Consider the following 288,358-nt stretch of genomic DNA (forward strand, 5'->3'; position numbering starts at 1 on the left):
GAATGTGTTTCGAGCAGGCACAACTGAAATGAAAGGTTCACCCACAAGATTGTCTGGCATAGAGATTTTAAGAAGATTGTGATACTTTCCAGATGTATTAATAGATGTTCGTAGTCCGATGCTCTTCTATGGATTTGCGAAGGATCACAATTGGACAAAGAAATCTATTTTTTGGGAACTATCATATTGGTCGACCCTATTGATACGGTATAATTTGGATGTGATATATGTGGAGAAAAATATGTTTGATAATATGTTCAATACAGTAATAAATGTTAAAGGAAAAACGAAGGATAATCTGAAGGCCCGTATGGATTTAAAAGTAATGTATAAAAGATCAGAATTGAAACTCAAAGAGTATAATGGCAAAGTACTGAAACCAAAGGCAAGGTACGTGCTTGGACCTGATCAAATAATGCAGGTATGTCAATGGTTGGGACAGTTGAGATTTTCAGATGGATATGTCTCTAACATTGCTCGGGCTCTGAAGATTGATGATGGACAGTTATATGGATTGAAGAGCTATGATTGTCATATCTTTATGCAACGATTGATACCCCTAGCACTCCATGATATGTTAGACAAACCTATATGGGGGGTATTGTTTGAGTTGAGTAGATTTTTTAGAACAGTGTGTGCATCGGAAGTCGTAGTATCTGATATAAAGAATCTCGAGGACTCTGTCATCACTACTGTTTGTCTGCTAGAAAAGATTTTTCTGCCAGCATTTTTCGATGTTATGGAATGTTTGATCATATATCTGCCATATGAACTAAGGGTAGGTGGTCCTGTGCAATATCGATGGATGTACCCATTTGAAAGGTATATATTTTCTTATATTTGTCTCTTCAATGGCAGATATTTCAAATTTGAAATGTATATTTTTGACAGATGCATGTTTGACCTCAAAAAAAAGGTTCGTAATAAAGCAAGAGTAGAAGGCTCTATTTGGGAAGCGTACACTTTAGAAGAGATTTCAAATTTCTCATCTATGTACTTTGAACCTCACATTCCAACACGTTACACATGCCCGCCTCGTAACGATGATGGAGAACAAGTAACTGTAGCTGACAAACTGTCGATATTTCAACCACTTGGGCATGCATTTGGTAGTTGCCGATCAAGATCTTGGCAGATCGAGAGCAAGACTCTGCACACATATATATTCTTTTTAATTGCTCAGTGATCGACCCATACATCGAGTAAGTACATATAGATGCAACACAAATCTAAATCCTTTTATGTTCTATACGTGCATACATGGTTCGGTAATATAAGTATTTATGGTTCGCAGATGATTTGATCTGGAGTTGCGAAGAGAAATTTCACATCTCACTGATGTAGAAGTACAAAAAGAATTTTAAACTAAGTTTGTGGAGTGGTTGAAAGGGTTGGTAAGGACGCTCACATAAATTGTGTACTTGTAAACAACACTAAGTTACTTAATTGGCCATGAGCATGATAGAATCACATATACAATTTTTTTACTGCCTTAGAACACATATGAGCATGGTAGAATCACATATACAGTTTTTTGACAGCCTTATAGCACATATGAGCATGGTAGAATCACATATACAGTTTTTTTGACTGCCTTAGAGCACATATGAGCATGATATAATCACATATACAGTTTTTTGCCTGCCTTAGAACACATATGAGCAAGATAGAATCACATATACAGTTTTTTGACTGCCTTATAGCACATATGAGCATGATAGAATCATATATACAGTTTTTTTTACTGCCTTAGAATACATATGAGCATGATAGAATTACATATACAGTATTTTGACTGCCTTAGAGCACATATGAGTATGATAGAATCACATATACAATTTTTTTGACTGCCTTAGAACACATATGAGCATGATATAATCACATATACAGTTTTTTGCCTACCTTAGAACACATATGAGCATGATAGAATCACATATAAAGTTTTTTGACTGCCTTAGACCACATATGAGCATGATAGAATCACATATAAAGTTTTTTTGACTGCCTTAGAACACATATGATCATGATATAATCACATATACAGTTTTTTGTCTGCCTTAGAACACATATGAGCATGATAGAATCACATATACAATTTTTTTACTGCCTCAGAGTACATATGAGCATGGTAGAATCACGTATACCGTTTTTTTGACTGCCTTAGAACATATATGAGCATGATATAATCACATATACAGTTTTTCGTCTGCCTTAGAACACATATAAGCATGATAGAATCACATATAAAGTTTTTTAACTGCCTTAGAACACATATTAGCATAATATAATCACATATATAGTTTTTTGCCTGCCTTAGAACACATATGAGCATGATAGAATCACATTAACAGTTTTTTTACTGCCTTAGAGCACATATATATAAGTATGACAGAATCACAAAAACAGTTTTTTTACTGTCTTTAGAACACATATGAGCATGATTGAATCACATATAAAGTTTTTTTACTGCCTTAGAACACATATGAGCATGGTAGAATCACATATACATTTGTTTTACTGCCTTAGAGCACATATGAGCATAATTGAATCACATATAAGTTTTTTTTACTGCCTTAGAGCACATTTTTTTGACTGCATGGCTAGGTCTCTGATCCCGGTTTCTTAGTTTAAATATCAAAAAAATAAAGTGATGAAAAACATGTATGGTAACTGATGACATAACACGTTGCATTAGATGCGAGTAGGCAACAGACAGCCTGTAATAAATTTTTGCGTTCTATATCGATTTCAAATTCAGACAATTTGTTGTAATCTGCTTCCAACAGTTTACATCGATTGATAAATTAATGAATTTCTTGCCTTCTAAAAAAGGAACAGTTTATTGTAATCCATGTGCATTGGCCTGGTAAATGACAACTAACAAAGAAGGGTGTTCAAGCCTAGCTCTTTTCTTGTGTGTCTTGATCTCATGAAAAGCCTGAGCTAAACAAGACGAGCAAGCTCATTTACAAAAAAAAAAAAAAAGTATATTTTTTAAAAGTTAAAAACACTAAAATTTAGACTAAACCTACTAATCCAAGCTCAAACTAACTCATTTACAAAATAAAACTTATAAGCAATCGGATTTAATTCTAAACTTATTGCTTGCAGGCCAAACAGTTCAACCATCTTCATTCTATAATATAAAACATATGCAAAATATATTTCATATTAATAAATGAGTCTATACGAGCTGAGCCGAATCGGACATTCATGACTGAGCTCGTTGAGCCTATTTCACGAGTTTGAATGAACTCTTTACGAGACGAACATGAGCTGAGCCACAAGCAGGTCATCTTGTTTCCCAGCCCTACATGTGCAAGACGTGTCATTGAGATCTATTTGGAGTTTGTGGAGTCGGTCTGTTTTCGATCAGATTGGGGTTTCTTTTTGGTACTCGGATCATATTAGGTTGAGACGAATCTGCATTTGGCTCCAAATCCAGTTAAGCTGAAACCTGATTAGTCGAATGTGGTATCGCCCATATCATAACCAAGCTCAACCAACCCATATTTACATCCTTAGTGTTGGGTCAACACCGATCCAACCTACTCAAGTCTGATCTACATATTACTAATTTGGATCTTATCAGATCTAGCCTAATGGGATTCAGATTCAGAATTAGATAATACCAAATCCAAATCCGATTAACTAATCAGTTTAATTTTTTATGGAGTTGTGTCTGATAATCCGTCGGATTCAAACTCAATTTGGACTCCTATTAAGGTTTGGGCTCAAACTTTATACTGGATCCAAACTTGATTACTAATCGAATTCAAAATTTTCTTTTACCAAATCTGACTAATCTGATTAGAACTTAGTTGGATATCAGATCTAAATTCTTGACATCCCTAATCTTCATCCCTATCCTGGTCAAGTTGAGCGCGAGAGTAAAAGATTATAGCAGGCTAACGGCCATGAATCGGGTTGAACTTAGACCAGGTAAATTAAGGTGGACTAGAATCCCTTTTTAAGCAACCTTGGTTAGACTTGTGCATCTGAACCGGTCCAGTTAACACAGAACGAGATCTTAATTGGGTGTATCTTAGTTTTGTGTTTTAATTGGACAGATTTATATCGCAATTAAGTTCCAAAATACCGTAGGAACTGGCTACAAAGGATCTGGAATGCCCACAAAAGTGTTCTAAAAACGACCCACAAGTGTTTTATTCTCCGGGTGGGGTCACCCATAGGGCTGGTAAACGAGCGGAACGAACCAAACAGTGGCTGTTTGGACTCGGCTTGTTTACACCCGCATAGTGTTCGGACTTGGCTCGTATGGCTTGTGTGAGCCGAGCCGAGCCGTGCTCAGCTCGTATAGGATTGAACTGGCTCGCCTAAATAAAAAATTACTTTTTTGAAAGGGTTCATAGCAGGAATGGACCACCCATTTGAGCTAACACATTTTTTACATATTTATAGTACAAATAACCTACCTTTGAGTAGAATTATTGTTTCATAAAGTCACACACAATCATAATATTAAATCTTAACATTGTTCAAAGAATCCTCAATTAACACAACTCAGATCACTTTGGTAATTACATGAGTCAATTATCGAGATCTTTTACTGTAAATATATTCATATTATGAAGCATGTCTATGAACACATGATAATGCATGTATATTCATGACAAAATATGTATTATATCATAAAAAATACAGGTCCATGCTTCAACTTATATTCATAAATAAATTTTGATAAAAACACAACACAAATGTCATGAATTTAGTCATAATTCATGCTTAAATATCATGCATAACTTTAAATAATGATTAAATGCATGTAAAATGTCATGCTTTCATAATAATAAATACTTATAAAGCATGAAAAATAATAAAAACATGCTTTTTATGTAAAACCCGGGGTCCTCATGCTAGAACCGATCTAAAAAATGCTTGAAACCAGTCAAAAATGACCCCAAACTGGTCAACTAAGGGCTTGAATCGGTGCTTCTAAAACTATCAAATCAGTCTGAAACATGTACAAAAGCCTATAAATCCTTAAAACTGAATGAAAAAATCCTTATTCTTTCACTGATTCATGAAAACAAGGTCTCAACATTCAGGAATTGGTAAAAAAACCGATAAGAACTGGTCAAAAAGGGCTCTGAACTAGTCATGGAACACCTCGTATCGATCACAAAATCGGTTCAAGTGAAAATAGTGCATGAACCCCATTTTAGATTTGATCTGATTCAATCTGGATCTAGATCTCGGGTCGGATCTCTTAGTCTAGATCCAGATCCATAATGATCGGGCCCCGGGTTGGATCCCATGATCCAGATCCAAATTTGTAACAAAATCGGGTCAGATCCGGATCATGAAACCTATCCAGATCTAGACCCTGCCCAAACAGTACCCGAGTTGGATCTGTACCTCAACTGGATCATGATCTCGACTCGGTCATTGCAGGACCTAGGTCGGATCCAGGAATTCAACCTGTTATAGACCCAGACCCGGTCCAAATGGGACCTGGGACAGATCCAAGAAGCTGACCCATTACAGACCCAACCCTGATCCAAAACAAGACATGGGTCGGATCTAGGAAGCCGACCTGTTACAGACCCGGACTTGGTCCAAAATAGGACACGGGTCGGATCTAGGAAGCCGAGCTGTTACATACTCGTACCCGATCCAAAAGAGGACTCAGGTCGGATCTCAACCATAATTCAATCCCAGTCCGAATCTAGATTCGATTAATGAAGGATCCGGTCGGATCTGAGTCATTGTCTGATTTGTCCCGGTCCGACCCACACTCGAAAGCCCATTGGATCCAAGTTTGCCCGCTCTGGATCAGACCCAGACCCGAAACCTTAAATGGGTCTGGGTTGAATCCTATCCTCCAGGTATGGGTCCGACCCATACAACAGGTTCAGACCCGATCCACTCGATTCGTAACTGATCTGGGTCTGGATCAGGTCTGTCCTAGGGGACCGATCCACACGAGTCTGGTTCACGACCGAACCCAACCCTCCCGAAACAGAAAACCCGATAAAAATGAAAGTTCTATTTCTGATTGCTCAAAAACTGAAATGTTCATACGCAAGACACCCCACATTGATCTGCGATCACCGACACCAGCGGCCGACCGAAATGTTGTCGGCGACGGTGACCCCCACCCCTGCCGATGGAGACAAAAACGACCCTCAAAATCTCCACCTGAAACTACCAATCCTCGTCCACCATCGGCACAGATGAAGATAAAGACGAAGACGGTTGTCGATCAGCTCATGGCGATGGTTTCGCTGACGACGGTGACCACCTCCCCCCCCCCAAGAAACAACAACCCTTCGCCAGCAGACACCGACAAAGGTAATCGAAAAAAAGGGTTTTTTTATTATTTGCAGGCAGCCTCCGTCAGTTGCCGGTTGTCGATGCCATCGACGGTCGACCACTATAGTCGATGGTGTTCGGTCATCGTCGACCATCGCCGTCCACTGATGACTGCAGCAATGAGGGTGCACAGGGAACAATGTTCCTTGTTCCTGCACCCACCCAAAACAAACCCCACCGTCGATGGTTAGCAGGGGCGGGTCATTGACCTCTCCAACAAGGGGCCGATGTTGCACGGTCGCCTCCAAGAGCTCTACAGGAGCGTCAATTCGTTGAAAACCCTCATTTGTTTTGTCAACCTCGGTAACCGGCACCGGCGGTCGGCCTAAATGCCATCAGCGACAGTGACCCAGCATCAGGACCCGGCATAGATGAGGCACTACCGCATCTCCTCGCTCTGGTGACCACATAAGTGGTGCGCCTCCACCTGCCTTATCATGTCGTACGTATAGGAGTGGAACACACAGAGATGCTAGTGAATCTCAATGGGAGCAAATGACTGGATAGCCTCTCTGGCCAACTCAACCAAAGCCGTGACAATCGAAGTAGGCTCACTTGGAACGTCGCCGGCATTAGCCTTCTCGAGCCCCTTTTGCAGTGATCGTCGGCTGTCACCGATCTTGTATGCTGCCGGCGACAGCGGCTCATTGTTGATGACAGTCTGCAGAAATGCTTAACCTACCAGTGTCCCACTTCCTGCAAACCAGCGGACACCGGTGATAGAAAACATCCAATGTGGTCCTAAGTAAGAGGAGGTTATGTTGTGACGGCTGGGGGTTTTTCCGGCAAAGCCTCTATCGGCGTTCCGCAGCGTGGCGATGGCCCTGCATAAAAGGAAAACAGCATAGCGTACCTCATGCCGCCATTGATGGAGCTACTGTGGTCGCCGAAGTTTTTCTGCTCAGCCTGACTGCAGCCCTTCACGAGCCCAAGCTACCAGATGCAATCGGTGAGTATACCTTCGATTTCCCGTCACACAGGGTCGCTGATGATACCCTGTTCTTATAAGCATAGGGTGGGAACGGTTACGCACCGTTCCCCTTTATCTTATGTTGATTTATCGGCAGGATCATCCCTCAATGGGAATGTATCCACATTGTGGATAACCACCACGTTAATCGTGGTGGTTAATCTAACATTCTCCCACTTGATCCGACGATAAATCTTTTTAACCAGAAAACCTTATGAAAATAACTTGATGAATAGATTGACCTTTATAATCTATTCTAAAGGTCCTTAGTTGAATCTCTAATCCTTAGGAGATTGACAACAACCATAATGAGAATAAAAAACTGAAAGTGATCACTTTATTTATATACATATGTCAAAAAGAGTTTAACAATCTCATCCTCATTACATGTTCGGAATATAATCCTGGTGCTAGCCCTTTAGTAAGAGGATCAATGATCATCTCTTTGGTACCAATATTGACAATATGCACTAAATGATTCTCCGTCCTTTCTTTAACAACAAAATACTTCAATTTCATATGCTTGCATGACGTAGTACTTTTGTTGTTGTTTGAAAAGGACACCGCAACTTCATTATCACAGTAGACCTTCAGTGGCTTCCCAATGGAATCAACCACCTTTAACTGTGATATGAAGTTCTTTAACCATATAGCCTGCGAAGTAGTCTCGTATAATGCAATGAATTCTGCATCTATGGTGTGGGCAGCAGTGGTCGTCTACTTTCCACTCCTCCAAGAGATCGCTCCCCCAGCAAGTAAGAAGACATACCCAGTAGTAGACTTTCTACTATCAAGGCATCCTCCTAAATCCGCATCTGAGTAGCCAATGACCTCGAGGTGATCAACTTTATGATACGTTAGCATATAGTATTTTGTCCCTTGCAAGTACCGCAAGACTTTCTTGACAGCCTTCCAATGGGGTAAACCTGGGTTAGACTGAAATCTGCCAAGTACCCCTACTGCAAAAGAAATATCTGGTCGAGAACATGTATGCGCGTACTGCAAGCTGTCAACAACTGATGCATATGGATAAGCACTCATCTATGCTTTGTCAATATCGTTCTGTGGACAATCCTTTAGGCTCAGTTTGTCACCTTTTGATATGGGTGTAGAAGTAGGAGAACAATTCTTCATCCCATATCGCTTTAACACCTTTTCTATATAGGATCTTTGGGAGAGGCCTAGAAAACCTTTTGCTCGGTCTCGACGAATCTCAATGCCAAGAACGTAAGCAGCCTCACCCACATCTTTCATATCAAAATGTGATGCAAGAAACTATTTTGTCTCTGAAAGTAACTTCATATCGTTGGTTGCAAGTAAGATGTCATCCACATACAACATCAATATAATGAACTTACTCTCACTTTCCTTAAGGTATATACATTGATCAATAATGTTTTCTGTAAACCCGAAAGTCACAATGACTTGAGAAAATTTAATATACCACTGTCGGGAGGCTTGTTTAAGTCCATATATTGATTTATTAAGCTTACAAACCAAACGATCATTTTCAGAGAAACCAAGAGGTTGTTCCATGTATACCTCTTCATTCATATCCCCGTTGAGGAATGATGTTTTCACATCCATCTGATGTAGCTCTAAGTCATAATGAGCTACGAGGGCCAGAATAATCCTCACTGACTCTTTAGTTGAGACAGAAGAAAATGTCTCATTATAGTCAATGCCCTCCATCTGGGTGAATCCTTTAGCAACCAATCTTGCTTTATGTCTCTCTATGTTACCTTTGGAGTCCTTCTTGGTCTTAAAGACCCATTTACACCCTACGGGCTTTACTCCTTTAGGTAACATGACAAGATCCCACACTTGATTTTTAGCCATAGAGTCTAACTCTTCTTTCATGGCTTCTATCCAGTGTGAAGATTGTTTGCTTTCAATAGCTTTCATAAAAGTCAATGGGTCATCATCCATATCTATGAAATCACCAGGCTCCTGAAGGTACACCACATAATCAGGATGTATGGCAGATCTCCTAATCCTTGTGGATCTCCAAACAGGTCGTTCATCAGGCTCAGATTGAACCTGATCATCTTGTTCGTGCTCTTCTGCATTGTCCACAATAGGTTCACTTTGGATTTGTGCATTAACAATCGAATGATCAACCACACCATCATTAGGAATAACAATGTGGTATCTTTCGATGTTTTCCTTAACATATGATTAAACTGGATCATGTATTTCCTCAATACCAATGCTTTGAAGTACACTTAATCCTACTGAATCATCTTCTAGGAATTTAGCCTTATTTGTTTCAACAATCTGTGGTGAGTGAGATGGGCAATAAAACTTGTACCCTTTTGATCTTTCTGGATAACCAATGAAATATCCACTGATTGTTCTTGGATCAAAGGCTTTAATGTAGGGGTTATATAGTTTAGCCTCTCCAGGACATCCCCATATGTGCATATAAGACAGTGATGGTTTCCTACCTGTCCACAATTTGTAAAGAGTTTTAGGCACAGATTTCGTAGAAACCTTATTCAAAATATGCACAGTTGTCCTTAAGGCTTCACCCCATAACTTTATGGGAAGTGTTGAATAATTCAATATGGCTCTAACCATTTCTTCAAGCGTACGATTTCTCCTTTCAGCTACACTATTCTGATAGGCACTACCAAGCATGGTATATTGAGGCACAATGCCTTCCTCTTTAAGAAATCGCGCTAATGGTCCTTCCCTTTGCCCCATCTCAGTAAACCTACCATAATATTCACCACCTCTATTAGACCTGACTATTTTAATAACCTTATCGGTTTGTTTCTCTACTTCTTTCTTAAATTCCTTAAACATCTGAAAAACATCAAATTTTTCGAAAATCAAGTAGAGATACATATACCGAGAATAGTCATCAATAAAGGTGACAAAATATTTTCCGCCTGTGTAACAGGGAGAAAACGGTCCACATACATCCGTATGGACTATTTCTAATACCTCACTACTGCGTTTGGCACCCTCTCTATATATGTTTGTATGCTTAGCCTTTATGCAATCAACACATGGGTCATTGTCAGTAAAATTTAGAGATTGCAAGATTCCTTCATTTACCAGTCTCTTTATTCTTTTTTCAGAGATATGACCCAACCTTCGATGCCAAAGCATGTAAGATTTATCATCTGTTATGCTACATTTATTTCCAACCAATGCGTATTCAGAAGTCAAAGACTCCTGAGTTTGGATCTTCACATTCAATCTATATAAACCATCATAAACTGATGTAGAACCAATTTCAATTGAATTTCTGAATATGAACAATTTAGAATTTTCAAACTTAAAACAATATCCAAATTTATCCAACTTTGAAATTGAAATTAAGTTTCTACTATACGATGGAATATAAAAGACATCATGAAGATCTAAAACTATGCCTGTATCCAGAGTAATCCTGCAGATTCCAACACCCTTCACATGTGAATGCATCTTGTTTCCCGAATAGATGTTTTTCTCATGCATTGTTGGTTCCCTTCTGCTCAGGAACAGCTGTAGACAGTTGGAAATATGAACAGTAGCACCAGAATCAATCCACCAGTTATTTTCAGGAATTTGTAATAAATTACATTCATGAGAAACAAATGACAAATTACCTCTTTTTTCCAACCACCTTTTGTACTTTATGCAATCTGCCTTTATGTGTCCCTTCTTCTTGCAAAAGAAGCACTTTATGGGAGCAGAGTTAGATTGCTTGTCTTGGGATGACTTATCCCCTGTTGGCTTCTTCCTAGCATTTCTCTTAAATGCATTCTTCCTTGGTCCTACCTTGGACGTATGAGAAGCCATATGTGCACTTTGCACCTTCTCACCTTTCATCATTTCTTCTTCTTCAACACACTTGGACATAAGTTCATTAAATGTCCATTCATCATTATGTGTGTTGTACGAGATTTTGAAAGGTCTGTATTCCAAGGGTAAGGATGTTAGGACTAAATGCACTAGGAAAGAAACAGAGATGGTGAGTTTCATGTCATTCAGCTGAGATGCTATGTTTCTCATCTCCAAAATGTGCTGGCGAATGTTTCCCCCTCTAGTATATTTCATAGATATCAGTTTTGACATCAGGGTATTGTCTCTGACCTTGTTTGAACTCACAAACTGTGCCTCAATGGCATTCATGAATTCCCTCACTGTTCTGCATTGTGGGATAGCACTTCGAATGTTCTTAGCTACTTTAGATTGCAAAAACAACAAGCTAAGTTTATTCGAGCGCTCTCACTTCTCAAAAGCAATCTTTTGATCAGCGGTACTCTGATCAGTGAGGGCAGTGGGTTCATCTATCCTTAGGGCCAGATCTAGATCCATATACCCTAATGCAAATAAAACAGTTTATTTTCAATCACTAAAATTGGATCCATCTAGAAAAGGTATAGAGCTTGAGCCATCTAAAATCACAGAACTAGAAACTGCATGACAAAAGACACGTATCAAGAAGCATTCATACGAGACTAAAACTTTAGTGGAAAAAGCAAAATAATAAATGCCCTTGATATGCTTCTTTCCAAGCGAGTGAAGGGGGTCATCGGAGTCCTACTTTAGTAAGAGCTCCGACACGCGAAACCACTTCGCCTACCGACCATATTCGGTAAAACTAAGGTTCTTGTGAAGATAGACCATCAACACAAGGTACCTTTGGATACTCATGTGTGATGTATCTCGACACATTTACCTTATTCTACCCTACTTAAATTCCAAACACGATAAACTACCTTTGGGTCGTTTATTGTTTCATGAATATAAGTACAATATTAATATTGACTAAAACCATATAATAATACAACATTTTTGACAACATATGTGTATTCAGTCACTTTGGTGACATGAATACACTAAGTTATCTGACTATCCTTAATGCCAATATTATATATAAAATAATATCTTAAAATAGTTTATAAACTGAATGAACTAGACATATGACTCTCGAAATGGTTCTAAAACTGAATGAACCTGTCATATGTTTCACGAACCGGTCTTAAAGCACTCTGAACCGGTCTGAAACAGCCCCGAACCGGTCATCCAAGGGTCTGAACCGGTTCTGAACCTTATGAACTGGGTCAAGTATGAACAAAAGTTCATAAAAACCCTATAATCGTATGCTAAAATCCCTATATTTTCTTATATTTAAGAAAATAGGGTATTAGTATCTCGGAACCGGTGAGAAACTGGAAGGAACCGGCCAAAAACGGCTCCAAACCGGTCCCGGAAAGAGGCTGAGTCAGTCCCTGATTCGGTTCAGGCCAAATAATGCCTGGACCCTTCTGGATCCGGGTCGAAACCCGACTGTAACTGGTTCCGGGTCATACCCGGGGTTATCTGGATCCGGTCAGGCCCAATAAAATCTGGATCCGGGTCAGACCCGGTTAATACCTGGATCCGGGTCAGACCCGGTAAGATCTGGATCTGGGTCAGACCCGGTTAATACCTGGATCCGGATAAGACCCGGTACAAACCTAATCTGGGTTGGACCCGGTAGAAACCGGATCCGGGTCGGATCCGATAATGGCCGGATCCAAGTCGGACCCGGTATTACTGGATTCGAGTCTGACCCGGGGTTTACTTTATCCGGGTCGGACCCGAGCGGGTCCCCACCCGAATCCCGGATCCGATCCGAATCAACTTTATGGATCGGATTCGGGTGGGCGGGTTCGGTTCAGAAAATGAACCCGAAACAAAAAAAAATGAAAAAGGGCATAAAACCCGATCTTTTAGAAAAGAGGGGTTTTCCCCATTTTCATTGTCGGCGACCTATGCCGCCCGCCGTCGATCAATGTCGGCCTGCCGACCGGCGATCAACACCGGCGACCTATGCCGCCTGCTGATGGCGTTTCTTCTCTGGCAAAAGCAGCCATCCATCCGCCGGCGAAAAACTGGAAAACTGCAGGATCCTTATTCAGAAATCCGGTGACTCAATAGTTGTCGGCGACGGTTCCAACATCGCTTTTAATGGCGGATGAGGAGTGAAACGTCGGCGGTGTCCTCGCCGACAGAAAACCCCCAAAACAGAGGTAACAGAGTTTTTTTTTTATACGCATGTCTGTCGCCGGATTTCGGCGACCAGAAGCAGCGTCACCCCACGGTGACCTGCTTTACTGGACTGCCAAAAGCACACCCCACAGCGAAAGCGGGGTGTGGGCCCATAACCCATTGTTGGGACGGCTGGGGTTTTTTCCGGCAAAGCCTCTATCGGTGTTCCGCAACGTGGCGATGGCCCTGCATAAAAGGAAAACAGCAGAGCGTACCTCATGCCGCCATTGATGGAGCTACTGTGGTCGCCGGAGTTTTTCTGCTCAGCCTAACTGCAGCCCTTCACGAGCCCAGGCTACCAGATGCAGTCGGTGAGTAGACCTTCGATTTCTCGTCACACAGGGTCGCTCATGATACCCTGTTCTTATAAGCATAGGGTGGGAACGGTTACGCACCGTTCCCCTTTATCTTATGCTGATTTATCGGCAGGATCATCCCTCAACGGGGATGTATCCACATTGTGGATAACCACCACGTTAATCGTGGTGGTTAATCCAACAGGTCACTGCAGGAAAACAAGAATCAAATGAGTGTCGCAAGAACGGCGACACACCCACACCCGCAGCAGAATGCATGGTGTGGGCCCATAACGCATTGTTAGTATTCTTCAAAAATAGAACCGGAATGTGAAAGCAAGAATATATATGGGTAGACGCCATTTCGGCATTCTCCTCAACCTATCGATGCCCGCGATGAGCCCAAGCCGTCAAGTTGATGGTGAACAGGACCCTTAAACCCAATGAGAAAAGTGGACACCTTGGTTGTTCTCATCAAGCAACCTAACTTCATTTTATAAACTTTCAAGAGAGGATTATAGTGGAAGTTACCACTATCGGTGGTGCAATAATTGCCCAGTAACTCATGTCAGTCATGCCATCCTATAATGTACCCATGTTAAACCGGGTAACATTAGGTCGAATCCAATCCATATTCCAACAATATTTCCTCAATTAAGGTTAATGATAACTCAAGTTAAATTAACAAAAAATCAATTTCAATTCATAAAACATAAATCTAGGTGTGATTGTAACAATATTCAAATTATGCGTGCTTTATTATCACCAAAAGTTATTTAAATTTTTTTTTTCAAATTGTAAATATGCTGAACCAAAAGGAAAAGTATACTAAAATTTAGAAACTGTTAAACAGAATATAATACTGGAATAAAAATAAAAAAACACCCTCTCAATATCAAAACTAAGTCAAATCCGAATATGAGCAAAATAACGTCTTGTAGGTTTCCGAAAGTTGGGTCAAATCATGCAAAGGCCTAGACGTGGAACACGTCCGATCTGAAAGCATACAGTATGAACCTAGGGCCTAGGATTTTTTGTTGACGAGGGACTCTAGCCTAGAACCAGGTCACTTAATGGGTCTGCCTGCCCCCTGCGGTAAACCCCGGGTGAGGTCACTCACAACCAAGCCTTGACGGAGCCCACCAGGTAAAGGCATCCCCCCACACCCAGTGAGAGTCAAACATGGGACAAAGGGATCAGCACCTTCTCCCCAGTCCCGCAGCCACTAGGGCTGGTGTAACCGAGGCCTAGGCTTAAAGTCAGTTTTTGACCCAAGTTGGGTTCAGTTCTACATGAGTACATATGAATTTGATATCCAATTGTACACCTACAATTTCCAAAGCATAATGCACTATAGCATTAACGGGGTCCATGAAATACACCAGGTAAATGCCTAATTATCAGCTTCAGGTTTTAAAAAGGGTGAGTCTAGCTGGATCGACTTGGCTAGGACCTTAAGTTTTAGTAGTCATTCATTAAAGTAAAGCACAAAAGTAAAGAGCAGAAGCTGGGTGTACTTCCTGATTAACAAGGGTATGGGCGCAACTGGGTTGGGTATACATCTCGAACTGACCCAATTTTGATAGATACATGGGTTTGGGTCGGTTCTAAGAACTGAAACCGTTTTAAAAACAGGTCAGTTCTGGTATGAAAATTATAGACTTGAAACAGATTAGACCTGAATCAATTTTTTTATACCCAACCGTAACCGTTCTAACTAATTTATATTCAAAACGATCCAAACCCGAATCCAGTATGTCTCCAAAACTGTCACACCCGGCCCGTTTTCATACCCTGAATCAACCCGAGCCTGAACCTGTATTGGACCCGGCATCCAAACCTGCCTAACTCAAACATAATGTATACCGATTATGAGAAATTTAAATCTAAATATCATTAATAGAAATGTAATTCTCTTTTTACTTTATGATAGCAACATTTATAACCTTAAAATGTTGAAAATCTTAATAGAACAAACTTGTACTGAAACAAACCCATCCGTTTATACCAATTTTTTTTTTAAAGAATAACTCAGACTATCTAAACCCAAACAACCCAAACATAAATCAAATTAAGTTCTCACCCATTTGGAACCAACCCGTTTTTCACTTACACATGTTAACCCATATGGGTCCACAACTTTTAATCATAACCAAATCAGAACTTGGACCCAAATCAAACTAGGTCGGGCTTAGGTCTATTTGTTACACTCGTTAAAAAACCAAGTCTACTTAAGACCCAAACTGATTTGAACCCCAACCCATTAACCCATGTGGGTCTTCTATTTTAGCTATACCCAAACCCAAACCTCATCAGAATCAAGTTGGTTTGGGTTTGTATCTAATTTCTAGACCTAATACTAAAATGGATCTGATAAGACCCATTTTGAGCCTGAACCAAACCCGACCCAGTTACACTCCTAGGAAAGTGGACTTGGTTTTTTTCCACCAATTACCTTGATGAATAATGTGGTTTTCCCCAATTATAAAAATAACAAAGTAAAGAATAAAATGACACACACACAAAGATGGCAAACCATTTGCGTGGTTCGGGAAAAGCGTGCTTACGTCCATGGGAAAGGCTCTCACTTCAGGTTAGGGGTGGCAATCGTGTCGGGTTGGCGGGTCGACCCGACGGGTTGGCGGGTCGACCCGACGGGTTGGCGGGTCAGCATACCTCAACCCGAATCTGACCCGTTTATTAAACGGGTTGGCTGTGGCAAACACGAACTCGACCCGTTTAATAAACGGGTAACCCGACACGACCCGCCAACCCATTTAATAAATGGGTTGGGTCGGGTAAACGGGTTCTCAGGTTCGCGGGTCAGGTTGACGGGTCGGGTTGGGTTGGCGGGTTGACGGGTCGTGTTGGCGGGTTGGCATACCTTCAACCCGAACCCGACCTGTTTAATAAACGGGTTACGCGGGTCGACCCATTTATTAAACGGGTTGGCTTAAGCCCAACCCGAACCCGCCTAAGAGGCGGGTTGGCGGGTCGTGTCAGAAATTGCCACCCCTACTTCAGGTCACATGAGAGCTTTGATTAATATTATATTTGGAGGCTCGGGAGGACCTTTGGGTTACACGATTTTGAAAGTTAAAGGATCCCAAGATGTTCACACTTTTTTGAGGTTTAGACTCTTGAGGGTCTTAGTTCATACAAGACTCCACCATATGAGATTTCTTCACGTGAGTTTTCTTCTTTAAAGAGTCCTTGAGAGAGTCCTTAGGAGACCAAGTCTAGGTTTCATAGGTTCAACGTGTGTTGTGTGTTCTCTAACATCCTCCCTCAAGATCAATGGGGGTAGGGAGCACATTGAGCTTGCGACAAAGAAGTGATGATGTGGCCACAACAAAGGCTTAGTTAACACGTCAGTCAACTGATCTTGAGTTGAAATATACCCGATGAGTAATTCTCTTTTTGCAATCTTATCACGTACAAAGTGCAAATCTCACTGCAGGTCACCCCAATTCTTTTAAAAGATATTGAACCTATGTTAATTCAGTTGTGGCATTGGCTATGACTCTATATTCAGATTTTGTACTGGAACTAAAAACTCTAGATTGCTTCTTGGAACTCCAAAAGATCAAACGGGATCCAAAATAGATGGCATCTCCACTGGTCAACCTGCGGTCATCAGGACATCTTGCCTAATGTGCATTTGAATATGATGAAAGTGATGGTTCAGAGGATGATTTTAACATAGAACTGTAGTGCAAAGTCCCTTTTAGATATCGTAGAATATGTTTTATTGCTGCCCAATGAGTGTCAGTGGGTGTATGCATAAACCGACACACTTTATTTACTACAAAGGAGAAATTCGGCCGAGTGAGGGTAGCATATTGTAAGTGTGATTGCTAAATTGATTTCCTGACATCATTGAAAGAGCAGGTGAAAGTGCCATAGGCGTGGAGATAGGCTTATCTCCTTGCATTGATGTTTTCTCCAGAAGATCTAGAATATATTTTTTCTGAGATAGAACAAGGTCTTGCTGACTGAAATTTTCTTCTATACCAAAAAAAAAATATAAAGGGCCAAGATATTTGACACCAAATTATTCATTGAGATTGTTGATCAGTTGTTGTACAATCATAGAGGAGATGTCAGTAACTATAATATCATCCACATATATCGAAACACAAAAAAATTCATGTTGATTTCTATGTAAGAACATGGTTGCATATGTCGGAGATTCGAAAAAACCAAGAGTTTGTAGATAAGAGCTCAACCTAGCAAACCAGGCTCTGGGAGAGTATTTAAGACCGTACAAGGCTCTTTGGAGCTTACACGTGACCAAGGTGCTGAAAACTTTCAAAACTAGGAGGTTGATTCATATACAATTTTTTTGTCAAGTACCCATGCAAGAAGAGATTTTGAACATCTAGTTGACGAGCAACCTATCCATTATTGATTGCAAGGGAAAGAATTAATTTGAAGATAATTGGTTTTATCATAAGACTAAATGTTTCAAAGTAGTCTAGTCCCTCTTATTGATTGTAGTCTTTTGCTACAAGGTGAGCCTTGTACCATTCAAGAAACTCATGTACACACTTTTTAATTTTATAGTTTCACTTGCAACCTATAACTCATAGAGCTTTGCTTGCAGGAACAAAAGTCTATGTTTTATTCTTGAGAAGGACATCATACTCTGTTGGTATGGCATTAGGTCACTTGCTGTCTTGGTAGGCCTTTTTTAAGGAGATATGTTCATCATCTTGGAGCATGATGGTAAGCAAAGCAGTAGGGACATGATATTTTGTCGTATGAAAGACTAAATTTTAAAGTATTATCTTGGAACCTAGTAATCATATGATGAGTTTTGGTGGGGGGCTCCAAAACATGGCTGAGAGGAGACTGTTTACATAGGATCCTAGAGGTCGACAGACTAGATTCATCAGACGATGGGATATTTAGGCTCTCAACGAGTTCTAGTGGGACAGTTACAGCTGGACCAGGAAATGAAATAACTGTGGGTAGTTCAACGTAGGATAGTTTTGTTGTGTCATGGTGTTGATTTTGGAATGGAAAATAGGATTCAACAAAGACTACATGTTTTGAGGTGTATATCTTCCCAGTTAAATCAAAACAATAATGTCCATGATGTTGAGGAGCATATCCCATGAACATACACTTTTTAGCTTTGAAATTCAGTTTATGTTTTTTGTAAGACCGTAAACAAGAAAAACATGTACATCCAAATGCTCAAAAATTTATAATTAGGATTATTATTAAACAATTTCTTCATGGGAGAAATATCATTAACAATTTTAGAAGGAATTTGATTAATAAGATAAATTGTTGTACTAAATGCAAACGTCAAATATTTTTGTGGAACCCCTGCTTGGGCCATCATAGATAGACCATATCAACAATGTGTCAATGCTTTCGCTCAACTATCCCATTCAGTGTGAGAACATGAAATTTTGTGTTCTATACCACTCTCAACCAAAATTTCTAAGAGAGCTTGATACTCGCCTCCCCAATCTTTATGGGGATATTTTATCTTTCTACCCACCAGATTTTCAACAAGTATCTTGAAATTTTTAAACACACCAATCACATCAAATTTATGTTTACTGAGATAAAACTAAATAAACTTAGAATATTCGTATATAAATGTAACATAATATGTAAAACTGGGTAGGACCCCACACATAAGAATAAACTATGTCCAAAGGACCACAACACGTGTTGGTAAAGCGTTCAAAAGGTAAATTGTGAATTTTTACTTTTAAACATGCTCCACACACGATTTTATTTGACAGTCACTCATAAGGCAACTCAAACTTATTAACTATCTGTTACACTATACGTAGTGCAGGATGACCAAACCTCAAGTATCACTAAGCAATCAATGTCTTTTCTCTAACCAACACCTCCTTATGGGTGTGTCATATGTGAAAATGATAGAGACCTCTCTTACTTGTTTCTTGCTGGAGGCAAGTTCCTGTGTGACGATCCTTCACACAATAATGATTAACATGAACTTCAAAATAGACATTATTGTCTTTGCAAAATCTCTAAACAAACAATAAATTCTTAGTAATATTTGGCACATAAAGGACATCTTTTAGAATCAAACCACAAAATTTAAAAGAACCAATATGATTGATTTTCAAACATAAACCATCACCAATCTTTACCGAATTTGGTCCCTAGTACTCGTTGTAGATGGACAAGTTGTTCATATCATTGGTGGCATGATTAGTGACTCTTGTATCAAGGTATCATCCTTCCTCATAGGGATGGCAGTGGGGCGGGGCGGGGGACAAGGTTTCCACCCCCGCCCCGCCTCAAAATTTTATCCACCACCCCCGCCCCGCCTCTGCGGCAGGGATGGATTTTATCCTCCACCCCCGCCTCCATCCCCGTTTCATACCCTTCATCCCCGGTCCAAACGGGGATGAGGCGGGGCGGGGCGGGGATATTGCGGGGAAAAGTGGTCGGGGCGGGGTTGGGGCGGGGATCGTGGCGGGGCGGGGAAAAGTGCACGTCCACCCCCGCCCCGCCTCCGCGGCGGGGACGGATTTTATCCTCCACCCCCGCCTCCATCTCTGTTTCATACCCTTCATCCCCGGTCCAAACGGGGAGGGGCCCCGCTTTCCCCCGATCCACTGCCATCCCTACTTCCTCATTGTATATTGATGCATCAGAGTGGGGCACGACATGCAATGTTGTAGGAATAGTTGAGCAAGACTTGTGCCATATTTGAAATATAACATTGACAGGTTGTGTGTCTAGGTTTCCCGTAATATTGGAGTACGACCCTGGGTCTCTCACCTTGATTATTGAATTTGCCACCTGACCTGCCTCGGTCTTGGTTATTTGCATGACCACCCCTTCCTCTCCACAGTTGTTTAGAAGAAGAAAAAATGACGGTAGGAACAGTCTGTTATACCAACCTTGTGAAAATTGGATTTCAGAAAAGAGATTTCAAGCCTAGAGGCACGTTCTTAAGATCGCTATCTTTAGAACTTCAATCGCCCCACTCCGGAAATTCCGAAGATGCGAAAAAGGGTTTTGTTACGACTGAGTTCCCAGGATACAACTAGGCTTGAACCTCAAGAGAGTCACTGCTTCGCAAGAACAGATGACCTCTCCCACACATGAACTCTGCAAGCCAAACCGAGAAGAAAGAAAGGAGAAAACTGGAGAGTCAAAAATTCTGATGTCTTCAAAAGACGAAAATAGAAGATATTTATAACCTTTTAGAGATGCCAAAACGTTTTGCGATAAATGAGATTAATGGCCATAAATCTGACAGTTTGAAAATAGGACGAAAAGGTACCTGAACGGTCACCCACCTTTGACTGTCAATCAAAGGCCTTCAAAACCGTCCAACAGTCACAAAGCGCCTTAAACTCAATATAAATGCTATTAAAACCTTTCAAACGGCCAGATGTCTCAAAACCGAAAAATCAAAACGGATATTTGCGCCTCATATGCACCTCGCACCGCTGCGAGCGTGCAAAGTGCGCCATCAAAACGCCACATTGTGCATCAAGCGCCCTTGCGCATGCACGCGCGTGTGCGCGAACGGCGCGTCCGTTGCTGCACAATGCGCAGCAACGTCCGCAATCCACCTAAATACTCAAGGCTTACCAAAGTAAAGAATAGATTACAAACTCTCTATTTAAACCTCTTGAAAAACTTTTCTCTCTTAGATATGGGACTAAACTTTTTCAAAACACTTTTGGTAGTAATCATTAATAATTTAAAACTTTCCTAACACAGTCATGTCTACGATGGTCTCGTCGATATCTTTTATACAAACTTCATGAACTAGTAGCAAATTGTGCAACTCATTCAATGTGATGGGTTCTTTTCTCATTTCCATGGAGGTCTTGAATGCTATATACTCATTTGGCAGGACTCTTTGAATTTGAAGAATCATAACTTCTTCATCTATAAGTTTAGATGCCTTAACCAGTTGATGGGCAATAGCATGAGCCTGTTGAAAATATTCATCTTATTGTTCTATTTCCTTTCTTAAGATCCTGCAATTAAGACTTAAGTTTTATATAGGATCTTGTTTGGGCAGCATATGATACCTTTAGAGCAGTCCACATGGCATGGGTAGAGTGAAGCCCAACAATCTAAGCATGAATCGGGTCAGTTAAAGATGATATGATCCAGCTTAGGATAAAGCTATCATTTTTCATCCATTGAACATAAGTTGGATTCAGTTTCAAAGAATCTCTAACAAATTTCAAATATACAAGTTTACTTCGATCAACATATCCCATGAGATCGTAGGTATGCAAAATAGGTATAAATTATGACTCTAAAAAAAGATAATTTTCTGAGGTCAGTTTGATAGCCAGTTAATGAACATTACTAGGCATTGATGGAGATGCAAAGTTGGGAACCATACAGATGAGGAGGAGGATAAAGACTAGCTGAAATCCATCACAAGCAACATATGAGATTTCGACTCTTGAGAGTCTTGGTTCATAGAAGACTCCACCATATGAGACTCCTTCATGTGTTCCTTCTTGAGAGAGTCCTGAGAGAGACCAAGTCCAGGTCCCACTGGTTCAACGTATCCTCCAAAGTGTCATGTGTGTCCTCTAACAAACAACATTTACAAACTTGTAAAAATGGTAAAACAGGTCTGGTTACATGGTCCAACTATGTTTGTCTACTGGACCTGACTTGGATCTGACTAGACACGGCCATATCCCAAATTTGACCTGCATTCAGAAACCTCTCGGATTTGATAGTGAGACATCCAATTCAGACGCAGGTCAAAACTCCTCCAAACTTGCATCCCTTAGTCATAGTGACAAACGTTTTTATGGACAAAATCTTGTTTTTCAAAAACTCGCAAGAAATTGAAAAATTTTCATAAATCTTGCATTTTTTGGGCAAAATCTTGGCAATAAAAAATAAATTAAAAAATATAAAAATTAATTTTTCTAAGAAAATATTAATAAAAATTATTTAAAAATAAAAATACATGATAAATATCCTTTTAAAACATAAATATCGTGTTTAAATCATGGTATTTATGTTTTTTTCATAAATCTCACGAGAAATTGCCGTTTTAAACTTTCAGGCAATTTCTCGCGTTGTCACTATGCCCTTAGTTAGCATCAATGTTGCAAAACCAGTTCTCAGAAAAATCTTAGCAAAGAAAATATCACGATAAATTTAAAAATTTTGTTTTTCAGGAAAATATCAGCACACACACATGCAAAACGTAACAAATATATAAACATATAAAATTATTAATGAAAGAAGGGTTTTATGACATTACTATTGGAAAAAGAGTGGCATGTTTCAAAATAGGTGATATCTTTAAAATATCAGGGTTTTTAGGGAACGTAATGGTTTTGAAAATATCACGCAAGAACGAGATGTTTTCAAAATATCGCTGACGTCTTGTGTGACTGTGACATAAGTTAGTAACACATCAAGTCCTGGATACCACATAGAGATTGGCAGGAACCACCGTTCCAAAACCGCGTTAGGCCCTGCGGGTCCCTCGCTCTACTCAACCCCCGTGGGAGTGGGTCCCATGCAGATCTCCCAATCAAGTGAGATGTGTGGTGGGTACGTAAATGGGTCGGATCCAGGATGGAGGTTTTACAATTTTGAGCTGTTCCAGATCTGACTCCCTCATGTATGTAGCTGTTCCAGATCTGACCCATTTGCATCCCTAGATTTGCCCTTGTCCTCAACCTAGGGGTGTATCCTATACGGCCCTGGTTTGGTTACAAATAAGGGGTTCCAATTAAGTATTCAGTTCAAACTCATGATGTCCGATTATTAAATGGGTCGGGCATGGTTTATAAAATTTTATACCAAACCAGGGTCCAACTAAGTTTCGATTAAGTTCCATGATTTTTCAATGTAAAAGATAATATTTTATCGAGTATGGACCGGTTCTGGTTTATGTAATTCTTATTGGATGCAGGTATGGTTTTCTTATAAAAATCCAGTAGAACCCAAATCTTGATTCGATACCCGCATCACTTAGTCGAATCCAAGTTTGAACTCACCCATTTTAGCGGGTGTCCGACCCGTTGACACCCCTACTTGCTCAACCACACGTCCTAAATATCATCCCTATATATAGACCATAACAGGCAGCCGGGTCTCTTCAAACGAGGATTGAGGGATAACAAAAGAAACAATAAGGTCCTTACCCCTTCAAATGGTGGGGCCAGTTTCAAACGTCCAACCAATAGGATGGCTAGGAATGCACTTCTAATCTTTGAACCACGTCAACACTATCCTCATGAGGCAACGAGTGGTCGTCCACGGGACTCAGGTAAGGAGAGCAAAAGGGTGCTGAATAATATGTCACTTGCTTCAGACCTTTAGGCCTTGTTGGTGCAACCAAGTGAGAGAGCTCTAAGGGGTTCATTTGCATACCACAGTGGCCATGGCCTCATCCGCTGCCACCATTGCCATCCCCTCATCCTCGGCTCTGCCAGACACAAAGTCCGGCCGCCCACAGGTGGTGGTGTCACCACAATGTGTCGGACTTCCCACGCTCACACCGGCGCCGGCGGCATCGCAGAGTCGACCCCAAAATCGTGAAAGATGGAAATCCATGGCTTCCTGTACTCCCTTAAACATATTCTCTTTTTTAATAGTCTTAGTTGACAAAGTTTCCTGTTGGTTGTAGTCCTTTTTTTCCCATTTTAAAACTAGTCATTTGTAGTAATTAAATAACGTATTTGGTTTGTGGAATTGAATCTTATTCCTTAATACTGAGAATTTTGCCAAGCCGGAAAGCCCGCGGAGTTTTAGGCTGCCAGGACAGCGATTGCAAAGCCAATGCTGCTAGGTCTCTGATCCTGGGGGTAGTTTCTCCGTGTAAATATAAAAAAAAATAGCATGAAACGGAAATCATGTGGCCTGGTTGAGGTCTGCATCCTGAGTGACTGGATTGTTGCACATTGAGTGACTACAGGCCGAAGAATTGCCCGTAATGTGGTGGCCATGGCTACCGGAGAAGCGCCCGCAGAAGTCGGGACCGACATTTCGGACATCACCAAGGCCATCCAGGAAGCAGTAAGCGTACTCCTAATTAATTGGTGTGCTTATTTCTTTTTCTTGGTTACATTCTGAAAATTAATCCGTTTCGAGGGTAGTGGGACAAAATTGAAGACAAGTATGCAGTTACATCTCTTGCATTCTCTGGATTGGTTGCGCTTTGGGGAACTACTGGAATGATATCTGTAAGTAAACTAACGTAAAGATAATTTTGCTCTGTTTTCCTCTGGGCTTTCTCTGTTTTTCTCCTGCTCTCCTTTTCTTATGAATCCTAGGAGCATGGTCATATAGTAAATGCAAGTTGGGACTTCTCTTCAAAGAAGAGCAAAGAAAGTAATTGTTTTCAGATGTTGATTCAAAGATGGTCATCTTGGCAGGCAATTGACAGGTTACCTTTGGTCCCAGGGGTTCTTGAAGTTGTAGGAATCGGCTACACCGGGGTAATAAGCTCTTCCTTTGGCTTTCTTCATTCGTTTTCATCCGCCAAGTCGCTTCATAATTTCATATGAACTCAAGCACTTATTCTCTGCTCAAGATGGCTACAATCCCAAGAGCGCATCAATGGAAGGGTTCAATTTGATGTTTGGGTATCAACTGAAAATATGACTGAGTGCAGAATTTAAGTGTAATCCTCATTTGTGCAATTCATGGAACATGACCATGTTTTCATATGGTTCTTTCAAAAAAAAAACATTGTTTTCATATGGATAGGAGTTCTTGAACTTGATGATGTTTTCATATAAACAGTGAAACGGTTCAATTCTTTGTTGATTCGTGACCTTCAACTCAGACTAATAGCTAAATCAACGAGCTCAAGCCATCCAAATCTGTGCAACCCACCAAACCTAGTTCGTGTTAGTTTTCCAAATATGGTTTTGACCTCCATTCCAGCCTTCCCTGCTAAGCGATGTGCTGGCTGAGGCAGGGATGATAACAGTGAGTTGGTTCATTAGAGTGTCAGCCGAGAGCAGTTTTTGTCATATTGTATATGACGGTATATTCAATCCCCACCGCACATCACACTTGGGAACCTTGGGATATGTGAGAGTGGGGCATGATGTGCGGCAGTGATGGAATATAACGTCATATACAATATTAATATAGCTGCTCTCCTCACAGCCATATACTTCCATTAAAATTGATCTGATCTCTGTCATCTTTGCAGTGGTTCGCTTATCGAAACCTCATCAATAAACCAGACAGGTTCTCTCTCTCTCTCTCTCTCTCTCTCTCTCTCTCTCTCTCTCTCTCTCTCTCTCAGATGATGGCTTGCAGGGAAGCATTGTTTCAGAAGATCAAGGATAGTTACAAGGAGATAATCGGCAGCAGTTAAGGATCTCGTGTTGGGCACGAGCACAAGCAACAAAAGATTGCAGGCGAGGGCCGCCAATGTTGCAAAAGAAAGGCCGTGAGATGAGATGTTAACTTAGAAGACAAGGGAATTTTAGTTTGGGAGATTTTCTTTCTACAGCTTCTTAGCATTAATCTTCTTAAGCAAGAAAAGTCTGGCAGCCCTGTTATCTTCTCTAATATCATGCGACCTAATATATACAAGCAGTACTTTATCATCGACTCCTTAGTCTTATTGTTGACTTTTATTCCACAACATCTTTAGTTGAACTTGAACAAGTATGTGACTGTTTAAATTGAAAAGCAGCGATGGGCCATGTATTAATGGCCAATTTGGCAGACCTAGAGACCTTTAGCGGCACTTCAAAACCACTTAAAGGTCTTTTCTTTTTGTACATCTTTGCGTGATCCAACACACATCAGCAGGCTGCACCTAATTTACACAGATCAAGTTCAGCCTACACTCAAAAAAAAAAATTCAACAGCCCAGCTGGGGTTAGGCAGACCCCTACCAGTAAATAATAGTGAAGAAGAAATGGAACTATACAAAAATTGTGACCTCAAAGAAGACAGGTCCCGTCCGGGGGTTGGTCCTTCTGGGACTCGTTCATCCCTGTCCTAGCCAAGTTTGCAGGAGTCTGGGCAAAAAATGAGAAGAAACTTTACAAAACTGTATCCTATTGAACCTGTCCAAAAGCTCGGTTGCCTGAAGCTGTACCCCATCCGTGCTCCTCCTACCCTCAAGGGTTCTCACTATACAGCCTGTCAGATTAGGCCAAACAGATTCGACTAGTATCTTCATATTCTGGTCCAGGATCTGGAGGATACATAACCTGCCGTTCAGTCTTTGCTTTCCATCCTTCAATCGAGAAGCATTCAGCTTCCATGAAAAAGGCCCCAACTCTCAATCTTATATATATATATATATATATATATATATATATATATATATATCGGTTCACACGCACACTACTAACCAAGGTATGAAACTATTGTGCTTACAATCATACATGCAGGTTATAATTACTCAATCTAATCATAAATACTTTATTTCCTATAGTAGGACCTCGGATCATGTTTTTGCAATGTAAGTCAATAATTTTTCACCACAAAGATTTGGCATATTTTGAGCTATTAATTCTTGAAGCCCTTGAAAACCCCGGCACAGTCACAAGATTCAAAACCCATTTCCTACTAAAAAAAATAATTTTATAAAAAACATTAAAATATGAAAATAAGCTTATTTTTACTCGATATTTCTAAACTTTGTAGACACACCAATTTTGACCGAATCATTTCATATCAGGAGTCATATGCCAAAATTCAATGTCTTCAGCCCATTTTGAAGTCTTTCTAAATTTAACTTTTTTTTTACCTTTAGAATAACATCTTCAAAGTTTTTGTCCAAAAGATGAATTAGAGGATTTCAGCTTTCAAGCAAGACAAAAAAGCATGTCAATATGACATCAGAATCAAAAGTAATATTCAAAACAAGGTGACTTGCCTAATAAAACTCTTATTCTTTTGGTATGACTAGGGGTGGGCAATGGACCGAGCAGCATGATGAGCTAGATTTTAGGCTCGGGCCCATTAGCTACCGGGACAAAACCCGGCCTGTTATATATGGGGTTGGGTGAAGTTTGGTTTGGATCCTTGATTTTTGAAAGCAAAAACACAAGTTTTTTTACTAAAATTTTATTTAGAAAATGGATCTAAGATCTAAATTCGAATTTGAGAAGAGTGTAGGGAATTGTTCTTCAATACCTCGAACATTTTCTACTCAGTTGATCATAGATCAGCCTGATCATGGACGTTAGATCGTTATTGCTAGAGTTGCATTATAAAGAAGAAGTGTACTTTGGTCACAAATTCCTAGAAAAAACAAGTTTGGTGGTGGGAACCACCAAAACTCAAAAAAAGACAAGATAATAAATATACAAAAATTAGAATAATTCAAACTTATAAAATGTATAAAATAGTTTAAATAAGTAACAAAATAAGAAAATCAAACTTGCCATGGGCTTAGGTAGCCTTCTCTATGATCGTTGAGTGTGGGATAGCACAGACAACACTTCAGCTAGGTTCAAGCTCCAAAAAGGGTAAGTCGGGTGATTTGGACCCTAGGCTAGGTTAGGTAGGTTCAATAGGCTAGGTCATGAAAGAATTTTTGTAGAGTAATGTTGCTTGAGAGTTTTGATTTTAGATCCTCTAAATATGGAGAATGACTCTCATATTTTTAGGTTTCTAGGCAAATTCAAATATGTTTCTTGTGTATTCAGATCCAAAGAGGGATCTACGGTTGAAATTAGAATTAATTTGAATAATCGATTGAGATTTGATCTAAAAAAGGGTATTTAGGAGGGGATCTTGGTTTTAATTATTGACATTAAGTGAAAATGGTGTCCTTGTCTAGCTAAAAATAGATGAAATGGGTCTGAGCATGCATTTTTTAAGCTTACCGACATCCAGAATATGGGATGTTTCAAAAAGGTAATAACAACAAATGGGTGAAGATAGCGACAAATCATTTGTCATTATTGCTTCCTAATAATGACAAATATTGATAACGGCAAATGGTGATAACAAAAAATGTTGGAAAAAAGAGTTAATGATAAATTAATTATTGTTATTAGCTTTAGGTCAAAAGTAATAATGGCAATTCATGAAAGTAATAATGACAAATGATTTATCGTTAGAAGATTGAACAAAAATAGGTATGATAGGTCAACTTGTTTCAGCCATAACTTCTTGCATCGATGTTAGTTTGTGTTGAGTTTTATGCATTGAAAAACTAGCATTCTCAACTTTAATCCATCTTTTGAATGAAAAAACAAATTCGGCCGATTTGGTGGTCAAAAACACGGTCAAAGTGAGACTTACCTTAAAATAAAAAAAAATTAACTAAAAAACAGGTTTTTACTAAACAAGTCACATTGTTTTGGTCATAACTTTTAATCCCGGTGTCAGATTGACTTGATTTTTTACTTATTAAAAAATAAAAACATCTAGTTTAATTGGTCTTTTGGACAAAAACCTTGAGGATGTTACTTTGAAGGCAAAAAATGCAGTTTAGGTTTTGTGATGGATTCAAAAAAATATAATGCCCTAATATGGGATATGGATCCAGATTTGATCTAGAGTTTATGGTGGATCTGGATATTATCAAGCCAGATATTTGGATCTCATAATAATATTAATGGTTCTTGGTTTGACCTAAATAGATCTAGATAAGTATAATATTGGATGTGTGATATAGATCCATTTGAATTTTTAATATAGATCATGTTGGACTTGATAATAACATCTCAAGTCAGTTTTTTGATATGGACTCATACAAATGCAATGGATTTGGATATATATTTTTTGAGTAGATCCGGTAATGGATCCAAACTTATATGTTGGCATGATTGCTTATTATCTTTTTTTATAAGTTTAAGCCTTGAAATTGACTTATCATGTTTGGCATGGTAATGTGATAACTCATATTGGATATGTATCTAATGTATATCTAAATTAGATTTTGATACGAGAACTTAAGTTTTATTACTTATGCATTTGACTTCTAGTTTGGAGTAGCTTAATAAAAATAGTGCTTAAATGCAATGCATTAAAAAAGTGAGAGTTGAATTATAATTTTACACATACATATTTATATATTTTATTTGCATATGATGATAAATAATCATCATAAGTCATGTTTCTTATGGTTTATTTGTTTGAAAATATGAAGGAATATTTTCATGTATTAGAAGCATATGCATCATATGCAATATGGTGTTATTAATGTTTTAATTGTCATATTTATGACTATTTGGATCTGAATATATTGATTCAAGATGATCAATTGAAGTATTGACTATGATGAAAGTCTTGAAAAGTGAGAGTATTTGCTATATTTGACAAATCATATTTTATCATGGATCTGTGAGTTGATAAAATCTATACTACTCCACTAGTGTGCACAAGGACATGATGTTCTCATATGATATGGTCATAAAAGAACCATAATAACCCCATGACTAACTAAGAAAGTTAGACTCCAATATGATGTATCTGTTTAAATATGGTATTACATATTAAAGGTTAGGATTTAAACTATGACATGATGAGAAACCTATATAGTTATGTAAAATTAGTGCATGCAAGAACAATGTCATGGCTAAATTCATACCATATATGAAAAGTATCATAGTTCATATGATGATAAAAAAATCACATGACTATATAGAAAATAACTCATAGCGTGTGTAAAAGACATCATACTTGAAAATAAAGAAAAGTACACATAGTTACGTAGGAAATAATCCATAGCATGTGTGAAAACCTCATACTCATACATGAATATGAATGATAAAAATAAACACATGACTATTTGGAAGATAACCCATAGTATGTGTGAAAACCTTATACTTGATGATTGAATGATGAAAAAATCCACATGATTATGAGGAAAATAAACCATAACATGTAAAAGAAATATCAATGATATAACCCAAAGAATTGTGCAAGTTTATTTGGTGTTTGTTTTATTATGAGACACCAATTGTGATATAATATGGGTGTTCACCCTGTATGGCCAAGTGGGAGATGTTGGATCTAGAAACCGAATCCAGTATAAGAACTAGATCTAATGTAGGATCTAGTGTGGCCATTGGGACTCACACATGTAACTCATAATTCATATGTTGGATTCGGGTGTTGGATTCATGTATTGGATCTAACATATGGATCTAGGTATTAGATCTCATAAGAAAATTCAATGACCTAGAGTAGTGAGCCAAGAATCCTAGGACCCACTTACATAGTAGGCTCTTGAGTTATGAGCCACAAAGATAATGGTGGACCCACATCTCATTAGATTCTGAGAATCCTACGAGGATAGTTATGGCTGGGTAACGACTACCTAGGGGCGGCTAGATAATCTCAGCCCCTACATTCTACAAGAGACCATTGATATGTGTATCAAGAAAAATCTTTATGAAGCATGTTGTCTACCAAATTCTTCAATTTTCCTTCTCCTTTGTCAACCTGAAGCTCCCCCTCACTATGCACACCACCGGTCCTAAATTCCAACAATTGCCACCTGCAAAAACATATTCTAACACAAAACACATACCACAATCCCCCAACCCCTTGCATTAATCTCGAGGACCACTTTCTGCTAAGAAAATGAGCACCCTGTTTTGCATTCATCAATATGGCTTAGAAAAATGCGAAAACCCAATGGGTTCTATGAGACACAAATACATCCTCAAATAAATCATTTTAATCTTTTTGAGGTAACTCTTCTTTGACAAATAGGAACCTACTAAATGGGCATTGTGCTAAATGAAACATGCTATTGGATTTCTATCATTTTTTAGAAATTTTGATCATACATATATGATCTATATGCTTGTTTTTATAGAAATCACTTCTTAGAGCATTTGATTCAAATGCATTAATAGGTTTTTTATAAAGTCTTAAAAATCAATGGACTAACAATTTTCATAAAATTTTGAGGTTCCAAATATCGGTTTTTCTATCCAAAATGCATGATCTAAGTTTCGATCTCTAGTAAATTAATCATGTTGAACACGTCTATGGGGTAGGAATTTCAAAAAAAAAATGAAAATCCAATAGCATGTTTCATTTAGCATCGTCCCTGGTTAGAAGGTTCCCCTTTGTCTTTGGACCATGATTGAAATTCATCCAAACATGTGGGTCAACAGGGTTCTCCAACTCTCAACAAACATAGGAAATAATTTGATCTGACTTTTTCTCCACAAAAAATGTTTTTATGCTCATGTTCCAAAATACAATTCATTCACCAACAAGTGCTATGCTTGTCTGGCAGAAACAGTTAGTTCACGTCACCTTGTGTTGGGACGTTGCAAGTTTGAACCCCAAATGGTATGGTTATATAACTAGTAGGGGTCTGCCTAACCCCCAGCTTTCTCTATCAAAAAAAAAAGAAAAAAAATACAATTCATTCCTTTTTAGTCAAACAAGTCCAAAATTGTACTTTATCTACATAATCTTTCCTGAAAAAACCTATCCTAGTGACAAAGTCTTTGGCAGTCATACACAAAGAGGCGGTTGATTCCAGCCGCATTATTCAACTTGGAGGGTCCAAGGGGTCATTGAATAATAAAGACCCTTGGCCACAAAAGCTCGAACATATGCCCAACCGACGACTCTTCCCTTGGCCCAACCATCACCTTTATCGAGAGTAGGACTCCAAAGTACAAATGGGTCATAATTGTAACTTGGTCTAATCCTTCCACCATTGTTACAATTGCTTTCTATATTGGAAAGTAGCATTTATTATTATTATTTTTTGAAAGGCAAGCCGGAGTTAGACCGACCCATATCGGATATCTCTTAAGCCCCATATGGCAGAGGGATTCGAACTTGGGCCTTCAACTTGGCACAGGACCCCACTTACCACATGGGATACCACCTGGGTGGTAGCATTTATTATTTTTGCCTACTTTATATTCAGATAAAATTAACTAGGTCATTAACTCAATGTTAAACTTGGTAGCTGGATCAAAAGCTACACTATCATAACTTGGTAGCTAAAGGCCCTGTTTGGAAACTAGTAGCTGGAATAGAAAGTGTCATTTGATGGATTTGGCAGCTACGGTGGATTCCATTCTTTTTTTTGACAAAGTAATACAACCATACCATTTGGGGTTTGAACTTGCAACGTCCCAACAAAGGTGACGTGCACTAACTGCCGCTGCCAGACAAGCGGAGCCCCCATTGGTACTGTGGATTCCATTCTTTGGTGTAAATACAAAAGTGAGAAAACCTCACTTCTCATGCCAAATGCATAAACACCCATCCCAGCTACCAGTTTCAAAACGATCACCACAAGGTAGTTTGACCAAGTTTTTTCCAAATGCATTAAGTCCTATCCCAGCTCCTAGTTTCCAAACAGGCACCACATGCGACTTTTCAATGTGGTTTGTTCAGGCTATGGCCCTCAATTGGCCAACATTCGCCCATGTGCCAAACCAAGTGGTAAAGTCCACTTGGACCACGAATGGTCTAGTCATATATAGGTTACAGGTAAGGCAGTTGTAATGTACAAAAAGGAAACACCTTCCACGCCCAAATAAGCTGCAATCGGGCAGTTCATTTTAATGGCCCTTGATGACCTTGATCCAGTGAGCATTAAACCATGTGTTAAATCTAAAGAGTTGGATTCAATAAGACCATAATTGATCATATCCAGACCCAAAGCATTTGATCTTGGTCCATAGCGATGAGATAGAAACCATGATAAAACTCCATTTAAAATGCATTCTTTCCAATAAAGCGATAAGAATCCTTCAAAAAAATCCATTTCCTTCGAGGCATGGATCCATGTTTGTCTAGAATCTCATAATTATTACACCCTAGCTGTCTAAAAAATAATCTCATGTATATTGTCCATTTCTAGACCTCATTATATAAACTTAAAACCAAATTAAATATGTACAATTATTTGCAATTTTTTGTTTGGAAAATGATCACACTGCATGACAAAAATACATTTTCAGAAATGTCCCACGTTTTTCAAAATATGCCCATGAACAAAATCACAAATTATCGATTTATTTTAGACCTTTTTACCTTTCACATGAGTGAACCTCCAAAACTTTGCCCGATATATCAATATGTTCCCTAGGTATCACAAACTCTTACTAAAATATAGATTCACATGATTTTTTTGTGGACCTCAAAATGTTCGCATAATCAAATTTGTGAACCTTCTATAACTGAAATCTGCATAACTTTGCAAATACAGTACTAAATTTGCATATATAGTTCGACATTTGCGAGATAATGTGTGAATATCCTTTAAGTAATTGATCCTCAAGAAGGACCGTAAATAAGGTACTACATCCGCATATATAGTATAACATTTGTGAGATGCCATGTGAATCTCTATTAAGTAATTGATCCTCAAGGAAATCTACAAATATTGAGGACATTCACATATTAGTTTTGTGAAAGTCCTTGACCTTCGCACTCCTGCCAATGTCTATAAATAAGGCATTACATTCTCATATATAGTACGATATTCATGAGATGTCATGCTAATCTCATTTGTGTAAATAATCCTCTAGGAGATTTGCAAATATGTGTATTCACATATAATGTGTTGCAAATTTCAATGAAGTTCCCACTATGAAATGACCATCTCAAAAAATGTAACTTTCGTGAATCATTTCTGTGAATCTCCTTGAAAGAATATCCAGAACTGCTAACTAATTTGTGAATTTCCCAAAACAATGCACATATTGTTTGCAAATTTTCTTATTGTTTGTGAATTTTCATAACAACATTAAATGGGACATTTCAATTGTTTAAAAACCGATTGTCCACACCCCAAGGCTAGTTTTGCATAAACTAGGGTTTTTTTATGGTCCCCAACTAGTGATCTCCAACGTGCTTCCCCCTGTCCAAAAATTCTAACAACTATTTTCGGCACTTCATCTTCGAGTTTTTCATAATCATCAACGATGAGTTTTTTTGGTAAGCACATCTTTAACCGTTGAACCAGGTTTTTTTTAACAATGGCTTGAATCTATATTTTTTTGAAACATTAGCATGAGTTAGTTTTCTTATGGAAGAATTGCATAGTTTTCAAGTTATCTTTGCATGTTCAATAACCTATTGTATTTTTTTCTTTGTTTAAATCATTTGTGTTTGTGTGTCCATTTGTCTAACTAGTTATCCTAAATCATTTATTTTTTTAATGATTCATATTCTTTTGTCCTCCAATTTGGTGTTTAATAAACATGATTAGGGAACATTGTTTATTTTTTTATTGTTTCCTTAATGATTCGAGTTTTGGCATTGTCAATAAGCTATTCTGTTTGTTTTTTGCAATGCTTTTTCAATAACCTATGTCCTATATATATTGTCTGCATGTTTATATATGTTTCTCATTTTGTTATTATAAAAAAAATTGAATTTGTTTATTATAATATGGTGATTGAGAAGATTGTCTCGAAGGTGGCCGCACCCACAATCTGCTAGTATTAAAACACAAAAAAAAAGTCAAAGAAGAAAAATTAAACATTGGGTGATACTTTTTATTATGAAGTATGGAGTAGGCTTCACATGTGGGTAGAGAAAGAGAGCATGTATCGTGGCCAAAAGCCTAGGTGTTAGACATTTTTCACAAAAAGTGCAGCATCACTAGGCTAAAACCCCGATATGTGTTCAACCTCACAGCAACTAACATTTCGTCATGGCCCAAATCTAATATTGAATGATCAAGAAAGGTTAACGAGTTTATGACCACAATCATGTCTTTCATTCGGGAAGCATCTAAGAAGGGAGGGGAGACTTAGTGGCAAAAAAGTTTGAGTCATTGGCTCACTCTGAGGTTGTTGCTAATTTGAATGTCTGGTTAGACAAAGTTAGACACATGGCCACTTGCAGTGGCAATGGCCAGATGGAGAAGAGTATAAAAAATAGAGGAAAAGTATCATATACAAGAATAGAGGAGGTACCTCAACAAATGAAGAATAGAGAAGTTGAAGATATTGAGGTGAAGATTGATATTGAGGGTCTTCAGGAAGTGAAAAGTGAGGGTCATTTGGCTAGATCGAAGAGGGATCCTCAGAAGTTTGAGGATGATGTCTCAGTAGATCTGCCCTTGGATGAGAAAGTGCATGCTCCAAGCAAGAGGTCACAGTAGGGAACAAGGTTCAATGCTTGTGGATAAGTACTCTGTTTATTTGTTATTTTATGTATACATTCAATCATTGATTAAATTCCATATATATATATATATATATATATATATATATATATATATATGTGTGTGTGTGTGTGTGTGTGTGTGTGTGTGTGTGTGTGTGTGTGTGTGAATTTTTTTTAGGAGAACTAGTTTAATTCTTGTAGTTCAATATTTTTAATACTAACAAAACAAGTAAAGGACTGGTTGAATGGGATGCATTTTTTATAGTTCTTGGAGATCATACAATGGAACATCGATCACAGTCTTCTAGAGGCCATTGTATAGTTTTGAAATCTAAAAACCAATACATTCCAATTCAAAGATATGGAGATGACCATCACGTTGGAGGACGTGGCATGAACCTGCAACACAACATTAAACCTATCAAGTATGAGAGAAAATTAAGGATATCATTGAATAAGTATTCTTATCATACTAGATTTTTTATGTTCTTATTTTCATTAGCAATGGTTATAGAATTATATAGCCTAAACTCCCTCAAATTCATATCCATTTCCCAGATAACTCTGTATTGATTGCCCTAGTTGGTGAAAATTAAGATTTGCAACATAAATTGAGTATAAAGTCATTGTGCACGTGAAATGTTATGTTTTGTATATATAAATATAAGTATGCATAGTTGTCCAACAAATACATTATCAGATGCAAAGAAAGGATACGATAAATCATGGGTCTATAAGCAGAGACGAGACCCATGCACCCCTTAGTTTTGACCATTTGCTGTGAAAAGTTAATGTTTAATAATTAGTTTATATTAGTCAATTGAAAATCAAGAGAAACGTTGCTCTTGTTGAGACTAACAGGAAAATACAAGATAAGGTAAATGGTCTTTGACAGTTCTGCTCTTGTTGCCATGTCTTAGTTGTGTGAAGCTTTAAGTCTTTCTATAAATTTTGCTAGATGCTACATAATTAAAATATATGTGATATATTCATTTTAGATTCAAATACATCTTCATACAAACGTTACAAAGGAACAAATAAACAAACGTGCAAACCTAAAACTTACATCACTTGCCAATAATGTTTCTTTATAAAATTCATGCTCTTTCGGCTCTTCTAGTTGTTGCACACTTTTTTTATCTAATTAACCAGATCTCATCACCAATTGAAATTAAATATAAACACACACATGTTAGTACCACTAGTTGTATATACACATGATTTGGGATATTCATTATACCTCAGACACCATAATTCGGTACTCACTTGGGGGTGGGCTTGGAGTTTGTTTTCTTTTTTACTGCCACATTTTTCTTTACATGCATACATCATGAACTACCTAAGATATACTTTGAAGACATAAGACATTGGAGCAGTTTATTAAAAATACTAAATAAACAATTCATTAATCAACTCTTAATAAATACATATTTTGCAAAACATATGTATTCAAACATAATGTTATTTGTACTTGAGCTATTGTGGCCAACCTCACCATATATAATGCACTTATATGGCACAATATCTATGTATTTTGTTCTCAGCCTTTTCACTTTGGATTGCCCTACTCTACAACTCACTTTTGGTGGACAGACGACAATAAGAGTGGATGGTGCAGTGTTTGGGACATTATCTATCATAAAAAAAGAATGGATATATACATCGATACGATTCAACTATGAAAAACTTATCTAAGTAATCCTTTAGTAGCTTTTCCTCATACGAAATGCATGTTATCACATGTTCGCATGGAATCTCGCAAACCTATCACTCTTCACAAGAGCATTCTTACTTGTGAAGATCAACACTATAACTATGAGATCAGTCATAAGCTTCGTACCAATGTCAGTGGCAATGTACTTGTACACGTAGTCATTATGCACTTATTTTTAATTCTTCTATCTTTTATTTTATCTTAAGCACCACAATGTCTATAATTTGCTCCTCGATTTTTTTTATTTTCTCAAAAAGTTTCATCAACATGAGACAAAGTCTCTCAATAAGATGAATTAGGGGCTTGTCATGTATCTCCAGCATCGAAGCTCTTTACTATATTAGACGTTAAAAACACATATCTTCTTGCTAAAAAGTGATTGTTAGCCCAATATTTTGGATCCACATCATAGCAATATGATGATATGCAATTTCATTTTAAAAAAATAATTGTATTGTTGTTTGTAACTGCTTGAGCTGCGCTTCACCAAAGTGCATTGACAAACCAAATTTTTTTAATTTTTTTTCATTAAGTGTATCATTTAATATCCAGCATGACATATAGATCATTGATCATGCATAATTCTTATGCATACATTCATACATTTTCATGCATGAACATATGCGATAATTGATTAAAAATGCTTATTTACGAAGATTTTCACGTTTTTATCAAAATTGAAATTTGAGCCTTGTTAGAGTAACTAGGAGAGAATAAATAAGTTTTTAGAAAATATTTTTTAAAAGAGAGGCCTTATGAAAATATTAAAAATTTATTAGACTCTTTTTGAAATAATTTCTCAAAACCTAATTACACACTATAAATAGAATCTTTGAGGACCAGAGAAAATGTTTTTCTCTTTGTAGCCTGCCCCCTCTCTCTCTCCTCTTCGCCTCTCTTTCTTCCTTTCTCCCCCTTGTTTGATCAACTGGTTGCCTACCTCTGTCTTCTTGCTTCGTGTGCTTTTCACTCTTGCTTTTTGTGTTTTTCACTCTTGCTTCTAAACCTCATCATCGTTGATTCTTCTCATCCCTTCTATTGGAGAGAGAGCAGAGTTTGTTCGGTTGCACAGGTAAAAATCAATTTCTTTTTATTCCCCTTTCGCCATAGTTTAGTTTCATAGCATGCATTATAGTTAGATTTTCATTATTTTTATGGCATATTGCATGATCTAATTTCAGCATACCATATATCTATTGTTGTTTATCATTTTAGAAAAGAAGAAAAAAATAGTAGAAAATAATAAAATAATCATTTTTCTTGGATTGCATGTAAGTAGATATTTATAAGTTTAGTTTAGTTTAATTTCTGATTTTGACTCACATTATTTGTTGTTGTTTTTTGTTAATTAGTTTAATTTAAGGAATTATTTTAATTAGAAATAACTTAGAATAATCATATTAACTCAATAACATTTTTTTAGTCTCTATGTTTTTTTTATTTTAATCTTTTTTTGTTCATAGAGCTGACATTTTTTTTAGTTATTAACAAATTAATTAGTTGCTTATTTTTTAATTAGTTTGCGTTAACATGTTAAATTAATTTAGTTGATTGATTCTTGTGAGTTGTCTTAATTATAGAATAGTTAGATTATTTGTTCGACAAAGTATAATAGATAGTTAATTGTTTCTTTTACTTATTTATTTCAACAAAATAGAGTAGAATTAATTCTTATGTTCAGCCAATAGTTTAGTTTATTTAAATTTTTAGAATTTATATTTTCAGCATTTAGATCTTAATTTTGTTGTTATTTATTGATTATCATTTTTCTAGATAGAATTAGCTTAGCTGATTTAGGTAGTCTTAAATTCCTGCAATTAGTCAGTTTTAACTCCATGTTAAATCTGTATTTTTTTCAGCAATTCAATTAGTTTAAGTTCAGTTTATGTCATTAGAATAGTTAAAAAGTAATTAGTTAATTTAATTTAGTTTAATTACATTAGCCGATTTTTGGCGTTGGATAGAAATGATTGGAGGAAAAGGATTCATGTGGAAGACCCAAAATGAATTTCTTTTTTGGTTCATATCGCTGACCCCAATTGTTTTGGGATGAAGGCGTAGTTGTTGTTGTTGTTGTTACATTAGCCGATTTTATATTCTTGCACTTAAATTATCAATTTTCGTAGTTAGGTTTATTTATTGTTTGATTAATTAGTTAATTAAATTTTCTTTTAAATTTGGTTAGGATAGTATTTCATGTTAAATTAGTTTATTTTATTATGGTTCACATTTTCTTTTTATAATTAGTTAATTAGCTTAGTTTCTTTCTTAGTATTTGTTTTTCATTAATTTCATAGTTTGTTTCTTGTTAAGTAGTTAATTAGCTATGTTAATTTGTCCTTAAGCTAGTTTGATTCATAGTTATTTCAGGTTAGTTTCATGTTAGTTATAGAATTAGTTATATTATTTTGTCTTTTAGTGTAGTGTATTTCATAGTTGTTTAGTGTTTTTGTGATTTTTTTTAAAACTAACCCATGATTTTCTTATATTTTTCTCTCGTATTTTTGTGTTTCATCTGTTTATTTTTACAGGAGAACGTTTAGACATGAAGTGAGTCCCAAAATGAGCCCCCGAAGAACCCTCTGAGGTCCCAAAAAGATCCCCTTAAAAGGCCCTTCAGGCCCCTTAGAGCTCCTTAGGGAGCCCTTATAAAGATCATAATCATTTAAGGGAAGCACAAGGAGCTTCCTCTTTATTTTAGATTAGGATTTTTATTATTTATTAATTCATTTGGGTCTGTAATAAAATTGTTTATTATTCTTTTGTAAGCCCTCCGTAGAGGGTAGCACTCCCTTTTATTTATTTTAATTAATTAGTTAATTTTCTTTTCAAAGCAACAAAGTAGTATTGTGTAGGGTACAAATGTGTTTTTCTTCTTCCCTGAGTTTGGCCCAAACTTCACCACTAGTTTGAACCAGTTTTTATTATTTGATGCATGGTTTGCACAAATGTTTTTATTAAAAATATATTTTTAAAATGCTTTATTAAAAAAGTTGTATCAAATTTTTAGCATTTTTGTCGGGGAACGACAAATTAAGAACTTAGTACTCAAATTGTCGCCTAGTTGGTATTATTTAGAGTTGTTAGTTTCCTTTCCTACAACTTACTTAGGATTGCTAGTTTTTTTTCCTATTAATTATTTAGGATTTTAGAACCACATTGCTTGTGAGCTTTAGATACCAACTTACTTTTCTTGCATGACTCACCTATTAAGATACCCCTTGGAGGTGATTGCACACGATTGATACCATACTCATAGTTTGCTTTTTGCAAATATATTTGTGGTTGCAAGTGTATGGTTATTTATTTCATGTTTTTTCTTGATTTTTTTGTTTTCCTTTTGCCTGCTTTCGTGGTGTGGTTTGATCATGTTAGTACGCTAGGTAATTAGAAAACCGACCTTTTAAGATGTTTGCTACACTAGTCTACTCAGAGGTGTATGCAAGGGCGACACTCGCTTGACCCCAAGCTTGCCGAAATATTAGAGGATCCAGAGTCCCTTTGCAGAAGAGTTCATCGATCTGGCCTCATGGTTGAGGATCAACAATTGACTCATCTCTTGAGGGAGTACTTCATTCTAAATGAATACACTCCCATCTCCTGCATCGCTAGACCCATTGTAGGAGCAAATCAATTTGAGATTAAGGCCAATGTCATCCAAATGTTATCCTCTTTTTATGGCTTTAGCAACGAAGACCCCTACTATCATCTCTATAAGTTCCTTGAGATCTGCTCTACAGTGAAGATCAATAATTTTGAGGATGACGCATTGAGGTTGACTTTGTTTTTATACTCCCTCAAGGACAAAGCCAAGCACTAGCTGAAGGCCTTAGATACAATTCAAATTACCACTTGGGAACGCATGCAAAGAGAGTTCTTCAAGAAATACTTCTCAATTGGTAAGATGAACCAGTTTCAAAAAGTCATCACCAGCTTTTCTCATATTTAAGAAGAACAATTCTATGAAACTTGGGAGAAGATGGAAGATCTTCTCTAGAAGTGCCCCCACCACCAGGTGCCTCTTTGGCAACTAGTGCAATACTTTATGATGGCCTGATCGAGAAGGACATACAGATAGTTGATTCTTCGTGTAGGGGCACGTTCATGCTCAAGAGCAAGGATAAGGCATGGACCCTATTCAAAACATTGAGTGAAAATGCTATGCACCATTCCTTGTCCTCGAGACTTGATAGGACCACACATGTTCCTAGTAGTCCTAAAAAGGAGGAATTTATGAAGTTGGGTCCGAACATGAATTGTAAATCAAAGTAGACCAGTTGACTAGACCAGTTGACTAGACAAGTTTATCAATTATTGACCAACCCAGCTTCATTGAATCATGTAGAAAAAGTGTGTGAGCTATGCACTAGCCTTGCACACTATGTTTCAGACTGTCTGGCAGCGCCACTCTATCCTGAATGCATTCAAGAGTAAGTGAATGTTGCCCAAAGTTTCGCTAGACCGATGCACGATCCGTATGCACCCACCTATAACCTGGTATGGCAAAACCACCTCAACTTTGCGTGGATCAATCCACAAGCTCCATCTTATCTACCTTTTCAGATGCAGGCCAGACCGGGTAACCTCTCACAAGGTTACATGCGGTTCCGCATTCCCACAAGCCCATCCCCAGCTTAGCTTGCCTTCTCCCTAGGAGCCCACATCAAGTTAATCTTTTTAGGAGAAGCTTCTTGAGGCCTTCTCTGATATCAAGGCTAACCTTAGTTCTCACACATAGTCGATAGTGAAGCTAGAGACCCAGATATAACAGTTGGCTGAGGCCTTTAGCAGGCAAAGCTAGAGAAGTCTTCCTAGTCAGTCTGTTGTCAACCCAAGGGGTAAGGAACCCATGCACTACGGCCAACATCTTGCAAAGTCTCATCAAGAGCAGGCCAACTCTGTTATAACCCTTCAGAGTGGGAAGGAACTCCACCCTATTCAAGAGAAGACTGAAGAGCCCAAAGATAGACCCATTAACTAGTCGATTTCTCCTACCAAACCCAAGGAAAGCGAGCAGGGCCCATGGCTTGTGCCTTCTCCTTCGTATATTATTAGAGCCCCATTTACTTTTCTTGCATGACTCACCTATTAAGATACCCCTTGGAGGTGATTGCACACGATTGATACCATACTCATAGTTTGCTTTTTGCAAATATATTTGTGGTTGCAAGTGTATGGTTATTTATTTCATGTTTTTTCTTGATTTTTTTGTTTTCCTTTTGCCTGCTTTCGTAGTGTGGTTTGATCATGTTAGTACGCTAGGTAATTAGAAAACCGACCTTTTAAGATGTTTGCTACACTAGTCTACTCAGAGGTGTATGCAAGGGTGACACTCGCTTGACCCCAAGCTTGCCGAAATATTAGAGGATCCAGAGTCCCTTTGCAGAAGAGTTCATCGATCTGGCCTCATGGTTGAGGATCAACAATTGACTCATCTCTTGAGGGAGTACTTCATTCTAAAAGAATACACTCCCACCTCCTGCATCGCTAGACCCATTGTAGGAGCAAATCAATTTGAGATTAAGGCCAATGTCATCCAAATGTTATCCTCTTTTTATGGCTTTAGCAACGAAGACCCCTACTATCATCTCTATAAGTTCCTTGAGATCTGCTCTACAGTGAAGATCAATAATTTTGAGGATGACGCATTGAGGTTGACTTTGTTTTTATACTCCCTCAAGGACAAAGCCAAGCACTAGCTGAAGGCCTTAGATACAATTCAAATTACCACTTGGGAACGCATGCAAAGAGAGTTCTTCAAGAAATACTTCTCAATTGGTAAGATGAACCAGTTTCAAAAAGTCATCACCAGCTTTTCTCATATTTAAGAAGAACAATTCTATGAAACTTGGGAGAAGATGGAAGATCTTCTCTAGAAGTGCCCCCACCACCAGGTGCCTCTTTGGCAACTAGTGCAATACTTTATGATGGCCTGATCGAGAAGGACATACAGATAGTTGATTCTTCGTGTAGGGGCACGTTCATGCTCAAGAGCAAGGATAAGGCATGGACCCTATTCAAAACATTGAGTGAAAATGCTATGCACCATTCCTTGTCCTCGAGACTTGATAGGACCACACATGTTCCTAGTAGTCCTAAAAAGGAGGAATTTATGAAGTTGGGTCCGAACATGAATTGTAAATCAAAGTAGACCAGTTGACTAGACCAGTTGACTAGACAAGTTTATCAATTATTGACCAACCCAGCTTCATTAAATCATGTAGAAAAAGTGTGTGAGCTATGCACTAGCCTTGCACACTATGTTTCAGACTGTCTGGCAGCGCCACTCTATCCTGAATGCATTCAAGAGTAAGTGAATGTTGCCCAAAGTTTCGCTAGACCGATGCACGATCCGTATGCACCCACCTATAACCTGGTATGGCAAAACCACCTCAACTTTGCGTGGATCAATCCACAAGCTCCATCTTATCTACCTTTTCAGATGCAGGCCAGACCGGGTAACCTCTCACAAGGTTACATGCGGTTCCGCATTCCCACAAGCCCATCCCCAGCTTAGCTTGCCTTCTCCCTAAGAGCCCACATCAAGTTAATCTTTTTAGGAGAAGCTTCTCGAGGCCTTCTCTGATATCAAGGCTAACCTTAGTTCTCACACATAGTCGATAGCGAAGCTAGAGACCCAGATATAACAGTTGGCTGAGGCCTTTAGCAGGCAAAGCTAGAGAAGTCTTCCTAGTCAGTCTGTTGTCAACCCAAGGGGTAAGGAACCCATGCACCACGGCCAACATCTTGCAAAGTCTCATCAAGAGCAGGCCAACTCTGTTATAACCCTTCAGAGTGGGAAGGAACTCCACCCTATTCAAGAGAAGACTAAAGAGCCCAAAGATAGACCCATTAACTAGTCGATTTCTCCTACCAAACCCAAGGAAAGCGAGCAGGGCCCATGGCTTGTGCCTTCTCCTTCGTATATTATTAGAGCCCAATTTCCTCATACCTTAGTAAAACCAATGATTTTGGCAAGCAAGGGGCCAGAATACACAAAATGCTTGATATATTCAAGCATGTTCACATAAACCTCCTCCTGCTTGATACCATCTAACAAGTGCCCGCCTATGCAAAGTTTCTTAAGGAACTTTGTACCCAAAAACGAAAATTAAGGTCGTTGCCCAGGAAGATCTTCCTGACTAAGCGGGTGAGTTCAGTGTTTCGACACTCGGTCCCACCTAAACTGAAGAATCCTGGGGCACCGATCATCTCTTGTGTTATAAGAAACATGACCATCGAGTGTGCATTGCTTGATCTTGGAGCAAGTGTGAATATATTGTTGGTTTCCCTATACGACACTTTTAAGATTGAGGATTTAAAGCCCAGGATGACCATCTTACAGTTGGCCGATAAGTCTACCAAGCTCCTCTGAGGAATCTTGGAAGATATGTTAGTCAAGGTCGAGGACTTTTATTTCTCTGTTGATTTTCTTGTTCTGGACATGGAGGGAACTGATGTTGCTCACCAGACCCCCATCATTCTTGGCAGACCATTCTTGGCCACTGCCCACACTCGTATTGATTGTTGTACTAGAGAGATAGATATTTTTTTTGGCAACAAGCATTTGCGCATAAACATTTTTTATGTTGCCGTGAGAGTGACAGGAAATGATGAATGCTTTTATGTGATAGACGTTCAATGGAAGCAATCCGATCTGCAGTTTGATGATTGTATAGGTAGACATTCAATTTATGTCTCGCCTTCTTGTGAGAATAGACTTCACATGGAGATTAAGCTCGTTCTTAGCATGCCAGAGAGCCATTACAGGGTCCAGAGGGGTAGAGTTGGAGAAAATATTGTGGGCAGGGTCATAGATGAAACCATTTTCCTTAGACCTCCTGATTGAATATGACTTAATGTCCATTAATCTCATGGACGATGAAGGGTCACCAACGATTTGTTTGGCTGAAGACGTAAAATTTAGCACTCTATGGGAGGCAGCCCGTATTAGTGTTGTGATATTAGTAGTTTTGCTATTTTTTTGTCATTTTCTTTGTTCATGAGCATGAATGTTAGATCATGTATGCATTGCATTTGGTGTATTTTTATGAGTTATAAGCATTGAAATAGGTGAAATCTCTGTAAAGCCAGTACAGAGTGGCATCAGGTAAGATTTCACTGTGTCAATTAGGTGACTTCTACTACTTTTCTCTTATTATTTTCTGTTGCTCATATGCATTCATATAGTTTCATGCAAGCATGGGGGAGTGTCACTGAGGACAGCGTCATTCAAACATGGGGGAGGGTGTAGTTTGCACACCTAATTTTTTGCACCCAATTTTTTTCCTGTCTACGTGCACATTGATGAAAACTCATAAAAATTGAGCTTTTAAGGAATGAGTTTGACCCTATATGAATGCATTACATAATCTAATATTTTTAAAGAATTTTTAAGCCCCACGATTTTTTTTTCGACACTAATATAATAAAAAACATGGTTATTTATGATTTCAAAGAAATGATGATAGATGAATATTGAAATTTATTTTGAATCACAAGTATGAATATGCACGGTTTATTTTTAAAAACTAAGCAAATAAACAACATTGAAAATAAGAGCTCAAAAGTGAAAAAAAAAAGCATACGTTTAGTTGTTTTGATCTCTTTGTATTCCCTAGCAGCTGTGCTGTGACACAAGTTGAAGTGTTTGATTTTCATGTCGAAAAAAATAACGAGGAAAGTCATTTTTTTGTCTAAGTTAATATCTGTGACCTATTTGGTTTGAGCAAGTAAAGCCTGAAGGGTGTTTACACCTGGTGCCCTAAAGCCATCTGGTTTGGGAGTCACCAGCTTGAAAGCCCGTTACATGGACTTTATAGAGAGCCTAATAAATGTTGACATTGCATATGACAAGAAGTAAGCTACACGTAAAACTATGAAAATTGAAGGTCTAGTGACTCGAGCAATTAAGTTTGAGGGATACTTTGCATCTGATGCCCTAAGGTTGTTTGGCCTGGGAGTCACTGACCCAAAGCTTGTTACACGGGTCACGAAAACTGAAAATTTGATATAGTGCTCAAAAAAAGAAAAAAAATATAAGAAAAATTGAAAATCTAGAAAAAAGAAAAAGAAAAAGAAAATCAAGAGCATAAAAAAAAAGTTCACTGCTTAGGAATAAGTATTGAGAAAATATGTGCAAAAAATATATGAGTGAAGATAAGTAAATAATGGCATGCATATATTTGATTTTCTACAAATATAGCATAAATGATTATGATATTTAGAAAAGTAAAAGAAAAGGTTTTACTCTGTGGTGGCATGTAAAAGACTCCAATTATGTTTTGAAAGTATAATGGCATAAAATATTCATGAAAACAAAATCCTTAGTTGCCTAATGCTTTTTGAAGATGAATTTTTATGCATACATGATAGAGATGATTATGGGTAGCATCACTATAAACCCTCACAAGACCTTACTCGTTCACTGGGGTAACCTAGGGGTTTAAAGGGCTTGTTGCATATGTTAAATACAACAGTGATTCTTATGAAAGTGGGTTAGTTTTTTGTTGTTTTTAGTTAATTTATTTTTGTTGGTCAGTTTGCTCGAGGAATAGCAAACAATAAACATGGGGGAATTTGATCATGCAAAATTCTTATGCATAAATTCATACATTTTCATGCATGAACATATGCAATAATTGATTAAAAATGCTTGTTTGTGAAGGTTTTTATGTTTTTATCAAAATTAGAATTTGAGCAAATTTGAACCTTGTTGGAGTAATTAGGGGAGAATAATTAAGTTTTTAGAAATTACTTTTTAAAAGAGAGGCCTTTTGGAAATATTAAAAATTTATTAGACTCTTTTTAAAATAATTTCTCAAAACCTAATTACATACTATAAATAAAATCTTTGAGGACTAGAGAAAATGTTTTTCTCTTTGTAGACAACCCCCACCCCCCTCTTTCTCCTCTCTACCTCCCTTTCTTCCTTTCTCCCCCTTGTTTGATCAATCGGTTGCCTACCTCTGTCTTCGTGCTTCTTATGCTTTTCACTCTTCTTCTAAACCTCGTTGTTGTCGGTTCTTCTCATCCCCTCTGTCAGAGAGAGAGCAGAGTTTGTTCGGTTGCACGAGTAAAAACTAATTTATTTTTCTTCCCCTTTCTCCATAGTTTAGTTTTATAGCATGCATTGTAGTTAGATTTTTATTTTTTTCATGGCATATTGCATGATTTAATTTCATCATATCATATATCCATTGTTTATCATTTTAGAAAAGAAGAAAAAAAATAGTAGAAAATAATAAACTAATCATTTTCTTGGATTACGTGTAAGTAGATAATCATAGGTTTAGTTTAATTTTTTTATTTTGACTCATGTTATTTGCTGTTTCTTTTTGTTAATTAGTTTAATTTTAGGAATTAGTTTAATTAGAAATAACTTAGAATAATTGCATTAACTGAATAACTTATTTTTTAGTCTCTGTGTTTTTTTTATTTTAATCTTTTTCTGTTCATAGAGCTAACATGTTTTTTTTAGTTATTAACAAATTAATTGGTCGTTATTTTTTAATTAGTTTGCGTTAACATGTTAAATTAATTTAGTTGATTTATTCTTGTGAGTTGTCTTGATTATAGAATAGTTAGATTATTTGTTCGACAAAGTAGAATAGATAGTTAATTATTTCTTTTATTTATTTATTTCAGTAAAATAGAGTAGAATTAATTCTTGTGTTCAGCAAATAGTTTAGTTTATTTAAATTTTCTGAATTTATATTTTCAGCATTTAGATCTTAATTTCATTGTTATTTATTGATTATCATTTTTTTGGATAGAATTAGCTTAGCCGATTTAGGTAGTGTTAAATTCTTGCAATTAGTCAATTTTAATTCCATGTTAAATCTATATTTTTTTAATCAATTCAATTAGTCTAAGTTCAGTTTATTTCATTAGAATAGTTAATAATTAATTAGTTAATTTAATTTAGTTTAATTACATTAGCCGATTTTATATTCTTGCAATTAAATTATCAATTTTCGTAGATAGGTTTATTTATTGTTTGATATAGTCAATTAAATTTTTTTTTTTTAAATTTGATTAGGATAGTATTTCACGTTAAATTAGTTTATTTTGTTATGGTTTACATTTTCTTTTGATAATTAGTTAATTAGCTTAGTTTCTTTCTCGATATTTGTTTTTAGTTAATTTCATAGTTTGCTTCTTGTTAAGTAGTAAATTAGCTATGTTAATTTGTCCTCTATCTAGTTTGATTCATAGTTATTTCATGTTAGTTATAGAATTAGTTATATTATTTTGTCTTTTAGTGTAGTGTATTTCATAATTGTTTAGTATTTTTATGATTTTTCTTAAAACTAACCTATGATTTTCTTATAGTTTTCTCTCATATTTTTGTGTTTCATCTGTTTATTTTTATAGGAGAACGTTCAGACGTACAGTGAGCCCCAAAATGAACCCTCAAAGAACCCTCTGAGGTCCCCTCAGAGCTCCTCAGAGAGCCCTTATAAAGATCATGACCATTTAAGGAAAGGACAAGGAGCTCAAGCATAGGACATTTTTTCTCTTTATTTTAGATTAAATTTTTTATTATTTATTAATTCATTTAGGTCTGTAATAAAATCATTTATTATTCATTTGTAAACCCTCTATAGAGGGAAACACTTCCGTTTATTTATTTTAATTAATTAATTAATTTTCTTTCCAAGGCAACAAAGTAGTATTATGTAGGGTACAAAAGTGCTTTCCCCATTACTTGAGTTCAACCCGAACTTCACCACTAGTGTGAATCGGTTTATATTATTTGATGCACGGTTTGCACAAATATTTTTATTGAAAATATATTTTTAAAATACTTTATTAAAAAAGTTGCATCAATCATGTGTAGAGGACAATATGCTTTAGCCCTTCATGCAAAAACAATAAATTCTTTGACTCCTTATCTACAATTGCAAATAATATTTTACCATAAGGATCAATACTATGGGTCGACAACAACATACCTATGTATCTTCTTTTTAGGAATGTGTCGTATACCATAAGAATTGGAGGACATCCTTTCAAAAACTCATCGATGCATAGACAGAAAGATAAGAATATGTACTTAAATTAATGTCTTGTATCAGTTTAATGTACCTTAACAATCCTTAGTTAACCTTTATTAAATTATCCAAATAGGCGAGAAGTATCCTAAAGGACACTTTGAATAAACCATATAATGCCTTCTTCATCTGGTCCCGTCCACGCCATGCTTGTTTGTAAGTAACCTCCATACCTTCTTCATGATTGATGTTTTTCATGGTTTCTATTAGAGTTATCTTAGGGTTAGTGTGCATGTGTCTATGAATAACACATAAAATCTACTTTGAATGTACTTTTTCCACTACAAGGTTGCCCAATGATCTACCATATGTATGATCACTTTCATAATTCTTCACTTGAAAGAACGTTGCTCTTTGTATCTTTGTGCAATAGATCTTTCAAAGAAAATCAACCATAATTTATGAGTTATTCCTCATGCATATGATAGTGACTCCATTATTACAGTTTTTCATAAATTTTGTTGTATGATTATTCCTGATAACATAATCTTTCAAAAACTCATGATAATATTAAAGATAATTAAACCTTTTGTCAGAAGCAAATTTTTAATCGTTTGAGCTTATTGTCAATCACTTAAAATGTTTCCAATCATTAAGGTTTTTGCTACACAACTCGTTATACAACTGAGATGCTTCCACTTCAATGATTTATAATTGCTTTTTATTGTATAAGAATTCATTGGACGATAACCTATTCAACCATGCCTCACTAATGTAAAAACATAAAACAATTTAAGTGTCCAACAAATGTTCATATAGCTCATTAAATATACCAAGGGTTCGAATTCCCAATTGACATTCGTGCATCATTTTCATCCATCATTATTTGTCTTATGTCATTAGTGTCCTGGTTCTCTCCTATCATTTTTAAGTCTGGATCAACCAACATAGTATAGTCATCATTATCGATATCATTCGACTGTCCATTGTATTTGTGATCTGCTACTACTAATTGATTGTTTAATTGCATAAATTAAATCAAAATTTATTATATTTATCTCTTCATGTGCTTTCATGCATGCAACATTCATATATTTCAAATATTCAAGATTAGCTATAAAATTAACACTTCTATCATCACACATACATCTCAAGAATAAATTACAATGCCTAACAACTTGTACCTAGATTTGTCATCTCCTATGAAAGGTTGGATGTCATCCAAATTACTTTCATGAAGATCACCATCACTAGTTTGCCCATGTGGTTCCACATCTTCTGTAGTAATCATTTGATCATGTAAAACATCAATTGTTTATGAAAGTTCTTTATTGCCTCCACATTGAACATCTATATGCCTAATCGGTTTAGGTAAGTGCATGCCAAAGCTCAATGTTTGGGACATCAATATCATTCACTATTTGAGATAATTGGATGTTCTTCAAAGGATTGAGTTAAATAGATGGTGCTTGAGATACATGTACATCTTCACAGGATTCCCATCATTTCATTTATCAATTGCTTCTTGTATATCACTTAAAGTTGCTTGTTTAACTTTATGAACAACTAAGTAAACATTGCTACTAAATAATAATGATTCTACATCATCATCTTAAAAAATATCTATCCACATTTGTTGGTTATCTACTTTTAGAGAATAACTATAATGGAGGCTCAATAACTTTTCAGCATATTCAATTTTATGAAACATCAAATCCACAAATTTCTTAAATGTATTATTTTTTTAGGCCACTATAGATCTCCAAGTAAGGTAATCAACGAGACGATGGTGTAATTTAACCCTTTTTAATGTCGTCATTAACTATCGATATCATTTACACAATATATCATTCATCTAGTGAAAATATCATGCGAGAAAAATTATGTGCATGTACCCTTCATATATTAAATTAACAACCTACCTACAACAACCACGCTGAGAACCAACTACGCACAATAACACTCTAATCCTTATTCAATGTTTTTGCATAGTCAACCCTAGCCCTATTACACCAACACAAAACCACCAAATATTAAATAAAGGATAAGCAAACAAACAAAAATCTTCTACAATACAAACAAGTATATATTTGTAATAAAAATCTTAAACATAGTAAACCCTAAATGATAAATCTGATGCAAATATTAAATAAAATACATGAACATATACAAAAAACATCCATAGCAACAATAAGGCTATTAAATGCTCATATCTATAAAAAAAAGTTTGGAATAAAAGTTGAGACAATATGCACACACACACACACACACATATAATTTATACAGAACTTACCTTTTGACCTAACTGGAAAAGTTGATGAGAAGAATACCACTTCATCAAAATAGAGCAAATAAATTTTACAAGAATTGCCACAAGGAAAGATGGAAAAGGGCTAGGGTTCATTCAAAAAACAAACAAAAAAAAGAAAAAAGTGAAAAAAATGATTTATATATGATTCAACAAATTTTTACATCAAAAAATTGTGAATGTCAACAAATATTTGTGAATCTCAGGCATAACAAACTTTTACAACACTAATATGCAAATGTCCCCAATATTCGCAGACCTTTTTTATGATTAGTTACTTAAAGGAGATTCACATGGTATCTCACGAATGTTGAACTATATACGCGAATTTAATACAATATTTATGATGCTGAGCATCCAAATGAGCAGGTCATTGAAGACGAGTTGGATCCAAATCCAACTCTCTAGACCCACTCCGGACGTCGTTACCTGAGGCGATTCACTCGCATGCAGGACTTCTTTGGTCCAATTGGATCCTTGGTGTAGCCCGTGTTTGTTGATAATTTCATTTTGGATGTATTGATTCCATGGAAAGAAGCTTGGAATCATATGAAACATTTTTCCTTATTTTATTTTTAGGTATTGGATTCCACAGATCCGGATAGTTCTAGTGTTCTATAGGATTTGTTTGTGGCACTAGAGGGCGTATGGGGATTAAGGGTAGTTTTTTTATTTTTTATTGTATTTAATTTTAATGCCTTTGTGCTTGTGGGTCCGGATCTTAACAATGTTAGGATCTTACCCGAGATCCAAACCTCATTGGATCCATATGGGTGGCGCCACTTAGAGTGAACATCCATAGCCCTAGTTTGAAAGTCAATATGACTGTTGAAAGGGCATTAAAGCTCTTGTTCTAAAAATGGTTTATTCAATGTCTTGGGAGAGCTCCAACTTGAGGAAGGGCTTTCTCTCTTTATGAGGCCCCTTCCCCATGTTAAATGCCAAGAGGGGGTCGACCAAGGAGGGAGAGATTGTTTTGAAATTTTGAAGAAAAAAAGAAAATCGTGAATGAGAGTTTGGCTATCATTTGGTTTTGAAAGAAATCCTTTGAGAAAGATTAGAGAAAATCGTGTGAGGGTGTTGATTCAAGAAGGATACCTCTTGTGTTCGTGTGGACGACTCTTGTGTGGTGTTGTTCAGTGTTGTGGAAGTTGCTAAAGAGTTCCTTTAATCTTGTTGGCTGCAACGAGATAACATATTCTATAACTTTGTTATATTTGCTTTGTGTTCTTTTGTAGTTACTGTCATCATCTGCTCGTTTTTTTGTTAAAGATTGAGAGACTATTTCAAAGTGATATTGATATTGTTTATGAGTTACTGGTTGTTAAAAAACTAGTATTGTTGGTGTGTGCTTGATCTTTCTGAAACTCGTTTTCCTGCTAAGGAAAGTCGTTTCTGCATTCAGGATTATTAGATACAGTCTTAGTGTTTTGACTGTATCTCTCTAGATACTAGTCCAAATTGGGTGATCTTTGGCTTGTTGAAAATAAAATCCTATCTTACAACTTTACTATTTATCGTTTTTCCTGAATCATCTGAGTTAGGCTATGAAAATTTCTGGTAAGTTTCAGACATCTGGATAAGACTAGAGTTTTATCATGTCCATTGTATCTCTTATAGTGTTATGTGCTTTTTCCATATCTCATTATCTGTTCATGAAAATTAATGAGCCATAGTTTGTTAGAAAGCTAACGTTTGGCTCTTCAAGTTTTCTGTTTAGCATTTGGCTGGATTCATTTTCATTAAGTGTCAAAATCTCTGACAAAGTTTAGTCTGCTGCATGTGACCTGCGTTAGCCTCTGTTGTTTGAAGTTTCTGACAGAGTTTCATATTTTTGTCATATCTCATTTATTTCTACTTTGTTTGTTGATCTTATTGAGGTTATGTATTAGTAACATCTTGAAGAATATCTTTGATGTTTTGCTGAATCGTTCATCTACTACTTCGAATAGTTGCTTGATTGTTTGTATGCTCCAAACTTTATTCTGCAAATTGCATAGACTAGATGAGAAAATACAGTGACATAACTCGAACATAAATTCTAGAATATTGATAAAAAAATTACAAACTTTATTTTTTGGAAAGATAAGAGATTTTTACACATCTTACATGTTTGGAGTTTTCCTAAACTCCATCGTCTGAGGGTCTGAAAACTCTCCCAAAGATGACTGGGTGAATATCATTCAGACATCTGGAGACCAGTTTGTCTGGTCCAGAGATCTTCTCTCTGATTTCTATGAGCTTAGATTCATTGGAAATGCGTGTCTATCATGCATATTTCCCGTGTTTACATCAACTGCTAGAACAGAGTCCTTCTGTCTCGAATCGCAAAGCGTTTGAGTCTTGTTCAGACTCCCCTGCCAAAATCATAAGCTTTCGCGTATAGAGATTCATTTGGATCTTAGATTGTAAATCAATTCATACATCGATTTTACACCAATTTGTGAAGTTATGCAGGTTTCGATTACAAAAAGTTTGCAAATTCGGTTATGCAAATATCTTGATGTCGGAAACAAAAATCGTATGAATTTACATTTTAGTGAGAGTTTGCGATACTCAAAAAGCATACCGATATATTGCGCAAAGTTCAGAAGGTTAGGTTCGCTCGTACAACGGGTGAGAAGGTCTAAAATAAATTGACAATTTACGATTTCATACATGAGGCATATTTCAGAAATTGTGAAACATTTATGAAAACATGTCATTTTTTGTCGTGCAGTGCAATTATATTTTCGTTTTTTGTTTACCTCTTTTTTTTTGTTGTCCTTTTTATATCCTTTTTGAATGCAAACACTTTTAATCACACATTAGTACTTCAAAAAAATTTTACTGGTTCATGCATTTCTAACTATCGGGAACTGATGCTGACCCAAAAAGGACCACCCACGGACCAATCCTAACCAAAACAATTGTCTAGCAAATGGCCAAGGATCTGCGTCTGAACACGAGGGAACCATGGACGAGCCGGGACTCAAGCAATTCACACAGCCCAGCAGGAAGGGCCCTGGACCAAAACCGGGACCAACCGTGGGCAGCACCAACACAAAATGAAGCCAGTAGACATGGATCCGGATCCAAATAGTGACCATACATGGACCGAACCGGACCCAAGTCATCTTTACTGTAAGGAGGAACGGAGTTAGGGACGAAGAAAATCTTATCTCACTCACTAGACTGCGATTAAAGTTTGTGGCTCAGAAGTGCGTCGGACACGTGGTAAGTGAGGGGCGAGGCCCACGCTTGGGACCCAGCCGGCTCTCTGCCAGACGGGCCCCACCCCCTTCCGGGACTGTGTGGCCAAAGCTATCCCAGCCCTGCCTCGAAGGGTCGCAAAAGTGCATCGCCCTCCTGAGCTGGCGAGACGACCCCCGCCATGAATTACGTCCACCAGTATTCTGCCACCTGGCTCGATCAGCCGCCATAATAAAAATTTAAATAAAACAGCCTCTCTATATTTTTTCTGGGGCATAAAAAAAGAGAGGGTAAAATAGGAAATAAAAAGATAGTGGCTGAGGTTCGCCACGGATCCCTGAACCGAGAGGGAAGCGTTTCTCTCTCTCTCTGGTTAAAACGTGCCTTCTTCACTCCTGTAAGACTTCTTTTCCCTCTTCCCCCTTTTCTTTTTCTTTCTTTTTTTCGTTTCCATTTTTTTGGGCTCTCTGATCTATCTGAGAGGGAGCTCGGTGATTCGGATAAGAGGAAGAGAGGCGCAGTTTTGGGAGCCGTCTTCTTCCTCTCTTAGTCGTCTCGGAGAGAAGAGGTGAACCAGATGCGTTGTGTCGGACACTGATCCGACATGCGTAGTGGCTTCTCGAGAGGTATGCCTTGCGTTCTGGTGTTTCCTAGAGTAACGCTAGTTCTGTCGATTGTTCTCTTTTTCTTTTGGACTGATGAGGTCTCTTCTAGGTGTTGTGTTTCGTCTGCCGTTGGGTTTCCCGGTCGTTTTGGTGAGACATTGCTGTTGTTTGGATCCGGGAGGCGGTAGCGGCGCGGGGTTCCTGATTTTTTGCTTTGGTTTTCACGGTTTTGCAGGGGAAATTCGGGAGTTGAGGTGCGGTTTGGAGGATTCGGTGGCTGGAGAGGTGTCTATGAAGGATGGAAGGTGGAGATCGGGATGCTTCGACTTTGCAGATGATCTGAATCGCAGATCTGCTGGAGAACCAGTGGTTTTGCTTCGAGGAGCCGGTCATGGAGATTAACTCTTCTGGAGAAGATTTGTTAATACGAGTGGGTTTTTCTTTTTTCCTTTTCAAGCGGTTCTCCTTTTTCTTCTCTCCGAGTTTTATGCTTTGAGAAGGTTGTGAGAATTGTGAGTTGTGAGATCTTTGACAGACAAGGAAGCCGTACACGATCACGAAGCAGCGGGAGCGCTGGACGGTGGAAGAGCATAATCGGTTTCTCGAAGCACTGAATCTGTATGGCCGGGCGTGGCAGCGCATTGAAGGTTTGATTTGATTAACGTTTTTGTAATTCTTTCATTCTTCTTTTGTGATCGTGTGAGCTGGACTTCAATCGTGAAACTGTGGAGGCCGTCAGTGCATTTGTGGCGGTGTTCTGGATGACTTTGCTTTACTTTAGAGACATGCTTACTTCTTTATTTTCACGGTGTGCAGAGCATATCGGAACAAAAACGGCAGTGCAGATCAGAAGCCATGCCCAGAAGTTCTTCTCAAAGGTCTATCGGTACCTTCTAACGCGCTGCTCATATCTGATTTTTGTAGATGTTGCCTAAATATCGATTCTGTTGAACATTAGGTACTATTCAATCTATTTCAATTAAGATCGAGATCATTCTCAAACTGAAACAAATTTTGGTGTTGCATTTTGATTTCATTGTTAGAGTAAGGGTTTGATTAGTTTACAATCATTGGAGCTTTATCTGATTGAAATCATTTCAGGTATGTTTGAGCCTATGCTCATCGATAGTTGTATGGCATACACACACTTCCTTGTTTTGAAGAGAGTAAAGCTACACCACTAGAAACTTTAGTTTGAGATAGCATAAGGTGATAGATGTTTAACTCATAGTTTCATATGGAGGCCTAAATATTGGAAAATTAAACAAAAGGAAAGAAGCAACATAATCTTTTCATGTAAAGTACAATCTAGATGCTGACGACGCCAGAAAATTTTACAAAATTGAAAACAAAACGAAAAGGCATGCAAGGTAAATAAAAAGTACGATTTGCTATTCTGTTCAGTTTTTGATGTCCAAGAATGGTCTCTAATAAAATTTTCCCAATGGTACCCTTGCGTGGAAAGGCTACAACAGTCTTTTCAGAAAAAAAATATAGTTTTCAAAAGGGAAAGAGAAAATAAAAAGACATTTCCATGAAATTTCCTAGCTTAGATCTGCTGCTGTGTAAGCTTTAGTAGACGGTTTTGGCAAGAAAGTTTGTCATTTTTTTCTGTACGATCTGGAATGAGAAAAAATACATCTTGATGTTTTGGGATGCTCTAGAGAGAGGTTCTATTAGAATAACTTGGTCTTTAGTGAAATTTGTGCTATAAGAGATTTGATTTTGTTGCAGCAGAAAGAATGTCACAAGATCCCTCGGCAGAAAGCTAGTTGTTTTGCAGAGGCCACATAGATTTAGCTTTTGATACTTGGTGCATGCTGATAAGTGATCTCTTGGATGTTTTTGTATTATTCTCATTGCTAATCAGAGTAGTGTTTGTCACAATACAAGGAGGTTCTGCTTAGAATGAGTTGTGGCACCAGCTTCCTAAGGAATGAAGGCTGGGCACCCCCTCTGGCTGGTCAGAATTGATCTGTGGAGCTGCAGGGGGCACACTGTTTTAATGGGGATTGCACTGCTTTTACACCACACAAACACCCAATAGGTGTTTGCTGTAACTCGAGTCACATTTTGCTTCAATCTTAGAGACTATCAGTGGACATAACTGCCTAATTTGTCACACTATAACTAAATCAGTAGGATGGTTTGAACCCAACATGCTAAAGTTTCCAAAAAGGATCTCAGATAGACGTCTTTTAAAGATAACATTGGCTGCTTACTAGGTGTTCCAACTTCCAACAAGGATTCTCATGTACATGCCATCTGAAAATAACCTTGGGTTTGAGTTTAGAACTTTTATCAGTTCCAGGGACATTAAGCACTCCTGATCAATTGGGAATTTTAGATTGAATTCTTTTACTGGGCATTTGGGCTTGTCAGCACACTACATGGTGTGTGCCCTTTTTCTGTTTAGTCTTGCTTTATGGACCAACCTTGTCGTGTTATGCAAAAGAAATTTCTAACCGTTTATGATGTTTGCCATATTCCATAGACCTCATCTTCCAACCTAGTATAACTGTATAAGGTAGAGGTGTCTAACGTGCTCAAACATATTCACACTGGTAAGCAGAATAGGAAAACATAAAATACTGTCTTAATTGTTTTGGGAATTTGTGTTTAAATGACTAAAGCTCCGATGCATGTGGAATCTTCATGTTACTATGGAACTAGGAACATCTGTTCAAATTACTCAGTTCTTGCACATTCTAATTTCCACATTATGAGTTAAGGTTGTGGTGATTAAACTAACAACAGCCTTTTTTTGTTCGAGTGCTCTAATTTGTTTGGTCATATATTGAAAAGACCACATTAGTCATTTTTTTTTTCAAATGTATTATAATATATGTCCAAATCATATTTATGTGTTCATGAAAGCTTTTCCATCCTATATTTTGAAATAGCAAAGCTGGAACTTGACCACTGACCAGGGTTCATTTTTCCATGTTGCTTACACATTTAGAAGATTTTCAACTTTTATCACACGTTATATTGAAATGCAGTCTGTTCATCTAGCTTGAAGCACAATTTAGAGATATTTGTATTTCTTTGCCTGTGTTTGGTGAAGCCAGCTTATGATCCCTGCCCAAGTAATTCTTCCATAATATCTATAAATAAAAAGAAAAGTCAAAACAACATGTAAAGCGAGAAGGTGTTGGAGAAGTTTGTGACTCATATATCTTTCTCTATGTGGAGAGTGTTGAATTTTTCCTTGGAAGTCATGTCTTAAACAAGTGGAGCAGAGAAATCTGGAAGCAGGAAGAGGACATGAAAGGGAAGAGGAATCTAGGGAGTGGTGACATCTTCTCCTTGAGGATGTCCCTTCTTATTAAATCTTCTCTTTTCAATTAGTAGAACACCCTCCTCACACACTCCTTCCACATGACCGTTTTAGAGTCCCTCTTATCCGAATGCGCAAAACCTTTTTATAAACCTTGTGTTTCTACCGTAAATGGAACTAATTTAAAAATAAAAAATATTAGAACATTCACAAACATTTCAAAAACATTTCAAGTTCCTAAATTAGAGTTGTTCCAAAACTCAATCTAAACTTGTTTTCAGTTTCTCAAATTTTGAATTATGGGTATGAGGTCTTCTCGTCAAAATAATGTTGGGTGCTGATTGGGGAAGGCTATAAGAGGGGAAATCTCTACTACATAGATTTTCTTCATCTACCTAAATAATCATTTTGTAATTTTCTTAAGGAAAAAGACATTTTTTTGTGGCATCAAAGATTAGGTTACTCTAATGTATCTAAGTTGACTCTTTTTCCATTTTTGAAAGATTTTTGTATTAAACAATTTATATGTAATGATTGTATTCTTGGAAAAACGAAGAAAATTCATTTTGGATTTAGAACTTTTATTTCTTCTAAACCCTTTAAACTTGTGCTTTCGAATGTATGAGGACCGACTCCTATCATGTAAAAAAGGAGGGCTCTCTTATTATGTTATATTCATTAATGATTATACTAGGTATACTTGGATCTATTTCCTTAGGCATAAATCCAATGTATTTTCATGTTTCAAAGAATTTCATAATATTGTGCAAAACGAATTTCAAAGCAACATTGTCATTTTTCGATCCGACTCGGAGGAGAATACTTGTCTAATGAATTCAAAAATTATTTGAAAGAAAGTGAGATTTATAATGCAGTATGCTGAATTACAAAACAAAGTGCATAAACACATACACAAGTACAAGAAAGGACAATACTAAGGCACAATACAAGCACAAAAGTGCATACAAAGACTTCAACGAGTCAAGAACGTAAACACAAAGGTAAAAAAATATAATCTTTGTTGAATAGAAATGCTTAACCAAAGCATAGGATACAAGAGATGGGCTCGATCCCTATTTATACGCAAAGAAAAGCATGAGGTTTTATTGGGGAGCTCCTAATAGAGTTGTTGGGAGCTACCCAATGGTTGGGAGCTCCCAACGACTCTATGGTCTTTTGATCATTAGAGTCCATGCTCTTTTTAATAAAAGAACAAAATAAATAAAAAGAAAAAATGTTCCTAGTGAACAATACTATTATAAGTGTGAAAAGACCAAAATGCCCTTAAAGAGCAATATAAATTACAAGGCTATATATATATAACCATATATATAACCTATTTTAACACCCCCCTCAAACTTATGGTGTGGTCACCAAAAGTTTGTTCAGAAGAAACTTCAGTGAAAAAAATCTGCAAGCTGATATTCTGATGTGATATATGACAATTCAATAGTTCCTCTTAAGAATTCATCATGAATATAATGGCAATCCATCTCAATATGTTTAATATGCTTATAGAAGGTGTGGTTGCTGGCAATATAAATTACGCTTTTATTATAGCAACACATATTCGAAGGTTTAGATATGTCGACCCCCATATCTCTGAGAAGATTTCGTACCCATACAAGCTCTATGGTTATTGTGGCCATAGCTCTATATTCAGCTTCTGTTGATGATAGTGATATCTTCTGCTGCTTTTTGCATCTCCAAGTAATTAATGAATCTTTCAAGAAAACATAAAATCCAGTAGTTGAGATTCTATCATTGACATTTCCTCTCCAACCTACATCAGTATAAAACAAGTAAATCTAAAGAAGAAGAAGAAGAAGAAGAAGAAGAAGAAGAAGAAGAAGACAATAAAAGCTATTTAGTTATGGTATTTTTCATATATCTGACAATTCTTAATACATCACGCATATGTACTGTGGTTGGAGCATGTTGAAACTGACTGATAGAATGAATAATGTGAGCTATGTCTGGTCTGGTGATAGACAAGTAGGTGAGTGACCCGATTAGTTGCCAATAAGGTATAGGATCTGTAGACAACAAAAACCAATAGAAGACTAAGAAACGAGAGAGAGAGAGAGAGAGAGAGAGAGAGAGAGAGAGAGAGAGAGAGAGAGAGGTCAAAATCATATTAGGTCTAATCTCCTTTAGTTTAAATAGAGATTAGCCAAAAGAATAAATTTACATTTGGGTCCCTCATTATTCATAAAATATCAAATCTAGTCTTAAGAATAAATAAACTCTTAAGTAGTAAACTTATCTTAACACTCCCCCTCAAGCTGGAGCATAGATTTCAATCATGCTCAGCTTGCCGCAACATTTAGAGAAACTGGACCTGGCAAGAGGCTTTGTAAAAATATCTGCAACTTGATCCTCAAAGATTACATGCTTGGTAGAGATATGTCAAGCTTGAACCATATCTCGTATGTAGTGGCAGTCAACTTCAATATGTTTTGTCCTTTCATGAAATACCAGATTATTGGCTATATATGTGGCTGCCTTGTTATCACACATCATCACCATAGGAGATGAAACCTTTACTTGAAGATCAGTCAACACAGTTCGAACCCACATCAATTCAGCTGCCGTTTGGGCCATAACCCTATATTCTGATTCAACACTTGACCTAGCAACCACGGTTTGCTTCTTGCTTCTCCAAGAAATTAAGTTACCTCCCACAAATACACAAAATCCTGTGGTAGACTTCCTATCCTCTACAAACCCAGCATAATCGGCATCAGAGTAAGCAACTACCTCCAGAGTGCCTCCTTTCTTGAATAATAACCCTTTTCCAGGAGAATATTTTAAGTACCTCAGTATCATCATTGTAGCATTCCAGTGTACCTTAGTTGGTTTGTCTATGAATTGACTGACTTTGCTTACAGCCAGAGCAATATTGGGTCTAGTCACTGTCACATATAGTAACTTCCCTACCAATGAACGATAGCTCTTGCTATCAACAGGTTTTGACCCCTCATCCAATAAATGAACTTTGTGATCCATGAGAATATTTGCTGGTTTAGCTCCCAACATTCCTGTCTCTTTTAGTAAATCAAGAACATATTTCCGTTGAGACAAAACCATGCCCTCACTGCTCCTGACCACTTCTATGCCCAGAAAGTATCTAAGGGAACCAAGGTCTTTTGTAAAAAAATGTTTTTGAAGATGAGCCTTCGTAGCTGCAATATCTTTCATGTTATCTCCTATAAGGATGATGTCATTCACATATACCACTATAACTACTATGCCTGAGTTAGTTTTCTTAATAAATAATGTGTGGTCTGACGCTGACCTATTAAAACCAAACTTTGACATCACCTCAGACAACTTTTGAAACCATGCACGAGGACTTTGCTTTAGACCATATATCACCTTTCTTAATCTGCACACCTTCTGACACTCCCCCTCAACCTCGAACGCAGGAGGTTGTTGCATGTAGACTGTCTCAGACAGATCCCCATATAGGAGTGCATTTTTCACATCTAGCTGACACAAACTCCATCCATGGTGAACTGCTACGGAGAGAACAAGACGAATGGTGCCCATCCGTGCTACTGGAGAAAATGTCTCAAAAAAATCAACACCATATGTCTGAGTATAACCTTTTGCTACTAATCTGGCCTTATACCTTTCAACTAAACCATCTGAGTTGTATTTAATGGTATATACCCATTTGCATCCAACAATGTCCGCATCCAATGGGGGATCAACGAGGTCCCATGTCTGTTGAGACAGTAAAACATCCATTTCATCTTGCATAGCCTGCTTTCACTTGCTATTGAGTACTGCCTTTTGATAACTCAGAGGAATAGTTTCAGCAGATAAGGCTGAAATAAATGCTTTCATCTGATTACCAATTCTGGCATCTGACACAAACTGAGACATAGGATATAAGGTATATTGTCGTTTTCCCTTTCGCAGAGCGATTGGCCTGTCATCATCAACAGGAATGTCATTGCTATCAGGAGCACTTACCTCAGAAGAAGAAGAAGATGAAGGCACTGAAGGAGGTGAAGCTCTACGCACATACACTAATGGAGGATTGTGAAACTGTGAGGTAGGTGGAGTTGGATTCGGTAATGGGGGCACCAATTCTAAGGGAAAAGGAGGAACAAGAAGTGGAAAGGAGTCATCTTGATCAACTTGCATCCTAGCACCAGTACTGGAATAATATGGAAGAGACTCCAAGAAATATACATCTGCACCGACATACTCCCGACGAGAAATCAGATCATAACATCGATACCCCTTTTGATTTTTTGAATAGCCTATAAAAATACACTTAGTGGCTTGAGTTGCTAATTTATCACAGTCAGGTCCGAGTCTGTGCACAAAACAAACGCACCCAAATACCTTGGGCGAAAGAGAGAAGAGAGGTACATTAGGATACAGGATTTGCAAAGGAATTTGGTCTTCTATGGATGATGATGGCATGCGGTTGATCAAATAGCAGGTCGTGGTAACCGCATCACCCCAATATAAAGCAGGAACATTGGATTGAATCATAAGGGTGCGGGCTACATCAAGGAAATGCCTGTGTTTTCGCTCAGCCACCCCATTTTGTTGGGAAGTATAGGCACAGGTGGTTTGAGGTTGAATGCCATGGTCTCGATAAAATTGCAATAGTGCTTTATTTTTAAACTCAAGGGCATTATCAGTGCGAATAATCTTGACAACGGACTCAAATTGAGTTTTTATTTCAATAACCAATGATTTAAGGATACTAGGAACTTCAAATCTTTCTTTTATTAAGAACACCCAAGACAACTTAGAAAAATCATCGACAATAACAAAATAATAACGACATTGGGTCTTGGTAGGAATCTTACTAGGACCTCATACATCAGCATGAAGAAGTTCAAAGACTTTATGACTTGACTGACTCTGACTAGAAGGAAATGAACTCCTATGATGCTTGCCCAACTGACATGCTTCACACTGGAATGATGTAGTAGACGGAATTTGTGGAATGACACGATGAAACTTCGACAATGAAGGGTGTCCAAGACAATGATGCCATTGAACAGGACTCGAGGAATAATCAACTGCAACATAAATATTTCCCACTGGGTGATGTAGATAGTAGACTCTATTTTCTTCATAGCCCCCACCAATCTTCTTCCCCGTCAGCAAATCCTGAAAATGACAACACACAAGATCAAATATCACTCTACAATTTAGCTCTTTTGTAAGGCAACTAACTGAGAGTAAACTTTGAGGAAATGAAAGAGCATGAAGGACATTGTTCAACTGCAAGGAAGAGAATATAGAAACATTTCCCTGACCAATAACACGGGAGGAACTTTCATCAGCTAATGAGACACTCCGATATGCATTAATAGCCTTTAACTCTGATTTTTTTTAGAGTTTCCACATAGATGTCTAGATGCACCAAAGTCAATAATTCACTTACTATCATGGGGAGAAAGGTTGTCTCCTGTTGAGTAGGCCACACCAGCTACAGGAGAAGAGGAACTTGAAGAACGATGTGCGACCGGCTCATCATATTCTGCATGACTAAGAGTGATAGAATCACTAGGAGAATTGGTTTCATTCTCTATCTCTAGTTTTGTAACATTAGCTTTTGGAACATTTGGCTTCAATGAAGAAAAGGTAGGCCGTCCATGTTCATCCCAACAACGATCTTCTAAATGTCTTGATTTTCTGTAATAGGTACATTGGAGTTTACCTCTACTACCCATACCTCTTCCACGACCTCTTCCTCTAACATTCAGAGTATTTCTTTGTCCATAATTAGATGAAACAACTAAAGCAGATGACTGAGATGCAGGTTGAGATTATGGAAGAGAGATGGCGAGTCTACTCAATCGATTGTATGCATCAGCAAGAGTAGGAACATCAGACCCGGTCAACATTTGGACTTTAGCAACTGAGAACTCTGACGATAGGCCTGTGAGGAACCGAGCAACCATAGTTTGTTCTTGATGTTCTTTTTGTTTTGAGCAACACAGAGGCCTATGAGCATTAAGTCTCTCAAAGGCAGCCTTAACGAACGCATAGTACTGGGCCAAGGTCTGATCACCTTGCTACAAATTATATATCTCCTATTCAACTTGGAGAATACGACTCACATTATTCTCTTGAGAGTACGTATCTCGAAGATTGTCCCACATCTGTTTAGCCGTATTGTAATAAATTAGGCCATCTGCAATATGTGGTTCAATGCTATTCATGATCCATGACATAACAATGTCATTATCTTTTTCTCAAGTATTGTATTTTCCTGTTTTATCATTTGGTTCAGATTCCAACAGAATATGTTTTCTACAATGTCCAGACACCGACATCATAAACATCTTGGACCACCTTGCATAGTTTGTTTCATTTAATTTCACGGAATAACCATATGAGAAAGGAATGACTAAGGCTTTATATTTCCCAATAGCCTCATTCTTGTAATCAGATTTCAGAACTTCACCCATAATGAATAACACTAACTCAGGATTCACAACCAATATCGCTGCTACGATAGACTTCCACGTGCACCAAAAAAAATGTGTCACAATTTGTAAATCTGGTCGACTACTAGCAATAGAGTCGTTCAGATCTACTCTCCAATCCACTAAGAAATCAGGTCTGAGTTCTTCAAGAACTTGCGATCTTCTCTACGATATGCAGATCCACTACGATGATTAGTCTTTACCACGACACCCAGATCTGATCAACAATCCAGAACATACGATCAGATCTGAAAAAAATCACTATGCAGATCCACGACTATATAATATTTTTAATCTTCACGACACCCAGATCTGTGATCAAATCTGAATAAACCAAAACATACAATCAGATCTAAAAAAATCAGTATGCAGGTCCACGACTATATAATATAGTTAATCTTCACCACACCCAGATCTGTGATCAGATCTGAACTAACCAGAACATACGATCAGATCTGGAAAAAAATTCCTAGTATGCAGATCCATGACTATATACTGTATTTAATCTTCACCATGGCAAAAAAAATAACGACTGTCAAATCTGACCGTCACCCACTTCACGACGTCATCACAACACCCATACCTGTATCCACTAGATCTGGTCGACAAAAACACATAGTTTCATCATGACATTTAGATCTGATTACAGATCTAAGTCATGACTCTTGTCAGACTACCGATCTATTATCAGATCTGTCCCACTCGGTTCCTAAAAAAATAAAATCAGACACCTTAGATTTGATCCCCTTCACGCGATCTGATACCCTTCACGTGAGCTTTGGCGTAGAACCCGAAATCATGCTCCCAAGGTCGATGGCTCTGATACCATGTAGACAACAAAAACCAATAGAAGACTAAGAGAGAGAGAGAGAGAGAGAGAGAGAGAGAGAGAGAGAGAGAGAGAGAGAGAGAGAGAGAGAGAGTCAAAATCATATTAGGTCTAATTTCTTTTAGTTTAAATAGAGATTATCTAAAAGAATAAATTTACATTTGGGTCCCTCATTATTCATAAAATATCAAATCCAGACTTAAGAATAAATAAACTCTAAAGTAGTCAACTTATCTTAACGTGATCTTTGAGAATAGTTTCATTTTCAAGCCTTAATTTTGTATTGATCACTTCAGGTGTCTCTACTTTCTTATCATTTAAAATGACCAACTTAGCACAAATATCAACAACAAACTTTATTTGAGAAAGAATATACTCTATGGGAAAGTAAACAACTTCAATACCTAAGAAATATCTTAAAAAAAACTAAGTTAGATATCAATTTTTTTTTAAACATTTTTAATATCACTAACTACCTGTTTGTCACTTCCAGTTATTATCATGTCATCTACGTACAGTAAAAAAATGACAACCTTAGAACCTTTATTTTTAACACAAAGAGCAGTGTCAGTATTGCAAGAATGAAAACCCAGATGAGTCATTACATTGCTAAATCTATCTTACCATGCCTTAGGAGCTTGTTTAAGACCATACAAGGTCTTCTTAAGTGTAAGAGTTTTACCTTTTTTAATACCAAATCCCAGCGGCGAATCCATATAAACTTTCTCATTTAATTCTTCATTGAGAAATATATTTTTAATATCAAGCTGATATATGGGTGATTTTTTAATAGATACAAGGACTATGAGAGTCTTAAGACTAGTCATCCTAACTATTAGTGCAAAGGTTTTCTCATAGTTAATTATGTATTTTTGAGAATATCCTTTGACCAGTAACCTAGCTTTATATCTGTCTAGGATCCATCATTCTTGGTTTTGACCTTAAAAACTCATCTACAACCTATAGCTTGTAAGAATATGAGCTCTTTTAAGGATGTTTACTAGATCACCAATAATGGACACTCAAAGAATTCCACTAAAAGTATCGAAATAAACACTCAAAAGAACCAAGAAAGGTTCATACACAAATACCCACTAAATGGGTATTCAAGAACAAGAGAGAAAAAATAGTAATTTTATTGATTGTAATCCACACAAAAAACATACAAATGAGAGGAGGGAATGCCCTATATTTATACACAAAAAGCGGATGAGAGGAGAGAGTCGTTGGGCTCCCAACAGCTCTATTTAGAGCCATTGGGAGTCCAACGACTCTTTTGTATTGACTAGTCAAAGGTTTGACTAGTCCAATATAAACCAAACTAAAAAAGTAAAAAGGTAAAAAATCCTATACAAACTAAACTAAAAAATAAACAGGTAAAAAATCCTAGATACATTATTTTTAACACTCCCCCTCAAACTTACAGTTGGATAATTGAAAGTTTGTCCAAGAGAAAGTGAAATCTAGGAGTTGCTAGGGGTTTGGTAAAAAAATCTGCCAATTGGTATTATGAAGAAACATAGGGAAGATCAATAGTGCCGTGTAGGAATTTCTCTCGTATATAGTGATAATCCATCTCAATGTGTTTGGTTCATTCGTGGAATGTCCAGTTGCTGGAAATGTAAATGGAACTTTTGTTGTCACAACATAGTTGTGATGCACCTTTACTCTGAACACCCATGTAATTCAACAATCTCCTTAGCCAGACCACTTCCATAGTGGTTGTCGCCACTGTAATATGCTTCAGTTGATGAGAGACTTTCTGCAGCTTCTCGCACCTAAAAGAAATCAACGATTTGCTTAAAAATACACAGAAACCAGTAGTTGAGTGTCGGTTATTTGGATCTCCTCCCCAGTCTGCATCAGTGTAAGCAATTAAATCTAAGAAGGAAGAGGCAAACAACAAAAGTCCTCAAAAAATAGAAGTTTTCATATATCTAATAATACATAAAACAACTCTCATATAAACAGTGGTAAGAGCATGCTGAAATTGGCTTGTTGTGTAGATTGCATGCGCAATGTCAGGTCTCGTAATTGTTTTCTGTAAGGTTTTAGATTTTCAAGCGGTTCTCCATCATCAATCTTCATTTTGACATTTACAACTTTGGTAGTGTCGACCTTCTTCTCATATAAGATACTGTCAACAATATGTAGAGCAAACTTAGATTGAGTCAACAAATAACCTCTAGAAGAATAAACAACTTTTATACCAAGAAAAAAAAAAACCCAAATCACTCATTTCAAAATGTGTTTTGAGAAACCTTTTAATGTTTTTAACTTCCAGTGATGATAATGTTGTCCATGTAGAGGAGAAGGATAATAATACTTGCATCCGAAATCTTAACAAACAAAGTTGTGTCAGTTAAACAAAATTCAGAAATCTTAACAAACAAAGTTGTGTCAGTTAAACAAAATTAAAAACCAAAATCAAGCGTAACTTGAGTTTCCTTAAGGAATAGCAATGTCAGGTGGCGGTTCCATATAAACTTCTTCAGCCAAGCTTTCATTGAGAAACATATTTTTGAAATTCATTTGATATATAGGCAATTTCTTTACAGAGGCAAGAGCTACTATGGTCTTAAATGTAGTCATTCTAGCAACTGGAGCAAAGGTCTCTTTATAATCTATTTCATACTCTTGAGAATATCCTTTGGCAACTAATCTGTCCTTATACCTTTCAAGAGTTCCGTCACTCTTGGTTTTAACTTTATATACTCATCGACAACCTACAGGCAAAAAGCCTGGTGGAATGTTTTGAATAGTCCAGGTATTCGCCTTTTCTAAGGCATTTAATTTCACTGTCATTGCTTCTACCTACTCAGGATGTTCCTTTGCTGCAACATAGTTGGAAGGTTCTATGTAGGAATGTATTAATGCAATGTAGGCTTGATACTTAGGTGAAAAAGACTCATATGACACAAATTTTTCAGGAATTTTTTACTCTAGATGACCTTGTTTGTATCTCTTCCTGTTTTTCATTACTGGTATATTTTTCGAGAGCACGTGAATGTTCTAAATTACCACATCTAGAGTATTGAATACAATCTTGATCATTATGGGATGATTCTTCACTTATCATATCATTTTTAACTTCTTGGTTTTCATCAATATCACACTCTTCAATCTTTGGAACTAAATCTAATAAAAAAGAATACCCATTTATTTCCTTAGTTTTCTTACTTTCAAAAAAAATTTCTTTTTCCAAAAAGGATACATTTCTTGACACATATAACTTTTTAGTTTTAAAGTCAAAACATCTGCAACCTTTTTGATAATTGGCTTATCTTAGAAAAACACAAGGAATAGCATAAGGAGAGAGTTTGTCATTTTTGTCAGAAAAAGCGAAACACTTGCATAAAAAAACCCTTAACCTAGAATAATCTGGGATTTGTTTGAAAAGCTTTTCAATAGGAGATACATTTTTTAAGGAAGAGGATGATATTCTGTTAATAAGATAAACTGCAATTAGAGTGGCTTCAACCCAAGAAACTTTAGGTACTTGATTTGTAATAAGTAAAGTTCTTGTTGTTTCTATAATATGCTCATGCTTCTTTTCTGCTAAATAATTTTGTTGAGGGATATAGGGACATGATCATTGATGTTTGATACCGTATAGATTTAGATAATCTTTAGATTCTTTTGATAAAAACTCTCCTCCCTGAATCAGTGCGAAAGATGAAAATATCATTCTTAAATTGATTTTTCACTAGATTATGAAATATCTGGAAGTGTGAGAAAACTTTAGACTTATGTTTAAGAAAATAAATCCAAGTGTGTCTTGTAAAAGCATCCACAAAAATTACATAATACATAAAGCCACCTTTTGATATTACAGGTTCTGGTCCCCACACATCCGAATGTATTAACTCAAATGACCGAGAAAAAACAAAGGTTTTTTTCTTGGAAAGGTAATCTTTTCATTTTACCAAGAATACAATTTTCATATGTAAAATTTTTAAAATTACAAAAAAAATTTCATCTTTGAAAAAAATTGGATCTTGGATACACTAGGATGGCCAAATCTTTTATGCCATAGATCCAAATCCACTTTTTAAACATTACAACACAATGTATTCTTGGGTATTTCCAAAAAATCCATATAGTATAAGCCTCCTTCTCTATGGCCTTCCCCAATCAACTTTCCTGACTGGCGATCCTGCACTCGGCAACCACGAAAGGAGATGAAAGCATTACATCCATGATCAGATAATTGAGAAAAAGATGAAAGATTTAAGTTAAGTTTAGGAATATTTCTAATTTGTGGAATATAATTTTTTTTTTGAGTTTTGAGAGATATTTTCAAAATTTTCTATTCCTTTTATCCCAAGAGATGTTCCATCAGCGGTAGAAACATTTAACCCACTTGAATTATGACATTCGGATAATATATCATTATTTGGTGTCATATGAAAAAAGACACCTAAGTCAAGAAGCCAAAGAGATTTACCGAGATCGGAGATGCCGAAGGAAGAGACCGTGACTCCAGTGGATAAAGATGCTCCTTTGAGTAGAAATTGAAGTGCCTCAACTAATTGTGTTAAGGACATATTTCCAATGGATGGTTCACTTGATTCTTGTGGAGGTCCAACAGAGGCAACTTTCTTTTCATAGGGCTTCTTCAATTTTGGAGAATATGTTTTTATATGTCCCGGTTCACGATAATAGTAACAAATAACTTTCTTTCTTTCAAACTCATTTCTTTGCTTCTTCTTCCATAATGTGGGGGTTTGAAGGTACGAACATAGTTTCTCAGTCTAGATACGACTAGGACCGAGTCATCATCACACTTTGAGATTCTCTTTTTAAGCCTATTTTCCTTCATACTTGATTCTTCTATCATATCTTCTATCGAAGGAACTTTTCCTCGATGAAGAAGAGTGAATTTGGTGGATTCAAATTCCGATATCAATCCATTAATAAATTGGAAAAAATGCTCCGTATCTATTTGATTTTGACGGAGTTCTATGTCTTCTAGACAATGCCATTTTGGTTTAAAAAGAGTCAACTCTTTCCATAATTCAGACAAACTATTATAGTATTCTCTGATGCTTTTGTCCCCTTAACCATATTTCGTACCTTATTTTGTAAATTGCACACATGTGCAATATCTTTAAGAGAGTACATTCTCTTAAGATAATTCCATGCATTGTTTGCATGTTCAAATTTTGCAAGACTTGAACACTTTTTGATGTCGACTCTACTAATGAGCCAAGACATAATCTTGGCATATCTCATTCTCCATTCATTTCACTTTTTTTCGTAAGTGGTTATGGCCTTATTTTTCTCAACTTTCGTAAGAGGTATCTTTTTCTCACCTTTTACTTTGGTAAGGATTAGTTTGGGTTCCGAATCGGTCTTATCCACTAATCCCCGTAACCCTTTTCCCTCTATAAGGTGCTTCATAATTGAAGCCCATGTTACATAGTTAGAGTCGTTGAGCTTAATGGGTTTTATGGTGACATTATCACTGTCATTCATTTTACAAGGTTTGAGAAAGAGAAAAAACAAAGAATAGAGAAGGAGAAGATAAAAGAGTCACGGTGAAAGTCACAAGCACTTTACCACCACGCAAATGCCACCAATCACAAACACTTCGAATAAAAAATATAAGAGAGCTCCAACACTTTCAAATTTGGAGTGGCACACTTCCTAATGTTCCAAATACAATTTTTAGCTTAATCACCGAGCTCTGATGCCATGTAAGAATATGATCTCCTTCAAGGATGTTCACTAGATCACCAACAATGGACACTCAAAGACTTCCACTAAAAGCACCAAAATGAACACTCAAAATAACCAAGAGAGGTTCATACACAAATACCCATTAAATGGGTATTTAAGAACAAGAGAGAAAAAATAGTAATTTTATTGATTGTAATCCACACAAAAAACATACAAATGAGAGGGGGGAATGCCCCATATTTATACACAAAAAGGGGATGAGAGGAGAGAGTCATTGGGCTCCCAACGGCATAGAGCCGTTGGGAGTCCAACGGCTCTTTTGTAGTGAATAGTCAAAGGTTTGACTAGTCCAATACAAACTAAACTAAAAAAATAAAAAGGTAAAAAATCCTATACAAACTAAACTAAAAAATGAAAAGGTAAAAAATCCTAGATACATTATTTTTAGCATAACTTTCTTTCTTAAGGGTAATGAAGCTTCTTCCCAAGTTTTGGCCTTTTTAAGGTCATCTAGTTTTACATTCATGGCTTCGACCCATTGTGAAAGGTTTTTGGCTTCATTATAATGTGACGATTCGTAATAAGAGTGTAAATCTATTAAACATGCTCTATAGTTTGGTGTCAAAGTGGGATAGCGACACGATTGGATCTTTTAAGTGAGGTTTCTTCTATAGAGGAGTTATGTGTATATTTTTTCTAAAGCACTTAGAGGATTTCTTTGCTCACGTCGGGTATATACTTGTATGGGTCTTTCAACAATATCATCACTACTTAATGATGATTTGACATTTTCATCAATAGAATGCCTATTATCATCACCAACTAAGTTTTCTTAGTTATCATTCAAAGGAACATCACAAGAAGTTAATTCTTCTTATGGTAAGAGATCAAACAAAAAAGTATAATCTACTTCCTCTTTCTTCTTAGTTTTAAGTCCATTTTCATTTTCTAAGAATGTTACACTCCTTAGAAACATCAAGTTTGTTATTCTTAAAGTCAGCATCTATAGCCTTTTTGGGTTTTGCCATAACCAATGAAGATACATTCAATGGCTTTTGGAGACAATTTTTCTTTTTCATGTAAGAGAACAAAATACTTACAACAAAAAACACGTAAATGCTTTACATCTTATGTTCTTTCAAATAGTTTTTCATATGGAGAAACATTTTGTAAAGATGATGAGGGCATTCTATTTATCAAATAGGTTGATGTTAGAATGGCCTCGACTTAAAAAATCTTTAGAATATCTTTAGAGATAAGTAGGGTCTCAGTAGTTTTCATAATGTGCCTATGTTTTCTTTCGACTAACCCATTTTGTTGAGGATTTCTAGGGCAAGAGTTTTTGTGATAAATCCTGTTTTGTTTTAAATAATTTTGAAATTCATTGGATAAATATTCACCACCCGAGTCAGATCTAAGAATAGACATATTGCTTTGAAATTGATTTTTGACAATCATATGAAATTCTTTAAAGAAAGAAAGTACATTGGATTTGAAATTAAGTAGATTCACACTTATCTAGTGAAATCATTAATAAATGTAACATAATATAAGTAGCCCCCTTTTGATATGATCGGTGAAGGTTCCCAAACATCTGAATGCACTAATTCAAGCGGTCTTTTAGAAACAAATGTTTTATTAGGAAAAGAAATAGATTTTATCTTTCCAAAAATACAATCTTTGCAAATCAAAATTTTTTCATTACAAATTTTTTCCCCAAAAGGCAAGAGATATATCTTTGAATAGGTTGGATGTCCAAGTATTTTATGCCAAGTTTGAATATATTTATCTTGGACATAATTACAGAAGGATTTCAAAGGGAGATTTAAAGAATCCATGAAGTAGAGATCTCTAATCATATGTTCTTGCCCTATCTGCTTTTCAGACAAAAAATCGTGCATGGAGCAACCCTTAGATGAGATGGAGATTTCACATCCATGATTGGAGATTTGGAAAACCGAAAAAAGATTTAAATTCAATTTTGGAACAACTCTAACTTTTGGAACACAAAAAATTTGAGAATTTTTTGAGTCTGATGTTTTAATACTTTTAATTTGCAAAGATGTTCCATTAGCAGTAGAAACATAAGATAGTTTTGAATTAGTGCATAAATTAGATAGAACATTCTCATGTGGTGTCATATGAAAAGAATCTCCCGATTAAAGAATCCAAGAACACATACCTGAAGGAGAGGATAAGCCTATTTGATTCTTCCCTCTTTGTTATGGATTCTTCAACAGAAGCCACCTTGTTATTGGAGGTACCATTGAGCTTGGAACAATTGGCTCTTATGTGTCTCGACTCATTACAATATTGATAGATAGCTCTTGTACCACCACTATAGTTATTTTGCCTCCCAAAGTGTGGAGGCTTGTAGAACTTCATATGGTTGTCGGGTTTAGACACCACCAACACTTCTTCTCCTTTAATCATACCAAGATGAGTTTCTTCTTGGCATATTTCGATAATCACATCTTCGATGTTTAGATCTATGAAGAAGAGAAGATCTAACTTGTTCAAATTTGGGGCGAAGTCTATACAAGAATTGAAAAAATTATTCTTTTTTCATTTGTTGCCGTCTAAGTTTCAGATCTTCAACGACAACCCACTTAAGCTTTAATAGTGTCAATTCATCCCATAGAGGGGATAGAGCACTAAAAAAATCGCGGACACTCAAGTTTTCTTACTTGGTAGTCCTAATCTTTTCTTGCAAATAATATTGTCTTGCAAGATCTTTTTGGGTATACATACCCTTCATAAAGAACCATGCCTCATTGGCTTTCTGAAAGTTTGCAATGTTGGCACATATTTTGAGCTCAACATTATTCATAAATCATGCAAGTATTTTTGCATGGATACTCTCCCAATTTTTCACCTTAGATTGACGATCCTCAATGGTTTTAATTGGAGCATCTCCTTTTAGAGCCTTCTCTTGATATCTTTCTAGTTTAGTGAGCTTGAGTTGAGGCTCGGGGATAGTGCCTATCACATATCTCCAAAGTTTCTTTCCTTTGAGGTTATTTTCTATAACGAATGCCAACATCATGTAGTTGAAGTCATTAAGCTTTAAGGAGAGATCAATTTTGTGATCATGCTTCATTTTGAATAGTAAAAAAGAGAGAAAAAAAGGAGAGTATGAAAGATCACATCCACTTAAGTCATTGTAAGCACCACGAACACACAAACACTTTTAGATGCTTTCCCACAATCCCAAACACTTGATGGTCGCTTTCCATAAGACCAAGAGTACTATATGTAACACCCCAAAATCCCTAACCCGAAAATGCATGTATTTTTTTTTTGTAATAGAGTAAACAGAAAAAAACATTCTTTTTGGTTTTGGGTTAACAAATTTTGGGTGGGTTACAAGTAAACATACATCCAAAATGACTGGATCCAAATCCTATTGGACTTGGGTTCATGCCCATACACATCGATTCTAATCACGAATTCGATATCGAAACAATCATTCATTCTCAAACCACGTTCAAACCTTAATTGAAATATAAGTGTCAATGTATAGAGTTGACATTCTTAAAACACTAAAAAAAGTTTAAATATTCATCCTAATAACAAGTCTATAAAAACAAAAAGATAGAGATGTGGTTATTTGACTCCCTCGCCCCATCCAGCCATCACCCACAATATCCACTCATCGCTTAAAAATGTTAAAATATAAGGGGTCAGACTCATCAAGTCTAGTAGGTTAACAATAACCCCATATTATTGTACAGAACTAAAATATACACAAGCATACATCCATTCAATTGTATAAAGTCATAATCATTTAAAACTTAGCATTTATTTACGGGATAAATTCATAACCATAATATACAATTCACCATTGCATATTTCCAATCATTCAGGTTCAATCCATATGATGAACATGCTACAATATCTTAAATCAATGTCAATCCATGATTTCATAAACCAACTCATAAGGATACCTAATAACATGTAGCATTCCCAAAATATGCAAATATCAAATCTGAAGTGTTTGCATTATTATGTCATGTTTTTTGTTTAGTAGAAAAGAAACTGATTAATGTATAAGGTCTTTGTTTTTCTTTATTACTCATTCCATTGGGCACTCGTAGAACTACTCGAGACAGAAGAGATGAATCATCAGGTGTTTATTATGCTATGTATTTTATCTTTCTTGAGGGTCTAACTGAATCAAAAACCAATATGCGCGATTAGTAACCGGGGAGAACCCTCATAGAGGTATCGTATAAATAAGGATGCATCCTATACTACTCCAGCAGTCGTGGGAAACTACTACCCTAGGACAAACAATTTGGTACATCCAGGCCCCCTACCTCCCGAGGACTGGAGACCAAGTGAGATAATTCTACTCACAAAGATAATAAAGATATATGGATCAACCCATATATATCGTGGTCACTCGAAGCTCGTACCATCTACCCACTCTAATATAGACCATAAGACTAAATGGGTTATTAGGTCCTTTTTATTACAGACTTATATTCCAAAAAGTATGCCTCTTATCAATAGTATTCACACACACCCCATTCTGAGTAGATACATGATTCATTATTTCAACATGTTCATAACTCATTCAGTGTGCTCTGGTGCTTTTAACCAATTAAGCATCTCACCCGTGAAGGTGAATCAAATAATTTATGTGTGCATGTATCATTCATAACATGTTGCATTCTTCACCCTCCTTGGGTTCTCATCAACCTGTGATCATTGCAAAAATTTTCCTCTTTTCCTTTTCCTCTTCCTTCTCTTTCCTTTCTAGCCTCTTTTTCTCTTTTTAAAGGGGAATAAAAGAAAGAAAGAAGAGAGAAGAGAAAGAAAGAAAGAAGAGAGGAACTCTTTTGCAAGGTCTCACTTGACCTTTATTTGAAAAGATTTTGAAAATTACTCGCCTCTGTTTTTGAAAATTTGCGGAAAAAATGGAGAGATGGGATTTGCTCGTCGGTACGAGGTTCAACTGTTCCTGGCACCTTTACCAGGGGTAATTGAACCAAGGATCGAATAAATGCCTTTTGCTTTGCCTAAATATTGTCTAAGAAATTATTCTAAAATCCTAAAATGCACATTGAATCATGCTTGTGCAATGCGAATGCAAAGATGTATGCTCTTGAGAAGAATAATTCAGAATTTTTGGATTTTTCCAAGTGAATTTGAAATAAGTTTTAAAATTAGGACTGAATTAGAGAAAATAGAAATTTCAAAACTTGATTTTGAATTTCAAAGTGAATTGAATTTGAGAATCAAACTCAGAATTTAGATAGAACTTGGAGTTTCGAAATGGAAATGGAGAATAAAACTTGAATTCAAACTTGAAATCAGAAGGGAATTTCAAAGTTGAATTGAACTTTGAAATTGGAATATTGAATTGATTTTGAAATTGAATTTTGAACTTGGAAATGAATTTTGAAATTGAATTTTGAATTTTGAAATAAGATAGAATTGAGAATAAAAGATGAATTTGAATTTGTAAATAAGAGTTAAAAATGATTTTAGAAATGAGAAATATATTTAAAAATTTATCTCAGAAATCACTTGGAATTTGAAAAATAATTTGAAAATGATTTGAAATGCAATTCTATTCTAAATAATGAATGCTTTGAAAGAATTTAAAGATTGAAATTTAAAAGCATATTTAATTCGTTAATAGAATTGAAATAAGATTAGAATTATAATACACTCATGACTATGGTCACAAATATATTATAATACAATCTATATTTAAACTCTAATAAAGAATAAAATAAATTTTTGGTGCTTTTATAGGATTTGAAATGAGGTTAACCTTCAATATATCCTAACTATAGCCATGAATATATTTTAAGTCAATCCACATATCAAATTCTAATAAAGGAAGAAAATTTCAGAGAAATATGATGATTTTCAAAAGAGACCTAAGTGAAGGTCAAATGTTATTCCATAAAAGATAAAAATCCTAAGTATTGTTCACATTTTGACTATGACCATAAATGTGAATCGTTTACTTAGGATTAATTACCTCTTATTAGAAAGGTGCATGTGCCATTCGTGTTTCACCATCCGTGAATTTTTGAAATAAAGTAAAAAAGAGATGAAACAGGTAATTTATGAGATTTACATGCTCATATATTTTATTTTAATACTGGAAATATAAAATTCTCATTAATATCTAACTATTACAACCTTGAAATTGAAATTATAAAAATTCTTAATTTAAAATTGAAATTTCTACGAGAGACCAAATGGGTAGGTGAGAAAGCAAAGGTGATAGAACCTTGGGGATATAAGATTTGGTATACAGGAATAAATAAGAATAGGAATGGAGTAGAGATTGTTATTAGTCGTGAGTTTATAGACAATGTAGTTGAGGTCCGTAGGAAGGGTGATAGGATTTTACTTATTAAATTAGTATTAGGTATGAATATTATTAGTGTTTATGCACCTCAAGTAGGTTTAGATGATTCCATTAAGCATCAATTTTGGGAAGATTTAGACGGAGTAGTACAAGGGATATATTATGGAGAAAAGCTTTTCATCGGCGGTGACCTTAATGGACATGTAGGCATTAGTAGGGATGGATTTGAGAGTATCCATGGAGGCTATGGTATAGGAGAAAGAAACGAAAGTGGAGAAAGGATTTTAGATTTTGGTTTGTCCTATGATATGATCTTAGCAAACACTTGGTTTAGGAAGAGAGACTCTCACCTAGTAACATTTAAAAGTGGGGTTAATACGAGTTAAATAGATTTTTTCTTACTTAGAAAGAGAGATAGGGGTTGTTGCATCGATTGTAAGGTTATACCGGAAAAAAGTGTAGCTACACAATATAGAGTCTTAATTTTAGATCTTAGAATTAGAAAATGCCGCAAAAGGGATAGACATAGGATAAATCCTAGAATTAAGTGGTGGCATTGAAAGGAGCTAAACAATGAATGTTTGTAGAGCAGGTAGTTAAAGAAGCTGATTGGTGTCTCGAGGAGGATTCAAAATCAATGTGGAATAAGATAGCGGGTGGCATGAGAAAGGTGGCTAAGGAGGTATTGGGTGAGTCTAAAGGCGATGCACCGTTAGGTAAGGATACAACATGGTGGAACGAGGATGTCAAATTAGCTATTAAGGTTAAAAGAAAGTGTTATATAAATCTAAGTAAGAGTCGTGATAATGAGAATTTGGAGAAGTATATGATAGCAAAGAAAGAAGCTAAAAAAGTAGTTCGAAATGCGAGGGATAAGGTATATAAGGAGGTTTATGACAAGTTGGATACCAAAGAGGGCGAGAAGGATATTTATAGGCTCTCAAAGATGAGAGATAGGAAATCGAGGGATCTAGGTATGGTTAGATGTATCAAAGATGGAACATAAAGGGTTTTAGTCAAAGATGAGGAGATTAAGGAGAGATGGAAAAATTATTTTGATAAGCTATTTAATGGAAGTCATGCTCAGGATCTTGGAAACTTCTTCATTCCTTTTCATGAGATGAATCGTGACTTCATGTGCAAGATTTAAAAGAAAGAAATTGCAGAGACTTTGAAGAAAATGAAATCAAGAAGGGCAGTTGGCCCAGATGGTATACCTATCGAGGCTTAGAAATGCTTGGGTGAGAAAGGTTTAGAATGATTGACAAATCTTTTTAACAAGATTTGGCGGACAAATAAGATGCCTAATGAGTGGAAGAAGAGTACTTTGTTGCCTCTATATAAGAATAAGGGTGATATACAAGATTGCACAAACTATCGTGGTATAAAACTCATGAGTCATACTATGAAACTTTGGGAGAGGGTGATTGAGTATAGGTTGAAGAAGGTTGTCATGATATCAGAGAATCAATTTGGTTTTATGCTTGGAAGATCAACTATGGAAGCTATACATCTTCTTAGACAACTTATTGAGATACATAGAGAGAGGAACAAAGATTTGCATATGGTTTTTATTGATTTAGAGAAGGCATACGATAGAGTACCTAGGGACATTCTCTAGTGAACAATGATGAAGAAAGGTGTTTCTCTCAAGTACATTAGTATAATTAAAGATATGTACGAAGGAGTAGTAACCAATGTCTGCACTTGTGGAGGGGTGACAACCAATTTTCCTATAACGGTTGGGTTACATCAAGTATTTGCATTAAGCCCTTTCCTATTTGCTATAGTGATGGATGAACTTACGAGATCAATTCAAGAAAATGTGCGTGGTGTATGTTGTTTGCTGATGATATTGTTTTGATTGATGAGTTTAGAGCTGGGGTTAATGCTAAGTTAGAATTATGGAGACAGACATTGGAAGCAAGAGGTTTTAAGTTGAGTAAGAGTAAGACATAATATATGGAATGTCGGTTTAGTAAGCAACGAAGTAGTGATGAGAGTGAAGCTTGGTGAGCAAGAAATACCGGTGGATGATTGTTTCAAATATTTGGGATATATCATTCAAAAGTATAGAGAAATTGATGGAGATGTAAATCATAGGATAAAGGTTGGGTGGATGAAATGGAAAAGTGCAACTGGAGTGTTGTGTAATCGTAGAATGCCATTGCGATTGAAGGGAAAGTTTTATAGGACGACTATTAGGCCTGCTTTACTATATGGTACGGAATGTTGGGCTGCCAAGAGACATCATATTCAAAAAATGAGTGTAGTTGAGATGCGTATGCTTAGATGGATGTGTGGAAATACAATAAAAGATAAGATTTAGAACGAGGAGATACGTAAGAAAGTAGGCGTTGCACCCATTGAAAATAAGATGAGAGAGAATCGTTTATGGTGGTTTGGACATATTCGGCGAAGGCCTAATGATGCTCCGGTTAGAAGGATGGAGAAATGGGAAAATATATTAGTTAAAAGAGGTCGGGGTAGGCCTAGGAAGACATGGATGAAGATGATAGGAAAGGATATGAATGTTTTGAACCTCACTGAGGATATGCATTGGATAGAAATGATTGGAGGAGAAGGATTCATGTGAAAGACCCAGAATGATTTTCTTTTTTGGTTCATATCGCCGACCCCAATTGTTTTGGGATGAAGGCGTAGTTGTTGTTGTAGGAGATTCTATATCTTGGAGGTGCAAGAAGCGACAAAAGGTCTCATTGTCCTCTACTGAAGTTGATTATTGTGCAATGACTACGGTAATCATGGAGCTTGTATGACTCAGAAATCTTCTCAGGGATAAGGGTGTGGTCATCTCTAAACATTCGAGGATGTGTTGTGACAACAAAAGCGCAATCTACATTACAAGAAATCAGACCTTCGATGAGCGAACAAAGCATATAGAGATGGACTATCACTATGTACGTCATAAATATCTAAGAGGGACTATTGAGTTGCCGTATGTTACTTTAAAATATTAGCTTGCAAATTTGTTTACTAAAGCTCTTCTAGCAGCTCAGTTCATTTTTCTCCTTAACAAACTTTCGGTAATCACACTGTAAGCTTGGGGGTGTTAAAATATGCTTTTACTGTAGTTATATATATAATGTGTATATTAATGTGAGAGCATTTTCATCTTTTCATACATATATAATAGGTCCTGTCCATTAGGGACAGATTTGTCCTTTTTGTTTTTATTTATTTATTCTTTTTTTTGTCCTCTTAATTTAGTATAGGGGCTCTATGGTCAAAAGACCAGAGTTGTTGAGAGCAATCCCAATGACTATTGGGAGCTCCCCAAGGCCCTTGTGATGTGTATATATAGGGACTCTTTGTCTCTATTTTTCTCTATGCTTTTATAAGCATTTTAGTAAATAAATATTATATTTTTTATGTTATGCTCTCTTGTGATTGCCCTTTGTGGCTATTGTATGCACTTTGTGCTTTTGTAGTTGCCTTTATTTGGCTTTTGTATTATCCCTTGATGGACTTGTGCTTGTGCACATTGCTTTGTATTCTTGTATGCTCTTAGTGGCTATCTTTTTGTACTTTCGCTTATGGCTTCTTTTTTGCACTTTTGCTTCTTTCATTATAGTGATGGTATATTCGGATGCAGATTGGGCTGGTGATCCTTATACAAAAAGGTCAATTACAAGTTGTTTTGTATATTTGGGCTGACATCAGTGAACTATAGTATGCATATCAAAAGGTTGAAAGATTTTTACCCATTTATGATAATAGGAATGCCCTATTTTGACAAATCCTGTGCAGAGTAAAATGAAGCATCTTATACAATTCGTTTGTGCGCACGTTGAGAGTAGAAAAGTGCAACTACATTTGTCAATGGAGAAGACCAAGTAGCTGATTTGTCTACTAAAGTTATGACTCATGGTATTTGAAAGGCAAAGGTCTACATTTGTCAAAATCCCATATCGAGTTTGAGAGGGTGTGTTAGGAATAGAGTAGATTTTGAGGACATTATTGATCTTTTGTTATATATGAGATGTATGTAATGCGTGGTGTCATACAAAATATAATATTGAGGATACATATAAGGGATGCACCAAGAGAGTTATTAGGCATCTTGTAACACCCCCAAAATCTCGGACTTATAACTTTTTACGAAAAATTTGAAAGCTTCAAAATCAGTCATTTTTTTCAGAGTTTTAAAAGTAGTTCAGCGGAAAATGGTATTTCAAATAGCAAGTCAATGGACCTTGGGCGCATTACAGCGCAACTTTCTTTCGCAACAGATTTGAAACTCCGTATATTTAATAAACCAAATAGATATTGAAATGCACTTTTTAATAATTTAAAACTTATACAAAAGAAGAGTTTTTAAGAAAGCCTTTATGCAAATTTACCAAACTGTCCTCAGGAGTGAAACGTCAAGGAAAGAGTCTCATCTTGATTTCATCACGCCATCATGTCATCGCAGTCCGCACCGACCCAATCATCACTTGTGTCCATAAAATGGGTCAGTTTCACAAAAAACTGGTTGGTACACAAGTTAGACAATATAGAACTTAAATAAGCTATTAACCAACACAAGGTAAACAGTTCATCCATCATAAGATATAAACAAGTTTACGACAACAGTTATATTAATCACAAGATGTATAGGCAGTGCGTAAATTACAAACTGTAAGCAATTGCACAACAAGAAATTACATTAGTTATAAGATGTGAACAGTTCGTAGATTACGAGCTATAAACAATTGCACAACAAGCAGTTCTATTAATCATAAGAGACTCGAGCCAACAAGTGCTGTGAACAAGATATTTATTGTTTCGATATTAGGTGGCCTTGCGGGTACGCACAAGGCACGCCACGTAAAAACAACTGAGACTAGTTTGGGGGTCTACTATGCCATGTATTTTCATTACCCCGAATAGCTAGTTGAATCCGCTCCTAAGGGGACGACCAATGATCGAGAGAGAATTTTTCGAAGGCATTCGTAGACAATGGATGCATCCTACTTCTGCAGAAGTCTATGAGATCTACCACTTAGGATAATTTTTGGTAGTCCCGTCTCCTAACTACGATGACTGGGGACACCGGGCTCTCAAACTTTTCTTTGCAAAACTGTATATTTGGAAAGCTGGACTCACGAATAGAAATCCTTTTATTAAGAATTTTAGCGCTCACGCGCAAATCCGCATCTTTTGATAAAGAGTATAATTAAAATATTCTGAACCAAACATCTTATTTTGAACACGATTTATCTTCCAAACTGTGAGTACAACACTGTGCAACTCGAACGAGGTGAGATCGCCATGGATCTCTTATTCGTTTATTGCAGTATCTGTATGTTGTGCATACCTTGCGATGCTGGTCTCGATAAACGGGGATAAGTTTTTTTCAAAAGAACCACCCCAAAACACAAGTTCGTACACCTCATTGGGGTCATCCGAGTTGTATCGGATACACAAACAAAAGTGGTAAAGCATATCTCCCAAATACTTCGATTCGGGAGACTGGGTTGCAATCGTGCAACAACGACGACTTTCAAAACCTGCTTAACAAGACCACGCATTTGGAAACACAGATTCGCTTTAGGAATTTCTTTTTGAAAACAAAAATGCATAAGTGTGACTCGTATCATTTCAAAACAAACGAGCGATACAAGATACGCTCCAGACTATAGTTACGCAAATGTAAGTCAGTAAGGAAATGCGTGCCCACGCACAAAGTAGTGCAATGATGAGGTGTAAATAGATCCTGAAAATACGCATTGGGCGCAGGAGTGCATAAGCAGTGCACGAAGTACAAAACCGTATCTTGGCCAAATAGACGTAACAAAAATTGAAAGCGTAAGCAAAGCTCGAGGTACAAAATCGTACCTCAGCTTAAATAAATGCGTAAAGGAATGCACGAGGTACAAAACCATACATCAGCTAAATAAAGACGTAAGCAGGTAAATGCAGAAGAGCAAATAGCTTGTGCACTAAAGCGCAACGGCGAAAGCAAATGGCAGTAAGTGATGCTTGATCCTTGAAACCGCGTATCAAGCTAAATAGATGCGTAAAGCAAGTAATCTTGTGCACTAAAGAGAGACGGCGAAAGCAAATGACAATAAGTGATGCTTGATCCGTGAAACAGTATATCACGCTAAATAGATGCTTAAAGCAAATAAGCCCTAGCACTAAAGCACGACGGCGAATGACAGTAAGTGATGCTTGATCTGTGAAACCGCGTATCAAGCTAAATGGATGTGTAAAGCAAATATGCATGTGCACTAATGCACGACGGCGAAAGTAAATAACAGGAAACAATGTTTGATATGCGAAACCGCGTATCAAACTAAATAAATTGCATAAGAAAATAGATGCAGAAAGTAAATAGCCTGTGCACTGTAGCGTGGCGGCCAAAAGTAAATGACAGAAAGTAAAAAGGACAAGGATCGCAAAACTGCATCCTTGAGTTAAAAAGCATATAAATAGATATATCTATATTATACTTATTCATTTATTTTAATTCACTTTTTAAATGATTTAACTTAGTTCAGTTTATCCAAAGTCCATTGCGCAACTTTTCCCTACCTTGGGGAGTCTCAGGGTTGCGTTTGCCTTCGTGTGTATGTAACGAAGGGCTCGGGCCACGGGGGCACGAGCGGGATCTATCATGTGAGCTGCAAAAGGCAAAAAGTGATTACCCTAAAATAGAAAGACACGTCGACCCGCGTTGGGGGTCGATCCAAAGAATAGAATTAAGGGGAGGTAGGGGGCACAACCCCTGCCTATCAGCTCGTCCTTAAAAAGGAAAGGGGTAGGGGCGCAACCCCTACCTGCCAATCAATAGAGAAAAAGGGGCAGGGGGCGTAGCCCCTGCCCGTCGCTTAGACAGAAGGGAGAGGGGCAGGGATGCAGCCCCTGCCCGTCTGTTAGCAAAGAGGGGGCGGCAGGGGCATCACCCCTTCCTGATGACTAGAAAGGAAGGCGACGACAAGGGCATAACCCCTGCCTGCCGGCTGACAGGAAAAAGAGAAAGAGAAGGGAAGGGGGTTGTGCCCCTTCCCGCAGCCTGATGGTCAACAAGTAAGGGGCACAATCCCTTCCTCGATAACTGAGAGCAAGGGAGCACTGAGGGGCTCGACCCCTCCCCTGCAAAAACAGGGAAGCACCCCTCCCCTGAAATCAGAGGGAGCAGGGAGGGGGGCTCGGCCCCTGCCCTGCACACAGAGGAAGCAGGGAGGGGGCTCGACCCCTCCCCTGTCGACCCAACAAGAGAGCGAGAGTGAGGGGGAGGGTAGAGGCACACTCCCCTCTGACGCACACAGAGGGACACTCCCCTCTGACGCACACAGAGGGAGGAAGGAGAAGACCATAGAGAGGGGGAGAGAGATCACCTGAAAGGAGGGCGTGAGGGGTCGCCGGCATCGGGTCTCCTTCGGCGAACTAAAGAAGATGAGGAAGGGGAGAGAGAGTGGGAACAGAGGGTGCCAGCCAGGGTCGGATGCCCGGCGAGGCTGCCAGAGAGGGAGGCAGTTGGGTGCCCGACGAACCGAAATGGGAGAGAGGGAAATGGCAGCGGCGACAGGAGGTCGGGAGGTGCTTTGACTAAGGTCGCCGGCGGAGGTAGGTGGCCGGACGTAGGGTGGGGTCGCTGGCAGGGGACGAAGGATGGGGGGGGGGCGTCGGGCGACAACAACGAGAGGCAACAGGGGGGAGGGTTTTGCGTTTGTAAAACCCTTCCCCCTGCGTGCCTTTTAATAGGCACGGGGGGAGGGGGAGTACCCAGGTATAGATCCGGGTCGGATCTGGATCGACTCGGGTCTGATTTTTTTTTTTGGGTAAAAATGTGGGTTTAACACATCTTCTTCTTCTTGGATTCTGATTGTGCAGGAGATGAATGGCAAGGCTTTTGACAATTCTATGATGTTTGTCATTCTTATTTTGTATTAACATTTAAGGCAATGAACAGGTTCAAGGTTAGTTGTTGCCAGTGATTTATCTTTCTTTTTACTTGAACAACTTAGAAACATAATTTTTCCCCTTTTTTTTGGGCAATTGGCTTTTATACCTATTTAATACTTTCATTGCCACTTATTGGTGCTATATATGGTACAACTGGGGATAAGATTCATAAAAGGATTCAACCTAGGCTACTAGAACCTAGATCCTTTTCTTTTGATACTTGATATTCGTAATTTGTTCCTATATATAGGGAATCAGAAGATTTTTGTATTTCAAAATTGGGTATGATCTGATCTAATGCTTTTGTCAGGGACAACAGTTCTTAAATGGGTTTATCAAAAAAAGAAACAGTTCTTAAATGGATGGCCATTAAACATGTTATAAGGTGTTCCATGTACATGGGAAAACCATACACTGAACTCTTTCATAACTAATATTTAACACTTCATTTTGGATTTTGTTATTCTAGTAATGTGTTGCATGATATGCATTGCTGTGTAAGTTTGCGGCCCTGAATTCACTCATTTAAATTATATTAAGAGACACGAGACATTTGTTAGACATTAACAAAGCATTCTCTTTTCTGTAGGCAACCCAATAGGTTGCTGATCATGGTTAATCTTCAACACTGCTTTTTCTATATCTATTATTTATACTGGTGTGACATGTGAAACCTTTTGTTCTCTTCATTGGAATTAGATGTGCCTACTGAAGTGTTTGTGTATCATTAGTTGGAAAGAGAGGCCACAGTCAAAGGGCTATCAATAGGAGAAGCTCAAGAAATAAAAATTCCTCCACCTCGCCCTAAGAGAAAACCAAGCAATCCATATCCTCGAAAGATGGGGGTTTCTGCACCAACTGCGAAGGATTGTCCAGTTTCTTCTGCATGCTCCAGTAAAGTCGCTGTACTGCATGTCAATTCTCCTGTAAAGGTATCAGATCTTTCTCTGAAATTAGTAATGTTGATTGAGATCTGTACTGTTGTTTTAAGAATTGTTATCAGTGGTTGGTGTTTTCCATGCCAATTAACCATTAAGGAACAACAAACCACTGTTCTCTCAGTTGGCTCAACATCTTACAACTCCTGTGTTTTCAAGAGAGGTTTCTGTAAAGACACAATTTAGAACATATGATCTAAGGTCTGAAATTCTAAAATTATATTTATGTCAATCATTGAATTAAATAAGTTTCACAATACAGAGACTCATGTAGTGGATAAACAGCAGTATAAGGATAGGAAAGATACTTTGGTTGAGTATAATATGTCAATGTAAGTCAGTATCTCCCACAACAGATCAGAGATAATAAACTATTGAAATAAAATAAACTGTATAAAGAAAACCAGGATTTGGTGCCTTTATATAAGAATAAGGGTGATATACAAGATTGCACAAACTATCGTGGTATAAAACTCATGAGTCATACTATGAAACTTTGGGAGAGGGTGATTGAGTCTAGGTTGAGGAAGGTTGTCATGATATCGGAGAATCAATTTGGTTTTATGCCTGGAAGATCAACTATGGAAGCTATACATCTTCTTAGACAACTTATTGAAAGATATAGAGAGAGGAACAAAGATTTGCATATGGTTTTTATTGATTTAGAGAAGGCATACGATAGAGTACCTAGGGACGTTCTCTGGTGGACAATGATGAAGAAAGGTGTTTCTCTCAAGTACATTAGTATAATTAAAGATATGTATGAAGGAGTAGTAACCAATGTCCGCACTTGTGGAGGGGTGACAACCAATTTTCCGATAACGGTTGGGTTACATCAAGGATCTGCTTTAAGCCCTTTCCTATTTGCGATAGTGATGGATGAGCTTACGAGATCAATTCAAGAAAATGTACCGTGGTGTATGTTGTTTGCTGATGATATTGTTTTGATTGATGAGTCTAGAGCTGGGGTTAATGCTAAGTTAGAATTATGGAGACAGACATTGGAAGCTAGAGGTTTTAAGTTGAGTAAGAGTAAGACTGAATATATGGAATGTCGGTTTAGTAAGCAACGAAGTAGTGATGGGAGTGTAGTGAAGCTTGGTGAGCAAGATATACCGGTGAATGATTATTTCAAATATTTGGGATCCATCATTCAAAAGTATGGAGAAATTGATGGAGATGTAAATCATAGGATAAAGGTTGGGTGGATGAAATGGAAAAGTGCTACTGGAGTGCTGTGCGATCGTAGAATGCCATTGCGGTTGAAGGGAAAGTTTTATAGGACGACTATTAGACCCGCTTTACTATATGGTACGGAATGTTGGGCTGCCAAGAGACATCATATTCAAAAAATGAGTGTAGCTGAGATGCGGATGCTTAGATGGATGTGTGGAAATACAATAAAAGATAAGATTCGGAACGAAGAGATACGTAAGAAGGTAGGTGTTGCACCCATTGAAAATAAGATGCGAGAGAATCGTTTACGGTGGTTTGGACATATTCGGCGAAGGCCTAATGATGCTCCAGTTAGAAGGTTGGAGAAATGGGAAAATATATTAGTTAAAAGAGGTCGGGGTAGGCCTAGGAAGACTTGGATGGAGATGATAGGAAAGGATATGAATGCTTTGAACCTCACCGAGGACATGGCGTTGGATAGAAATGATTGGAGGAAAAGGATTCATGTGGAAGACCCAAAATGAATTTCTTTTTTGGTTCATATCGCTGACCCCAATTGTTTTGGGATGAAGGCGTAGTTGTTGTGTGATGATCAATTTTCATATCTGACAGCAAAAACAGAAATGTAACATATTTCAAACTTAACTTGGAATAGACTATTATGTGGATATGGCAGGCGTCCAGATGAGGCATACAATAGGGAATCTGGTTGGAGATGTATAGATAAATTAATAAATTCATATTATTGATTTCTACTTACTGTATATCTGTATTAACAAAAAGAACATGCATATACATGTCACTAGATCAGATAATGTAGTTACCTGATTTTGAGTAGCAATGAATGCTTATTGCTATTTTATTTTATTCAACTTCTGTTATTTGGATGTGTTATATTGTCCAAATCTGTATATATAGGTTGATCATCATAGAGTTGGATTTGGATCTCAAATTAACTTGACTACTTATATGTAACCCAATATGATTCTTTGGATTGAGATGGTTTAGAACCATAATGGATTAGATCTAAATGGAATTTGAATATAAACAAGTAGTAAGGATCTAAGGTAGAATGAAGAATTCAAATGCATGTCTCTAACGCCCCAAAATCCAAGACTTGTAACTTTTTATGAAAAGTTCAAAAGCTTTATAATCATTTATATTATCAGAGTCTTTAAATAGTAATTTAGCGGAAAATAATGTTTGAAATAGCAAGTCAATGGACCTTGGGCACATTACAGCGCAAATTTTCTTTCGCAACAGATTTGAAACTCCGTACATTTAATAAACCAAATAGATTCTGAAATGCACTTTATAATAATGTAAGATTTGTACAAAGGAGTTTTCTAGAAAGCCTTTATGCAAAATTACCAAATTGTCTTCAGGAGCGAAACGTCAGGAAAAGAGTCATCTTGATTTCATCACGCCGTCGCAGTCCGTACAAACCTAATCATGACCTGTGCCCATAAAATGGGTCAGTTTCACGAAAAACTGGTAGGTGCACAAGTGAGACAATGTAGAACAAAATTAAGTACTTACATTTAATTCTATTATGCTTAGCAGTTTAAACAAATGAAAAACTACTATTAGCATCAATAGTTAATCAACGCAGGAGAAATGCTAAAATTAGCATTAACAATTAATCAGCGCATAGTGCGCAACTAACAAGTAATGTGAACCATATAACTTTTGTTTCGATATTAGCTGGTCTGCGGGTGCGTCAAGGCACGAATCGTAGAAACAACTGAGACTAGTTCGGGGGTCTATTATGTCATGTATTTTCAATACCTTGAATAGCTAGCTGAGTCTGTTCTTAAGGAGACGGCTAGTGACCGAGAGAGGATTCCCCAAAGGCAGTTATTCTACTTGTTCTAAATGATGCATCCAACTTCTGCAGAAGTGTTGAGCTAACTTTTGTAGCCCCTTTCCCCTAACTCCGATGACTGGGGAAGCCAGATCTTTGCCCGTAGGGTGGTTGTTAACAACCTGTCTATTGGAGTTTTTGTATCGATCCATCCTCTCCCTTGACAAAAACAAAAGGTGAATGGGTGCGTCAGACATTGCTTAACTGACGACCCATTGTACATGCTCTGGTCTTTCAACCATTCGAGCAACTTGCCTGTGAAGACGATCTATCACCATTTTGTTATTTCAAAGCACATGCCATTGCACGCTCGAGCTAAACATAGACCTCTCATCATACTCATTGCAGTACGCAACATACTTGTTTAAAAGTACAACCATGATGAGAGGGGTCAACTTATTGTGAGTGTGAAAGCATCACCATTGTGATTTTAAACACGTACTATTGGTCGTTCGAGGTAAATATAAACCTCTCATCCTACTCATCGCAGTACGCAAAGTACCTGTTCAAAAGTACAACCACGATCAGAGGGGTCAACTTATTGAGAGGGTAAAAACACCACCTTTATGTAATTTCAACATTGTGCTAGCAGTATGATTCGAGATCGTATGATCGTCTCATCAAATCATCGTAGTACTAATATGTCGTACATGTCAAAAAGTACAGCTACGATGAGAGGGGTACAAGTTTCTCATAAAGAAACCTCAGCTTTAATGTGTTATAAAAGAAACGATGAAATCATTTTAATTACATTTAACGTGCTCTGGTTCTTTAAACCAACAGGAACATCTTGCCTCCTATGGCAAAACATCACTATGTAATCGATTTCTACAAAGTGCCCTTTGCATGCTTCGAGGTTACACGAACCTCTCATCCAATCATCGTAGTATAAACATGTCATGCCTGTCTAAAAGCATGGCTATTATGAAAGGGGTATTGGTTTCTCAGAAGAAACCCTAACTCGATGCAACAAATATTTAGTTTGACTTGACATGCTCAAGTCCTTTAAACCACGTGAACAACGTTGTGCACTTTGCACGATACAAGATCGCCACAGATCTCTCATTCGTTTATCATAGTATTCGTATGTTGCACATACCTCGCGATACTGGTCTCGATAAACAGAGATAAGGGTTTTTCAAAAGAACCATCCCAAAACACAAGTTTGTGCCCCTCATCGGGGTCATCCGAATTATATCGGATACACGAAACCAAAGTTATAAAGCATATCTCTCAAATACTCTGATTCGGGAGATTGGGTTGCAATCTTGCAACGACTTTCAAAACAAGGTCACACATTTGGAAACACAGATTTGCTTTAGGAATTCCTTTTTGAAACAAAATGCATAAGTGCGACTCGTGTCGTTTTTAAACAAACGAGCGAAATAGGTTACACTCCAGACTATACTTAAGCAAGTGCAAGTGCAAATGCTAGTTAGTAGAGAAAACACGGCTATGCACAATGCAGTGCGACAGCAGGATGCAAGAGATCCTTAAAGTGCGAAGACACGCATTGAGCGCAAGAGTGCGTAACCTTGGTCAAATAGACGTATCAAGAATTGAAAACTTTAGCAAGGCTCGTTACTGCCCTTGATGAACGGGATACAGGTTTCTCAACCGAACCCCCGCCAAGAAGTTCGTTCGAGCCCCAATTCGGGGATACCCGAGATGTGTCAGATGCACGAACTGAAATAGACAAGCACCCCCTTCCCAAATACGTAGATTTGGGTAGTCTTTGATGTTTTAGCGTAGCTTCCAAAAATCCTCAAATCTACTTTGCAGGACTGCTCACTAAAAAAGTCGGGATCCTTGCTAGGGATCCCTCTCCTTAGTTGAGGATGTATCGTTTAAGCCCCTGACTCATCTCTTATCGTAAGTGGGAGAGTGGTCAATGCCTGTGCATACTCTACGAGGATGCATCTAATAGTGCATGCGATGAGTAAAATCATGAGCGTCATGTGAAATGGCAAGGCAGTAACGACACATTTGCAAAAGCAGGAGCCTGGGCGCAAAGCGCGACGACAAAGTAAAGGCTAAAAGTAGGAGTGCAAACGCAAAGCCTTTGCTCTAAGCGCAACGACAAAGGAAAGACTGAAATAGGAATGCGTAACAAAGCCTAGGCACAATGTGCGGTGGCAAAGGAAAGACTGAAAGCAGGAATGTGTAAGCAAATCCTAGGCGCAATGCACGGTGGCAAAGGAAAGACTGAAAGCGGGAATGCGTAAGCAAAGCCTAGGCGCAATGCGCGGCGACAAAGGTAATTGACAGAAAGCAACGCTTGATCTACAAAACTGTGTATCAAGCTCAATAAATGCGTAAAGCAAGAAAGCTTGTGCACTAAAGTGCGATGGCAAAGTAAATGCCATAATGGAAATGACAAGGGTCACAAAACTGCGTCCTTGAGTTAAAAAACATACTTTTATAAATATATATATATTTAATTGCTTTAATTTCCATTTTTAAAGATTTTAGCTTAGTTCAGTTCATCCAAAGTCCATTGCACGACTTTCCCCTACCTTGAGGGTTTCGGGGTTGCGCTTGCCTTCGTGCGTATGTAACGAAGGGCTCAGACTGTGGGGTGCAGGCGGGATCCGTCGTGCGAGCTGTGAAAGATAAAACGTAAGTAGTTGCACAAAATCCTGAAGAGAAAGTGTGCAAGGGGCGGGGCAAATGGGGAGCAACCCAGGCCGAACCCGGCCCTGCCAGCCAACGCAAGGGAGGCAGGTGGGCACGATAGTCAAACCAGGCCCAGCCCAACCTGCAGTGGCCAAAGGTGAAGGTGGGCTTGGCTGATGAGACGAACCCGACCCCGGGCCCTAACAAGAGCAGGGAGACTGGGGGGAAGGCTCAACCCCCTTCCTTGCGAAAAGGAGAAACAGGGAGGGGGTCGAGCCCCTCCCTCGTAACCCATACCACAAGGAGACAGGGAGGGGGCTCAGCCCCTCCTTGGCGAAAAAAGGAAGCAGGGAGGGGGCCGAGCCCCTCCCCTTCATCTCGCACAACAGGGAGATAGGGAGGGGGCTCGACCCCTCCCTGGCGAAAAAGGGAAAGAGGGAGGATCGGGGGTAGGGGCTTTGTCCCTGTCTGTTGAGAATACTTAGGCGGCAAGGGCAAGGCCCCTGTCGACTTGCCGAAAAAGCGAGGCAGGGGCTATAAACTCCTACCGAAAGCCTTATCACAGGCAGCAGGGGGTGTCGCCCCTGTCGGAATACTAGAGGCAGGGGCTAAAACCCCTGCCGACCGACTAAACACAGGCGGCAGGGGGCATCACCCCTGCTAGCCTATCGAAAGATGTCAGGCAGGGGCTTTAGCCCCTGCCGACCAACCCAAAGCAGACGACAGGGGGCGTCACTCCTGCCGTCCTGCCGAAGAAGAGAAAAGAGGGACGAAGAAGATGAGGACGACAAAGGAAAGAGAGGGGAGTTGGGGGTTACCTGCAGGGGGTCGACGAGAGGGACCGAGGTCGTCGGCATCGGCAGACAAGAGAGGGAGCTGCGGGTGAGGGGGGTTGTCTGACAGGAGCTCGCTGGAGGGGAGCTCGTCGAGAGTGGGAGGGTCGGGCAAGGGTGAGAGAGGAGACGAGAGGGGGGTGAGAGGAGGCGGGGAGAGAGAGAAATCAAGAGAGAGGGGGAGGGTTTCGAATGAGAAACCCTTCCCCTCTTCGTGCTTATTTATAGGCACGAGGGGGGAGTTATAAGGTTTGGATCCGGGTCGGATCCAACCCGGGTCCAATTTTTTTTTTCAGGATTTTACAATGTCTATTTCAAAACCATGACTTAAAGTATTTAAAATAAGATAATTTAGCAGTTGTAGCCAATTAAAGGAAATTCTGATTAATAATTACAAGGTTTAAGTGGACTCAAAATATCCAAATCACAATTGTGCAATTTGTAACAAAATGATTTTTAGAACTTATGCAAAACATTTATGATAGTTTAAAAGTTTTTTAGCAATAAACCATGACCAGTAGTAGGAATGCACAACGAACCGAGCCGGCTCGGGCTCAGCTCGGCTTGTGGCTCGTCCATACCATAAATGAGCCAAAGCTTGTACTAGCTCTGAGGCTTGGACGAGCAAGCGAGCCGAGATTGATTGGCCTACTCAACTCAATACGGCTCGGTAGGCTTGATAAGGTTTGGTTCATTTCACAGGCATTTTGGACCTGCCCCGCCCCTTTACCCCTTTCCGAACAGTCAAACGAGGGTTTTTCAGTTTGCTCGACCGATCTCCCCTCAGACAGACCTCCCCCTTGCCTTGCCTTGACGGCTGACACGCCCTCACCGTTGCAATCTTCCGATGTTGTCGCCCACCAGGCCACCACCACTCTCAGGTCCCAATACCATCACCCTGTCTTCTGCCCTACTCACAAGGGACCGCTCGCTCGATCTCCCATCGGATGGACCTCCCCCTTGCCTCGCCCTGAGGACCGACGTCCCCTCACAGACTGCGATCTTCCGACGTCGTTGCTCACCAGGACACTACCACATTCTCATGCCCCGACACCATTGCCTTGTGTCTCCCACCCTGCCCACAAGGGACCGCTGGATCAATCCCCCCTTAGACGGACCTCCCCCTCGCTTTGCCTTAACGATCAATGCCCAGGCTCGACATGATATTAATAAACCAAGTCGAGCTAAGCCCAAGCTCAGCACAAGCCGAACTTGAACACCAGACTTCATACTCGGGTTGATCTCGAGCCAAGCTTGGGCAAGCTGAGCTTGTGCATGCCAAGCCTGGCTTGTGTGCATTCCCAACCAGTAGTATCGTGTGGCGTTGGTTGTAGGTGTGTCAATGGGTCGGGTTTTACCTAGACCCGACCCATACCAAACCCTATAGGGTTAGGGTTTAGTGATAAATAAGGCCCTATTAGAATCCGGGTTGGATCCGAACGATCTGATTAATATATGGAGTCGGGTATGGTTTATGAAATTTCAGACCAGACCCGGGCCCGACTCGAGTTCCGATTAAGATCTGCAATTTTCAATGTAAAAATGATAAAAAATATCATTTTACCAGGTATGGTCCGGGTTTGGGTCATGTAATCCTTATAGGATCCGGGTATGGTTTCTCTTATCGTGGGTCCGATTAGAACCGGGTCCAAACCCACTACCATCATTTCAAATCAGGTTTAGGTCTAGTTCCACATGGATCTGAACCAAACCCGCCCCTTTGACACCACTACTTGGTTGATGCGTGCTGGAAGTTTATATCATTTCAATATTCTGCTATCAATATGGACTAATCTTCCTTTAGGGCTTGTCTAGGATTAGACGAAATGAACAAAAAAAATGGACAGAACACTAGTTCTATTCTTTCCATAACAACTATACCAAGTCCAACATTTGTTTGGACCGTACTCGGATGTTGTGTTCCAAATGTCTGTTGTTTGATGATAATGTACGGACAACTTGGACAAACATTGATAATGGGTCAGATTACTTTGTTTTGGACTATATGACCCGATCTGCCCACCATTTAACATGTTTTAACAAGTTTATTATGAATCTTAAATTGGATCCAAATACCAAAACATACAAAAACGTATGTGGAACAAATACGTAACAATTTTTTCAATAGCCCAATGTTATAATTGGTATCGGATATGGATCCAAATACGAATGTACGTCTAAAATCATGGATTTTTGCCTCGAATATCAATTTCGAATTGGATCTAAATACCAAAACATACAAAAATGTATGTAAAAAAACTATGCAACAACTTTTTTGATATCCTGACATTATAATTGGTATTAGATATGTCTAAAATCATGGATTTAAGTCATCAAATATGGATCTCGAATTTGATCCAAATACCAAAACATATGTAAAACAAATACGCAACAATTCATTCATTCAAAAATCAACCTGTGTATAAATACAATCATCCAATTCATTAAAAAAACAACCTGCTCATAAATATATTCATTCCATTCATTAAAAGTCAACCTCTTCGTACATACATTCATTCTATTCATTCAAAAATCATTCCATTCAGTCCATCAATCAACCTACTCATAAATACATTCATTCCATTCATTCGAAGATCAACCTGTGTTCTCGTACATACATTCATTCCATTTAATAAAAAATCAACATGTATTCCCAAATACATTCATTTCATTCATTCGAGAATCAACCTGTGTTGTCACACATACATTCATTCCATTCATTAAAAAATCAACTTGTGTTGTCATACATACATTCATTCCATTAATTAAACAATCAACCTGCTCATAAATACATACATTCCATTCATTTGAAAATCAACTTGTGTTCTCATACATACATTCATTAAATTCGTTCAAAAATCAACATGTGTTTTCCAAAATACATTCATTCGAGAATCACCAATTGGATCTTAAATACATTCATTACATTCATTAAAAAATCAACTTGTGTTCTCATACATACATTCATTTCATTCATTCAAAAACCAACTTGTATTCCCATATATACTTTCATTCTGTTCTATCATAAATGAACATGCTCATATATAAGTTCATTCCATTCCATCATAAATGAACCTGCTCATACATAAATTTATTACATTTCATTATAACAAAAGTATGAGTTTGTATCATAGTATGTCATTCAATCCAAAATAAATCCAAAATGTTAGCAAGAGAGTATCATAGTATACATAAATCCAAAATGTTAACAAAGAAGCAAAATAACAAATGTGAGTATCATAGTATGTCAACCAGCCACTCAAGGCCCAAAATATGTACATCACTCTAGCACGAAAAAACATGAACATACTAGGAAAAAGCATAAAATCAGGAAGAGTATCACGACAAAACAAATATAGCATCCCCTCGAACATCGTGTAGTTGCTCTTTCGTGCACCTCTTGCTGCTCCACCCACCTTGTTTTTGCCATGTACTCTTGCAACCGGCTATTAGCTTTTTCAAATCTAGTGAATGATCTGTACACTGCTCTATTGTATCTGATAACCTGCGGTTGACATATCTCCCAAGAGTTGTAGATGCTTCTAGCCCTCCCCTTGAATACAACGTAGTATCTACGATGAGACATCGTCGTCTTGGCTCTTCAAGAAAACAAACATAAGTTAAACATATAATGTTATCAATCAAACATACATAATACATAATTTTGCTAATCATTCCACATTGCAATTAATGAAACATACATAACAAGTAATAAAATCATTATATATACTTGCTGTGTGGCCAATCATTCCACATTTGAGTTGTTTTTGCATCTCTCAGATCCTTGTTGTTACCATGATTAGCAGGTTGTGTGAAATTTTCTTCCTCAAATTTAGGAGAAACAAATATATCATCATTATTGTTAATTGTGAATTATTCGACATCTAAGTTATTTTCTAATATAAAATTATGTAATATGCATATTGCCTGAACAATTTTAACCTGAGTGAAAACTGGATATTTTACTTGGCACTTTAAAATTGGAAAACGGGCTTTGAGCAAACCAGAAACACATTCTACTATTGTTCGCAATGAGGAGTGTATGTGGTTGTAAAATTTTATTGCTTCTCCTATTGTTTTTGCACCAATTGTATTAAATTTTGACAAGTGATAACAATATCCTTTGTGTGGAGTAAAAAAACCCAACAATATTTGGGTATCCAGAATCCTCAAGATAATATTTTTCTACATGTACATATTTGGTTTTTCATGTAAACAAAATTTCTTAATCATTGTAATTTATGTATAAGAATGTATTTACTTGCCTCTAGGTATTACTAAAGGCCAGTCAGAATCATCAAGTGCACTATACAACACTTTCACATCGGTTGCGTTGCCTTCCCACCCAGCAAACACATAGGGAAATCGCATGTCAAACCCCACGACAACGAGGATATTTTGTGACAACCACTATTTTCTATTTCGAAACCTCATTTGTTCTCCCCTTGATATGTTTATTGGAATATGTGTTTCATCTATAGCCCCCAAACAATTCTATCATAAGCAATATAAAGGTAAGTTACTACACACACGTATACATAATCTAATTATAAGTGTAGAATCTTAGTTACCTTAAAATATAAGTAGAATTGCATTTCTTCCATAATTTTTGTTGGGGTATCATCACTGCTTCGGCCCATAAACCGGTGTCCAATGCTAAGTAATGAGTTTAATACCAGATTAAAATATTTGCTAATTGTTTGTCTTGAGTGTTGGAACACATACTACATTGATCTATTTCTCTCATTGTGACCAAGTGTTAATAAAAAAATTGCAACTTGTTTTTCAACACCTACATCACAGGCATCTTGCAATAATCCACTTACGCGAAAAGCCTTGCATAATGCTATGTATGTTTCTTTTTCCATGCGTAAAAGGTCAAAACAATTTCGCCAGTGACCCAACACACAATCACACACGAAATCATTATCCATATGTAGAGAATCATGAACTATTGCCCTATGCGGCCTTCTCAAACTATATAAGAAAATGATCATCACTACCATAGTGAGCAAGTAAAGAAGTTCTTGTTGAGAAATCATTATACTTCTGCAAACACAAATAAAATCATGCTTTTTTTACATGAATAACATGTATAAACAAATAAGAACAACATAATTGCAATAAACATGGATAACATGCACGGGTAAGAACAACATAATTGCAATAAACATGAATAACATGCACGAGATGTGTTTGTCATGTTTTGGATTGTCATCGGATTCCGCCTTTACGATATTCGAAAATGGCCGCAAACAACAGAAAATAGTAATTTCGGTGACTGCTTTTCATTGAAGTCGCATTTTCAGAGATATCTTAGTCTCCTATCAAAAATTTATGTTTTCTGACTCGTTGGAAAGTTGAGAGTCAAATCTACGTTCTTTCAGTTTTGAGTTAGAACCGAAAGTCCCACTGGGGCTGCCGTTTTTCTGGTTCAAAATCGGGTGGCATAACTTTTCTGTTTTGGAAAACAGTCGACCACTCTGCCTTCCTAGATGTGTATCTTCCCAGCTGCTTATCGGATCATTGTGATTCCAGTTGCGTTGGAAAGATAACAAAATTTTATTTTTCTATTATTTATAATGTTTTCTCTGATTTCTAGTGAAAGTTCCCAGAAAATAGGTATTTTGAGCCACAACAGGGGCGGCCATGCCTATTTGACACCTGTTTTAGGAGTCATTCTGGGGCAGTACCTTGGCACCCGTCTCGCGCAATCCGGCGTGCCATATGCCATTAAAAAGGTATTTTTGTCCTGTCTTTTTTCTATTGGAACTTTCCTCTGATTTTGTTGTTTTTTTAGTCGAAAATCAATAGCAATCCCTATTGTTGTTCGTTGACTTGCAAAAATTTTGGGGAAAGTTTTCTCTTTACAGATCGGGTCGGATTTTCATATAGATTTTGGGTCCCTAGTTCCTAAAAACCCGTGTTTGCATCCTGATTTGTTGTGTTGTTTATGCCGCTTGGTCCCAGATATATCTTTTGAATAAGATCTATATCTGAATCCAAAACCCGATTCACTTTCCTTTTTCATGTGAAAACCCATTTTGGATACAAAACCATAGCGTTTTCCATGTGATTTTCTTTATTTTTCTATTTTATATAGAAATCTTAGGTAGATTGGGTGTTTCCTTTCTTATCCTAGATTTTTTAGATATCTTACTTAGAAACCTTTGTCAGAGAATCTCATGCAACCTAGTTTCTTTTTTTAGAAACAAATCAATCCCTCACAAGTTAGGAAATTCAATTTTGTGTGGAACACTGCTTGCTCTGCATGTGCTCCTTTTATTTTTATCGTATCTCTTAGGATTTTGATTGTAGGGCTACTGTTTTATTATTTGAATTTTAAAACTCCAATCCCGTCCTATAATTTAGATATATAGATCCCACCACTAGTACTAAGAGCCATCAACTCAGGTATATCGGTGGTGGACCAAGGAGACCGTGAACATGCTCATAGTATCAGGAACCTTAGTTCGGGTATATTGCAAAAGGTCTGGTACGGAGAAATCCTCTCCTATTAGATCTCATATGAAGTGGCCTCGCAAATCCGTAAATCTTTTCGAGGAGATCTAAGAACCATGTTTTCAAAATCTTGATCTGTTTGTTGTGAGTTTAAGTTGGACTCTTGCTTGCTTGTAAAATCTAAGCCTTGGTTCTATAAATGGATTCTACGAATTTGAACATGAACCCAAATGTTGAAATGAGTCAAGGTTCCTAGAACCCTAATCGACCTGAGTATGTGACCCGAAATTCGTGTAGGAATCTAGGGAAGCTACCCAGAGGATCTCTAAAATTGTAATCCTTGATTGGGGGGATGCATTTCAAGGGGCGAGGGGGGGGGGGGGAGATGATGGGGTCTAATATGTGGAAACAAACATAGGCAAGGGAATAGCCCAAGAAGTCCCAAACAAATCTGTTCTCGTTCTAGAGGAAATGAGGAATTCAAATACTACATTAAGAACCTTGATGCAGTAGATACACCAAAAGTTCTAAGAAAATGATGCTCAATTGAGATGGTTCAAGCAGAGTCACAAGCATGAAGTCTAGAGTGGTCCGGTCCAGAATGTTCAGCCTTGTTCAACCTAAAAAGGCTAAGTCTTTTAGACTTCTAGAAGTCGCCATTAGGATCCTGAATACTCAACCCAATGAGTATGAGAAGCAGGTCCGAAATTTAGAAGAGGTTTTGAGAAACATAACTTGATAAATGAGGAATGCCAAAGGGAAAAGAAGGTCCTATGAAATTCAGGACTTTGTTCTGGGCCAAGATAACGAGCCTCTGGGGATCGCTCTTCGAAAGTTCATAAAGTTCAATGGGACAGGAAATTCAAAAAGTCATGTTGCTCTGTTCCTGGATACCTGCTATAATTGTCTCAACAATTATCGGGCCTTGATTCAATGGTTCCTGAGGAAGTCTTGAAGGTCAAGCTTTGTCCTGGTTTTCAACTTTGGACATCCATGAGATCATACGGTTTCAACCTCTCATTAACTTGTTCATTGATCGATTCTGGTACAACATAGATGCTCTGCCAATCAGCTAACTCTATGATCTTAAAAGGGATGAGGATGCTCAAGATTTCATCACCAGGTAGAGATCAATATATCATCGCATGAAAGATTCAATCAGGGAGTTGCACGCCATTATCCTCATTATGAACAATTTCAATCAACCTCTCAAAGGCATCTTAGCTACTCAAAGGTGTAAAACCTTTGTGGATTTGATCAATGTTGCCACTTGGATGAAGTCAAACCTTAAAAGAGGCGTGTACGATGAAATTCTGGTAAACACTGAAAATGATAGGCCCAAAAGGGATGAGTCACCCAAAAGCCAAGTTAGTGCAACTACTCCTCGAAAAGAAAAGAAAAAATATAAGTCTCCCAGATAAAACCAGGGGCAAGCCCAAAATCATAGATGACCTAATGACATAGAGTTCACCAAGATCCAGAAGACTCAATCTCAAGTCTTGGATATCTTGTTGTAACATGATGATTTTGAATTTCCTAAAGTGACAAACCTTCCCTAGATAAAAGGAAGAGACCCAACAAAGTTCTGCAGATATTTAACGACCTCAACTCATACCCCTTAAAAATGTGGATTTTTTTTTTAAACCATTGCGGAAATCTTCCCAGAAACCCGGGGTCTTTACAGTTCCACTCCCAACTGGATAAAACAACCAACCACAATTGTAACGCCCTGAAATTTTAACCTAAAATTTTGATATATATATATATATATATAACAGCGGAAACAAGTAATACTATAAGGGTAAGCATTTCGGAACATTACAGTGGAGAGCAGGCTAACACATTTATTTCATTTCATTATCAATGCATAATAACATTAGAGTTTTAATGACATGTTCTAAAAATGAACTCAAGCTATTCCGGGAACAGTAAATCCAAAATCTCGATCGAAGCCTCATCCCTCAGTCGCTCATAAACTCTATTCTTCACCTGAAAAATGATAAATTTATAAAAATTAGACTACAACTGTCTAAGTAAGAATTACTGTAATTTTTCTTGCAGGTATATCATGTGTCCAGTATGTGAGGTGGGTGTCGTGTGTGATTTCCAACATATACAAAGGAAGAGTAAAGATCTATACCATAATAGTCAACAAGAAGCTAACTAGCAAGTAATATTTGTTAAGACTAGTCGACTATTAGTTATTTTCAAGTGTTTTATTCTTAAAGTTATTTATTTATTCTTAAAAGATGGTTCTTGAGAATTTTACAAATAATAAGGGACCTTCTTGTAATTTGTTTATTAGGCTAAACTTCTATTTAAACAAGAGGTGTTTAGCCCTAATGTGATTTACGATTTTTCCCTCTCCGCTGCTCTCTCTCTCTCGGTTCTTGTGCAGTATTGGGTTTATCCACATGGTATCAGAGCAGAAGGTCGTGGGAGCGTGAACCCGAGTACGATCTGCGCCAAAAAAAAGAAAAAGAAAGAAAAAGGTGTGTGCTCTACCTTCTTTAATTTGGGTGGCATAGATCTGATAACAGATCTAGTCTGACAAGAGTCAAGACATAGATTTGTAATAAGATCCATAGAGCTCAGCAATATCGTTGTCATCTGGACTGTATATCGTCAACCGTGATGCGTAAAAGCTGTGATTTTATCAACTAGACCTGGATTCAGTCGTGAATCTGAAGTAAATCCTATATTGTTAATCCTGGATCTGGATGAGAAAAGAAATTTCTGTTATACTGTTGGAACCTTTCGATCGATCTGGGGTTGCCGTGAATGGAGTATCGCATGTTTCATTTTTTTTTGTCGTGAATCCTGTACCGTGAGCAGTCTGCATTGGAACTGTGCTTCTAACATAGCTGTGATTAAATACACAGAATTTTTGGTCGTGGTCAGAGATGACGTGGAGGTGTTCTGTTGGTTGCTCCTGTAGAGGTGGTTGGAATGGTTCAGATCTGATCTCAGATCTGATATAGTGTTTCTTCAAAATATCGTGGGGTGTCGTAGCTTATGCAGTGTGTTGAACTTACTGTGGGTTCGTAACATATTCAGATTCAATCTGATAAGTTTTTTTTTGTAATTTTTTTTGGTCGTACATTACAGCAGTGTTATCATTTCCTGCATAAGCTTTCTTCATTATGGCTGAAGCTCTGAAGGTTGATTCTAAGACTGAATCTATTGGGGAATATAAGGCTTTTGTTAATCCTTTTTCTTATGGGTCTTCGGTGAAATTAAATGAAACCAACTATGCCAGGTGGTCTAGAACCTTTATAATGTCGGTATCTGGACATCGTAGAAAGCATATTTTGCTGGATTACTTGGGATGAAGATAATAACATTGTTATGTCATGGATCATGAATAGTGTTGAACCTCATATTTCAGACGGTCTAATCTATTATAATACAGCTAAACAGATGTGGGATAATCTTCGAGATACTCTCAGGAAACAAATGTGAGCCGTATTCTACAAGTGGAACAAGAAATATATAATTTGCAGCAGGGAGATCAAACATTGGCCCAATACTATGCATCCGTTAAAGCTGCCTTTGAAAGGCTTAATGCTCACAGGCCTCTGTGTTGTTCAAAGCAAAAGGATCATCAAGAACAGACTATGGTTGCTCGGTTCCTCACAGGGCTATCTTCAGAATTCTCGGTTGCTAAAGTCCAAATGTTAACTGGATCTGATGTACCTACTCTAGCTGATGCATACAATCGCTTGAGCAGACTTGTTTTTTCTCTCCCACAATCTCATCCTATATCCCAGACATCTGCCTTAGTTGTTTCTTCTGGTTATGGTCATGGAAATACTCTGAACATTAGAGGACGTGGTCGTGGAAGAGGTGTGGGAGGTAGAGGTAAACTTCAATGCACATTTTGTGGAAAATCCGGGCACTTAGAAGACCGTTGCTGGGATAAACATGGACGACTTGCCTTTTCTGCATCGAGGCCTAATGTTCCAAAAGCTAATGTTACAAAACTAGAGGTAGCAAATGCAAATGAAGCCTCGTCTCCCGGTAACTGCGTTTCCCTTAGTCGTGCTAAATATGAAGAACTGGTAGCTCATCGTCCTTCAAGCTCTTCTCCTGTAGCCGGTGCCTATGCAACAGGGAACCATCTTCATTTCAATGATAGTAAGTGGATTATTGACTTAGGTGCATCCAGGCATATGTGTGAAAATTCTCATTAATTTTCAGATCTAAAGGATATTACTACTCATCGAGGAATCTCATTAGCAGATGGGAGCTCTTCTCTGGTAGTTGGTCAGGGAAATGTTTCTATATCTTCTTCCTTGCAGTTGAAAAATGTTCTTCATGCTCCTTCATTTCCTCAAAGTTTACTTTCAGTGAGTTGTCTTACAAAAGAGCTAAACTGTAGAGTAATATTTGATCATGTTGGTTGTCATTTTCAGGATTTGCTGACGGGGAAAAAGATTGGTGGAGGCTCTGAAGAAAATGGAGTCTACTACTTACATCATCTAGTAGGGAACAATTTTCCTGCAATCGACTATTCTTCGAGTCTTGTTCAGTGGCATCGTCGTCTTGGTCATCCGTCATTGTCAAAGCTTCGTCATGTCATTCCTCAAATTCTGTCTACTACTTCATTTCAGTGTGAAGCATGTAAGCATCATCGGAGTTCGTTCCCTTCTAGTCAGAGTCAGTCCAGTCATAAGGTCTTTGAACTTCTTCATGCAGATGTATGGGGTCCTAGTAAGATTCCTACTAGGACTCAGTGTCGATATTATCTTGTTATTGTTGATGATTTTTCTAAGTTGTCTTGGGTGTTTCTAATAAAAGAAAGATCTGAAGTTCCTAGTATTATTAAGTCATTGATTCTTGAAATAAAAACTCAGTTTGAATCTGTTGTCAAGATTATCCGTACTGATAATGCGCTTGAGTTTAAAACAAAAGCCTTGTTGCAATTTTATCAAGACCATGGCATTCAACCTCAAACCTCCTGTGCCTATACTTCCCAACAAAATGGGGTGGCTGAACGAAAACACATGCATCTTCTTGATGTAGCACGTACCCTTATGATTCAATCCAATGTTCCTGCTTCCTATTGGGGTGATGTTGTTATCACAACCTGTTATCTGATCAACCGTATGCCTTCATCATCCGTGGAAGATAAAATTCCTTTGCACATCCTGAATCCCAATGCTCCTCTTTTCTCTTTCTTGCCCAAAGTTTTTGGGTGTATTTGTTTTGTGCATAAAGTTGGACCTGACCGTGATAAATTAGTTGCTCAAGCAATTAAATGTATTTTTATAGGTTATCCAAAAAACCAAAAGGGCTATCGATGTTATGACCCTATTTCTCATTGGGAGTATGTCAGTGCGGATGTATCTTTCCTGGAGTTCGTTCTATATTATTTTCATACTAGATCTCAGATGCAAGTTGATCTAAATGACTCATTTCCCCTTCATGTTCCTCCTTTCCCTTTGGAATCTGTACCTCCATTACCGGGTTCTACTCTACCTTCCTCACGGTTTCACAATCCCCATTGGTATATGTGCGTAGAGCTCCACCTCCTCCTGAGCCCTCTCTTTCTTCTTCTCCTAAGGTAAGTGTTCCGGATAACAGTGATCCTCATGTTGATGATAACAGGTCAATAGCTCTACGTAAGGGGACGCGACAATGTACCTTATATCCTATATCTCATTTTGTGTCCAATGCCAAAATTGGAAGTCAGATGAAAGCTTTTATTTCCGCCTTATCTGCTGAAACTATTCTTTTGAACTATCAACAGGCAGAGCTTGATAGTAGATGAAAACAGGCAATGCAAGAGGAAATGGATGCCTTATTGTCTCAACAGACGTGGCACCTGGTTAATCCCTCAGTGGATGCAAACATTGTTGGATGTAAATGGGTATATACCATTAAGTACCACTCAGATGGTTCTATTGAAAGATACAAGGCCAGATTAGTAGCAAAAGGTTATACTCAGACATATGGTGTTGATTTCTTTGAAACTTTCTCTCCTGTCGCACGAATGGGTACCATCCGTCTAATTCTCTCTGTAGTTGTTCACCATGGATGGTGTCTGTGTCAACTAGATGTGAAAAATGCATTTCTATATAAGGATTTGTCAGAAATAACATACATGCAACAACCTTCTGTGTTCGAGGTTGAGGGGGAGTGTCAGAAGGTGTGCAGGTTAAAGAAGGCGATATATGGTCTGAAATAAAGTCCTCGTGCATGGTTTCAAAAGTTGTTTGACGTGATGTCAAAGTTTGGCTTTAAGTGGTCAGCGTCAGACCACACATTATTTATCAAGAAAACTAACTTAGGTCTAGTTGTTATGGTGGTATATGTGGATAACATCATTCTTACAGGAGATGATATGAACGATATTACAGCTACAAAGGCTCATCTTCAAAAGCATTTTGTTACAAAAGATCTTGGTCCTCTTAGATATTTTCTGGGTATAGAAGTTGCCAGAAGCAGTGAAGGCTTGGTTCTGTCTCAACGTAAGTATGTTCTTGATTTATTACAGGAGACAGGAATATTGGGAGCCAAACCAGCAAATATTCCCATGGATCACAAAGTTCAGTTGTTGGAAGAAGGGTCAAAACCTGTGGATAGCAAAAGTTATCGCTTATTAGTAGGGAAGCTACTATATGCGACTGTGACGAGACTGGATATTGCTTTAGCAGTAAGCAAGATTAGCCAATTTATGGAAAATCCGAATGAGGTACACTGAAATGCTGCAATGATGATTCTCAGGTACTTAAAATCTTCCCCTGGAAAAGGGTTATTATTCAAGAAAGGGGAAACCCTGAAGATAGTTGCCTACTCTGATGCTGATTATGCTGGATCTGTTAAGGATAGAAAATCTACCACTGGATTCTGTGTGTTTATGGGAGGTAATTTAATTTCATGGAGAAGTAAGAAACAAACCGTGGTTGCTAGGTCGAGTGCCGAATCAGAATATAGGGCTATGGCCCAAACAACAGCTGAATTGATGTGGGTTCGAAATATATTAAATGATCTTCAAGTGAAGGTCTCATCTCCTATGGTGATGATGTGTGATAACAAGGCAGCTACGTATATAGCAAATAATCTTGTGTTTCATGAGAGGACAAAACATATTGAAGTTGACTGCCACTATGTAAGAGATATGGTTCAAGCTGGACATATCTCTACCAAGCATCTGAACTCGAAGGATCAAGTTGCAGATATGTTTACAAAGCCTCTTGCTAGGCCCAGTTTCTCAAAATGTTGCACCAAGCTGAGCATGATCGATATCTATGCTCCAGCTTGAGGGGGAGTGTTAAGACTAGTCGACTATTAGTTATTTTCAAGTGTTTTATCCTTAAAGTTATTTATTTATTCTTAAAAGATGGTTCTTTAGAATTTTACAAATAATGAGGGACCTTGTTGTAATTTGTTTATTAGGCTAAACCTCTATTTAAACAAGAGGTATTTAGCCTTAATGTGATTTACGATTTTCCCCTCTCTCTCTCTCTCTCTCTCTCTCTCGGTTCCTATGCAGTATTGGGTTTATCCACAATATTGTTAACATAATTTAAATATCACATAGACACAAGTTTCATTGCATGCTAAAATTAAATATTCACATGTCACAAAGAACTGTATATGTATTAAATTTATCACTACCTACTCAGATGTGATACCTAAGATGATCTAATTCAAATGTTTATCTTTATTTATCCCGCGGGTACATGCGGGCCGAATCACCCGTAACAGAAGAAAACATTCGGGGGTTTATTATTCATAGATGTTTTATTAACCCGAACGTTCTAACCGAAACTGTAAATTCTAAGAGAGAGTCCAGTGACCGAGAGAACTTCCTAAAGGCCAAAACCAAAACAGGATGCATCCCTAACTTCTGCAGAAGAACAAAGAGCTACCACCTAGGACACATTGGTAGTCCGGGTCCCCCAACGATTCATTTTCACTCGAAACAATTAAACACATGTCCTCGGAGTTTTTTATCACCTACCCTTTCCAAGGTAAGCCCGAATCTGAGTGGATTGATCTTTTCATTTAATTAAATTTCCCAAAGTACAGGGGCGTTTACCCAAAATTTATTACCATAGTAGTAGATTCCCACCCTTTGTGATCTTACAAGGGTATACAAGCCAATTTTTTGTCTATTTGATTGCACAGATCCACTCAGAGTGCTCCGGTATCTTTAAACCAGTCAAACACGAATGCCCTGGTACCTTTAAACCAGTCAGACTCATAAAATTTAAATTTAAGTTTTTCATCAGTTTTATTGCCATACCACACAAGCTAATAGCCCAAGTACCCGCATCGAGTAATCAACTCATATTGCCCATTGACAGGATTTCCCAAACAACTCAAGTCATATACTTATACCAACCCTGAAATGAAAATGTATTCACAGATATTTATTTAAATGCTGGTCGCTAACCAAGGTTAAACATAATGAGCAGGAACTATGGCAAAATCAGAACCTCTATATGTGCAAGACATAATGTAACCCATAACTAGAAACATTCGCATGCATGTGCGTCTTTTTAATAAAACATAACCAGCACATCAGCATATGCTAATCATAATGTACAAGGTATTGTCAACTACAAATACTCTTAAAATAACGACCACATAGAGGCTACAAACATGCAGCCCCGATATAGCCAATCTATTGTGCGTGTGTGTTCCAGCAAGCTGCAAGTGTACAGTGATGGATGCAATGATGGTTACAACAACTCTATAGCAAATTGCAAATTTCAGAGCTACTCAAGCATGTAACTACGTTGAACAAGTGAGTATTAGCCTGTCTGAACTGGTGGTAGTGTGACCACGGAACCATACCCCAATCATGGCATATCTTGAGCATTCATATATCAAAATTCACGACATTTTAAGAGACTGTACTTAAGCTGTACTTAAGCTACAAGAGAAAAAATGCTACTCATCTCTATGCATAATAGACTCATACTGTTGGCATTCACATGCGAACGGATCCAATGCCTATCAAATCTGTAGAGTACAACTATGTTATTGGCATTCATAAGTGTAAAAACTGCATAACAAAACAGCAGGATACATGTATGATGTGGGTGTTCACACGTCAAAAAATTTTCCTGGGTGACCTACCAATACACACCTATGCCTATAGACACTAAACCCATACCCACTAATTCCATCATACTTTCTAAACAACTTTCAAGGACAAGGGCCAAAATATATTCTCATTAGGCTAAGATGCCACAGGAATCGTATGAATGAATAAAACTATAAGTCAACATTAATCCAACAGCAGATTAAACTTTTCTCGTTAATCAATTGAATCCCCATATGCTAGTAATGTTAATACAGAAATTCCAACATTACTAAGAACAACTCATTCAGTCGCATGAGAAAAATATTATCATATTGTATCAACAGTTATCTAACATCATTACAGAGTAAAGATAAGATGAACGGCACAACAGATCTCAAATGGTACATCAAACAGTATAATAAAATTTGTTTTTCTCCCTTTTCTTTTCTTTTTTCACTTGCACCATGCATCTATCGGCATTTAGCCATATAGACTTCTCATATCGCCAATATATACATAAACACCCATAGATTCCACATTCAGAAATTGCCATGGTATTCAGTTTAACCCCCCCCCCCCCTAAACTGCAAATCTTCATTTGACTTAGGCAAATCACTAACCAAACACCCTAACACAAAATTCCAAAACAGATAGCCAACTCAGTCATAATGATACAGGGTAGTCAATAATATAACTGAAGACCCAATCAACACAGACTTATAGAATTAGGAAATAATTAACTTTGGGTCGTGTCAACTGTGATAGTCATTTGCAAGTTTTGATCTAACATTTTTCCCAAACTATGCTTCATTTTCTGTCAATCAACTATTTACCAGATCAACACAAGACCATTGCCCTCAGTAATATTAAGCAGTTTTATATTTTGTTTGGTCTCTACCCAGAGAAGGAGGAATAGTTGAACAGTAAAGAACGATACTATATACCTGATCAACTACAAAGTTTGATGGAAAGGAAAAAAAACATAAATGTTAAGTCCGGATCTTCTTAACGTGTATCATTGGTTCTATACATACAACTGTATTGCTTAGCGATAACATGAAGTGGAGGTGCTAAATTGAAACAGGTATGCTAACAAACAAATTTCATTACCCGTTTACTATGAAGCATCAAAATGACAGCTAACACAACCGTAATGTGAAGAGAAAATAGAGAAGAAACAATGAGGTACCCTTGCATTCTTGAACACAATATACGACAAATTTACAAATCCCTACTATCGGCGATCCGAAATCCATAACTTCCTTCCTAATAACAATACGAAACCCCCAAATCGTAGATTTGGGGTTTCCAGTTTAGGGTTGACAGAAAACCTCCAATTTGGGGATTTTCCTTTTGGTTTCCCACGCACACACTCGAGCACATTCTATAGCCCACAAAAAAAAATCCAGAACCCTACCTCAACCGGCGATCAGAGGTTGCTGTCGAGAGACGATGGTCGGTCGGCCTTGCTGTTCCACTACCGCGACACCGGTCGAGAGGGAGAGTGAGAGAGAGAGAGAGACAGGGAGACAGAGAGGGAAAGAGAGAGCGTGAAAGAAAGAGGAGAGTGGGAGGAAAACAGGTACGAGGGCCTTTATAGAAGGTTGATCGAAAAGAGAGGGCCGTTACCCTCACCTACGGTGGCTGTGCTGAAATGAAATGGGGATCTTCGAAACACGAGCTTAGATTAACAAGAGCAAGTGTCAAGAATGACACTAAAGCATAACCCTTAAAAAGGGTATAACTGGAAACAAAATAAAAATAAAAATGTATTCTTTATTGATATGAAAAACCAATTGCTTAAGAAGCATTGGAGTAAAATACAAGAGGGGCTGCACCCCTTTATATACACAGCTGAAAGAGGACTCAATAGAGCTGTTGGGCACAGTCCAACAGCTCTATTTAGAGCTGTTGGAATGTGTCAGTCCAACAGCTCTATTGCTAGTCAAGTCTGGACAGGACTTGACTAGCAACAATCATTCTAGTTCAAACTGAACTAGATGACATAAAGACAAAAAATAAAAATAAAGGAAAAAAATTACAGAAAAGAAAGAAATGAAAAATGTATTTATATATATATAATAATATAATATTATTATATATACATATATGTACAGTTTTACATTTTAACACTCCCCCTCAAACTTACGGTACAATGAGCGAAAGTTTGTCTAAGAGAAAGTGAAATCGGGGAGCAGCGAGAGGCTTTGTAAAGAAGTCTGCTAACTGATATTCTAAAGTGACATATGACAGATCAATTATCCCGTGTAGATATTCCTCTCTGACGTAGTGACAATCCATTTCGATGTGTTTGGTGCGCTCGTGGAATGTTCTGTTACTGGCAATGTAGATCGCACTTTTGTTGTCACAACACATTTGTGAAGCCTTTGTTGCTTCAACTCCCATGTCAGCAAGCAGTCGTCGGAGCCAAACTACTTCCATGGTCGTGGTTGCCATGGCTCTGTATTCAGCTTCGGTGGATGAGAGAGATACCTTCTGCTGCTTTTTACACCTCCACGAGATTAATGATTCCCCTAAAAAGACACAAAAGCCAGTGGTTGAGTGTCTGTTATTGGGATCACCTCCCCAATCAGCATCAGTATATGCAATTAAATCAAGAGAAGAGGAGGAAGATAAGAAAAGTCCTCGTGAAAGAGAGGACTTGATGTATCTGATAATACGCATGACTGCTCCCATATGAATAGAAGTAGGAGCATGTTGAAATTGACTTGCTGTATGAACAACATGTGCTATATCTGGTCTGGTAATGGATAGATAGGAAAGTGCCCCGACAAGCTGTCTGTAAGGAGTAGGGTCTGCAAGAAGTTCTCCATCATCAATCTTCATTTTAATATTAACAACTTCTGGAGTGTCGACTTTCTTATCTTCAGTAATACCAGACCTGAAAACAATATCAAAAGCAAATTTAGTCTGAGATAATAAATATCCTCTAGGAGAATAAGCAACTTCAATGCCTAAAAAATATCTCAACAAGCCCAAATCAGTCATTTCAAAATGAGATTTAAGAAGTGTTTTGATTGTTTCAACTCCCTGTTTATCGCTTCCGGTGATGATCATATCATCCACATAGAGAAGAAGCACAATGATCCCTGCATCAGAATTCTTAATAAACAAAGCAGTGTCAGTTAAACAGAATTGAAAACCAATATCAATCATAACACGACTAAACCTATCATACCAAGCTTTTGGTGCTTGTTTAAGTCCATAAAGAGCTTTTTCTAAGCGAAGGACTTTAACCTTAGGAATACTTAGACCAGGAGGGGGTTCCATATATACTTCTTCAACTAGCTTTCCATTTAAAAAAGCATTTTTGACATCCATTTGAAAAATAGACCATTTTTTGATAGAAGCTAAGGCAATTAAGGTTCGAACAGTAGTCATACGAGCCACCGGAGCAAAGGTTTCTTCATAATCAATCCCATATTCTTGGGCATAACCTTTGGCTACTAAACGGGCTTTATATCTTTCAAGAGTACCATCACTCTTGGTTTTAATTTTATAAACCCATCGACATCCTATAGTTTTCTTCCCTGGAGGAAGATCTTGAATATTCCATGTAGAAGCCTTTTCAAGTGCATCTAATTCAGCTTTCATGGCTTCTATCCATTTGATATCATTTTTTGCTTGAAAATATGTGGATGGTTCTTCATATGAGTGAATTAATGCAATAACTGCCCTATATGTGGGTGAGAAAGACTCGTATGATACAAACTTTTCTGGAGGCCTCGAGATTCGGGTTGATTGTCTAGTTGGAATGTTAGAATATTTCTCAAGTGCACATGGAGGATTAAACTCTTGTCGCCTGGAATATTGAATACTAGTATCTCTATGAACTTCTTCATTTTCAACATTAAGATCAATAATTCTTTGATCATCATCAAAGTTACAGTCAAGGTCATATTCATTAGATGTTGATGTTAGATCTAGCAAAAAGTAGTACTCAGTGACGTCTTTTAATTTTCTAAAATCAAAGAAGCTCTCCTTTTCAAGAAAGGAAACATTTCTAGACACATATAGTTTATTATTTTTGAAGTCAAAACATCTATAACCTTTCTGGTTTTCAGCATATCCTAAAAAGGCACAGGGAATCGCACGAGGGGAAAGTTTATCATTTTTGTCAGTAAATATGAAACATTTGCACCCAAATATTCTTAGTCTAGAGTAGTCTGGAGAAATGTTCATAAGTTTTTCAATGGGAGTGATATTTTGTAACGAAGAAGATGGCATCCTATTAATGAGATATGTGGCAGTTAAGGCAGCTTCTGCCCAAAAGTCTTTCGGGACTTGATTTGTTATTAATAAAGTCCTAGTGGTTTCTATAATATGGCGATGTTTTCGTTCTGCCAGTCCATTTTGTTGAGGTGTATAAGGACAAGATCTTTGATGTGTGATGCCATGCAATTTAAGATAATTTTGAAAATCTGTGGATAAGAACTCTCCCCCTGAATCTGTGCGAAAAATAGTAATATCATTTTGAAACTTGTTTTTAACCATATTATGAAAAGTTTGAAAGTATGAAAATACTTCAGACTTATGTTTGAGAAAGTAGATCCACGTATGTCGGGAGAAATCATCGACAAAAATAACATAGTAAACAAATCCTCCTTTAGAAATTACTGGTGCAGGACCCCAAACATCCGAGTGTATTAATTCAAGTGGTCTTGAAGAGAAAAAGGTTCTGTTCTGAAATGGTAATCTTTTCATTTTGCCGAGAATACAATCTTTACAATCAAATGATTCAGAGTTACAAAATTTCCCTAGATTTGGAAAATGTTGGATTTTGGCTATATGTGGGTGACCAAGTCTCTTATGCCACAGTTCCAACTCTATTTTTTGAATATTATAACAAAAAGCTTTCTTCGGCATTTCCAAAAAATCCATGTAATAGAGTCCTCCTTCTCTATGGCCTTCCCCAATCAGCTTGCCTGACTGGCGATCCTGTACCCAACAACCATGAGAAGAAAAAGAAATATTACACCCATAATCAGAAATTTGAGATACAGATAAAAGATTTAAATTTAATTTGGGAACATGTCTAATTTCTGGAATAATTTTTTTTTTGTTTTATAAATTTTTTCAAAATTTTCTATTCCTTCTATTTCAAGAGAAGTCCCATCAGCAGTAAAGACCTTTGACACACTTGTTTTATTTTTAACACATTTGGATAGACTTTGATTATTTGGGGTCATATGAAAAGATGCACCAGAGTCAAGAAGCCAAGAAATTTTACCTAGATCAGAAAAAGATGAGGCTGCTGCGCCGGTTGAAGCTTCAGATGAGGAAGAGGCACCTTTGATGAGAGGCTGAAGAATCTCCATTAGTTGGGCCAGGGAAACTGGTGCATCCTGATCTTTAGGCTCCGATCCAGCAATTGCAGCTCTTTTTTCTCTCAGCTCCTTAAGTTTGGGACATTGTGGCCTATAGTGTCCCGGTTCATGACAGTGATGACAAATAACTTTCTTCTTATCATAGTCACCATTTTGTCGGTTAAAGTGAGGAGGCCTATATGATCGAACATGATTCCCTGGTCTAGACACGGCTAAAACGGAATCATCTTCAATTTTTAAAGAACCTTTCCGGAGACGATTTTCTTCCATTGTTAACTCTTCAATAGTTTCAACAATAGAAGGAATTTTTCCCCGGTGAAGTAGGGCCGATTTAGTGGTTTCAAATTCCGGCCTTAATCCAGTGATAAACTGGTAAAAATGTTCGGCATCGAGTTGTTTCTGACGAAGCTCGATGTCTTTGGCACAATGCCACTTTGGTTCTAAAAGAGAAAGTTCTTCCCAAAGTTCGGACAACCCATTGTAATATTCACGAATAGTTTTGTCTCCTTGTGTCATCATTCGAACTTTTTCTTGGAGGTTGCACACGTGTGCAATATCTTTAAGGGAATACATATTCTTAAGGTATTCCCATGCCTTATCGACATGATCAAATTTGGCAAGACTTGAGCATTTTTTAATGTCAACGCTATTGATAAGCCATGACATTATCTTCGCATGAGATATTCTCCATTCTTTCCATTTCTTCTCGTATGAGGCAATAACCTTGATTTTCTCTTCTTCCGATAGAGGGACCTCTTTATCTCCCTCCTTTTTAGTAAGAGATAGCTTAGGTTCCGAATCGGAACCATCCACAATCCCCCATAAGCCTTTTCCCCATATATGGTGCTTCATGATTGAAGCCCATGTTACATAGTTCGTATCGCTTAGTTTCATAGGCATGATGGTGACTTTATCATTGTCATCCATCGATTACAAGGAGAGAAAGAATAGGGATAAAAGAGAAACAAGAAGGAAAATGAAAAAGAAAAAAAAAACAATACAACAAGATGTGAAATCTTCTCCAATGAAGTGATAAAACACTTCTCTTCAAGTGGCGAACACTTTTGCAAACGGGCACGGAAACCGAGGCAGCTTTTCCTCAAGATTTAGTACTTTCGCGGCTCTGATACCATGAAATGAAATGGGGATCTTCGAAACACGAGCTTAGATTAACAAGAGCAAGTGTCAAGAATGACACTAAAGCATAACCCTTAAAAAGGGTATAACTGGAAACAAAATAAAAATAAAAATGTATTCTTTATTGATATGAAAAACCAATTGCTTAAGAAGCATTGGAGTAAAATACAAGAGGGGCTGCACCCCTTTATATACACAGCTGAAAGAGGACTCAATAGAGCTGTTGGGCACAGTCCAACAGCTCTATTTAGAGCTGTTGGACTGTGTCAGTCCAACAGCTCTATTGCTAGTCAAGTCTGGACAGGACTTGACTAGCAACAATCATTCTAGTTCAAACTGAACTAGATGACATAAAGACAAAAAATAAAAATAAAGGAAAAAAATTACAGAAAAGAAAGAAATGAAAAATGTATTTATATATATATATATAATATTATTATATATACATATATGTACAGTTTTACATTTTAACATGCGCATCCCCTTCCTTCGCCCTTCAACCAACGTTAGGGTTCTGGGTGAACCCTAACACCCCTCTCTATCGGGCTTGCACAACGCCCTCGATACTTATCTTTATTTTTTTTCTCATGCAACGACGGGTGCGGGTCTGGTTTAATCGAACCCCAACCTGTGACCCGTGACCCACCACAGCGGGGTCCAGGTTTTGGGCATATCCGGATCCATCCGAGGATCTGGACCCATTTTTAAAGTTTAACTTATTATATATTTAAGTTTTTAGAATGTAACCCAAATAAAACAAAATTCTGCAGTTACATTATTATGGATCTCTACACAAGATTTCCCTCATTTAAGGATCCAATTTAAACTCGCGGATCCACCAACTACAGTTTGGAACAAATCCAGACATGACATCCAGGATCCGATATTAAGATCCAAACAGAATTTCAACCTCTATTATTAGATGTTCGTTGGGATCCAATATCGAAGATCCAAATAATATTTTAGGGATCCACCGTTGAAGATCCAAATATAATATCTGAGATCCAAATACGATTTACCAATTAAAAAAATAGAATTATCATTATACTAGCGTAAGGATATAAATTTCAAGTTTATTTATCTGATAAAAATCACGGGTATTACAACAATAGAGCTTACAATTATCATCCACACTAAACCAAACCTTTATTGAAATAATAAGTGATAAGTCTCGTGATAATTACATAAATGAAATTCAGAGTACAATAACAACTAAATAAAACAAAAAAGAAAATAAAAGTAGAGCCATGTTGTCCATCTGTGATCTGTCTAACAAGTGTGTAACACCTGTGACTTTCCCAGAAGCAGTCACTTCACTGATCACCTGCGGCTGCGAAAAACCATAGAAAGAAGGGGTCAAAAATCCGAAGAATTCTGCGTACAGATCCCTCTAATGAAATAAATGAGCATAAAAAACACAGATAAGATTTCATGCAATAATTCAGAGGAATGCAATTATGACAATTACATAATTCAATTAAGCATTCATGTAATATGAAACAATTATTAAGCATGAAGAACATAAACCAATAACAGGAATCACAATGTAAGTAAACAGTATATTTAACATGCATTAGAATTTAAAATCATGCATCCACCAACATGTAACAATTAAGGGAATATATAAAAGATGCATGTTCTAATGCATAGAAAGAATATGCATGATTTATGTGCAATGCATGAACACTTTATTATTTTTTATTAAAGTTTTTCTTTCCATATGCATGTCCTATTAAATGCAAACAATTTAAGTTTCTCTTTTTAATTACCGTTGCCCGCGGATACACCAAACGAGTACAATTTCCCCGAGGTCAAGTTAGGTTCCCAGGGTAGCTGAACGCACAATTTATATTTTATTACTGGGTTCCAACTTAGCTCTCGACTAAATCACCTTCAGAACATTAGACCTCCATATCTAATATCGGGGACACTAGGGACACTCCACGCCTACAAGTGTCACTTTCTTGGTATACCAAAACAACAACTGTGTCAAATACATTACTCCCAGGTAAAGTGGCAGACTCTCTCTAAAACCGTGACTAGGAAAAAGAACCTCAATATCGGGTTTATGGGTCAAAGTAAAGCACACAGAGTTTTTGTATCCTCGTGGTCTCTCAAAACCGAACCTCTAAGATGCTCGCTCATTCTTTCGATGAGAGATCTCAATACATATATTACACTGTTCTTATTCATTATTTTTTATTTAAAGCCATTTATTAAGTTTTGCAATTCAACATGCACAAGCAAAAGCAAAAACTCGCATCTACCCCTGCGAGAGTCATCACGGGGCTCCCGCCCGTGTAAACACATAGAACACTGCAATATAATGCAATAAAAGTAAATACGATTTTTTCGATGCATTTAAAAGTGAATAAGGAAAGAGTAAATCATAGCTGGAGGCCTTCAGGCCTACAATGATTCATTTTGATCATCGACGCACCATACGCAAAAACCATAACATGCCATATACGAGAATAAATCACATGCTTTCTAAGTACACACTTATATTTGCATGTTTCAACTATGCGCATGAGACAAGGATATTTAAAAGCTTTTTCATATTCAATTCACATGATAGTGACCCATGCACGCTTCCATGAATCGCACCTATTCAGTCCATTGTCTGCTTTCATTCACTATGCACAAATATGTCAAATGCATGTTTTCACTTAATGTATTTACCCATGGTGGATACATGTTTTTCATTCACATGCTCACATCACATGCAAAACTTTCGTACATGCATCTCTTTAAACATACATTTCAGATTTTGTACATATTCACAAGATACACATGTAGTAACACTGCGTTTGGACATTGGTCACCCCCCATTTGGGATTCACAGGCATGTGAAAATTCAGTTCTAGCATGCACACAGCTGAAACCTTCATAAAAAAATTTCTGGAGCAGCACATGCTGCACACAACAATAGATATATATATTTTTTTGATCCTACAGTGTTCACCCCCCAGCCGACCCAGTTGGCTGGGGTTACCAGCAGGCTCAGCTGACTCGGGTCAGCTGGGTCGAGTCTGGCTACCCCTACCAGGCCTACCCAGTCCTGCCCAAAGGCCGGACTGGGCCACGCAGGCCCCTGTCGAACCGGGCTGGCTGAATCGGCCCAGTCGACCCTGTCGGCTGGGCCTGACAGCCTATGCGCAGGCCCAATTTGGGCCTGTGTGCACATGCTGTCAGGGCACGCTGACAGCCCTGATAAAGAGAAATATATATATATATATATATATATATATATATATATATATATATATATATATATATATATATATATATATATATATATATATATATATATTAGTCTGGCATACAACCAAACCCACCCAGCTGACTGAGTCGGCTGGGTCAGTCATGCAGCCCAACAGGATTAAAACAAGTTTTTTTGTATAGTTACCGTGACCCAGTCGGCTGGGTCTGGCCTACAGCCAAACCATCCAGCCGACCCAGTCGGCTGGTCCAACCCCTCAGCCCAGCCGACCCAGTCGGCTGGGGCTGAATGCCCCAGGAACTCAGCCGACTGCAGTGACCCCAAAACAGCATTAAAATTATATGTTTTTCCTTCTTTTCCTGTACAGCTGCCCTAAACATGTTCATACATATGGACAACATTCATTTGTACATGCTTTTACCGATTTAAAGCATCATTAGGCATGCTTACACAGCTTTTACTTATTCATAACACTTGTACATGCATCCAACATCATATGCATAATATGAAATCAGGTAGGGATCAAATCCACTATAAAACAAGTGTTAAAAAGCCCACATAACATGAAATAAAATTCTGTTTTTATTTAGAAAACCCATACACAAACAAATTTTATATGAAAAGGACCGAAAATACCCATGGAAAAGAGGATCTATGGATCCTCATTCATGTATTCATTAAAGAACACATAGATTTGCGTCTTAACCATGGATTTAGAGCATGGTAGAGCATGAGAATTTTTTCACCTATGTCAAAAGAAGAACCCGTACCTTTGATGAAAATCGAAAGATGGAGAAGATTAATGGTGGAAAAAGTGTTGTTGGAGAAGAGGAACCCTCTTCCTCCTTTCTTCCTTTCTTTCCTCTCTTTCTCTCACTTTCTCCCTCTCCTCTTTTCCCTCTTTCTTCTTCTCTTTTTCTTTTTCTTTTTCTCTCTCCTTTTTTTTCTCTCAATAAAGAGTGGGAGAGGGGGTGACCCCCCCCCCCCCCTTTTCTCCAGCTCTCTCTAGGAGAGAATTCCCCAAAAAAAAAGTGGAACTCCCCCTCTCTAGTTTTCTAATTTTTAGAAAGGAAACTACCAAATGTTAGTTTTCCAACTCTTTTAAAGCTTTTAAAACTCTACTAAGTAGGTACGAGGGCTCTCTCTTATCCCTAAACCAAAATTCGGAATTAATATTTTTTATTTAATTAATTAATTATTAAATATTAATTAATTAAAAATATCTAAAAATTTACAAATTAATCCAAGAGGCTCCCTAACCTTATTTAATCCCAAAATAAAGCTTGATATTTAATTTAAAGCTACAAAAAGTTGGGCTTGAATTTAGATTCAGATTCGGATCCAAGATCCAAACCCATATCCAAAACGAAAATCGGAGCAAGACCTAGATCGAATCCAGATTTACGTAGGACCTAAATAGGACCCAAATCCATAAAAATTCAGATCCTAGGCCTTGGATCCAACCCGATCCAACTCCGGATCCATTTCAACAAACTGTTAAATTTTTAGAAAAACATGATTTCTGAGCCAACCGAGACTCAAATTCGGAAAAGTAAAATATCATCGCGCTCAGAATTCCAAGACGCATCCAACAATATATTACACAAGTACCAAATTTTGAATTTTGCCCGAAAATAACCCGAATTTCGCTTGAATTTTGCTTGAATTTAAAGGTCAAAATTAAAACTCTTTCTCTTGCTTTGTTTGGCTCGCCTTGACCTTGTCGATGAGACCTGGGTCAAACCCAAACTCAAAGACTTCAGTCTAAAAATCGAGCCTCAAACGATTTTTCTTCCAGACGGCCAAATTTTTGTCAAGATTATAAAATGACTAAGTACTAAAATACGAGATATTACAAGATATCATCAGGCCCTGAGTCATGACACCGAAAAATTCATTCCTCTTAAGCACATAATCCAAGACCACATTGACAAAGATGAGTTGGTCCTGCAAGATGAAGAAACTCAGGAGGAACCAAATTGCATCCAAGATGAGGATGTCCACGTGATTAGCAAAGCTGAGTTAATATTGAAAAACTTTGTCATAATTCTCAGAGTTTACATTGACTTTATTGATAAGAAAGGAGTCTCACCAGAGTCTGCTTGCACTCAAGTCCACGAATGTGAGACTTAAGTTTAGAATCCTCCTGATCCAATTCTAAAAAAAGCAATTATGCCTGAGTCATTCATTAAGGTCGTCATTATAGGAGACAATGAGGAAGGTCTTGACAAAGACTCAAAAGATGGAAGTCCTGTCAAGACTTTAGAAGAGCAAAGTCACGTAGAAGCTCTAGAAAAAGAAAGCCTCGTCATGGTCCAAGATGCAGAAACTCAAATTGTACTTGAGTCGACCACTGGGACTCCCCTTTTGGAAGAAGAAAATATGTTTGAGAATCCTATCAAAGAGGAAGATCCTGAATTTGCTTATGTGATGGAAGATTTTGATTCATCAAACTCAGTAGACAATCAAGCTCAAATGAACTGTCCAGATTATGTCATGGAGATGTCTCAAGAAATTGAAATTCCTCATCTATCTCTTGAGGAAGAAGAAAATCCTGCTGATAAGATTAATCATAAAGCTAAAATTCCTCATGTCTCTCTTGAGGAGACTCCTCAAGACAACTCAAAATTTGCCAAAGGAAGATGCAGCTTCGTCATTCCCATGCTCATGTTCATCAACCTTCTTATCTCAACTTGGATCATGAGTCACCTACAGTCTATTGCTGGGGCAAATCCAAAGCGCACATTGTCATCTATATCGGGTTAGAGAGTCACAAGAGGTAAGACTGCATCACTGGGATCAAGTTTGCTTTCCACCTCTCCCAATCCAAAACCATGTGTCCATCATTCCCACATCTTTTGGGAATATGAATAAGTTGTATGGATGTATTTGTAGATAGTTATTTAAAAAATCCAAAAACAAATTGAAAATTTTGAAAAATAAAAAAAATAAAAAATTCTTTAAAATCCAAAAAAAATATCAAAAGTTCAAAAGGATTGTCTCTTTTGTTGCAAATTTTTTTGTCATTTGAATGGATTTTGCCAAGAAGTCATTGCATTTATGAGAAATTCACATGTACTTCATCACACTCCTTGCATAATTAGAAGTAGTCGATTTCTTTTTCATTATTGTAAAGAGAAAACTTGAAAGTAGAGCCCTCTATGAGAAGGTAATAAAAGATGAAAAAGCTTGCAGTGAAATAAAAGGATAAATTTATTTGTGAAGCCTGAGAATAGCAACGGATGAATCATACAGGGCACTCATATTCTATGGTTTAAGACTATAACGATTCACTTAGAGAAAAAGCTCTTTAAGGTGAAGGATGATAAGACTACCTTATGCTTTGTCTTAGCTTCTTATCCCCTCTTTTGGTCAGTCTTGTGGACTTATTCGTCTTATGCTCTGATACCTTTTGCTCCTAAGTCTTGTTTTCAACATCCTTGAAAAGGACTAAGTTGGTCATATCATTGTACAAAGCAAAAACCTACCCACTTAAGCCTTATCTTGGGGCTTTTTTTTATTTTATGAAGCGGGGCATAAAAAAAGTTCTCACAAAAAAATGACAAAAAAAGTGTGAGAAAGATCCAAAAATTTCAATGCTTCCTCTACAATCGAAGATCTCAAGAAAGAGATGCCTAGGATTCCTTAACCCATTTTCTTTTCTTTAAACCTCATGTTCAAGATGACGCGGTACCCCTTTTGAGATTCGTGAAACCCAAAATAGAAAATAAAAATAAAGTCATTGTGATTTCATCCTTTGCCATCATTATTACCATTCACTTTGTTCAATAACCCGTGTCCTATCTATTTTCTTCAATGTCTTTGAAAAATGATTGGTAGCTTGGAGATATTCAATATAGGTTAGTTTGATTTAAGCCTTGGAGTAAGGAGATTAAAGTACATCGGATTGAAAAGTCTGAGGCTTTTATGTGCTTGGAATTCTCATTCTCAGGCGTAGATGGCCAAGGAGTCTTGCTCGTTTGTAAGTTACTAGAGTCTCAATCTTTATGAGATTAGACTGACATCTATTGAAGCATGAGCTTATACATGTGTTGGTATGTCTAATTGCTTCAAAATTTCAAGGTCAAATAGAAGATTTGTTTTAGTGAAGAAGAGCAAGCTTATTTATTTTATGATAACTTCAATTAGGGGTAAAAATTGAAAAAGAGAAATTAGATCAACATTCGAAAATGATCAAATTATTGTTGAGTAATATGCAAGTTGCATACACTTCTGCAGTCACTATTCTTATGTCTACAACACTTTCCATGGCAATCATCCAATCAGATGATTTTTTTTTTCAAAACTTGTTCTCAACATTTTAAGCAAAGGGCAGTTCTTTTTTCTTAAAACAAATTGGAGCATCATTTTTAGACTTAGGTCATCATGCACATTGCATTTCATAAGTCTTATCATGGCACTTAGCATTATATCATGCACCATTGTCATTCATAAATGTCATCTTTGCCTTGTCATTTGTTTGTCATGAAGTTCTTTAACATCATGTTTGATGATGTAACGCCCAAAATTTTAACCCAAATTTTTGAGGATTTTTTTTTATAACAGCGAAAACAAATTACTTCGTTGGGTTAAGCAACCAAGCACATTACAAGAGTAGTCAAAGCAATAACATTCATTTTATTTCAATTAATTATGAAATCAGAGTCTTAAATAACATGAATAACAATAATTAATATTTATCATTCGATGACCCAAGAACACAATAAATCAATCATCTCGATCAGCACTCCATCCAGCAGTTGCTCATAATACTCTACTCTTCACCTAAAAAATAGTAATATAATTGGAATTAGACTACAACCAGTATAAGTAGGAAAATACTGTGATTTTACAGGTATATCATGTGACAAGTATGTAATGTGTGTGAATAGCATGATATTGAGCATAAAAAGAGAAAGTAAATAACATAAACTAAATCACTACAACAACAAATTCTAAGAAACTAACTAGCATGTATGATCAATAGCACAGATATACATAATTTATTTCATGCTAATTTAAATAACCACATGCTAAAAGTAACTATTAATGTGCTAAAGTGCAAACCCGCCAACTTCCTGCTGAACTGATGTACACAAGATGTTTTTAGTTAGTGTTTTTCTTTAATTATCTCGCAGACCAAGACAACCGTAACAGAAGAGAACACTCGGGGGTTTACTATGCATTGGTGTTTTATTAACTCGAATGTTCTAATTGAAACTGAAATCCTAAGGGAGCGGTTGAATATCCGAGAGAACCTCCCAAAGGCCCAAAACAATAGGATGCAACCCTAACTTATGCAAAAGAACGTGGAGCTATCACCTAGGACACATTGGTAGTCAGGGTCCCCTAACTCCGAGAACTGAGGACCAACGAGCCATTTCCGTTCTAAGCAAGAAACACATGTCCCCGGAGTTGTGTATCACCTACTCTCTCCAAGGTAAGCCTGAGTCTGAGTGGGTTGCTAACTTATTAATTTGTATTACCCGATTGAGTCAGGATCTTCCCTGACCTAAACCCATAAGCCAAAGAGCGCTAGATTTCTTTACAATTTGAAATCATACCACCGGAGTAGTAGATCACCAACCATTCATGCCTTAACTTGGTCTAATTAACTAATCTTTATTCATTTAATTCTGCGTACCCACCCAGAGTGCTCCGATATTTTTAAACCGTTAAGCACGAAAACCCATGTACCTTTAAACCAATCATGCGAAAGTTTGTTATATATTACCTTTTACATGTGAATTTATCTCATAGTTTCGAGAGCAATTATGTGACCCCCCCCCCCCCCAACACCCTAACCTAACACTTAGGTGTCTACAGTAAACCGGCTCGTAGGCTCAGTTAAGCGGTCAACCCTCTTCTCCAATCATTTTTGCAATTGACCATTCTAACTAATATCCATCTTAATGATGTTCGAACATTCCAGGATGTATGCAACTTGATGTGTATTTTTGGACATCAGGATTTATGCAACTTTAATAGGCATTTGTGTGTTCCTAATAAGCCGTTAACTATGCAGTTGAACACCAGCATCATGCGCAGTTTAATAACAACCGAATATGTGATCTAAGATCATCTTAAGATGCGACTTAATATCAACATGATATGCAGCTGGAAGACCAACTTAGTATGCAGCAGGAATACCCACTATGTCCAAAAGCAAGCATAACCTCAATATGAGACGCTCATAAAGAAACTAAAAAAATTACTAATTGGTGTTTTTGGCAATTGTAGGGGGACTAGGACATATCCGTACTTGTAGAAAATATGAAAGAAACAAAAAGAGCAATATGGACTCTCTTAATCAAGCAAATATATATGTTAATCAATCAAGAATTTAGGGTGTGTTTGGATCAAGGATGAGCAGGAATCCTTGTTAATGAATTAGCCTGGAAATCTTGGAGAATGAAAACTTACAAACATTGTTAGTCCAAGGCTGGATAAATATCCAATTTACAATCTCTATAGATAGTAGCCATATAGACATGGACACTGATACATGACACAACACAGACCCACTTCATACAAAACAGATGTTTCACAAAGCTAGGACACGAGGGCATGGCAATACATTGTATACAGTGTATGATTATGTGCATGCATTCAAAACCTTTAATCTGAAATTATAAATCCTAACTTTATCCCCAGTGCAAGTCTCCAATACTAGTTCTGAGACATTATCATTCACAAATATTCCGTAATAATTCTAAGTTGAAAATTGAAATATATTGCAATCAATAACCGATTTTGAACAGAGACAAAATATGAATAACAAGACAACTAAATGTTACATCATAGAAATCAAACTTTCACACCGGTTAAATTTGAATCCACTCGTGGTAACTCAACTATAATCGACATGAACCTTCTCTCAAACACATACCTGACGTGATATCACCATAAAATAATGATATTTTCAAAAGAGATAATATCCTGCAACTATTTCGTGTACACCTATACATTTCAGAAATATGAGCAATACCGACATCGCCATATGCTTTTCATTTTTTTATTTGGGGTCCATAGCAGCCGAAATCCTCAAATCTGTCAATTTGGGGTTTACGACAACCATTAAAACTCTTCTTTTGATTTGGGGTTCATAGCAACCGAAACCCCCAAAATTTGTCGGTTTGGGGTTTACGGCAGCCATTAAAACCCCTTTTTTGATTTGGGTTCTACGGCAACCCACTGTACCTTGCTACCGGAGAGCGTACTCCTAATCACAGAGGATACCCACATTATAAACTCGAAAACATGGTATCCCGAAAAGAAAAAAAACAGTAAATCCCTACCTTGATTGGTGTTTTCCCCCTTTGTTGAGTCGTGGTTGGAGGTGCAGTCGGCCACCCATGCTCCTCTGTCGTGAAAGGGAGGACGAGAGGGAGGAAGAACGAGAGAGTGAGGGAGGAAGAGAGGCGGATAAATGGAAGGAGATGGGGAGAGAGATGAGGCATGAAAATGGAAGGGAGCCCAAAAACGGAAGGGGGGGGGGGTCGGTTACCACCCCTCTCTTGGTGGTTGCGCAAACCCTCCTCTAAAACCTTCGATTCTTTCTCTGCGTTAGGGTTCAAAATGAACCCCTTATACCTTTGCTTTCTGTATTTATCGCACCAGTGGGGTGCGGGCTCGGTTCGATCAGGTCCGTGACCCGCGATCCTTCTGTGGTTTGGGTTCGCTGTTTGGACCCATACGGATCCAACTGCGGATCCATATATATTTATTTATAATTATAATTATTATTATGTTATTATTATTATTATCTTATTTTTTATTTTTTTATTTACACCCTAATTGGGTACGATTTCGGTTTGGCCACCACGAGGACCCATGACCCAAAACCTTAATGGATCCACCCAGTTGGGCAATTTGGATCCATCTAAGGATTCAAATTATTATGAGCTTTAAAATACCCCTAATGGGCCTTGATGTGGTATGGATCCTCGATCCATTAGATCCATGGGCTCAAATACGCCCATCTGGATCCAACAATCCAAATCTATTCTCTTTGTTACCAGGAGGTGAAACTTTGGATCCAAAATTGCTATGGATCTACCCAAATATACCTTGACCCATACATCTTCGATGCAAGGATCCGCAATACGATGCATCCCAGATCCAATTGGAATCAAAATTAAAATAATGATTCGAGTTTATTTATTCGATAAAAATCACGTGTATTACAGATGGTCTCACCAATAGCATTTATATTATAGCCATTCATTTATGTCGTCTCATTTGACCCACAAAGGTCTATAAGTTGGTCCTATGGCAGGATTGTTTTAACAAAAATTTTCTACAATCTTTAAAATTTTTATCCAAATTGGGTTTTTCATAATACACGGATCATTATCATAGCTTTTGCAAGAAATGTCATTTTGAGTCAATCTTTTAAAAATGTCTTTGTCTGGCTGCATTTTGTCATGTTTGTTTCGTCTTGAGACCGATGGATGGTCATGGACAAGACCTCTCACTTTGCACGGCTACTCATTACGCCAGAGAGACCCTTATGTGAAACAAGGTTCTTGCTTTGTCTTAAGACTGTTGGTTGGTCGACTCTCCCACCTTGAATGGTTGATCATTAAGACAGGGAGTGAGGAACATCTAGAAATGCATTTTGTTAACATAGTAATTTTTTGTTCAAAAATGTTGATATCAACTACAAGCAAGCTAATGCCAAGTGTCTTATGCATTGTTATCCCAAAATTTGATCTTTCATGTGTCAGTAAGTTTGTCTTAAGAACTTACTTCGGGATCACCTTGATCGAAATGGATCAAATCAGAGCATTTCATCATGTCATGTCATATGCATTTTTTTCATGTTACTAACAAGTTTTCTTTACAGCTAACATAGCTCTTAGGAACCTAATTGTCCTATATCCTATTAAGAAAAGCCTACCCAGTTCTATCTTAGGATGATTCCTATCTTAGGATCACCCTGTAGATAGATGGGCATTAGGTCCATAGGTTGTCTTACGGATTGATGGAGCAATCCAAAACCCATTTGACAAGTGTATAAACCGTCCTAAACCCAATTCTATTTCTAAAGGTGCATTTCTAAAAAGGCACCTTCTATTCTATCCTGTCAAAAGTAAAAAATTGTCTCAGTCTTCTCGATGTTTTTGCCGCAAAAAGCTTGTCTATGTCTTTATCTTTTTAAAAAAAAAAGTCTTTGTCTTTATCAAAATCATAAGCCGTCTTTCATGCGATTTTTAGCAACACGACACTTGTTCCGTCTTCGTCTGATCATGTTTAGGCAAGACTTCCCACTCACAACACTGAGTTTAATGGAAAGCCCTCGTGTGAAACAAGGTACTAGCTTAGTCTGCAATCCATCGTTTTGGTCAGACCTCCCTGCCTATCAAGTGTCAAGCATCAGGGAGACCCTCATATTAAGCTATGTACACGTCTTTAGCTAATATTAACAATCAAGTTGTCTATGTCTTTTGTCAAAGATCTCTTTTTGAAAATACTTTGTCATAGTTGATCTTTCGCTCTACTCAAAGGCTGGTGTGTCTACTTTTGTCATCGATCAAACTTCTCACGCTCAACAACAAAGAGGGGCATCTGTAGACACCCAATTTTGACCAAGATGTTTTATCTCTAAAATCCCATCTCCCTCCAAAGCAAAGATATCCTCAATCAGATTTTTTGCCCTCAAAACTACCTCGTTTAGATTTTGACCAAAAGAAAAGTTGAAAAGGAGGTTCTCAGCTTTTCAGTGAACCAAAAATCACCTCAATCGAACATCAGAATCAAAAGTTATAACCAAAACAGTTTTTCAGCCTCTAACTACAAGTTATAATATCGTTAGACCTCATTGAATTGTCGTCAACGATCCTTTGCTATCATTATCATCCATGAAATGTCGTCACTGTCCTTAAAGTGTCATCAGAGGACTTTCCATTTTGGTGATATAATGTCACCATCCCTTGACGACACCCTGAGTTGTCATCGCAGCCTAGGTCTAACGACATTTAACTTATCGTTAGCGCTAAAGTTGTCATCAGTGCTAGTCATCACCGCAACTTGTTATCAACGTACCCTGAGGCCAACTCATCGTCAGCTACCGTTTTGCATGCCCTAGGGACAAATAAGCCTTCCAAAAACCAGAATGGAAAGCCATCCATTCCGAAATTTCTTGCCTTAAACTAGAAATACCTCCAAGGAAACAAAACCCTATCCTAATCTAAATCATCCATTCAAACCTATCGTAGTCTCAACCATCCATCTAGATGGATCCCGGATACGCATGAAACGTATTTGGATCTGCCTAAAAAACCTATAAATAGGGACATACTCTCCCCTATTTAGAGGATCTGGAAGTTTAAGAATTTGCGCTCATACTCTACTGAAGCCTCTGCGAAGTCTAGCCTAGTCGACCTAGCTTTGGGTCCAGATCAACCTAGTCTCATTACCTTTGGAGTCCGCACCTAGCCGAGGTGCTGTTCGTGCTCTCCTGTGCTCGTCAACGTCGTAGAAAGGGCTACCTAAGCCCGAGGTGAGACTTGGTTCCTATTTCTTTTCGTATTTGTTTTTATTTACGTATTTTTAAAGTTTATATTGATCCAACGTTTTTATATTTGCTATCTTTTTGTATTTTTCTCGAGTTTCAGTGGCTCTCGCTTCCGAACTCTGTTTTCTTTTAGGACACATCTATGAAGGTATGAAACCCTCCAATGTGGCTTCCCCAAAACGAAGATCGAGGATTCCTGGTTTGGCTAATCCCTGCTTATCGGAGGAGGAAAGACTCTTTATCTTGAAGAACGGTCCCCACACTCTCAAAATCCGAATCCATTTTAAAAACATATTTTAAGTGAAAAAACCTTGCTTTTTTCGAAAACCCTTGGGGAAGGTGTCCACAACGTGTAAAACACACCAATTTTACCATGCTATGCATGTCCATAACTAATAAGTATGGGATACTCTAGGATTTTTCAATATCCCCTTATTTGTTTCCCTTTCCGAATTTAAATTATTAGGCACTCATTCAACTATGAGCACTTAACCGAAAACCAAAAAAAGTTGCACAGAAATTCCCACTTCATTAGCTCGAGGCTATCAAGTTTGTAGCAGAACAAAACCTCATAGAATACCAACTATGAACAAGAAAATTTCAAAGAAATTCAATGCCAACAGATTTGAAGATAAGCTTAATAAAGACTGACAGAAAAATGTCCTGATGTCTACAATGCATGATAGATACTCAGAAGAATCTCTATAACAACATGATTCAAAGCCAAATCAAGATAAAATCCAGGATGGAATATTTACATCAATACATGTGGACGGAAATTTACATCAATACATGTGGAATATTTACATCAATACATCTGGAATAATCATACTATTTTATCAACACTTTTAGAACAATTTTGTCTCCTTTGATATAAAATCTAGAATCAAATACCCATACAATTTTGTATACTTTTAGAACAATTTCATCTTGCACTCTGCATTCATAAGCACATCAATACATAAGCACAGATTAGTTGGAAAGAATTCATGCTTGATATGTTCATTTCCCTTCCACCCAAAGACAGTAATTAACTAGCCTCTATTTGATGGTGGAGATAGGGCCAAGCCCGCCAGGTTGGGTGGGTACCTAATTAACTAGCCTCTATTTAACATGAGTAGGAGGTTCATGTTCAGCACAGAAAGCAAGGTTCAAATTCAAGGCGTGTTTTGCAATCTGTATCACATTATCTACAAGTATGGCATATAATCATCCTCCATGTTTTGATCAGTGTTCTCTAACAAATATCTTCCAGAGAAAACATACAACCAAACTACACATACACCATAAAGAATGATGATATGCACAAAAATCTACAAATTCCTAAAATCTACTTACAAAATCCCTAAAATCTAGGCTTATTCGAAAAAAATATAACTGATCTAGCATGCATTCACTCAAAAAATAAAAAAAACAGGGTTTAAGATACAAAATCCTTAAAATATATTCATGAAAAACAAGGTTTAAGATACAAAATCCCTAAAATCTATTGGATTTAGCATGCATTGTCTCAATAGATTGCAAAAATAGCATTTAAAGAGCAAAAACCCCTTAGCATACTAAATATAAATCGGATAGAACAAACCCTAACCCTAAAACCGGGTTACGATTAATTCTATCCATGAGAAAGAGAGAGGGAGAGGAAGGGAGAGCACCCTAATCCTAAAAAATAGCATTGATTCCCCAAAAAACCCTAAGAATACGAAAAAAAGTGGATTGAACCAGAGTTACTGGAAGTGCCTAGCCTAGTGGGGAAGCACGCTTCCCCAAAGCGCGTTTCGGAAGCGTGAAACGTCGCCCTTCCGAAACGCGCTTGGAAGCGCTGATTTTTTTTGGGGAAGTGCACTTTCCCCTCGCTTCTCCCATCTTTTCATTTTTTTTAAATTTTTATTTTACTTTTTTTTCGCTTCCTAGGTCGCTTCCGAGACGATTCTTGATTCGCTTTTAAATCGTCTCACGCTTCCCGCTTCCTAAAATTTTGAAAGTGCCACGCTTCCCGCTCCCCCTTCCTCGACTGACAACCATGGATTGAACAAACTCTAACCCTGAAATCAGATTAGGGTTAAGGTTTATTCCATGAGAGAGAGATAGAGGAAGGGAGAGCACCTACAACAATAGAGAGAGCATGAGAGATACATACATCGGAGGGATGGCGCTCGTCGGAGGGATGTTCACGGAAGTGCAGAGAGACCGAGGGGAGGAAAGGGGTCGGCTGCTTCTGTTCATTCTGGCGTCGGGGAAAGAGAGGCAGCGAGCGACTCTCAAGGGACAGGCAACGAGAGTTTGAGAGAGAGAGAGAGAGTAAGGGGGGGGGGGGTTAACAATTTTTTTTAAAATTGGTTCCCCCCATCTCTGTTCTTTTCGTAACAGGGGGGTGAGTGGGTGGAACCGAAATTACATACAAAAAAGGATGCGGCGGACGATGTTTCGTGTATCCACCGCATCCGTCGTTTGTTGATTTCACAGTCCCCTACGGCCGTGCCGTCCCATTTCGAGAGGAGTGCATTGGTTTGACGTAAACACTTTGTGTTTTTGCGTTCAGTCTACTCTTTTCCACGAGCCCCCTTCCCAATAGTTTGTTCCGAGAAAGCATTTGGACTAGTACATGAAAATGCATCAAACATAGCCTTATGTTACACGATGGGTAGTCTAGCACTGACAAAGCAAACAAGCTTCAGCAGACCAAAGTATTTTCAGGCTCATCATGTTCAATACTGAAGTTGGACATGAACTATTGATCCACAATGATTGCATAATGGATCTCTAACATGGACCAATAATGGGTCATAACATTCTCCTGTGGTGGGGCACGATAGGTAAAAAATGTATATGGTCATTTTTTATAACCTGGTAATAGGACAGACTTGTTGCATGGTTCTTGAACACCCAGCATTATATTGCTTATTTAGTGAACTATGAACTTGAATTAGTTATCGTAGCCACCATATGATTAGGATTAAGGCCAACTTGCCATGACAAGTTTTACAGTAATGATTGAACTCCCACAAAGTTTCTTACAAGAGCGAGAAAGCATTAAATACTCGCTGAGGTCATCATGACATGCAGCTGTACCTGTGCTAACATACAGCAAATCCAACATATAAAGATAGGAGGACGAAGGGCAACTGATGGACTCTGCCATGATGTTAATATTGAATGCACAAATATCGTGGGCCAAAATACAGCTTTTCTCTCGATTGATTTGCTTTTTTCCATCAAAGCTTGTGACTGATACTTTCCGGTTTGTCATTTTGATTTTCGATTCAGGGATATACTGAGAATGAGGCATCTCCTATTAGAAAAGAATATCTGAAAGAGAGTAGGTATCCTGAAGTCCTTGCTCTCTTTCATGAAGCTCCATGTGCCTCCCTTTCTGCCGAGAGCAACATTGACAACTCCATGAGCAGAACATCCGCAATCTCAAGCCCAGGTGAATTTAGGGAATTCATGCCACCAAAAAGTGAATCAAAGGATCAAATGTGTCAGAAATTTGATGTTCAATGCAGCAATGTCATTAATTTGGAGGTTGGAAACGTCATACAGTTAGACTCAGAAAGTTTTACCATTCATTCCACAGGAAATTTTGACACAGAAACTGAAGTAGATGAACCAGAAAAGCTTGGGGAGCTTGAAATGTTACAAAAAGTTCATGTTCCCTCGGCACAAAGTTACCCTAGGCATGTACCAGTGCATGTTGTTGACATAAATACTGCAAAATCATTGGAAATTCAATGTCCTAATGCAACAAATCATGGTAGCCTTGCTGCAGCAAAGGAATTTCACACAAACCTGATACCTCCTGCAATTTACCCTACATTCCCCATGTTGCACCCTCCCTTCAATCCATTACAAACCAACCCAGAAGCACTTAAGTCAGCTGCAGCTTATGTTAGTTCCACTTTATCAAATTTTATTGTATCAAGCCTTCTACAGAATCCTGCTGCACATGCCGCAGCAAATTTTGCAGCTTCATGCTGGCCATGTATGTCGGACAAGGAAGCTTGTCCAGATGAAATCTCCAAACTAACTGCCAATGGAATTTCTTATGCGGAACCATGGCCAAATTTAGCAGCAGTGGCTGCTGCAACTGTAACTGCTGCTTCAGCATGGTGGGCTTCTCAGGGCCTTTTGCCACTTTGCCATCCCAATATTAGTTTCCCCTTTTCTGTGCCACCCTCTACAACTACTATTCCTGCAATGGATGGATCCCCCTGTCTCACTTCTGATCCCAAAGAAAGGAAAAAACAAACTCCTCTTGAACCTGAATTATCACAAATGATTGAAACTGCATGCCCTTTGGACTCGGATGCAAGTGCTAATGGAGGCCCTGCGGATTCAAAACCAAAATCGGCGTCTCATGAACCGAGGAAGCTCCTCGCTTCTGACTTCCATGAAATCAGCATGACAAATGCCAGGAAGCAGCAAGATCATTCTTCTTGTGGGTCCAACACAACTTCAAGCAGTGAGGTGGAAACATACATCATGCATGAAGATATTAAGGGAGCATCCAAGGCACTGGATTTCATCCATCCTTCCGGAGATCTTACAAACAGACGGTCTAGGAATGTGGGAAACAACAATGAATCTTGGAAAGAGGTTTCTGAAGAGGTTGTAACTAGTGATTTTTATGTTTGTCTCTCCTACACAGTCGATTCCCTGATATTAGCAACCCATCCGCAGCCTTTCGCCAGGGTGCTCTCTAAAATTCTTATTCTCCAGCTACAATTTGAATACTTGAAAATTTGATTTGACAATGTTTTACAAATGGGGCCGTACAATCCAGTTCAACCTAATCTGGGATGAGATCAGGCTCAACCATAAGCTGGATATTGTCTGGTTCCAATGTGGCAGGAGTTATTATGACAGTACTGTTTGTATTTAGCATTTCAAGTGTCTAAGAGTTCACACCGAGCGAATTCAAACGGTTGTAGTCCTTGTGGAACAAACCTACCATCACAATGGTTCGGTTAATTGTGATTTAGCATTAGTGTGTCAGTTCAAACCAGGTAGATTCAAATGGTTGGATTCCTTATGGACCGAACCTGCCATCGTAATGTTTCAGTTAACTGTGAGTATCTAAAATATTAATTTTCATGCATTTCTTTATTTCCTTGTCTTTCCCAGGGACGTCTTGCCTTCCAAGCATTGTTTTCCAGACAAGTCCTACCCCAGAGCTTCTCTCCAAGAGACGTTCTTCAAAACAAGGGGCACGACAATAACAGTGACGAAGCTACAAAAGACACTGAGAATAAGACGGAAAGCTGGAGTACTTCTATGATGGAAGGAGAGAAAAGTGTATTGATTGGTGGCAAGTTAAAGGGTCGTCGAATGGGTTTCAAGCCTTACAAGAGGTGCTCAGTGGAGGCTGAGAGCATGGTGATGGTGGATGGCAGCAGAGGCACTGAGAAAGGGCTGAAGAGGATCCGTGTTGAAGGGGAAGCTGATGATGCGGTCATTATGCCTATTTCAGGTTCGGCAGGAGAGATGCATTGCTCATCCTAGCTACTGCCACCTCAGTAAGGTGAGGAAAAGTATTTATATTTTGTTTCCTTGTGTAGCTCAGCGCATGGACTCTGACATTTTGTATCATAGACTTCTATGGACATACTATCTATATGGACCAACTCGTGTATCTTTAAATTTCGAAAGGTTCTTCTAGTCTCCCTCGCGCACGTGTGTGTGTGTGTGTGTGTGTGTGTGTGTGTGTGTGTGTGTGTGTGTGTGTGTGCAGAGAGAGAGAGAGGGCTACTGCTTTCCATAATATCAATACAAGAAATCAACCAGCCTAAAGGTTGGATGGACAGAGCAAGAATCCTCACATTCTTTCTATGTAAGATGTTACCACTGGCTTGGCTGGAGCGTGCTTCACTGTTTTTCTCTGACAGTTTTCACTCACTTTGGTTATTTTCTTCGTGCAATCAAAGAGCTCCACCAGCAGCAGGTTCAAGCTTATCCTCTGTTAATCTTGGCTAAGTGATGAGTTTAGCAAACCTATGGTGGGTATGTTTGCTTTACACAATGGAAGTATGATCACACGAAGACACTAGGCAAAACATGCTCCTCAACAGAATGCCTAGCATAAATTCAGAATATAAAACATGAACGCTCTCTCACTAAAGCTGAAGCAGTGTTTGCAGACGGTGAGGTTGACTGGTTGAGATCTGAAGTTCAGTAAACCAAATCCAGACAACCATTCCACCCAACCCTATAAGGTCCACATGTCAGGCCTGTACATCCTGTTAGACCTACATGCCATGTCGAGCTGCAACATTCTACATCCACATTTTTCATAAATTACTTCCATCAGTAAAGAGGCATCAAAAGAAAACGACCGCTGTGAAAGAGATCACTGCTAGACTTTATTCACACTATACTGTACATTTTACATGTTCCGCTTGCATTTACATGTCCAAACAAAGAATAAGCTCATTTTTTATTTACAGCGATTTATTTACACTAAGAACTTAACTGATAGTGAAACCCCTTTAATTGCATAAGGGGATATTGCTTTGAAACTCCAGATAGAATGCATCTGGATTCTGGAACTTGTCATTAGTATTTTCCGACCATGGATTGGGGATTAGTGAATGAATTTAACCAAGCTAGGATTGTTATAGATCAGTTATTGTCCAGGAAGGCTTCCTACCTTCACAAAGAAGATACCTAAACAGTCGGTTTATAAGTTACTCTTTAGTTCTTTGGTCACAGGTCCCTTGAAGCTGCTTAGAAGATGTAAACGTTTGTTGCCTTATGGACAGATTCTGATGGGCTTTTAAGTAAACAAAATATCTCTGAAGCCGTTGCCGCTCAGAAGCATCCAATTTAAACGGTGGATTCAGTGGTAGCGATGCGGCTTCAGTCAAGATAAATGAAAGCAAAATGGTAGCTTTTGAGTATGCTGCAGCTGCACCGCTCCTGTTTCCCATGAGCTCATCAACCTGAATAGGAAAATCATGGCCAAATAAATATTTTATTCACACCAAGGAATGAATGGTGTCAAAAATACAATGAACAAAGCCCTTATATGCTTGGTTTATCAATGCCAATAGATACATTTTTTATATGCCTGGAAATTATTCATAGGCATGTGCTGTAGTGATGGACCTGGTCTAGTTTTTGAATGAAAGCAAAAGCTAAAGTTTTCGTTACAGTTTCTGCCCGTAAACAAAACAATATCCCTGCCCTTTTTTATTATTATGCTATGGTCAATCAAGATATCTAGATCAAGAAAATGATACCAAGAAATGAAAGCACTTGCAATGAACTTCACCATGCCTAGAATTATCCTTTAATGGATCTTATGTTTCTTATGAAACTCATTCTACCAAATGCCAAAATCTATTGGGAGCATGCAGGTAGGATTACATTGAAAAATTCATAGAATATGCTCATGGACTATCATTCCATTGGTGCAAAATTCCACATATTTAGGGAACTAATACTGTGACATTGCAAGTTTTAGACCTTGTGTACAACAAATTCAAAAAGATCAAATACTAAAGCTGGAAACAAATAAGATCATCATTTCTTTTCAAACCTACCACTAGATAGAATAAAGACGGACAAAAAAAATACTTACAGCACCATTTTTTCCTGCTGTCAGTGCTGCCTGGAATATAGTTTCCATTGCATCAGGCATCTCAGTGCTACCTATCAATCATAAAAACATTTGAATATCACACACTGGCTATAAATGGATAATAAAATAGATGGCCCGTCAGGAGGTGATGAATAACAATAAAAATTGTTAATTTACTCACTATCCATATCATGGAGAAAACTGGCTAAGTTTTCAGCTCGATCACAAGCAGCAATGAACCCTTGTTCAACCCTTGAGCAAACAAATGCTGGCCTGCTGAAGTCAATGGCCTCTGTGAATGATAAAGAAGAGCCCCCCTCCAGATCATGAGAACTACTAGAAGCAAGAAAACTGTGGGAGGAATCAGCATTTATAGTGGTGGCTGCCCATGACTTGCACACTCTAAGAGCTTCCTTCCATATAATCAATGCTACCAACTCAATTGAAAGGGCTTCTAAATGCAGCCCTGAATCAAGCTGCAAATTGTTCAACAATTAAGACTTTGACAAATACCAGTGCACTTAAGATGTTCATTATCACATTGAGCAAAACAGGAGACTAGATTAAATGAAAAAATCATTCACAAATCACAGGGAGCTTCATTCATATCACAATGCATAGATAAATCTCCCTTGGAAGACCTGAGCTGGTAAAAGGACAAACATCAATCAGGATATGGAAGCAAAACATGAAACTTTACTTGAAAGATTACTATATCTGATTTTCATTTTCATTTTCATTTGGAGATTAGAAACTGAATATGTGACATTTTAAAGCTTTTCTTTTCCCCCTTTATTTTTTAAGAATCTGTAAAATATAAATCAGCACCAATGAAAGGAAGAGCATCCTCACTGACCAAATAAATTGTAATCCCACAGTTTCTTAGCCAGAAGTTTTTTTCTTTTGGATTATTACCAACATGCCCATCAACGAATAAGGCCATTCTAATGCGAGCATTGTAGAAAATAAGAAATAGCCTTTAATTGTTTTTAGGATGAACAGATACTGGTCGCAGATTCGTAGGTCACAACACAAAGTAAAAGAACATGAAACCATGATCCAGGATCAAAGAATGGTCTTACTCTTGGAAGTGAATGGTAAATTGTTGCAGGTTGAAACAAATTCAAACAGCATGGTGACCATGACCTTAACATCAGCACAAATTGTGGAAGTGGTCTTCAAAAGAGTTAGTTGATCTTGAAATAAATGCCATGGATCTATAGCAAAAAGTGACTCAGGGGAGTCTGCTAACCTGCTTATCTCCAGGCTCTTACCAGGCTGGGAAGTCACACTGTTCATGTACCATATTGTGCATTCACATGTATACTTTTGCAAAGTCAACAGATATATGACAGAGGGTTATGGTGAGTTTCTACCTGCCTAGTGAACCTAGAGACCTGGTATGCAGGGGAACATGTTGTTGGTCACGACCCAAAATAATGAACTTGGTAACTTCTGTAAGGTGTAATGTAATAATTGTTCCAGGATTATAAAATACCAGCATTCCTTAACAAATGTGTCTATAGCCTACAGCTATGAAATAGAAAGTTTGAGATCATTCATTCCATGAGAGGACCGTAGGGCACATAGCTAATGAATTATCACCAACCTATAAGTCATACTGCTTCAACATGAAGTGTTGGATATGAAAATAAGCAGCAGATAGCATCTGCAGCTAGTTATCCAAGAAAGTGGTAAAAAAATATCTTTTTCAATCTTTAACGCACACAGATTCCTCACCTTTTCTTTTGCTAGTGCTGAAAGAGCATGTGCATGCTCATGTAATAACCTTAGCCTAGTTGAAGGATGCATTTGGAATGTTTGTGGTACTTCCCCCAAGTCATTAGAGGCTTGGACCATTGCCGATTGAACTGATCCATGGCTCCCCAAACTCTCAATTCCAGAGATAGAACCAGTAGACATTTCTCCAAATTGCAAAGGCATGTCTATTGCCTTTCCAGTCTTGGTAAGAGAACAATCAGCACACCTTGATTCAGACTGATCTTGTAAGGAAGCCATAAGGGAAGAAGATATAGACTCCATAGAAGCAATATTTGGATTAACCAGAACATAGTCACGTTCAATGCACTCCAAGGAGTCATTAACTGGAAAAGAACAAGTAAAAGGTGAATAGTAATATGGTTTTTCAATAATTTACATGATATCATAGCAGACATAAAAGAGAAGTTGCAAACCTTTAGTCGTGCTTGTGCTCAAAGGAACGTGGTCCATGGTTACAGTCCTCAGGCTATCAACAGTTAAAGATGCTAGCCAACCACCGCACTGGGATTGTTGAAGGCTACACTCTGCAGTATCAAGCATAATCCTCGAACTAATTTTAGTGTCTGCAGATTTCATCTTTATGTCATCAGACTGAGGATTGTTGTCGGATAAGACATGTTCCCTTGCTAATGTGTTTGTGGCATCATTAGTGAATGAGCAAGGAGCTAAAGGTGGATTCTCGTGTGTGTGAATGTAGCCACCCGATGTGCCTCTGGGCTCTTCATGAGAGGTAGAAGACAAGTCATCCGAAGAGAGTTCTTCACATTTAATTGGTTGCAGGTCTCCTGGCAAAGCAGTTGGATATCCAGAAACCACCATAGGACTGCCATATATGATGATAAATACAAGTTAACTTGAAATTTAACCACAGAGTTTCTTCAATAGCATATCAAACTCACATAGTTTAATCAATAGCATATCAAACTCCATACAACATTATCAGGACACATGGTGATGCATACTTACATTGGCTCAGCAAGGAACTTGTGATTGAAGAACTCCCCAAATGATAGCCTTTCCACTGGAAAACAGTAATCCATCATGAACAACTTTCAGATAAGCACTAGGAACAGGGGCATCTGGAAGTAGGTGTTTCCCTTTAAGACATTTCAATCAGGAACCTCCAATTTAGAAGGAATACAAGGGTGACAACCATTTCATAACTCATGAAAGAACCAGAAAATCATACAGCATAACAGAAAATAACTTCTAATGGCAAGTACTTGAGAAAGATACTCGTCCCTTATTAACCAGACAGAATGCAACTTGAGATACAGTTTCAGATCATGCAACATCATCATTGAATGGTAGAAATAAACATACTTTAGATGCATGTCAAACCTACACAAAACAGTAAAATACAATACTAATAAAAGTCAAATTAGTTATGATGCAGTACATGTAAGATCTGGGTTTTTTTCAAAAAATAAAAAATAAAATTTGGATCCACACATAACCCCCTACCCGTGTTTCTATTTAAACCCCCCCCAGGGGGGGGGGGGGGCTTTTTACAAATCGAAACCCCTCCCACGATGCCTCCCCTGTGCAACCCCCGACCCTCTCGCCGGCGCACCGGCACACATCGCCGGAGCCCCTCCTCACGCCGGCGGAACCCGACTCCCCTGCACGACCCGGAGCCCCCTCATCTTCGAGACCCCGATGGGATCCCCTCCCTGCTTCTCCCTTTTCTCTCTCCCCGACCCCGACTCTCTCCCCCTGTGCCCTCAACGCGCCCTCACTCCCCCCTCTTCTCTCTTCTGACGCCGAGCCACCTTCGTCGAAGGTCCTACTCGACGCCGACAACCCCTGAACTCCCAGGTATGAAGCCCCCCTCTTCCTACTTCTCTCCCTCTGTCCTATGTGGAGTCGCCGAAAACCACCTAGGGTGGTTTCCCCCACCATCTTCTCTGATTGGCGTCGGCAGGAGGGCATCGGCCCTCTTGCCCTCTCCCTCTTTTGAACTGACACAGGAGGGCAGCGCCCTCCTGTCCCCTTCTACTATTACAACAGTGGAGGGGCACTGCCCCTCCATATTTCTCCTAATTACGACAGTGGAGGGGCGCTGCCCCTCCCTGCTCTCCCTCCCTCTCTGTGTTAACGCCGATAGGAGGGCATCGACCCTCTTGCCCCTTTTCGTTCTCCATCAGGGAAGTACCGAAAAGGGCTCGACTTGAATCGAGCCCAGCTCTTTCCATTTAGGGACCGAGCCTAGGCTCGATCCCATCCTGAAAAGGGGCCCGACCAGGCCCAGCCTAACCACCGAGCACACCTCCTCAGCTCCCGTTGCACGGACCTGAGACTGCCCGTGGGCTGACCATTTCCTGCGACAGCAGCCCAACCAAGGCGGGAAGGCCCGACCAAGGTGGGCTCAGTTTTTATCAAGCCCAACTCGATCCCCACCTCCTGTCAGTCGAACTTAGCCAAGCCGAGCCCGGCTAACACCGGGCCCCAACTCGGCTCACCCCGATTTTAGACCCAGCTCAGCCTGATCAACTCGGATCAGGGACAGGTTCGACCCCCGCCACACAAGCATGACATATTTTATATAGCTTAAAAAGAGTTCCCTCATTTTTCTTTTGCAGTACGATAAAATACCTTTTAGCACAACCTATTGATGCAACGAACGTGACACGCGCACCAAGGCACCAACCCTTGAAGACCTATGCTCAGAATCGTCAGCGAGTTCGACCATCTTCGAAGTAGGAAAAAGTTTGTATACGAGGACAAATGACAGAATACTTCTAACTTATACGTGTATATATATATATATATATACTTTTAACTCAAGGATGCAATTTTGTGTATTCTTGTCCATTTAAAATTATGTCATTTACTGTAAAACCCAGAAAAGGGGGGGGGGTGGGTCAGGTCTGGACCCGATCCGGATCCATACCCGAGCCAGCCCTGCCCATCGAAAGGGCTTTCAGGGGATGGTCGTGGGCGACACATAGGGGGCAGCCCGCCCCCTGTGTCGTTATAAAAGGGCGAGGGAGGGGGAGGGGGAGGGGGAGGGGGAGGCATTCGAATCCTCTCCCCCGACTTTCTCTCTCTCTCTCTCTCTCTCTCTCTCTCTCTCTCTCTCTCTCTCTCTCTCTCTCTGCATCCCTCGCTCTCCTCTCCAGCGAGACCCACCAGCGACGTCTCTCTCTCCGAGAGTCCCAGGTAAGCCCTTCTCATGTCTTCTTCCCCCTCTTCCTCTACGTTCATCGGAAGGCCGGCAGGTGGCCCCTACCATGCCTTCCCCTTCTTCTTCTTCTTCTTCTTCTTCTTCTACCATCTCCTCTCTTCCCCCCCTTTTTTCTTCCTGTGTTCGCCGAAAGGCCGGCAAGTGGCCGGCGGCCATTACCGTGCCTTCCTCTTCTTTTCTTTTTGTCAGGCAAGGGGCTCCACTCCCTTGCCTTGGTTTCTTTCAACAGGCAAAGGGCAGAGCCCCCTGCCCTTATTTTTATCAGGTAGGGGGCGAGCCCCCCCCCCCCCCCCCCCCCCCGCGCCTGCTTATTTAATTTCCAATCAGGCAAGGGGCTCACCCCTTGCCTTTATTTCATTTATCGAGCAGGGGGGAAGGCAAGCCCCCTACCTTGCTATTTGAAACCGGTAAGGGCCTTTGGCCCTGCCCCATTCTTATTCAAAGCCAGCAGGGGCCAAAGGCCCCTGCTTCATTCTTTTTACGAAGCCAGCAGGGGCCTCCTTGCCCCTGCCTTGTTATTTTAAGAAAGCGGTAGGGGCCTTGCCCCTACCACTTGGACTTGTCCGACTGATTTGGGGGGGGGGGGGGGGTAAGGGAAGACCCTTGTTGCCTTTTTCCTTATTCATTTAAATGCATGCTAATAACGTACCTTTACAGCTTACGCAACGGAGCCTGTTCGCGCCCCGCAAACCAAACCGACAATCACTTATGTTCGCAGGCGACCTCTTTCTCGCAACACCCCGATGTAGGGAAAATTGCACAAGGACTTAATAACTGAACCAAGCTTAAATAATTAAAAGTCGAAAGAATTAAAATATATATTTACATATGTATAAGTATATAAGTATGCACTTAGCTCAAGGTCGCGGTTCCGCGATCCTTGTCCTTTGCTTTCGCATTTCTTGTTCCCTATCTGCCGTCGCGCTTTGCGCACAGGCTTTTACTTACGCATTTTTCTGCTTTCTGTCTTTAAATTTGCCGTCGCGCTTTGCGCCCAGACTTTTGTTTCTACATTTACTACTTTCTATCTTTTAGCTCAACGACGTGGTTTCGCGATCCTTGTCCTTTGCGTTCGCATTTCTTGTTCTTTGTCTGCCGTCGTGCTTTGCGCCCACGTTTTTGCTTTCGCATTTCCTGCTTTCTGTCTTTAAATTTACCATCGCGCTTCGCGCCCAGGCTCTTGTGTTTTTGCATTTCTGTTGTTTTTACCTTGCTATCGCACACACTATCCTGTAGCATTTCTTCGTACGGAGTTTCATAGTTTCAAACTCAGAGAATGTGCATAGGCTTGCACCTCTCTCGTGCCTGCGACCGAGGAATAGAAAGGTTTAAACTTTCAACCTCGATGATGGAAGGGGTCCTTTGTAAGAACCCTGATTCATCGATTGAATAGTTGTACAAATAACGCTGGAGGCTTTGGGTATTGCGCCATCACTACTGGTTTTCCCGAATCAAAGCGTTCGGAAGGAGTAGTTTTTCTACTATGTTTAGTATTTTTGGCGCAACTCGAGATTTCCCAAAATCTAGGACTCGAGCAAGCTTTTGAACGTAATTTTCTCATGCAAAATCTGCATTCACCGCTCATCGTTATTAGTGTCAAAATTTGCGTTGTATGTTGACACTACGATAACGAATGTGAGATTCGAGAAAATCGCATGCCATAAATTGGAACATGATATTGGTCATTTCAAAAGTTTAGAATGATGACATTATATCTTTGCAAATTATGTTGTTGAAGCTCCTATTGAGGACCTAGAACCCTTCCTCGTAACGTGCTCATAGACATACATGTCATGCGAGTAATACGACGGATGTTTGAGATGGTCATACGACCTCGACCAGTGCTATGAGCACATTGGTAAACCATATTACAGATTGATTGATTTTCGCCTTCACATGTAAGATGCTCGATTGAGTCAAAAGACCAGAGCATGTAGAATGGGTCGTTGGTTAAGTAACCTCTGACACACTCATTCGTTTCTTGTTGTCTGTCAAGGGAGAGGACAGATTGGTACACACACTTTGATGGACAGGTTGTTAACAATCATTCTACGAGCAAAGACTCGGTGTCCCCAGTCATCAGACTTAGGGGATGAGACTACCAGACATTATCCTAGGTGGTAGATCTTTTGGACTTCTGCAGAAGTAGGATGCATCCGTAGCCACGAATGCCTTTGGGGAATCCTCTCTCGGCTAATGACCGTCCTCTTAGGAGCAGACTCAACTAGTTATTCGGGTTATTCAAAATACATAGAATAACAGACGCCCGAACTAGTCTCAGTTGTTTTTACGAATCGCGTCTGTGCGTACCCGTAGGCCAGTTAATGATGAAACATAAAGTAACTTGTGCACTCTACCTAATAAGCATAGAATTGTTGTTTTGCTTAATGCTCAGTAATTTTCAATTCATTGTTAAATGCTTTGATATAATGTATAGCATGTGCTAGTTAGACTTTCACATATGCTATTAAACTGCTCATGTTAATTCAATAACTGCTTAGTTACTCATCATGCATAATTAATTGTTTATGCTTCTTTCATACATTTCTGTCTACTTGTGCACCTACTAGTTTTTCATGAAACTAACCCATTTTACGGGTACAAGTGATGATTAGATACTTAGCAGGCGATGGCGCGATTGCGAGATGTCTTCAGGATCCACTGTTACCACTCGCAGCTCTTGTCCTGATCGTTTTGAGTTTTTGTTACGGATTTCTTAAGGAAATCCAAATTTTGTACAACTTGAAACTGTTTATAATATTTGCAAGTTATGCCTTTGTCATTTGTGCGCTTTTAGCTAACGTACCCAAGATTGTCGACTTACCCTCTTTTCTTTTAAAGACATGTTTCCGCTGAATTTATAAATAAACTCTGAAAAGAAAAAGGATTCTCTAGTCTTCTAACCATTTTAAAAAAGGTTTACAAGTTCGAAATTTTTTAGGGCATTACATTTACTTTGCCATTGCGAGGTTACGTGCACAGGCTATTGCTTACATAATTTACTTAGTCGATGTACGGTTTGGTACATCATGCATTGCTTACACAATTTATTTAGCCGATGTACAGTTTCATACATCATGCATCACTTACGCAGTTTATTTAGCCCGATGTGCGGTTTCACACATCGAGTCCTGTTTTATGTTGTTACGTTGTTACGTGCATAAGCTACTACTTACGCAATTTATTCGACCGATGTACGATTTCATACATCATGCACTGCTTATGTAATTTATTTAGCCGATGTACGGTTGCGTACATCGTGCACCGCTTTTGCAGTTTATTTAGCTCGATATGTGGTTTTGCACATCAAGTCTTGCTTTATGTCATTTATATTGTCATCGCGATGTAATGTGCACATGCTTATGTTTTGATATACATATGTATTATATATACATATATAATAACTTTGTAAGGTACGTAGTTTTGTGTACTCCTGCATACCTTGCATTATGCTTGCTTTTAAAGACGTAGATTTGTGCATGCTCGCCAAGTCTTTAAAGAAAAAGGAAATTTCATGCAAGATTCCAATGTTTGTAATATGTGTTGTTTCGAAAAGCAAAAATGAATATCCAACAGTTGTGTAATATCACGCATTTCCACACTTAATCATTTTTAATTTTTATATTTTGTCAAAAATTTGGCAAAGTCTGGAAGAAAAATCGTTTGGGGCTCGGTTTTTAGACTGATGTCTTTGAGTTTGGGCTTGACCTAGGTTCCATCGACAAGGTCGTAACAAGCCAATCGAAGAGAGATAAAGAGTCTTAATTTGGACTTTTAAATTCAAGTGAAATTTGGGTTATTTTTGGGTGAAATTCAGAATTTGATATTTGTGTAATATGTCGTTGGATGCGTCTCGAAATTCTGAGCGCAACGATATTTTATTTTCCTGAATTTGAGTTTCGGTTGGCCCGGAAATCGCAGTTTTTCAAAAATTGAGCAGTTTGTCAAAATGGATCCGGGGTTGGATCTGATGCATATGATCCAAATTATTATGGGTTTGGATCTGATTCAAGACCCACTTCAATCTAGGCTTTAAAAGACTCCTAGAGTAATTAAACTAACTTTAGAAATTCAAATTTTATTTAATTAATTATTAAATAATTAATAAATAAATAATTTTATTAATTCTGAAAAATTGGTTTAGGGCTGAGTAGGACTTCTTAAAAGAGTCCTCCTACTTACCTAAGAAGGCTTAAGAAATATTAAGAGAGTTTTAAAAGAATTAGAAAGTTTTAGAAAAGTCAACATGGAGGATTTGGAAGATTTTTTAAAACAAGAGAGGAGTTTTAAGATTTTTAGAAACTCACCCTCTCCAGCCCATTTAGAAAGGGCTAGAGAAGGGGGGGGGGAGGGGGAGTCACCCCCCTTCACACTTTTTATATAAAAAAAAATGGGGAAATGAAAGAAAGAAAAGAGAAAGAGAGCGCAAGGAAGAGAAGAAAAGAGAGGAAGAAGAAGAGGGAGGAGCTTCTTTTCCAGCCCATCCGGTTTCTTCCACCATTGTTTCTCATTGTTTTCCAATTTTTGCAAAGGTACGGGTCTCCTCTTTTGGATTCAAGTGAGAAATCGAATGTCAGTTCGATTTTATGCAATATCTTGGATAAAAATCCATGGAAAACGTGTATGTGATGATTTTAAAAAAGAAATACATGGATCTTTTCCCCATGGTTGTATGCTTGATGTTTCTTTCCTCTTTCTATTAAATAAAATTATGTACATGTGATAACAGAATTTTATTTGGTGGTAGGAGTGGTTCTTCTAGAACCCTCTTTGATGAATATTGATTTTTTATAGTTGGATCATGCTATGGATTGAGTATATGCCTGAAAATATACGTAAAGCAATGTTGTATGCATGTATTTTTGAGGAAATTGAATATGCATGCCTTCTTGAATAAGTGTTCACAAATGAGCTAAATGTTCATGTTATATATATTTCTGAATATGCCTATGTTCAGATCTATTTGTATGCATATGTGAAGGTGATCATGTTTAAACATGCACATATGAGCCATGGATCTGTTAATGCATTCAAGTACAAATTTGATAATGTATAATACATGTTTTTCATTCATAAAACTATGCTTAGTTCATGCACTGTTTTATAGAAAAAGAGATCGGGTCACTTTGGACCCAATGTTTTTTTTGGGGACCTCACGGTCTGGCCGAACAGACCAGCCAAGCATGGCTCGGCTGGTCAGGTCTAGCCAGATCTGTCAAGGCATTGACAGATCTGCCAGGCCCGGCTGGACTGAGCCTAGCGGACCTGACAGAAAAAAATTGTCTTCTGTTAAACCCCCAGCCAACTGTCAGTTGGCTGGGTGCAGGCCGAGTTTTTACCCAGCCGACTGTCAGTCGGCTGGGCATGATTCAGAGGCATAATACAAAAAAAAAACAAAAAAATCTATATGGGCTCGTGCAGGGTCAATAGGCAGCCCAGCCGAGTTGGGCTCGGCTGGGCAATGCCCCTTTACCTGTGAATCTGGCAACACTTACCAAGTGCTGGCAAATTTCACCTGTAACATATATATATATATATATATATATATATATAAGCTTTTTGGGGTTGTGCCATGCCCTGATAGCACACACACAGGCCCGGGCCTGTGTATGGGCTGGCTCGGCTAACCCGGGGCTGGCAGGGACTGGCCAGACCCAGTCCAGCCCTTGGGCAGGACTGAGACAGGCCTGGCAATCCACTGGCAGGCCCGGCCTGGGTCTGCCCAGACTAGACCTAGCCGACCAGGGTCGGCTGGGCCTGTTTGGATCCCCAGCTGGGTGTAAACCCCTTCAAAAAAAAAAAAACGTACAGGTAGGTGCTGAAAATTTTTGTTTTCAGAAAAAAAAAATGCATATAAGCTGTGCATCTTTAAATTTCCAGATTTCACCCGTTGTGAGTGCTTCAGTTATGTGCATACTAGAAAGTGATTTCGCATGAATGCATTGTTATTTATAGATGTAACTTGTAAGTAATGTGCAAATCTTAAAATTTAGATTATGATTGCATATGTATATTTGCTTAAGTATCTAAATGCTTAGAGTGAATGCATGAATTACATGAAATTATGCATTTGACGTGAATTTGGGGTATTGAGTGGGAGTATGCAATGAATATGTATATTCAAAAGAAAACATTGCATTTACAGTTAATTATACACTTGATGAACTTATGCATTGATATGTGCATATTCAAAAAGAAGCATGCATTGACAGGGTATGTACACTTAAGAAAATTATGTTTTGATGTGAATATGTGTTTGCAAAGCAAGTATGCAATTGAGATGAGTACGTGTAATGAATGAAAGTATGCAGTTGATTTAAAGATGAGCATTAAATGAAAGCTTGTATTTGTCGCTAGCATATGAAATGAAATAAAACATGCGTATGAATATTTTTGTGGCATGTGCATAGTTAAAGATTTGCATATACGAATGTGCATTTGGAAGGCATGTAATTTATATATGGCATATTTATAAGGTTTTTGCATATGGTGCATCGATGATCAAAATAAATCATCGTAGGCCTATATTACACATGAGAAATATAGGAAAAATATAAGAATTAGAGCCTTGAGCTTTGGTTTGCTCTTTCTTTACTTGTTTTAAATGCATCACAAAAATCACATTAATAGTTTGTACTATATTGCATTGTTCTATACTTTTTCGTAGGCGATGGTCCCGTGATGGTTCTCGCAAGAGAATATGCGAGCTTTTGCCTTTATTTGTATGCTGAATCGAAAATTAAAGAATTGATTACTAGTAAACAAATAAAGATAAAAGAACAGTGTAATATACGTTCTGAGATCTCTCATCGTTAAAATGAGAATCTTAGAGTTTTGATTTTGGGGGACCACGAGGATAAAAAAAGCTCTGTGTGCTTTATTGATTACCCCTGAACCCGATATTGAGGTTCTTTCTCCTTGTCACGGTTTTAGGGAGAGTCCGTCACTTTACCTGGGGGTGGTGTGTAGACACAACAGTTGTTTTGGTATACCAAGAAAAGTGGCACTTGTGGATGGGTGGTCCTTGGTGTCACCGACATTAGATGGGTGGTCTAATATTCTGAAGGTTGGTTCGGTCGAGGGCTAAGTTTGAAACTCAATAATAAAATATAAATTGTATGCTAAGCTACATTGAGAACTTACTTGATCTCAGAGATTTTACCTGTTTGGTGTATCTGCGGGTAACGATAATTAAAAAGAGAAACTTAAATTGTGGGCATTTAATAGGGACATGCATATGAAAAGAAAGTTCTAATAAGAGGTAATAATTTATTCATGCATTGCACTGAAGCCATGCATATTCCTGCTATGCATTAGATCATGCATGTTTACATGTTCTCTTAACTGTTAAATATTGACGAATGCATAATGTTGTTACCTAATGCATGTTAAATTATTGTATTACTTAAATTGTGATCCATATTATTCCTTAAATGTTCCCTCACACTTAATAATTGTCTCTAATGCATGAATGCTTAATCGAATTATGAATTTGTCATAATTTCATACATCTAAGTTATTGCATGAATCTTATATGTATTTTTTATGCTCATTTATTTCATTAGAGGGATTCGTACACAAAATTCTTTGGATTTCTGACACCCCTACTTTTGTGGTTTCCGCAGCCGCAGAGGATCAGTGAAGCGACTCACTTCTGGGAGAGCTACGAGTGTCACACTTTTGCTAGACAATTTTCACATAGGGACAGCGTGACTCAGTTTTTCTTTCCTTACTTTTATGTCATTTAAATAATTCTGATATGTCTATTGCAATTATTGTTTAAACATTCTTTCTTTCATAATCAATAAATAATGTGTTGCTATGGTTTGAGTGATAAATGTAAGATCCCTTGTGGTTGGTTGAGTTATTCAATTGTGAGAGAAACTGTAAAGACCCCTGGGTCTCTGGGAATATTTTCGCAATTGATTTTATAAAAAAAAATTCCACACTTTTTCTTAGGTATGAGTTGGGGTCGTTATAGGTTGCTTATTCGCAACTAAGTCTTTCCCTCGACCCTGCGTAGCCCTAAGAGGTACGTACGGTCTTTTGTTTTGATATCCAAAAATGACTTGAATATCCCTGTCCTAAAGCACGAAAATTTGAGATTTCTCAATAAAGTTGGGTTTTTTTTCTAAGAAACCAATACCCCTCTCATCGTAGTGATACTATCGGACATGCACAGTATGTAAGTAATACGATGATTGGATGAAAGGTTTATGGTAATCTCGTAACGTGCAAATGCACGACGATAGAAAGAAAATCACATAAATGGTGATGATCGCTTTCACAGGAAAGATGTTCGAGTTGGTTTGGAAGGCCAGAGCATGTCGAATTAAATTAAAATGGCTACATCGTTTTTTTCGCAACACAATAAAGTTGGGGTTTCTTTCTGAGAAACCAATACCCCTCTCATCGTAGCGGTACTATCAGACATGCACGGCATGTTAGTACTTCGATGATTGGATGAGAGGTTTATGGTAACTTCGTAACGTGCAAAAGCAATATGATGGAAAGAAAATCACATAAATGGTGATGATCGCCTTCAAGGCAAGATGCTCGAGTTGGTTTGGAAGACTAGAGCATGTCTAATTAAATTAAAATGGCTACATCGTTTCTTTTGCAGCACAATAAAGTTGAGGTTTCTTTCTAAGAAACTAATACCCTTTTCATCGTAGCAGTACTATCAGACATGCATGGCATGTTACTACGATGATTGGATAAGAGGTTTATAATAACCTCGTAAAGTGCAAATGCACGATGATAAAAAAAAATCATATAAATGGTGATGATCGCCTTTACAGTCAAGATGCTCAAGCTGGTTTGAAAGACCAGAGCATGTAGAATGGGTCATCAGTTAAAATAAAACCTGACATACTCATTCATCTTTTTTAGTTTCGTCAAGAGAGAGGATGGGATGATACAAAAATTTTGATGAACAGGTTGTTAACAACTACACTCTCGAGCAAATGACTCGGTGTACCCAGTCATCGGAGTTAGGAGACTGGGCTAAAAAAATTTATCCTAGGTGGTAGGTCCCAATGACTTCTGCAAAAGTATGGATGCATCCCCTTAAACGAGTGGCCTCTGGAGAATTCTCTCCCGGTCATTGGTCGTCCCCTTAAGAGCAGACTCAGCTAGTTGTCTGAGGTATCAAAATACATATCATAACAAACCCTCGAGCAGTCTCAGTTGTTTCTATGCTTCTCTTGTGCGTACCCTCAGGACAGTTAATATCGAAACAAAGTTATCCTATTCAATTTTGCTTATTCTGAATTGCACATCACGAAATGGACAACGTATATGTTAGTCTTGTTCTGAATTGTTATATTAATGCAGATACTAGATTTTTATTAATCTAACCCGTTTCATGGGTACAAGTGATGATTAGGTCAAAACGGCAAACGATGACATATGATCTTGAGATGAGACTCCTTTCCTAACATTTCATACTTGAGGACATCTTTTGTAATTTAGTATAAGGGTTTCTTTGAAATTTCACTTTGTGTATAAACTCTAAAACCCCGTTTTGAATCTTTTTTGTTTGAATGAATGTACAGAGTTACAAATCCATTGTGTAAAGGAAGGTTCGCCTGTAATGCGCCCAAGGCCCGTCGACTTTTCATTTCAAATACTATTTTCCGCTTAACTACTATTTTAAAATCTGAAAAAAGAATGATTACAAAGCTTTCGAAATTTTCCTAAAAAGTTACAAGTCTGAGATTTTGGAGGTGTTAAGGTACATGTTCATTGACTAATGTTTGACCACACTCGATTAGTTCTAGAGCAGCGATATAGTAGAAATCCGCATCCATATTAAGCACCCATAGGTCCTTGGGTTGAATAAGATGGGTAAATGGATAGTTAGACCACCTTAACTAAGGGGTCCCTAATTTGAATCCAACTAGGGTCTCCTTTCCAGAATGCCAAACGGGAAATCAGGAAAAACTATATATAGCCTTTGGCTAGTGCTATTAGCATTCTGTTGTTAGATTGATCATCACAAGTTTCAGCTTGTTACAAGTGCTGACTTTTGTTTTGTCACTAAAATAATTGGATGTATATTATCAAAATTTCTCCTCGCATTGAAGAAGACAAGAAATAATTTAGGAGGCATTTGCCCAACTATAAAACTATCCACGAAACGATCTTATCAGAGATAAAACTATACATTATACAACTATATATGCATCACTCATCCTGACAATTGTTAGACAGCTAGACCAGGCAGAGTCAAACTATCTTAACCAAGGGGTCACTGATCTAAATCCCACCATCCCCACAGCTTGGCTATCAAAAGTGCATATATAAATAATATGCATATATATATATATATATATAGAGAGAGAGAGAGAGAGAGAGAATGTTAAAAAGTCCAATATAGTGTTTCTAGGCATAAAATATGAGCTTTAATGTTAACCGGGCAAGGCTGTTCATTGAAAGATCTTGCTCTACTAATCAGGAAGATTACCAAATGTAACTGTTTCACTTTCAGGCATAGTGCTCTTTAGTTGACATCTTCCTTCAATCAGGCCAAGTTAATATGACACATCACATCACCAAAGATTGGATGTTTGACATTCAACATCTATTTCATTAGATTATTAGGTACAAGAATGTTGCAATTTTGTTATAGGGAGTGTCGTCTATAAATTACTTCATGTCAATGCAACTAATACCACTACACCAGCAAGCAATGTCTCCATAATGAAGATGAATACTGACATTCATGTGATAAACTATGATGTGAGGAACAGATCTGCCAACTGTTAAATGGTCCAGCAAACAAAGACAATATGGACATGCACATCTTTCCTTGATTTTCACTTTCCATAGAAATTGAGGTCTACCACTCTTTCTTAAAATTGAAACTTCTTCCCTAGGTGCAAGTTGGAAAAAACATCACAACTGAGCTCATATACGCATGAATGCTTTGGCATCTGCATGATATAATTATCATTTTGTACTAAATCAGCCACCTCCCCTCCCAAATCCACACTAAACTTTATCCAGGAAAAAAACATGAGAAAATTAACTAAAACACACTGTTACAGCAATTAGCGCAATGAAAATATGGCACTGTTCATCCTACATCTCAACAAAAATAGAGCAACAGATTCCTTCTAAGGGGATTCAGTAAGATGAACAATCCTCATTAACCCCAAAACAGGGTTCGGCCAGGAAAGAAGATTATCCAAGTAGATTCATAAACACAAAGGGAAGGGAAAGTCCACTCCTATCATATAAAAAATTACATAACTAAGAAAATAAAATAGAAAAACAAGGATAACCATGCATAAATATGCAGACACTAACAGAACCATCTATCATCTTCTCTTAGTTGGTCATACTTCAATTAATTCCTAATAGAATCGTCATTAGATGCAAATTGCAAGAATTCTAATAGATGTTCAAAAACATAACTTTGCAAACTGATTTCAAGCTGTTATCATGGCTCCTCTTGTTCAATATACCACACTGTTCACAACATCATGAAGCACATTTTCTGTAAATTGCTGTCAATAAAATAATGTTTTTTAAAGAATGCTGTCAATAGAATTATGATTTTTTATATATCCATGAAGAGAAAAAATTTGATAAATGCAAGCATACAAGAAGCCTGACCCTCCCAATCCTTGCCCCAACCACAAACAAGTACAAGCAAAGCAAATAACAATCACATAAGCACACCTACACATATATATATGCAGGCAATGACCTTCATGCATGCAGAACTATATAAAACAGCAAATGGTGATCAGATACACCAAGGAAATGGGATAATGCCAGAAGTTGCAAATTTTCTGCCTATTGGATGACAACTCTGGTTCATTCGTAATCAAGGGTATTGGTAAGTATGGTTCATTCAATTGATCAGAAAGGGTGGACAATAATTAGCAATCAAGGGTGTGCAGTTACCTGGATTTCGACGTAAAAGACGTTTACACAGGTCAAGGCAATCAGGATGCAGCTGTCCAACATCTTTTGGAAATTGCAATTCTTTGAACATCAAAATGTTCTGGAAAAGCTGTGGAAAAGGAACTCTTATCAAGAACAGTTCACAGTATCCAAACACAGAATTCTGTGAACTAAACATGTTTTGAATCTAGAGGTTTATGATAACCTGGAACTGGTTATTCCCATCAAAAGGTGGTCTGCCTGTAACAAGTTGGAACAAAATTGCACCTACACTCCATAAGTCTGCCTGCAGGTGCTAATTGATGAGAAAACTATAGTGGTCAAAAGAAATCATAAAATGGGGGAGAAACAAGAATGTTTTCCACAACAAAAGCGCTATCATCTTACCTTTGCATCATACTTTTGAGACTGAATAATTTCTGGGGCCATATATAAAGGTGAACCACATAATGTGTCGGCCAGTCCCTGAGGTTTAAGGTACCTGCCCAAAAATCACCATCATTGGGTCAAGCTTCAGAAGGAAATGTCTGATATGACAAAACCCATTGAAAGGAAGCAACCAGAAAGCCAAATATGGCATCACTGGAAACAGGTGGAAATATGTTTTTAATATTTCATAAAGCATCTATAAAGTATGCATCATGGCTTCTTCCATAGTATATGAACCAAGGTTGTCTGTATCATACCGTATCGTATAATACGGTTCGATACGTATCATTACTATGAAGAAAATCAATATGATACACACTCATATTGCGATACGAGTGTGTATTGTATTTGTATCGTATATATCATACGATACGGGGTATATCGTACGATACAAGGTTTGCGCACTTAAAAAATGGTTGAATCATAATTTTTTTATTTTTGGATTTTAAAGACCTCTTGAGGGCCGACTCCCTCATTTGTGTAGAGGCCATTAGAGAGGTATTCACTGACTTTAGGACTCGTGAGAGCGATTTGGGGTCGATCCATGCGGAAGGGAGGGGGATTTTAAGATTTCATCAAGAGTGCATTTTCACCGTTTTTTCACTTAAGAAAGTGAGTTAAAGTAAAAAACCCATATTTTTGCTTCTTATTGAGCTTTTTTGGGAAAAGATGACATCAAATGATTCGGCATGACAATAGGGCACTCGAATAATGAGTGAAAACCGGTTGAAAATTGAGTGCAACTATTGTCGTACTGTTATTTTGGGTGGTATCGCTCGGTTGAAGCATCATTTAGCTGAGACATATATAAATGTTGTGGCTTGCACGTTAAGGACTTTGCCGGATGTCGTGAAATGGCAATGCCAACAATTACTTACTAGTTTGAAAAAAAAAAGACAAGAAAAAGAGATGAGTGAGACAAAAATGGAATATGTGCAGCCCTGGTAAGACGAAGATGAGCTCTCTATTTATGATCTTAGAGCCCTAGGAAGTTTTGCAACAAAGGAAAAATGTGTGGCTCGTGTTAGTAGTAATAGCGTCGCGAGCACAAAAAGAAGAGGAAGAGGGAGCTCTTCGAGAAGAGGTAGAGTCAGAGGCTCTGTTAGGAGTTTTTTCCTCCTAGTACTTGTAAAAATATCTTCAAAGATGTGCACTACAAGTACAAGCTTCACGAAGGGATACGTGTACAAAGACACACCAAGAACACTTGAATAAAAAGTACATAAAGATACAAAGAGAACACTTGAAATGCAAAAGATTGAATCTATTGAGCAAGGATGAGCACAAAGGCTCCCAAAAAGAATGAATACAATTAGAGGGGACACATCCCTATTTATAATACAAGAGGAGACCAAAAAGAGGGGGTCCAACGTCTCCCCCTCCTTTGACTAAAAGTCAAAAAGGTAAAAAAGAAAGAAAAAGGAAGAAAAGAGAAAAAGAAAAAGGAAAAAAAAAAGAAAAGAAGAAAAAAAAAAATGAAGAAAAGTTACATGCACAGTCACAAGTGTGAATATGCGTAAAATGAGAAATTACAGAAATGCCCCTAGAGCAAATATATATATATATATATAATATATGCATATGTATCCCTCTATATATATAAATATATGTATACATGATATAATTTAACACCACCCCCCTCAAACTTAGGGCGTGATGACCAAAAGTTTGCCAAGAAGAAAATAAAATCTGGGGGAACACAACGCCATTGTGAAAAAGCCTGCCAACTGGTATTCTGAAGTCACATAAGAAAGGTCTATGATTTTCTGCAAGTAGGTTTCTCTGACATAGTGGCAGTCCATCTCAATGTGCTTGGTACACTAATGAAAAGTGTGATTTTTAGCAATATAAATTGCACTTTTATTATCACAACACAGTCTTGTAGGTCCTTGGATTAGTACTCCCATATCCTTCAACAATTGATGAATCCACACAATCTCCATAGTCGTGGAGGTCATGGCTCGATATTCTGCTTCTATTGATGAAAGAGACACCTTCTATTGTTTCTTGTATCTCCATGAGTTCAGAGATTCACCTAGAAAAATACAAAAACCAATGGTGGAGTGACGGTTATTTGGGTCACCTCCCAAATCAGAGTCGGTATATGTAATCAATTCTAAGTTTGAAGACGAGAAAAGAAATACTCCCTTGTTTATTGTGCCCCTTATGTATCTGACAATACAAAGTACAACACTCATATGAACTGAAGTGGAGGCATGCTGAAATTGACTCACAGTATGCACGACATGAGATATGTCTGGCCATAAGCTGCTGATAGGGAGTAGGATTTTTCAAAGAAATCCCATCATCACCCTTTATTTTTTAGCCCACAACTTCAAGGGTCTCGCAAATCTTTTCATCTGTAATGTCCGACCTGTCAAGAATCTCGCAAGCCAGTTTAGTTTGAGACAAAAAATAATCTCTATGAGAGTAAGCAACCTTAATACCCCAAAAATATGTCAGATACTTTAAGTTTGATATTTCAAACCTTTCTTTTAGAGTGGATTTGATATTTCTGATTTCCTTAATATCACTGTCTGTTATTAGCATATCATCAACATATAACAATAAAAGTACAATTCCTGCATCAGACTTTTTGACAAAGAGAGCAGTATTAGTATAACAAGAATTAAATCCAGTTTCAACCATTACTTCATTAAATTGATCGTACCAAGCTTTTGGAGCTTGCTTTAAACCATACAAGGCTTTTCTAAGACGAAGAACTTTACCCTTTGATATATCCATGCCAAGGGGACCTCCATGTAGACTTTTTCGTTTAGGTCCTCATTCAGAAAGGCATTTTTAACATCTATTTGATATATGTTCCATTTTTTAAAAGATGCAGTAGTGATCAAACATCTTACAGTGACCATTCTTGCCACAGGAGCAAAGGTTTCTTCGTAATCAATACCATATTCCTGGTTATAACCTTTAGCTATCGGTCGGGCCTTATATCTTTCAAGAGTTTCATCACTCTTGGTCTTAACCTTAAAGACCCATCTACATCCTATTGTTTGTTTTTCTTCAAAAAGATTTTGAAATTCCCAAGTCTTGGCTCTGTTAAGGGCATAAAGTTCATTATCCATTGCATCTCTCCATTCTAATTTTTCTTTAGCTTTTTCAAAGTTTATGGGTTCTTCGTATGAGTGAATGGCACTAAGGCAAGCCCTATGTCTTGGGGAAAAAGATTCATAGGATATAAATCTGGAAGGGTTTCTCCTAGGTCTTTCAGTTCTTCGTAAGTTGTTATCTTGAGAGGGCTCACTAAAATCACTATATCTTTCTATCGCACTTCTAAACGTATTTCTATCTCTATGTGAGTATGTAATTGGTTGATTTACAGCTTCTTCTACTGGTTGAACAGACAGGGGAGCTTCACTGAAGAAATCTTCATTCCTATTTAGTAATTCAAATAAAAAGAAGTAATTAGCATTGTCGGGGAGGGTTGAGTCCTTCTCAAAAGCACTTTCATTTTCCAAAAAGGTGACGTTCCTTAAGACGTATAGTTTATCATTTTGAAATTCATAACACCTAAAACCTTTTTGTGTTTCTGAATAACCAAGAAAAGCACAAGGAATGGCTTTAGGAGATAACTTATCATTTTTATTGGTGAGAACGAAACATTTCTAGCCAAAGATTCGTAATATGTTATAATCGGGATCTTTTTTATATAAAACTTCAAAAGGAGATATCTGGCTTAAATTTTTAAATGGAAGACGATTTATAAGATAGACAGAGGCCAGGGCAGCTTCGACCCAATTTTTTTTTAGAATCTCTGAGAAATAAGTAGAGCCCTTGTAGTTTCAATAATATGTCGATGTTTTCGTCTGGCTAAGTCGTTTTGTTGAGGAGTTTTGGGGCAAGACCTTTGATGAATGATCTCATTACTCTCTATATAGTCTTTAAATTCATTTGAAAGGAATTCACCCCCTGAATCTGTTCTAAAGATTTATAACTTTCTATTGAATTGGGTTTCTATCATTACATGAAAATTCTTAAAGGTTGAAAAGACTTCATGCTTATGTTTTAGAAAGTATATCCAATTGTATCTTGAATAGTCATCAACATAAATAACATAATATGAAAACCCTCCCTTAGATACTTCAGTTGTGGGTTCCTATACATCTGAATGCACAATTTCAAAAGGTTTTGTTGAAAACATAGATCTTGAGCCAAAAGGTAAGCTTCTCATTTTTTTCCAGAATACAATCATTACAACTGAAAATTTCTTTACATAATACAACAACAACAACTATGCCTTCATCCAAAAACAATTGGGGTCGGCGATATGAACCAAAAAAGAAAATCATTATGGGTCTTCTACATGAATCCTTCTCCTCCAATCATTTTTATCCAATGCCATATCCTCGGTGAGGTTCAAAGCATTCATATCCTTTCCTATCATCTCCATCCAAGTCTTTCTAGGCCTACCCCGACCTCTTTTAACTAATATATTTTCCCATTTCTCCATCCTTCTAACTGGAGCATCATTAGGCCTTCGCCGAATATGTCCAAACCACTGTAAACGATTCTCTCTCATCTTATTTTCAATGGGTGCAACGCCTACCTTCTTATGTATCTCCTCGTTTTGAATCTTATCTTTTATTGTATTTCCACACATCCATCTAACCATATGCATCTCAGCTACACTCATTTTTTGAATATGATGACTTTTGGCGGCCCAACATTCCATACCATATAGTAAAGCGGGCCTAATAGTCGTTCTATAAAACTTTCCCTTCAACCGCAATGGCATTCTACGATCGCACAACACTCCAGTTGCACTTCGCCATTTCATCCACCCAACCTTTATCCTATGATTTATATCTCCATCAATTTCTCCATACTTTTGAATGATAGATCCCAAATATTTGAAACAATCATCCATCGGTATTTCTTGCTCACCAAGCTTTACTACACTCCCATCACTACTTTGTTGCTTACTAAACTGACATTTCATATACTATGTCTTACTCTTACTCAACTTAAAACCTCTTGCTTCCAATGTCTGTCTCCATAATTCTAACTTAGTATTAACCCCAGCTCTAGACTCATCAATCAAAACAATATCATCAGCAAACAACATACACCACGACACATTTTCTTGAATTGATCTCGTAAGCTCATCCATCACTATAGCAAATAGGAAAGGGCTTAAAGCAGATCCTTGATGTAACCCAACCGTTATAGGAAAATTGCTTGTCACCCCTCCACAAGTGCGGACATTGGTTACTATTCCTTCATACATATCTTTAATTATACTAATGTACTTGAGAGAAACACTTTTCTTCATCATTGTCCACCAGAGAACGTCCCTAGGTACTCTATCGTATGCCTTCTTCAAAACAATAAAAATCATATGTAAATCTTTGTTCCTCTCTCTATTTCTCTCAATAAGTTGTCTAAGAAGATGTATAGCTTCCATAGCTGATCTTCCAGGCATAAAACCAAATTGATTCTCCGATATCATGACAACCTTCATCAACCTAGACTCAATCACCCTCTCCCAAAGTTTCATAGTATGACTCATGAGTTTTATACCACGATAATTTGTGCAATCTTGTATATCACCCTTATTCTTATATAGAGGCACCAAAGTACTCTTCCTCCACTCATTAGGCATCTTATTTGTCCGCCAAATCTTGTTAAAAAGATTTGTCAACCATTCTAAACCTTTCTCTCCCAAGCATTTTCAAGCCTCGATAGGTATACCATTTGGGCCAACTGCCCTTTTTTATTTCATTTTCTTCAAAGCCTCTACAATTTCTTTCTTTTGAATCTTGCGCATGAAGTCACGATTCATCTCATAAAAAAGAACGGAGAAGTCTCCAAGATCCTGAGCATGACTTCCATTAAATAGCTTATCAAAATAATTTTTCCATCTCTCCTTAATCTCCTCATCTTTGACTAAAACCCTTTGTGTTTCATCTTTGATACATCTAACCATACCGAGATCCCTCGATTTCCTATCTCTCATCTTTGCAAGCCTATAAATATCTTTTTTGCCCTCTTTGGTATCCAACTTGTCATAAACCTCCGTTATATACCTTATCCCTCGCGTTTTGAACTACTTTTTTAGCTTCCTTCTTTGCTATCATATATTTCTTCAAAGCCTCTACAATTTCTTTCTTTTGAATCTTGCGCATGAAGTCACGATTCATCTCATAAAAAAGAACAGAGAAGTCTCCAAGATCCTGAGCATGACTTCCATTAAATAGCTTATCAAAATAATTTTTCCATCTCTCCTTAATCTCCTCATCTTTGACTAAAACCCTTTGTGTTTCATCTTTGATACATCTAACCATACCGAGATCCCTCGATTTCCTATCTCTCATCTTTGCAAGCCTATAAATATCTTTTTTGCCCTCTTTGGTATCCAACTTGTCATAAACCTCCGTTATATACCTTATCCCTCGCGTTTTGAACTATTTTTTTAGCTTCCTTCTTTGCTATCATATATTTCTCCAAATTCTCATTATCACGATTCTTAGATTTCTTTAACACTCTCTTTTAACCTTAATAGCTAATTTGACATCCTTGTTCCACCATGATGTATCCTTACCTAGTGGTGCACCGCCTTTAGACTCACACAATACCTCCTTAGCCACCTTTCTCATGCCACCTGCTATCTTATTCCACATTGATTCTGAATCCTCCTCGAGGCACCAATCAGCTTCCTTAAGTACCTGCTCTACAAACATGTGAAAATGTCTACGAAGAGACTGAAATTCCACTAGAGGGGGGGTGAATAGTGAAATATGATAATGATCGATAAAATAAAATAATTAAGCAATAAGGCACAACACATAAAACACAGAAGTTATACTGGTTCGGTCAATATCCAGACCTACATCCAGTCCCCAAGCAAACCACTTGAGATTCCACTATAACATCCGAGTTACCGGATAAATATTACAACACCCTCTTCCCAAGAGGTCTTCTTCTCTCAACAGAGAAGGGCAACACCCTCTTCCCAAGAGGTCTTCTTCTCTCAACAGAGAAGGGCAACACCCTCTTTCACAGAGGTCTACTTCTTTAAACAAAGAAGGAGTACAGTAAATAAACAGAGTTACAATACTTCTTATAGAGCCTTCAGAATGATATGAATGCACGAATGAAGGATTCTAAGAATGTTCTGTTTGTCACTCAGAGGATACTCTTTGTCAAAGAGCTGGACTTGACTTTTTCTCTTTTCTTTCTTTTTCTTTTTCTCTTTCTTTTTCAAGGCTCTCTTTTCAAATCACGAATAGAATATTTTTCTCTTTGTAAGCTCACACGTCTATTTCATTCCTCTTGTTTGAATAGTTTATGTGTGTGTGTTTATATAGCTTATAAAAAGTAGTCGTTACATTTTGGAATTGTAACTTTTTGAAATATGAAATGTTATGTCTTTTCAAAAATATCTTTTAGAGAAGATCGAGAATGCCTTTTTCCAAAAGAGTAAGATAGAGGGTACACTAGTCGTTGTAGTGTTTTAGGTAATACATATTTTATGTAAAAAGTCTATTTCTTACAATAGTACATTTGAACGTTGGGTTGTAGTTTTGTCTTTATTCTAATTAATGATTTGAGGTACATTAGTACTTCTTTACTTTAAATGAGTGTAAGTACTATGAGTGCTTTGAGATATTTATTTGTACATAGTCATGTCAAGTGTATTCTTTATGTAGTGTATTTCAAAGTCTCCAGAGAGAATGAGGACCAAAAAGAAGGTCGACATTCTTTGGGAAGGATATTTAGAAAGGATTTGTTACAGAAGGCATTTAATGCTTTGTAGAGAGAATGATGACTTCAAGTAAGTCGACATTCTATGGTTATGAGAAAAAGTAACTATAGTTCTTTTAAAACCATATTTTATTTGTTTTTCTTATGTGTAGCCGATTTATGTTTTTGTCTTCTTTTTGTATTTAAGAAACATTTCATTAGAGAAGATAACTAAGGTCTTTTCAAAAACATATTTTATTTGTTTTTCTTATGTAGTCGATATTATGTTTTTGTCTTCTTCTTATATTAAAAAAATATTTCATTAAAGAAGATAACTAAAGTCTTTTCAAAAACATATTTTATTTGTTTTCTCCATGTAGTCGATGTTATGTTTTTGTCTTTTTCCTACATTCCTTTTTTTTTTCATGTTGTCTTGTATATAGTGTAAGGTACAATGATTATATGACAAAAAGTCTTTTTCATAAAAGGTTGTAAGAAGGTACAATTATTATATGACAAAATATCTTTTTCATAAAAGGTTGTAAGAAGGTACACTTATTGGTTTTAAAAAAAAAGAAGCTTTTTGAAACTATCGTATACTTTTATGATATAGTATGTATGAATGAGTATGTAATATGCAAAATGCAAGTTCCTGAAGGTTCTGTTACATATGACTCTAAAGAAGAAAAAAATCTTCAACTTGAGGTAGCCGATTTCTTCATTTGAACTTTAGGAAAGCATGGCTCATCAAGCTTTTTCTTCAAGGAGTATGATTGCACCATAGTTGTACTTGAACAGGAAGTCTCCATCCTTATTGGGTGAGATATCCTTGCATCAAATACTCGTTAGATTTAAGGCAAAACATATTTAGTCATAATATAACATTATTTCAAGAGAACATATTATCATATCATACAAAATTAAATAAGACAGTGTATCATATTATGTGACATCAAAACCGAGTTTCTCAACAGAGACAATACGCATACAAGCACAAATACTTTGCACAAAGGCACTCTTACAACACTTAACAAAATATGCAAAAAGCGTAAAAGTAGCAAACATGCACTAAGGCATGTATTTTATAGAAAAGAGCAAATGCTTGAGACTCTCAAGCTTATCAAGTAACAAGGGGGAACACCCCTATTTATACAAAAGCAAATAGGTGCAAAGGGGGGCTCCCAAAGGAGTCGTTGGGAAGCTCCCAACGGTCACATTTGTGACCGTTGGGGGCTCCCCAACGACTCTATTGGGGGACCCCCAATGCACCTTTATGAAAAGAAAAAATAAAAATAAAAATAAGAAAAAAGAAATACAAAAAATAAAGAAGGAAAATACAACATATTCCAAATGGAATATGCGCAAGATAGGAAATTACAAGAATACCCTTTTTGGGTAAAAAAATAAAATAAAATATATATAAATATATATACTTATATATAGAGAGAGATACGTATACATATAGTATATATATGTATATGTATCTCTATGTATATAAGTATATATATTTATACTTACAACAATGGTTTTGGAGATACATTTTAACACCCCCCCTCAAACTTACGATGCAATAACCGCAAGTTTGTCAAGAAGGAAATGAAATCTGGGCGAACATAGTGCTTTTGTGAAGAAGTCTGCAAGTTGATACTCAGACGTCACGTATGGTAGATCAATGACCTTCTTCAAGTATTCTTCTCTGACATAATGGCAGTTCATTTCTATATGCTTTGTTCGCTCGTGAAAGGTGTGGTTCTTGGCAATATAAATTGCACTTTTATTGTCACAGCATAGCTTTGTTGGTTCTCTGATAAACACTCTCATATCTTCCAAAAGGCGTCGAATCTATACAATTTTCATAGAGGTAGATGTCATGGCTCTATATTCGGCTTCAGTGGACGACAAAGAGACCTTCTGTTGCTTTTTACATCGCCATTAGGTCAAAGACTCACCTAAAAAAACACAAAAGCCAGTGGTGGAGTGACGGTTACTAGGGTTACCTCCCCAATCTGAGTCAGTATAAGCAAGTAATTTTAATTCAGAAGAAGAACATAGAAATACTTCCTTATTCACTGTGCCCTTCAAGTATCTGATGATGCGAAGAACAACAGTCATATGAACGGTTGTGGGAGCGTGCTGAAACTGACTGGCGATGTGGATAGCATGTGACAAATCGGGTCGAGTAATGCTAAGATACATCAAAGAGCCTACCAACTGCCTGTAAGAAGTGGGATCGGTTAAAGGAACACTGTCATCAATCTTCATTTTTTATCCCACGACTTCAGGAGTTTCGCAAACTTTGTCATCAGAAATCCCTGACCTATCAATAATCTCACAAGCAAGTTTAGATTGAGATAGGAAATAACCACGTTAGAATAGGCAACCTCAATTCCAAGAAAATATGTTAGAAAACCCAAGTCTGACATCTCAAATTTTGAAGTCAAGACGAACTTAATACCCTTGACTCCTTGAACATCATCACCTGTAATTAGCATGACATCAACGTAGAGTAATAGTATTACAATCCCTGCATTAGATTTTCTAGTAAATAAAGCAGTATCAGTATAACATGAGGAAAAACCATTTTCCAGGATTACACTGGTAAACCTATCATACCAGGCTTTGGGGGCCTGTTTCAAACCATAGAGGGCCTTCCGAAGACGAAGAACTTTATCTTTGGGAATCTTTATACCTGGTGGGGCATCCATATACACTTTTTCCTTAAGATCACCATTTAAAAAAGCATTTTTTACGTCCATTTGAAAAATGTTCCAATTTTTAATAGATGCAATAGTAATAAGACATCTCACTATAACCATTCGGGCTACAGGGGCAAAAGTTTCTTCATAATCAATTTCATACTCTTTCTCATACCCTTTTGCGACTAAGCGAGCTTTATACCTTTCTAGAGATCCGTCGCTCTTAGTTTTAACCTTAAAAACCCATCGACAACCTATAGTTTTCTTTCCTATGAGTAGAATTTGGAAATCCCAAGTTTCAACCTTCTTAAGAGCATTAAGTTCATTTTGCATAGCGTCTTGACATTTTATACATTTTTTAGCTTCTTCAAAATTTCTTGGTTCAAAATAAGAATGAAAGGCACTCAGACAAGCCCTATATCGGGGTGAAAAAGAATCAAAAGAGACAAAATGAGTTGGAGGTCTCCTATTCCTTTCAGATCTTCTGTGATCGAGAGTAGGAGCAAGCTCACTATATTAGTCAATAACACTTCTAAAGGTATCTTGGTTTCTACAATAGTAGGTTATTGGATCACTTGAAATTCTACTTCCTTGTTCATTGAGAGAGTTATGTTCACCAATATCACCATCATTTTCCTTATCATGGTTTGATGAGATATCATCACTAGATATATCATCATTACTAGACAATACGTCAAATAGGAAAGAGTAATCAAAATTTTCTTGTTGAGAAACAGTTTTTTCAAAGCCACTTTCATTTTCTAGAAATGTTACATTTCTAGAGATATATAACTTATCATCTTGAAGGTCATAACAACAAAACCCTTTTTGAGTTTCGGAATATCCAAGAAAGGCACAAGGAATAGCCTTAGGAGAGAGCTTGTCATTCTTATCCGTAAGTATAAAACACTTACACCCAAAGACTCGTAACCTATTATAATCAGGTTCAAGCTTATGTAATACCTCAAAATTGGAACTTGAAGAGATTCCATATAGTATAAGTCTCCCTTTCTAAAGCCTTCCCCAATCAATTTCCCGGACCGGCGATCCTGTATTAAGCATTTATCATAAGAGAATTTAATATCGCAACCATGGTCCGAGAGTTGAGAAACAAAGAAAAGGTTTAAGTTTAGTTTAGGTATAAATCTAATTTTTGGAATAAAAAAATCTTGAGTTTCAAAATTACCTATTCCTTTAATTTCAAGAGAGGTTACATCCGCAGTGGAAACAAAAGATGGAGAAACATTTTTTAAGTAATCGGAAAGCGAAAAAATGCTTGGGAACATATGAAAGGATGCACCGGAGTCCAAAAGCCAAGAGACTTTACTTGGAGAGGAAGAAGTGGATACAGCAGCACCGGAGGTAGCTCCCTTGAGGAGAGGTTGAAGGGCTTCCACTATTTGATTTATAGAGAGTGACCCACTTGAAGATGCCTCCTCCTTTTGTGGTACACCGGTGGTAGCCATTGCGAGAAGCTTCTTCCATTTGGGATATATGGGTTTGATATGCCCCGGTTCTTTACAAAAATGACAAATAATCTTTTATAGTCCCTTTTTCCTCTTTGTCTACCATTTTCACCTTGATTTTGTAGTTTAAAGTGAGGAGGACGATAGGTTTTTACATTGTTTCCGGGTCTTGATACGGCGTTGACCTCATTGTTTTCTTCATAATTACAAGGAACCGCAAGAACATTTGATCCTTGTTTACATAGACTCATATGAGTCTCTTCACCACTTAATTTGGTGAGAACATCTTCAAGAGAAGGAGTAAAGAGATGACCTTATTTGCCCAAATTCGGGCCTTAACCCATTCAAAAAGTTGAAGAACCGATCTTCTTCAAGTTGCTTGTGATGGAGTTCAATTGCCTCTCCACTCCATTTTGGTTCAAGCATGGCAAGCTCGTCCCAAATGGAGGAAAGATCGGCAAAATATTCCCTAATAGTCATTTCACCTTGAGTAAGAGAGAGGACCTTCTTTTGAAGGTAATATTTATGTGATAGATCCCTTGATGTATACATTTTCTCAAGATATTGCCAAGCTTCCGATGCCTTTTTGAACTTAATAATGTTGGCATTAATCTTAGTTTCAACGGATGAAAAGAACCAAGAAAGAATCTTGAAATTCTTCATTTCCCATTCATCGTGCTTCTTAGAATACTCTTCAAGAGCTTTGATCCTTTCTTCTCCCTCAAGAATCTTGATTTCATTTCCGTTTACCACGGTTATTTTGGGTTCCGGTTCCGGAACTGTGCCTTGCACATAACCCCATAGCCCCTTTCCTTTTATGTGAGCCTCCATGTTCCCGGCCCAAACATGGTAGTTGGTCCCATTTAATTTGAAGCCAAGAGCAAAATGAGACTCTTTTTCACCGATTAAGGAGTAAAGAGGAAGAGAGAAAAATGTACCAACACAATGTTTTAAATTCTAGCTTGCACAAGATTCTTCTAAAATATTTGAGAAGCAAGATCCACCACTTCAACCTCCAAAGATCTGAAGGCACGCTTTTTGAGGCACTCGAAAAAGGAGAATCCCACGATCCTCTATCACCAACATTGCTTTGATACCATGTGAAAATTTCTACGAAGAGACAATACGCATACAAGCACAAATACTTTGCACGAAGGCACTCTTACAACACTTGAACAAAATACGTAAAAAGCGTAAAAGTAGCAAACATGCACTAAGGCATGTATTTTATAGAAAAGAGCAAATGCTTGAGACTCTCGAGCTTATCAAATAACAAGGGAGAACACCCCTATTTATACAAAAGCAAAGAGGTGCAAAGGGTGGCTCCCAAAGGAGTCGTTGGGGAGCTCCCAACGGTCACATTTGTGACCGTTGGGGGCTCCCCAACGACTCTATTGGGGGACCCCCAATGCACCTTTATGAAAAGAAAAAATAAAAATAAGAAAAAAGAAATACAAAAAATAAAGAAGGAAAATACAACATATTCCAAATGGAATATGCGCAAGATAGGAAATTACAAGAATACCCTTTTCGGGTAAAAAACAAAATAAAATATGTATAAATATATATACTTATATAGAGAGAGATATGTACACATATAGTATATATATGTATATGTATCTCTATGTATATAAGTATATATATTTATACTTACAGCAATGGTTTTGGAGATACATTTTAACAAAACATACCTTGTTTAGCTCCTTTCAGTGCCCACCACTTAATTCTAGGATTTATCCTATATCTATCCCTTTTGCGGCATTGTCTAATTCTAAGATCTAAAATTAAGATTTTATGTTGTGTAGCTACACTTTCTCTCGGTATAACCTTACAATCGATACAACAACCCCTATCTCTCTTTCTAAGTAGAAAAAAACTATCTGACTCGTATTAACCCCACTTTTAAATGTTACTAGGTGAGACTCCCTCTTCCTAAACCAAGTGTTATCATAGGACAAACCAAAATCTAAAATCCTTTCTCCACTTTCGTTTCTTTCTCCTATACCATAGCCTCCATGGATACTCTCAAATCCATCCCTACTAATGCCTACATGTCCATTAAGGTCACCGCCGATGAAAAGCTTTTCTCCATAAGATATCCCTTGTACTACTCCATCTAAATATTCCCAAAATTGATGTTTAATGGAATCATCTAAACCTACTTGAGGTGCATAAACACTAATAATATTCATACCTAATACTAATTTAATAAGTAAAATCCTATCACCCTTCCTACGGACCTCAACTACATTATCTATAAACTCACGACTAATAACAATCCCTACTCCATTCATATTCCTATTTATTCCTGTATACCAAATCTTATATCCCCAAGGTTCTATCACTTTTCTTTCTCACCTACCCATTTGGTCTCTTGTAGACATAAAATATTAATCTTTCTCCTACACATAACATCTACTAACTCTACCAACTCATCAATTAAAGACCCTATGTTCCAAGTGGCTAACCTAATTTTATGGTCTTGGACTAACTTCTTTACCCCCACCCGTCCAACAAAGTGAGGGAACCCTTGCCTATTTGACACCACACCCGGGCGCCTATTTTCTTTACATAATGTTTTAGCAAAATGAATATGAGAAAGCTTGTCAATATTTGGATGCCCAAGGCGTTTATGCCAAACATTTATATCTTTATGTTGAGCAATGTTAAAAAAAGAGGTTTTTGGAACTTGAAGAGACTCCATAAAATAGAAGTCACCCTTCCTAGAGCTTTCCCCAATCAACTTCCCAGACTGGCGATCCTGTATCCAACATTTATGTGATGAGAATTTTATATCACATCCATGATCCGGAAGTTGAGAGACGGAAAGCAAGTTCAAATTTAATTTTGGAATAAATCTAACTTTGGGAATAAAAAAATCTTGTTTTTCAAAATCTTCAATTCCTTTTATTTCAAAAGAAGCCTCATCCACAGTATAGACAAAGGATGGTGAGAGGTTTTTAGAATAATTGGTCAGTGTAAAAGCATTTAGAGTCATATAAAAGGATGCACTTGAGTCTAATAGCCAAAGAATTTTACCTGGAGGAGAGAAAGAGGACGCAGCGGCTGCAAAAATAGATCCCTTGAGGAGTGGTTAAAGAGCTTCAATAATTTGATTTATAGATAGATTGGCATATGTGGAGGAAGACGGTGTCTCCTCTCTGAAGGTTGTCGACATTGCCACCATCTTTTTCCACTTGGGACACACGGGTTTTATATGCCCTGGTTCTTTACAAAAATGACACGATTTTACTGCAGTCTCTTCTTCCATATTGTTCGTTACTTTCTCTTCCTCCTTGATTTTTGTTGAAATGGGAAGGTTTATAAGGTTTAACATTGATCCCCGGTCTAGATACAGCGTAAGCTCCCTCATCCTCGCTTTTAGAGGGAACGACCAACACATTTTGATTGGTTTTATTCATTTCCAATCTAGTTTCTTCTCCACTTAATTTGGTAAGAACATCTTCTAAAGGTGGAGAAGAAAAGGAAGATAAAAGAGAGGATCTAGATTGTTCGAATTCGGGTCTAAGCCCATTTAGAAAATTAAAAAAGTCATCTTCAAGTTGTTTTTGCCTCAATTTGATTGCCTCTCCACTCCATTTAGGTTCAAGGATAGCAAGTTCATCCCATATAACAGAGAATTCGGCCAAATACTCTTTAACCGACATCTCTCTTTGGTGTAGAGTCAAAGCCTTCTTTTGGAGGTAATATTTATGAGACAAGTCTCTTGATGTATAGATTTGTTCAAGATACTCCCATACTTGATATGTTTTCTTGAATTTCAAAATATTGACATTAATTTTGGTTTCCACCGAAGAGAAAAACTACGAAAGAATTTTGTAGTTTTTCATCTCCCACTCTTCATGCCTTTTATTGTATTCTTCAAACGCCTTTTCTCTTTCTTCATCGTCAAGGACCATAATCTCTCCTCTCTTTGTGATAGTAATTTTAGGTTTGAGTTCGGGAATAGTTCCTTGAACATATCCTCAAAGACCCTTACCTTTGATATGAGCCTCCATATTTCAAGCCCATACATGATAATTAGATCCATTTAATTTGAAGCCAAGAGAGAAGTAGGAGTCCTTTTTGCCCATTAGAGAGAAAAAAAAGAGAAAGAGATGCATACCACAATGATATATAAGGTCCTACTTTAGGTAAGATGCTTCTAAAATATTGAACGAAAAACTGAGTCTTCACCCCAATCAATCAAACTTGATGGCACACTTTTCAAGGTACCCAATAGAGAGAACAAATCACATGATCTTCTTTTCTCCCAACCTGGCTTTGATACAACAACAACAACAACTATGCCTTCATCCCAAAACAATTGGGGTCGGCGATATGAACCAAAAAAGAAAATCATTATGGGTCTTCCACATGAATCCTTCTCCTCCAATCATTTTTATCCAATGCCATTTCCTCGATGAGGTTCAAAGCATTCATATCCTTTCCTATCATCTCCATCCAAGTCTTTCTAGGCCTACCCCGACCTCTTTTAACAAATATATTTTCTCATTTCTCCATCCTTCTAACTGGAGCATCATTAGGCCTTCGCCGAATATGTCCAAACCACTGTAAACGATTCTCTCTCATCTTATTTTTAATGGGTGCAACGCCTACCTTCTTAGGTATCTCCTCGTTCTGAATCTTATCTTTTATTGTATTTCCACACATCCATCTAACCATACGCATCTCAGCTACACTCATTTTTTGAATATGATGTCTTTTGGCAGCCCAACATTCCATACCATATAGTAAAGCGGGCCTAATAGTCGTTCTATAAAACTTTCCCTTCAACCGCAATGGCATTCTACGATCGCACAACACTCCAGTTGCACTTTTCCATTTCATCCACCCAACCTTTATCCTATGATTTATATCTCCATCAATTTCTCCATACTTTTGAATGATAGATCTCAAATATTTGAAACAATCATCCATCGGTATTTCTTGCTCACCAAGCTTTACTACACTCCCATCACTACTTTGTTGCTTACTAAACTGACATTTCATATACTATGTCTTACTCTTACTCAACTTAAAACCTCTTGCTTCCAATGTCTGTCTCCATAATTCTAACTTAGTATTAACCCCAGCTCTAGACTCATCAATCAAAACAATATCATCAGCAAACAACATACACCACGACACATTTTCTTGAATTGATCTCGTAAGCTCATCCATCACTATAGCAAATAGGAAAGGGCTTAAAGCAGATCCTTGATGTAACCCAACCGTTATAGGAAAATTGCTTGTCACCCCTCCACAAGTGCGGACATTGGTTACTACTCCTTCATACATATCTTTAATTATACTAATGTACTTGAGAGAAACACCTTTCTTCATCATTGTCCACCAGAGCGTCCCTAGATACTCTATCGTATGCCTTCTCCAAATCAATAAAAACTATATGCAAATCTTTGTTCCTTTCTCTATTTCTCTCAATAAGTTGTCTAAGAAGATGTATAGCTTCCATAGCTGATCTTCCAAGCATAAAACCAAATTGATTCTCCAATATCATAACAACCTTCCTTAACCTAAACTCAATCACCCTTTCCCAAAGTTTCATAGTATGACTCATGAGTTTTATACCACGATAGTTTGTACAATCTTGTATATCACCCTTATTCTTATATAGAGGCAACAAAGTACTCTTCCTCCACTCATTAGGCATCTTATTTGTCCGCCAAATCTTGTTAAAAAGATTTGTCAACCATTCTAAACCTTTCTCTCCCAAGCATTTTCAAGCCTCGATAGGTATACCATCTGGGCCAACTGCCCTTCTTGATTTCATTTTCTTCAAAGCCTCTGCAATTTCTTTCTTTTGAATCTTGCGCATGAAGTCACGATTCATCTCATGAAAAAGAATGGAGAAGTCTCCAAGATCCTGAGCATGACTTCCATTAAATAGCTTATCAAAATAATCTTTCCATCTCTCCTTAATCTCCTCATCTTTGACTGAAACCCTTTGTGTTTCATCTTTGATACATCTAACCATACCCAGATCCCTCGATTTCCTATCTCTCATCTTTGCAAGCCTATAAATATCTTTTTTGCCCTCTTTGGTATCCAACTTGTCATAAACCTCCGTTATATACCTTATCCCTCGCGTTTCGAACTACTTTTTTAGCTTCCTTCTTTTCTATCATATACTTCTTCAAATTCTCATTATCACGACTCTTACTTAGATTTTTATAACACTCTTTTTTAACCTTAATAGCTAATTTGACATCTTCGTTCCACCATGATGTATCCTTACCCGCCTTTAGACTCACCCAATACCTCATTAACCACCTTTCTCATGCCACCCGCTATCTTATTTCACATTGATTCTGAATCATCCTCGAGACACCAATCAACTTCCTTAACTACCTGCTCTGCAAACATTCCTTGTTTAGCTCCTTTCAGTGCCCACAACTTAATTCTAAGATCTATCCTATGTCTATCCCTTTTGCAGCATTGTCTAATTCTAAGATCTAAAATTAAGACTCTATGTTGTGTAGCTACACTTTCTCCTGGTATAACCTTACAATCGATACAACAACCCCTATCTTTCTTTCTAAGTAGGAATAAATCTATCTAACTTGTATTAACCCCACTTTTAAATGTTACTAGGTGAGACTCCCTCTTCCTAAACCAAGTGTTTGCTAAGATCATATCATAGAACAAACCAAAATCCTTTCTCCACTTTCGTTTCTTTCTCCTATACCATAGCCTCCATGGATACTCTCAAATCCATCCCTACTAATGCCTACATGTTCATTAAGGTCACCGCCGATGAAAAGCTTTTCTCCATAAGATATCCCTTGTACTACTCCATCTAAATCTTCCCAAAATTAATGCTTAATAGAATCATCTAAACCTACTTGAGGTGCATAAACACTAATAATATTCGTACCTAATACTAATTTAATAAGTAAAATCCTATCACCCTTCCTACGAACCTCAACTACATTATCTATAAACTCACGACTCATAACAATCCCTACTCTATTCATATTCCTATTTATTCATGTATACCAAATCTTATATCCCCAAGGTTCTATCACTTTTGCTTTCTCACCTACCCATTTGGTCTCTTATAGACAAAATATCAATCTTTCTCCTACACATAACACCTACTAACTCTACCAACTTACCAGTTAAAGACCCTATGTTCCAAGTGACTAACCTAATTTTATGGTCTTGGACTAACTTCTTTACCCCCACCCATCCAACAAAGTGAGGAAACCCTTGTCTATTTGACACCACACCCAGGCGCCGGTGTGACGTAAGCGACAACCTAACAACCCTTGCCCATTTAACACTGCCTCTATGCCTATAAAGTACAGCGTGTCGCTCAGTAGGGAACACCCCAACGAAATTCTCATATTGGTTCATATTCATAGGGTATGACTAAGTTTTTATGTTGGCTGTCACTGGCCTACCGCAACCCTCCTCCTTTATCCGGGCTTGGGACCGACATTGTATAACTAAATAGTTATACACAGGCGGAGTTTAAGAACGAATAACGAAAGAATGTCTGAGCCCGGGTTCGAACTGGGGACCTCTAGTGTGTGAGACTAGCGTGATAACCCACTACACCACCTAGACAGTTGTCCAACTTGGCTTTGATACCATGTAAAAATATCTTCAAAGATGTGCACTACAAGCACAAGCTCCACGAAGGGATACGTGTACAAAGACACACCAAGAACACTTGAATAAAAAGTACACAAAGATACAAAGAGAATACTTGAAATGCAAAAGATTGAATCTATTGAGCAAGGATGAGCACAAAGGCTCCCAAAAAGAATGAATACAATTAGAGGGGACACACCCCTATTTATAATACAAGAGGAGACCAAAAGGAAGGGCTCCTACTAGACATTGGAGCCCCTCCAACGTCTCCCCCTCCTTTGACTAAAAGTCAAAAAGGTAAAAAAGAAAGAAAGAAAAAGGAAGAAAAGAGAAAAAGAAAAAGGAAAAAAAGGAAAAAGGAAAAAAAAGAGAAATGAAGAAAAAGAAAACGAAGAAAAGTTACATGCACACTCACAAGTGTGAATATGCGTAAATGGAAAATTACAAAAATGCCCCTAGAACAAATATATATATAAGTAGATACATATGCATATATATATATATATAATATATATGCATATGTATCTCTCTCTATATATATATATAAATATATGTATACATGATATAATTTAACAGTATTGTCCCTGAGGCACAACCCAATATTCGTACTGCTATGACTCCTTAACATTTAGTCGAGCAAGTGAATGTCGTGGTTGAGAGATAATTTTATGATACCTGCATTTCTTTCAATGCGGCAAATTTATTTCATTTTCAAGTCATGGCAGATGTCATAACCAGTATTGAGTTTGAATATAAGATGCCTTCATATCATGCTTCAAGAGCAAAGATTTTAGATGCTAATGTGAATAAAGTGAAGGCTTATTGTGATGAGATTAGACAGTTATGAAGAGAGATTTGGTGTATCATCATGGCAGATGGATAGATAAACAGAAAATCGAGGGCTTTGATAAATTTTGTTGTCTATTGCCCCAAAAGAACCATGCTTTTAAAATCAATTGATTTGTCTGATTTTTTGAACAGGTTATGAAAGAGGTTCAGTCTCAAAACATTGTACAATTCATTACTAATAATGCAGCGAATTAAAGGGAAATAACTAAAGAACTGGCAAAAAATTATGGGTTATTCTTTTGAACCCCGTGTGCTCCCATTGCACATATCTCATGCTTGAGGACATTGACGACATGGATGAAATACGACATACAATTAAATGCTGCCAAGAAATTACAAAATTTATTTATAATCATGCATGGGTTTTGAGCTTAATGAGAAAGTATACTAATAATGCTGAGTTGATTCGTAGCGCAATTACTAGATTTGTTACGAATTTTTTGACAGTGCAGAGTCTTGTAAAGAATAAAAGTGCACTTAAAAAGATGTTCTTCAGATAAGTGGAATGCATATATCCTCATTCCCAAAAGAGAAAGCCAAGAGAAATTGTAGACATTTTATTTAGAAGTGAATTTTGGAATTCATGTGTTAAGTTGTTGAGAATAAGTATACTTTTGGTGAAGGTGCTTCGATTGGTTAACAACAAAGGCATACCTGCTATGGGTTATCTCTATGAGGTCATGGATAAGGCAAAAGAGGTCATTAGAGATAATTTAAATGGAAAGGAAAAATTAATTTTGCCTATATGAAGCATCATTGACCACAGGTAGACTAGGCAGCTTCATCAACCTCTTCATGTTGCAACATATTATTTAAACACTGCATTTAGATACTCCCCTACATTTAAAATAGACAGAGAAGTCAACAGGGATCTCTTGAATTGCATTGAAAGGTTGAACCCTGAATATGGCATTCAAGATCAGAATCATAAGGAAATGAAAATTTACGATAATGTATTGTATGATATGAAGAGACCTGCAGCAGTGCGAAATTGTACCACGATGCACCCATATTTTGTGCATTTCATCATTGTTTTGTGTATTATGATTTTTTTTATTTTATTTTTTTTATGATTTTTTTATTTTTTATGATATGATACGATACAATACGTATTTTATTTTGGGCTCGAACAATATGAGTTATGATTGAATACATACAACCTTGATATGAGCCACTATGGGATCATATTATCATGAAGCCAATGATAGTTATGTCATAAGAAAAATGGGTAAATAGGAAGGGTTGGTTTAAATATTGAAAAATTATTAAAATGCAACAAGCAAAAGAATGGAAGCCCATTGCATAGTTTTCATATTTTGACTCAGAAAAGTAGAACACTATGTATGGATGACCAATGCAAAGTGATCATGTTTAGATACATAGAAAAAGAAAAAGACTATATGTATGCATATGGTATCAAACATCCGCAAAGATATCAGTACCAAAAATTATTGATTTGTATTTGAGTTAACCAACTACTATTTGGCTTGCTCCTCGGCCAATCAGAATCAAAACTTTTAGCAGTGCGTTACTGGGTATTGTCATAGTTTCTGAAATAAAATTGGCTTGCAGACCTAAAATTAGCTTTGATAAGGCAACCCGTTTTAAACAGGTTTCGAAACAATGAGCCAGCAAGACAAGCTTTCAGTACAACAGATCACCTGGCGAATCGGAATAAAAGCTTTTTTGACCAGAAGGTCATGAGCACAAGTATCCAAGGATCTATGAGTTGGAAAACACAAAAGGTGTGATACATTAACAGTGGTACCACAAGTCTTTTTTTCTTTTTAAATTATACTGTAAGAAGAATTGTAACAAGATGAACGGCAGCATGCACAAGCAAATCTGCCATATCTATGGAATATAGACTTTCAGAAGGAATCTTGTTTTGGCCATGGCTGGGTGGTAAAATTGAGAACACAATTTTTTCAGTTTATCTTTTGGGGGAAACAATTTTTTAACATATTATAAACCTCTAGGGAAATGCTTGGGAGAGAAAGGTTTAGAATGGTTGACAAATCTTTTTAACTTGATTTGGCGAACAAATAAGATGCCTAATGAGTGGAGGAAGAGTACTTTGGTGCCTTTATATAAGAATAAGGGTGATATACAAGATTGCACAAACTATCGTGGTATAAAACTCATGAGTCATACTATGAAACTTTGGGAGAGGGTGATTGAGTCTAGGTTGAGGAAGGTTGTCATGATATCGGAGAATCAATTTGGTTTTATGCCTGGAAGATCAACTATGGAAGCTATACATCTTCTTAGACAACTTATTGAAAGATATAGAGAGAGGAACAAAGATTTGCATATGGTTTTTATTGATTTAGAGAAGGCATACGATAGAGTACCTAGGGACGTTCTCTGGTGGACAATGATGAAGAAAGGTGTTTCTCTCAAGTACATTAGTATAATTAAAGATATGTATGAAGGAGTAGTAACCAATGTCCGCACTTGTGGAGGGGTGACAACCAATTTTCCGATAACGGTTGGGTTACATCAAGGATCTGCTTTAAGCCCTTTCCTATTTGCGATAGTGATGGATGAGCTTACGAGATCAATTCAAGAAAATGTACCGTGGTGTATGTTGTTTGCTGATGATATTGTTTTGATTGATGAGTCTAGAGCTGGGGTTAATGCTAAGTTAGAATTATGGAGACAGACATTGGAAGCTAGAGGTTTTAAGTTGAGTAAGAGTAAGACTGAATATATGGAATGTCGGTTTAGTAAGCAACGAAGTAGTGATGGGAGTGTAGTGAAGCTTGGTGAGCAAGATATACCGGTGAATGATTATTTCAAATATTTGGGATCCATCATTCAAAAGTATGGAGAAATTGATGGAGATGTAAATCATAGGATAAAGGTTGGGTGGATGAAATGGAAAAGTGCTACTGGAGTGTTGTGCGATCGTAGAATGCCATTGCGGTTGAAGGGAAAGTTTTATAGGACGACTATTAGACCCGCTTTACTATATGGTACGGAATGTTGGGCTGCCAAGAGACATCATATTCAAAAAATGAGTGTAGCTGAGATGCGGATGCTTAGATGGATGTGTGGAAATACAATAAAATATAAGATTCGGAACGAAGAGATACGTAAGAAGGTAGGTGTTGCACCCATTGAAAATAAGATGCGAGAGAATCGTTTACGGTGGTTTGGACATATTCGGCGAAGGCCTAATGATGCTCCAGTTAGAAGGTTGGAGAAATGGGAAAATATATTAGTTAAAAGAGGTCGGGGTAGGCCTAGGAAGACTTGGATGGAGATGATAGGAAAGGATATGAATGCTTTGAACCTCACCGAGGACATGGCGTTGGATAGAAATGATTGGAGGAAAAGGATTCATGTGGAAGACCCAAAATGAATTTCTTTTTTGGTTCATATCGCTGACCCCAATTGTTTTGGGATGAAGGCGTAGTTGTTGTTGTTGTTGTTGTTGTTGTATTATAAACCTCTAGGGAGAAAAATTTGAGCTATTTCATATAAAAACCATTCTTTAAGTCAGTTCAGCAATACAGGTTTTCCATATATAATACAAAAGAATCACTTTGAAGAAATTGTAGTTTCTAAGGCAATTCCTGCCGAAGCAATATATGATAAAAGGAAGGAAAGTACCTGTGAAATCAAATAGAAAATAAAAGTCACATTATTTTACTGGTGATACCTTGCAAAGCCAAAATCTCCAATCTTGAGCACAAGTGCATCACCTTCAGTTGACAAAAGAAGATTCTGCAAGTTCCATGAGAAGATCAAACAGACAGTATTAACCACCAAAATTGATGATCAAAGACTAGAAATCTTGTTTTCAACAAGAAAATCACCACCTAGGAAATAAGCATGAAAGCAAAACTGAATTCCAGCCAACATAAGCGGAGGGATTATAAGATAGGAATTGAAATCATACACTATTTAATAGCACAGTAACACGACACACCAAAAAAGGAGTGGTCAATAGAGAGGATAAATAATTAACTGTATATCTCAAGTTAATTTAGTTGGTACATTTACAGCTGCTAAGTGTAGGTTATACCTGTCTTCCAACAGGATTAGAAAACCTTTCATTAAAATAAAGGCAAAAGTTACTAATAATATGGAGATAATGGAATTGGCTAAGGAGCAAGAGATTCTTATGGAGTGCGCTATCTCACCCTCTAATTTAGTTGGTATATATAGATAGTTGCTAAATGTAGGTTAAATGTATCTGCCAACAGGAATAAAAAAACCTTACACTAATACAAGAGAAAATTTAGCCCAATGTACAGGTATGGTTTAATGATTCCCCCACATACAACATATGCTTCATGAACAGCACAATAAATATGCCACTGATAGTAGGAGATTACTTTTCTCTTGGGTTCGAATACCATGAAGTCACATTCTTAGATTCAGTCCCATTGATCCCTCAACCACACAAAGGGGAATGTGTAATGAGTTTTAGAATGGGAATCATTGGAGTGTGCTGTCATACAGACACTAAACAAAATTCTTATAGTGTTCTTGGACCATCCCCTCATTTGCCTAGTGAAATGTTGCCGCATGTACCTTTATAAAATTGTTAGAAGATGTACTGTTGAAGAATGAATGAGTTGTTGCAAAGTCTTAGAGAAAGAAAATAAAAAATAAAAGGAATGATAGAGATTGGAAGTAGAAACATGTTGTAGCCATGTGATTGCTTTGTAAAAAGCAGGGGTCACCGGAAATGCTATAGGAGGATGGGAAATGCATTTCTCGAGAAGCCGTTTCTGAAACGAGAAATACTGTGTTTCTGAAACGTGTGGGAAACGCCAAAAAAATTATGGGAAATACGTTTTCCACCTTAAGGGAAATAGGTTTACCATGTTTGGGAAACCCATTTCTCATGTGTTTCCCACATGTTTCCCAAGTGTTTCCCTTTTGTGAGTTTGGCAAGTTTTTTTTTTCTTGTTAAACATTTCCCATTTGTTTCCTACTTCCTAGTCATTTTCCAATTTGTTTCCCAGTTCCTGTTTCACATGCACCTGAAAAACCTCGTTTCGTGTTCCCATTTCCAAGACATTTCCTGTTTTTGTTTCCCTTTCTGTCAACCTTGGTAAAAAGTATGGGGCCTTTGAGGCAACTGATAGCATTGGAGCAAGTCTCAAGGGTCTTAATAAGGAAGATGTGAAAATCTCAAGTGTAGAAGGTTAAAGGCATGGCTATTACAAATAGCAATGGTACCGAGACTGTATCACCCCTTGTCATTAAGGGGAGAAGGGGTAAAAACAACTTCAAAGAGAGGGTTTACAAGCCCCAGATGTTAGATTGACAATTATTTGTCATCTAAAACAATTGTAGGTGCCCAGGTTGATATATGTTATAAAAGACTATAATGACTTCCAAACAGATAAACGAACGGACGTACCTAACAGTTGGATGCATCATTTACAAGATCTGCATGCCATTTAATGCAAAAAATGTGTTCCAGTTACATGCTATGGCTAGGGACTAGTTATAAGATGCCATCTTATCACGCATCAAGGGAAATGATTCCGAAACACGTTATTGCTTAATTAAAGCAATTGTTTGGTGAGTTCAGAGAGTCCACCATTATCACAAATGGATGGGCGACAACAAATAGTGAAATTTGGTCAACCTTTTGATCTCGTCCTAAAGGAGTAATGTTTTTTAGGTCAATCGATATGTCAAATAGAATGAAAACAACACAAGGTGGCCCAGCTTTTTGCAAAGGTGTTAGAAGAGGTTGGTCCCCCCTAATCTTGGGCACTTCATTATTGATAACATGACAAACTTCAAGGCCACTGAGGGGATGGTCCAAGAACACTATAAGAATTTTGTTTAGTGTCTGTATGACAGCACACTCTATTTATCTCATGTTTGAAGACATTAGAGAGATGGATGGGATTTCTTATGTGACCAAAACATGCAAGAAGATCATAAAGTTCATCTATAATCATTTATGAGTAACTTGATGAGTAGGTTCACCAATAAAGTTGAATTGATACCTTAGTTGTCAAAGGCACTAGGCAGAGCCTAGGCGGTAAGCCCCTAAAAAGACTAGGTGAGGCCTAGGCGGACTAAGCGGTATCCCAAATAAAAAAATTTACAAAAATATACAAAATATGTAAATAAACTACTAAAATTAATAACAAACATGTACAACATAAAATCAATCAACAATAAGATAATAACATGTCGATAAAGCAATTTATATTACATAAAAATATGCTTGTTGAAGGATGGATGAGAAATACCGAACCTTGGGTAGAGAAAGAGAGAGAGAGAGAGAGAGACTGCCGCACAGAAAAGTTAACTGCATAACTATTAGGGCAGCTACTCTCTATGTTAAATAGAGAGAAGCCAAAAACACAAAATTACATCTAAGCCCTTAATTAAATAAAATTTCAAATACCCCCCTAATTTAATAAAGCTTAAACTTAAAACCACCTATTCTCAACACTCCCCCTCAAGCTGGAGCATAGATATCGATCATGCTCAGCTTGTCACAACAATGGAAGAAACTAGGCCTCGCAAGGGCTTTGGTAAAGACATCAGCAACTTGATCTTCGGAAGATACATGATCTGTGCAAATATAACCAGCCTAAATCAAATCACGTACATAGTGACAGTCAACTTCAATATGTTTAGTTCTTTCATGAAACACTGGGTTGTTGGCAATATATGTAGCAGCCCTATTGTCACATATCATTAACATAGGTAGGGATACTTTTTCTTGAAGCTCGGTCAAGATTGATTTTACCCACATAATCTCAGTTGCAGTCTGGGCCATTGCTCGGTATTCAGATTCAGCACTAGATCTGGCTACAACGGTTTGTTTCTTACTCCTCCAGGTAACAAGATTTCCTCCCACAAACACACAGAATCTAGATGTCGACTTCCTATCTTCAACCGATCCTGCATAATCGGCATCAGTGTAAGCAACAACGTCCAAAGATGGATTTCGTTTAAACAACAGACCTTTACCAGGAGATGCCTTTAAGTACCGAAGAACCATCATAGCTGCATCCCAGTGAACTTTTGTAGGTTTGTCCATGAACTGACTAATTTTACTCACAGCTAATGAAATGTCAGGTCTAGTAACAGTCACATATAGCAACTTACCCACCAAGGATCTAAAGCTGGCACTATCCACATACTCAGACTTCTCATCGAACATGTGAGTTTTGGGATCCATTGGAATATTAGCTCGCTTGGCTCCTAGCATTCCAGTCTCTTTTAATAAGTCCAACACATACTTTCTTTGAGACAACACTAAGCCCTCTTTGTTTCTTGCAACTTCGATACCCAGAAAATATCGAAGGTGACCAAGATCTTTAGTAACAAAGTGTTTCTGAAGATGATCTTTTGTGGCAGAAATATCTTGGGCACTGCTCCCTGTTAATATGATGTCATCGACATATACCACCATAACAACAATTCCAGCACTGGTTTTCTTGATGAACAAGGAGTGATCTGAAGCTGACCTGACAAAGCCAAAACTCGACATTACCTCAAATAATTTGTGAAACCATGCCCTTGGACTCTGCTTCAGGCCATAAATAGCCTTCTTCAACTTGCACACCTTCTTACACTCTCCCTGAACCTCGAAGCCTGGGGGTTGTTGCATATAGACAGTTTCATGCAAATCCCCATACAAAAAGGCATTCTTGACATCCAACTGAAACAAGGGCCATCCATGGTGCACAGCAACAGAAAGAACAAGACGAATAGTGCCAAGACGAGCAACTGGGGAGAAAGTTTCAAAAAAGTCAACACCATAAGTCTGAGTATATCCTTTTGCAACCAACCGGGCTTTGTACCGTTCAATTGACCCATCCGAGTTATATTTAATGGTATATACCCATTTGCAGCCAACAATATCTGCATCAGTCGGAGGATCAACCAAATCCCAAGTGCCTCTAGAACATAGGGCATTCATCTCATCCTGCATAGCCTGCATCCATTTGGGGTCGAATAGAGCCTGACTGTGATGAAGCGGAACAGAGGAGGCAGACAAAGCCGAGATAAAATTCTTCATAGAAGCCCCAAGATTAACTTCAGAAACAAACTGAGAAATGGGATGAAGAGTGCACTGTCGTTTCGCTTTTCGCAGAGCAATAGGAAGATCCTCATCAATAGCAGAAACTTCAGTATGCTCAGATATACTTGCCTCAGGAGACGGAGATACTGGTGGCATGGAGGTAGGTGGTAACCTATGAGTATACACTATAGGAGGGTTTCTGTATCGAGACTCCCCAGAGAATGGAGCCACAGGCTTTGGAGTGAACGATTCTAAAGGAAACGGGGGAATTGGCAGAGGAAAAACATCACCCTGACTCTCTTGTAACCTTGGAGTAGTACTTGAAAAATAAGAAATAGACTCAAAGAAGGTAACATCCGCACTGACATACTCTTTATGGGATATAGGGTCATAGCAACGATATCCTTTTTGGTTTTTAGGATACCCAAGGAAAACACATTTAATAGACTGCGCAGCAAGTTTATCTCGATCAGGACCCAGCTTATGCACAAAACGCACACATCCAAAAACTTTAGGGGGGATAAGAAAGAGAGGAGCCTCTGGATGGAGAATTTGAATTGGGATCTGGTCTTCTACAGAACTTAACGGCATGCGATTTATAAGAAACCCGGCTGTCAAAACCGCATCTCCCCAGTATGTAGCAGGCATATTGGATTGAATCATAAGGCACCGAGCAACATTAAGGATTTGTCTATGTTTCCTCTCAGCCACCCCATTTAGATGGGAGGTATGGGGACATGAAAATTGAGGTTGAATCCCATTAACAGAGTAGAATTGAAGTAAGTCTTTGGATTTGAACTCAAGAGCATTATCAGTGCGAACAATTTTAACACATATGTCAAATTGAGTTTTGATCTCTGCAATTAAAGATTTAAGAATGACAGGACCTTGAGACCGATCTTTTAACAAGAACACCCACGATAGTCTCGAGAAGTCATCAACAATAACTAGATAATAGCGACACTGAGACCTATTCGGAATCCTACTCGGACCCCACACATCTACATGAAGAAGATCAAACAATCCTTGACTTGATGGACTCTGACTTGAGGGAAAAGAGCTTCGACAATGTTTTCCCAATTGACATGTTTCACACTGAAAAGAAACTGAGGAAGGTATATGAGGAATGACACGATGAAGTTTTGTCACTGGAAGGTGACCCAAACGATGATGCCACAATAGAGAACTTGAGGATGATGTAACAGCAGAATGGGCCGAAACCTCTGGTTGGTGTAGGTAATACAAACCACCTTCCTCATAGCCACCACCAATTCTTCTCCCCGTCAGCAAGTCCTGAAATGTGCATCCCATAGAATCAAAAATCACTCTACAATTCAACTCTTTTGTCATACGACTGACGGATAATAAATTCTGTGGAAACGAAGGAGCATGAAGAACATGCGACAATTGAAGATTAGGGGTTATAGACATGTTTCCCTGCCCTACAATTGGGGAAGAGCTACCATCAGCAAGACGTACCCCTTTTTGACCTGTCACAGGTTTTAAACTCAAAAAATTGTTCGAGTTTCCGCACAAGTGACCAGAGGCTCCAGAATCAATGATCCACCTACCACCTTGAGCCGATAGGCCATTACCTGCCGAGCACACAACCTCCGCAACAGAAGACTTCGAATTGGATGATTGTAAAGCAAGGAGCTTGTCATATTCAGCCCTGCTAAGAGTTACACAACCATTGGAGGAATCCGCATCTGATTTAACCACTTGAGCCATAATATAAACTAATGGGCTTGATTCACAAAGTGCAGGAGCAACCACACGCACACACCCACAATCACCACCTCACCCAAAGATGGCTATAGGTTGCAAATCAAGATCACACTTCCACCACGACTTAGTGTGTGTAACCATCCCACATCGGCCACTACGACAACCAGTAGCATTATTCAACTCAGAATCCCACGTCAAATGACAAGGATCCCACAAACTGAATATTTTTCAACACCACAGGGAATCATGCCTGCTGATTCCAAAACAAACAATTATAGTAGCAAGCTACTTTCGTGGAGGATGTGAAATCAGTCAGATCTGATTCTTTCTCCCCACGCTTGCTGCTTCCACGACATGAGCACAACCGAAACTAACAGGATTCCTTTTTTTTTTTTTTTTTAAAAAATTATGACAGCATGGTTGATAGGAGCTGTCAATGCAGTCTCCTTGTGGTGATACATAGCAGGATCAAAACTGACAACAGTAAATCATGTAAGTTGCTGATGAGATCATATAGGTAGATGCTGTAACTCACGACAACAAAAAAAAATTATTTCACGACCCTGCCAAAACCACTGTAGATGCTGAAATCACGACAGAGGAAGAAGGAAAATCATTTCTTCCAGGGACACGATATAAAATCACGGCAGCAGCACATACTATCTGTTATAAGCTGCCAAACCCAAAAATCACGGCGAGGTTCAAAGGGTTACGGCTGCCAGATCTGAACAGCAAGCATCCACGACCAGCAGCATACAAAAAAAAATTTTAAATCGCTGACAGCGAAGAAGAAACTCAGCAACAAAGAACCACGGCAGCAGGTAGTCAAAAAAAAATTTAGAAGAGGCTACCACACCCACAGCAAGCATCCACGACCAGCAGCATATCCAAAAAAAAATTATTTTTTTTAAACTCGCTGACCTGATTGGAGAAATATTTTCATTAGATAAAAGTTTGATCACGATTGAGACACCTTCCACGATCAAATGTGCTTTGATCAAACTCGATCATGCTCCCACGATCGGCTATCGATCACGCTCCCACGATTTGAATATAGAACAATCGTAGATTGTTCACGATCCCACGATCGACTGCTCTGATACCATGTTGAAGGATGGATGAGAAATACCGAACCTTGGGTAGAGAAAGAGAGAGAGAGAGAAGAGAGAGAGAGAGACGGCTGCACAGAAAAGTTAACTGCATAACTATTAGGGCAGCTACTCTCTATGTTAAATAGAGAGAAGCCAAAAACATGAAATTACATCTAAGCCCTTAATTAAATAAAATTTCAAATACCCCCCTAATTTAATAAAGCTTAAACTTAAAACCACCTATTCTCAACAATGCTTATAGATTATAATATATGTTTATGATATATTAATATATATAATTATATACAATTACACAGAAAACATATACATGTGTGTGCAATTGCGCATCAGACCGAGAGACTACCTCGGCTAGGCTAACTCATACGCTTATAGATTATATGTGAATTAAGTACACAAATATGTATATATATAATATAAACACATAATATTGTAAATTTATAATATATGTTGATGATATGTTAATATATATAATTATATACAATTACACAAAAAAAATACATATGTGTGCAACTGCGCATAAGACCGAGAGACTACCTCAGCTAGGCTGCCTAGGTTCTGCCCTTGACAACTAAGCAGAGGGGTGAAAGGAGGAAGAAGAAAAAAATAAGGTAAAAAAGAAAAATGAGCGAAGAAAAAGAGAGAATAAAAAAAAGAAATCCCTTGGGGCGGGAGGAAGAAGAAAAAGACAAAAAAAAAAAAAAAACATGACAACTATGTCCCTGCGGCTTAGGCATGAACAGTGTAGGCAGCCTAGGTAAAAAAAACAGGGTCCTACCGCCTAGACCCATAAGCCTAGGCGGTGGCCCTACGCCTAGCCAGCCTAGGCGAAGCTTTTGACAACTAAGATTGATATGCCCTGTATTGGCGAGGTTTTCCACAAATGTTGATGTTACATTGAAGCAATTGTTCACATCAAATGAATGGAGCACTTGTCACTAAGCAAACAAAAGAATTGGTACTAAGTGAAAAGAAGTCGTTTCTGGGTCTTGAACCCAAGTCGGGTCTATGCATGATCAGACCCGATTTCTGTACTGGATCGGATCCAGATCCAAATGATGAAAGTCTGTTGTAATTATGTATATTGTTAGAGGGTAGCTTAGTACCCTAAAATTATATAATAGTTATATACTCAATCTCTAATACAATGAAAATACGCTGGAACCATTTGACGTGTTTTGCAGCCTCTTCAATTTTCGTTTTCTTCTTTTCTGCACAGGTGAATGTGGAGGTCTTCACGTTTTAACATGGTATCTGAGCAGTGTTGAAAGTTCGGCCTGAGATTGCTTTCCAGAAGGAATGTCCAAGGAAATAATCTGAGTTCTTTAAGTCAGGAAAAATATCTCTATCCAACCCGATTTCTGCATGCATCTTCTTCCCCTTCTCTTTCTATTCTATTTCGGTTCTGGTAAAAACCCGATTTCTGGGTACGTCTCCTCCCTCATTTCTTTTCATTTTGGATTCGATAAGAACCCTTTAAGTGTGCGTCCTCTTCTTTTTCTTTTATGTTTCGGTTCGGGTAAGAACCCTAACGTCTCCCCTTTCTGTTTATCTTCTTCTCTTCTCGTTTTGACGTCAACCCTTATCTTCTTCAGATCTGATTCTCTCATAATCAGTTAACTGATCCCAGAGGCGATTCTCGTTTTTGGATACCTCGATCTGCATATTCAGTCATTAAGATTAATGCTTGTGGTATTTCCTGTTTTCGAATTATTAATACCCCTATTTCATGATTTATCAGATCTGGAACAACTTCTGCATTGATATTCATTATTGAGTTGTTTAAGTCTGAATACTATACACTCTGATATCAATATTATGATGCCTCAGTTTGCAAGATCTTGTTTCACGTTTTCACATTGACACTGATTCATTTTTTGATATTCAGGTCTTGTTTTGAAAACTGTTTAATCAGTTACTTTTCTGATCATACCCGAATATAATACATCTGCCTAAATAAAAAAAAGGCAGGATATTCGAGTGACTGAATTTATGTTTGATTCAGACTTTTCCTTTTTCTTTCTTTCTCTTCTTTTCCACAATCTTTGCAAATGGACTCACCCTTCCCACAATCAGGCCTTTACTCTAACTTTCTTAATCAATTGGTCTCTAAAAAGCTGAATAATGCCAACTCCTTGACTTGGAAAAGGAAGATTATTCCTTTTATAAGTAGACAGGATCTCTCTAGTCATCTGGATGGATCAGTCTCAGCCCCTCTAGAATTCACCTCGCAGGAAAAGACGGACGATAAAGGGGCACAATCCATTGTTCTTCTCAAAAATCCAGATTATGTTGCTTGAATGAAAAGAGATCAAGCATTAGTGGCATACATCACCTCAACACTCTCATAGGAAGTTCTTGTTGTCATTCCCGATGATTGTTCAGCCAAAGAGTTGTGGGACAAGTTAGTTCAGATATATTCGCAGATCTCTGAAGCAAGAATTGTGTTTCTCAAGCGAGAATTTCAAATGATGAAGAAAGATTCGATGTCTATTATGGAGTACCCGAATAAAATAAAAGGCATTACAGATCAGTTGGCTATTGTGGGATGTGTCGTCAATGATAAAGACAAAGTGCAGCAGACCTTGAGTGGATTGGGGCCGGACTATCATGTTCTGGTGACATCTTTGTTGTGTCTCCCAGAGCTTCCAAAATTTGAAGATCTTCGTGCAAAGCTACTACAGTATGAAATGACCCTGAAAGGGTTTTCTGAGGACACCCATGTTCATTCAGGAAGTCAAGATGTGCTGGCCACGGGACTAACTTATGGTAGAGGCAGAGGAGAAAATTCTTTTTAAACAAAGGGAGGACAAGGGAGAAATGTTTTTGGTGGTCGTGGTATACTTCCAACGCCCAATATACAGGGACAAAGGCCTATTACTACCTGCTTCCTATGCAATAAGAAAGGGCATGTTAAGGCAAATTGTTAGTTCTACCCTCAAAATAAGGGAAAAACTCCACAAACATAGGCTAAGAAGGATGGAGAAGTAAAAGAGTTGCTATTGGCAGACTTAGCAGGCTTAAATATGAGACAAAATGATAAAGGCATTTAGTACGTCAATTTCGGAAGAGCGACACACGTCTCAGGTGATGCGGGTAAACTCTTGAATCTTACTCCTTATGTTGGTAAGAATAGCATAGTCACAGGAGATGGTTCTCATCACTCCATCTTACATATTGGAAATGCCATTATACTCGTGCCTAAGTCTCCGCTTAATCTTTCAAATGTTATTCATGTTAAAATATAGTATGCGTATGGATCTGGATCCAGATCCATACGCACGTTATATCAAAACACGCATGCCTCATAATGTTTCATTAATGGCAATATTGTAATATCATATTCCTCATGTTTATATTAATGAATTAGGGCTTGGAGGTCGAGTATTCTGCTGTCGCCCCAGCCTTTGGCTTCTCTCTGTTTTTCTTTCTGTCTCCTGTACAGGTGATGCGTGAAGAAACCCATCTCACTCACATTCTTTCATGGTATCAAAGTTGTAGCTGTGGAACTCTACCAGCCACCCATTCAACGAGATCCTGTTCTTAGGCTGCGTGAAGACTCCTTCAGCCGTGAAGACATCCTGTTCTTTCTTCTTCAACTTTTCGGCTGCGTCTCTTCCCTCTTTCTTAAGACTCGTGAAGACTCTTGTTCTTCCTTCTTCAACATCGTCTTCTTCAACATCCTTCAGCCGTGAGGTCATCTCCTTCTTCTTCCTCTTCAATATCACCATCTGATTGTATCTCCTCCCTTCCTTTATCCCCAACTGATGTTGGCATCGATTTCTTCTAAAATCTTCAACTGCACTTAACGTGCGTTAATATTTTCCCCAACTGCACTTAACGTGCGTTAATATTTTTCCCAACGTCATCATTCTTTTATCCCCAACTGCACTTAACGTGCGTTAATATTTTCCCAAGTCTTGATGTTTTCCAAAAAATTTTAATCAGCAGTGAAATCAGAGTTTTCTGTACAACGCCTATAGGCAGACTGTAACAGATTACATTCTCGTTAAAAAAAAAAAGTGACTTCTGTAGACTGTAACAGATTACATATTCTTACTGCAGCACTGCTGATTGATTAAGTGATCGCAACTTAGTTTGCTTTCTTCAATTTTTTTTTTGTTCGCCTATTCATTGTTGCCATGAATATGGATTCATACTCGTCATCGGGTCCCTCTGCAAGTTTTTTAAATCAGCTTGTCACAGAAAAACTTACTCATTCCAATTTCTTAACATGGAAGAGACAAATACTTTCGTTTATCCGAAGTCAGGATCTCGATGAACATCTGGATGGCTCCATTCCTGTACCACCACGGCTTATTTTGCAGGAAACCAAGGATGAAAGGGGTGATGCAGTTACCAAATCTATTAAGAATCCGGAATATACCACTTGGAGAAAACGGGATCAATCTTTGGTTGCGTATATTACGTCAACACTCTCTCAAGAAGTGTTGGCTACTCTTTCAGATGATTGCACTGCGTCAGATTTATGGAGTAAGCTCTCTCAGACATACTCTCAGATATCAGAAGCCCGAGTTATGTATTTAAAGAATGAGTTTCAAAGTTTAAAGAAAGGCTCCATGACAGTTATGGAATACATAGGCCGCTTGAAGAGTATTACTGACCAATTGGCTGTTATTGGGAGTGCTATTTCAGATAAAGACAAAGTACAACAACTCCTTAATGGGTTGGGCCCTGATTTTGACATGTTTACCACAGCTTTGACATGTCTTCCTCACTTGCCCAATTTTGACGATCTTCAAGCAAAACTTCTCCAACATGAGATGATTATGAAACAAAGGGCAGAAGGAAATGAATCAGCTCGTTCTCATTCAGTTTTGGCTATGGGGACTTCTGTAGGTTTTGGACGAGGGAATGCAGGGCATCAAGGGGGCAGAGGCCGAGGTCGCTTTGGACAGGGAGGACGTGGTATCTTACCCACCCCTAATATTTCGGGTGTCTCTAATATAGGGAATCAGAGGAGAGTGCCCACTTGTTTTTTATGTAACAAAAGAGGACATGTGAAAGCTGATTGTTGGTTTAACCCGCAGAACAGAGGAACAATAAACAAAATTGAAAATAAAACTTCTACTGTGGACATGAAAGCGCCATCTACAGATGTGCAACAACTTTTGTTATCAGCATTGTCACAGATGACGATCAAGCAAAATGAGCAAGGCGAGTGGTACGTTGATTCTGGTGCTGCCACTCATGTCACGGGTAATGCAGGTAAGTTATCTCACTTATTGCCTTATTTTGAAAAAGGTAGTATAGTTACGGGAGATGGAACCTCTCACTCCATTACTCATACTGGCAGTGCACATATTCCTATGTCAAAGTCCTCACTTCATTTGTCTGATGTCCTCCTTGCCCCTAATATTAAAAAGAACATTGTCTCTGTGGCTAAACTTGTTGATGATATGAATTCTTTCGTCGAATTTACTCCCTCTTCTGTTTATGTTAAGGATCTACGAACGAAGGAGACGTTCGCTAAGGGGGAGCGTCAAGGGAACATGTACGTCTTCAAGGAGATTCCCTCAGTGTCTTCGTCTTCAGTCCCAGTTCTCCAGTTGAAGTCGTCCAAGCATTCTTCAGTGTCTTCGCCTTCAGAGCCTTTGTTTTTCCCTTCATTGAAAGTTTTTAATTCATCATATCATTGTAATAAGCCAGACATTTGGCACAGTCGCTTGGGACATTGTAGTCGGGGTTTTGTTGAAAATCTTGTATCTGATGGTCTTCTTCCAGAGTCTAGTTTATCTTCATTTTTAGAAAGTAATAAATGTTCCTCATGTGAACTCTGCAAAAGTCATGTTCTTCCGTTTCATATCATTAATAAAAGAGCTTCAAGGCCTTTTGAGATTATTTGTTCCGATGTTTGGGGACCTGCACCTATTCCTTCTCTTTCTGGCAGTCGTTACTATGTTATTTTTGTTGATTCTTATTCCCGTTATACTTGGATATACTTCTTGAAACATAAGAATGAAGTTTTCCAAATATTTCGAGAATTTCATTCGATGGTCAAAACCAAGTTTTCTTGTGATATTGTGCATTTACAATGTGATGGTGGAGGAGAATATTCATCGAACGAGTTTATTGCCTTTCTTCGGGATAAAGGAATAAGTCGACAGGTTTCTTGCCCTCATACCCCTCAACAAAATGGGGTTGCGGAGAGGAAACACAGGCATATTGTCGAGAGTGCGATGAGCATGTTACATGATAGCAATGTACCCGTTAGTCTCTGGACAGAAGTTTTTCACACATCTGTTTATGTCATAAATCGTCTTCCTATGGCACTTCTGGATCGGAAATCTCCCTATTATACTTTATTTGGGCAACATCCCTCTTATGATGAGCTGTGTGTTTTTGGTTGTGTATGTTACGTACATATTGATTCATCACTGCGAAATAAGTTTCAGGACAAGGCCGTTAAGTGCAGATTTGTTGGGTATGCGGATGAATACAAAGGCTATCGATGTTATGATCCTACTACAAAACGTATTAGGACCTCCAGGAATGTTGTTTTTGATGAACAAAATTTTCAGATCAATGACCCCGATGAGTTGCCATCTCGAGAATTAGAGGTATATGATCCATGGATGAGCGCAGATCTTGTTGCTAATACAGGAGAATCATGTCAGGCGAATTGTCCTTCCTTCGGCTTGAGTAGAGAGTTTGATGACTCACAGATGCATGTTGAACCATCTTCAGTTGAGCCACCTCCAGTAGAACGTTTTTCTGGACAGATATACACGAGGAGGGACAAAAATACAGGACCAAGGAATATGGAAAGCATCGCAAATGATCCGGCTCAAAGGTTATCACGCATTAGGCATCCTATTCAACGATGGGTGAGTTATGAGACTTTTTCCCTTGACTTCCAGTTGTTTATGTCTCAACTCACAAAACAGGAGGAACCCACCTGTTTTAATCAAGCCCTTCAATCTCGTCATTGGACTGAAGCTATGAATGAAGAAATGGAAGCACTTCATGAGTGCCAGACTTGGGAAATAGTACCTCGACCGGAAGGAAAGAATGTTGTTGGCTCAAAATGGGTTCATAAAACAAAGTATAAACCCGAAGGTAGTATTGATCGATATAAGGCGCGACTTGTTGCTCGAGGGTTCACACAACAATATGGTGAAGATTACGATGAGACTTTTAGTCCGGTAGTCAAAATGGGTACAATTCGTGTCATCATATCCCTAGCAGTTGATCGAGGATGGAGGCTTAGCCAGATGGATGTTAAAAATGCATTCTTGCATGGAACTTTAAAGGAGGAAGTATATATGGAGCAACCACCTAGATATGCTGAGAAAGACCCTACTGCCTGGGTGTGCAAACTAAGAAAATCTCTGTATGGGTTGAAACAGGCGTCTCGTTCTTGGTTTGAAAGTTTCTCTATGCAAATCCAAGGCTATGGTTTTAGAAGATGCTCTCTGGATCACTCGCTCTTTATTTATCAAAAGACAGACATCGTTATACTTCTTCTTATATATGTTGATGACATTGTGATCACTGGGAGTTCAGATAACCATGTGCAAGACGTGAAGCGATTTTTAATGAAAACTTTCAAGATGAAAGATTTAGGGGAGTTGAGGTACTTCCTTGGTGTGGAAGTTGACAGACAACAGGACACATTGACACTCATGCAACAAAAATACACTCTTGATCTTCTGGAAAGAGCCGGGATGACGAATTGCAAACCAGTCAGTACTCCCAGTATATTACATCAAAGGCTGAGCTCTGAAAATGGCCATCTTTGTGTCAACCCTACAACGTATAGAAGTCTCGTGGGGATGCTGCAGTATTTGACCTTTACCAGACCTGATATAGTTTATGCTGTTAATCAGGTATCCCAGTTTATGCATGCTCCAACGGAAGGTCATATGGAAGTTGTGAAGCGTATTCTACGCTATTTAAAAGGAACTATAGGAGACGGACTTGTTTATCGCAAGAACAATAACCTATATAAAGGGCATGAACTCATCACTTATACAGACGCAGATTGGGCAGGAGATCCAGATGAGAGACGGTCTGTATCTGGATATTGTGTATATATTGGACACAATTTAGTGTCCTGGAGCAGCAGAAAACAAAAGGCAGTGGCACGATCAAGTACAGAGGCTGAATACAGGTCGATGGCTGCAGGCACGGCAGAAGCTACATGGATTAGACACTTATTGAGTGACCTTGGGGAGACACTTATTCGATCATTTCTTCTATGTGATAATCAAAGCGCAATAAACATTGCGTGTAATCCTATTCAACATAGCAGAATGAAGCATATTGAGATTGATCAACATTTTATACGGCAGAAAGTCGAGATGAAGGAGATAGAACTACGTCATGTTCGAACAGAAGATCAAGTGGCAGACTTGTTTACCAAAGGGTTAACAGGACGACAATTTTGGCTATTGAAGAGCAAGTTGTACATGCTTCAAAACCACGTACAACTTGAGGGAGGGTGTTAAAATATAGTATGCGTATGGATCTGGATCCAGATCCATACGCACGTTATATCAAAACACGCATGCCTCATAATGTTTCATTAATGGCAATATTGTAATATCATATTCCTCATGTTTATATTAATGAATTAGGGCTTGGAGGTCGAGTATTCTGCTGCCGCCCCAGCCTTTGGCTTCTCTCTGTTTTTCTTTCTGTCTCCTGTGCAGGTGATGCGTGAAGAAACCCATCTCACTCACATTCTTTCAATTCATGCACCTAATATCCAAAAGAACATTGTTTCTGTCTAAAAACTTGTTGATGATGTTAATGCATCAGTTGAATTTACTCCTTCTGTTTATGTCAAGGATCTTCGCACGAAGGAGACATTCGCTGAGGGAAAGAGATAAGGCAACATGTACAGCTTTCAAGAAGATCCCTCCTCTGTTTATTCTGCTGATTCACCCTTGAAGCCTCATCAACATTCATCTTTTGTTCCTTCTAAATATGTGTTTGTCATTTCTGAATGTTATAAGCGAACTCTTTGGCATAGTCGTTTGGGTCATTGTGGTCGTCATTTTATTAAAAAACTTGTCTCAAATAATTTTATTCGTAAGTCCAGACTGGGTTCAGAAGCCAGTGAAATAAAGTGTCCTAGTTGTCATTTATGTAAGAGTCATGTTTTGTCTTTCAATTCAATTAATAAGAGAGCTGCAAGGCCTTTTGAGATCATATGTTCTGATGTCTGGGGCCCTGCCCCAATTGCTTCTATTTCTGGTAGCAAATATTACCTCATTTTCATTTATAGTTATTCATGCTATACTTGGATATTCTTCATAAAACACAAATCAGAAGTTTTTGGATTGTTTCAAAATTTTCATTCCTTTGTGAAAAATCATTTCTCTATCAACATTCTCAATTTTCAATGTGATGGAGGAGGTGAATTCTCTTCCAGTGATTTTGTTAGTTTCCTTCAACATAATGGGATAAAGAAAAGAATGTCTTGCCCACATACACCTCAACAAAATGGAATTGCAGAGAGAAAGCATCGACATATTGTTGAGAGTGCAATGAGCATGATGTATGGGACTAATTTACCTATCACTCTATGGACAAAAGCTTTTCACTCCACAGTCCATGTGATAAATCGATTGCCCATGACCATTTTAGAAAATAAGTCACTATTTTTCTCTCTATTTGGGATACACCCTGACTATCATGAATTACGTGTGTTTGGATGTGTTTGCTATGTTCACGTTGACAACTCATTGAGAAATAAGTTTCAGGACAAAGCATTAAGTGCAGGTTTGTGGGATATGCTGAAGACTATAAGGGGTATAGGTGTTATGATCCATTGAGCAAACGCGTCAAAATATCGAGGAATGTCATTTTTGACGATATGAACTTTGACGATCAGCCCGTTAATCCAAGTTTTCATATTGTTAGTTCAAGTCCCAGTGTTGAGGTGTACTATCCATGGTTAAATTCAGAACTCTTCTCCAATGCTAGAGAAGATTGTCCTACAGATTGCAGACAGAAGGAGTTATGTCAGGAGTCATCAAATGTATCCCAACCAGAAGAGGTTGTGAGAAATCAGATGTGGGAGTCACCTTACTATCGTAGCAAGAGATAGAGAGAGAGGTAAGAGGGAAGAGAGAAAAAAAATGTTGGGCGGCAATGATGTCTTCTCCCCTTTCCATTGATATTTATATGTTGTACGAGTGGTACAATACAGTACAATAGTACAATACAGTACAGTATGTTGTACAATACAGTACAATACAGTACAATAGTACAATACAGTATAGTATGTTGTACAATACAGTACAATACAGTACAGTAGTACAATACAGTACAGTATGTTGTACAAGTGGTACAATACAGTACAGAAATATATTCATTTACATATACATATTTAACAGCCTCCCTCAAGTTGAGGATGATCTTCAATCATGCTCAACTTGCCCTTAAGTAACCAAAATTGATGACTAACCAATCCTTTGGTGAAGATGTCTGCTACTTGGTCTTCTGATCTGACATACGAAGCCTCAATTTCTTCTGTTTCAATCTTTTGTCTAACAAAATGCTGATCAATCTCAATGTGCTTCGTGCGACAATGATGAATAGGGTTAAAAGAAATATTAATGGCACTTTGATTATCACATAAAAGCAGAGAGGAAGAGATAGGTTCATTCAACTCTTGAAGAAGATGCCGTACCCAAGTGACATCAGCTGTCCCTGCTGCCATTGCCCTGTACTCTGCCTCAGTGCTGGATTTAGCAATGGCCTTTTGTTTCTTACTACTCCAAGTGACAATATTTGGGCCAATAAAAACACAATATCCTGAAACCGACCTACGCTCATCAGGGTCCCCACCCCAATCTGCATCACAATATGTAAGTAAACGGTGTCCTGTAGTGAAGCTTTCATCTTTGTGATAGAGCAATCCATCTCCAATAGTCCCTTTCAGATATCTGAGAATACGCTTAATACATTCCATATGACAATCAGTGGGAGCATGCATAAACTGAGATGCTTGATTTACAGCATAAGCAATGTCAGGTCTTGTAAATGTAAGATATTGCAACATACCAACAATGCGGCGATATAAAGTGGAATCATGATATAATTGGCCTTCTTTTGCACTAAACTTATGATTTAAGACAGATGGGGTGCTGAGAGGTTTACAATTAATCATACCAGTGGTGTGAAGAATGTCAAGAGTATACTTGTGTTGACTTAGAGTGAGTCGATCATCTTGTCTATCGACTTCAACTCCCAAGAAGTATCGCAATGGGCCTAAGTCCTTCATCTTGAATTTGGCCATGAGTAAAGACTTGACCAAGGCAATATGTGCATCATCACTCCCAGTGATAATGATGTCATCAACATATATAAGAACCCAAGTAGTAACATGATCATTCTTATACATAAATAAAGAATGATCAAGTATACTCTTAGAAAAGCCATGCTGCTGAATTTCCATGGAGAAACTCTCAAACCAAGACCGAGATGCCTGTTTTAAACCATAAAGAGACCTTCTCAATTTACAAACCCATGTAGCCGCATCATGTTCACTATATCCAGGAGGTTGCTCCATATACACCTCTTCCTTCAAGTCCCCATGTAGGAACGCATTCTTGACATCCAACTGGCTAAGAGACCAACCATGCTGAAGTGCCAAAGTGAGGATCACACGAATGGTGCCAATTTTGACAACAGGGCTAAAAGTTTCCTCATAATCTTGCCCATATTGTTGTGTGAATCCGCGTGCAACAAGGCGAGCTTTATATCTTTCAATGCTACCATCTGGTTTACGCTTGATCTTGTAAACCCATTTGGAACCAACAACATTTCTATCAACCGGTCGAAGAACAATATCCCATGTATGACATTCATGAAGTGTTGCCATTTCTTCGTTCATAGCTTCAACCCAAGCTCGAGAATGGGCTGCCTGATGGAAAGTAGACGGCTCTTTCTCTTTGGCCACATTGGTTAGAAACAACTGAAAGTCAAGAGAAAAATTGTTGTAACTAACCCAACGATGGATAGGATGCCTTTCACGTGTGGATCGTCGAAGAGGGGGAGCCTCGTGAGATGGAGTTGAAGGGGCTCCTCGACGGGCATAAACCAAACCTGAAAACCGTGAAGGTGCATCCTGGATGATGGAGTTGTCTGCTTCAAACTGAATTGGTTCATCAACAACAGGATCTATGATAGAGTCATATAGCAAAGTATCACAAAGCCATGGATCATAAGTAGTTTGCTCATATACCTGAGAAGTATCACAAGTGCTGAAATGGTCATCATCAAAAACAACATTTCTAGACACCTTAATCTTACCCAAAATAGGATCATAACATCTATATCCTTCATACCCATCGGCATATCCCAGAAATCTGCACTGAACTGCTCTGTCCTGAAACTTGTTACGTAAAGAATGATCCACATGGACATAACAAATGCATCCGAAAGCATGCAAATCATCATAAGAAGGGTGAGAACCGTGAAGCAAATAATAAGGAGACTGATCTCCTAATAATTCCATAGGCAACCTGTTAATGATATGCACTGCAGTGTGAAAGGCCTCAGTCCAAAGAGAGAAAGAAATATCAATATTGTGCATCATACTTAACGCGGTTTCAACAATATGCCGATGCTTACGTTCTGCTACTCCATTCTGTTGTGGAGTGTAAGGACAAGAGGAGTTACGTGTGATGCCATGGTCCTTTAAATATTCACTAAAATCATGAGATATGTATTCTCCACCACCATCACACTGGAAATAAGTGATATTTGAATTGAAAAGGTTCTGAACAAGAGCATGGAATTGTTTGAAAAGTTTGAACACTTCAGATTTAGATTTCATAAAGTAAATCCAAGTGTAACGAGTGAAAGAGTCAAGAAATAACACATAATAACGAGAGCCAGATAGAGATGAAACAGGAGCTGGGCCCCAAACATCAGAGTGAATAATTTCAAATGGCTTGGAAGCTCTTTTATTGATACTTTGAAAGGGAAGTACATGACTCTTGCAGACATTACAACTAGGACACTTATGATCTAATTTGACTTTGGGAATAAAACCCTGAGAAGACAATTTGTCAAGGAACCCTTGACTACAATGACCTAACCGACGATGCCAAGAAACTGGCTTATTACATTGCATAACAGAAGAAGACTGACTCAAATAAGCAGGAAAAGATGGAGACACGGTAGATGACGTCTTCAAAGTCCCGGGGGCTGCTTCGAAGACGTACATGTTTCCGCGTCGTTCACCCTTAGCGAGCATCTTCTTGGTTCGAAGGTCCTTAAGACAAACAGAAGACGGAGTAAATTCTATGGATGAATTTGTTTCATCAACCAATTTAGAAACAGATAAAATGTTTTTCTCAATGGCAGGAGTGAGTAAGACATTTTTCAATGGTAGTGTAGATTGTGACAAAGAGAGAGATGCATTTTCAGTATGAGAAATAGGGTGGTGGGAACCATCTCCCGTGACAATAGTGCCAGTGCCAATATAAGGAACCATGTTGGAAAGTTTACCTGCATCAGAAGTAACATGTGCGGCTGCTCCAGAATCAATATACCAAACTCCATCATCATTCTGACGCAAATTCATGTTGTTAAATGCAGTCATCAGAATTTGTTGCACATCATGTGGCAACCCTGCACTCTGTCCCTGATCAGTACCCTGATGTGCTCGAAAATTTCCCTGCGGCTGCCCCTGAAACTGTCTAACATTCATCTGTCCAGCTCTTGGTCCTGGCCTCCCTGCCTTGTTGCGATTCTGTGGGTTGTGCCAACAATCTGCTTTCACATGGCCACGCTTGTTGCAATAGAAGCAAGTAGGGACACGGGTACCTCTAGTGGCAGGTGGAGCAGTAGGAGTAGGAAGGAGTCCTCCACGGCCCATATGAGCAGCAGGTGGACGAAATGAGGTAGACCCAGATGTAAACATGACAGGATGAGGATCATCAATAAGATGATCTTGAGTCAAACTAACTTCATACTGTAGGAGTTTGGCTTGTAAATCCTCAAAGCATGGAAGTGTAGAGGCAACCTGTAATGCAGTGCAAAACATACGATATTGGGGCCCAAGGCTTCCCAATACCTGCTGAACAACATCTCTGTCAGAAACAGGATATCCAATAGCGGCCAACTGATCAATGATAATTTTGATATCCCCTAGAAATTCAGTAATGGTCTTAGTTCCCTTTCGCATAGATTGGAACTGCCATTTCAGTTGAAGTGCACGTGATTCAGAAACCTGTGAATAAGAGTGAGCAAGATGTCTCCATAGTTCTGCAGCAGTAAAATGGTCAGAGATAGTTTGTAATATACGATCAGATAACGTGGCAGTCAAATAGGCAACCACAGATTGGTCCTTCTGAAACCAAACATCATACGCAGGATTTGGAATAGCAATGCAACTCACCTTCCCATCATTACCAGTTACCTCTTGCGTAATAGTCATAGGTGGGGCGGGTGATCCCCCATCCAGATGCCCGGAAAGACCATGACTTCGGATAAACGGCAGAATTTGGCGTTTCCAAAGTAAGTAGTTATCATGAGTTAATTTGTGAGAAACAAGTTGAGAAAGAAATCCGGGGCTGATTTTAGAATCCATAAGGAAGAAGATCAAAGATGAATCAAACAGCACGACAGAAATTCGTAGGTTGTACGGACAGAACCGTACGGACAGAAATTTTTGAGTTTTGGAAATCACGATTTTTTAGTTAATCGTGCAGAATGTACGATTTATCAACTATATTGCAAGAAATAGATAAGAAATCACAAGAAGTTTGAGAAAAGAGGCACTTTTGAGAAATGAGGGTTCCCAAATTTGGGGAAAACAGAAATTAGGGTTGATAAAATTGGGGATAACAGAATATGTAAGAAGGAAAAGATGCACGATATGAGGAAATGAAGAAACGACGTCGAAATATAGTGATTCAACGGAGAAACAACAGAGAAAAGATGAAAAAAAAAAAACACTTTCCTTGAGAACGCCCAAAAACGCACGTCAAGGTCCTTAGGGGCCTTCCAGATGATCGTGATTACCACGCCCTTGGCTCTGATACCATGTGAGAAATCAGATGTGGGAGTCACCTTACTATCGTAGCAAGAGATAGAGAGAGAGGTAAGAGGGAAGAGAGAAAAAAATGTTGGGCGGCAATGATGTCTTCTCCCCTTTCCATTGATATTTATATGTTGTACGAGTGGTACAATACAGTACAATAGTACAATACAGTACAGTATGTTGTACAATACAGTACAATACAGTACAATACAGTACAGTATGCTGTACAATATAGTACAATACAGTACAGTATGTTGTACAAGTGGTACAATACAGTACAAAAATATATTCATTTACATATACATATTTAACAGAGGTTACCAAACAAAACTTGGAGCCAGTAAGGTATAAGGATGTTGTATACACTCGGCGAGAGAAAGAGCAAGAGCCCTCATCCATTTCTTGTGATAACAATTTTGGTCCTTCTACTTCCGCTCCACAGATGTTGGACATCAAAAGATCCACCCGGACCCGACACCCGCTTGAGAGGTGGGTAAGCTATAAAAAAATTTCATTGGATTTTCAACTGTTCCTAACATCCATAAATAAAGAGGATGAGCCTCTCACATTTTATCAAGCTGCAAATTCTAGAAGATGGATCGAAGCAATGAATGAAGAAATTGAAGCTTTACATGAATGTGGTATATGGGAAGTTGTGCCTAGACCACTAGATAGAAATGTAGTTGGGTCAAAATGGGTGTACAAGATAAAATATAAACCAGATGGAAGCATTGAAAGGTATAAAGCTAGACTTGTAGCCAAAGGATTCACACAAGAACAAGGACAAGATTTTGATGAAACTTTCAGTCCTGTTGTTAAGATGAGAACCATTCATATTGTGTTGGGTGTAGCCATTGAACATGGATGGACGTTGAGCCAGTTAGATGTCAAAAATGCATTTTTACATGGGGACCTAAAAGAGGAAGTCTATATGGAACAACCCACCGGGTATGCAGAACAAGATGTCAATCACTATGTATGCAAGTTGAAAAGAGCTCTCTATGGATTGAAACAAGCTTCTCGGTCCTGGTTTGAGAGTTTTTCGTTGGAAATACAGAAGCACAGTTTCTCTCGGTCTCTTCTAGATCACTCATTATTCATCTACAATGAACGAGATGTGACCACTCTTCTGTTAATTTACGTCGATGATATTATTATCATAGGGAACTACAGAAGCCATATTGAGGAAGTAAAGAAACTATTAAATCAGAGATTCAAAATGAAAGATCTCGGTGATCTACGATATTTTCTTGGGGTGGAAGTTGATAAAACGTGTGATGCACTTACTCTTACTCAACACAAATACACGATGGATATTCTTAGTAGGGCAGGCATGAAAGATTGCAAGCCATTGGCAACTCCAAGCATCGTCCATCAAAAATTGAGTTCTAAAGAAAGGGATTTATATGAAGATCCCACTAGATATCGTAACATCGTGGGCATGTTACAATATCTGACTTTTACTAGACCCGACATAGTCTATTCGGTAAATCAAGTATCTTAGTTTATGCATGAACCTCATACATCGCACATGGAGGCAGTTAAGTGAATACTTCGTTATCTAAAGGGTACAGTTGGTGATGGGCTGGTATACAGGAAAAGTGAATTAAATAAAAGTGGCCATGAAATCATTATCTATGCTGATGTTGATTGGGTGGGTGACCCAGATGAACGACGGTCAGTATCGGGTTATTGTAGTTTCATTGGATCGAACATGGTCTCTTGGAGTAGTAGAAAGCAAAAGGCAGTTGCTAGGTCGAGTACAGAGGCTGAATACAAATCGATGGCTGCTGCCACTGTTGAAGCTACGTGGATAAGACATCTCCTAACAGAGATGGGAGAACCGATTGTTCGATCACTTCTGTTGTGTGATAATCAAAGTGCCATCAATGTGTTCTTTAACCTCATCTATCATAGTCGAGCAAAGCATATTGAGATAGATCAACATTTTGTCAAGAAAAAGGTTGAAGAAAAGGAGATTGAGCCTATGTTTGTGCGAACTGAAGAGCAAGTTGCAGATATATTCACCAAATGACTGACAAAGGACAAATTGTGGTTTCTAAAAGGCAAGTTGTTCATGGTCCAAGACCATGCACAACTTGAGGGAGGCTGAAAAGAAGTCGTTTCTGGGTCTTGAACCCAAGTCGGGTCTGTGCATGATCAGACCCGATTTTTGTATTGGATCAGATCCAGATCCAAATGATGAAAGCCTGTTGTAATTATGTATATTGTTAGAGGGTAGTTTAGTACCCTAAAATTATGTATTAGTTATATACTCAATCTCTAATACAATGAAAACACGCCGGAACCATTTGACGTGTTTTGCAGCCTCTTTTTCAATTTTCGTTTTCTTCTTTCCTGCACAGGTGAATGTGGAGGTCTTCATGTTTTAACACTAAGATGGTGGAATTGGTATTTCCTTTCAATGTTCTGGTAGGGGTGCAGAATGTTTCTGAAGATGGCTGTGTCACTCATCAAAGACAATGATGACAAGCAAGCTATACACTACTTTACAATAATACAGATAAGGCAAGGAAACTGATTAGAGATAATTTCAACAACAAGAAGTATTATGAGTCAGTTTGAAAGATAATTAAGAGATGGAATGGACAACTTCATCAAGATATTCATGTTGCAGCCCATTGCTTAAACCCTGACATCAAATTCTCCTCCCTTAAATAGAAGATAGAAAAGTAAGGAAGGATAACCAGAGCAGCATTAAAAGTCTAAAACCAAATGAAGTTGTGCAAAAACGCCATTTATATAGAGCTACATACTTATAAGCAAAACCAAGGGGATTTTGAATAAAGAATGTCATCTAATTGTATAGTTCATTGCAGCCAGGTATTTATTTTGAAATGCAATATTATTATATTTAATCTTTTTTTGTGAATGACCATTACTCTTGTGAATTATAAACCTATGATATTCTCTTTATTGTTTGGACTGTTGGTGAGCTAGGTTTGGTGGAGATGCTCCGACGTTGTCCACCTTTGCTTAATGTACATTGAGCTAGACATACAATGATAGTGAGTATGAGCTATGTCACAGGGACATGTCAAAATGGTCCTCTGTCACACCTGACATGCATGGACATGCAATACAATGCAGTTACGGCCACAACAGCCACCGACACATTTTTACCAAATCAGACTCATCAACGACGTGTCAAGCCTCCCAAGATCATTTCCGACCTTTTTTCAAGCTTAAAAAATGAAAAAAATAGAGAAAATGGGGGGGGGCTTCGGGTCTTTCAATTGAAACCCTAATTCATGTTCCTCTCCCCTCTCTTTGTGTTGCACCTCTCTCTGCTCACCGTTGGCAGTCGCCGGTCGGTGATGGTATCACCCAAGTGACCAAGTCTCTCTCTCTCTCTCTCTCTCTCTCTCTCTCTCTCTCTCTCTCTCTCTCTCTCTCTCTCTCTCTCTCTCTCTACTGCTCAAGATGAATTGCAATCATTGGGTTCTTATATTGATTTCATGTCCCTTAGTTGTGCAATTCAGATTGAAATGAGCAGAAATGTGCTTGATCATCTTTTGAATTTAATGGACTCCTTTTTCGGTTCACAACATTGTGTGAATCAAATTTTTACTTGTTAGTTGATGACTCTTAAGATTAATGGATGATAAGTTAGAAAGTTAGAATTTTTTGGCTAGTTTGCAATATATATGCGCCCTTGTGTCCTATTTTTAAATTTTTTTTTTTCTCGAATCCGTGTCGGGTGTCTGTATCCTCTCGTGTCTTTGTGACACAGAGTGCAAGAGAAATGGAGCTTTGAGTGCATCCACGCCAAAAAGGGAAATAGGTTGGAGCATTCACATCTCAATGGTCGTGTTTTTGCCACCTATAACATGACATTGAGGCAAATATTAGATCTCAATATCATACATTATTCAATTTATAAAGCTCGTAATTTTATATCAGTATATGTAAATTAGAAGATATATTTTGCATTTTGTAGATAAATGCAAAAAGTAATGATGAAACACCATAGATGCTACTATGACCTGATTAGCATTGATAATGTAAACAGATTGCATGAATAGGTGCAAGAAGAGTTGGTCTTACTGAATGATAATGCTGACTAGAGGTAGGAGAATGCGGGTTTGCACATTAAGCTTGAAAAAGAAGGGAACGACTACATAGGGCCTGAGCTACCAAACATAGAATCATACAATGAAACCTTATATGAGAAAAATTCTATGATTGTGGGCAATATCTAGGCGTTTTGCAAGAACCTCTTTAGATGTGATTTCATTGCATCCAATGCCAGTGAATACCAGACCTTTCATCTAGTGAGACCCTTGAGAATGTCTACAATGAATAATTACCAGGTTGTACTAATAAAAATGATGTTAGTGCTAGACCTCTGGCAACACCCTATGATGTTGCCAGTTTGGAGCCAACCCCATGTTGCCCTTTGCCCAAGATCTTCTAGCGTGGAAGTTTAGAGTGACACACCATTTGCACCACCAATCACCCTTTGCCCAAGAAGTTGCCCTCTTGCATTCCATTGTTCACCACCCTCCAACATATTGACTCCTGCTCTGTAAGAAAACAAAGGGTTCGATAATGAACCCATAAATGCACACTTAAGGTGCAAATACACAAAACCCACTAAGGGGCAACCAAAAGCACATAAAGTGCTGATGCAGTGGGTTACCGGATGCTGCGACTCTTGGATGTTGAATGGATGGACTCGTCCACCACGTCGTGCAAGACACCACAATGATAAGCAGCAAACACAGGATGTTGTTCGTGTGCTGTGGGCTGAACCGAAGGCACGACCCACGTCGTGCGATGACAGTGAAAAGATTCGGAGGAAAGGGCCACCAAAACAGTAAAACAATACTCTTTATGCTTTATTTTCAATGAGAGTCTGATAAGACAAAGCCAGTCCAACTAACAGGAAACAAGGAAATAAATAAAGAATGAATGCAAAAGGCTGCTGCACTGTGCCTACGTCTGACAGAAAGAAATAAAGGAGAAAACAATGAAAGGTAAAGCTGCTGAAAGAAGAAATGTTGCTGCGATTCTTTTTCTGTTCACTGCCCCCTGCACGCAACCCTAAAGGGGTCTTTAAAGGCCCTGCTGGATCCGGGTATCGGGTCCAGACCCAGACCCGAGACAACATCCATTTGCTGCTGGATCTGGGTCGTCTGGGCCTGCACTCCTCATACTTGTCAGGAGTGCTTTATTCAGGAGCCTTGGTACCACCATCTGGATCGGACCCACCACCTAGATCCGATTGTCAATCCCCATGTACAGACCCAGTCCCTTGCCTGGGTCATTTGGTGTAGGCTGGACCCAGTCCTGCTCTGCATCATTCTCCTCTGGTTGGGAAAAAGTCGGCTCTGACGACTTGTTGTTCTCACATTAAGCATTTAGATCATACTCAGTAAATGTAGGAGAAAAGTGCCAATTTTCGGGCAGCTCAAGGAGGTGAGATCGGTCTAGTAGGCCCGCGAGCCGGGGAAGCACGGGCTCCTTGGTGGGAAGAAGAACTATCTTATGGCCCTGAGAGACAAATGTGTATGTGTTCCTACGGCCATCATGAATGGTCTTTCGGTCAAACTGCCAAGGATGCCCCAAAAGGATGTGGCACGCACTCATAGGGGCCACATCACACCACACTTCATCGTGGTAATGCTCTCCCATGGAGAATCGAACTAGGCAACGCAGGGTGATGGGTACCTTGTTCCCCCTCTTGAACCATGTCATTTTATAGGGTTGTGACAATTTTTCTTTGTTTAAGTTCAAGGCGGACACAAGACCCTCGGACACCATATTCTCGCATGCCCCAGTATCAATGATAACATTACATGCACGCCCCTCACAATTGCACCGGGTTCTGAAAATATTATTCCGCAACCATTTTGTCGGGGTCGACTCTCGGGAGGTGGTCAAAACATGATGGATAGTTAACAAATTTTCAAGGTTGCCATCGAACTCTACGACTTTCATCCCGTCATTTTCCTCAACAGGCGTCTCACTATCGGATGCAGACTCGACAATGCCGTCTACTAAATGGGTGTTCTTACTCATGGTGGGACATTTGGACGCGATATGACCCGACTCTTGACATCTAAAACATTGAACGGTGGCCTCACTGGGCTTACCTTTAGATCTGGTGTGGTATGCTGGTCCAGACGGATCGGTTTTGCTAGGGTGGACTTTGAGTCTTCTTTCCTAGGGGAGATCGCTCCCCTGGTTGGGAAACTCGACTTGGGTTGACTGGACTGGTCACTACGGGATGTCCTATGTTCTTGCCTCCTTTTCAGTTTCTCCTCCACATTCATGGCATAACTAGTGGCCTAATCCAAGGATTCGACTGTGATACAACTGAAGTCGTCAGAAATGGCAGGACGGAGACCAAAAATATACCTCGTGACCTACTGGCACAGTCTCCTTGATCTGCACTCGTAAGGAAAGATGATGGAACTCGACAGTGTAATCCGCCACAGTATTTGTGCCTTGACGCAGGGTCAGGTACTCCTTGTATGCTCTCTCGGCATGATTTGACGACACGAACTTAGACTGCATCAACCGCTGCATCTCTTCCCAAGTTTGTACACGCTCTAATCCTCGTCGCTCCCTCGACCTCTGTAACTCAACCCACCATGTCTGTGCTAGGTCTCTCAACCGAGTAGAGGCTAGGGAGACACGACGGTGCTCGGCGACATCGTGGTAGTCGAAGAAGAACTGGACGGCATATGACCAATCAAAGAACTACTCCACATCGAACCGACCTGCGAACTCTAGAAGCTCCAACTTCACCCTATACGTGGAGGGGCGCTCTGGTGCTCTCTGGTATCGGGCCTCCACCATTCCTGCAGGATGATCGTTCCAGAAGGTGTCAACATCCCACACTGCTTTATCTCTGCGGTCCTGTTCGCCTGGTTGCTGGGGTTGACGAATGTCGACGACCTGTTGTCGGCGCTCTGGTCACGTCAATCCCTACTGAATCTGCCTCGGTCTGGCTGGCCCGTGGGCGAGAGCCATCTGTGGTCGGCGTTGTGGCACCGGTATGACAGGAGGTCCAAAGTAAGGGGGATGGGGCTGCCGATTCTCGGGCTCTAGGTGGGTAGGAACGGGATAGTACATGTCTGGGGTAGCGGTTGGGTTGGGATAAAGGTAGTGGATTGGTTTCGGTATTGGGTTTTGGATCGGGACTGGGTTATAGGTTTGGGACTGGTGAGGGTACCGAGATTGGGTGGTGTAATATTGGGATGAATCACCCGATTGGATATGGATCGGGTCTAATCCTAGACTATGCATCAGATCCAGATATGGATAGGTCAGATCGGGGATCGAGTTGTAGGGATAAAAGTCTTGGTTTGAACTTGATCCACGATCCATATGATTATGGGCCTGGTTATGACCCGGCTCAAATTCAAACTAGAGCTCCGTCCGGGTCCAATATGGGTTTGGGTCGGTAAGGGGTATGTTTTGAGGTTCAAAATTAATGGGTCGGGTCAGATTCGGGGCGACCCGCGAATCCATCCCAACTGGGTAAGTCGGATTAGAGGGTTCGACACTCGGACCCGCTCTCGGGGACCCAAAGGGTGGTCCCCGAAACCCAAGCTCGGGTCCGGTATTCGCGAACTCGAGTTTGGACCCTCTCGGATCCGGACTCGGCCATTGATTTGTTGTTGTCTTGCTCCCACGCACAGAATCATCAGAAACAATCGCCTTCCCGGGTCGGGTCGAGTCGACACCCCTGGATCAGCAACCTGACCCAGCATGATGTTGGGGCCCTGCTGGCACGACCCAATCAGAGGTGTCGTCCCAGCAACTCGCGGCCACGAGCCTGGACCCTCGGCAGGACCCAGCGTGAAGCTGGGGTCCTGCAGGGCAGGTCCGCCAGCGGTGCAGTCGCAGGATCCCGCTGCAGTGAAAGGAGTACACTCTGGTTCGAGGGAGGCGGCATACCTGTGTGAACCCTCTGGTTCGTCTGGAGCAGAGGAGGCAGATCGGGATGGGGAGGAAAAAACGGACTCGAGCCATTGTCTTGGACAGGCTGAACACGCGTCGGCTGACGACCCAGATCGGTTCCCTGCGCTTGGGTTGACGTTGCACGCCGCTCTCCCTGTGTTTCGAGGACGACCAATCGATCCTCCATCCCGTCGAGTCGTCTTGATATGCCCACTATGTCTTTGCTCATCCTCGACATATTTTCCTCCATTCTGGTCATCTTTTCCATCATACGCAGCATTGGATCCGTGCTGCCGGCAACCTCCTGCTCATTTCTGTTTGCCAAATCGCTCCTCGCCTCTTTAACCATATCGCTGATGACGGAGGAGATGTTGGCGCTCTGATACCACTTTGATGATGTGGGTTACCAACTGTTGTGACTCTTGGATGTTGAATGGATGGACTCGTCCACCACGTCGTGCAAGACACCGCAATGATAAGCATCAAACACATGATGTTGTTCATGTGTTGTGGGTTGAACCAAAGGCACGACCTACGTCGTGCGATGACAGTGAAAAGATTCAGAGGAAAGGGCCACCGAAACAGTAAAACAATAATCTTTATGCTTTATTTTCAATGAGAGTCTGATAAGACAAAGCCAGTCCAACTAACAGGAAACAAGGAAATAAATAAAGAACGAATGCAAAAGGTTGTTGCATTGTGCCTACGTATGGCAGAAAGAAGTAAAGGAGAAAACAACGAAAGGTAAAGTTGCTGAAAGAAGAAAGGCTGTTGCGATTTTTTTTTGTTCACTACCCCCCTGCACGCAACCCTAGAGGGGTTTTTAAAGGCCCTGCTGGATCCGGGTCTCGGGTCCGGTCCCTGACCCGAGACAACATCCATTTGTTGTTGGATCTGGGTCGTCTCGGCCTGCGTTCCTCGTACTCGTCAGGAGTGCTCTATTCTAGTGCCTTGGTACCACCATCTGGATCGGACCTACCACCTGGATCTGATTGTCAGTCCCCATGTGCAGACCCGGTCCTTTGTGTTAAAATATAACTTGCGTATGGATCTGGATCCAGATCCATACGCATGGTATGTTAAATGAACACATGCTGAATATTACCCATTAATGGCATCCTTGTAATATCTCTGATATTACAAGGATCATTGTATACTTGTTTTATATATAAAGTATTAGGGCTTGGAGGTCGAGAAACAGAGTGTCGCCCAAGCCATTGTGTATTTCTCTCTCTCTCTCTCTCTCTCTCTCTCTCTCTCTCTCTCTCTCTCTCCCTGTTTACTGTGGAAGTTGTACCAGATATCAAATCTGATATGGTATCAGAGCCTTAGCCATCCTGTGCGTGAAGAAGTTCTGAAACAGCAGATCGTGAACAGCAACCTTCTTTTAGCGTGAACAGCGTGCTCGATCCTCCTCCATGGTTTCACGTGAACAGCGTGTTCATCGAGAACAGCAGATCGTGAACAGCAGCACTGCATGAACAGCAGATCGTGAACTGCCCTCTTTGATGTCCCATCTTCTGAAATCTCATCTTCTGAAACCCCTGATCAGCGTGAACAGCAGCCTTTGAAACCCTTGATCTTCTGAAATTTGGTACCTTTCTTTTTCCTTTCAGCGTGAACAGCGTGCTCATCGATCCTTTCTTTTCTGTTACTCATATTTTTTTTTATTCTCGCTCATTTTTGTTATTCTTGTTCATTCTATCGTCTGTGTTGGTTCCATTTTTTTTTAAACATCACCGACTGCTGTTCCCCCCTTTTATTTCAAACCAGTTTTTTATTCCACAAGTTTTCCTTCATTTCTTTACAGTTTTACTGATTAATTAAGTGATCTCAAATCTGTTTATTTCTTTTCATTCATCTTGTTTGCTTATTCAGTATTCCACTAACATGGATTACTCTTCGTCTTTGTCATTCGGTCCCTCTGCCAATTTCTTGAGTCAGCTCGTTACAGAAAAACTTACTCATTTTAATTTTTTGACCTGGAAGAGGCAAATCCTTCCTTTTATACGGAGTCAGGATCTCGATGAACATTTGGATGGTTTAGTTCCTATACCACCACGGCTTATTTTGCAGGAAACCAAGGATGAGAAGGGTGACACAATTACCATTTCCATTAAGAATCCAGAGTATACAGCTTGGAGGAAGCGGGATCAGTCTTTGGTTGCTTATATTACGTCAACACTCTCTCAAGAAGTGTTGGTTACTCTTTCAGATGATTGCACTGCGGCGGATCTGTGGAGTAAGCTGTCTCAGACATACTCTCAGATATCAAAAGCCCGAGTTATGTACTTAAAAAATGAATTTCAAAGTTTGAAGAAAGGCTCCATGACAGTCATGGAATACATAGGTCGCTTGAAGAGTATTACTGATCAATTGGTTGTTGTTGGAAGTGCTACTGCAGATAAAGATAAAGTTCAACAACTTCTAAATGGATTGGGTCCTGATTTTGACATGTTTACCACAGCTTTATCATGCCTTCCTCACTTGCCCACTTTTGACGACCTCCAAGCGAAACTTCTCCAGCATGAGATGATTATGAAGCAAAGGGCAGAAGGAAATGAATCAGCTCGTCCTCATTCAGTTTTGGCCATGGACACTTCTGTTGGTTTTGGACGAGGGAATGGCGGGCATCAAGGAGGCAGAGGCCGCGGACGTTTTGGGCAGGGAGGACGTGGTATCTTGCCTACACCTAATATTTCAGGGGTTTTTAATACAGAAAATCAAAGGAGAGTGCCCACTTGTTTCTTATGTAACAAAAGAGGACATGTGAACGCTGATTGTTGGTTTAATCTACAGAACAGAGGAAAAATAAACAAAATTGAGAATAAATCAGCTACCACTGTGGACACAAAAGTGCCATCCACAGATGTGCAACAACTTTTGTTATCAGCATTGTCACAGATGACGATCAAGCAAAATGAACAAGGTGAATGGTATGTTGATTCAGGTGTCGCCACACATGTTACGGGTAATGTGGGTAAGTTATCTCACTTATTGCCTTATTTTGAAAAAGGTAGTATAGTTACGGGAGATGGAACTTATCACTCCATTAGTCATACTGGCAGTGCACATATTCCTATGTCAAAGTCCTCACTTCACTTGTACAATGTCCTTCTTGCTCCTAATATTAAAAAGAACATTGTTTCTGTAGCTAAACTTGTTGACGATATGAATTCTTCCGTCGAATTTACTCCCTCTTCTGTTTATGTTAAGGATCTACGAACGAAGGAGACGTTCGCTAAGGGGGAGCGACAAGGAAACATGTACGTCTTCAAGGAGATCCCTTCAGTGTCTTCGTCTTCAGTCCCAGTTCTCCAGTTGAAGTCGTTCAAGCCTTCACCTTCAGAGTCTTTGTTTTTCCCTTCATTGGAAGTTTTTAATTCATCTCATTGTAATAAGTCAGATATTTGGCATAGTCGTTTGGGACATTGTAGTCGGGGTTTCGTTGAAAATCTTGTATCTGATGGTCTCCTTCCAGAGTCTAGTTTATGTTCAATTTTTTATAATAATAATAAATGTTCTTCATGCAAACTCTGCAAAAGTCATGTTCTTCCTTTTCATATTATAAATAAAAGAGCTTCAAAGCCATTTAAGATTATTTGTTCTGATGTTTGGGGACCCGCACCTATTCCTTCTCTTTCTGGCAGTCGTTACTATGTTATCTTTATTGATTCTTATTCCCGTTATACTTGGATATATTTCTTAAAACACAAGCATGAAGTTTTTCAAATATTTCGGGAATTCCATTCGATGGTCAAAACAAAGTTTGCTTGTGATATTGTGCATTTACAATGTGATGGTGGAGGAGAGTATTCATCGAACGAGTTTATTGTCTTTCTTCGAGATAAAGGAATAAGTCGACAGGTTTCTTGCCCTCATACTCCTCAACAAAATGGGGTTGCGGAGAGGAAACACAGGCATATTGTCGAGAGCGCGATGAGCATGTTACATGATAGCAATGTGCTCGTTAGTCTCTGGACAGAAGTTTTTCACACATCTGTTCATATCATAAATAGTCTTCCTATGGCACTTTTGGATCGGAAATCTCCCTATTATACTTTATTCGGGCAACATCCCTCTTATGATGAGCTGCGTGTTTTTTGTTGTGTATGTTATGTACATGTTGATTCATCTCTGCGAAATAAGTTTCAGGACAAGGCTGTCCAGTGCAGATTTGTTAGGTATGCAGATGAATACAAAGGTTATCGATGCTAAGATCACACTACAAAACGTATTAGGACTTCCAGAAATGTTGTTTTTGACGAACGAAACTTTCAGGTCAATGACTCTGCAGCGTTGCCATCTCGAGAATTAGAAGTATATGATCCATGGATGAGCGCAGATCATTTTGCTAATACAGGAGAAACATGTCAGACAAATTGTCCTTCCTTCGGCTTGAGTAGGGAGTTGAATGACTCACAGATGCATGTTGAATTATCTTCAGTTGAGCCAACCCCAGTAGAACGCTTCTCTGGGCAGATATACACTAGACGGGACAAAAATACAGAGCCGAGGAATGTGGAAAGCATCGCCAATGATCCGGCTCAAAGGCCGTCACGCATTAAGCATCCTATTCAACGATGGGTGAGTTATGAGACCTCCCTTGATTTCAGTTGTTTATGTCTCAGCTCACAAAACAGAATGAACCCACTTGTTTTAATCAAGCTCTTCAATCCCGTCATTGGACTGAAGCTATGAATGAAGAAATGGAAGCTCTTCATGAATGCCAGACTTGGGAAATAGTGCCTCGACCAGAAGGAAAGAATGTAGTTGGCTCAAAATGGGTTTATAAAACAAAGTATAAGCTTGAAGGAAGCATTGACAGATATAAGGCACGACTTGTTGCTCGAGGATTCACACAACAACATGGTGAAGACTACGATGAAACTTTTAGTCTGGTAGTCAAAATGGGTACTATTTGTGTCATCATATCCCTAGCAGTCGATCGAGGTTGGAGCATTAGCCAGATGGATGTTAAAAATGCATTTTTGTATGGAACTTTAAAGGAAGAAGTGTATATGGAGCAACCTCCTGGTTATGCCGAGAAGGATCCTACTGCCTGGGTGTGCAAACTAAGAAAATCTCTGTATAGGTTGAAACAGGCGGCCCGTTCCTGGTTTGAAAGTTTCTCTATGCAAATTCAGAGTTATGGTTTTAGAAGATGCTCTCTGGATCACTCACTCTTTATTTACCAAAAGGCAGACATTGTTATACTCCTTATATATGTTGATGACATTGTGATCACTGGGAGTTCAGACAATCATGTGCAAGACGTGAAGCAGTTTTTAATGAAAACTTTCAATATGAAAGATTTAGGGGAGTTGAGGTACTTTCTTGGTGTGGAAGTTGACAGACAACAAGACACATTGACACTCATGCAACAAAAATACACTCTTGACCTTCTGGAAAGAGCCGGGATGACGAATTGCAAACTAGTCAGTACTCCTAGTGTATTACATCAAAGGCTGAGCTCTGAAGATGGTCATCTTTGTGTCAACCCTACAACGTATAGAAGTTTCGTGGGGATGTTACAGTACTTGACCTTTACCAGACCTGATATAGTTTATGTTGTCAATCAGGTATCCCAGTTTATGCATGCTCCAACGGAGGGTCATATGGAAGTTGTGAAGCGCATTCTACGCTATTTAAAAGGAACTATAGGAGACGGACTTGTTTATCGCAAGAACGATAATCTGCATAGAGGACATGAACTCATCACTTATACAGACGCAGATTGGGCAGGGGATCTAGATGAGAGACGATTTGTCTCTGGATATTGTGTATATATTGGACACAATTTAGTGTCCTGGAGCAGCAGAAAACAAAAGGCAGTGGCACGATCAAGTACAGAGGCTGAATACAGATCGATGGCTGCAGGCACAGCAGAAGCCACATGGATTAGACACTTATTGAGTGATCTTGGGGAGACAATTATTCGATCTTTTCTTCTATGTGACAATCAAAGCGCAATAAACATTGCATGTAATCCTATCCAGCATAGCAGAACGAAGCACATTGAGATTGATCAACATTTCATATGGCAGAAAGTCGAGATGAAGGAGATAGAACTACGTCATGTTCGAACAGAAGATCAAGTGGCAAACCTGTTTACAAAGGGGTTAACAGGATGTCAATTTTGGCTATTGAAGAGCAAGTTGTACATGCTCCAAAATCACGTACAACTTGAGGGAGGGTGTTAAAATATAACTTGCGTATGGATCTGGATCCAGATCCATACGCATGGTATGTTAAATGAACACATGCTGAATATTACTTATTAATGGCATCCTTGTAATATCTCTGATATTACAAGGATCATTGTATACCTGTTTTATATATAAAGGATTAGGGCTTGGAGGTCGAGAAACAGAGTGCCGCCCCAGCCATTGTGTATTTCTCTCTCTCTCTCTCTCTCTCTCTCTCTCTCTCTCTCTCTCTCTCTCTCACTATTTACTATGGAAGTTGTACCAGATATCAAATCTGATACTTTGCCTGGGTCATTTGGTGTAGGCTGGACCCCATCCTGCTCTACATCAAGTGCTAAACCCATAAACCCACAAAGGAGTTAAGCCAAAAGGCTAAAAGAATATTTCTTTATTATGAAAAATAGGGTAAAAACCCTTTTACAATGGAGCTAAAGCTCCCTCAAGTATCACCAAATACAAGGGGAAGTCCCCTATTTATAACACAAAAGAGAAGCAAGGAGGGGCTCCTCTCATAGACGTTGGAGCCAACGGTCACAATTGTGACCATTGGAGGGGGCCATCGTCTCTAAGAGAGCCCCCCCCCAATGTACTTTGAGAAGTACGAAAATAAAAAGGAAAAAAATAAAAAAGATTTACAACCATATTCGTTAGATAGAATGTGTAAAATTAAGTGAAATGACTAAACTACCCCTACAGCTAATAATAGAGAAATATATATATATATATAAATATAATTAGGAAGATACATATACATATATACCATATATGTATATGTATCATCCTTTATATATAAAAATATATATATATGATTACAACGATTGAAGAATACATTTTAACATCCTTATCCGCAAGTATGATGGTCCCTTCACGATTATCAAACGCGTGGGAAACTTAGCGTACCGGCTAGACTTGCCAGCAAACTTTCAAGTGCATTCGGTGTTCTACATATATAACTTGAAGTCGTTCCATGAAGATGAAGGAGATCTTCAACGGAGCATGCCTCAACAAACATCTCTGATATAACAATAACAAGGTCATAAAGGATTGAAGCATCATATAACTTGTGATGGACAACATAAGACTGTCATAAAAGGCAAAGAATACTTCTTTAAAAAAACATTCTTTTGAATACGCAATGCTTATGTGAAAGAACCATTTTTAGGATAATCAAGAGTAAAACCAAGCTTTAATATTCTTTGATTGTAATGAGATATGCGGAAACATAAAAAGTGTTATAATCACTTACAATGTCCTATAATGGACAAATAAAAGAGTCAATAGCCAAGTCCACTAAGAAACAATACATACACAAGCCTCTTAAGAAAGGCACTAAAATATAAAAGCCTCTTTAAAGAGTATTCAAACAAGCACTAATGCTTTCACAAAAGATGTGCACGAAGGCACTCAAACTACACTTGAACAAATACGCACAAAGGCCTAAAATAATGCAAACATGCACAAAGGCATGTAACGAAAAAATATTCGAAGAGGAGAGCTTGAGACTCTCAAGCTTTAATTATGCAATTATATGCTCAACAAGTGTAATTCAATGCAAGAAAATGAGAACATATTACGGCCAACGTAGGCATCCTTTAATAGAAGTGATACAATCAAGAGGTTTGGAGATCTTATGTGAAAAAATACAAACAAACAAGTTTATAAACTTGCACCATTTAAAAGAAAATCCAAACTAATGAAATCTTTTATACCAAAAGATCTTATTATGCAATAAACACAATATGAAATTTTAAATAATGCATATTGTTGAGACATGCTATAAGGGCATTTTGGGTTTACGAGTTATTATATATTGTGTAAGGGTTAGTTTTGTAATTTGGTGCTCTTGTTTAATCTCTATTTAAGTAGAGATTAAACCCTAATAGATGTGTGAACTCTCTCTCTCTCTCTCTCTCTCTCTCCTGCGTACTCAAACGTGGTCGCAACATGGTATCAGAGCTTTCGAACTTGGGAATCTGATTTCGGTGTGTTGCGCCAGAGCCCTCGTGAAGGGCATCAGATCAATAGTTAGTTTTTTTTGGCAGATCTGATAACAGATCTGTAGTCTGACAATAGTCACGACTCAGATCTGAAATCAGATCTAATTGTTGTGATAATGTCCTATGTGTTTGTCGACCAGATCTGGTGGTTGCAGGTCTGGGTGTTGCAATGAGGTCGTGCAATGCGTGAAGATCAGATCTAGCAGTCGTTGATCTATGAGTCGTGGTGAAGATCAAATATGGTCGTTGATCTGCATATTGTGGTGCAGACCCAAATAGGAAATCAGGTCTGATCGTAAGTGCCTGTGTCGTTTGTGGGTGCCGAAAAAAAAAGAAGGCAGTCGCTAATCTGTGTGTCGTGGTGAAGATCAAACACAGTTGTTGATCTACATATTGTGGTGCAGTCCCAAACAGGAAATCAGTGGATCGTGGGAGTAGACTTGAACAATGTTATTGTTGTTGTACATTCTTGGGAACGTGTGAAGGCAGAGCTCGTGAAGGTTGATCGCGTGAAGGTGATTTCTGGATTTCTTTTGGACAGATCGTCTGTAGAAGATCGGATCTACAAGTCGTGATGAATCCATGGGTTCCTGATCTGGTGAGTGGTATGGATGTTACGCAGACGTCGTGAAGCAGAGTAACAGGTATTTTTTTTTGGTGTACACCTGCATAGTGTGGAGTTTTTTTTGTCGTGGTGGAGACAAATTAGTGTCATCAATCTGAGTACCTGTTCGTTGTTAACCCATTACCTTTCCTTATGGCTCAAGTGGTTAAATCAGATGCGGATTGCTCCAATGATTATATAACTCTTAGCCGGGCTGAATATAACAAGCTTCTTGCTTTATGCTCATCCTCTTCGAAGAGGTTGTGTGCTTGGCAGGTGATGGTCTATCTGGCCAAGGTGGTAAGTGGATCATTGATTCTGGAGCATCCAGACACTTATGCGGAAATTCGAGTAACTTTTTAAATTTAAATCCTGTAACTGATCAAAAAGGGGTAGTTCTTGCTGATGGGAGCTCTTCCCCAATTATAGGGCAGGAAAACATATCTATTTCCCCTACCCTTCAATTGTCGCATGTTCTTCATGCTCCTTCGTTTCCACAGAATTTATTATCTGTCAGTCGAATGACAAAAGAGTTGAATTGTAGGATGATTTTTTATCCTATGGGGTGCACAGTTCAGGACTTGCTGACGGAGAAAAGGATTGGTAGTGGCTATGAGGAAGGTGGTTTGTACTATTTACATCAACCAAAAGGTGTTGGCCTATTTTGTTGTTTCATCATCCTCAAGTCCTCTATTGTGGCATCATCGTCTGGGTCACCTTCCAGTGATAAAACTTCGTCGTGTCATTCCTCATATACCTCCTTCAGTTTCCTTTCAGTGTGAAACATGTCAATTGGGAAAACATTGTCGAAGTTCTTTTCCCTCCGGTCAGAGTCCGTCATGTCAAGGATTATTTGGTCTTCTTCATGTCGATGTGTGGGGTCCGAGTAGGATTCCGAGTAGAACTCAATGTCGGTATTATCTAGTTATCGTTGATGACTTTTCAAGGTTATCGTGGGTGTTCCTATTAAAAGATCGGTCTCAAGGTCCTGTCATTCTTAAATCTTTAATTGCTGAGATAAAAACTCAATTTGACGTGAGTGTTAAAATTGTTCGCACTGATAATGCTCTTGAGTTCAAATCTAAAGACTTGCTTCAATTCTATTCTGCTAATGGGATTCAACCTCAATTTACATGTCCCCATACCTCCCAGCAAAATGGTGTGGCTGAGAGAAAACATAGACAAATCCTCAATGTTGCTCGGTGTCTAATGATTCAATCCAATATGCCTGCCTCATACTGGGGCGATGCGGTTTTAACTTCCGGCTTTCTTATAAATCGCATGCCTTCAAGTTCTGTAGAAGACCAGATCCCAATTCAAATTCTTTATCCGGAGGCTCCTCTCTTTCTTATCCCTCCTAAAGTTTTTGGATGTGTGTGTTTTGTGCATAAGATGGGTCCTGATCGAGATAAACTTGTTGCACAGTCTATTAAATGTGTTTTCCTTGGGTATCCTAAAAACCAAAAAGGATATCGTTGCTATGACCCTATATCTCATAAAGAGTATGTCAGTGCAGACGTTACCTTCTTTGAGTCTATTCCATACTTTTCGAGTACTACTCCAAGATTACAGGAGAGCCTTCGTGATTCCCTTCCTCTGCCAATTCCTCCCTTTCCGTTAGAGTCGCTTCCTCCTCAGTCCTTGGCTCCATCGAATGGGATATCTCGCTATCGAAACCCTCCCATAGTATACTCTCACAGGGAACCACCTACCTCCATACCTCTGTTATCTCCTTCTCGTGGTGTAAGAATTTCTGAGCATACTGCAATTTCTGCTCCTGATGATGATCTTCCCATTGCTTTGCGCAAGGGAAAGAGACACTGCACTCTCCACCCCATCTCGCAATTTGTTTCAGACGTTAACCTTGGGGTATCTATGAAGAATTTTATTTCAGCTTTGTCTGCCTCCTCTGTTCTGCTTCATCACAGTCAAGTTCTACTCGACTCCAAATGGATGCAGGCTATGCGTGATGAGATGGATGCCCTATGGTCTCGTGGCACTTGGGACTGTTAAAATGTATCTAATATATATATATATTGTATATTACATCAATACCTGATAGGGGTATTTTTGTAATTTCACATAGTTGTTTTAGAAAACAACTATTTTTCTTTTTTGAATAAATGTAATTTTATTTTTTATTTTTTAAATTCTTTTTTTATTTTATTTGAGGACCTAAAGGGGCTCCAACCTTAGAGTCGTTGGAGCCCCCTTTTGGCTCTCCTTTTGAGGCCTTTTGGCCATCCCTTTGCTCCTCTCCTTTTTGTATAAATAGGGGTGAACCCCTTGTATATTTTTTATTCTTGAGAGCTTTCTCTCTTCTCAATAAGAGGCTTTTTATATTGTTTCCTTCTTAAAGGCTTGTGCTTGTATTGTCCCTTTGTGGACTTGTGATATTGTCTCTTTTATTCATTGTTGTAAGTGTTTGTATGCACTCTTTATATTTCCGCAATATCTCATTACATGGTATCAGAGCCACTCGATTCTTGAAGGAAAGGTGTGGTTCGTGTATCTCATATTTAGTGGACATCTTCTCACTTCTTGGCAACATCATGGAGACAAAGATTGACCTATCTTTCAAGCTCAATGGAAAGAATTATATTATGTGGGCATCGGCAATGGAAAATAATCTCAAAGGAAAGAAGCTTTGGGGTTTTGTCATGGGTACCGTTCCGGAACCTAAGCTTATGCTCACGAAGGTAGAAGAAGGTCAAGAAAAGGCTCTTGAAGGAGATGCTCGCCTCAAGGCCATTGAAAGTCATCAAAAGGAAGTGGAAGATTGGGAAAGCAATCACGCAAAAATCCTTGCGTGGTTTATGAACAATGTGGAGCTTAAGGTATGTGCTAATATAGCTAAATTTCGTATAGCCAATGAGGCTTGGTCCTTTATGAAGGGTATGTATACCCAAAAGGATCTTGCAAGAGCATACTTCTTGCAAGAAAAGATTAGAACCACTATGGGATTCTAGCATTCAAGACTATTATAGTACCCTAAACCCACTATGGGATGAATTGGATCTCTTGGAGCCAAAATGGGTTTCTATGGAAGATATTGATTTAAGACAAAAACAAATGGAACAAGAGCGATTGTTTCAATTTCTTTTTGGGCTACGTCCCGAATTTGAGCAAGTGAGATCTTCACTTCTCCATAGATCTATTTTTCCTCCTATTGAGGATGCTATTGCCGAAATCACTCAAGAGGAGACAAGGCTTGGCATGAGTAAGCATGTTGATGAAGTCCTTGCCGTATCAAAACCGGGTAACAATGTTAGAACCTATAAGCCTCCTCATTTTGGGAAACAAGGAAACTACAATGGAGGAAGAAAAATGATTGTTTGTCATTATTGCAATGAGTCGGGTCACATTAGACCCGCTTGTCCAAAGCTTATTGGAACCTTCAAGCCTAAAGTGGCCTCTCTTGAAGAAACCACCACCAGGGAAGATGAAGGCAAGAACAATGACATCAAAGAAACTCTTGGACAAATATCTATGGCTCTCCAACAAATGCTAAAAGTTTTTTCCTCCACATCGGGTGCGGCTATTGCTTCAACATCATCACCCGGTACGTATTCTTGGATCCTTGACTCCAGAGCTTCTTTTCATATGACCCCTCATGAAAATGCACTTAGTGATGTTTGCACCAATTCAAAGGACTCTTGTGTCTCTACGGCCGATGGAACCTTTTTAAAAATTTCAAGTATTGGCTCTTTTAAAGATTCACAAAATTTTTGTGTTCCAAAAGTAAGAGTTGTTCCCAAACTAAATTTAAACCTATTTTCGGTTTCTCAAATTGCCGACCATGGATGTGAAATATCTTTCTCATCTAATGGTTGCTTTGTGCAGGATCTCCGGTCCGAGAAGCGGATTGGGCAAGGCCATAGAAAGGGAGACCTCTATTATATGGATGATCTTGATCTCCCTACAAACTTTTTTTGTTCTTATGTCCAAGAAAAAAACATGGAAACTTGGCATAAAAGACTTGGTCATCCAAGTTATTCCAAAATGTATCTCTTTCCTTTTGGAAACAAATTTTGTAAGGAAAAAGAAATTAATTGCAAAGATTGCATTTTTGGAAAAATGAAGTCTATTCCATTTCCAACTAGAACTTTTCTCTCATCAAGGCCTTTTGAATTGGTGCATTCGGATGTTTGGGGGCCTTCTCCGGTTATGTCTAAAGGGGGCTATTCATATTATGTTACGTTTATTGATGACTTTACTTGGTATGTTTGGATTTATTTCCTTAGTCATAAGTCGGAAGTATTTACTTTCTTTAAAGATTTTCATAAAAAGGTTCAAAATCAATTTCAAAGTAACATATCTATTTTAAGATCTGATTCCGGTGGCGAATACTTATCTCACGAATTCCAAAACTATTTAACCCAAAATGGCATTTGCCATCAAAAGTCATGTCCTAGGACTCCTCAACAAAATGGCCTAGCGGAAAGGAAACATAGGCACATTATAAAAACCGCTAGAACATTACTTGTTTCTAGGAATATTCCAAAGAAGTTTTGGGCCGAAGTCATTCTAACCTCAACCTATCTAATCAATAGAATGCCCTCTTCTAAGTTAAAAAATGTTTCTCCCTATGAAAAACTCTTTAAATTTTCACCCGATTTCAATCGTCTTCATATTTTTTGTTGCAAATGTTTTGTCCTATTATATAAAAGGGATAAGTTATCTCCAAAAGCAATTGAATGTGTTTTTCTAGGATATGGTGAAAATCAAAAAGGGTATAGATGTTATCATTTTAAGAATGATAAACTATATGTTTCAAAAGATGTAACATTTCTAGAAGAAGAAAACGGTTTTGATAAAATAAAAGAAACAAATGAAATTGATTATATATTCTTATATGATCTTATTGATGACATACAAGAAGATTTTCTTGAAAACATAGACGATACTAGTGAGGTATCCCCTCTTGACATAACACCCTCAAATGAGTGATTCAAATATAAATGTTCATGATAGTGATACCAATATAAATGTTTACTCAAGAAGAAATCAAGAAAATCCTATTAGTGCCCTCGAAAAATACTCTCAAATTTCTGAATCCACTAAGGAACCACAAGTTAGGCATTCTTCTAGAATATCAATACCCCCAAATAGGTTTATATCCTATGATTCCTTAACTCCCAACTATCGGGCATGTTTAATAACCCTACATTCTTATTTTGAACCGGCCCACTATAATCAAGCTAAATCTATACCTCATTGGGTTGAAGCAATGCAAGTTGAACTAAATGCTTTAAAAAGGCCAATACTTGGGAAATAGTTAATCTACCCTCACACAAAAAACCTATTGGTTGTCGCTGGGTTTTCAAAGTTAAAACTAAAAGTGATGGCTCTTTAGAACGATATAAAGCTAGATTAGTTGCTAAAGGATACTCCCAAGAATATGGCATTGATTACGAAGAAACATTCGCTCTCGTAGCTCGAATGACTAGTGTCAGGACCTTAATAGTTGTCGCATAAACCAAAAAATGGCCTATTTATCAACTTGACGTAAAAAATGCTTTTTTAAATGGAAGTTTATATGGATCCGCAACCTGGAATAAATATTAAGCAAGGTCAAACACTTCGGCTTTTGAAGGCATTGTATGGTCTTAAACAAGCTCCTAAGGCTTGGTATGATCGTTTCAGTGATATCATGATAAAGTTAGGATTTCACTCTTGTTATACTGACACTGCTCTTTTTGTTAAACATGCAGGTTCTAGTATCGCAATTTTGTTGTTTTATGTTGATGATATGATTATCACTGGGAATGATCAAAATAGTATTATTAATGTTAAAAATATGTTAAAAAATAATTTTGATATATCTGACTTAGGTTTTCTCAGATATTTTCTTGGAATTGAAGTTGCATATTCTCCTAGAGGATATATTTTGTCACAGATGAAGCTTGCTGCAGATATATGTTCTAAGTCTGAGATTTCTGATGATAAGAAAGTAGAGACTCCCGAGGTTATTAATGTCAAATTGCGGTTGGAGGATGGGGTTCTTCTGGAAGATTCCACACCTTACAGACAACTCATTGGGTCTCTTACCTATTTAACCATCACCAGACCCGATATCACTCATGTGGTTCACTCAGTTAGCCAATTTCAGCATGCTCCTACAACTGTGCATATGAGTGTTGTTCTCCGAATCATCCGCTACATTCGGAATACCATCAATAAAGGGCTATTTTTATCCTCCTCTTCTTTGAATCTTCTTGCTTATACTGATGCAGATTGGGGAGGTAATCCCAATGATCGAGTCTCAACTACTGGTTTTTGTCTTTTTAGGGGACTCTTTGATTGCCTGGCGATGCAAGAAGCAGCAAAAAGTTTCACTATCATCCACTGAAGCTGAGTATCGGGCTATGGCAACCACGACAATGGAACTTGTATGGCTTCGCAGTCTGCTTAAAGACATGGGAGTTGATATTACCGAAGCCTCAAAACTATGTTGCGACAACAAGAGTGTCAACTATATTGCGAACAATCATACTTTTCATAAGCGTACAAAACATATCGAAATGGATTGTCACTATGTTCGTGATGAATTCTTACGAGGAACTATTGTTCTTCCATATGTCACTTCAGAATATCAGTTGACGGACTTCTTCACTAAAGCTCTTCCGGCTCCTCGCTTCATGTTTCTTCTTGGCAAACTTTCCGTCATTTCCCCGTAAAGTTTGAGGGGGGGTGTTAAAATGTATATATATATACTGTATATTACATCAATACCTGATAGGGGTATTTTTGTAATTTCACATAGTTGTTTTAGAAAACAACTATTTTCCTTTTTTGAATAAATGTAATTTTATTTTTTATTTTTTAAATTCTTTTTTTTATTTTATTTGAGGACCTAAAGGGGCTCCAACCTTAGAGTCGTTGGAGCCCCCAACGGTCACAAATGTGACCGTTGGGGGCTCCCAACGACTCTATGGGAGCCCCCTTTTGGCTCTCCTTTTGAGGCCTTTTGGCCATCCCTTTGCTCCTCTCCTTTTTGTATAAATAGGGGCGAACCCCTTGTATATTTTTTATTCTTAAGAGCTTTCTCTCTTCTCAATAAAAGGCTTTTTATATTGTTGCCTTCTTAAAGGCTTGTGCTTGTATTGTCCCTTTGTGGACTTGTGATATTGTCTCTTTTATTCATTGTTGTAAGTGCTTGTATGCACTTTTTATATTTCCGCAATATCTCATTACAGGGACTTGGTTGATCCTCCCACTGATGCAGATATTGTAGGCTGCAAATGGGTATATAGCATTAAATATAACTCGGATGGGTCAATTGAACGGTACAAAGCCCGATTGGTTGCAAAAGGCTATACTCAAACTTATGGGGTTGACTTTTTTGAAACCTTTTCCCCAGTTGCTCGTCTTGGAACTATTCGTCTCGTTCTTTCTGTTGTTGTGCACCATGGATGGCCCCTGTTTCAGTTGGATGTCAAAAATGCCTTTTTGTATGGAGATTTGCATGAAACTGTCTACATGCAACAAATACCAGGCTTCGAGGTTCAGGGGGAGTGTCAGAAGGTGTGCAAGTTGAAGAAGGCTATTTATGGCCTGATGTAGAGCCCTCGGGCATGGTTTCACAAATTATTTGAGGTAATGTCAAATTTTGGATTTGTCAGGTCAGCTTCAAATCACTCCATGTTTATCAAGAAAACCAATGCTGGAATTGTTGTTATGGCGGTATATGTCGATGACATCATATTAACAGGGAGCAGTGCCCAAGATATTTTGGCAACAAAGGATCATCTTCAGAAACACTTTGTTACGAAAGATCTTGGTCATCTTCGATATTTTCTGGGTATCGAGGCTGCAAGAAACAAAGAGGGCTTAGTTTTATAGCAAAGAAAGTATGTGTTGGATTTATTAAAAGAGACTGGAATGCTAGGAGCTAAGCCAGCTAACATTCCAATGGATCCCAAAACTCACATGTTTGATGAGAAGTCTGAATACGTGGATAGTACCAGCTTTAGATCCTTGGTGGGTAAGTCGTTATATGTGACTGTTACTAGACCTGACATTTCATTAGCCGTGAGTAAAATCAGTCAGTTCATGGACAAACCTACCAAAGTTCACTGGGATGCAGCTATGATGGTTCTTTGGTACTTAAAGTCATCTCGTGGTAAAGGTCTGTTGTTTAAACGAAATCCCTCCTTGGACGTTGTTGCTTACGTTAACGCAGATTATGCGGGGTCTGTTGAAGATAGGAAGTCAACATCTGGATTTTGTGTGTTTGTGGGAGGAAATCTTGTTTCCTGGAGGAGTAAAAAACAAACTGTTGTAGCCAGGTCAAGTGCTGAATTTGAATACCGAGCAATGGCCCAGACAGCAGCTGAGATTATGTGGGTAAAATCAGTTTTGACAGAGCTTCAGGTAAAAGTATCCCTACCTATGTTGATGATGTGTGACAATAGGGTTGCTACATATATTGCCAACAACCCAGTATTTCATGAAAGGACTAAACATATTGAAGTTGACTGTCACTATGTTCGCGACTTGGTTCAGGTCGGGTATATCTGCACCGATCATGTATCTTCCGAAGATCAAGTAGCTGATGTCTTTACCAAGGCTCTGGCGAGGCCGAGTTTCTCTCATTGTTGTGACAAGCTGAGCATGATTAATATCTATGCTCCAGCTTGAGGGCGAGTGTTGAGACATGCTATAAGGGCATTTTGGGTTTACGAGTTATTATATATTATGTAAGGGTTAGTTTTGTAATTTTGTGCTCTTGTTTAATCTCTATTTAAGTAGAGATTAAACCCTAATAGATGTGTGAACTCTCTCTCTCTCTCTCTCTCTCTCTCTCTCTCTCTCTCTCTCTCTCTCTCTCTCTCTCTCTCTCTCTCTCTCTCTCTCTCTCCTGCGTACTCAAACGTGGTCGCAACACATTAAGATTCTATATAATGTGGGAAGTTCTTTTAAAAGATCTTTCTTAATGAACACAATGGTTCACACAACATACTTACCACAAAAAAATTTCAAGATTCTTTAAATAAACCAAAAACATTGAAGGACTTTTACAATCCTTCTTTTCACAAGGATATCGCAGAATTCTCACAAATAGTTATCATTAACAAGAACCACTTAGGTTCATACAAAAAAGAAAGACTTAATTCAAGTGTGAGAAATTCATATTCAAGAATATTCATATATTAATTTTCGCAAAAAGTGCACTAAGACACACAAACAAGAGAGAACCTCAAAACAAATTAGGTTTCATATAAGAGTCAAGAGTATTAAGCAAAGACCAATAATACTCATTTAGCAAGAAAACGTATATAATTTTATAAGTTAACTTATAAGTTAATCACGAAACAACTATGCAAAAAACATCAATCTTGCATAATTGAAGACAATTTTGAAAAACATCACTATATAAAGGATTCTTCATAAATTACTATTATATGTGATGGGTAATCGATAAAGTGTAGAGAAGTATGTGAATTATCACAATCCTTCGTATACTAAAAAAATTCAATCTCAACCCAACTTTCTTTAAGAGCATATAAACGAATTTTATCACAACTATGTATGTTCATTCATGCAAAAATCTCTATATATAAAAAATGTTTGTGTATAAACACAATGCTAACAAACAAGAAGTGTGCACAAAGGCACAAGGAGAACTCTCACAAGTGCACAAAGGCACGGATACACATGCACAAAGACATGGAAAATATGAACTTCAAGCTTTTAATACTTGAAGTCAACATAATAATAAAAAACTCCTAAAGCCATATACGAGTTCAAATAGGATTGACATCAAATTTTAAAAAATAAAAATGATATATGACCCATTTTTGAGCAATCATATATCTAGAAAAAAAGTTTACCAATTTTTAAAAAGAAATATTTTAGAACATGCGAACAAGTGAAATGTGATATGTGAAAAGTAAGGTTTGTCAAGTACCACAAACACTAAATGTGCAAAACATAATGATAACGAAAGCACATGCAAGAAAATAATTTCACAATGCATAATACTTTAAGAAAAAGGGATACATACCGAAAAACTTCAAAAAAGAGAAGAAAAACAACGAATATTTCACCATTCTTTGAAGATACTTCACCATTCTTTAAAGTTTCTTGAGTGAGACGCTTTCCGATGCACCAAGAGACAACCCGATCACGACCTCGCTCTGATACCATGTAAGAAAACAAAGGGTTCGATAATGAACCCATAAATGCACACTTAAGGTGCAAATACACAAAACCCACTAAGGGGCAACCAAAAGCACATAAAGTGCTAAACTCATAAACCCACAAAGTGGTTAAGCCAAAAGGCTAAAAGAATATTTCTTTATTATGAAAAATAGGGTAAAAAACCTTTTACAATGGAGCTAAAGCTCCTTCAAGTATCACCAAATACAAGGAGAAGTCCCATATTTATAACACAAAAGAGAAGCAGAGAGGGGCTCCTCTCATAGACGTTGGAGGGGCCCAACGTCTCTAAGAGAGGGGCCCCCAATGTACTTTGAAAAGTACAAAAATAAAAAGGAATAAAATAAAAAAAATAAAAAGATTTACAACGTTAGATAGAATATGTGTAAAATTAAGTGAAATGACTAAACTACCCCTATGGCTAATAATAGAAAAATATATATTTTATATATATAATTAGGACGATACATATACATATATACCATATATGTATATGTATCATCCTTTATATATATAAAATATATATATGATTACAATGATTGAAGAATACATTTTAAGAGCCTTATCCGCAAGTATGATGGTCCCTTCATCATTATTACCCTCCATTGAGTGATTGGATAGTGGAGGCCACGTGAAAAATGGTTGGGTGATGAGATTTGAATGTGATATCTAATAAGGATCTCCCTCCTAATGGATTTCAAGAACCAAGTAATGTCCTCTTGAAGATAGATCCCATGGAGAGGCAATCTTCTAAGACCACAAAGGGCCATAAGAAAAAATATTGATTGATTTTTGGTAGCTCCAGCTACACGTCATCCCACACCAATACCGGTCCTTCCAAGAACACACCCCCATAGGCAGTCACTAAGATCCATTAGAAAATCTATGTTAATGCTTCTCGATTGATGATAGTGGATACTGCACAAACTTGTACCATCGCAGTTACCAGCCTAGTGCACCCACCTGCATTGATAGATCCCTTAGCACTATGGGTCTTGAAGGACATCCTTAGAGTATCCCTCACCATTGAATCACAACAATGTTGAAGACATCAAAATGGAAAATGCATAAAACTCCTTACAGTGCAGATTTCATGGTAAACACATCTTTCAGAAGAATGGTTTGTTTGTTTTATCATGTGCAAAAGGACCTTGTGTGCTGCATCCTAAAATAGTTATGTATTTTGTGTGAAACCTGCGTGTGTACATGCTTGCAAAACATAAAACTATATCTTAGCCATTGTAATGAAAAGGATAACCAAAAACATCCTAATGCAGACAAAAAAAAAGTAAATTATTCTGCTCTCATTATCATCACAAATATGATAATGCTGAAAAAAGTAACTCATTCCCATGTCATCCCCACCCCATCCCCAAAAGAAAATAGAAAAATTCCTAGATAACCACTCCTTGCCTGTGGCTTGAGATCTCTATGTATAAGATTATGTTTGCGAAGAACTTGCAATCCACATGCTGCAAAACAAAGTGGTCCACCTAATTAAACATCAGCAATTCACATGCTGTAAAACTATGTCATGCTCTATGATTAGTCTAGCAATAAGCTAAGAGTAAGCATACCCAATTGTCTCATAAAGTGCCTTGCATCAACCTCTGAAACTTGTCCCAAACGTTGGATATAAGCAGCAAGATCACCACCAGTGCAATACTCCAAAACTAAGTAGATCTTTTCGCCAGTCTGTGTGCATACAATAAGTGCCACAGAATACTCAATATACTTTGAAAAGTATATGCATCACTAACACAGTTGTAACCAGGATCATTGTTATTTATACTGGCTACACAAGAAGAACAAATGGCAGGATCTTGAGATATAATCTCACTATAACAGAAAATCAACCAGCTCTGGATAAGGACAGGCCAAAGGTCTCAACTTTAGCACTTGACATCAAAAGGCAGAATGCACATGCAAATTAATTGTCATCCACAGGGTCTTACAAGCAATTTCTTTAAGATTGAGAATGAATAAACTTATTCACTATAACTAATTGGCATATTCATAGATATCAATGTTGGACTTTTAGGCCTTCAAAAGAAGGAATGTTTTGTACATACACAGTTATGGGTGTGCATGAATATATGTTAGATGTGCATATATTTATGTGTGTATTTTTGCATTATCCCATTCTTAATTGTTTTAATAGATAACATAAAATAAGAGAACAAGATTTTTGCCCCAAAGGGGTTTGGCATAGTGGGATGGGGCCTAGGCCGCTAGGCAGGCGGTCTAGGTTCAAATCCCACGGGCATCACCCCTTGTGCAAGCCGCAGCATGGCTACTCCCTGGGGGCAAGGGGTAAGCTCATGGAGTTTTACGCTGCCAGGACAGTGATCGCAAGTACGGCAGGCAGAGCCAGCATGGCTAGGTCTTTGATCCTGGGGCTGGTTTCTCTGTGTGAATATAAAAAAAATAAGAGAACAAGCTTTTCAATATCAATGCAAAAGGTTTTTGAATTCATGATACATGTTATTCTCAATCTAGAGGTTCATGTACTGTATGAATCTACATTCGCATTCTTAAAACTTAAATGACTTAATCTCAAGTTAAGAATACCATAAATTTATTTTACTATTTCCTAAATTTTCTGTTACACAATATTTTTTTTCAATTTTTTATATTAAAGCAGAAGATAACATATGTTGGATAAGGCACTAGGGTATTCCACCATGGTCACGAGTCAACTTCAAAACAGGAGTCATGGTTTCTCAAAGCACCAACTCAAGCAAGTTAATTTAGTGGTCAGATGATTAGGATGAGTTTGGCACTTTTTTCCCCAATTAAACATTCAGGCTATATAGAATTTTTCACCTTCTTGGACATACTTGCAGCGATTGATGTTCCCAAGTTTTTTCTTTTCCCACATTAAGAAGAAGACTAAAAGAGCATAAATAGATACCTAACCCATCGGTCAAACACAGGTTGATTTCGATGGTTGGCCTTGGCCTACGTTCGTCACTCAACAGCGAACCTGCCTAACCATGACAATCGTTACAAAACTACACTGTTCGCGAATCATCTTTATTACACAAAACTCTACATCTTAGCTTCAGACCTCATCTTCACCCAACCATAGCAGCCACACCAAAACAAATTCAACCTCTACAGTTTCCTAACTACCTCACCTAAACTACCTCGACCCACTATTCAACTCCCATTGTCATTACTAAAACCAATGCCCACTCCTCCATCATGAATTCAAACTATTACTAGCAAACGCTTCGCAAACTATTTTACCATTCGGATACTACTCTACCAGTAGTTTTTTCGATTCCTCAATCTTTCTTATCCAGAATTCAGTAACCAATTCAGACAATTAAGACGTAACAATCACCAACTCAATCGCTAAATTCAAAGAAGGAAAAGAAAAACCGAATTTTCACCAAAAATGAAGACACCCAACTTCTCCAATCCTTATATTGTTCTTTTCTACTTACCACAACAATCAAAAATACCAACGAAGCAAAATCAGAATGACAATAAAAGGAAGAAAAAAGAAACTGAATCGCCCGCTGCTCGAACTCACCACGATTGCGTCGTGCAAGCGAACGATATTGGGATGGTTAATCTCGCCCAGGATCGTAATCTCCTTGAGCAAACTCTCGTTGAGTTTCGGACTGAGCTGTTTCCGATCGATCTCCTTGACGGCGACCTCAATCCCGTTCCGGACGTGCCACGAGCGCCAGACGACGGCGAACGATCCCGAGCCGATTTTCGGCCCCAGGATGTAATCCCCGATCATCCTGCGCCCTCCATCTCCTCCTCCGTCCATCACCCCCTCCCTTCCCTTCCCTTTGGTACTCAAGGTCTCATCGAGGGGGCAACAGCGCACAACTCCTCACGCTGCGCGGGGCAAGCGAGCGGTTGCAGAGCCCGAGGTGAAATGGAAAAACCAGTTCCAGGGAGGAGAGATAATGGAGCCATGTTATCCCCTGAGAAACCGTGGTTGGTCTCTCTGCCTGAGTGGGAAAGGGTGCTGGGGAAGCCTGAGAAGAGGAGGGGAAGCATCCCACAAAACCACGGTGGGGATATATAAATTATAAAGGTAAAACAAAGGAAATTTAGAGAGAGAGAGAGAGAGAGTCTCTGTTCACATCAAACACTTTGTTTTTAACTTTATCTAATGGAACAATGTCGCTTTATGTGGGGTATTACTTATCTAGCAAGTCCACTGTGGGTGAGTTACATTGCCCCCGATCTCTGGTCTAAAACGATTTGAGATCTATGTAATATGTATACACGTATTTCTGTCTTAAGCATCCATCCCCACACTTAATCAGGTCAGATCATAATTAGCAAAACTCCGTTTAAAACACGTTCCGTTCAATAAAACTGTCAATTAAAAAAAACGATTGAAACTCCGTCCTTTTCAAAAAACAGGCATCTTTTTAGACAAGCGTTACAGAAGGCTATAACTTTTATTTGAACAAAATATTTTTCAAAAAACTCCATTACTGATCCAAAATAGATGGGATCATTGTGATTCTTGAATCTGAATCTCATTGTTCTTATATCCTAACTTGTTTCTCATAAAAAATTCTCATATATATGTAGAGAAAAATTGAAATATGTAAACCAGCAAAATATGTAAACTAGTATGAAAAGAGATTTTCATAAGTTTTTTATCAAATCTAACCTTGCATATGCATTTGGGGTGGTCCATTTGCTTGGAATCGATTATTGGATCATCGCAATAAGATCAAAAAATAAGATTTTATATGCTTGAATATTTATAAAAGTTTTGAGCCATTGATTTTCAAGCCTTAAAGGATTTTTTTATACATCATAATCGGATGATCTAAGGGTGTTTCTATAAAATCAAGCATCTAGATTGCATTGGTTCAGTGGAAAAAAATATATAAAAACCTCGGTACATACAAGTTTACATATTTGCTGGTTTACATATTCCAGTTTTCTTATGTATATAGTTTAACCGTATATATTATTTGCCATTTTTTTTTACGACTCGTTCTTTTATGCTTTTTTCAGCCCTCTTTTAGAATGTAAAACCTTTCAAATAATATATTCAGTATTTAACGATTTCTTAGTGGTTACCTTTATGTGGTGCACCTATGGAGGTTTGTCCATATCTTGTTGGTACCTATCTATAGTCTTATATGAAAAATGAGCTACCAAAGAAACCCAGCACATAAACAAACAATCCAGCCAGTTTACTGAATATAAGTTCATGTGTCAACTTAACAGCCAAAATTAAGGGATCGGCTTTGCTACCCTTATGGGCATGGAACCCCTAGTTGAAACTCATAGAGGGAGATTGTTTTAACCAAATCTAAGCCCATGAGCATGCTCAATAGTCAAAATAGTAGGAATTGACTCTTGGATTATAGTTTTCAAGGTAAAAATATGATTTTATGAAGGTTGATTTTTTTTTATAATCAAAGTAAAACCCATTTAGCCTTACATTGGCCGACCTCTAGTTGCTAAAACCCTTGAGGTCACCCTGCCCACCAGAGAGTAAACCTAGCTTAGACCTTGTGGCAAGGAATGCCACCCATGGGTTTCAAACTTGTGTTGTCCTGTCAACTTGGTGACAATCACAAGTCACCCCTACCAGATGAGTGGAGCCCTTGTGAGCATAAAGGTTGAAAATTTGATATATTGTAGGCTGTTGATTTTCCAACCCTAGTAAAATCTTATGTATACGTTGGAAGTATATGATTCAAACACAGGTTTTTACTAATTCTAACTTGTAGAACACATCTGGAGAGTCAGATGTGCATGAAAATATTTAAAAACTTAAAAATATTAAAGTTTTTTAGTAGAGGGTTCCTTACCCACGAGGGTAGCAAATATTAACCCCAAGAATAAAACCAAATCTAATTGGCTGAATCCACCAAAGTACCTAGGCTCAGCTCTATTTGACATGACCACTTAAGCACTTGTAATAAGCCCACGCCTGAACAGCATAGAGGTTGGTTACATTTTGACTCGACTAAGCAAATGACTACATGAATCAAATTGTCACATTATAGATATCATGAAATTTTGGTTTTTTTCTAATTTTTTTTATATCAAAGAAAAACAACATTTTTTGGGTTTGCCTAGAGGTGCAGCATTTTTTTTAAATGACAAGGAACCCTCATCAAAGCGAGGAAAACCCTAAGTGAAGCCCCACGCCCACCCTGCCTTATGTGGCCCACCTTTGAAAGCCTAGAGGCACACCATTATATGTGCCCTGTTGGTGGCACCTCAGTGTGAAACTCTATGGGAAACAAATTTCCTTGGGAACCTTGATGTTGAAAAATCAAGTCATAATATTTAAGGATATAAGTATTGTAATGTCCCAAAATTTATAACCCGAAAATACAAAAAAAAATTTATGCAAGGCTTTATATACGACATTGTTCTATTCGGACTCCGCTCTAGGTGGCCCGCCAAAGCACAAGCACAAGCGTATATTAGCCCACTAGAGTTCAATTCAAGAAAGCGACAATTAAGGATAAGATTTTTTTATCAAATAAAATACTGAAAACATAACAAAAAACAATTATTTGTTTTAGTTAAAAATTTTGAGCGTGTTACAGATAACTCAATATGGGTATGGATCCAATTTTCGTATTAGACTTGGGTCTAGCTCCAACTCATAATTTGGTTCCTACTTAAGAGTCTGAATAACAATAACATCCATGCATTTAATCAAATTAATTTAAAAATATAATCAAATTAAATACAAGTTTAAACAATTCATAAATTGTTCTCAAAACTATCCAAAATCTAAGAATGTGGTCATTGAAACCCTCCACAACATTTCACCACCATTCCATCTTCTTACTCATTACCTGAATATTCATAAAGTAGGGGGTCAAACTTCAACGAGTCTCAGTAAGAAACACCATAACTATGCATGCATATATGAAACTAAATAGACGTGTAATCAAATATTCTTTCAAGGCATACACAAGGCAATTTAGCAATCATTATGCATTCACATGGATAATTATAATAGTTATGCAGCTTATTAACACAATATATCACTGAGTTAACATCAACATCATCAAATTATATGCTTTCAACACAAATATAATAATTGTATACTTGAAAAGTGAACTTACTCAACTAATGCATTGTTTCTCTTGCTTAGCAGCCCTATCGGGTACTCAAATGATATACCACAACACAGACAAGACCATTCGAGTGTTTATTAAACTATATATTTTAGATTTTTTGAGTGATTGACTGAGTTAGATCCCACTAAGAGCGGTTTATAACCGAGAGAAACTCTCCTAATAGCAAAAACAAACATGATACATCATCTGCTACTGCAATAATCGTAGGATCTACAACTTATGACACATTGGGTTCCCTAACTTTGAGAACTAAAGACCAAGTGAGATGTCATTGCTCTAAAAAATATAAAAAGATCCACCAAAGTTTTGTACCACCTACCCTCTTTAAGGTAGACCAAGGATCAATAATAACATACACCCTTTTCGAGGTATACCTAGGTTCAGAATATCTAATATTGTACACCTTGAAAGTATACCTGAAATCCATAAATTTATTCGGTAACATACATCTAAGTATACTTAGATTTGCCAAAGAGGTTATCTTTATTAAGACCATAGGTCAATGCAGCTTATTTATAATTTGGTGCACTTTCAACACCTTATGGGTTCTCAACAACCCCTTGCTCACAATTGAGTAATCCCATGTGCATACTTGTTTTTCATATCTTACATTACAATAATATCACATGACTTCATATACATACATTCATACACATATGACACTTCATTGATTTCTTAAACCACAAATTTATTCATCAACATATGCATGCATGTTTGTCTATATCTTACAACACATCATATATAAAAATATGCAACATATCAATTTTGTGCTCTTAAAGCACTAACTCGATTCCTTGAACCATAAGCATGAATGAGCATTAACATATGCAATCATGCATATCATGTCTCATAACACATAGCAATAATATATAAATCATGATGATGTATACCATAACATCATATTGCATGTCATAACCTCATGTTGCAAGTCATTTCATCATATTGTGTATCATATTCTCATTCAAGCATATTAGTAAAACATGCAATTCATTTTAGCATTTCACACACAATTTACATCATATGAATCAACATAAGTTCAAAATTAAAGGCACAACCATGTAGCCTCATTAAGCTTACACACTATACCTTGTCAAAGTGTGTGTCCATCTGATATTGCTTTGGAACCCATTCATGTCCAAATGGTCCTCTTTTGAAACCATGACATGTATGCAAACAAAAGTTTCAAATTTGGAACTGCATGGATAAAATTTATCAGTTAATGTAAATTCTATCTTACTATAGATGCACATATGTGTCAGCTGTCTACAAGTGAAAACCTAGGTCTAATCTCATTTCAGATCAGGGAGAAATAAATCTTTTACTGCAACTCATTTATGTTCACAGAACATACCTGTTTGGTTTGGCCTTGCTGAAGAAACATCAACCAACAAATTTATAAAATGAAATAAATTCTATATTTTTTATTGTAGTTAGCTTGGTGTATATGACACAAGCTCAAAAATAAATTAGGTCTAAACTCTATACAAGCTGAGAATTAAAATTCATGCACTATAGTCTTTTCATGTTTTTATACAAACCGTGTTTCAAAAATTTCAGGTTCTGAAATAAATTTTTGTGATTTTTAATTCTTAAACTATAATGAATCAGTGCACAAGATTTTTATTATGTGTTCTTCAATATATAAACTAATATACATAAAACAATTGGCTATAGACATGAAACAGTTTGAGAGAAATAAAATCATCAAAATCATGCAGCCTTAACAAAATTTCTATTAGGATATAAATTTTGTGCTAATTTGCAGATTTCGTATCTCCTAGTCCAGACTCAAACAAAACATTCTTCTAAAATTTATGAATTTTTGGGTTTACCATTTTGAAGAACCATAAATTTCTTTCAAACTAGTCAAAATAGAAATAATAGGCCAAAATAAATTTTCAAGAAACATAACTAATTTCATGTTTTTCATAAAAAAATACTATAAAAATATGTTTTAGGGTATTGATTCAATATAAACATATCATATACAAGCATGTACACATCTAAGAATGCTGAAATCACAAAGATCAAATTTATAATACGAATCGAATGCAAGATCCAATGTATTTACATAGAAAAACATGATTTTCTCAAAAAAAAAAACAGTTTCTCATACATAGATCTCATTCTTGGATTTTTAAATCAATCATGAGCAACTAATATCAGATCCAACATGGACCTAATTCAATACATGATGTTTATCATTAAATCAAACACAAAACATAGATCAATCAACATATAAAATGATTTTTTTCCAAAGGAATCACTTGATGTATGATATATCCCAAAAATAATTTTCATAAAAACTGAAATAGAGTTTTAAAACCTACATCTTCAATATAATATCAACTCATGTAGGAACCATGACTGATATTTATATTGATATGCATCTGAGAATCATATCTCAACATGCTAATTCTCTTTAGCATCATACATAGACCCATAATTAGAGTGCACGTACCTTAAAAGCCGAAAACTGAAACCATAGAGAGCTCCTTCTTAATGACCACCTTCCTCCTCTTAGGATCACCACCAATAAAGGAACATCTACGCCAGCACCAAGACCTCCAAGAGAAGGCATGTGATAAGGAGGAAGAAGAGAGAAGGGAGAGAGAGAGAGAGAAGAGATAGGGATGTGTGATAGGACTCCCCCTTTACAGATCTCATATGAGATCTCATAATCCCATTAAGAAACCATTTCAAGTCTAGTTTTAACTTCCTATTTGCTTATTTTCTAAAATTTTAGGCTAAATTGGATTCTTAAACTATTTAAAAAACTTTGACATATCTTAGCCATTTAGACTTGTATTTGAATTAGGAAACTTATAAGCTACTTTGACATTAACCAAAGTAAAGACCTTAACCAAATAAGAGGGGCCTACATGGGGGAAGGGAGGTGTCCCACCCTATGGATCCACTCTTCCTCAATTAAATTTCAATTTCAATTTAACTTCTCAATTAAATTCTCAAATTCAATTAAATTCTTAATTCAATATCTTAATTAATTTCTATATTGAATCCAAATCCAAATTAAATTTCAAATAGAATTCAAATTCACTTGAAATTCAATACAGATTAACATTCACGTTAAATTCTAATTCAACTGAAAAATCTACCCAAAGTTTGAGACATGAAAATTTATTTTTATTTATTTAATAATTGTCAAACATTTGTGGGTATAACATGTACAATGGAAGATCACAATTGTACATTCATTTAGAAGAATGTGATATCATGCTTCTTTATTTCTGCTTTAAGTGTGCACAACAAAGATGCCAATTATTAAAAGTGGGTATTCTAACCTTCCAAATATATATTATTTATTTTGTTATTAAAGGTTATATAAGAATAAAACTTTTCTTGGAGCACAAGGTATATCTGACACTAAAAGATCAATATATAAATGCTAAAACAAGGAAATCAATATAACAATCTTGTACTAGAAGTGTCCTTTTTTGTGTGTTTGATTGCTTGTCCAAGATTGGACGAAACAACAAAACACAAACTGGATCCAAGTACCAAAAAATGTTTAAATTTTGGATAATTTGAGAAAAAATAAGCATTCATATTTTTTTATATACAAATATAAAAACCATAAATAAATCGTAAAACTCTAAAATAAAAAAATAAAAATATATAAATAAACCAAAAAACCCTAAACTATAAGAAAAATAAACCATAAAGTCAACGAAACCATAAATAAATCACAAAATTAAATATAAAATGCCCTAGTTCAAACCCTAATAAAGGAAAAAGCAACCCTATTAAATACAAGGATAGCCCTAATCAAATTAACTATAGAAAGCTTGAATTAAAGAAATTTGATTCAAAATCCTAATAAAAGAAAATAAAAAAAATACCTAATCAAATAAAAGAAAAGCCCTAATCAAATTAAGTATAAAAATCCCTAATTAAAGATACTTGATTCAAAGCCTATCCAAAGAAAATCAAAGAAAAAAACTTTAATCAAATAAAAGGAAATCCCTAATCAAATTAAATATCAAAATCCCTAATTAAAGATATTTGATTCAAAGCCCTAATCAAATAAAAAAACTCTATTAAAAGAAAATCAAAGAAAAAGAAAGTCTAAATTGAATAAAAGAAAAACCATAATCAAACTAAATATAAAAAAACCTAATTAAAGAAAAAACCCTAATTAAAGAAATTTGATTCAAAACCCCAATCAAAGAAATTTCTTACTCAGAGCCCTAATAAGAAGAGAGAGAGAGAGAGAGAGAGAGAAGAAAGAAGAAAAGGGAAAGAGAGGGGGTTGAGATGAGTTTTTATTTTATTTTAAAGTGGTGTAACCTTCATCCATGTTCTCAACGTAACAAGGGGGTGGGGTGGAACAGATCGTTCCATGGATGTTTCACGTCCAAGGTTTGATGGCAAGGCTAGTTTTTTTGTGCATCTTCGGCATCCCACGTGATATGCAAAATGCACTATCAAACACCCCCTTTGGTTCTGGACCCAATGATGCATAATGGATTGAATACTGATGGGTCATCGGGTACCAAAGGGGGTGTTTGATAGTGCATTTCGTGCATCACGTGGGATGTTGCATATGCTTAGATTAGCCTCGTCATCAAACACTAGATGCAACACATCCATGGAATGATGTTTCACCTCACCTCCTCCTCCTCCCCCCCCCCCCCCCCCCACACACACACACACGCACGCACACCCTTTGGTTCTGTACCTAGCGGTAAACCCCCTCCAAAGAAGTCACCAGAGAGGATAAACAATGAAAAAAAGAGAGGGAAAGGCGGTTCCCCAAAAATCGGGGAACCCCTTTCCCCAATCTGTGATGAGCGGGGGAGAGGATAAACCTCACCCCCACGATCGGTGGGGGGTGAGGGTTATTCGCATTCCACTGTGAAGGCTATAAGTAGCCCTCAAGGTGCGCCCTTCCCTGTATTCGAGCAGAAAGAGAGCGCAGAGAGAGAAAAAGAGTGAGAGGGAAATTGAGTAGGAGAGAGAGTTGTAGGGGTGGTTACTAGAATCCAACGCCAGCAGCAGATGAGTCCTTTACCATTCTCTTCTTCTTCATTTTGTTTCCGTCAGGGCAAAGGTGGCCGGCAGCCATGGCTGCTGGCGAGCACCTGTCAAAAAATAAATAAATCAGAGAGGTAGCAAGAGAGAGAGAGAGAGGGAGTGAGAAGGGTCGGCCGACAGACCAACGTCGGTGCCGATCCCCTGTCGCAGGGGGAGAGTCGGCTAGTGCATGCCCGGATCGGATGGATACAAAGCAAGGGCCGGCCAGTGGCCGATGCCCCTCTTTGTGAATAAAGGGGGCTTTGCCACTTTCGAGCCATTTATTGAGACCGGGCTCGGTCTGGGTGTGACCCAGACTGAACCGGGTCGGTCTGGGTCACACCCAGACTGAAGAAGGTTAAAAAAAAAGGGATTGGGTTCGACCCAGACCAGACCGAGTCGGTCTAGGTCTGACCCAGACCAGAACCCGAGTCTGGGTCATGAAGAAAAAAAAAAGAACCGATTTATGGAGGTCGGTTCTGACCGAACCGGTTTGAACCAAATCGGGTTTGACTGAATTGGTTCGGTCTGAATGGATCAGGTTCTTGGTTCAGATCCAACTTTATATGAACCTGACCAATTCTGGATTCGATTGGATCAATCTTGGGCCTGGATCCAGTCAGACAGGTCTGAATCTAGTCAGACTGTTATGGATCCAGTCAGACAGCTCCGGATCCAGTCAGACAAGTCTGGATCCAGCCTGACAGTCTTGAATCTGGGTAAGCAACGGATCTGGACCTAGATGATCGATCATGAATCCAGATCATAGATGGATTTGGATTAGGAAAATTCTAGAACGGGCCAAATCCAAAATGACTTAAATATCCTTTGGGATACCCGAGATCCATTTTGGTAAAATGGGCATATCTTTGCACTCCAAACTCAGAATCAAATGAGGTTTAGAGCGTTGGACTCGTATCGTAGAAAGGAATCTACTAGTTCATGAAATTCAGCCAAATTAGTAATGCAAAAATTGAGGGTTCATAAATAAATTCGGAAAAGGGTATTTTGATAATTTAGTAATAATGTGTGAAGTTTTGTGCATTAATATGAGAATATTGTGTAACCAAATCATACTATTAGAGCTTCGTGAGGCTCAATTTGAGAGAAAGCACATGATTCACCTTCAAGGTAAGGGATGATATAAGTAATTTTAGAAGTGAATAAACATTTTACGTTGCATGTTATTGTGATTTTGTATATTAATATGAGTAGCATGATAGCTTTCAACTGATACCATGACATGCATAAAAATTATCATGCTTGACATTATGAGTTGATTTTATACATGTGGTTGTGATATTCATGTTAGTTGTGGTGTGTCGTGCATGACTGAAAGAATTGTATTTGTAATTACATGTCTAAATGTTCATTAATATCATGCATTATAATGATATTATATTAGATTGGAGTCTCATATAGTCTATTCATGTTGTATGAATAGATGTGTTGAGATCAACATGCATAACCCCTCAAATCCCGAAAGTGGCGACTTATAGCAAGGGTTATCTGGTTCACGGTTAGAGTGCAACTACCACAGAGAGTGAGCTACTGGTGATTTAACGATGTAGAAACCCTACATCTTTGAGTGCTTAGTGGGAGATGTGTGAGTCCTAAAGTCATCATGAGATTTAAGAATGAGATTCATTGTAAATAATTCACAACATCACTTGTGAGAGAATGAGTGTATGGCGAGTTTGAGAATATGGTTCAATGGGTTGAGCTTAGTTATGACTTAGGGTTTCACTCACACCGGGTTGGGACTCTGAAGGGCCAGGGATGATTGACAACCATCATGGTTAGGATATAACATGAATCATACCGAGATTGAGAGCTTGACCTCCCGACTAGCTACCGGTGGGGTTCTCGTGGTGGTTCACTGCAGTGTCTGGTGGTTCGGGGACCACTGGGAGTGTATGGTTCATTGTCTGGCCAACATGTAGAATTTGGGTGTTCTACGAGGTTGCTTGGCTCATAAACAACTTTGACCGGTATAGTCGACCTAGTGATAGTTGTTTTGTAAGAGTGCTGAGAAACTTAATGGGGGTAATTAAAATATATCAACTTGTGTGGTGTGTCGAAAACTAAACTAAGACTGGTGGCTTAGAGCCCACTACAGTTGTAAGTTTAAGTGTTTATTTGCTTATAATTATTTCTTACTGGGTTGTAGACTCACCTTCAATGTTTAATTACAACTATAGATTCCAGACATATTAACACAAACAGAATGTGGGCAACTTCTTCGTCATCAACAGAGTATTTGGTAGATTTAATTTCTTTGTCATTGAATAAAAATGTATTTGCTTTTCTTTTGTCATGAATGATGAACTTTTTAAGGAAAAATGTGATGATGGTAATAAAATGAAAAGTTTTTTTTAACCACGTTTTCTCTGTATAAACTTTGAACTCTTTTCTCTGAGAAGTAATACCAACCGAACTCGAACTCTTGAGGTCCCAAATCAGGGTGTTACAAATTGGTATCAGAGTCAGGTTCACACAAAGAAGTTCAATGACACAGAATATGATTTAAGTCTCTGCTCGATAAGAACATGTTAGTAATTAGATTATCTGTTATTAAAAAATAGCTAGCGAACACAACAATCACGAAGTCCCTAAAGCATAAGATCATTCAGAGCCACCTATCATAGGAAGTAGCAGTTTGTCGTTGTAATGATGATGGTGATTGGAGTCATGAAAAGCATGGCTAAAATTGTTAGAGATCTTACACCACGACCACTGCCGATTTGCATCATAACTAGGAAAAGAGATACATACCGACATAACTACATTGACACTACTTACGAATAATAGCCACATCCCTACAAATGAGGAATTTACCAGTCCCACCGTCAGAGAGCTCAGTCAATATGTGATCGGATAACGAGAGATTGGATGGTGGCTCGATGAGGAGTTACAAAGAAAGCATCCCCTAGCGTAAACTTTTCATTTCGAGGAGGGTCTCGTATGACTAGTGCAAGGAGACAACATATGTTCTGAGCCATCTAGGCGGCTGCCATGAGTGTAACCAATTGAGAAGTTTTAAATCCGATCAAGGTGTTTCTTACTGAAGAAACTAGGAGAACAATAATTTAGGTCGTAGATACAATATGACTTGCTGTATAAGCGAATAGAAGCAGCCCAGAACTAGTTCAGGCATGAGCAACATCGAAAAAAATTCATGAGAGGAAGACAAAGATGAAGATCCCACTGTTGATCCCGCCTCACCTACCTACCCGCTCACTTCATTCTTATATAATATGGGTATCCTCCTTACGCCCAAGGATCCCATGATTGATCCTACTTTACTCCTATACGACTTGAATGCTCCTCCTATGACCCACCCTTAGCAGACGCGAATTAGTTTAAGGAGAGAACCAAATTGTGGATTAATCAAAGAGTAACATGACGATATATTTAGGAATATTTAGCTTTATTTAGTTTAGTCGACTATTCCTTGTTTTGCTTTATTTTCTTTTTGTTTGCTTAGTAATATTTCATTTATGTGTACTCGGGTGATTAATAAAATAAAATAAGATATTTTAAGTAAATGAGTATCGTAATCGCTAACATGTGATAGAATTTTATACGAGTATAAATGAATCAAATAATGATAAGCCTATTACATGATAATTTTTAATGTAGCACATGGGTTGTTTGACTCTATAGCTACACATAGTTTCACTACCTCAACTTTTGGAAAACAGTTGCCTGTTGCACCTTTTCAATTGAGTGTTTCTTACTTAATAGAGAAACCTATAGGAGTAACCACTATAGTAGATACAGTGTATTCTAACTGTGTAGTGGAAATAAAAAATTGTGAGTTGCCTGTAAACTTGTTGCAACTCGACTTCAAAGATATAGACGTTGTTCTGGGCATGGATTGATTGTCAGACCATCTTGCCACTATCAATTGTAGAAGAAAGAGTGTTAGTTTTCAAATACCCCATACCTCCACTTTCACATATCAGGGTATTAAAAAGTTATCCAAGTCAGCTATCATATCATGCTTAAAGGCCAACAAATATATTCAAGAGGGATGTATCAGATTTTTGGCCTACATGAAGACTGAGAGAAGCGAAGACCTTTCTATCTTGGATGTGAACATAGTACAAGAATATGCCGATGTTTTTTCGAAAGATCTACCAGGCCTCCCTCTTGATCGTGAGATTGAATTTCAAATTGATTTAGTTTCGAAAACAATGCCCATTTCGAAGGCTCCTTATCGGATGAGACCTGCAGAACTTAAGGAGCTCAATGAGCAACTACAAGAATTATTAGAGAAAAGATTTATTCGACCTTCAGTATCTCCATGGGGTGCTCCAATTCTGTTTGTGAAAAAGAATGATGGATCACTGCGTATGTGTATTGATTATCGGCAACTAAACACAGTGACTGTCAAGAATAAATATCTGTTGCCACGTATGGATGATTTGTTCGACCAGCTACAAGGTGCTGCACGTTTCTCAAAGTTGGATCTAAGGTCGGGCTATTATCAACTGCGAATTAAGAAAGAAGATGTGGCTAAGACAACATTCAGATCAAGGTACGACCATTATGAATTCTTAGTCATGCCTTTTAGTCTAACAAACGCCCCAACGACATTCATGAATATGATGAATATGGTCTTTAGACCCTATTTGGATAAGTTCATGGTGGTATTTGTCGATGACATCCTTGTATATTCCACCATGAGGGAGCAACATGAAGAACATCTCAGGATAGTTCTCCAAACACTAAGAGAACACTAACTTTATGTCAAATTCTCTAAGTATGCTTTTTGGTTGCAACAAGTGTCCTTTCTTGGACATATTGTTTCTAAAGATGGAATTATAGTAGACCTTGCGAAGATTGAAGCAGTTACCAATTGGTCTAGACTCAAGAATCCTACCGAGATTCGTAGTTTATTGGGATTGACTAGGTACTACCGACGTTTTGTGAAAGGGTTTTCTTTGTTGGCGGCTCCAATGACAAAGCTTACTAAGAAAGACATAAAGTTTGAGTGGAATGACAAGTGTGAGTAGAGTTTTTAAGAGACAAAAAAAGTGTTTGACCACTGCTCCAGTATTGGTCTTACCTTCTAGATCCAGAGGTTTCACCATTTATAGCGATGCCTTTCATAAGAGGTTGGGTTGCGTGCTGATGCAGCATGGTAAGGTGATAGCATATGCATCTCGCCAACTCAAAATACATGAGGTCAACTATTTGATGCATGACTTGGAGCTTGCAGCGGTCATTTTTGCCCTTAAGATATGGAGACACTATTTATATGGTGAGCAATTTGAAGTCTTTACCAACCATCAAAGCCTTAAGTATTTGTTTTCGCAGAGAGATTTAAACTTGAGGCAAAGGAAATTGTTGAAATTTCCAAAAGATTATGATTTTGAGCTGAAATATCATCCAGAAAAGGCGAATGTAGTCACTGACGCCCTTAGCAGAAAGACATGAGCATTAATCGGACTCGCAGTTTGGGGGTTATTTTCCTCGATGGATCATCAAAAGGCAGAAGCTTAATTCTTACCAGGTCAATTATTATTCATGCAAATCACATTGAAGTCAGAATTGTGAGAATAAATTAAGAAAAAGCAACCCTTAGATCCTGAGTTGGCCCAAGTGAGGCAGAAGATTTTAGAAAATGAAGAATGAGACTTCAAAGTTGATGATTAAGGACTTCTCAAATTTCGTAATAGGGTATGCATTCCAAAGGAGGATCAGCTCAGACATCAGTTGTTGGGCGAGGCACACCACTCTAGATATGACATCTACCCTGCTAGTACCAAAATGTATCAAGATTTGAAAAAGTCATTTTGATGGAGCGGTATGAAGAGGAACATTGCTGAATTTGTAAGCAAGTGTCTGGTGTGCTAGTAAGTGAAGATTGAGCACCAACGACCCGGTGGATTACTGCAACCACTCCCCATACCTGAATGGAAATGGACAAATATCACAATGGACTTTGTCTCAGGACTTTCAAAAACCAAGAATGGGATAAAGTCAGTATGGGTAATTGTAGATAGGCTAAGAAAGTCCGCTCACTTTTTGGCCTGTAAGACAACTCACTCTTGTGACCAGTTGGCTCAGTTATTCATCAAAGATATCATCAAACTTCATGGAGTACCAGATTCGATTGTTTCAGATAGAGACTAAAAGTTCACATCGTGATTCTCACAATGTTTTCAGGAAGCTATGGAGACACAATTGAAAATGAGTATGGCCTTTCACCCCCAGTCTGACGGACAATCAAAATGAACCATTCAGACCCTGGAAGACATGCTCCGGGCATGCACCTTAGAATATAGTGACTCGTGGAACGATATTCTACCATTGATGGAGTTTGCCTACAACAACAACTTTAAAGCAAGTATATGTATGACTCTATTTGAGGCATTGTATGGTCGACGATGTCGAAATCCCTTGTGTTGAGATAAGATTGAAGAAAGAAGATTGTTAGGGCCCGAGGTGGTGCAGCGGATGGTAGACCAGGTGAGATTCATTTGAGAGCGTCTTCTCACAGCACAAAGTCGACAGAAGAGTTATGCAGACCAAAGGCGTCATGAGTTAGAATTTGAGCAAGACGACCACGTATTTTTGAAGATATCTTCATTTAAAGGAGTGATGCGCTTTGGTCGAAGAGGAAAGTTGAATCTTAGATATATTGGACCCTTTGAAATACTCGCGAGAATTGGTCAGACGGCATACCGTTTAGCCTTACCTCCCTCCTTGTCTCAAATTCATAATGTGTTTCATATTTCCATGTTGCGGAAGTATGTGTCAGATTCCTCCCACATATTGGATACATTTGAGTCTGTATTGGATATACAAGATGACTTAAGCATGAGAGAAAAGCCCAGAGAGATTTTATATACAAAGGTACAGAAAATGAGAAATAAGGAGATACATTTGGTATTAGTTAGATGGAGTCATCACAACAATAAGGAGGCAACTTGGGAGTGTGAATCTGACATTCATGAGCAATTTCCATAATTGTTTTCAGGTAAGATTTGGGACGAATCTTCTTTTAAGGGGGTAGAATTATAAACCTCCTCCAAAGAAGTCACCGGAGGGGATAAACATTAAAAAAAAAAGTGGGAAAGGCAGTTCCCCAAAAATCGGGGAACCCCTTTCCCCGATTTGCGACTAGCGGGGGAGAGGATAAACCTCACCCCCCACGATCGGCGGGGGGTGAGGGTTATCCTCACCCTATAGCCCTCACGGTGTGCCCTCCCCCGCATTCGAGCAGGAAGAGAGCGCAGAGAGAGAAAAAGAGTGAGAGGGAGATTGAGCAGGAGAGAGAGAGAGAGTTGCAGGAGTGATTACCAGAATTCGACACCGGCAACAGGTGAGTCCTCTCCCATTCTCTTCTTCTTCATTTCATTTTCGTCAGGGCAAAGGTGGTCGGCAGCCATGGCTGCCGATGAGCACCTGTCAAAAAAAAATATAAATCAGAGAGGTAGCGAGAGAGAGAGAGGGAGTGAGAAGGGTTGGTCGGCAGACCGACATCAGTGTCGATTCTCCATCGCAGGGGGGAGTCGGCCGGTGCCGGCCTGGACCAGATGGATACAAAGCAAGGGCCGAACGGTGGCCGATGCCCCTCTTTGTGAATAAAAGGAGATTTGCCCCTTTCGACCCATTTATTGAGACCGGGCTCGGTCTGGGTGTGACCCAAACTGAACTGGGTCAGTCTAGGTCACACCCAGACCGAGGAAGGTTAAAAAAAAAAGAAGGGACTGGGTTCGGTCTGGGTTCGACCCAGACCAGACCGAGTCGATCTAAGTCTGACCCAGACCAGATCGAGTCGGTTTGGGTCCGACCCAGACCAGAACCCGAGTCTGGGTCATGAAAAAAAAAGGAATCGGTTTATGGAGGTCGGTTCTGACTGAACCTGTTTGAACCAAATTGGGTCTGACTGAATCGGTTCAGTCTGATTGGATCAAGTTCTTGGTTCAGATCCAACTTGATCTGAACCTGACCCATTCTGGATTCGATTGGATCAATCTCGGGTTTGGATCCAGTCAGACTATTCTGGATCCAGTCAGATAGGACTGGATCCAGTCAGACTATCCTGGATCCAGTCAGACTATTATGGATCCAGTCACACAGGTTTGGATCCAGCGTGACAGTCTTGGATCCGGGTAAGCAGTGGATCTGGACCTAGATGATCGATTCTAGATCCAAATCATAGATGGATTTGGATCAGGAAAATTCTAGAATGAGCCAAATCCAAAATGACCTAAATATCTTTTGGGATACCCGAGATCCATTTTGGTAAAATGGGCATATTTTTGCACCCCAAACTCAGAATCGATTGAGGTTTAGGGCGTTGGACTCGTATCGTAGAAAGGAATCTACTAGTTTAGAAAATTCAGTCAAATTAGTAATGCAGAAATTAAGGGTTCATAAATAAATTCAGAAAAGGGTATTTTGATAATTTAGTAATAATGTGTGAAGTTTTGTGCATTAATATGAGAATATTGTGTAACTAAATCATACTATTAGAGCTTCGTGAGGCTCGATTTGAGGGAAAGCACATGATTCGCCTTCAAGGTAAGGGATATTATAAGTAATTTTAGAAGTGAATAAACATTTTATGTTATATGTTATTGTGATTTTGTATATTAATATGAGTAGCATGATAGCTTTCGAGTGATACCATGACATGTATAAAAATTATCATGCTTGACATTATGAGTTGATTTTATACATGTGGTTGTGATATCCATGTTAGTTGTGGCGTGTCGTGCATGACTAAAAGAATTGTATTTGTGATTGCATGTCTAAATGTTCATCAATATCATGCTTTATGATGAGATTATATTAGATTGAAGTCTCATATAGTCTATTCATGTTGTATGAATAGATGTGTTGAGATCAATATGCATAACCCCTCAAATCCCAAAAGTGGTGACTTGTGGAAGGGCTACCTGGTTCACAGTTAGAGTGAGCCACCACAGAGAGTGAGCCACTGGTGATTTAACGATGTAGAGACCCTACATCTTTGCATGCTTAGTGGGAGATGTGTGAGTCCTAAAGTCATCATGAGAATTAAGAATGAGATTCATTGTAAGCAATTCACAACATCACTTGTGAGAGAATGAGTGTATGGAGAGTTTGAGAATATGGTTCAATGGATTGAGCTTAGTTATGACTTAGGGTTTCACTCACACCGGGTTGGGACTCTGAAGGGCCAGGGATGATTGACAACCATCATGGTTAGGATATAACATGAATCATACCGAGATTGAGAGCTTGACCTTCCGACTAGCTACCGGTGGGGTTCTCGTGGTGGTTCACTGCAGTGTCTGGTGGTTCGGGGACCACTGGGAGTGTATGGTTCATTGTCTGGCCAACATGTAGAATTTGGGTGTTCTACGAGGTTGCTTGGCTCATAAACGGCTTTGACCGGTATAGCCGACCTAGTGATAGTTGTTTTGTAAGAGTGCTGAGAAACTTAATGGGGGTAATTAAAATATATCAACTTGTGTGGTGTGTCGAAAACTAAACTAAGACTAGGAGCTTATAGCTCACTACAGTTGTAAGTTTAAGTGTTTATTTGCTTATAATTATTTCTTACTGGGTTCTAGACTCACCCTCAATGTTTAATTATAACTATAGGTTCCAGACATATTAACATAAACAGAATGTGGGCAGCTTCTTCGTCATCAACAGAGTATTTGGTAGATTTAATTTCTTTGTCATTGAATAAAAATGTATTTGCTTTTCTTTTGTCATGAATGATGAACTTTGTAAGGAAAAATGTGATGATGGTAATGAAATGAAAAGTTTTTTTTAACCACGTTTTCCCTGTATAAATTTTGAACTCTTTCCTCTGAGAAGTAATACAAACCGAACTCGGACTCTTGAGGTCCCAGATCGGGGTGTTACATTAGCGGTGTATAATGGATTGAATACCAATAGGTCACCAAGTACCCAGACCAGACCGAAATGCACTAGGATTGGGCCATAAGTTGGGACTTAAACTCGAAAGATCCATTTCAAAGCCTGTCTTGACATGAAAACAGACTTAAGCTTGATCCAAGATGAAAAATCTCATTCAAAGAGGAATGCTCTATTTCATGATTGAGCCAAGCCCAATGTTATATGTGACTGGATTGTTAAAGAACGTAATTCAGATATGACATCTAAATCGAGAACAAGATCAAGATCAAGATCAAGATCCATAATGCAGAGTCCAACATGTCAGAAAGACCAAGCCAAGAAGGACTCTCCTAAACTTTATAGCCAAGCCAGGAAAGATGTCCCCAGTCTGGATGTGTGGTCTCCTGGTGCAACAATAGTTCATCCCTATAAGAAGTTGCTGAAAGAAGAGAAACAAATTAACAAGGAGTCCAAGTTGAATATAGAAACCTCTCTTAATGAGAGAGACTCCCAAACTAATTGTAATTCTCAATGTCTCTTCCTCTATAAATAAAGAAGTTTTTATCTCACGTTAAGTATGATAGAGATAGAGACATTGTGGATGTAGGTATGAATAGGCCAAACCACGTTAAAATCATTGTTCTTTATGTGAGTTTTTGATTTTCTTGTCTCACACATGTGAATCGACTTCTTGGTCATGTTTGTTCCCTACATGCATTTGTCGATTTCTTTATGGTATCAGAGTAGAGCCCTGGTCAGACATTTTGGTGATTTCCTTCTTTGGTGTGGTCACCCCTCAATCCACAACAGAATCTGCATCATCTGAGATAAGCTCTTCTATTTTCTCTGCTTCTGGTTTGCCTCTCCTAGCTCTGTAGTATTTGCTCTCCACCAAATTGACTACAAAAAACTATATGTTGTGGGAGTCTCAGTTTACTCTTCTGCATATTTTACATGATTTATAAGAGTTTGTAGATGTCTCTAATCCCTGTACAAATCAATATATTACTCAGAATGGTACTTCAAAGCTGAATTTTGAGTATGCTTCATGGAAGAGACAAGACCAGACCCTTTTGAGCTGGATGATCTCATCTCTTACAAAACTTGTGCATACACGTGATTGGTTTGAGAACATATTTTGATGTTTGGAAGACCCTGAGAGAAGGATATGTTGACCGCTCTTGGTCAAAAATGCAATTGAAAGGACAATTACAGACCATAAAATAAGGGGGATAAGTCTGTGGAAGACTATATTCAAAAGGCCAAAGCCATTGGTCATTAGCTAGACATGGTTGGGAAACCTATTATATTGAAGATATGGTGATGTATGTTCTTAGAGGCTTGCTTTATGACTGCTTCTTTCTGTACATCTATAACTACTCTGGTTGAGTTCATTGCCATGAATAAACTACATCATCTTCTTCTAACTAAAGAGGCCCAAATGCAGGACAGTAAGGCAAGGTCGATCCCTGCAGAAGTTAATTTTCTATAAAAAAAACTACTGCAATAATCGAGGCAACCTTGGTGGTTTTCCAAATCGCAGCAATAGGGGCCAAAACTGAGGGCGTGGTTGATTTCAACAAAATCAGCCCTCTAGTTGTGGCTATCAAAAAATGATGGACGTGGTAACCAACAAGGTAGTAACCAAGGGTATGACCTATAGTTTGTGTGTCAATTATATGATAAAAGTGGCCACACAGCTAAAGTGAGTGGTCTGTTTGCTCAAAGTCAATATGATCCAGAACCCCCACATGTCAATTCAACAGATTTTGATATAGGTAGTAGCATTAATGTTTGGTACCCTGACTCTGAATCATCGCATCATGTTGCACCAGATTTGAACTACTTGGAATCACACAGTGAATATAATGGTAGTGATTCTATGAAAATTGGTAACAACACAGATTTGCATATTCTTAACACCGATAATGATATTGTTTCTTTTAATTCGCCTAATTTTCTATTGAACTATATATTACGTGTCTGAAATTACTAAACAACTACTTTCCATCCAAAGATTCACATAGGGCAATTTTTGAGTTTCACCCTGACTTATGTTGTGTTAAGGACACCAAAATTGGACAAGAGTTGCTTCAAGACATTGGCAAAAATGATTTATATTCAATACAGTTTGATGACTCCAAAAAAGAGGCCAATGTAGGTGAACATGTCTTATTAGATCAGTGGCACAATCGCCTAGGTCATCCCTCTCTTAAGACTGTTAAAGCTATTGTGAGTCTATTTGGACTACCATTTTTTGATAAAACTCTCTTTAGTATTTGTCCAATGTGTCAAATGGGTAAATCACATAAGTTGTCATTTTTTGTTTCTGTTAACTCTCCTATTCAGTCGCTTGAGCTTGTTTTGTTTTTTTCATGTTTGGGGACCAACTCCAGTTCTTGGAAATAATAGTATGCAATATTATGTCGTGTTTGCTGATGGTTTTTTCAAATATACTTGGATATACTTACTGTCTCATAAATCTGATGGGGGGTGAATTTAAAGCCCTAAAACCATACTTGAGTTAGTGTGGAATTCAACACAGAATCTCTTGCTCTAACACTCAGTGATGCATTCCGGTAGGCCTAGGTTTGGGTTTTAGGGTTTAGGTGGGTTTGGGTTAGGTTTGGTTAAGTCAAGGTCAAGTTTTACGTAATAGGTTTGAGTATGATTTTGGCAGGGTTTAAAGAAAAATCGGGTTATCCCCAAATATAGCTCAATAAATTTCATAAAAACAGGAAATGCCTTAGGACACGTCAAAGAAGCTTAGCTTAAAATTCGAGGTTTAGAGGATTTGAGGTTGTAGAGATAAAATTATAGAAATCTTTAGGTTTATTTGGAAATTAGATTTAGTTCGAATTTTGACAGACCTTGAGAGAGTGAATTGTTTCTTTTAGAATAAAAATAAAAAAAATCATATAAAATAGGGTTAGGCTAAGGACAATCTAGAGAGGGCTTGGTTAAAATTTGGGGGTATGGGTCGGTCTAGTTTGGGAATTAAAAATAGACAAATTCAGAACACGGGTTTGGTTCAGGTTTGATTTTGGACTGGGTTTTGGGCAGAATAGGTTTTTGTGTCAGATTTAATTCTTCTCAAATGGGAAGAATTTTGATATGTTTTTTGGAAGGTTGGTTAAAGACATGTAGTTTGTTTGGGCTTAATTTTGCAAGTCTAAACTAGATACACATTAGGAAATACATTATTTTTAGGTTAGCCAATTTTCAAGAAATCACACCAACTGAGTGTTGTTCCAATTTTTGGTTTAAGAGAGGTTTAGAATTAGAGAGGGTTAGGAAAATGGGTCCTAAAGACTTACAAGGTTTAGGTAGAGTATCCTAAGGATGGGTATGAGTCTAGTCCATCTGAGGATGCTTAGAAACCACGTACACAAGACAAGCAGATGGAGTCCTTCACAAAGGTTGGTGTAATCCATATGAATACTGAGTAGAGTATGATTCTACTTAGCACTTACGTAAGTTTCAAAGCTTGAAAGGCTGAGACCACCTTAGTAACCAAAGATGAGACCAAAGATAAGGTGAAAGAATCAGGAGGTAGGATTCACAAGGGGTAAATAAGGAGGAACGAGGGTCTAGGGGCCAAGGGGGTAGAAGAGAGAGAGAGAAAGTTGACCTCCAAGAGGAGGACGATTTCTTAAGAGAGAGTGAGTGAGTGAGCGCCAACTTGATTCAATTTCATATATATTCTCTTAAATACAGAAATTGAGTCGTTTTTATAGGCCAAGGTAACTCCACTAATAGCATTACAAAAATCAAAGTTAATTAAAAAAAATTACAAATAACAAGGCAATATTAAACTGCCTAATCTAACTTAAGTAGAACTTTTTCTCCAAGGCACTTAAGAGTCCCAACTCACAACGCCATCTTGGGCTTACCAAGACCTATTAAGGAGGGCACCCCAAGGGTGACACAACTTTCATGGATAGGCCTTGATGGTCCTTGGGGGTGCCTATAGGGTGGGACCCACATGCTTTCTTTCAACCTTTCTAGCGGGGATGCCTCATTTGGGTCCCACTCATGTTCAATGCTGGCCCTAGGGGGGTGCCCAAGGGTGGGTCCCACTTGTTGAGGTGGATATTGGCTATGGTGGCATGGCTCTCACTTTGGTTAAGGTGACTTGCATCCTTTGAAACTTTTACAACAAATCCTGATTGGCCACGTTTGGATCCAATTACGAGTTAGAAACCTCTAGAGCTGGATCAGGGTCTCTCAAGATTGGGTTCACATTATTTGGAACTGGAGCTAGGTTCGCAAAAATTGGGACCACATCATCCCCTCTCTCTCGAGAATTTCCTAGTCCCTTAGGCAAGATTTCAAGAGTTAGCCTTCAAAGGAGAAAATCAAACATGAATGTAGAAGCACCCTTTTGTCTTATATGGCAAACTGTCTTCCAACCTTTAGCACCACACGACACTCACACGTCCTTCTAAGATACAAGTCATCTTCAAATGTGAGCTTTTAGAGGAGGGAGCTCACTTTGCTGGTGGTGGATGTGTTGGATTCCACCGGAATAAAAATAGTGAATGGGTCAAGTCCAAACACTAGGAGTTGGATCTTGTTCTTTCATTTCGCCACACTGATCTTCAAACTAATGGCAACTCTCATATTAAGGAAGTGCAGTAGTGCAAAGTCTGTTAGACTTGCTGAAAAAGTGAGGATAGTTCCAATTAGGTCTGTTGTACATAAGTTGGTGTTTTTATTGATATTCAAACTCATAACCTTTTGCTTATGTGTCCAGTTGAACTCATCTTGGGATCCTTGCAGGGTCTTAAGGACCTCTTCACAACTACCCAAAAGGGATGAGTGGTATTGACGAAAGAGATTAGAGTCGATCAATTCCTCTATGTTTATCAGTGAGATTGTGGCATGGTTGGATAGGTTTATGAATACCATTAGGTGGTCTTCTATTATCAACTTGGCTCCTCTTTCGAGGCTACAAACCTTGGACTTTGCAATGCACAATTTAAAAATTTTAGGCAAGGCTAGAAAGTAAGCCTTACACATGACTTGCTCGAGTTTCACAAAAATGAGTTTGGATCCATCCGCTCAAAAAAGGTAATGTGCTTATAGAGGATGATCTTAAACACGCTAGCCCCCACTTTGCAAACTACAAGGGATGCTGCCAAAATGGTATTTGCACCAAACTTTGGTTTGTATCAACTCCACTTGTTTATGGTTATCTCAAGTTGTTACTCCATGAAGTTGTTAATGTCAGTTGGATCTATGAGATCCCACAAAGATGAAGAAGGATATGGTGACACCGTCGAGGTTGTACCCTTATACTCACTCTTCACAATTGGTTGGTCATGGTCAGACTTAGGTAGGGGACTTAGGCTCAAACTATAGTCAAGAGGGTCAAATTGGAAAACAAGTTCTCTTGAGTCCCAATAGGTTCTGGAAAAAAATAATCAGAACACTCAAATGGCTCAGAAAAAAAGTCCCAAATTTTGAGGGATAGTTCTAGACACGTTGAGGAAGATATTGTGAAAAAATTGGGTCCTAACTTTATTGGGTTTGGGAGATATGAGCTCAGTGATAGGAGACAAGGATTAGGGTTGGACTGGATTGGGTGTTCGTTTAGATAGACTTGGGAAGAAAATTCGGTTCTCCCCAAAGGCACAACATAAAATTCTAGAATTTTAGGGGCTGACTCTAGACACCTAAGGGAAGGTCTAATAAAAAAATTAGGGTTAGAGGCCATTGGAATAGAGACATTTGATTTTTTGAAGTTAGAAAAAATTTCAAGACTGTGCATGACAGATTGGATTTGGGTACCAACCGATTGAACTAAAAAATTGAGTTTTCTGAAATGGGAACTCAATAAATAGTAAAATTCTGGGGGTATACTAATGATATCAAAGAACCTTGGGATCAAATCTCAGACCTAGATTCCTCATGGGTTGGGCTATGCAATTTTTTGAAGTCAGAAGGTTTTGGAGTTCTTCCGAATTTAGGATGGACACACTTAGGTTTATGTATGGGACTGAGATGCTTCCAAGGGTTGGGAATGAATTTGGTTTCCAAGAGTAAGGTGTTGCACTCTCAACACCATGACCTTGGTGTTGAGTACAACTGCAATGGTTTGCGTCTTTAGTAACTTTCTCGCATGAGGTGGCTGCACTTTGAGAAGGTACCTGGTGAAGACTATCTATACCCATAGTTTTAAGGTCTTCACTGTATAGGGGATGCATGTGGGCAAGCTCTTCTCCTGAGTTAAATAGAGATTTGAGACACACCCTATCCATCATGGGTACAAGCTTTGGGTCCTGCTCGTGACGAGCATGATAAAAGCTCATAATGAGGCTTCTCCACACTATGCATAAGGTCGTTATAGGTGAACAAACTATGTGCCTTTGTTTGTTCAAACAAGCATGAAAACCTAGCAACTATTATGGGAGGTTCGATGCATTACTCTCGCTATCGTGTTATAGACCCTAGTCTAGTCCCGTAGGTCTTCATTAGGTTTATACTGTAACACCTGAGAATTTTTCATAATTTTTGACAAATAAAGGTGAAAGTTATGTCTCAAATTTGGTTTGAATTTTTATTTGAATTTGAGATTTAATTTTAATTTGAAGTTGAATTTTATTTTGAGATTTAATCTTAATTTGGATTTAATTTGGGATTGAATTTGGATTTGATTTAAATTAAAATTAGATTTAATTTGAATTAAAATGGTTAAATTTTATATTTAATTTGAATTGAAATTGGTAATTTGGACCCATAGGGTGGGATGCCCCTTAGGTGAGCTCCACCTAGATTTTAGAGTCCATTATGGGATGGACTAAATTTTGTTAAGCTAATTGTTATCATTGCAAAATTTTACTTTTGCAAGTCAAACTGACCTTTGAAAAAGTTTTTGAAAATAACTCACCTCCGTTTTAAGATGAAAGATAATTTCGAAGAATGGGACTCGCCTATCGGTACGAGGTTCAACTGTCACCATAACCAGGGATAATCAAATCAAGGATCAATCTAGTGCTTCGCTTTGCTCGACTTGTCTAAATCGAGATTCTATTCCTAAATGCACAAAGAATCAAGCATGTTCTATGACTTAGAAAAATTTTAACTGAAAACATGATATATGTTTCAAATATTGGAAAATACTTAGAGAAAAGACACCTTGAAAACCATGAATTTCATTTGGAAAATATTTTTAAAGAAAAGGAAAATAAATTTCTGAAGAAATCCTGATGTTTTGAGAAAATCGATTTTGAGGAAAATTCAGGTGACCAAAAAAATTGATTTTTTTTTAAGATTGAACCCTTGAATTGATCAAAAGAATGAGCGTGTGGCCCTGTGAAAAACTATTCATGATGCAATCTAACCTAGATAATGCATGAATGCAATTTACAAAAGTATTTTCTGAAGAATTTGAGGAAAATCTTTAAAAAAGAGTTTTTTATGCCTTATAGAATTTAGATGAAATGAATTCTTTACATATCCCTAACTATGGCCACAAATACATATTGAATATATCTCATTTGATTGTTAATGGGGTAAATACTTAGAAAAGTTTAGAAAATATGCTATGATTTCTGAAAATGCCTAAGAGTGTAGGCCATTTGTGGCTTAGAAGAAGATGATAAATCTGGGTTTTGTTCGTATTCTGACTATGGCCACAAATACGAAACCCAACGAGTTTATCAACTTCTTAGAAGCTAGTGCACGTGCCATTTGTGTAGACCATGGTGAGTTTGAATATGCATGAATCATCATACATCACACATTAACATTATTGAAAAATACACTATATGCAATGCAACCCTATTCTAAGCAGAAAATTAAATTCTTATTCCAAAGTTTACAATTTACATCAATAATAAATTAAAATAAAGAAAAATAAATACAAGAAAATACAGTCTTAAGTGTCTTTGCAAAACTAGCAAACTTGTTAGTGAAGATATGTCGGCTTTTCAGGATTTATCCAGCAATATTTGAAAATTATAGGATTTATCCGAATATAAGCCTTTTCCAATGTTTTCCTAAGATAAACATAATAAAATATGATATAAAATGGAATAAATAATAAAGATAAACAACTTTAAAATTTAGAATTTTGAGAAAAATGATAAAAATACCGCTAAAAACAAGACTATGACCTTGAAATTAGGATTTTCAGAAAAGATTTTTGTAAAACTTTGGATTTAGGGCTCAAATGGATTCAAATAAACACCAAATCGGGTGTGGAGCACCCTAGCATGATTATAAACATGATCAAACCCTAAAAATACAAAACTTTTTATCAAAAATTCAAAATATCAGGAAAATAGCAATTTTTGCCAGTGTTTTACTCGAATCGGGACTCCGCGGGCATCCTTGGGCTGTTACACCAATGGAGGAAGGAGAGGATGCTGGAGGAAAGAGAAGCAGAAAGAAGGAGAGGAAGATCTAATGATGGGGTCGACCCCCCCTATACCCCTTTTATAGGCATTAATTAGCCTTAATTAAGATTTGTTTGACTTTTTGAAATTTTATCTAAAGGACTACTTAGGGGGGGGGGATTTTAGGTAGAGTACTAACCTAGGTGGGATACTAACCTAATTGGCTTAATTGACTCCTAAACAAACCCTAAAACTCCCTCAAATGTGGCACCATCCACGGGGCCCACATTTGGTTTTTAAAACTTTTAATTTAAAAGTTAAAAATGAGGTTTAAAAACACTAAAGTAAAACAAAATTTTTAAAATCAATTTGGAAAATTTCAAAACTCCTAACCTAATTAGAACATTAACTAATCCTAAACTAACCAAAAATTTTCAAATGTGGCACCGCCCAGTGTGGTCCCCACTTGTTTTTCAGGAAACAATTTTAAAATTTTGAAAGTAAAGGGTTAAAACGATTTTTTTTCAGAAACTTAAAAAAAACATCTAAGATAATTAATAATTTTTTTGTATTTTTGAAATATAAAAGATGTAAAATGAAATGAAATTGAAAATTAGGGTTTTGCACCCCTGCAGGGTGGGTCCCACTTGAAGAAAGTTGAAAACTCATTTGAAAATCAAGTTTAAGAAATAAAGGGTTTTAAGAAAGAAAGTTTGAAAATAAAACCAAAGTTCTAAATCAACCAGAGTCCTAAATGGATTAAAACTTTTCCAGATGTGGCGCCAACTATGTGGGCCCCACGTCAGGGTTTTGAAAAAGTTAAAATAAAGACTGAAAAGGGTTTTGAAAAGGAGTTGAAATCGCTAGATGAGAATTAGAAGTTTTATTTTTTTTAAAAACAGAGTCCTAAACTAACTGAAACTCTGAACTAGAGTCCTAAAATTTTGAAACTCTTGATTTTTGGGTTTTTTAAAAGAAAATGAAGAGGTTTTGAAAGATCTTTTCATAAATTGGTAAAAATGAACAAAATATGAGACAAGGGTCAGAGTCCTAATCAACTGGGTCTCTAGAATAGAGTCCTATAATTTTGAAACTCTTAGAACTGAATATGTTTTCAAAAAACAAGTGAGATTAAAGTAAAAAGAGGACATCAGAGTAGAATTCTAGACTGATTGAAATTTTGGGACAGAGTCCTAAAATTTTAAGACTCTACACCGAAGTCTTGAAATTTTGAAATTTGATTTTTTGAAAGATAAATGAAGAAGTTTTTGAAGGATTTTCTCAAAAATGAAATCGGGGTTAGAGTCCTAATCAAACTGAAACTCTGAAGCAGAGTCCTGATTTGACTAAAACTTTGAAATTCTGACTTCTTTCAAAAGATTTTCTCGAAAACAAGTAAAAGGTAGAGTCCTGATCTGACTGAAACTCTGAGAGAAAGTCCTAGTCCGACTGAAACTCTAGAATTTTGACCAAAATGAAAGGAATGGACAAGGGGTAAGACTACTTCTAGTTTAAAAAAAAAACTGGATTTTGAAAAAGGCTTAAAAAGGTGAAAAGACAGAGTCCTGATCCAACTAGGACTCTAAAATTTAAGAAATTTGGATGAAAAAAGAGATCCAGAAGCGACACCATCTAGATGGGTCTCATCTGAGAATTAAGATTAATTAAAAATTGAGTTCAAAACGAATCCAGATCGCTTTCTAAAGAAATATTTTGAAATAAAGATCTCGGGGGTTGGCAAATGACAAATGTTGACTCAAAACCCATGTTGTTGAAATTGATTTCGAAAGAGAAGTTTTAAAATCGAATTTGAATTGAATATTTTGAAAAAAAGGAAGGAGTGCTAAATCTCGAAAATGAGATGCAATGGCATGCAATGCGATGAAATGTCATAAAATGACATGAAAAATGATATAAAATGAGATGCAAAAGGTAAACCCTGGATGAGGGATTTGAAGTCCCGGACCTCTGACAAAGACAAAGAATTGAACATTTTTGTTCAAAGACAAAAATTGATGATTAAGATTGGAGATTGAATTTTAAAGTATCTGAATTTGGGGCAAAATTTGAGCTTTGAATAGCCCTGGCTCAAGTGTCGGCCAATTGGTTCTTCGAAGGATTTAGAGAGTGAGTCCCAGTGGCAAGAGGAAAGGGTTTGTAAACGAAGGTGGAAAATTTGGGGTGTTTACACTAATCCAAGAGGGACGTCCCCGACTACTTTTCCAAACTCTATACTTAATCTAAAGTCAAACTAGCTAATTATTTTTCTTATTTCATTAATAGGCCTAATTAGCTAATGGGTTTAATAGTTTGCATATTATGTAAGAATCCTAATTAATTAGGATTCATAAATTGAAATTAAATTTAAGTGAAATTTAAATTAGATAAGAGTTAGATGGAGTTTTCTTATGGAATTAGAAAATCTCACAAGGAAGTTATAAGAAGGGGGTCTTACCTTCTTCCTTCCCATCTCACGCCCCCTAGCTTCCCTTATTTTTAAAATTTTCTATCTCTCTACTTCCCTATCTCTCTCCTCTCCTCCTTCTCTAAACATGCCCTCCATGAAAAAGGTTGTTGTGGAGGCTGGTGTGGCTACATCTTGGCGGTGTATACATGGAAGGATCCAATTGTTGGATACAATTCAAGAAAGCTTTCTAGTCGATTTTGAGGTAGGTACACTTTAACTTTGTACATGTATAGGGATAGGTGCATGATCATATCGTGGGATGATCCCCAAATGTGTATCAACACACATATAAGCCTAAATACATGTAGGAACTGTTATGGTATAGTGCATAAAGGTTCTAAAAACTCAAAATCCTTTTTCAAAAACCAGTTTTGAGAAAAACACATTTTCTTTGGTAAAATGGTTGATTTTAGAATTAGATTCATGATATGTGTTGTATTTCTTTATTTATAGCAAGTTTAAATGTTTGTATGCATGAATTTGATGTGTTCTTGAAGGATCAAAATCATTGAATGTGTTTTCTTGATGTTTTTGGTTGAAATAATGAAGTTCTTGGTTGATTCTTGAATATCTGTATTCGGTTCTATTTATTTTGATATGACTAGTCTTAATAATAATTTTGGTTCTCTTAAATCGTGAACCCATAAATCCTTTAAAATTATGAAGATATGTCATACATATGAAAGCAATCTTTGTTCAAATCTTAGACTTAGATGAGTTATGGTTTGAGAGATATGCTCTCTGCAAGTCGACATAGAAATTCTATCCTGATAGGAATTCTATGGAGACAAAAAAACTTTATAAAATCTAATCTCTCAAAATACTTAGGATGTGTAAATAATATTTTAAGGTGTGTTAGTCTGGATCTGAAAGAACACATCATTAAAATCTTGGAGGTTGATTCTTTATGGTTTGAAAATAAAAAACAAGAGTAGTTGCTTTAGAATTTATGATTTTCTAGAACCTATTATGTGAAATAACATAAATAATAGATATTATATGATTTTTAGTTCTCTATTGGAATCAAATTTAACTCTGGGTTTTTGTGAGCTGGAATCAGACATATCAATCCCCCTACTATAAAAATCTCAATATTTAATTTGTTATGTATGATTTATTGTTGATTTTATATTAAAAAGACATAATTGGACAAGACCGTTCTATGAATAGAAAACACTTTGTGCTTATAAAATTTTTAATTCTTAATCTGCAATGAGTTAAGGTCTTAGTTTCTGCCTGTATGTATGTAACATATGTCAAAATATTTTGTGAAAAATCTCAGAGCCTAAATTATTTTGGATGATTTATGATAGAATTTATAATGACAGGTAAATTCTACATTAACAATTTTGAATTGAGGAATTATGTTTTAATGCATGTCATGGCTCTAAAAGTGAACCAAATGTATATGGCATGGTTCTAGAAGTGAACCAAATGAGCATGTTTCATGATGATGCATAATATGTGCGCCTAATGAGGTTGTGTGATTGTGACATATTTGGTGAACATCTTTTATATGTTAAGCTTTAAAAATTCTGTTGTAAATGTTAAAATGTGTAGCATGATGTTATGATATGCAATATGGTATTATAATATGCAACATGATATTATGATATGCAATATGATGTTATAATTTAACTATAGTGTGGTATATGGCATGAAAAGCATGCATGCACAAGTGGATGCTCATGAATGACTTTATCGTTTAAATAACTAATATGATGTCATAAGTGCACATATACTTTATGTGTCATGCAATGATAATATGTTGTAAGGCATGAAAAACATGCATGCATATGAGATCATTCATAAATAAGCAAGTGGTTGAAAAGAACCAATGTTGTGCTAAAGGTGCATCATGATATAAAAAATATATATGTTCTCATATAATATAAACATACACTAGAACAATAGGCGAGAGTATAAATGCTTGACTGGTTTAAAGGTACATGAGCATACCGTAAACACCCCAAATTTTTCAGGTCTATTCCGGACATCTCCTTTCACAGATGCCAACCCCCTGCAGGGCAATGTAAAGTCTCACCCCTAGGTTCATCCCAGTCTAGAGGTCAGTTTACCATATTTTTTATAATAAAATTATCATTTTATCCCTGAGTCACCCTTAGCCCTTTTCGTCAGCCAGACCTAGCCAAGCTTAAATAAGTTAAAATGTCAATCATTTCTAGCTCTTCTGAGCTCACAATGAGCAATGTTAGTTTATTTCAGCTAAATTTAGCTCATTTTAGGTGAAATAAGCTCATTTTTAGCTCGAATTTTAGCCAAACTGTCTCTAAGTTAGGTAAACCCAGTAGATCCTATCCTCGTGAGTCTATTATGAGTTCATCAAGAGTTTGAACGGTCTAGTGTTCCAGTTCTAAGTCACTCTTTGCATTCTCAGACCTTTATTTTAGCTCATTTGAGCTCAATTCAGTCCAAATTGAGCTACCCCCAGTCAGTTGAGCTAGTGTTTTAGCTTTGAATTTAGTTCATCGTAGTATAATTGACTTCCAATTTAGTTTATTCCAATTTCGTCCAGTTCAAGTCAGTTCAAACCAGTTTAGTATCGTGTTTTCTACCCTTGCAGGGCAAAAACAAAAAAAAATAATTTGCTCAGAATATCATTTTTATCAATTTTCAAACTGGGACAAGTCCCAATTCAAACTCAGATCAATTCCTTTATCTTAGATTTTATCAATATCCGAGATCCAGTCCACATTTCAATTCAGATATTGGATCCAATGTTAGATCCGATGTCCATTTTGTATCCTGGACCTGGATTTTTCATCTAATTCATTCTATTATCCATATCCAGAGTCCAATTTACCTTTTGAACTTGGAACATCTCATTGGATATTCGAGATCTAACTAATCATTCTAGATCCATTTCCATCTTGATCCACCTTCTAATCTATTCAGAAAGATAATTAAATCAATTTCTGAATCTGAACTCAAATTCATCTGATATCCGAGATCCAGTTTCACTCCTTGGATTTTGATTCAGATCCAAGATCCAATTTCATTTACAGGCTTGATCTAATATCCAAATCCAAATTTCATCATGAGCCTGGATCTTTCAATTCAAATTCATTTCATAAATCCATATCCTAGGTTCGAACATCATTTCAAACTAATTTCTTTCATTTTTATCTTCAATTGAGATCTAGATCCACTTTATTCAAAATTTCGGATCCAGATCTAAATTCAAAATCTAGTTTTTATCCAATTTCAAAAACAATCCTTGAATTTCAAATCCAGATCCAATATTTTTGCAAAATCTTTTAAAATTTAATCTAGATCCAGTTTTAAATTCGATTTGGATTTAAAAAAAATCAAAATGGATCTTAGATCCAATCAAGATCCATTAAATTCAAAAATAAAAATTCTCTTCTTTATTTCTTTCATTTTCACTTTCTCTTTTAAATCCTTTATTTAGTTTTAAAATCAAAAGAAGGAAAAAATATATTTTCTAAAGAGGGCACCGCTTGGCATTTCTAATTTTAAAAATCCATTTCTTAAAAAAAAACCCTTTTTCTTTGTTAAAAACCTTGGTTTTTAACCTTCTTTTAAAATTTCCTTTGTTTTTAAAACACACATGGGCTTCACTTGCAAAGTAATGCCATGTGTCACCATATTTTTAAAAATCCAATATTGCCCCTTTGAAAAAAATAAAAAAAGACCCACATAGGGGGAGGCGCTTCCCGTGTGGCCTCTCAAGATGCCATGTGGAGGAGTCTTCTAGAGCCCCCTCCACATCAGCCCTAAGCCTAACCAACTTTGAAAAATGTCATGCCCAAAATGCCCCTACTTTTGGCTATAAATAGGAGCCAAAAGGGTGGAAGCGATTTCATCTCTTGGAGCTCTCTCTCTCTCTCTCAAAGTTGGCGACAAACACAAAGGATTTCAGGTCCTCCTCTTCAGCCAAGGTAAGCTCCCTATCTTGGTTTATTTCTATTTTTTTTCTCTCTCTCTCTCTCTCTTTTTTTAATTTCTCTAAGTGTCGCCCCCTCTTCTCTTCTTATTCTTTTAATTTATCTATAATTTCATAAGTAGCAATATAGATTTATTGTATTTATATATTAAATTTGATTCTATGCTTTTTGATCCATTCAATTTACTATTTGATTCATGCAATTTCATTTTAGCCATTAGAATTATGAGATTTGATCTTCTATAGATCAAACCTCATTTTTAATTGATCATATTAATCTCAATTCATGCCTCAACACTTTGATTCTGTTTATGAATGCATTTTATCTTAATCTTTTATCATCTATGTATTCATTCACAATCTGTAGCATTAGATCTCATGTATGATCATCTATGCATGTGTAATTTGCTTTTATCATGTTCAATTGCCTTTAGATTGCATTTTTAATTCTGGCATATTTTTAGATATGCTAATTTGCATATAATTGAAGGTCATTTTGATCTAAATTTTTTACATCAACTTCATGCATGTTTTTTCGGGATCTCCACAAAAAAAAAATAGATCATTCTGAGGTCGTTTAATCAACTTTAAAAATCAGGATTCAAAACCTATTTTCTGCATCATTACAATGATATCCAAAATCAAGACAAACTTGTTAGGGTGATTTCTCCCTAACTGGAGATGATCTCTCTGATTCGTAAAAATTACTGTCTCCAAGATTGAATCTAGTTTGTTCATGCCATTTTTTAGCAATTTCTATGGTTATTTCATACCTGTTTTTGATAAAAAACCACAATCCTATCACTCTTTATCATTTTAATTGCTCAGATTTTAGTCCATTTTGTCAGAGTCATATCTCCCTAATGAGAGATCATTTTATAAATCTGTAAAAATGTTTTTTTTCATCTTCATGTCTAGTTTAATCCTGCAAATGTTCAGCAATTTCTATGGTTGATTTTTATTTCATTTATATTTAAAACCAAAACTATGTCGGTCTGCAACCTCAGACGTTCCTCAGATCCAGGATCAACTTGTTGCAGTCATATCTCCCTAATGGAAGATCATTTTCTAGATATTTAAAAAAGAGTTTATTCCTTGAAATGTCTATTGTATGCATGCCAATTTTTATAATTTTTTATTGTCATTTGAATAAAAAATCAGAATCTTGTGATTTTTCTTTGTTAAGCTTTGCTCAGATCTTGAGCCAACTTGCATGAATCATATCTCCCTATTGGGAGATCATTTTTAAGATCTGTAAAAATGGGTTTTTTCCTTTGCATGTTTAGTTTATATCTAAAAATCTTTAGCAATTTCTATGAGCATTTCTTACTTCATTTGAATAAAAAATCAGAACCCTTTTATCTTGCATCATTAAGCAGTGCTTAGATCTTACCTCATCTTGTTTAGATTAACTCTCCCTAATGAAAGATCATTTTTAAGATCTGTAAAAAGGGTTTTCTTCTATTATGTATCTAGTTTATCTCTGTCAATTTTTATAATTTTCTACTTTTATAAATTGGAGTATTTTTTTGATTGTGTTGAGCAACCTCTCTTACAAATTTATAAGAAATTGAGTCAGTTTAGTTTTTGAAACACTCAAATTACAGAAGCTTGTCTGCTAAAATTCAATTTTCTGCTTCTAAAGTTAATGTTATGATGTTTCATTCATATCTCAAGATCCATAAATGATTTTGAAGTTCTATAAAAGGAAAATGTTTCTCTGATGTGTTATGAATCCATGAATTCATTTTAAGTATCATTTGAGTTGTTTTAGACACTTATTCACCTGAAATGCTCTGACATGTTTCTTTATAAATCTTGATTATGCAAATTCCTGTTTTAGTTCGATAAAAATCCCTAATTCAGGTTTTTCTTCAATATTTTCTTGCATTTTTTAATTCTAGATTGTTCCTAAGGTTGTTATAAGTCCTCATATTAATTTTTAAAATTTTTTATGGTCATTTAACCTTTCATTCATTGCATTTTTCAAAACCGGTTTTATAAAAATATATATTTTTTGTTAAAATGAAGTTAAATTGGGCATTTTAACATTTTAAAATTCATTTTTCAAATATAACTCACATATTTAAAAAATTGAAAATGTTGTTCATCAAACTAGAATACCTTAACTTCATTTTAACAAGTTTTGGAGTCCATTTGTTTTTATTTTCAACATTTTTCAATATCACTCTCATAAAAACTTGAATTTCAAGGTTATATTCATTTTAAATTCAAATTTTAAAGTGAATTTATATACTTCAAGTCTCAATTTCAAAATTTTGAAACTCCAAAACACATTTTCAAATACTTTTGTAAAGTCATGCATCATCTACATTTATTTTGTTTAATTTTTCTTTGTTTTTGGGGGCATAAAAGGCTAATTTTGGTTATTTTCTTCAATTTTCCAATAATTAAAGGAAAATCTATAAAAACCTATATTTATTTCTAATAAGTTTGCTAATTTTGTAGAAATTTTTAATTTTGTTATTTCATCAATTATTGTATTAATTCAAGGGGTGTAATTGAATAATTAATGAGAATTTTACTTTTTAAATTCAATTTTCATAATTAATTTGTTTCATTTTTTTATTTTTATTTCAATTACACCATGGTGAAACATGAATGACACATGCACCACTTTAATAGAGGATAATAAAACAAAGTAAAGTTTGTATTTATGGTCATAATCAAAATACGAATAATACTTAGAATTAATATTCATTATTAAAGAAAAAAATGACCTACACTCTTAGGTCATTTTAAAAAATCATCATATTTCAAAATTCACTCATTTTCTTCCTTTATTAGAAGTCACGGGTTCTGACCGGAAGACCGTCGAACATGATGCCAAAAAATACCACCGGCAAGGGACAAAATCCATAAACCGATTGTTGTTGGCGAAGGGTCAAAGTAAATCCTGACGACAAGGGGAGGGTCGATCATCCCTCCCGTCCGATCAAACCAAAGGAAATCAGGGAAGGGTTGAACGACCCTTCCATCCGATCAACAGCAAAAGAGGGGCCCGATGGCCCCTTTCATCCGATAGCCTAAACAAGGAAAAACCTCTTTTGTCGACAATGATGATCTGACGTTCAAATGAGGGAGGGCCGAACGACCCTCTTGCTCATCTAAAAATCCCAAAGGGGAGGGTCGATCGACCCTCCCTGCGTTCGGGCATAACCAAATGACATGAGAAGGGCTGATCGACCCTCCTCCGCTTGCGCCTCGACGTCGACCAAGATAGATCATCACCCTAGACGAAAAAAATAAAATAAACAATAAGATCATATTATTTCAACGATTCAACGGGAACATGATCGCTCTGATACCAATTGTTAGATTTGTAAATTCATCAAAAACTAAAAGGACTAAAGTTTATATTCATGCTAAATCGTTGAAATCAAGACTGAAAACTAAATATTAGTGTGAAAGCGTACCTGAATCTATAAGCACTCCAGTTAATCATTGACAGGTATGATCTTCCAAAACCTGTATACGTGGCCCTATTCCTTTATCTAAACCTTATGTGACAGAGTGAATCTCTTGATGGTTATGAGGAGCCTCAAAGAGAGAGCCATTATATAAGGTTTGAGGACCATAACCTAATCTGTTTCCAATTAGGAATCTGTCTCTAATTCAGCCCATTACAGAATTGTAGACAAAACATGTCTCTTCACATAGTGTACCATACCATATTAGATACCACATAGCCCAACCATATTAGATCACATAAAGAGAGCCTGAACCTGAGACAGTCTATAATGTGTGGTTTAAATGCATAACATGTGTATAGAAAGGCTCTTCAACTCTCTCTATCCCTATCACTACAAGAAATCTGCGGATTAGCGATGGGCATAATACGTCGCTAATCCGCCATAAATTCGTCGCTAAAAAGTTTAGCGATGGACTAGCAATAGATTAGCAATGGATAACTTTCATCGCAATTTCCTAGTCGCTAATTAGCGACAGAACATATCTGTCACTACTTTCATTGTTAATTTGTGACGGATTAGCGAATGCCATGATCCGTCACGAGGTCATAGCTAATCTATAGAGATTTGGTTTATACGACAAATACACATCCATCACTATTGTAGCGACAGATTACAATCCATCATAAAACATTGGTCAATTTAGTTTTGTGACAGATAAATATTCGTCCCTAATTCATCGCTAAATTGAAGGCCAATACTAATTAGCAACGGATATTATCCGTCTCTAATCCGTCGTAAAAAATAAAAAAAATTTGTTTGAAATATAAATATCGAGAAAAATTTTCTCGTTATACAATTTATATATCCTGTGTATAAAAAGCAAAGTACACATAAAAAATACATATACAAAGCAGCTGAAACAATTTATTGATCCACTATAATCCTCGCCAAGATCTAATTATTTACAAGTGAACATTTACAAAGAGTTTCTTTTGAAACAATAAGAAGGTACAACAAATTCAACACATGAATCTGATCATCGCCAAGATTCTGAGCATCATCTTCTTTATTGTCTCGTCTGCCCCTTCATCCATGCCTCCATCCGCTCCTCTACGCTGATTATCTCTAGCATCCTACAAAAGAAAAAAAAGGTTAGTATTGATAAACAAAATATAATGAAATAATTTATATGCAATGCACCTAATCTAAGGCAATCAAAGTAACATGAATAAATTACACATAGACTAGCTAGCAATAAAGTCAAAGACATTAACAGAATTCAAATATGTGTTCTAAGGCTGACAAAAAAAAATTCATAGTGATTCAATCATGCAGATATGTGTTCTAAGGTTGTCAAAAAAATATCATAGTGATTCAAGCATGCATATATGTGTTATAAGGTTGTCAAATAAATGTCTTCTGTATCACAATCATGCTTATATGCGTTCTAATGTTGTAAAAAAACTCTTATAGTGATTCAATTATGCATATATGTGTTCTAAGGTTGTCAAAAAACTTTCATAGTGATTCAAGCATGCATATATGTGTTCTAAGGCAGTCAAACAATTTCATAGTGATAAAATCATGCTTATATATGTGTTATAAGGTAGTAAAAAAACTTTTATAGTGATGGAATCATGCTTATATGTGTTCTAATGTTGTAAAAAAACTTTCATAGTGATTCAATCATGCATATATGTGTTATAAGGCAGTAAAAAACTTTCATAGTGATGAAATCATGCTTATATGTGTTCTAATGTTGTCAAAAAACTCTCATAGTGCTTCAAGCATGCATATTTGTGTTCTAAGGTTGTCAAAAACTTTTATAGTAATGAAATCATACCTATATGTGTTCTAATGTTGTCAAAAAACTCTCATAGTGCTTCAAGCATGCATATATATGTTCAAAGGCTGTCAAAAACTTTTATACTGATGAAATCATGCTTATATGTGTTCTAATGTTGTGAAAAAACTTTCATAGTGATTCAATCATACCTGATAGGCAGCTGCAGACGAAGTTTCCCTATCCCAAAAAAGTTGTACAACTCATTACGAACAACGTCGAAAATTGCTTCATGTAAATAGTCACGCATTGTGTCCTTAACAAGCTAGTGGACACTATCCCAAGAATTAGCTGGGTCAATCGGACGCTTGGAGTTGATACTGGCAGGAGAACTCTAAGAGCCCTAGCTGGAGGAGGCAACAATTGGTGTGGCGTTCATATTACTCCCAAACCCAAACACACGACCGTTTTTGAGTTCACCGGTTGCAGTCACCCATACTGCAGGATCAAAAGACAGATGCCGAGTGGAGTCATCGCCATATCACTCTACCATCTGCTGCTCTCATCACTCCTACAAAGTAATGATTACAGTATGGATTAATAGTTAAGGATTACAATGTTCATGGTAACTTGTATATTACAATGTTTATTAATACAATAAATACATACCGTTGTCATTCTCGCCTTCTCTGATACAAACTCTCCCGTGCTCTTACATTTATGTGTTTCAATAAACACATCCTTGTAAGGCACAATGCCTCCTTTTTCTACTTCTTGCAAGGTTAAATGATAAAAAAATTATTTAAAAAGTATGCAACAATACTTATAAATTTGACAATATATATTGATGAGTTACCATTTTCTTCAGATGGCTCCCAAAAGTCCTAGATCCACCTGTGTGTAGATGGGCATCAGACATCTTTGCTCGATTTTGTGCAGCCTTTACTGAGCAATTTAAAAACTTATGCTCCGCTCACTTGTCGTACATTGTATCCTAAAATTATGACCTGATAGTAGGAGGGTCATGGTTCTTCCACTGCAGTGGATCATCTATCCCACCATATGCTTTTATTGTTGCAGTATTCATATTATGAAAAAAGTTTGCAAATCGACTAACAACCACCTTCTGCCACACACGCCTCGTGTCCTGCTCCATCGCATTCAGGAAGCGATTCAAAGCCTATAAATAATTTCATACAGTTAGTAGACATGACTATAACAAAAAATTAAATATGAATTACATTAACTATGATAAATGATTTTATATCATGAATAAGGATCACAATCTGTCTAATACCTCCTTTGGATACTCTTTCCATTGAGCGATTGATCCTAGTAGATGTTCAACTAGTGACTGCCTAATCTCTTGTATTATTTCTTGTGGCTTGAACCTCGCGCTGTACATGAATTGGTACACATTAACTATCGATATGCATTATTTATAAGATAAGTATTGGATAAATGAAAATGAAATACTTACGATCGATTATCGATATATACTATTTGAATGAGTCATCGTGTGTCAGACTGAGAAGACTCTGCATTCAGCGTTGCCTCATGACGTGTATGAATAGCTGGTGTAGGTGGGTCATGTGCAGGCGAAACATCATCTATAGAAAAATGAGTTAGAATTTCACACAATACGTATTTAAACTAATCAAGTATACAATTAGTTAAATGATATACCTATCGAAGCAACCCGTGAAGATGAAGGCTGAGACTGGCTAACACTGGGTGCTTGACCACTGTGACCTCCATGAACCATATTCTAACAAATAAAAATTTTATTTGGATCAGTTACACAACTCTATATCTTCATGAATACATAATCAAATTGAAAATAACTTCATGCAATATATTCAAATATTGCAATACATTCAAATCATTCAAATCATTGCAATACATTTAAATCATTCACATCAAACATTACAATACATTAAAACATAAGATATGACATCACTTGCTGATCATGGATAACTTATCCTTAACTTGTAATACAATTGGATCAATTACACAACTCTAAAAGATCGCAATACATTCAAACATAAGGTATGTATTACAAGATGTATTTCACTAGCTCGAGTATGCTTCCTCATCACTTGTTTGACTTTCATATTTTTCTTCTTCCTCCTCTTCCTCTTCGTTCTCTTCTTCTTCCTCTTCATTGGATGCCCATCCACTTGGTATATCATTTGGATCACATTCTTTCATACGTGTGCCATTGGACATTGAAGATATGACATGCATACCATGTGCAACATTGTGACCATAAGAGAAGTCATACATATCATCTGATTGATAGTAATCACTCATCTTTAGCAATCTTGTCTTCCTGTAACTGATCATACTTGGGGTATAGTTTAGACTTCACCTTATAAACTTCCAACCATTCATTTCTATCTGACTTGTATTCAGATATGAAGTATAGTAAACTTGTTGAGCTTGCGAGGCTAATATGAATGGTTCATATGTTCCAAACCTTGATTTATGATTCACCTCTATAATGTCTGAGGCTTTGTCGACTCTTATTGATGTGTGATCAAACCAATGACACTTGAATAAAGTTACCCTATTATTTATGCCTAAGTAAGTCAACTTCATTATTTCTTTTATAACACTGTAGTAGTCATGTTAATTTTCATCGTAGCTGCTATCCTTGACACACACGCCACTATTCATCATTGACTTGTTTATACCGTAGTCTTTTGTACAGAATCAATAACCATTTACGATATACTCGTTGTAACATTACACAACTTTGGTCGAACCATTTTGTAAATCACATATTCCTTGGTCGTTAACATCATCATGGCAGACCTACAAGCATAAACAATGACTGCGATCACGACCAATTAAGTAACTTATTATTTTTTACACAGAAAGAATGCATGTCATCGTCCTTACCAACTCTTTCAACCATGCCAGAAACTTATTTTCACATTCTTTCTGTACTTTTGAATCAGTGAGATGTGGAAGTTCTCTTCGCAACTCTAGATTAAATCGTCTACACTTAACAAATATTTATATTACCGAACTATGTACGCACATATAAAACTTAGTGTTACATATTAAGTATACTTACTCGCTATAGGGGTTGATCGCTTAATAATTAAAAATGATATAGATTTGTGTTGCGACTTGCTCTCGATCTTTCAAGAGTCTTGATCGACAATTACCAATGACATACCTAAGTGGTTGAAATATCGACAGTGTGTCAGCTACAGTAAATTGTTCTCCATCATCATTATGAGGTGGGCAAGTATAACGCGTTGAAATGTGAGGTTCAAAGTACATAGATGAGAAATTTAAAATCTCTTTTAAAGTATACACCTTACAAATAGAACCCTCCACTCTTGCTTTATTTCGAACCTTTTTTTGAGGTCAAACATGCATCTATCAACAATATAATGTCATAATACAATAAATTTCTAATAGCATTGAAGAGAAAAATCTAAAAAAAAATATACCTTTCAAATGGGTACATCCACTGATATTGCACAGGACCACCAACCCTAAGTTTATATGGCAAATGTATGATCACATGTTCCATGACATCGAAAAATGCTGGCAAAATATCTTCTCTAGCTGACAAATAGTAGTGACGACATAGTCCGCAAGATTCTTTACCTCAGTTACTACAACTTTTGATGCGCACAATGTTCTAAAAAATCTACTCAATTTGGATAATACCCCCCATATAGGTTTGTCAAACATATCATGGAATGCTAGGGGAATCAACTGTTGCATAATGACATGACAATCATGGCTCTTCAACCCATATAATTGTCCCTCATCTATCTTTACAGCCCGAGCAATGTTAGAGACATATCCATCTGCAAATCTCAACTGTCTCAACCATTGACATACCTGCTTTACTTGATCTAGTCCAAGCACGTACCTTACCTTTGGTTTTAGTACTTTACCATTGTACTCTTTGAGTTTCAATTCTGATATTTTACATATTACTTTTAAATTCATACGAGCCTTCAGATTATCTTTCGTTTTCCCTTTGACATTCATTACCATATTGAACACGTTATCAAATACATTTTTCTCTACATGCATCACATCCAAATTATGTCGTATCAATAAGGTCGGCCAATATGGTAGTTCCCAAAATATAGATTTCTTTGTCTAATTATGATCCTTCCCAAATCCAAGGAAGGGCGTTGAACTACGAGCATCTGTCAGTCAATATAGAAAGTATCACAAATGACTTAAAATCTCTATACCAGACAACCTTGTAGGTAGACCTTCCATTTCAGTTATACCTGCTTGAAACATATTCTTTTGTCGTCAAAACGGATGGTCGCTGGGTATAAATTGAGGGTGACAATCAAATCAACACAACTTCCTTCCATGCATCAATCTAAAAGATTTTGTATCCTCCATTCAGTATGGACATGCCAACCTCCCATGTGTGCTCCAACTAGATAACATACCATATGCAAGAAAGTCACTGATTGTCCATAGAACAATAACCTTTATATTAAAGTTTTTTTTTGTGGGCATCGTACGTGAGAACACCGTCATCCCACAATATTTTCAGTTCATTAATCAATGACCTTAAATATACATCAAGATTTTGGCTCGAAGAGGTCGGACCAGGGATCAATAGAGACAAAAAAAGATTTTGATGCTTCATACACAAGCTTGAAGGAAGGTTGTATGGGGTGACAAATACTGGCCAACACGAGTTTGAAGTTGATCTACCCCAAAATGGATTAAATCCATCTATACATAAATCTAGCCTAACATTTCTCACTTCCATTACGAAGGTCTGATGAATACGATCAAAGTGCTTCTAAGCTTCCGCGTCAACAGAATGCATGATATTGTCTTCATCATGTCAAACTTTATTTGCATACCATCTCATGTGTTTAGTTGTCCTCGAAGACATATACAATCATTGCAATTTAGGGTGAAGAGGAAAGTAGCAGAGCGACTTGTATGATATTTCTTTTGATCTCGTGCTACCATTGCCTCTTGTCTTTGGCTTAAACTGAAGATGCCCACAAGACGAACATGATCTGCTATTTTCTTGATCTTTGAAATACAACATGAAGTGATTTGGACATGCATCTATCTTTTGATACTTTATACCTAAAGCGTTGACCATAACCTTTTCACGATAGAAATTTTATGGCAATTTCTCATCTTTGGGGAACATAGTCTTCACAATAGAGCATAGACGGTCAAAACATGATTGACTCAAATTATACTCGGACTTCAAATTTATTAGTTAAAGAACTGCAGACAAGATAATGTGACTCTCACAACCATTCTAAAGTGGTTCATCAGCATCTCTAAGTAAATCATAAAATCTACTAGTTGCATCATTTGATGCTTCTTCCTCTACCCAGTTGGTACCCATAACAGAACCCAGTTCTGGTCCTGCGGCATCAAATATCAAATCCACATATGGATTATCGTGCACCATATCCACCTGTGCGTCAAAATTGTTTCAAAATTCTTTACCATGAAGCATCCAATTCTGATAATCACTCACAAAACCCTACCTGTATAGGTGATGTCTAATGCCACGAGGTTCTATAAATCAATTGTTCTTATACATCGTGCAGGGGTACCTGATCCAACCTATGAGATCCAATGTACTGACACTTGCCATTGCAAATTCAATAAATCTGTCAACACTATCCATATATTCAAGCGATACCTCATTGTCAACTATCCTACGATACATCCATTCATGGTTTGCAGCCATTTTGGGCGATAGAGGTTACATATACTATCCTAACCAGTTAAAAGAGAATCATAAGAATGCTATGATGAAAAAAATATCTAATTTATCATGCATTCATGGTGGATGTAATGATTTGATATATATCACACACACACACACACACACACACACACACATATATATATATATGATGTCATTCAATCACAAGAACTATGATGCATGCATTGATAACTTAATATTTTCATGTGCAAAACCATTTATTTGAAGCATGTTTAAAACATTGATAACTTATCATTCATTTTCGTGTGCAAACCCATTCATAACATGATACATTCATTTGAAACATGTTTTTATGATACAATTTCACATGGAAGGCATAATCAAATTGAAAATAACTTCATGCAAGCATGGTACAGTCACATCAAACATTGCAATACATTCAAATCATTAATATCAAAACAATGTCAAACATGTACCTGCAGCAAACACACTCCAATATCCCGCTAACTACTACCATGACTAGCATGGAATCTGAACTCCCAAAATAAGGGCAATTCTATTTTTATACATTAAAATCATGCTCAACATGATCTTCGAACTCCATCAAAGCAGTCCTAAATATCTATAACTAAGTGAGTGTGTGAACAGAAAAGTGTTGCATCCAAGAAAATAAATAACCTGTGATGCACTTGCATCACTTACTCACTACAGGTATTTACTCGATTTGCATGCTATTGCTTTTGCATTTTTTTCTTATTTCTTTTTGCATTGTATTTTTAGTCGCATGCGATACTTAGCACTAAGCATCACATAATTAACTTAGCTACGTACTTGTAAAACACATTTATATACGACAGGGGTAGCAACCCATCAAGAGGCGGCAGGGGCTCCACCACCGCCTGGCAAAGAGAGAGATGTGGTATACCTGCAGACTCACCGGCGAAGGGGATCCAGTCGCGAGTCGACTGCGGAGTGAGGTAGAGGCTGGGGTTACATTGAGTGAGGAAGGTGAGAAAGGGCGAGAAAAAGGGCGGGGGCGAGAGAGGGGCATCAGCCCATGCTAGAAATAAAAGAGGGGCAGGGGCTGGCCCCTGCCGAAAATAAAAAAAGGGCAGAGGCATCGACCCATGCCAAAAATAAAAGAGGGGCAGGGGCCGATGGCCCCTGCTAGACCAAGAAAAAAAAAAGAGGGGGGGTGCAAGGGCCAAAGGCCCCTGTGGCTCTTGAAAAGGAGGAGGCAACCCTCGCAGAATGAGAAAAACAATAGGGGTCAGCCCCAACCAAGCCTACAAGGCGATGCAGAAGGCAACCCTGTCGTCTGCCTGAAAGAGAAAGGAGAAACAAAGAAAGAAGAGAAAAAGGGGTTTTACCTAAAAACCGCTAGCTTCAGGGTTCCATCAAGGGTTGTTCCGACAAAAGTGATGAGAACAACTCTAGTTGGCCGGAGGATACAAGAAAGAAGGAACAGAAGGTCGATGACTGCTTTTGTCGATCATGCTAGTCGGTGGTGGTAGCAGAGAGGAAAGAAGGCCAACGACAAGGGACTACCGACGATGGTCGAAGCTCATCGACAGCTACAACATGGTGAAAGGGGAAACAAGGAAGTGACGATGACAGAGAGCCCAATTTGGGGGTGGCCTTCGGTGAGGCGAGGATCAGGGCTCAACATGGGTTGTCGGTGGTAGGGAGGGTCGCCTGATGCTGGGAGGGTCATCAAAGGCAAAGGGGCGAGCGACAGAGAGTTAGGGTTCTCTAACTGAGAACCCGATTTAAGGTTAACCAGAGAGAGAGAGAGAGAGAGAGAGAGAGAGAATTTCACATTTTAGATGGGCTTACATAAAAAATTAGCAATGGATTAGCGACGAAAAAATTTCATCGCAAATGCCATCGCAAATTAGCGATGGAGTAGCAATGGAAAAATTCCGTCGCTAAGTTGTGACATAGTTTGCGACGAAAATTTCCCGTCATTAATCCCGCGTTTAATTCCAATTTTAGTGACAGTTTGTTTTCTCTAGCTAATCATTGCTAATTTGCGACAAAAAAATCTGTCGCAAATTTCCGTTGCTAATTAACATTTTTCTTGTAGTGTATGGTCTATGTATTTTGAGCATGAGTGAAGAATATTATCTAATAAATTAATGTTTTTGAGTTTTATCCGTCTTGACTATGTCTTTCTTTGTGAAAGTGAGAGCCCCTTTTAATTTTCTTTAAAGAACAAACATTTGGAGTTTTGGATTCCATGAAAGTTATTTGGAGCCCTTTCAAGAAATGTACAAACAAGTTTTGATGGCCGAAATCCATCAGCCGTCGTACAATAAACATGTTTATTGAACATCATAAACAAGTTCTCCATAATTTCTTTATATGTTTATATATAATGAAGGTAAGAAACTAATGAGCTAAAAATCAACGGCCTACAATGTTCTAAATTTTTAAACCTTTAAATACATATGTTTACATAGAAAACCTACTATCCAAGGGTCAATTACCACTGTTTTGACCATGTTGAACGCGTCCATGTGGCCAGACTTGGTTAAAACAGCTTTTCTCTCTGAGTTTCAGCTAGGGGTTTCGTTACCCACGATGGTAGCAAATGCTATCCCCTAAAAACCAACGGTTCCATGTGCATTTTTAGGCATCAACTCCGGAATTTGGATCAGTGCAATCACATTGTACAAAGTGCATGTGCCGCTGCACCTGACCACCACCCATCAGCTGTTGGGCCCCACAGCTCACAGGCTGTGCAGCGGCACATGCACTTCGTGCAATGTGTTTGCACCTGATCCAGCCTCAACTACGAAGTTATCACCAAGAACAACTTATTTCCATTTGCACATATAATGGACTGGTAGTGTTGCACCATGTCACACGCACTATTTACGTGTAAAGCTGCATGCGGATACATGCGGTCAAATATAGAAAAGTAGGTTAAAAACGATGAAACTAGTCCAGTGGGCCAGCAATATGCTCGGTAGAATGAGTTTCATTCTTGCTTTTCTTTGAGGTGCTTAATCCACCAAGCGTGACTAAGTTCTTGAAAAAGTTTATGGAGTTTGTGGGTCCACCCAAAGATTATTGCTTGCCATGGAAATTGAAAGAAAATACAAAAAAGAAGGCAAGGAAATGGCGCATGGCTCATATTCGACTTCTAATTGGCTCGGGAATATTGCTTGAAAGAGACAGGGTTGATTACGTTTTTTTAGTCATGTTAGGACTTGTTTTACTTAAATTGATGTGAAATTGATGCGGGTTAAGTCTCACCAGACCCAATTAAAGTTGGTCACATTGCAGAGGAAAACTTGACCTTGGGACGTCAATTGATTGGAGTTTACTGGATATCCATCTGACCGAATACAACTCCATTTAGTAGGATTTGGTAAAGCCAGAACGTATCCCGATATAATCAGTTTTTTTATTTTTTCATACTGAGTCTGACAAATATCGATATTTGATGCATATCCGAGTCTGATGACATGTAAAAACATGGATATGATATGATCTTTTCACCAATCCGTTTAGCCAACATCCATTTAGCCCAATTTGGTATATTGACCACATTCATCCAAATCTGAATCATTTACATACCTAACTTGACTGCTACATTGCTCCATCAAGCACCGACTGACCTACACATTCACTGTTGTGGAGCCTGATTCAGAGTTTTTACCCTTACAGGAGGAGGGTTTGGGGGCTCCTCACAATGTGGGTAGCATCATTCAACTAAATGAGTTGTAAATCCTGATTCAGAGTTTTTACCCTTACAAAAGAGGGGTCTGGGGGCTCCTTCCAACGTGGGTAGCATCATTCAACTTGAAGAGTTATGGAGTCTGATTCAGAGTTTTTACCCTTACAGAAAGGGGGGTCTGAGATCTTCTCCCAGCGTGGGTAGCATCATTCAACTTGAAGAGTTGTGGAGTCTGATTCAGAGTTTTTACCCTTACAGAAGGGGGGTCTGAGGGCTCCTCCCAGCGTGTGTAGCATCATTCAACTTGATGAGTTGTGTAGTCTAATTCAGAGTTTTTGCCCTTATAGGAGGAGGGTTTGGGGGCTCCTCCCAGCGTGGATAGCATCGTTCAACTTGATTCGTTGTGGAGCTTGATTTAGAGTTTTTGCCCTTATAGGAGGAGGGTTTGGGGGCTCCTCCCAGCGTGGATAGCATCGTTCAACTTGATTCATTGTGGAGCTTGATTTAGAGTTTTTTCCCTTATAGGAGGAGGGTTTGGGGGCTCCTCCCAGCGTGGGTAGCATCGTTCAACTTGATTCGTTGTTGAGCCTGATTTAGAGTTTTTTTCCTTACAAGAGGGGGTCTGGGGGCTCCCCCCGGCACGGGTCCTGGGTGTCGTGGTAAAAAAATGCACAGGGTATCGTAGTGAGGAAAACATATTTTTGTTCCAAGCAAGGTTGGAAGAAATCAATGGAAAATCCAACAAGGAGCATACCAGAATCAAGATGTGGATGTCAAGTGAGAATAGTGTTGTGCAACTCAAATAACATAGAATAATAGGGGTCTGGTTTTTAGTTAAAATGGGGAATGAAATGACAATAGAAATCACTGAAAATTTACAAAAATAAACTAGACTCAATAACGAAGATGCCACTTTTTACGGATTTGGAATATGACCTCCGGTTAGGGAGATATGGCCCTGACAAGTTGGTCCTAATTCGGGTAAGGATTTACAACGATTTGCTTACTGAATAACACTACAAATCGCTATAGTGATTTGCAGAAGACACTACAAATTGCTATAGTGATTTGCGGAAGATACTACAAATCGCTATAGTGATTTACGTAAGACACTACAAATCACTATAGTGATTTGCAGAAGACACTACAAATCGCTATAATGAGATCCAACAACATTATAAATCGCTGTGCGGTTCGTTGGAGACCCAAAAACACTATAAATTGCTATAGTGATTTGCAGAAGACACTACAAATCGCTATTGAAAAGTCGGATAACACTATAAATCGTTGTGGGGCTCGTTGGAGACCCAAAAATACTACAAATCGCTGTAGAAAAGCTCGATAATACTACAAATCGATGTTAAAAGGCCCAAAAATACTACAAATTGTTGTTGGAAAGCTCGATAATACTACAAATCGCTGTTGGATCCGCGCCGGGGGAGCCCCCGGACCCCCCTTCTGTAAGGGCAAAAACTCTAAATTAGGCTCCACAACACATCAAGTTGAATGATGTTACCCACGCTGGGAGGAGCCTCCAAACCCCCTCCTGTAAGGGCAAAAACTATGAATCATGCTCCACAACTCATCAAGTTGAACGATGCTACAGTCAGTGTGCAGGTCAGTCGGTGTTTGATAGAGCAATGTAGGATCGTCTGTTGGATGTGCACAGAAGTAGAGAGAGAAGGGAGAGAGAGTGAGAGAGTTGATGTTCATGGCCTTCTCCAGGGGGAACTCTTTACCTCCTTTGATTTCTTCTCTAGAGAGAGAGAGAGAGAGAGAGAGAGAGAGAGTTTTACAGTGTTTTACGGAGAAGGAAAAAGAAGAAGATGACGATGAAAAGTTCAAACAGACATTTTTGATGGCTCAGGTTTGTTTCGTCGGATGACCATAGGATCACCGGCTCACCATCGGATCGTCGGCTCACCATCGTTTCGCCGGATTACCATCGGCAAAACGATTAAGGTTCATTTCGCTAGGTAGACTTTGAAGAGTCAACATCATCCTTGACTTTCTGGATGGAGGACATGTTTGTCCTTTTTTGAACTATTTGTTTTTTCTTTTTTGAATGAAGGGCATTTTTATCATTTTCTCAAACCATCGCTTTATGGGAAGAATAGCAAGAAAGGGTACTTAAGTCTTTGCAACCACACCAGACTCCAATGCTAAGTGATGTCAACATACATGAGAATACGAGCCCCATGTGCTTGTATACGTGGTGCTCATTCAGACCCCCGAACACAGACGTGGGATTCATCGGGGGCGAACATACACCACCATCCCAATACTTCATAACCTTGAGTTAACCTTCACTATCGAAAACCAACAAAAATACCAAAAATTTGTGAAAACTCCACAAAGTGTTTTATTTGGAGGGATGATCAGGTGCGACGTGATTGCACACTTTCAGTGTGCTGTTGCACCCGATCACCCTCCATCATTGAGATACAACTTGTCATCTGTGGGGCCCAGACAATGATAGAATGTGATTAGCTTCTAAAAGTGTGCAATTACATTGCACATGATCCTCGCTCTTATTTGTCTCTATGTGTGATCATTGTAAATACCAGAGTTGGGACCATCTTTATTGTTCTATATAAAGCTGTTCTTTATTGAACCATAGAGGCCACGAGCGTCTGTAATTAGTAAACTCGAGATGGATTGGATCATGAGGGTGCTCATTGTTTTCATGGTGGGTCTCTTCCTGCCTGCCCGTCTGGGAGCTCAACTTCAAGTAGGGTTCTATGACGGCAAATGTGACGATGCCGAGTCTATCGTTGAAGTGGAAGTAAGGAAGGCGCTCAACGTAAACATTGGTCTGGGTGCTGGCCTCATAAGAATGCATTTCCATGATTGTTTTGTTAGGGTAGGAACAAAATGAAACTATGTACTCTTATGTATATTGATCCTCATGACAGTCGTTTAAGAGCTAGACATGCATCATGAGTCTCATGTTTTACCTAACTATATGCATCTCTAATGATTGTGAAGGGTTGTGATGGATCTGTCCTCATCGACTCAACTGCAACAAACACAGCAGAGAAAGACTCTCCTGCAAACAACCCTAGCCTCCGTGGGCTCGAGTTTATTCATAGAGCAAAATCACGTTTGGAAGCCACTTGTAAAGGAGTCGTCTCCTGTGCTGATATTCTAGCATTTGCAGCTAGGGATAGCGTCGAGGTGGTAAGTAATATGCTTTCATGTATTTCTACCCCAATTGCATGCTGTCCGTGGTTAGGTGATCGGGACACACAAAACACAAAAAATCGCTAACGCGTGCACCGATCTTCTGTGTAAAACACAGAACACAGATCAAAATCGCTACACTTGCAGCGATTTTCTGTGTTTTGTGTGGCCCGTGTACGTACTTTGTAAAGTAGTCGCGACATATAACTGGAGTCAAGCAAGATCACAGTATTTGATTCAGACGTTCCGACATGAGTCAAGCAGGATCACAGACATAATTTCTAGAAAAAATAAGACAAATAAAAAATCACCATGAGCAATAGAGAAAGAAAGAAAATACATAAAAATTGTCATGAAGGGGATGTAGCTCAGATGGTAGAGCGCTCGCTTAGCATGCGAGAGGTACGGGGATCGATACCCCGCATCTCCAATTATAATGTGATTATTTCTCTTCTATCGCTTGGTTCTTTAGTGCATTTTTGTCCGTGAGGCTGGTTTTTCCTTCATCACTAAAAAAAATATGTGAATAACATAAGAATACTACAAAAACTGTTTTTGGCATGTTTATATCACGACAAGAAGTTCAACATCTTCAAAATATCAAATAACCGATATTTTGAAGATTTCACTTTATTCGCATTTTAATGGCTTTTGAAAATCGGGCAATAAAGTCACGACATTTCCAAAACATTGCCAATATTTGGGTCAGCACCCGAATTTCTTTTCGCCCCGTGGTGATTTAGCTCACTAAAAAAGTACATAATATGTAACTATGAAGCTAACTAACACTAAGGGGATGTAGCTCAGATGGTAGAGCGCTCGCTTAGCATGCGAGAGGTACGGGGATCGATACCCCGCATCTCCAAAACCATTTCTCTTTTTGTCACTTGGTTTTTAGTGCATTTTGCCCGTAAGGCTGGTTTTTCCTTTATCATTAAAAAAAAAAAACTATTTGAATAATATAAGAATATTACAAAAACTGTTTTTTGGCATGTCTTCAAAATATCAGTTATTTTGAAGATCTTTATTCGCATTTTAACGGATTTTGAAAAACGGGCAATAAAATCACGACATTTCCAAAACATTGGCACTATTTGGGTCAGAGTAGAAGTCTAGAACCGTGCCATATTCTTTCTTCCCATGTAAAAACCAACCGTTCGTATACCTGTTTTAGTTACCCCTAAATGACTGGATTTGGCTCTAGATAGGATTCAAACTGCTTCCAATTTTTCAGTTGCAAAAACTTCCATTTCAAGCATCTCTTTTTGCCCCAAGGGGGGTTGATGTAGTGGGGGTGGGGCCTTGGCCGCTTGACGGGCAGTCAAGGTTCCCTTATCATGGGTGTTGCCCCTCTGAGCTAGCCATTGTGTAGCATAGGCCCCGGGGCAGGGGGTCCTAGCCTTGGAGTTTTACGCTGCCGGGCTGAGCCAGTGAGACCAAATCTTTGTGTCGGGTGCAGTTTCTTTGAGTTATAAATTAAAAAAAAAAAGCATCTCTTTGACTGGTTTACTAAGATGGTTAGGCTATATAATTCAGTCCAAATCCATCTTTTCAAGCATTTCTTTGACAGGATTTGCTTTCTTGCTACTCGATTCTTAGGGTTAGGGATGTCAACGGCTTAAAATTGAGATGGACAACTGATCAAATCCTAATCACATTAGGATAATAATAATCAGATTCTCATTTGGTTTAAAAATTTGCATCAAAATCCAGATCCAAATCCAAGCCACGTCCGAATCTAATTAAATTAAAGCTCATTGGAACCAGATTAGCTAAATGATTCCTTCATCCAAATCTATTTGTTAGCACTTTTTTAATCTTCTCTCTAAGTTTCTCTAAGTTTTTGCTAATTTACATCTTCGCTTGTTTCTTTACTGTGGGAAGGGAAAAATAAAGACGAAACAAAAAGGTTGAACTGAGGTACAAAAAACTTCAGGACCGATAAATTGGGTGTTAACTTTTCTTCCAGCGGTTGAGGTTCAAATCCTGCAGGCGTCATATCCTTTTGCATAATAAGCCCATGACCAGCTTAGACCCTAGGGAACGAGGGGCCTAGCCATGGAGTTTTCCCTCGGGAGGGATCGAGCTACGATATAACGGCCACCAGGCACCGTGTAACTAAAAGAAAGAAAAAAAGTACACCACTTGGTACGAGATTTACAGAGTCGTAGGACCAACTAAACTAGTAGGCTCTTGTACCCTTATTACCGGATTCCAAATTAGTTTTAGTTGGACCAATTCTGCTTGCTAATTAGGTTGATTTTGATCATAAATTACAATAAGAGAAGGTAAAAATGGATCTTAATTCACTAAGAATTGTAAGGCAATCTCAGGACAAAACCGAATAACAGCATTTCTGATCTTTAGCAGAAGACAGAATGTTTACATCAGAACAACGATACCCATTTTAAGCTTGGACTCCGCTACAATGTCTGAAGCTAACGGATATTACTGAAAAGTGCTCGACTGACAATACCAGTTGCCTCTATGTAGCGATCAACACATCTTGAGATGCAACTGCTTTCACTGCCACTTGATCTCGTCCCTGGTTTTGTGATACATTTGGCAAAACACTTGTTTCTTACTGTCTGCATTAAAAAAGGCAGAAAAAGTAAATATTTATCACATTACTACATTATATCATGAATGAAAATAATGACACACTTGACATAACAAATCATATGATCCACTCTACCAAATCAAACATGGACTCGTAGCGCATCAAGCCGATCACACAGATTCAGAAAAGAAGATAATGAGGCAAAACTACAATCTGCATGATGCAGATCTAGAAAAGAACCACGATTCCTGTAATACTGCAGTCACAGTTTCTACACCATTCAAAAAGGCAATGACCAATTCTCAAGAACACAGAACCCTCATAATGGATTACGCGGAACCAGTTTAAGGCTTGTCATAATCATGTGTTTGATGATTTAAAATAATAAAATATGCACACCTTAAATCCCATACCAAATTTATGAAGCCATATGTCGCCCTAAATTATTGACAAAGAAACCAATTCTAATCCAGGAACCACATACTACAGGCTCCACGGAGAAAGAGTTGGAAGATCTACTGAAAAAATAGAGGCAGATTATGAAGGGATTCCAATAATCAACATAACAGTAGAATTTCATAAATGACGCAGGCAGCTTATGAGAAAAGCAGGTCAAATCAAATATCTATGAGGTTAACTCTTTATGTTTGCTGAATGAAATGGACAATAGATAATACAAAAAACTAACATGGGGTATAAACCCTGCAAAAAACAGAGATAAAAAGTAAATATATGATCTGCCAATCAGACTAATCAGTATATGGATCAACATAGCATAAAACAGGCTAGTGAATATTATAACGATGATAGAGAATGGTTGTGCAAATCAACGTCAGAAGAATCCATAAGTCTTCGGAGAGGTGAATATAGTACCAAATAACTGATCCATGGTTTGAGATTTGTAGAAGTTGTGATTCACACCTTTGATTGAATATATGAGAAGACATTGCCCCAGCTGGTCTTCACCAAGGAAATGCTGCAACTTATCCATCGTTTGAGATTTGTAGAAGTTGTGATTCACACCTTTGATTGAATATATGAGAACACATTGCCCCAGCTAGATTAGGCCATAAGATGGAAAAAGCCTGACACCAATATGTTCAGTCCACTTGTTACAATTCAAGCAGCACTCTCATTATCAGTATAATGGAACATGGAACCGGAGGGCAAAAGAAATTCTTCAAAAAATCAAATTCCATTAAGGTGAAGATAAAGAAAATAAGCAGGGGCGTGCATCATGACCTGACTGATTGACAGGGTCAACACTTGAATGAATAATGTTTTGATTCTTGCTTTTCTTTGTTGTATAGTCGATCCCCCCCCCCGCCATCATCGACTGCACATTGGCTGGCCTCCGGTTGGTAAAACCCTTGAGGTACCCTGCCCATCGAGGAGTACACCCAGCTTCGACCTTGCAGCAACAGATGCCATCCATGGGTTTCGAACTTGTGTGTCCCGTCAACTTGGTGACATTCACAAGCCGCCCCTATCAGATGAGCAGAGTCCTTGATCCTTGCTTTTCTACAAGATAAAAAGGATCCAAAAATAAAGGACACGAGAAAGAAATTACAAAGCCAGTATTGCAGTTTCCGTAGTAACATTGGCAACCCAATCTTCTATTTTGGCATATCCCCTTGAGCTTTAGACTATAGGCTTGAGAGTGACACCATAAACCACCTTACAAAACTTATCTTAGTCACTTGTAGAACAAGAAGAAAGGAGTAGGCAGCCTGAGGGAGGAGAGATAATAGCAGTCGTTAGGACTGAAAGTCAAGATACCCAATCTGGGTCATATTCTTTATCATGAATATTTATAATCACCATTAAAAAATCTTCCAAAATTGTTATCAGTTAGTAAGACAAAAAAATAAAAATCAAAACAACAAAAAGTTACAAATATGCCTTCAATATCACACTTTCTAATAGCCTTTCTCAAGTAGTATATGGCTTTTAATATCAAACATGAATTCTTGTAAATCAATATTATCATAATATTCTCATGCTACTTTTTTATTCTAAATATCTTATGCAACTTAAAATATGATTATTTATCTTACTCGTCATTCCTCTACATTTTGTTAAATTCTATCACTTTTTTACTAAAATCATGCATTTTGTTTACTTTTATTTTTTTAAAGAATGCCATGATTTTCCTAAGTTCTATAGAAAAGCTGACAATATTCCAATAAATTGCCTCACAGAGAAAACATGACTAAGACAAGCATGCAAACACAGGCACATGTGTGTGAATACTACACACACAAACACACGTGCACATGCCCCCCCCCCCCACCCCCCCCCCACACACACAGCCTGATTTTCTCATCTATTAAGCATTCTTTAAACTTTTTCAAGCTCAACTTCTGTAATAAATTAACTATTACGGTCATAGCCTGCACATTCATAAGCAGTTCAGCATGTGACCCATCCCTAAGTGCAAGAGGGCATGTTATAAAGCATGAAAGCTCCTGAATAGGCAAACAGGGCACTGTCGAAGAGATACACTTAAATGGACAAACATGGCAAGACCAGGGTTGAAGACTGGTGAGTTCTCATGATGCTTGCAGAGCTAGTTTTCTATAGATGCAGTTTTGCACATCCTATTACTTAAGCGAATCATGATCTATAAATGCAATTTTGGACAATCCTAATACTAAAGTGAATCATGTTGGATGACAGTTAACTGGTTATTTTGAAATTACTGTTGAAAAGAAGAGAAAAAAATAGACTAGCTCATAAAAAGCCACTCTTATAATTTTAACTTTTTCATAAAATTCACTTATTACAAGTAAATAGTGTAAAACTACCAGGAAGCACATACCACAACCAGGATGAGATCTCCACCAAGCAAGAAAATGAAAGAAAAAGGCAACAAATGCATACATTTGGTTCCTTATTATAGATTACTGTGTGAGAGAATTGTTTAAAGCGAGCAGCTCCTTTAAAAGAGGCCAAGTGCTTGATACTTTCCCATCTCTCTTTAGAAACAATAACGTTATTTTAGCAAGCTAGTTAGGGCTCAGTTTGACCCCACGGCATGAAGCCTGAGCAACCAAGCTTGAGCTCATGGTGAGTGCAAGCCTGAACCTGGGTTGGCATTGAGCCAGGAAAAGCCAAGACTGAAGAAGGAAAGTGTGGCTTATTCAGCTTGTTTACCACCCTTGCTCAAAACCTCGAGAATAGGCCATCACATAATACATGGTACAACTAAATTATACTCAACGTTTCAAAATACAGCACCACAAGCAAATTAATAGGACCACATTAACAAATTGTACCTTTTCTCTTCTTCTTGAGAACAAGTTTTACAAGTTGCACCATTCGAAACCAACAATAAATGCAAGACACAGTAAATCATTATTTGTTTGTATGTTGATATGTTCACTCTATGGATTTTCAGCACCTTTTCTTATTTATTTCATTTCATGGTTATGTATTTGATCAAACACATGTATTGTAACCATAGTCACCTATATTGTTAAAGGTAATTTCTGGGAGATGATATTTCTTGGAGAGATTTTCAAAAGTTGATAAATCTCGGGAGTTTAAAAAATTGAAAAAAAAATATATAAATAACAACAAAAAATCTAAGAAAATAATAAGTTTTGCATTAGTTTTCTTCCAAAAATATAAATAAACATGTTTTAAAGGTTTTAAAATATAAAAAAACAAAAAATAGAAAATGCATACTTAAAAAAAAAGAGTTTTCCCCAAAAATATTGTGATAATATGGCGATATTTTGAAAATATCGCAAGATATTACCTTTAATACCGACTACCTTAAAATATTGGTATTTCTTGTGATATTTTAAAAATATCGCTGATATCGGTGACAGTGATTGTAACTATATTCAACACTTCATATATAAAAAAAAAGTTTGTGCTATTGTCATTAATGGATTCAAGATAATATGTATTTATCACTGAGAAATATCACACCGACGTTTTTAATTTATCAGATGACCTTACAATCTGAGAGAAACTTCACATCTAGAAATTACACAATAAAACGTCTATGATGCCTTTAGACGATGGCAACAGATGTCTTTGCATTTACACACGCTTTGTGAATAGATGGCATCTC

At 37.9% G+C, this 288,358-nt stretch overlaps 4 protein-coding genes, 3 non-coding genes and 2 pseudogenes across 15 annotated transcripts in view; 5 read left to right on the plus strand and 4 right to left on the minus strand.

The window, feature by feature from the left end:
• Positions 1–23,891: 23,891 nt before the first annotated feature.
• Positions 23,892–26,211, plus strand: LOC149845871 (protein CURVATURE THYLAKOID 1B, chloroplastic-like). Of its 2 annotated transcripts, XM_089996049.1 has the most exons (6): positions 23,904–24,203; positions 24,557–24,657; positions 24,738–24,824; positions 25,017–25,079; positions 25,805–25,842; positions 25,915–26,211. In XM_089996049.1, exons 1-6 carry the CDS (start codon positions 24,023–24,025, stop codon positions 25,970–25,972), a joined length of 528 nt encoding a protein of 175 aa, XP_089852175.1. In that variant the 5' UTR covers positions 23,904–24,022; the 3' UTR covers positions 25,973–26,211. The 2 variants fall into 2 exon arrangements, with proteins under 2 accessions (XP_089852174.1, XP_089852175.1); XM_089996048.1 differs by having other exon boundaries at positions 23,892–24,203; positions 25,805–26,211.
• A 29,066-nt stretch (positions 26,212–55,277) lies between these two features.
• On the plus strand, positions 55,278–134,828 carry LOC149845872 (protein LATE ELONGATED HYPOCOTYL-like). 7 transcript variants are annotated; one of them, XM_089996053.1, is made up of 9 exons: positions 55,311–55,512; positions 55,601–55,641; positions 55,727–55,921; positions 56,027–56,138; positions 56,308–56,369; positions 86,732–86,932; positions 132,424–132,586; positions 132,734–133,764; positions 134,281–134,828. In XM_089996053.1, the coding sequence occupies exons 3-9, from the start codon at positions 55,883–55,885 to the stop codon at positions 134,656–134,658; spliced, it is 1,986 nt and encodes a 661-aa protein (XP_089852179.1). In that variant the 5' UTR covers positions 55,311–55,512; positions 55,601–55,641; positions 55,727–55,882; the 3' UTR covers positions 134,659–134,828. The 7 variants fall into 7 exon arrangements, with proteins under 7 accessions (XP_089852176.1, XP_089852180.1, XP_089852177.1 ...); XM_089996050.1 differs by having other exon boundaries at positions 55,278–55,512; positions 132,424–133,764; XM_089996054.1 differs by lacking the exon at positions 55,601–55,641 and having other exon boundaries at positions 55,309–55,512.
• Positions 97,301–97,861, minus strand: LOC149845873 (uncharacterized; annotated as a pseudogene).
• A 667-nt stretch (positions 134,829–135,495) lies between the features above and the next one.
• On the minus strand, positions 135,496–231,196 carry LOC149845874 (serine/threonine-protein kinase ATG1a-like). Its single transcript, XM_089996058.1, has 13 exons — positions 230,720–231,196; positions 228,756–228,873; positions 228,592–228,650; positions 178,052–178,116; positions 154,008–154,101; positions 153,826–153,906; positions 153,621–153,729; positions 139,484–139,538; positions 138,931–139,340; positions 138,476–138,840; positions 136,917–137,211; positions 136,736–136,806; positions 135,496–136,094 (listed from the first exon to the last, which is right to left on the minus strand). Exons 1-13 carry the CDS (start codon positions 230,963–230,965, stop codon positions 135,840–135,842), a joined length of 2,223 nt encoding a protein of 740 aa, XP_089852184.1. The 5' UTR covers positions 230,966–231,196; the 3' UTR covers positions 135,496–135,839.
• On the minus strand, positions 173,435–173,508 carry TRNAV-CAC (transfer RNA valine (anticodon CAC)). Its single transcript has one exon. It is a non-coding gene; the product is annotated as a tRNA-Val (tRNA).
• A 49,988-nt stretch (positions 231,197–281,184) lies between the features above and the next one.
• Positions 281,185–282,240, plus strand: LOC149845876 (peroxidase 5 pseudogene; annotated as a pseudogene).
• Positions 282,072–282,144, plus strand: TRNAA-AGC (transfer RNA alanine (anticodon AGC)). Its single transcript has one exon. It is a non-coding gene; the product is annotated as a tRNA-Ala (tRNA).
• Positions 282,241–282,506: 266 nt separating the features above from the next.
• On the plus strand, positions 282,507–282,579 carry TRNAA-AGC (transfer RNA alanine (anticodon AGC)). Its single transcript has one exon. It is a non-coding gene; the product is annotated as a tRNA-Ala (tRNA).
• Positions 282,580–283,973: 1,394 nt separating this feature from the next.
• LOC149845879 (uncharacterized) overlaps positions 283,974–288,358 on the minus strand; it is a 6,960-nt gene continuing 2,575 nt past the window's right edge. The window contains exons 2-3 of one of the 2 annotated variants that reach the window (XR_016430483.1): positions 285,196–285,795; positions 284,171–284,302 (exon numbers count right to left, since the gene is read on the minus strand). Coding sequence is in view for 1 of the 2 variants with exons in the window: in XM_089997769.1 (XP_089853895.1) it covers positions 284,153–284,302 (150 nt within the window). In the remaining variant the exon portion in view is untranslated. Of the gene's footprint in view, positions 284,303–285,195; positions 285,796–288,358 lie in introns of both variants that reach the window. The other variant, XM_089997769.1, reaches the window with a different exon arrangement.

The sequence above is a fragment of the Nuphar pumila genome, chromosome 2, assembly GCF_984573655.1.
Source record: "Nuphar pumila chromosome 2, dmNupPumi1.hap1.1, whole genome shotgun sequence".
NCBI classification, from domain to species: domain Eukaryota; kingdom Viridiplantae; phylum Streptophyta; class Magnoliopsida; order Nymphaeales; family Nymphaeaceae; genus Nuphar; species Nuphar pumila.

Excerpts from the sequence above, each read along its gene's own strand:
- LOC149845871 (XM_089996048.1), top strand. The coding sequence starts at position 24,023 with ATGGCCTCATCCGCTGCCACCATTGCCATCCCCTCATCCTCGGCTCTG. Across the intron at positions 24,204-24,556 it reads ATGGAAATCCATGGCTTCCT|GCCGAAGAATTGCCCGTAAT; the intron begins GTACTCCCTTAA and ends GAGTGACTACAG. Across the intron at positions 24,658-24,737 it reads CCAAGGCCATCCAGGAAGCA|TGGGACAAAATTGAAGACAA; the intron begins GTAAGCGTACTC and ends TTTCGAGGGTAG.
- LOC149845872 (XM_089996050.1), top strand. The coding sequence starts at position 55,883 with ATGGAGATTAACTCTTCTGGAGAAGATTTGTTAATACGA. Across the intron at positions 56,139-56,307 it reads GGCGTGGCAGCGCATTGAAG|AGCATATCGGAACAAAAACG; the intron begins GTTTGATTTGAT and ends CACGGTGTGCAG. Across the intron at positions 133,765-134,280 it reads GGAAAGAGGTTTCTGAAGAG|GGACGTCTTGCCTTCCAAGC; the intron begins GTTGTAACTAGT and ends TGTCTTTCCCAG.
- LOC149845874 (XM_089996058.1), bottom strand. The coding sequence starts at position 230,965 with ATGGACGGAGGAGGAGATGGAGGGCGCAGGATGATCGGGGATTACATC. Across the intron at positions 178,117-228,591 it reads ATAGAGATCTCAAGCCACAG|AATCTTCTTTTGTCAACTGA; the intron begins GCAAGGAGTGGT and ends TGGAACTTGCAG. Across the intron at positions 139,341-139,483 it reads AAGTTCCTTGCTGAGCCAAT|TCCTATGGTGGTTTCTGGAT; the intron begins GTAAGTATGCAT and ends CATATATGGCAG.